This window comes from Puccinia triticina, chromosome 9A, assembly GCF_026914185.1.
Source record: "Puccinia triticina chromosome 9A, complete sequence".
NCBI classification, from domain to species: domain Eukaryota; kingdom Fungi; phylum Basidiomycota; class Pucciniomycetes; order Pucciniales; family Pucciniaceae; genus Puccinia; species Puccinia triticina.
The window spans coordinates 6,333,662-6,616,171 of NC_070566.1; the positions used below are offsets into that span (position 1 = coordinate 6,333,662).

The window sequence follows — 282,510 nt, forward strand, 5'->3', positions numbered from 1 at the left end:
GACCATCTCAATTGAACAGTCATCGAGGTGTGGTATTCAGATGACTGGCCGGCTCCGGTCATTGAGGTCCTTGATGACCTGTCGGCTCTGCTCATCAAGGACCTCAATGACCTCAATTACCGGAGCCGGCCGGTCATCTGGATACCACACCTCGATGACCGTCTCAATTGAACGGTCATCGAGGTGTATGCCTTGATGGCCGGTCGGCTCCGGTCATCAAGGACCTCAATGACCGGAGCCGGCCAGTCATCTGAATACCACACCTCAATGACCGTCTCAATGGGACGGTCATCGAGGTTTATGCCTTGATGACTGGTCGGCTCCGGTCATCAAGGACCTCAATGACCGGAGCCAGCTGGACATCTGGATACCACACCTCGATGACCGGTCAGCTCCTGTCATCGAGGTGTATGCGTTGATGAACTGTCAGCTCCGGTCATCAATACACCGCGATGACCGGCCAGCTGGCTGGCCCTTGAGGTACATATTTAGGTACCTTGATGACTGGAGCCGACCGGTCTTCAACGCATATACCTCGATGACCGTTCAATTGAGACGGTCATTGAGAACGGTCATTGAGGTGTGGTATCCAGATGACCGGCCGGCTCCGGTCATTGAGGTCCTTGATGACCGGAGCCAACCGGTCATCAAGGCATACACCTCGATGACCGTTCAATTGAGACGGTCATCAAGGTGTGGTATTCAGATGAACGGCCGGCTCCGGTCATCAAGGTCCTTGATGACCGGAGCCGACCGGTCATCAAGGCATACACCTCGATGACCGTTCAATTGAGACGGTCATTGAGGTGTATGCCTTGATGACCGGTCGGCTCTGGTCATCAAGAGCCGACCGGTCATCAAAGCATACACCTTGATGACCCCACAAGCACCCCGAATGATATGCAGCTAGGGGGTCCGGGGGCCGCACGAGTTTTTGGGGGGCCGCGCGAGTTCCACGCGAAAACCACTGGATGTGGCTGCGGAGGAAACCACACCCATTTGCGGGTGGTGTAAGCTAAGTGCGCTGATGCATGCTGGACTCATTTAGTCTAGACATTATCCGCTGTTATGCTTGCATGTAATCCTGGGATGACAAGTCTTATTGACATTGCTTATCACTATATCAGGACCATCAAGTCTAACAAAGAGTGGGTGTCAGAATGCTTAGAGCAGGAATGGAATATAACAGCTTGAGCATGGGAGGAAAATCCATCTCTGTATGCGACAAACAGTGCACATCCAGAGGACAATTTTCCAAACTCAAGAGATGACTGGTTGTTTTTTTTGTGGTAACTCAAAGTCATTTTTGATGTCTTTTGGGACTCAAAGATGCATTTCTTTGACTACAACACTGAGCAGTAGCTCAAATTCTTTGCAAGGGGCAAGCCTACAATATTGTCTAGTCAGATTTTTTTATCAAGTTGTGGTTGCTTTGTACAAGCTGTTTAGTGTTTTTTGAGCTTGCAGATCTTTTCTGCTCCCGCTTAGTTTGAGGGATAACTAAGGATGGCTAATGGGCAGGCTTGGGCCGCCCGTGGGCCAGCCCGGCAAAGCCCGGAAGCTTAGCGGACAGGCCGGGCTGGGCCACTGCCATACAAACTGCTGCCCGGCCCAAACCCATTTGATAAACGGGCCGACATTGGGCCGCCCGCGGGCCCCCAACGGGCTCTGCAATAACAGGCCGCCCACAGGCAGCCCACGGGCAGCCCATGGGCCGCCCACGGGCCACCTACTTTATGATACTTTCTTGGTTAGACATACTTGCAGGCTTTTTTAAAAAAAAAATAAGAAAGAAAACATGTATAATATATTTTAGTTACGACATACTTGGCGACTTGCAGGCAGTGTTGATTACTAATTTGCTTGTTTTATGAATCAAAAAAACTACTAATGAGCAATCAGTGCTCAATCCTGGACGCTTTGATCCAGTCTTGGGTACATAACAATGCATCAACGGTTTTGTCGTTGAGGCGCATGCAATAATCGTCCAGGACACGGCCGCTAGTCGAAAATGCCGACTCCAATGCGACAGAAGAAATTGGAATCATGAGCATGATTCTGGCAAACACTGATAATGATGGGAATCAAGGTTTGTTTCCTTCCCACCAGCGAAGAACATCAAACTCATCGCCGCCGTGGTTGATCACATTTCTTTCTTCAAGATATAAGTCCAATTCCGCCCCAGGGGCATTGGCTTGAAAGCCATCCATTGTACCAGCCATGTATTGGCTGAACCCCGAGAGATCTTTGTCAATCTTCTTCACCTTTACAGTTGATTTTGCCGGAGTGCTTGGCTTGGGACCGACTGCAGGAGGAGGCACAAACTGGTTCCAGAGGGATAGGAAGGCCGATCTAACCTTCCCCAAGAATCTATCAACCTCCAAAGGTGGAAGGCCTTGCTGGTCAAGGCTGTAGCGGAGATATCTGATTTTGTATTGCGGGTCGAGAACGAGTCCCATTGCTGTGAGTTCTTTGGCTGGTTCCCAATATTTCTCGAACTTCTCCTTCATTGGTATGGCCATTTCCGAGAGCCGAGCTTGCGCTCCATTGGGGTTGGCGGGAGGTTTAGTGTAGATTGTGATTTCCTTTTCAATTGCGATCATTGCACGGTACGCATGGTTGATTGTTGGGTACTGTGTCCCGCTCAATACAACAGTGGCTGTAAACAAGAGAGAAATCAATTCATAAGCAAGAGCCTCGCCCAGAGGTTACGCAAACAGGCGAAATAAGAAAATAGCACATACCTTGGTAGAATGGTTCAAGGAATTCTTGAATCACTTGGAGCTTGTCCCATTGAGCCTTGCTTGGGCAAGATTCACATTTGTTGTCTTGAAGTTTGAGTTCCTGGAAGGCGAGCTTGCATGGGATCGACGACTCGATCATCAAGAAAGTGGCATTCCATCTTGTTGGGACATCCTTAGACGGGTGTTTCATCTTCTCATTCAGATTGACTGCAACAAGCGCCTTCTCAAAGGTGTCCATGCGAGACAAAGACCCGTGGATGTAGTGTACACTTGTTCGAAGTCGTTCAACTGCGGTATCAACAACCTTCAAGCCATCTTTGACCACTAGGTTGATGACATGGGCGAGGCAACAGACGTGGAAGTAGGAGGATGTCGGAGTAGGAGTTGAGCTGGTGGCAGAGCGATTGGTTACTAATTGATGTAGTTGGTTCATAGCTGCAGTGTTGTTGGCAGCATTGTCAAGCGTCACAAAAGCCAGCTTGTTCAAGATCTTCCAATCGTTGAGGACTTGGCAGAGACGCTCGGATATCGCATGGCCAGAGTGTGGAGGTGGGAGAGGCTGGAAACTGATTATTTTCTTGGTGAGTACCCACTTCTTTGTTATGTAGTGGGCAGTTATAACCATGTACCCAGTCAAATCCAAGGCCGTCCACATGTTGGTTGTTAAAGATATCATATTTGACTGGGCCATCTTAGCGATTTCAATCTCTTTCATGCTGCTGTAGATCCTGAGGCAATCGCTTCAGACGGCCTTGCGTTGGGGCATCGTAAAGTTGGGCTGAGCTGATTCCATGAACTCGCGGAATCCAATATGATCGGCCATGGCAAATGGGTACTCGTGTTCAATTATGGCTTTAGAAAGTTTTTCGCGAGTTTTCTCTTGAGAAAAGATCCAGACCCGGTTGCTAGTTGTTTGGGAGCTGGTGAAGCTGAGGAGTCCTTGCCTTGGTTGAACGACTGCCCCATTTTCCGCGGAACAGCGTTCTGAGTGCCTTCGCAGATGGTTTGTTCCTGACAACAATTGAGCTGAGAGTTTGATGTGGCAGTAATTGCATGTAGCCTTCGATACCCCGTCTGTTTAAGAATAAGAATCAAGATACATATTCATATCAATAGCTGTAGACATAGCATTCTAAAGAGGGGAGAGACTTTGCGGGGGGGAAAAGATACCTTCTGTGACCTTCTTGAAGTGGTCCCACACCTTGCTGGTGAGCTTGCGCTTCTTCAGCAAGCTTCCTTCAGCCTCTTGGGATTCACTCTGACTGTTGGGGGGAGGCGGACCGTCGTTGGCAGGTGGCTGGCGACGAGTTTGCGTGCGAGTGACCTGAGGCTGCTGTGAAGATGGTGTATCCGGTTCCGGTCTCTTGGCGACACGTATGTCTTGACTTTGGGATTTGCTTTCCTCATCGGACGAGTCATGGATTACTGTCGTCCTCGGCATTTGGGGCGGGTTGCTGGGGGCGGTGACGGGTTGATGGCCTGTATCAAGTCCGGCATCGGAAGCAAGACGTTCCTCGGCCTCCTCCTCTCCAGAATCGGGGCCCCGCCCGCGGGCTGCCCGCGGGCAGCCCGTTTAAATATTGGGTCTGACGGGCCGGGCCGAAAAGCCAAAATTCCTCACAAAACGCTGCCCGGCCCGGGCCTGAACCCGCCTGGGCTCGGGCCGCCCGTTGGACAGCCCGTCCGTTAGCCATCCTTAGGGATAACTCATAAGCCTCTCCTACGGAGAGCGCTCCGCGCGGGTCCCCCGGACCTCCGTTCGAGTGGCTTTGTTAAGCTAGGGCGTGGCCTGAGCGCATCATGGTGGCCGCCGCGGGTCGCTTCCGGGACGCCGCGGCGGCGGACAGCCATGAAGTCTCCGGGGCGTGATGGTCTCACAGCCGCCTCGGATGGGGGCGCAAGGTGGGCGACCCCGGGGCCGCCCCTGTGACGCTGAGTCATTCGATGGTCTCGTCGGCGACTCGGTGCCGCCCAGACGGCCGTGGCGCCCAGGAGGCGACCGTTGTGGCGCCACCTCGTCATGGGTCACCTCTTCGCCATGGTGGCGCAAATTGTAGTCCTTGTGGCGTCGTGGGGGCTGAAGAATGCAGCCGCGCGATCGTGGCGCCACGGCCTTTTCGAATTCGCCCCGCGGTGTACACTAGAAAAATTCAAAACCCTACCAAAGCACGTACTCGTTGTCCTGTAGGCGCAGAGGGTGTGGCGTAGTTGGTTGGTGATAAATTAACGCCAGAGCCGCTCGCGGTGCCTATATTACTTCGGAGGGCATCAGCCAAACACTCTGCCCCCACAACTTCCCATCTTCTATTCAAAGCTCGCTGCCGCGGTACACATTTTGTTATTCTCCATCAGAGCTCATTCACAGTCCAGTCGACTCTCTAGTGCTTCCCAATCGCTATGCAACTGCTGCATCTCATCTCCGTATTCTCAGCCATAGCCCTTGCTGTCATATCTGCCGACGTGGGGAACCCCTCACCCAACGACGGCTTCAAGTGTAATAACGAAACCGCTAATAATCAACCTGCGACCGTGGCCTACTGCGGCAGTCCGGACAACGCTAAAAATCCTACCTCATTTACTAAATGTTTGTTGCTGGAATTGGTCCAAAGAAACCAGCCAGCTCACTCCTGCTGACGCAAATCCATTCTATTTTTTTGTTTTTGCAAAAGTCTTCCCGGCAAATGAGGTTGGACGCTCGCCAGTGGATCATTATACATGTGTGGCTGTAGGTCTCACCCTGTTCAAATATTGCTGTGCACCCGATAAATTGGGACAGGTGAGCAGAAACGATTCTATGTTTTTCGAGTTGTGTCTAGATTCTGGACCTAATTGCATTTTGTTTCATGTCGTTCCCCAGACTTCCGGTAACCCACCATCGCTCGAAAAAGTAAACCAGTATTGCAAGAAGATGTGAAGGTTAAAGACTGGTTGTGGCAAAGACGACGAGATCGCTTAATCCCGGGTCGACTCCCAAAACCGACGGCGAAAAAATTCAGCAATCGACGCAATGCGCATATCTTAACCAATATGAATTTTCCCTTATCACTTCCCATATCATGGGGTTGAAAAATCAATGCTGGAAAGGAAAATCGTTTATATTTCTTATTCGTGGAGGACTTTCAGAAGATCAGCTAAATGCTATTTTGTATTTTCAAAGGATAGCAAAAGCAAAAAAAAAACCCTGTTTTTTAACCGTGCGGGAATTCCTCCACTAGCAAGTTGATTGGTGCTTCATGAGATTAGTTTGGTTTTTTTGAGAAACATGCATTTACGTAAACAAAAAAACCGCATGAATACACATGTAGCATCTGGTTTTGTATCGCAGCAGAATGTAGCTGATCTACTTTTGACTGAGTGCACCGCAGTGATTGGGTGACTTCCCGTGGGATCTGGCACCCTCCCAGATGCCGCTTTAGACCCGAAAAGTCTAGATTTTTGCAGGGAAATCTAGCTTTTTGGGCTCTAGATTGTTTCTGGGAGACTCCCAGATCTCGACGGGAAGTCATCCATTATCACTGCTGGGGTGAATTTTCCAGCAGATTTTTTGAGTGGGCCAGGGTGACTCCCAAGGCATATTGTACGCAGTAGGTTATTATACAGCTAAGAGCATATACAAGCCCTTCCTGCCTTGTATGATGTGTGGCCAATGCACTTGTGATAAAGAGGATGAACTTCCTTGTGATCAATTTTTTTTGATTTCAAGTTTTGCTGGAGACAAATTTGTTCGGAATTGAGAAAACAGCCACCTGATTCTCTACAAAACCTTGAATGGTGAATTGTTTGTAACAAACACCATAACAGACTGAGTGAAAGTCAGCTAATTAGGTGAACAATGAGATACCTCCAATCTTAACTGCCCCCTCCCCCCTACACGGCGGTTTCGCTTTTTAAAGTTTCGCCCGTCAGATTGACGGGGGGTGGAAGCCACCGGCAAATTGACCCCCGCGCTGTCAAATTGCCGCCAATCTGTCCACACCCCCGCCGACACTCAAGCCCAGGTGAAGTTGACTCGACTTCAGGCAAGTTATGGTAACTTGCCCGGTCGAGTTGCTGGCAAACACGCCCCGACCAAACATCCGCCGGCAGGCATAGCGGCAATATGCCGTCAAGAAGCTTTAACCGCCAGCAAGCCGACAACCACCGGCGGCCAGCGGAAGGGGGGCTACCCAGATTCCAAAAGTCCGTGCGTCGGAGGGACACGTCACCCTCAACACCCCTCCACCTCACCTCTAACCAAGTCCCTTGTCACCCCCAGAGGGACATTTCATCTTCAACCAATTTCCTCGTCACCCCTCCGGACTCCAGAGGGACATGTTACTTTACCAAGTCCCACTCACCTCCATCACCCTCACAGCTTTCCGCACAAATTTTCACAGTGACTTCAGTCCTCGGACATCTCACCCTTCAACTTCGACGGGCTTTACCAAGGCTGGCACAGCTGCGACCCGCTCTCGCTCTTTGATGCGCACATCAACCGGTTCGTCAATCCAGTGAGCATCCTTCCGAGCAGGGCTTTTCCCCACCAACCCAACTTAATCCGCGGTTTTTAAAATGATCTCATGAGAGCCCTCCTTTGTCCCTACAGCCACCTCGGCATTTCAACCTCAAGGCCGAGGCTCGCCGCGCCGACAAGCTTGGATTTGTTGTTTATCAGTACAATCAAGTGAACACATTTTTGGCCGAAGCGTTCTGGTACATCCGTGTAATCCTGGGACGAGACAAGTCAAAAGTTGAGTTTTGGTGGAAGCAATACCTTCTCTTTGATTACCATTTGCCGGCCTCCCGCAACCGCCGTGTACAGGTGGCTGAGGTTGGGCTGGTCTGGGGAAAACATGCCTTCGCTCCGGAAACGCAAGCGTCCTCGAACCCAATCCACAGATGCTCACCCAGAACCGACTGCCGGCCCACCATCCTCCCGCTGCCCCCGCCGCGAAGCCTGCGACAGCCAAGACTCCAAGGAGAAGCACGACCGCTCAACCCACGCGGCGCCACCAGCAGAAGACTCCAGCCTGCAAGCCAGTCACTGATGCCGAAGTGGCAGCTCTCATTGTCTGCTCAGCTACCCGTCAGTGTTTTCAACAGATAGCCCAACATGAGAGTGGCAGTTCTCATGTTTATCATCTTCACTTTTCCGAATGGATGTCCAGGGGCACAAGCCCACAGAGCGACTGCCACGTTTATAACGGCCAGCCGAGCATCCGGGGATTGGTGTGCGACCAAACCGTACGATCAACAAATTGATCCTCACTTGATACGGCTCCAGCGATACCTGGACTTCATGGCCGCAAATCAAAATCGACCGGCTCAAGGAAGGCCTCATGCTGGCCGATTACCCGGCATAAGTTCCTGATCTGGGCTGCTCGAGACCCATTGGCAAGCACCGATTCAATTACTCTTTACCTTCTGGTTCTCGAGGCCGCCCGTACCGCAACTCATCACCTCTTTGCCCCCATCATGCCCCAACTCTCGAACCAATCCCTGCTGCTCGACCCTTCGGTCCAGGCAGCGGTCTCGTCTTTGGACCCTAATTTTGCCGCCAAGGCCAGTGCTAGTGCCAACCAAACTGGCAACTCTATTGCAAGGATCACTTCGGCTCCGAGCACCAATCCTAACAGCTCTAGAGGTCAAGATAACTCTGAGGTCAACAACCTCTGGGGTAGATTCTTCAAAGACCTTTCAGCCTCGGGCCCCTCACTTCCGCCTAAACCCAGCTTCCTTCCCGCTAAACCGCCCCAATGTACAGTAGCTTTGTCTTCGGAGCGACACACACTTTCTCAGGTCGAGTCTTCAGAGAAGATGCCATTGAGAGGTGATCTTCGCAAGAAGATACCTGACAGTTCTGGTACAGAAGACATTTTCTGTATTGGCGATCACCTCCCCCTTGCGCACCAGCTTCGACCCGACCCCGCCAAAGATCAAAACAACAACAGGGGCTTGTACAAGCCGCCCAAGCAAGCCCGAAGACTCTCTGAGAGCTCGGAGGATCCCCCGCTGGCCCTCCCACCCGCCCCTCCTGCTTGCCGCAAGAAACCCAAAACTGATCATCCCAATCACCCCCACAATCCCCCGGCTGTAGATCTCTCGGTGGAACACGACAAACGTGACGAACTTGTTGGTGTACGGGGCCCCGAACTACCTATCTATGATCGAATCTCTGTCTTTACCGAAACCCGTGTCCCAGAAATTTGCCAACAACTCCTCGAGGCTCTTCGGCGTGATTACAACCTGAGTGGGGACGAGAAGCGGGTGTACGAGTTCATCACCCGGCAATATCTGGCATGCTGCTCAAAGAACGCAGTGGGCATCTCGAGGTCTATGTGTACAAAAAATGGGGCGGGATGCTCCTCTTGGACTGATCGCCATTTGCTCCGTCCGTTATTCCTCCTCCCGTTGCCTATCCTCCTTCCTTGCTGTTTGTTCTCTTGCACTCCTTCTCAATCACCCAGATCTTTGTTTGCTTGCACTCAAAAAACAAGAAAGGCACTAAACACCAGAGCCTCAAAACAGTTAACTAATGCAATGAAAACCAAAAAAAATGTCCCGGTAGCCTGTAGTTGATTGCCTGACTTTGGTCAGGATGCCCTGTGAGCTGTCTGGAAGAATGTGAACCGAGAACAATCGGATGGTGAGAGTGCTGAGCGAGCCGATATGGGTCGATCCAGCCCAAATCTGGGTTCCGGGAGGGGTGTTGGGTTGGCGAAATGCCGGTGGTTTGCCGGCGTGAGGGGTCAAACTGACCGAGACCACCGATCTTGGGGGGAGCGGGCTGGACGGCAATTTGTCCTTGCCGTCAATCAACCCTTAAGTTTGACCGGGGTTTGACTGGATGCGCATGGGCGGGGGGGTCGCGATGTTGACGGCCTTTTTGCCGGCTTACCGGAGGTCCCTTTTTGAATGGTCAAAGCGCACTCAGGGGGGTCGGTCAATTTGACCACCGAACTTCCACACTTTTTGCCGGCCTCCCGCAACCGCCGTGTAAAGGAGGATACATATGTGTTGAAAGAGTGTAATTTATTATTTGTTGGCCAGACAGGTTTTCAATGTGGCAAGGAAAAAAATGAAAGAATGAACAAATTTTAAGCTATTCCAAGTATAGTGGCATGGAGGAGATGGTGATCAAGAAAGGCCTCAATCATGCCTTTTTCCTTACACAATTTGGGGTCATCCTTCACCAATTTCCTCCAAACCTGGACATCCAAAGACCGCATATTGTCATTTTACAACTTTGTCTGGTCTTTGGGGCTGCAAAATGCATGCCTCTGTGTGGGAAAAGACTGTAGCTTCCATTTCTTTTTTTTCTATTCAGAAACTAGTGGCTTGATCAAAAAATGCAAGCAAAATAGGAGGATGTAGTTGGACCTCTTGTAGGCTTCCCATTACCTATTTCACAATTTTTTTTGAATGATTTTTGGTGAAGACACGGCCAAAAAAATAAGATGTGTTTGTGGGTACCTCTCATACCAATGAAAAAGAAAGATATTGCTTTATCAGTCCCCTCCTTTGGAGTGGCACTTTATTCAGTTCAAAATACCTCTCCGTTGATTGCGGTGAAATCTTACTCTCTTCAAACTACACATGTACACCACGAGAGCAATTTCGGCTCCCTCGGACCGACAACCCAACGACAAAGGGACACACGTCGGGCTACCGTGTGAATGCACGGCAGCACGGCATCGGGGTGTCCCTCCTGTCAGGCTGCCGTGTGAATGCAGGGCAGCACGTCGTCGGCATCTGCAACGGTCAGGCTGCCGTCCCTCTTGACGACAGGTGACCACCTCGGTCATTCCGCCGCAAGCCTGCCGGTCAGTTGCCTGGCGGCGACCCGGTGGCTCGACCCAACTCGCGCTGCCTGTCAGCCGCCCGGCAGCCGTCCTTGTCCTGGGCTCCCTCGGAGCAACAACCCGACGACATAGGACACACTGTCGGGCTGCCGTGCGAATGCAGAGCAGCACGTCGTTGGCGTCTCGCGAAGGTCAGTCTTTTTTCTGACACATCTGATACTGCAGACTTGAGCTCACAGGGCTGTCAAACCAACCCGGAAGCTGTCTCGCCAAGGCTCACCCGGGTCAGGATGACCGCGTTTTGCCGCCGGCTTGCCGTCGAGGCCTCCCTCAGCGTAGCATTTCCTGCTCATCTCAGAGGTTGTTCTTTCATGCAAGAGCTCGAGAAAAAAAAATTGAAGAGTGTTTTTTTTTTTTTTGACAAAAAATGACTCTGCAAAATTTTGGATCAGCCCATCTTGAGGATGCTAGGCTGTATTCTCAAATTTCACCTATCAACCAATCACACTGCGGGCATCTCGCTGTCGCTGCGGGCCGCAGCGACATCATGACGCTGCATGTCAGAATGCAGCGTCAGCTGCAGCGACATCTGGCTGGCTGATCGATTTGCCTTTGGACAGCCGGCCACCAATACATAACAACCTCTCGATGACCGGTCCTTGTGCCGGCCATCAAGAGGATTATAACACACTCCTCTCACTCCTCTCGGTGACCAGCTCATGGACCGGTCATTGGGAGGAGTCCACACTCCTCTTGATGCCAGCACACACCGGCGTCAAGAGAAGTACAGACACCTCTCGATGGCCGGCACAACGACCGGTCACCAAGAGGAGTACGCACTCCTCTCGATGGCTGGCCCAAGGCCCGGTCATCGGGAGGAGTACATACACACTTCCCTTGATGAACGGCACAGACCGGGCATCAAGGTGCATGTACTCCTCTTGACGCCGGCCTGTGTTGGCATTGAGAGGAGTATGGATTCCTCCTCCCAATGACCGGTCCTTGTGCTGGTCATCGAGAGGAGTGTGGACTCCTCCTCCCAATGACCAGTCGTTATGCTGGTCATTGAGAGGAGTGTGGACAACTCTCAATGGCCGGCACAAGGACTCCTCCTGATGGCCGGTCCTTGGGCCAGCCATCAAGAGGAGTGCGTACTCCTCTCGGTGACCGGTTGTTGTGCCGGCCATCGAGAGGTGCGTTGTGTGTACATACCCCGGTGGCCGGCTGTCCATCAGACAGCCAAGTGTTGCTGCATTACTTGTCGCACGGGGTTCAAATCCCCACTGAATCGTCAGATGTCGCTGCGGTCCGCAGCAATATCGAGATGCCCGCAGTGTCACCATTGGCCTTTGGCCGAGTTGGAAGATGCGGTGCATGTGGGGATGGGCTTCTGATGGAACATGGGTTCAAGCCTCGCTACGAGGTTTTTTTTGCGGCGCGCCGAGCGTCTCTTGCCTGGACTCTCACGGCCTCTCACGGCAGAGGTGCGAGTACATGATCCCACGCACCCATCACATGGCGGGTAGCTCGACGGCTGATTGTCGATGGGGCTGCCCAAAAACATAATCTCACGACCTGGAGAGTCGCTGAGAGATTTGTTTGAACAAGGGCAGCCTATTGACGACCCGCCCCTGCTGCCGTCAGATATGCGGCAGCGCTTGTGGTTGGCCCGACACTGTGGCTGCAAACCGCGACACCACGACGGCGGCCAGCAGGAAGGTTTGGCTGGGTCGGGGAGGGTCAGGTTGCCGGCAAAAACAATCAGCAAACCGACGTCGGCGCACTCCCGTGGTGTACATTGTCTCTTTGACGGCTGCTGGTTCTGGGCTGATTTTTAAACTTTTAAGCGGGCACTTGTCATTGTTGTTGCTCTTATGTACAAATTATCAGGTCACAGTTCTCATAGTTGACTCGGTTGCTGGTAGATCTGGGAGTTCGGGGGGCTTGGCCGGTCTACATACCGGGTGCAGCTCGGGGACTGCTACACAGTGCTGGGCTGGTTATCGGAGCCAGCCAGTCGGCGACTCGACGGTCAACAGGAACCACCACCAACACCAACATCTCGAAGAACCTGCCATCGAAGGAAGACAAGGAAACGAACAGAATGTCCGAACTGATCTCGATTGAACAGCAGAAACAACAGCAACAGCAACAGCAACAACAGAAACAGAAACAGAAACAGAAACAGCACAAGCACAAACCAAAACACAAGCACAAGCAACGAGCAGCAACGACAACAACAACAACAACAACAACAGCAGCAGCATCAGAAGCAACCACAACAAGAGAACTAAGCCAATCATCGCCATCAACAGAAGAACAACAAACACACCGAATACAGCAAAACTCAAACCCAAAAACTGATCCACGCAGGGTCAAAGTCTACGAACTACAGGCCCAAACATGGATCGATAGAGGCACCGGACACTGTATAGGAATCTACGAACCACCCGACAGCAACAACCAGGACAAGCCACCGCCGATCGCAAGGCTGGAAGTACGACAAGAACCAACCGACAGCTCACCCGGGGGACAGCTCCTACTGCAATCCCAAGTACTCATCCCAACTATCTTCAACCGAGCCAACCGACACCACTCTCCATCCTCTTCCTCATCATCCTCTTCCTCATCCGAATCCTCATCATCTTCATCCTCATCGTCCTCATCTTCATCGTCTGAGGAGCAAGAGGACGCTGTCGAACCAAAGCCTCATCATCAGGATCAAGAACAACCTCGAGACAAACCTCCGACCAAGAAATCAAAAACTTCCCCCCGCCGTCGCAAGTCAGCTCCCAACCCCCCACCATGGCCAGAGGGCGGTGGGATCTACCAAAAACAACAAGCCACGCTCGTCGTCTGGACCGAACCAGATGGGACAGACATGGCACTCTCATTTGCCACCGCTCAAGGCTGCCAAGAAATCTGGTCATTCTTATGCGATGTCCAGGGCTGGCTCGTCAAACTACCCTACCCAGCTCACCCGCATCCTAGCCTCCATCAACCCATATCGACCGCTCAATCGGCAAACCGAAACAACAGATCCTGTGACGACCATCTCAACTCACATCGCAGGAAGGATGCCATCGATTGGGATGACGAAGAACTCCATCTGACGAGCACCCAACCCATCTCCAACCATCATACGCGACAACTACAACTCCATCAGCAACAGCAACAGCAACAACACCAATCCCCACAGCCAAGCAACAATCACCAACAGCAGCAGAATGGTGACTTGGATGGCCGTTCATCCTTCTCGATCTCACGCGACCAGATCCTTGATCAGCAACAATCACCGGACGATCTGACGAAAACCAGACTTATCAACACCGGTCACGTCTCTCCATCCTCGGCGTACAACCATCTACTCAAACCCAATCTCCACCACATCTCCCTCCAACAGTTCAGCCAACTACCCGAACCCTCGTTAGCGAATCTAAGCGAGATCGAAAACCTGATCAAATCCTCCAGCTGCTCGAGTATCGGCCGCGAACGCATCTCGACTTTGATCCTCAAGAAAGACTATGTCCGCAAGCTCGAACCTGTGCGAATCGAAGCCGAAGATCTCGAAAGCTTGAAGGATCTTCATACCCTCTGCATGTTACTCCAGAGTATCTGTGCGTCTTTCCATAATCAATCATCTAATGTCAATTTCCACTAACCATTGAGTTCTCTTCTGATCTAGTGATGCTCAACGATGCGGCCATCTATGAGTACTGCTTGCAAGATGATATCGTGTTGATTGCAGCCAGCATTCTAGATTGTCAGTCCGATTTCACACTGGTTTTGGTTGTTCTCAGCTAATCAACAATGTGACATTTACAGACGATCCTGAATTCGGGAACCAAAAGGCATCCTACCATGCAGACTTGTCAGATCCAACGAGGTTCAAGGAGGTGGTCCCGATCAGGGACGAGCAGATTAAGGCGAAGATCCATCTGACCTACCGACTGCAATACTTCAAGGATATCATCCTTGCAAGAATCATGGATGACTCGACCTTTTCGATCATCAACTCGATGTTATTCTTCAATCAAGTCGAGATTGTCCAATACCTCCACAGTAGCGACCATTTCATGCGCGAACTGTTTGGCATTTTTGATATGGGAGCTACGGACCCTCTCCCAGCCGGCTCATCCTCGCCGATCATCGGTCCTCCTCTACCGCCATCGATGGTCTCTGAGCGGGCTAATTCCAAGCTAGATGGTCCAGCACTCTTGGACCGGAAGATAGACACGATCATGTTCCTGCAACAGCTTTGCGCGATGGCCAAACATCTCCAAGCGCCCTCTCGGATCAGTTTCTTCCGGTCGCTAGCCGAGCGCGGGATCCTCAAAGTGATCGAGTTTGGGCTTTCGAAACAGGAGCTGATCAAACCTGTGATTGACTCGACGGTAGTCGAGGGGGAGAGCTCGAGGGAGATAGCCAAGACACGAGAAGCGCGCGAGGATGAGGCGATGATCAAGTCAGTGGTCTGTGAGGTGCTGATGACGATCATCGATTACGACCCAAGTAGCGTGCGGGGATATTGCTTGAAACAGCGCCAGGAGGGGACCCAGACCTTAGCGGAGAGTCTGATCGAACTGCTGATCTCGGAGACCGACCTGGGCCTCAAGGTCCAACTGACTGATGCCCTGAGGACACTACTCGACATTTCTGGAACCGGGCTCGGGAATCCGTCGAACAGCTTGTCCTTTGCTGATAGTAATGGCCCCCTCAAACGCGATGAGGACCCCGATAACGAACGCTTTCTTCAGTTCTTCTATGATCATTGCGTACATATCCTGGCCAGTCCTCTCCTTAAGCTTCCCGAGCTCAATCCCTATGCTCCTCGTAAGTTCCTCCTCTCCCACAAAAGAAGCGACATCAGAGAGATTGATTTTTAAGTGAGTTTACACAGCAAGCGAACGAGAAACAGTGTCTCTTAGCCCTTTAGAAGCTGCGACGTTCAATCATTTGTGCGAGATGATCTGTTTTATCATTGTCCAGCACAGTTTTCGCTCCAAGTATTTCATCCTGTCGACGAACTTATTAAACAAGATCGGCAGTTTATTGACGATCATCGGCCCCAGAAGTGCACCCGCTCTAACGACGAAAGCGAAGCCTTCCAAGGATAGCGAAAGGAATGAGGTTTCTCCGCCTGCTCCTGCTCAGACGAGAAAGAATTCGTACAAGTATCTCGAGTTGGTCGGCTTGAAAATCCTCAAGACTTGCTTCAATAAAAAGGACCAGTTCTACGACCGCGCGTTGATCAAAAACTCGCTCATCGACCTCGTCGTTCTCGACATCTTTGTCGCCCAGGACGGAAAAGATAACTTGGTCTCTTCAGCGTGTTTAGAGCTCTTCGAAAACATCCGCTTGGTTCGTCCTCGTCCTCTCTTTTAATCCTTGCTTTTTCACCTTGTCTTTAAATTGAACTCTTGGGTGTCTGTTTTCTAGAATAATCCGAAGCCAATCCTTAATCATTTGATGGATAAACGCCCCGATGTCATTAGACTCTTGGCCCAGAAATTCACCACTTTTCAGAGTCTCATTCAACGATGGGAGCAGAATAACGATCCGCAAAATGCACCTGGTAGTGGCCCTGCTCAATCCTCCTCCTCGAACAATACCGAAGAAAACGCGTACGTCTCCTATATATCTTGCTTATTCACAAAAAAGAGAGAGAGAGAACTAAGGATGATTGTTTATTGGTGGGATAAACAGGGCACATAATGTTAGGAATATTGGCAGTTGGTCTCGGAGTCAAACATTAGACGCAGAGGAAGAGAATTACTTCAACGATTCTGATGAAGAGACGGAAGAAGTGGGGGATGTGATGATCGCGAGCACGTCGCGAACGGGCGGAGGGATGATAGGGACACGGGGGATGGGGCAACACAAGCGACAGCGGTCGATGACGGGTGTAAATCCAGACATGATCCGAGATCTGAGTGGCGACAAGGTTGGGCAAGAGGCGGGCCCACCTAAGCCGGAGGGCGGTGTGAAGCCGCTAGTCGATTACCCGGACGAGGACGACGAGGGCGCGACGGCCCCTTCATCGGATGCCTCGCCGACGCCCGTGAAGAGTAGCGAAGTCGAGCCGGGACTCTCTGGCGAGCTCCCGCCGACGGCCCGACTAGGCGAGCGTCGGCGGCGCGAAGAAGACGAGGAGGACCTCAACGGACTCGGCGGCTTGTTGGGCGGCTCGGGCGGACGGGAGTCGAAGCGGGGCAGACGCTCGGTGCCCATGGCCCGTGCCGGCGCCGCCCAATCCATCCCTCCCTTGCTGGCCCCCCAAACACCGGCCGGGGACAGCGCCGGGCTCGCTTCCCTGAAAACCGCCCCACCAACTGCGAACAAGAGTCTCGTCTTCGGGCCCAAGAAAATCGTCTTCAGCCTCGCCAGCTCCTCGCTTATCGCCGCCGCCTCATCGGCCTCTTCCGCTCCTCCGTCGGCGCCGACGATGGCCTCTTCCTCCTCCACAGCCACCCCCCAGCCTCCGAAGTCGACCGACAAAGATCCTGCGGATGGACCTTCGCGGTCTTCCTCTATCGCCCCTGCATCCGCACCTGCCGCGGGGCCTCCACAGCCGAGTCCTGCCTCTTCGTTGGCAGCGCCCGCGCTCGCCAGCCCTCCGCTTCCTGACCCTTCATCATCGGCCCCATCTGCGTTATCTTCGTCTTCTCCTGCCCCGACTGTGCCCTCCCAGTCTATCCTCCTTGGCCCTGACCCCCCTCCTCCCTCTTCATCTTCCTCTTCTGCTTCTTGATCTCTTTATACTATTTAATTGACTCTTTCCTGTTTTTTTTTTTTTTCTTCTTATTATTATTCTTATGATTGACTTTTGGGCGATACATAATCGAGCGAACCTCGTGCACACACTTCATCATCGAACCTATGCACATACACACACATGAACATATAGTATTACTCATACATACATCCATATATCTTATGTATATTGATTATTTGCTGAGCTCTGATCTGGCACGGTCTCTTTCTCTCTGGGTTTGAAAAGAAAAAGAAAAAAACTATGAACTAAGAGTTATGCACAGTGTCAGAAGTACAGAGGTATCTCAAGGTGGGTCGCAGTTGCTTCCACAGGACGTGGTTCTTGTGCAAGAGACTTAGAGTGACAGAGAAATTTACGGTTCCACATTGACACAAACAGCTAGCGGGGCAAGTGGGATGTCAGCAGGGCGGCCGACCGCACGCCGGCAGGGCCCTGCAGTCGCCGTACGCCCTGATGGCGCCGTTTTGCCACACGCCGCCAGGACGCCATCAAGCCACGCCCTGCGGACATCTTTGGTGGCGCACCTAGGGCAGCCCCTAACTTAACTAAGTCCCTCTCTTTGTGGAGGGGGGACGCTGTCCCGCAGGGACCCTCCGAAGGAGGGACTTGTACACTAAGTGGACCCCGCGGCCTGAGAGAATCAGGAACTTGGCCTTTTTCAATCATGTGTAGCTTCATCACATCACATTATGTGATTGAGTTGTAGGGGAACAAAAGATGCAGAACATCAAGGAGAATCTTTCCACCTATTGTCCTATTTTTAGGAAGATGTAATGACATTCTAATGGCCTTTTTTGCAAGTTCATCCAGTTGGCTTTATCCCATATCACACATGTTGCACTGTACAGAATCTGGAATCCATGATGTTACAGCTCTGATTACAGCTCAACAAGAGGTGTTGAGTAGGGACAGCTTGGGCCATCCCAGAAATGTAAACAATTTCAAAAATGGTGCAGAGGCTCATGAGGGAGAGTGATTCTAAAAAAGTCCCCACCAAAAGTCATAATTCTCTCAGGCCGCGGGGTCCACATAGCGCGTAAGTCCCTCCTTCGGAGGTCGCTTCGCTCCCCCAAGGAGGGAATTAGCTAAGTTAGGGGCAGCCCAGGGTGGCGCCAACCCGACCGAGGCGCAGGGGGGGCGACTTCAGGGCGCAATGGCTGGATCTCCCCCGGGCGTCCATGCTGAGATCCTCGTGACATCTGTCAGGGGGATGGCCTCAGGGCGCCTACGGGGATGCAAGGTAGATGTGCTCTAGGACGGCATGCTCCCACCTCTGGGGTCACCGGGGTGACATGCCTTGAGATGCCTCAGGGTCCACCGTGGGCTAGCGGGCAGGCGCGCACGTGAGGTGTCTATGGAGGCCACAAAGGTTTTCCAGGGGGCAAGGAGGGGGTGGGGGTGGGACCGCCCCTGGCTGACTCTAGGTCATCAGTGATGAGTCTGCAAGGCGCAGCTCTGGTGGCAGGGTGGGCCCCTGGGTGTCGTCTTGGCATGATGCTGACAGCGCCCATAGCAGCTGACTGGGGTGGCATGTGTGGGGCAGCGTGGAAACGGCCGTTGAATGCGGACACTGGCAGGGGGGCATGCAGTTTGGCCGATAGGGGGGTGGGCCTCACGGGCAATAGCGCACAGGGTAAACGTTTGGAGGTATCTCTTATAATTCTCAATAGTATCTAAGTACGGGGACATCTTCTTAGATACAGATACAACGGGAGGGACACAATCTCGAGGGGGTGGGAAGAGGGAGAAAACATAGGCAACATTGCTTCAGGAGGACTAATGAATGTTGGGGGGGGTGGAGGGGGGGGGGGCAATCACAAGTACATTCACATATTGGCGATCTCGGCAGCTAGGGCCCTGATGTTGTGCTTGGTCGGGCAAACACAGGCGGATTTATCCAAGTCCTCCAACATGGGGGACTGGCTGAAGAGTTCGGCGTCCTTCTGGCATATCAGGCAATGCCACCTGCAAGGGTGAAACACTGCGCTATGCGCTATCTTTCTCCATCTCCAAAAATGAAAACCAAGATAAAACAATTTTGGATTTTTCAGCTTCTGTTTACTGCACTTGGAAATCCTCAAATACATGAATTAAGAGAAATTTTAAGCATCAAGAAAGCTGCACCAAAAAAAGCGTTAAATCTCTCTTATTTGATGTATTTGAGGATTTCCAAGTGCAGTAAACAGAAGCTGAAAAATCGGATTTACTCCTTGAGTGTGGGAGGAGCAATAATATCAAAAAATATTCATGAAATTCTTTCATCTTGGTTTTCATTTTTGGAGATAGAGAAAAATAGCGCATAGCGCAGTGTTTCACCCTTGCCTGGGTGTCACCTGCAATGCAGAACTTTGGTCAAATCCACAGTTGATCTCAAGAGCCATCCAAACTCATGTGTTGATGTGATTCTTGTCAAGGGTCCTGTTTGCTTGGACCTGGTGATCTATTGTGTCCCAGTGAGACACGGTCTTGGCGTTGGGATCAAAGTGATTCTCAAGCGTGGCAAGTTGGATGTAGGCCCAGCGGGCCTTGAGCATGAAGTGACGATCTTTTCCCAACATTGCATCAATTGCTCCGTTGGTTAGCCAAGGGTTGCCCATGAGTAAGTGCCACATATCTTGGCAGTACTTATGCAGGGGGGGGATTTAGGGCAGGACCAGGGAGGAGCCCATGAGGAGGATACCTGTGCAGACAAGGTTCCGAACCTGGTATCGGACATTTTCCAGCTGTTTATGGAGCTTGGAGTCAGTGGAGCCCAATGCTTGGCGGTTACGGTCGTGGAACCCGGGGGGGAAGTGGGTTTGCAGGTACGCCTCAGGTTGGGCCTGCAGATTTGACTGCGGGCTGGCATGGAAGATTGTTAGCATTGCGCACGGACGCTTCTGGGGTGGTACCAATGCTTGCCATGACCATCAGGAAGAGGGAGCGCTCGCGATCCTCATTTGCGTAGGCATCCAGATTTTGGACCATCATGGCCTCGCGGACTGCTACCTGCATGAGCTCCTAAGCCGGGAGAGGGGGGCATCAGGATGATGGTCGTTGGCAGTGCTACTGATTAGACTACGAGGGGACCTACCTTGTCTGCCGGGAGGAAAAGGAACCTCCGGATGGATCTGTTCCGCCAGGGTCAGTTCCGCCGCAGCGGGAGCCTGGGGACTAGTTATGGGGGTGGGGGCTCGGGTTAATGAGTCCAACTGGGTTAGTTACTGCTCTCAAGGTTGACAGCACGACCAGATTGCGGTCATGCTTGGTCATCTGGGCTCGGGAAAGGGAGGGGTGGGATGTGTCAGTGGCTCAGCTCTCATGGAGATGAGCCCAGGGATTCAGGACCACTGACCTCATTGAAATCGGTGGCTAGGTTGTCTGGGACTATCTTGACTCCTCCAAGGCCGCCCAGGAATCTCTTGTTGGGTGGCAATATGATTGGGTCAAGGGGGAGGGGAACTTCTTGGGGGGGAGGCCTTAATGGAAGAAATGGGTTACCACCAGGTGGGAACCCACCGGACCGTGCTATTAAGGCCTCCCCCCCAAGAAGTTCCCCTCCCCCTCAACCCAATTATATTGCCACCCAACAAGAGATTCCTAGCCAATCTTGGAGGAGTCAAAATAGCCCCAGACAACCTAGCCATCAATTTCAATGAGGTCAGTGGTCCTGAATCCCTGGGCTCATCTCCATGAGAGCTGAGCCACTGACACATCCCACCCGTCCCTTACCTCCCACCCCTCCCTTTCCCAAGCCCAGATGACCAAGCACGACCGCAATCTGGTCGTGTTGTCAACCTTGAGAGTAGTACTAACCCGGTTGGACTCATTAACCCAGGTGTGCGGCGGTTCTCACATGTTTGCGCCAGCTCTTTGTCCCTCTGGCCTGGGGATATATGTTGCAGTAGGTCATGTCGTCCTCATAGGTGTAGTCTGACAGTGAAGAATTATGAGCCAGTGTCAGTCACAACCATGGGATGTTAGCATGTGTACCTTGCTGTACAATTGGATCCATGGCAGCGGCGTGTTCCTTGATCTCTTTCAAGGGCTTGTTGAGGGAACATCGGATATTTGTGTGGCCTTGGGGGTGTGTGGACTGTGTGATGACTGATTTTTGGCTCAAGTGGTTTACAGGGAAGCGTCCTTGAGCGGGGTTGGCTCAGGTTCACTTCATGAAACAGGTCTCCCGGTTTCGTCAGCCTTTGAGGCAAAAGCAAGGGGCTCTGTTGTGTTACATCTTATTGTCTGAGGCATCTGAGGGGGAGCCAGGGCAAGGAACACAGACACTGCCCACACTCATCCATGACGCAAGCCGACCAAATCCAAGCCGGCTGAAACACGGCTCATGGGCCCTTTGATTGCCTGCACCTGGACGGGGCGCCCATTGGGCTTCCTAGCCACTCCGGCGACCCCAGGACGCAGTGGGGGGCCCCCATAACCAGTGGCGCCATCAGGACCCCTGCGTCAGCCAGGCGACCGGCATGGACGCCCCCGTGACAGCCAGCAATGAGGTGTGTCACACAGGCATCTACATAGCTGGGGCAGCCATCTGGCGCCCAGGTCAGTGGCATCTGTAACTGGGGCGGCCATCTGGCGCCCAGGTTGGTGGCATCTCAGTTGCGCCCAAGGGGCGCCACCTATGCCCACAGTCCTGGTGGCATCCCGTTGCATGACCGAGTGGCGCCTGTATGGCTCTGGCCCCTGGGCCCCTGTCACACCACCGTGGCGCATGGAGTGCTGGGACGCCATCTGGATGCATCGGCTTTTCCCAATCTGTCCCACTGTGTAAAACACACCCAGGACCCTGGAAACCCCCTATAAATGGGCGGCATGTAGATTCCTGGATTTTGCCAAAATTCATACATCGGGGGGCACTGGGGTATGGGTTTTTTTTGGCTGATTCATACATTTTCATGCGTACACTTGAGCTTAAATCCGACCGGGGGTCCCAAAAACCCCGATTTTAAGCGGGGATTTGCGGGTTTCAGCCAACTTACCTGAATTTCATTGGAAATTCATACATTTATTTGGTATTTCATGCGTACCCTTTTGGGTTTCAAAGCCAATTCACACAGCCATTCTCAAAAAGCTTGCGGGCTTGAGGCCAAAAAAAGATTTTTTTTTAATTTCAGCCACAGGCCTGTACAGCTTCACTGTACAGGCAGTCAAAATCCCTTTGGGCGGCTGTTTGGCTCAATGAGGGTGCCGCGCTGGCCACAGGGCAGGGGGGGGGGATGCGGCGAAGGGTCCGATCAGTGTCAAATTGGTCCAGGATTCCAATGGTGCAACCCTCAAGGCCCCAAAGTTAAAAACAAAGAAAGTAGTGATTTTCTTACAATCACATTACTGTATGCAGCCTGTCATACAGGGGCTATACTGTAATTTTCAACATAATTCGAACAGAGTGGTATAACCTTTTGGTAAAGTTTAAAAATCTGGATGAACAACTCGGGCGACAATGACGACGACTTCTTAAGCACACACACACCTTTTGGTAAAGTTTAAAAATCTGGATGAACAACTCGGGCAACAACGACGACGACTTCTTAAGCACACACACACCTGCAATGAACGCAGTGAGGTTTGATGAGCGGGATTGTTTTGATGATGATGGAATGGGAGGGACGCGTGGCGGAGACTCGGTTAGTCTCTTTCCTCACGAATTGGAATAATAATTGTAACACGTGATATTGATTATTTTAGCTAACCTTTTGGTAAAGTTTAAAAATCTGGATGAACAACTCGGGCTAAAACGACAACGACTTCTTAAGCACACACACACCTGAAAAGAAAACAATGATGCGATAAGGAAAAGGAAAAACAGTTTTTAGTTGAATGATGATAAATGAGAAAAGAAAACATTTAGTGATTGCATACCTGCGATGAACGCAGTGAGGTTTGATGAGCGGGATTGTTTTGATGATGATGGAATGGGAGGGACGCGTGGCGGAGACTCGGTCTATAAGGAGAAAAGGAAGTGGGGATAGGATGATAAGAAGGATAGCACATGTTTTCTGTCAGTTGTTTGTCGGCTTGATTTGTTTCTTGATGCTTGATGATGTGAAAAACTGGGGTTTGCTTACTAGTCTCTTTCCTCACAAATTGGAATAATAATTGTAACGCGTGAGGAAAAAGACTAGCACGCTTGGGCGGTTCTGATATTGCTTTGGTGTCGGTGAGCTTTGGGTTAGGTTTAGGTCTAATTTGAGGATCTTCACTATACGAGTGAGAATTGGAAGTCTTGCTGCATATGCATATTCAAAAGTGCATGAACTTTAACATATACAGGCTTTGGGGCTGAAAATAGCAGTCCAAAATTTGGGCCTACCCAACCGCAAGCTTTTCAAGAATGGCTGTACCATTTTCATGCATACCATTTTGCAAAAAAATGCAAAAATTCATACATTTTCATGCCACTCATTTATCGGGGGTTTCCAGGGTCCTACACAACCCCAGAAGAAAATGTGTAAAACTCCCCCACTTTAATTACACATAAATATATGATGATGGGTAGGCCTTGAGGCTGTGCCCAATGCGCGGATTTTTGGATCCAGAAGGAATTGAGATTCATGTATGAATGATGTCGATGAAGCAGCCATGCTTGCATTAGTGTGTTGCCCCATCTAGCGCTACTTGGAGAGCGGGAGTCAAGCTCTGTGCACCCTACATCAGCCTTTCGCGGGTGAGGTATAGCTTCCCAGGACCCAGACTCCCGAGTCCCATGTGACTTTGTATCTTGAATGTCAAAACCAAACTAGCATAACAACTTTCGCCATGCGGGATAACGCAAAAAGCCGGTATATCAATCAACTTCTCATAGGACTTGACCGTGGCCCATTGTACATTTCACTGAGGTAATATTTGCTCAATTTTGTGGTCCCTGTGGCGGATCTAGTTTCTTGGGCGAAGTTCCTGCTGATCAGGGAATTCAACCTTTTCTCTATGCCTTCTTATGGGGGGACAGCCTTGGTGGCAAACGTGCAGCGGACACTCGGCCATCGTCCCAGAGGTGCTCTCAAACAGCCCTCCACGGAGCGAGTCCGCAACTGCAGCTCTTCGGAGAGTTTGTTTCGTGTGTTCAGGTATGATTGGTATTATTTTCGCTCTTCAACCTGTGGAGTCCAAATCTTAGTTAATGCTAAGGAAGCGAAATAAAGCGGTGAGACGATGCGAAGAACTTGCCATTATGACGTGGTAGCTGGCGAGACCCATGTCGAGCTAGCATCAGCGCGTGCAAAAACTCTCAACATCAGAGGAAGGAAACTTGGATGCACACCCGAAATTTGTTTTGATGGGTGGATCGGTATAAATAGGGGCGCCCACGCTCGAAGGTTGGAGCTGGAAGGCTGCTTCTTGGAACGGCCCGACCATCGATCCTCTACATACCAGACCATCCGGATAATCAGGATCGTCGACTGTATATTTATAACTCCGTTGATATAGGGCCGAGACACACCGTATCATCCAGCCCAAACTCCCCCCATTCCGGGCCTTGTCCTCGCTCAGTTCAGATGCCACTTTATCAAACGAGACTCCGGACTTCAGGCGAGCGATCGCCTCAATCGCACCAGATTGCTTCGAACAAAGAATATGTCGGACCTGTCAATAATGCGCGGCAAAAAACGCCCAAATCGTCAGCTGCTCATACAATCCTTGGGTGTATTCATGCAGGGGTTTTTTGTACCTTCAGGCTATTGGCTGGCTTGAGTTTTCCGGCGGCCCCGCTTGACTCTTGGTGTACGGTAAAAGTAAGCGGTCAAGATAGTCAAACAAGGGCTCTGGACACCATCAGGTGGATTGAAGCTTGCCAGGAAAAGTCGTACCGGAGTCGTTGTTCCCATTCGCCTTCGCTGGCTTATTCGATTTCGGCGCCATCTCCAATTCCCGTCGTCCGGGTCAAGGGCCGGCACTTCCGTTGCTGAGATGGATTCCCCCGAGGGTCAGCGACCTCGATCCCCCGGGGGCCGCGAGCTAATCCCTCCGTTCGGCGAGTCGGCTTCCAAGTCCCGACATCGGCACGAGCATCACCGGTCCGACCCGGCCCAATCCCACATCACTGATGTGTGTACTTCATCGCTCTCAACAAAGCTTTCCAGTCAAAGATCCGATGCAGGGTCTTCGTCTCACAGACGGGAGGATGCACTTTGTGTGAGGCGCCCCGCACCGCGCCCCCCGGCAGGCGAGGGGGCATGTGCTGAAATGTGTGCAAAGGCTTCAGATTTCTCCCGCGCAGGCTGTGGAAATATATGAGCTTATCTTGTTTCAAGAACTTGCCCTGAAATTTTCTTCTTCAACATGTTGACTACTCGCGTCCGAAGGGTGGGACAGAACCATACATCCGTACATAAGATGAAATCGTTTCGTCTCTAGTTTGAAATCTTGAGAAGTTTTTCGAGCATGTTATGCGGGAGGGTGTTTCAGGAAGTTCTTTACCGACTCAATCCGTGCCATTCCTCTCTACTGTTCCAAGGTCCAGCGTCCCAACTCCCAGTGGGGCGGGGGGGTCATACATACTTGCTCCCTCTTTTCAAGGTCTTGTTGGAGAATCTGCCCACATTTGAAACAGTTCTTGTTTTAAAGACTGATTCGACGGGGGCAAAGAGTCCACCTCTCACCTTGGCAGCCGTTGGCCCCACCTGATACTGCTTCATTCGTTTGTCCATCCCACTCATTCTTTCTTGGCCTCACAGGTGTTTCATAGTGGTGAATGCGTGTTGCACTTGCGCTTTGCCGTGAGCCGTTTTGTGTCCCCTCCTCCGTATCACTGCCACTGCAACTTCGAGCCACACTTCCCTCTCACGCTTAGCTAGCCCACTCGTCTCCATCAAAGCACCGGCAAAACCAAACAGTTTTCAGCTGGTTCAGAGTCCATCACATTCGATTAGTAACTCAGAAATCCCTGCAGATTAAGGAACGCAGCATGAAGCAACCCACCCTTTATATCACTGCCTTGTCGTGCTTCCTGCTGGTATCGGTACTCCCGGGACGATCTTACACGCACGCTGTTGAGGACATTGCAAAAACCTCCGAGCTCCGGGAAATCCCAAAAACAACGACTCCAGAAAAATTGTCCGAAGTCCATGACATGAAAGAACCCCTCTTACCCAAAGAAGGTACAAAGCCTCTTTCTGTCGAACGTCTTCCGGAAGATGAAATCTTCATTCGCGGTGAAGACGCACTGCACCCTTCTAAGGATAATTTTTTCAAGAAAATTAATGTATGTTCCCTCCCGTCTCAATCATGTTTGACTGATGATGCTCATTCCTTCACATTTTCTGGGCACTGTAATTAAAAACACCGGCAGAAATACTTTGCCTTCCCAAACTTCCTGAAAAAGGTCTTCGCATGGTTGTGGAAAGGCAGCATAGAGGTACCCAGGGCAAAGGGCAAAACTGGTACGTGATTTCCCATCTTCCAACGTCGGAACCGCAGACTGACACTATCGGAGTAGCTTCTATACCACATTGGGCTTTCTGGATTCATCACCAAGAAGATTGGGGGGAAATGGACAAGGATATTGTGCTCATGATCAGTGCTCTTCAAAAACGTTCGTCAATCAATTGCTCCGCTCTCTCAATCAACTCACAAGCCCACGCACAGAACTCATCACCTCACAAATCCACCAAAGAAATACTGACATGAATGCTTTTTTGTCGGTGTTTAATTGCCCACTCCCACTCAACATTTCTTAGTCGCTGACAGAGAATTCCTAGGTCAAACCCTAACGCACAACAGCAAGATCTATTCTCACATCAGTCCAGCCCTCGAAGACGTGAAAAAGCCGTTCAATTACGAAAATTACATCATTGATGCAAGAACCGAACTGGAATTTCTGAACGGAGAACTCACGCGCGTCGAAAATACGGAAAAGGAGAGGCAAATGTTGCTCGTCAAATCACTAGTCGTGCTCAGCCGAAATCCAAAGTACCATGGAGATGCAGTCGCTGCGATAGAGACAGTCCTAGCAACTATGGACAGAAAAGATCCAACAAAACTCCCAAAGTTGATGCCTTACTTTCAGGCCGCTCACTATGTGATGACTATTAAGGGGGACGATTACGTTGCACGATTGCTTAAAGCGGAAGAGGAAGGTAAGCTCGCTCAATCTTGTCACACGATTAAGGTGCACGGGTCTAACAATTCTCTTCCTGAAAAATTGATGTTTTCAAATTAGGCCCGGATATCGAGGAACATTTTAAGAGTCGTAAGTCTGGACATACTGTGCCCAACTGATTTTCATGGGGTGAGCCGAACTGACGGTATTTTTATTTGGTGACAAAATCCCTACTCCTTATTACAGTGGATTGGGAGTCGTGGGTCGAAATGTTCAGAAAACAGAAAAACGATCAGGTTCGCGCCGCCTATCAAAAATTGACAGTCGGCGAGGCTGCACCGGGCCAATCGCCGGTCACCGAGGCTGCACCTGGCCAATCGCCGGTCATCGAAGCCACACGTCCCGAATCGCCAGTCGACAAGGCTGAACGTCCCGAATCGCCAGTCGGAAAGGCTGCAGAAGTGCGAGTTGCCGAGGCTGAACATCCAGATGTGCCAGTTACCCAGCCGGCGCCTGCTACATTGCCAGTCAGCGAAGCTGCACGCACTGAAGCAATCAGCGATATCATCAAATGGTCAGCGGGTGTTCTTGATCCCAAGCAAAGCCACAAGTATGAATCAATAGACTTGCTTTTTGCACTGTCAACTTTATACTACCACTCGCTACACAAACCCCCGGGCATTGGTAGTCAAAATCCTGCGTTTCAAGCACTACTCCGTGCAAGAAAGGCATGGAGAAATTTCGAAACAGACGATGACACGGTTCCTACGGGTATAGAAGTGACTGCTAAATTGGCAGCAGAGCATTCGGCTCCAATCCGCACAGAAGAGCTTCCAAAGTAATCAATCAAACCAATCCCGACATTTGTCGCGTCATGACCTTTCTCAAAAACTATCATTACATTTTTCTCAGCTCTAAAAACCATTCACATCTCTGACACATGCACCACTGGAAAAGTTAGTTGTCAAACCAAAAATGTATATCTTTCTTGATTTTCTTTTCTATTCATCATGGAATTTGCCACATACCTCTGTCATCAGGTTCAGCTATTTTTTGATTTAATCCTCTACATCATTCCTTCAATCATTTATAAAATTCCTTGGATCTGAATTATGTTCCCTGCATCTTCAACATTACATGTGTGGATAATTTATTACATATAAATCAAGGGTTGATTTCAATATCAATAAAGTCTCTGGTGACTTTGCCAAAGTGAGACCAAGTTTACTACAGTTGTGCAAGGCATCCTACCATACAGCCTCACCCTCAAAAAGACATTTGAGACGTGGGCCAAATGCACGGCACAACATTTGAGTAGTATGTCATGTAGATGTCATTTTTGAGCTTAAGGTTTCTGACAAGCCAAAAAAAGGAACCTTTTTTTTCTGAAATTACTGGCATTGGCCTAACTACATACTGTAAAGGCATACATATCAGCTTACATATGCTAAACCCATATGTATGGGTGTATTACACCATAAGTCCATAGCTATTGCACCTCCAATCAACATTGGAACACCTACAATCAACATTGGAGCCCCCTCCAAGCAACATCACAGCACCTCCAATGGCCCTGAGGTGACTCAGCTGGGCAATTTGGGGCTCTCACTGCAAACATGAAGTGTACTAAATAAGTACACCATGATCCCAACCCATCCCAACCCATCCCAACCCCTTTTCCAACTTATTTTGGCCAAAAGAATTGGCTGGGAAAAAAAAAAACCTACCCCAAAATTACAGACCAGGGTCCCCCAGTGGGATTTCTTGTACACTAGGATGCCTTGCACAAATGTACTGGATAGCTTCCTGTTGCCTAAATGGCTAGATTTAACAGGAGTAAGGATCACCAAGTGAACCCGGGTACCCGCGGCGGGTGCGGCTAACACCTGTTTTTTTGCCCAAAGCAGACACCCCGCACCTGGCAACCACGGGTGTTTCTTGCGGGTAAGGGTACCGTGGGTACTTGCAGGGAAGAAAATATGTATTTATGTACAGTGGGTCATCTAATGTTTTTGGCATCACATTTTTCAATGCAGAAGCTCAGGCCACATACTTCAAATCATGAAATAGTCTTCAGGGGTGGAAAAGAAGTTCCCAAGAATGATTATAAAATAAAACAAGTTAAAATGAAAAAATGAAAAATGTGGAAAATTTCTAATTTCTTGCCAATTTCTCAGAATTTTCATTACTGTTCAAACCAAGGAGGGAAAATTGGAGAGCACAGTATGGCATAAAAAATGAACAATTTTTGAAACCATTGCCAATTATTTTCTGGGTGGATGGGTTATCCACCAAGTTCAATTAATTGAACTCAGGGACTGTAGCCCAAATCACCACCAATTGGACTCAATTTATTTGATCCAATAAAAATCATTGTCAATGGTTTCAAAAATTTTCAGTTTCTATCATTCCTGTTGCATGCCATACTGTGCTCTCCAATTTTACCTCCTTGGTTTGAACAGTAATGAAAATTCTGAGAAATTGGCAAGAAATTAGAAATTTTCCACATTTTTCATTTTTTTATTTTTACTTGTTTTATTTCAGAAATCATTCTTGGGAACTTATTCTCCACCCCTGAAGACAATTTAATGATTTGAAGTATGTGGCCTGAGCTTCTGCATTGAAAAATGTGATGCCAAAAACATTAGATGACCCACTGCACATACACCTCTTGAGGGTTGTGTACCCTCTCAATGACCAGTGTGGGTTGGTCATGGGCTCTGTGCCTTCTCAATGACCAGTGTATGTCGGGCATTGAGAGGGCTGTGTGCCTTCTCAATGACCGGTGTGTTCCGGTCATCAAGAGGGAGGTTTGCTTTCTCAATGACCGGTGTGTCCCAGTCATCAAGGGGGTTGTGTAACCCTCTTGATGACCAGCACCAACCATCAAGAGGGGTGCTGCGGCACCTTCATCCACATAGTGGTGGGTGTTGACCACGGTTAACTCAACACTGGGTCGCTACGCTATTTCAGCGCTATGCGTTAGCGTAGCGGCAAAAAGCGCCCATCTATTTTGCATAGAGTTAGCGCGCTGTTAGCGCTGCTACGCTGCGCTAATTTTCAGCGGCGCTAACAGCGCGCCAATTCTTTGTTAGCGTTAGCGCGCCGCTACAGTCGCTACGCTACGCTGCGCTGCGCTACACCGCTTTTAGCGGAAAAAAAGCCCTTTTTTCCCGCTAAAGGCGCTGTAGCGCAGCGTAGCGCGCGCTCTTTTGCGCCCTGCATGCGTAGCGTTAGCGCAATTGCGCGCATCTGCGCTAACGCTACGCTATCAGCTAAAATAGCTGCGCACCGCGTGCGCGCAGCGTTAGCGCATATGCGTGCAATTGCGCTAACACTACGCTAAAAAATAGCGCATTCGCGCTGCCCTACGCTACGCTAACCGCTATGGTTAGCGTAGCGACCCAGTGTTGGTTAACTGTTTTATTTTGCCAAATTCCAACACCCGCACCTGCACCGGGCACCTGCAGGCGGGCACCCACCGTACTGCCGCGGGTGCTGGGTACCACCAAATGGGTATCACTTGGTGACCCTTAAACAGGAGGCACCAAACCCTGTTTTCTGATGAGAACTCAATCTTGGTCAATTTTCACCATCCAGTAAGGTTTAATCTTGCCTTCTAGATCTAGATATTTAGGCCACAGGAATTCATCCATTCACCTTCTCAAGGCTCAATTTTTTTACCTGTGAGTATCCAACCACGGTCTTGGATTACTGAGCAATTTGAGAGCCACAAATGGAGTATTTTAAAATTTTGGGGTTTTATACTATTTCCTGCAGACTGAAATGATCAAAACAAGATTCCTCTCAAAATGGATCTTGAAAAGAGGGCCACTATTGGTGCTAGCACAGCTAACAGTGCCAGCAAGAGAGGCCAAAATAATTGTTATTGCCAATTGGAATGGTGTTTTTGGAACCACTACACCAACTAGGAATGTCAATTGGGCGGGTTGGGCCGGGTCAATTTTCCTCAAATTGCTGCCCGCCCCGAACCCATGTAGGACCCCTGAAGATAATTAGCCCGCGGGCAGCCCGCATGTCGCAGCCAAAAAACCAATAAACTAGAATATTTGAGGATTAATATCAATTCCAATATCCCCGGCATTGGAATGTGGCCTGTCCACAGGCGCAGGCCCTGAAAGAAATTGAATTCAAATTGTGGATGCCAGAGGATGCTATAGGGTCAAAATCTCAGCCTTTCATGGCTGACCCCTGAATGGAGGGATGCCAGGGCAGACTGGGGCCTGGCCCGGTGGGCTACCCAAACCCGCCTGGCTTCAGTCGCAGGTCTGTTGGGTTAGTCCAGCTTCACAAATTTCCCCAAAAAGCCAAACCAAACCCAGCTTTAACCCAGCTGGCCTACCTGCCAAATTGCCATGCCTAACACCAACTTTTAGTTCCCTATATACCCGTACTTTAGTGTAGTGCCCCACCACTGCCAGTATGATTGGCTGGTATGAGGTTATAACTTATCCCAGTTAACTTGGTAATTGTGATAAATTGGTTGATTGCAACCAATTCAACATTGGTTAATTACATCCAATTGGATATCAATTCAAGGTAGGTGAAATTCTGGGTAACTTATGCTATTCTTTGTTCAAAAATGTGTTAAAATAGCATAGTTTTTTTTATCACCAAAACCATAGTGTCAGCAGCCTGTTGGCAGGTTTCTGTTGGGCTATGTGGGCTGTTTTGTGCTGCAGTGGGCTATTGTGCGCCACACTGGGACATAGTGGGTTTAGTGTCAAAGAAGCGCAACAACCTGCTCTGTCTTAATGATTTGTCTTAGTGGCGCTAATCTTGGCGGTGCACTGTTCTAGGAAGGAAAAAGGCTTGCCAGCTGCTTTGGAAAATAATTGTGGAGTAGTTCCATTGGACTCACATTGCGGGGACAGTAAAACACACACACCCTTGTCACATTTCCTAGCTTTCCCCAGCATGGGCCCTTGGCCCTCTGTTGAGGATGTTTGTGGAGTGGATGAAACTGCGGAGGCAGTTGCAATATTGCAGGGGTCAGATTGAATTTTACACTGCTTATGAATAAAAAAAAATCAATTTTGCAAATCTGTCCACATTGAGGCACCTGTGGTACTATAATTCTTTGGCTCTTAGCCAAAGAAAAATGTGCATTTTTCTTTGGCTAAAAGCCAAAAGAGCACTGGAGCTGGCTGGGCTGGTGGAGCTGAGTTCATAGGAAACTAGCCCCAAAACCTGGGCAGCGCGACCAATGGTTGTTAGCCTAGTGGTTCACAGCTGCAAACCTCCTTACAGCAAGGTTGCCGGTTCAATTCCCACTGCCCCCATGCCCCATTTGGGGGTTAGGGGCGGGTTTTTGGGGTCGGGTTTTAGGGGTTAGGGCAGTTTTTTTCAAAAAACTTGGCAAGGTGTATAGTACACTGTATTGGATACGTATTGGTTTGTATTGGATACAGTACACTGTATTGGTATGTATTGGTATGTAGTTGTATCAGATGCAGCAATACATTGTATTGGTATGTATCAGATACACCAATGCAATGTATGCCAGCTCATCCAGCGCCAGCCAGCGCGCCAGCTCCGCTGTCCTTCGGCTTTTAGCCGAAGAAAAATGCATTATTTTCTTGGACCTACTTTGCGCAGCAGCGAAAAACTCTTTGCGCACAGAATCGACCATCCCCCGACGTCGATCCCGCTGTGCGCGCAAGCGGAGAAATACTTCGCGCACAGTGACTTCCCCTGAAAGAAGGAGGGGATTTTTCCCAAATTTTTTTCGATGGATCAAAAGAGCTTAACTGCCCTCTCCAAAAAATATTAGATTTTTTGGAGGTGTCCTTGTCATGTAAAAAAAAAATCATAATATTAATCCAAAAAAAGGCACCCGCTACCCCGATAGCCCACCCCGGGGACTTTTCACCGCTAGGACCTCAGCGGTCGGGTACCCAGCCGGGCAGCCCCTCGAAAAGAAAGTTCGAGGGGCAGCAGCTCCGGGCCCGGCTATCCCCCAGCCGCCGTGCCGATGGCCGGCACAGGCCATCGAGCGGAGTTACACACTCCCCCGATGACCGGCCAGCACCTGTGTGCATGTGGCACAAATTGCCGGTCATCGAGGGGGTGTTCACTCGGACCCGGTCATCGAGGGAAGTATGTACTCCTCTCGATGACCGGCACGGACCCGGTCATCGACAGGAGTGAACACCCCCTCGATGACCGGAACGGACCCGGTCATCGAGAGGAGTACATACTTCCCTCGGTGACCGGGTCCGTTCCGGTACCGGGTCCGTTCCGGTTCACCTCGATCAAGAGGAGTGAACACCCCCTCGATGACCGGGCCCGTTCCGGTCATCGAGGGGAGTGTTCACTCCTCTCGACAACCGGAGCAACCAGGTCACCAAGAGGAGTACGTACTCCTCCGAGAATGCCCGGAACGTTCCGGTCATCGAGAGGAGTACACCCTCGATGACCCGATTGCTCCGGTCGTCGAGAGGAGTGAACATTCCCCTCGATGACCGGAACGGGCCTGGTCATCGAGAGGATTACATACTCCCCTCGATGACCCGATTGCTCCGGTCATCGAGAGGAGTGAACACTTCCCTCGATGACCGGAACGGACCCGGTCATCGAGGGAAGTATGTACTCCTCTCGATGACCGGCACGGACCCGGTCATCGAGAGGAGTGAGCACCCCCCTCGATGACCGGAACGGACTCGGTCATCGAGGGAAGGATTTATTCCTCTCGATGACCGGAATGTTCCGGTCATCGAGGGAGGAGTATGTATGTACGTACTCCCCTTGACGGCCCAGTTGCTCCGGTTGTCGAGAGGAGTGAACACTCCCCTCGTGACCGGAACGTCATCGAGGGAAGTTTGTACTCCTGTCGATGACCGAAACAGAGTGGCCATCGAGAGGAGTACATGATCCCCTCAATGACCGGTAGTCTGTGCTGGCCGGTCATCGGGGAGCGTGTAACTCCGCTCGATGGCCTGTGCCGGCCATCGGCACGGCACGGCGGCTCGGAGTTAGCCGGAGCTGCTGCCCCTCGAACTTTCTTTTCGAGGGGCTGCATACCCGACCGCTTGAGTTTTGGCAGGTCAAAATTCCCCGGGGTGGGTTATCGGGGCAGGGGGAGCTTATTTTTTGGATTAATATTATAAAAAATTTTACATGATGGAGGACACCTCCAAAAAATCCAAGATTTTTTGGAGGGGGCAAGCAAGACCCCCTCTTTTGATCCATCAAAAAAAAAATCCAGAAAAACTCCCTCCTTCTTTCGGGGGAAGTCGCTGTGCGCAAAGTATTTTTTGGCTTGCGCGCACAGCGGGCTTGACGTCGGGGGATGGTCCATTCTGTGCGCAAAGAGTTTTTCGCTGCTGCGCAAAGTAGGTCCGTATTTTCTTTGGCTAATAGCCAAAGGAAAAAAGGGACAAAACTCCATTGAGGTGCTTCTGATCAATCAGTCCAATTTATCAATGCTGAAAAAAATTGTTCAGAAACACCTTAAAAAGTGCCCTGAAGTTGAGCAAGTTTCAATTGTGAACCCCCCTAATAGGTTGGATTGGAATCTTCAAGATGTTTTGTATATCTATTTTTGGTTCCCAGATGTGGGGAAATATTAAACACAGTTGTCATTCCCCAAACAAGCTAGGTGTCTATCCTCACAAATTTGAGTCCCTGCTTTAACTTTTTTTATTTGTAAACTATCAAAGCCAACATGATTATTTTTGTGTTTTAGTATCTACTTTGCCACAGAACAAAGTTCTTGATAGTTGAGTGGACCCTCAGCCATGTTCAAGATTCTGTGAGAAGATTACAGAAAATGTTTATAATTTCATATAATCCCAGGGTGGGTTTTGTCTCTCTCTCTCCCTTGGGCCCCCTGTTTTGTGTTTGATCAGTGCAGTTACCTGTTTTTTTACCAGTCATATTTGACTTGTTGCTGGGACATAAGATGGGTGGTCAATCACAGGTATATAGGTGTTTTTATTTTTGTTTTCAATGGTACTTTGGGGGGTTCAGGGGGCTACATTATTAATTTGCTGGCCAAAACTTGGACATGAGTTGCATCAAAATGGTGAATGTAACAAAGTTGGATATTAAGGGGATTGAAGAAACTATCAAGGCCCATAGTTCAAATATTTTGGTTCCAAATTAAACAGTTTAAAATCATAGTTGGTAAAAGGACCAATCTGAAGAAAAAAATGAATAACTGCTGGTGAAAAGAATTTCCAATTAGGGCTTTTGTTTGTATGGCAGTTAGAGATTGTGTTATTTTGTGCTATTATCAAAAGAGAATCAAAAAACATAAAAATGCAAGCGAGAGTTTTCCAAAAAAAAATGAATGCTATAGTTCACTATCCTCTTAAGTCATGTCGTTTTGCTCTGTTTGCGGTATGATTACTACCCACAAATCGGCTTCTTTCACGCAACTTGCGCAGTGCGTCACTTGCATGTTTCATTTGACTTAACATCCCTTGCTCGCAAGCCAACACAGCAAGCTGCTTATCCTCGTTATTGAGTACTGCGTAAGGTTGATTGCAAGTAAGGGATCAAAGGAGATCCAGAAATTCAGAACAAAGACAACATCAGTTTTTTTCCTCAGGCTTCAAGTTCAAGAATTGGAACACACCTTTTATTCCTTCGCGAAAGAGCTTTAAGCTCTCACTGGACATCATAAAATTTAGGTCTATGATCGATGAGGCATGCTTTTCGGGTTTGATCATAAAAGACCGCAAGAGATCGTCCTTTGAAGCCAGATACAACTTCAGATCATCTAGGATCTCATGCCTCGACCGAGCAAACGAGTCGATCAAGTTTACCAGATCCTCTGGCCTGAGCGTAAGAACAAAGTTATTTTCGATGAATTCGGGCGATTTCAATTTGTGTACAGTCATAAAGTTGCCTAGGAGAGGCACGATTTTCGAAAGTGTCGAGTGGAAAGCCAACAGATGAGGGTCGGATGTCTCATTGGGGGTTTCCCGCTGGACCTGGCTAAGCTCCTTCCAGATACCATCGAATAGGTCTTCGGTCTCCCAGACCCATTCTTTCCCCGGCTGGTGCGTGACTGTCGCGAGAGTAAGAGCAAACGGCGAACTACTGGACTTCAACACGTTCCTGCGATATTCATTCAACAACCAATCATGGATCCACGTCACTTTTAAAATGGTCTGATGAAGTTGAGCTACAACTTCATCAGAAGACTCGCCAACTTCATGAATAGTTCCCATATTTTTCACATTCACGTAGTGTTTAGTAAGTTCTTTTATCTTTTTGGAAATCTCTCTGCGTTGAGATTCCATCTTGTCCCAATCTGAGCGTCATATACGCACAGAGAATGAAGTATTGATAAGCTAGGTAGAAGAGAGAACAGATTATGAGGTTTATTTACCATTGTTGTAGTGATCGGAATGAGGATCGGGGAAAGCTTTCTGCCATTGGTAGCTTTCGATGTTTACTCCCTTTCGCGCCTTTATCCTTTTACCAAAAGCTCCCGCACCTGGAGGATATAAATCGCTCGCACCTACAGGTTGCAAATCGCTCGGCTGGTCTATCCTTTCCAGTGCCAAGACTTCATACAAAGGAGAGAGGGAAAAGTTAAGTCAAACAGATAAACACAGTACCGGTAAAAGGAACGAACGTGGTTCTGTAGCAGAAGTGCCAGTAGGGGCCGAGAGGGCCAATGGGCTAGCTACCAGCATGCGAAGAGCAACGTTCAGCAAGGAATTCTTTGGTGAGACCACCATCTTTGTTCAGATTAAAAGGTAAGGATGCTGGTATGAAGATAGCTTTATTATTTATATGAATGTAAACAATTCCACAGTCCCCTGAAGCAGATTATATGGAATTAAAACAGCTAACTGAGGCAATTGCGTTGCATCAAGCTGGAAATATGTTCCCTATTTATAATAATTCATCATTTTTTGATCCAGGTGTGTCGGAATCCATTCCGCAGTCGTTCCATCCCCCATAGCCAGCACGCGTGTGAATGACTCGGTGAAGCAGTCCTCGAAATGAGGATTGTGAGGGAATACAACCAGATAAAGAAAGATATAGACTCCGGACGTGAGCAGAATACTGAGGGAAAGGGGAAATATTCGTCCGTTACTCTCCTTCACAATTCACAAATAATAAGAGTGTACATACATGGGCGTACGATTGCCAGTCACGTAAAGTCTTGTCTGGGTGACTCGAGCTATTCACGCGCTCTACATACCGGTACTGTTTTTGATTGGAGTCAATCAGACCCTCCAAAAATGTGTGCAGTAGCCTTAGCCGCTCATGCTTACTTAACCAAGTCCCTAGAGGGGGCGCTGTCTCGACTCCCGCAGCCTCACTCCGGTCGGCGCAATGCGACAAGTCTTTACCACTCCGAAGGGGGCGGGGGGGGGGGGGGGGGGGGGGGGATTAGTCAAGTGAGGTCATGGCTTTACATAGGACCTTCATCAGGGCTGAAATTAAACCTTGGCTTGCAGCCAGCCTTACCTTACATCTCCTTAAATACACTACACCCGGGGAGTACCTCCACGCGGGACTGACTCGGAAATGATGAGGAATCCACGGCTGCCCCTCGCGGGGGGCGGACCAGCGGCTGTCAGTCCACACGCCCACGTGCTCACCACTAAGATGATCCGGGGTGGTATCCACGGGATCATCTCGTGGATCCCACACAAGCCCCGGGCATTCCGTGGAGGCGGCGAGGTCCCCTCGTCTTACAAACAACACTATAGGGGCCGTGGATGCCCCGTCTTCTGACTGGAGATCGGCTCCACGTGGGCCCTTGGTGCAACCCACAACAGATGGTTGCTTCCGTCGTATCCTCCCATGGAGGTCAGGTTGCTCAGACCGGGTTTTAACCGTCGGATCGGATATAGGGACTAGTGGCGCCGCCGGGGTAGCCATACATTGCACACTCTTGGGAGGGGAGACAGGAGAAAATCATGACAGAAAAGGGGACAGAGGAATCGCGGAAATATGATAAATGGAGGAAGAGGAGGAGGAACAGACAGGGAATACAAGTAGTAAAAATATGAGAGATCGACAGAACTTATCATTCCTACTTTAAGGGAGTAATCTTCAGAATATCGAACCTGGAGCGACATCTTCCTCATTGGCGGTCGGCGGCGCTTGGCGTCTGCTGAGCATCATCTCATGCACCTCGTCGTCAGACGGGAGCGTGACCGCCACGCCGGAGATGTCAGCCGCAGTAGCTGTACCATCAAATAAGTGGGCATCGTAACTGATCACTAGACGGGCAAAACTGATTATTAAAGGGTCAGCAGACCTCATTCAAAGATATAAAAAAAAGGCTGGTCACTTACGCTACTTTGTAGTCGGCCGGCTTGGATTGCAAGGCTTCCATGTGTTGATCAATCGCCTCCCAAGGTGAGTGAGGCTGGGTGGTGGTTCGATCGGCCTGGCGCTGAACATACATGTGGAGGCGAAGGTATGCCATCCGGATTCTCATGCTCGGTTGGAGACCGTTAAGTATGTCGGCCCGAGTCATCAGTTCGTGCTGCGGTGACAATGAGCGTAAAACCTGTTGATACATGCATCAGTGACTTGAAATACTACATTCATTATTTTACTTACCTTGACTGTGAGATCATCAATCCTGGGGATTGGCTCTGGATTTGCCCGACGACCTGGCCTTGCTCCAGTCAAAATCTAAAGATTAAATTGTGAGTCATCAATCTCCAGTTCTCGCGGAAGATCAGTTTCAATTCGACTCACCAACTTGGCCAGCGCGCTCTTTTCATACTTCAGAAGCTCTCGGATTAGGTTGCGGACTCGTGTGATTGCTTCATTTTCCGGGACAAGGTAACCAGGGGGCATGTACTGTGCCTTCCATTCGGCGGTCATTGCATCAATACTGGCCTGGAGTAAGGGCCGTTATTACCAATTTCCGTTTGTATGTAGTCAGATAGAAACTCTCTTACCTTGACCAACACCAGCGGAGTTCTCGGGATCAGTGCGCGGTTGGCCACGGTGACCGTTCGACCGTAGGCCTGGAGATCTGACATAATGAGGTTTTCTCGAATCTTGATGCGAATGAAATCCTGTCATGATTTGGTTTCAGTAATGCAAGTGTCCCGAAATCATTGAGGAAAGAGACACTTACTCGGACATCTGGGTGAAATGCAAAGCGCCTGGAAACTTGAGGTATTGGTCCTACCTCGGTGGGGCCGATGGATCCGGTCTGCTTGAGGCGGTATCGTATCCATTCGAGATACATCAGCGTAGCGAGCCAATGATCTTTCCCAACAAGCTGGAAAGTAGGCTGTTAGTTCGCTGGCAGAAGCTGATTTCCTGATAATTAGTACTCACCGTCGCCGTGCGTTGAATATTTTCTATTTGGATTTCTGGGAGTCGGAGGTACTGGCCAAGTTGTTGAATGGTGGCAGCATCCTCTCCCACATGTGCGGGAGGTGGCGCCGGAGGTAACACTCGCAAGGGGGTTGCAGGCTCTTCTTGCTCTTCGTCAGTAAGAGCAGGATTAATATCACCGGAGTTGCTGGATCGATCCTCGATTTGAGGCGAGCCGGATGCTTGGGCAAGTTGGGCCGCTGCCACTCCTTCCAAGTCAGGATGGATCGACATCTCGGGGCGAGTTGGTTCGGGAGCTGGGTCTCCAGCCCGATTGGCTGCTTCGGAAGCCACAGTGGCTTGATCTGGTCCGTTGGCCACCTCTGCAGAGCCATTGCCGCGGTTCAATTCAGCGGAGGCTGCATCTGGGACAGAGCGTTCCGCGGGTTGATTGGGTTGGTTGGCTGGGTACGGGGCTGCAGCCCCTCGGGCTGAACTAATTGTTTGAGATCGGCGGACAGGACCTGGAAGGAAGTCATATAATAGGATTAGTATAAGGCCCATGACCGATGTTACAGGTGTTGAGGAAATGTGGAGTATAGCCTACCTGCGGTTGATCGAGGTGCAAACCGGGGCACAAATTGTTTGGCGGGGCTGGCAGACATGATATTGCGATATCGGAATGGTTCGGAGGGATTCAGGTGAGTACAGTTGTTTGGATCAAGGTAGATGTGATGGGGCTGAGGGGATAGCTGAGCAAGAAGGTGCCAGAACGAGCCGTTTATATCGTGGTGCATGTTTGGTTGGAGCGGTGGTGATTTCTGATCAGACATGATCTTGAGAGGTTTGATTGGGCCAGGGTGGAGACAACTGATCGTGCTGGGGGGAGTGGCCGGGTGAAAATCTCTGATTGTGTCTCACGATATGTAGTTCATTGATCCGTGGATGCGACGCTGGACGGATCCCGATCATATCCACGGATCCCACACCGTCGCTCTTTCCCCGTGGACTCGACTGATCTTCGGTTCAGTCAATTCCACCCGGGCCTTCAACGCACTCACCCAGCACTCACTTCATGCCACCAATCGTCAACAGGCTCCTCACTGATTGGATTTTTTATTATTAATACAATTAAATATAGCATTTATTTGTTTCCCATTCAAATAAAATAACAAACCCAATTATTTTATGGGCCCAAAACCCCATACAATAATTGTTTGGATTTTGTTAATTGTTGTCACTTTGAGACCAAGGAAAATTCATACATTCACTCCATAACCAATTCATAACAAATTTAGACAAAATTTTATTGGTTTATCTTGACTAAATAACTGGGCCATATTAATTATTTTAACCTGTGTCTGTGACTGTCATCAAATGGCGGAATTACCTGGTCAGTCTTGATGGTCATTTTGGAGTATGTTGGTGCTGATTTAATACTTTGAATTGGCAGGTTTCACAAGGAGTGTAGATGCTTTTGGCAACTCTCGTTACCAATGTGTTTACTGCCAAGGCCACACAATGGCTCATGTCACAGAGCACTTGAGGTCAGCTTCACACTTGAATGCAGTCAGGCATCATTCAGTGTATACGGTTCAATTAGAACAGCAGCAGCCAGCTGCTGGGCCATCACATATGGATTGGGAAAACACTCATCAAGATACCTTAGACACTGATATGCAGGATCCAGTGGTAAACCAGCCTTATGTTATCCAAGATGATGATGATGTTGGATTTGCTTCAGATTTGACAGGTGTTCATCCGCCACCTTCAGACCATTCAGATGAATTTGACGCATGGGAGATATTAGGTGATCCAATGGAAGCAATTAATGTGCAACCTCAAAATACCAGTCAAGCAGGTATCAATGCTGAAGATGATTGGCAGCCATTCTGGAAACAAGAGGTAAATTTCTGCCTATATATAATGTACAGTGGGTCATGTAATGTTTTTGGCACTACATTTATCTGCAATGAACAATGCAGTGCCAAAACAAATTAGATGACCCACTGTATCAATGTGCATAGTGATTCTCATTTGGTGTTTGAATTGTATTGAATTTCCAGGAGTTCATGGCATGTCTTATTCTGGGATTCTTGCACCATCTTCTATCACGTGTGGCGTACATCCATATCAGGGCTGTACTTAAAACAAAGAAAATGGTTTTGCCATATTGGGATGCTGCTAGGCGGACCAGAGAAAGACTAAGAAATTATCTCAACATTATTAATCAGGAAACAATCAGTGTATGGGATAATAAGATATTCCACATCAGTGTAAAAGGAATATTGGCTAATGTTGGTCATTCATGTTATTGTATTCAATGGATTTTGAGCTGAAATCTTCTATTACTTTGATTAGGAATTGCTAAATCCATATGTATCCAACCACCTGGAGTACTATCCACATGATCCAAGTGGAGATCCAATTGACAGCCTGTGCCAGAGCTTCAAGTGGCGAGAAGATCTACCGCGGGATGTGAGGGTTCAGATGGTGTACAATCAAGACAAGCATTACTACATATACGAGCCCACACGGCTTATTTCTGGGGAAGTGGTGATCCCAACTTTCTTTTACAAATGCAAAGGCAAGCTCTATGCCAAATGCTGTGATCCTGAATTCCGGCCCAATGATTCAGGAATAGGATTTCAAATTATTATGCCTGCAGATATTAAATTCAGTAATACTTCAGCCCAAAGAGTGGTTGATATATGTGAATTTGACGAGATGTACTCAGAAATCCTCATGGAAAATCAATTATATCTACAAAAGGAATGTGGCGGATTGATTTATGGTAAGTATATATATATATATCAATCACAAACACACATTAATTTTTAAATTGACCACGTTTTGGTATGTTCATAGAAGAAGATGTTAGCCATACAATAATCAATGAAATTGAGCTACCAAACCCATGGAGAAAAAAGGCTGACGGTTGCATCATCCGACATGTACCAATTACACTCTATGCAGATGACACATCTGGTAACTGTTCGAAACAATGGAACAAGCATATCTCATATTATTTTACATTATCTGGTCTTCATCCACACTGGTCTAATCAGGAATACAACTGTCATTTTTTGTCAACCTCCAATGTGGCCAGTTGCTTAGAGTTGGCAGATCCCATCATAGAGGAAATTAAGTAAGTTGGCATCACCTAGAAATTGATTATCAGTCCATTATGATAGTTCCACTCATACACGGGGTTTCCTTCTGTCATATTGCAATTAGTGAAATGAGTACCAAAGGCCACTTTGCTTATGACAGTGTACTCAATCAGAAAGTCCTCATTATGAGTATGGTATTGGTGGCACTGGGGGACTCACCCATGCATGCGGAGATGACAAGCACACCCATGCCTGCAAATGCCAACAGTCCATGCCGCATGTGTCAACTATCTGTCACCAAGAAGGCTGACAAATCCTTGGTGGGCTATGTGAAGGATTATTTTGGATTGACCACAGGGGGAAACATTGTGAGCAAATGTATGCATGTATTTGTATGGTTACTACATCTGACCTACCCATTATGCACCATTCAGCCCCCTCCTCCAAGAGTGTGGGAAGACACCATATCAAAAATGCATAAATTTTGGACAGAATCTAAAACTGAAGCAAAGACTGAGTATGATAACAAAACCAAAGAAAATGGGCTGAAAGACAACATAAATGTGGAATTTGTTGAGCGGTATCATCAGCGGAACAAGCCAGGACAGAGGGAATCCATAGAAGCCACAGAAAAGACTGGGCCACATTGCCTATTCAACCGTTTCTACACACTGAAAGGTCAGCCCTCCTAAACCATGTTTTCCATTGTCTAATGTTTGGTGTTGCTGAAAATATCTCCTACCTGAATAGGATTTGATGGGTGCAAAGACACCCCTGTAGAAATATTGCATGTCTTGCAACTTGGGGTTATTCGATACCTCCTGCGTGATTTCATGGAGGGCCTCACAGAGGGAGATAAAAGGAGACTGGAGGCCCATTGGCAATCATTCAACAGGGATTCACTCAATATTCCATCTTTGAGGTCAATATTTATGGTAAACCACTACAAGAGTTTCATTGGAAAACACATGAAGATAGTCATTCAAGCTGCCCCATTTGTGTTCTTTCCATTCATGAACAGAAAGAAGAGGGATTTATGGATGTCCCTGTGTTACCTGTGTACTTTTGTTTACCAGACAAGAATTGAGAACATGGACAGATATATTGAAGACCTCAAACATCACATAGATCTATTCCTTTATCATGTGCTGAGCATGAATGCACAATGGGTCAATAAACCAAAATTCCACATGCTCATACATCTCCCTGAATCTGTCAGGAGGTTTGGGCCACCATGCTTGTTTGCATCAGAAAAATTTGAAGCTTACAATGGTATAATGAGGAATGCATCAATTCATTCCAACCGCCAAGCGCCAGGGAGGGACATAGCCCTAACTTTCTGCAATTATCAAGCAATGAGGCTCATATTATCTGGTGTGATTCTATTTAATCATAAATTGAACGCTTTTTTCCGACCTTCAAAAAATGTCACAGATGTATTCAAACACAACAAAGAGGTCCAAAAGCTCATGGGAATAGACCTTTCTCAACCTATTGCATATCCAGTTATATATGATGGGGAGTATTCAGCAGAAGAGGGTGTGGCTCCTCCCATTTACCTTGTTCAACAATATCCCACAGTAAGGTGGAGATTGATTTCAAGCATCAAAACAGGTGAATATGATATAGTCCGCAAAGGAATATTTGTGTTGGTGAGTTGGCAAATATTATTGTGATGAATTTCAGTATAAACTTATGAATACAAAGTCATATGTAGATATCTAGGCCAAAAACGCACCCCATGGTGGGATCTGTGGTATCAATATGGCAACCTTCACATTTGTCAAGTTCATTTTTCATAGAATTCAAAGCATATCAGCCTGCGGGAATCAACCAATTTTATCAAATGCGGGAATATAATGATACCAAAAAAATTTTCTATGGCAGAGCTGAGGTGAGTCAAACAACATGCATGATTTATAAACATGTGGATGTGGCACATAAAATTATAACATCTGCAGCTGACCAGGCAAATTTTCCACAAATAGGATGTAATATGTTGTCTGAACTTCCAGCATAATTGCCATGACTCCCACTGTCAGGTAGCAATTGAAGCACCGAGCAGAGTAGGTAGACAAGAGGGTCTCAGCTCCCATTATGTTGTTCAGCATGATCACACAAAAAATTATGGATATATACTTAATGCTTGCTCATTAAGATCAATAATCCATCACAGGACTGAATCCAGGTTGGTTTTCCCCTCTATCACAAACCAAAATTGGGAAGATGCCACCAAATCAGGAATGGAGAAATGGCTGAACAAATCTCAGGCCAAACCAACAATATCCGCCAAAGAACAACCATGCCATATCCCCACTCATCAGGTCACTCATATTCCCAAACCAAACAATTTGCGGGCCACTCAACCCAGACAATTTATTCCAAATACTAGTAACCCTCATATTAAAATTCCAGAAAATGTTACATTATTACAAGATCCCCCATCATTGACTGGGCCAATTCAACACGGATCAAATTACCTGGGGAGTCAAATGTATTATAGCCCACAACCTGGCTTTAGTGGATCAAATTACCCTGCCAATCCTGTCCAAAGAAGAATGAGCATGAGTCCAGTCCAAAGAAGAATGAGCATGAGCATATCAAATCCTCCCACTTATCCCATGCCTCAAAGCCCCAGCATAACCAATCCACACAATTTTCCCATGCAGTACAGTCCATCGGGGCCTTCTAAGAGACGAAAAAGTATATCTCAATCAGGATCCAATCCCACAACGAACACTCCTGTTTCATTGTACAAATCCTTGGATAACATAACAAATGAGGGGCAGTACTATTCTGCCAATGTTCACCATCCATTTAAAACTGAGCCAGACATATCACAGACACCATTAATACCAAGGATATCACAATCATCTGTAGCTGCTTCCAGTCCAACTGGAAGGAATACAAACTTTATTGACCCAAGACTGTGTAAGTCCTCATCATCAACACCCAAGACTTCCACAAGTCAGAGAGCCCCACTAGACACCAATATTTATGGACCCCTGCCTCATCCACCAAGGAGAATTGATTACATATGGGAGCTACCATTGCAAATTCAACCATCGGTGGAACATGTTTTTGATGTTCAGGGAGATGGACACTGTGGATTTAGGGCTGTGGCATTCTGTTTGGGAATAGGAGAAGGCCAATACATGCATATACGGTCATCTCTAATGGCGGAATTGAAAAAGAGGAGAGAATTCTACACCAAAGCAAACCCTTTCTATACAGTTGATGAACATTTAATGAGTTTGGATGTTCCATCACCTGAACCATGTGCGGTTAAATATTGGATGGGAATGCCAGGAATGGGAAGGCCAATTGCCAATGCATTCCAGAGACCAGTCATTTTTTATTCAAAACGTGAAAGCCAATCATTCTTCCCCGACTTTGTTGGACCCAATACCAATCGCCCCATTATATTGGCATTCATCAAAATTGAAACCATACGCCATTTTGTTGCTCTAACATTTCCAGACATGAGGGAATTCCCAGCTCCCAAACCCATTGGCATGATTGATGAGAAATATTCAGATGCACATTGTGCCTGGCGGGAGAAGTTTGCAAGCTGCTTCAAAAAGTATGACAGAGCACTACTCCAGCTTCCAGAATTGGAAAAAACATTTGGCTCTTCCAAAAAAAAAATGGATGAAAAAAGGGCTGCCAGGAATAAAAATGTATGAATCAAAAAGATATTCAATGATACCTGAATTCTATAAGCCATCATAGGATATGGGAAACAGGCCCCAATGATTTACAAAATAAATTAAATTTGTACAAGTTGGTTTTTACCACTGAACAGCCACCACTGCTCTAAAAAAGGGAAATCTTCTAGATTTAGCCTGTATTATACAGTTTTTAAATAGGTGAAACCACTGCAAATCAGTGCACCAGTCCATTTTATTCTTATTTAGCGCGTTGAATCATTCCAGTTGTGAAATGTAAATTTTATATCTTGAATGCTTGATAAAGTCAAACAAGAAATAAGAGCAGTCCAATCATACAGAGAAAAATATTGATTGGCTTTGGTGAGGCAATGTATAAGAAAAAAACTAGACATTATTTTTGCAAAGGGCAGTGGCCTTCATCACACCTCTCAATATCAACTGAGCTGGACCCCACTTCAGGCCCAGTGATTGCAACTTCTCACAACTGGTGCCCTCAAAAGCAGTCCAGTGGAATATATCATGCTTGGAAATGAAATCTTGGACAGGTATATAATCAGGAGGAATGTGACAAAGTGAAAGAAAATGTTCCATTGATGATGGCAATGCCAACATACTAGCTAGGCTTCCCCCAACTTCTCGACGTTTCGGAGGGGGGAGATGATCTGCGGCAAGTAATCGTTTTTGGGTCGAATGGGCTTGATGGGGATGCGGGTCGGGATAATCCTGTGCAGACAGATTCCAGGATCAGTACAGCTTTGGGCGCTGCAAGAAGTACAAATAAGCAGAAAGAAGAAATAATAACCCAACATACTCTTTGCCCGGCTTGATAGGCTTCTGGGAAGGTGGGAGAAGCATTCGCATTGGAATAATCCTGTGCACACAAATGAAGAATTCCATGGTCAGCGGACAGGAGAGACAAGCATAACTAAGGAATTCAACTTACAACCATGGTTAATAAAGCGGTGGGCTCAAAGGAGCAGATGTCCTCTGGCATCTCAATGAAAATTGAAACCCTCGCATCAGGGGATGAGTTCTCCGCGGTGCTGACAAACTTGTCAAACACGCCGTTGGGTTCATTGAAAGAAAACTCGGGTTGGATGATTGAACCAGGGGTGAGGTGATTATAGTCCGCCGACTCGAGTATAATCCAAGACCAATACACCGCATTGTATCGCTCTGCTTGTCCCACCACAAGGTCAATGGGGTAGACATGCTCCGACTCGGTCCGCAGGTGCTCCTTGACATGTGACTTGAATGTGGAGAACATCATGTCTGTCAGGTGCAGTTCCAATGGTGGGATGCAACCTTCGGACAAGGAGATCCGCGTGCGTGTCACGGGACCTTGGCCGCCCTTCTGTACCATTGCATAGAGGCTGTATTGGATTCGAATGGGGATGGAGGAGTTGGGACCTCGGGAGACGGTCTCCCTCCCCGCATCATCGGAATCTGGGGCCTCATCGGAACCTCGGGCCAATCCGACCGTTTGTAAAGAGGAGGGGTGGTCGGACTCGACGCGTGGCGATTGTGTTTGCAGGTCTGTGGGAGCGGAGTGTTGGTCGGTCATCACGGGCGTGATGTGAGAGTTTTAGCGGTGGTGAAGGTCTTGAAGGTCTGCTCTTCCAAGAAGGCAAAACTTCAACAGGCTCTCTGACTGACCGGAGGCACAGAGCCGTGGAAACCTCATAGAAAGTATTTCAGTGTGTGGTTTCGACAGCACACAACATTGGCTCCCACAGACTCCACCGGGATTAAATCTACTCGCGTGGAGCCCATTGATGTTTTCTCATCAGAGTGATGAGGATTTGACACCCCTGTGCATTTTCGACGGGGTGCCCACAATCACGGGGGGCACGGCGAAATCCACGTTGGTTTCACCAATCTGGTGCGACCCGTTGTATCCACACGGCCGCGCGGTAAGAAGTACCCCCGGCGTGTAGGAGCTATGCATAGTCTTGGCCAACCTAACACGAGCTTAGTCTGGTACATACTGAGGACAATGAGACGATAGGAGCACTCAATCTTAGGTGGCACCCTTACAGCCTTTGGTACAAACCCGCATTGACCTCACTGAGGTCGATTTCCTCATCAACATTGGCATCAGTGGTCCTCCAAGCGCTGGTCAAGCAGCTCTCTAATACCGATCTTGCCAACCCCTGAAATTCTATCCTAGCCGTGCTGACTTGCTCCGGATTTTTGCAGCGGACTGCCAACTCAAACATCTGAGGATGTTGGACCCTTCACATCTTATCTGAAGACAATCCGCAGAGGTCTGAGACGGGCACTCGAAAGGGATGACGCAGGATAAGGTATGTACGTACATAAGCAACTCGCTCCACGACCGAACCTAACACATGTGTAACGATCTCGTGTGAAGTGTTGTGATAAGAACAGAGGATTATGCTAATCGACTTCTTATGTCATGCGCTGACTAATCTAATTTGATTGAACAAGCAGAGCTCCTTGTGATTAAGGATGTTTTCATTATGATTAATTAGGTTCGATCTCATGCGTCATTTGGATCTTCATGCTATGTCGTCATCGGATCATCTTTTGTTTCTGGTTATGTTCCTTTGACTCTGAAGACTTGTTCCCTCTTTCTTTCTTCTTTCTTCATCGAGATATTCTTTGTCTTTGTTTCCTCAAAAACTATTATCAACAAAATCAAAATCTTGTATTATACAAACATCATTATATTAGGGGGGTTCACAATACGATAAAAATAAAACTTTAGAGCCAATTTTAAGGCCTTTACAGACAATTTTTTAAAAAATGACAAACACCCTGTGATTGCCAGGGGACACCTTATCCTGTACATCCTGCCATATTTCTAAAAAGCTGTTGGTGAAGGCCTTAAAATTGACTCTAAAGTTTTATTTTTATCCTATTGTGAACCCCCCTATTACATTCAAGGTTCAATCCGCACTTTTGCAATAAATCATTAGAGTTAAGGATACTATTCAAGCATTTGGCGAGATATCCTCTTGGATCATCTTCATAGCCTATACATAGCGAACTGAATAGTAGCCCATCCCTCACAACATGTCCTCCAACGGCTCTGATCTGTAAGAGCCTTGGATGTTTTGGTGATGTTTGTGGACAGGTCCGAATTTAGCTGGGGTGAACAGGAACTTGTGATACTTGATCTGATTGTTTCTAGATTTGATCTGAGAGTGAGGAGTCTTTTGTGGGAAGGTTGTGAGGCAAGTCAGTCCTGATAATTGTAGGGGGTTGAGAAATCGACTCCCTCAAATTACAAAATCAACTCCCTCAAATTACAAAATCGACTCCCAAACAAAGTTTACGTTGCGCGGAACGCTTCGGGACGTCTTCCCCGGGTCCTCCTGACTGCATTGTGACCTGGGGGCGTTTTGGGAGTCGGAATTGTAATTCCACAATGCCAAGAGAAATATTTATATCTCCTCAATGGAGCACCCAAACGCTCCCAAAATTTTACAGAAATCTAGATACACTGTCTAAAAAATATTTTTAGATTCACAGCAGTATAAACAATCAGGAAGGCCTTGCGGAACAGGGGGGTTAATTTGGCCAATTTCCTACTAAGGAAATTCCGCAAAACCTTATCTAAGGTGCTCCAAATGGCCCCAAATTTTTTCTGCCATAAGAATAAACTCTTTAAAACTTATGTTGAGCTTCACGGCATTAGCACACCTCAAGGAAACCTTGTGTAGCCGGGGGCTGATTTGGCGGATTTCCTACCAAGGAAATCCCGCAAAACCTTATCTACGGTGCTCCAAATGACCCCAAAAAGGCAAGTGCGGTTGGGGGTCAAATTTGGCCAATTTCCTGCTCAAGAAATCCACCAAAACCTTAGCTACAGTGCCCCAAAGTGCACCAAAATTTTAGCTAATCAATTTCATTACTCTCCACCCAAACGTTTATCATAAAGGCAGTAACTCCAGCACATGAAATAAATTAGAGGCAGCTGGGGCTTTTGGCCCCGCCGCAGGCAATAGTCCCTCCGCCACAGATAATAGTGCAACCGCCACAGTTAATAGTGCTTCCAACAAATTTGCCACAGTGTTTAGTCCCTTTGACACAGTTAATAGTGCCTAAACCTCAGTTATTAGTTCCCCGCCACAGTTATAGTCACCCTGCCACAGTTAAGAATCCCTCCGCCGCCACAGATAATAGTGCAACCGCCACTGCTAATAGTGTGTCCACCAAATTTGCCACAGCTTTTAGTACCTTTGACACATTAAATAGTGCCTACACCTCAGTTGTTAGTCCCTCTGTCACAATGACCATAATTTTCCATGTGATGTTTTCTCCAAACGGTTTTGCAAGTTATGTTTTCAAATGGCAAATCTCTCATTTTATGTTTTCCTTGAAGCTCATCATATGCTTTTAAGAGGTTATTCTGCCCACTGTAAAAGTTTGGTGCACTTTGGGGCACTGTAGCTAAGGCTTTGGTGGATTTCCTTAGTCGGAAAATCAGCCAAATTTGACCCCCAACCTCACATGCCTATGATGGGGTGTGATAATGCATTGAAGCTCATCATATGCTTTTAAGAGGTTATTCTGCCCACGGTAGAAGTTTGGTGCACTTTGGGGCACTGTAGCTAAGGCTTTGGTGGATTTCCTTAGTAGGAAATCAGCCAAATTTGACCCCCAACCGCACATGCCTATTATGGGGTGTGCTAATGCTGTGAAGCTCATCATATGCTTTTAAGAGGGTATTCTGCCCACTGTAAAATTTTTGGGGGGTTTGGGTGGCCCACTGAGGAGATATGAATTTATTTGTATATTTGTGGACTTTTGTAAAATTAAATTTTCAACTCCCATTCTCAAGGGAGGAATTAATTTTCCAACTCCCAAAATCCGCGCGGGTCAACTTTTGGTCCCGCGGACCGGGGGTGGACGCCGTGACCCGGTCCGTGCGATGTAAATGCCATTTGGGAGTTGATAATTTAATTTCCGTGAGTCAATTTTTCAACTCCCTTATTGTAAAATTAAAATCCCGACTCCTGTTTGGGATTGCGGAATTACAATTCCGACTCCCAAAACCCCCCCGGGTCAAAATGCGGTCATGAGCACCCGGGGGAGACGTCGCGAAGCGGTCCTTGTGATGTAAACCCCATTTGGGAGTTGATTTTTTAATTTATGGGAGTTGATTTCTCAACCCCCTATTGGTAGTGGAGTTCTGGAAATTTAAGGTATCGTTGTCGAACCCAATGAGGTTCGAGTGGGGACCAGAAACCACATGGCCGTTAACACACTCGAAAGGAAGCTCCCGACACAAACTGGTAACAACAATCCTACCCAAAAGAAAGAAGGCCGGCACTGAGCACAACCAGTAGAAGCGTCGATCAAAAGCAGGATTGCCATCGCAGGGAAGCAGGCGCAGATGGGAGACCAAAGAATGGCTAGAGAAGATCGACTACTTGAGCCACTGTGCACTGACGTCCGAGGCTCCGCTGGAAGGGCTCGTCAAGCAACGGGGGAGGGAAGACGGCCAACGGTGAAAATGGGCCAGACAAGTCAACAACGGTGTGCTAGTCAAGAGACTGACCCAGTCTACCTCGACATGCTCTGCAACTCGATTGAACCCTTTCAGTCATCCTCAACATCTCAAACTGGATTGCGAGGTTTGGGGAAACGACGCTCAGGAGCTCACACTATCGAAGGTAGGTTTTGCTGTACTGGTTGTCCCGGGTCGATCGCCGGTTAAAATCAAAGAGAACCCTGAGAAGCCGGGAGTGATGGCTGACAAGAGCATTGGTTGAGATCACGTGACCATCGCAGGCGGGCAGATTGGAGACCGGAGAAAGGCTAACTAATAGAGACAGCACGGCTTGCCGTCTCATCGGCCAACCGCATCACCTGGTTCGCCATTCTGCAAAACGCCGCACAGGTAGCCTATCTCAAGAGCTCCATCAAGAAGGTACATGTCCGCTTTCTTCCCCTATCGCATTCACAATCTCATCTCAAGCTCATCGTTGCCTCTTGATCTCCCCATCTACTCTCGGAGCAAGGCAACCAGGGCCGTCGTCAGCATCTCCGACTGTCTCAATCAACCGATCCCGCCGATTTGCGATTTGCGGTGGACCCACGTCAACAGAGGTTCTGGAATGAACCGTCCAAGATTTGCAGACAACAATAATTCCTTTCTTTTGCCCATTTTTCCATGTCAAAGTGATTATGCTTTGTCTTATTCTGGATAGTCCAATCGGCCAATTGATGGGCTGACAAGAGGTGTCCATGCAGATTCTTGGTACTGCCTCTTTTGTCCTTTTTCAATTGAGTTCCGCATAATTTGCCGTTCTTCCGGGCTAACGTGACCTGGTACACTGCCTTGTTGGTTTCTTTGGATTCAATGAAGTGGTTCCAAACCCAAGATCTTTTGAGTGATATGGGTGGTGATTTTGATGGTGTTGTAAATTTGTAAAGAAAAAACACCCCAAAACTTAGATCTGGAGTTCTAGGATTGTGTGGATTTAAAACTTTTATGTGTGCTATTTTTGTTGTAAATTTGTAAAGAAAAACAACCCAAAACTTAGGCCCCAATTATAAACACTTTTATGAGATATTTTTGAAAAGTTTTTGAAAATGAACTGAAAAGTATTTGAAAACAAAATGAAAACAAAATGAAAACATTTTTCTTTCCAAAAATGGTTTAAACACACCTCCTGGGTGTATTTGAGTGCATCTGCAGTATTTTTGAAATTAAAAAGATGAAATTACAAAAGTTCAATTTCTTTTTTGGGCAAGTTCAAAAACTTTTCAAAAATATCTCAAAAAAGTGTTTATAATTGGGGCCTTAGATCTAGAGTTCTGGGATTGTGTGGATTTAAGAAAGTGGGATCAGCTTTCTTCCCCTATTGTCTTTCCTCTCAAACTCACTGTTGTCTCTTGATCTCTCCATCTACTCTTGAGTGTCGGAGCAACCAGGGCCGTCGTCTGCATCTCCAACTGTCTCAATCTCAATCACGCTGATTTGCTATTTGCGGTGGACCCACATCTACTGAGGTTCGGGAATAAATTGTTCAAGATTTAGGGACAACAATTAGAATAGTATTCCTCAACATATATGCCATTGGATATTGATATCAAAGTGCTATGAACCTCCTGATTTACACACTTAAGGCTAAGCTAACCTCAGCATGGGCATCATGAGCCCATTGAAGCCAACCTCTTACACCATTTTGAAGACCTCTTCTGGTTCTTTTGGGTGGTTGGATTATGGAATGGGACATGAAGTAAACCCCCATTGTTTGTTTCTCCTTGACTTCAATCAAATCTGTTATCTCTTCAACCAAGCAACAAGAACAGTTGTCATATTTTTTTGTACATCTATTGGTGTTATGTATATCCAAGAATTGTGAATGAGTGGATTCATCCATATCATTGTCTACATATCATCATTCACAAACTTAACTAAGTCCGAAGGTGGGGGCGCAAAGCCCCTCCACTGGAGGGACTTATGCGGTATTGGTGATTTAAGACTGAGAGAAAAGGCCAAAAACGCTGATTTTGACGAATGTTCCCATAGCTCCTTCACCTCCGAGGATCCCAACAATGTTTTTGGATCAGATGAAATATCAACATCTTGTCTAATTTTTGATGCATCAATATCATCATGAGTCCTCCTGCCTCACTCACAATGATCCATCAAAGATAGTGGATGGCAAAAGCCAACCCAGAGACTGTTAAAACAGCATTTTTAGTGCAAATCCATACACTTGCCTCGAGGAAAAAAAATGACAGGTGTCCAGGACTCACTGCTCTGACAGATCTGAGAATGTCACAAAGCTGCAGGATGCGTGTGGGAACATGCATTTTCAGCCATTCACTCCAAATCCCGAGGGAGCCAGTTGGAAAAACAGTGATCAATCATCTGTTCTAGCCAGGACAAGTTTTTTTGTGTTTACATCCCCTGTAACTCAAGTTTGGCAAGGAGAAAAATACACCAGAAGTTGGCTGGAGATAGCCACGCTTCTGATGAGTCTTAGTGAAGATGTACGGGGTGATCACAAAAACACACCACCGTCCAGGGACCTTAGCACAAAAAGGCAAGGATTTGGGGCATAACTCTCAGGCCAAAATCACCTGTGAGGCATAAGTCCCTCCCAGAGGGAGGCCTTCGGCCTCCCTCGGGAGGAACTTACATAAGTTAGCATCGTTCACCAGCCGAGGAATTTGTCAAGCCCTGGCGTGTGAGTCCGGCCAAGAAATTGCCAGAGAATGACAAGACCATACGTAAAAGCCTGAGACAGGGAAACGGATGGCATAACAAATTGGTTTGAGACCGTTGGAAACATTTATAAAATCACCTATCACCCTATCCCTCTGCCAGCTCTCATCCTCTCGCATTCCAGCAACATTCAGCAGCTGCTAGACTCGCCAAATTTTGCCTTCTGACTCCATTATCAAACTTTGACTCAGTAAGTGAGCCTTTGGTCGATTGTTACACTGGCTCACCGCTTATTTGCGGATTATACAATGCTGACCCCTAATAACATCTCTAAAAGCTCCCAGAATGCTATTGTTCACGCGATTTCTATTGGTGACTTTGGTTTCGGCCTCGATCTGCTTGAGTACCGTAAGTGCATCCCCTTGCGGGACTATGTACTGAGTGCTCTGATGAGCTGGAGTATCTCTGAGCTTTTTCTTGACCACTTATCTTGACACATAAAATATGTACCTGCTACAGATGGTCGATGGAAAAACACGAGCCAACACTGGCAATTTGGCGGCCAGAAGAACTGCGTACGGGTGGGTTCCTCCGACTACGCGTCCATCTACGCACCGTGGCTGCATTGCTCCGCTTAGGTGTGGAGATCGTTGACCAGCGCATTTTTCCGTCATCCAATCAAACTATCTTGATCATGTACATTCACGCTTCGTTTAATGAATTCGCTCCTTTGATCCCTCTGCCTCACGCTTGCCTCTTCAATATTTAGCGAGCAAAACTACCACGACTAGCTTACTCTGGTCTAGAGAAACACGAATTGTGATTTTTTTCTGATTTGTTCTCAACTAAGCCAACGTTGTGTATTGGAGAAAATAAGACAATAGGATGGTTCACGTAGGGTCAAAATCAGCAAGACCAAAATAAAGTTTATGCCACGGCCCCAGCCAATTTGGCTGGGAAGGCTTGCTCATTTATAACATCAGCAGGGTTAAAAAATCTCTATGTGAACCGTCTTAATGTGAGACAATGCTGCCAAAATGGCATCGCAGTCAGGAGCAGTGCCCGATGCAAAGCAGAATCCCCACAGCGTTGAATAACATCAATACGGGGTTTGCACCCACATCCAGTGCAGAAGCATAGCATATGTCCTTGAATGAATTGGGAGCGCAAGACGGTGTTCATGGGTTCTGCAAGAGGACAGTTAACCGCAATGGATGACTTTGATTCCATTGCAACGTATAAATGACAAAACTTGAAAAACATAACTCGGCAGTTGGTTGGAGATGTTATGATCGTGCTTTTCCATGATGAGGAAAGGCAAGGAACAATTAATTGGTTTTTAGGGTTGAGTGTATGCAGTGCGGTGAGATGGATGGTTGCTGAAGTAAGGGAACGGGTGGTGTTAAGAGTGAGGAGAGAGTGATGAAAGAGTTCCAGGGGAGGAATTGAGAAGTTTTGCCGTCAAAGCCGGGCATGATCTGATTGAAATTAAACGGCTGAAATCGAGTCCACCGATGGAAGTCGTGCTGAAATCGAGGGCCGTATTGGTCGTGCCGGGTCGATCACCGGTGGAAATCGAAGAGAACCGGGAGAAGCCGGGAATGATGGCTGACCAGATCATCAGTTGAGATCACGTGATGAACATGGACGATGATGATGATGAAGCCACTCCCGGAGACCGGCGGCGGCCCGATATTCATCCAACGTTAACCCTTCCAAGTACCGACCCGCGCCGATCAGCAGTAGGAGTACACCACGGCTCGAATCTGAGGCCCCGTTTGGCAGGGCCCAGTGTCATATGTGGTAATAAACCGCAGCGTAATAATCCGAATAAGCTTTATTAAACCTTATTTGTATTATTACTGGGCTTACACAATTATAGAGGGCCGTTTGGGACGGCCACCGTCATATAGCGACAGCAGTCCTGTCTGTTTGGTGCGCCACTCAAAAACAAGTCCGGCCTGCGCTTCTCTCCTCCTCAAATCCGATGCCACGATGCCCCCACCGGGCTCCGCAACCCTCGACAACAGCTGCCTCTTGCCTTGCTTCCAACACGAACACCAGCAGAAAGTCATCAAGCTGTTCATCTTGATGGTGATTGTAGCCTCGATTCGTTTGGGTCAGGAAGCGGAGGCGGGATTGAAGCCTTGGTCGATTGGGGGGGAGGTTTTGAGGATGGAGGTCTCTTGCGTTGGGGTGCCATTGAGTCGCACGAATTTGAGGCCAAAGGGAGCGATTATGACCGCAAATTTTGGGGTCAGGGTGAAATATCCCAAATGGCGGGGGGAATAATGGAGCGTGAACTCCTGTTGTCAACTTTATGACGCTCGGTGGGCTGCCAAACAGGGACAGGGGATAGCGTAATATCCCCTGTCCCCCCAAAAATAATCTGCAAGGTTTTTTATTACGCTCCCACATTTTTGTGGACAGCCAAACGGAGCCTGAGCTGTGATTTGCGTTGGCCCGCCCGCGGGGTCAAAACGTGGTCAGGTTTGACCTGCTTGCCTTGGATTTGACCGTGGGGGCAGGCCAATGCCGGAGATGGGTCAGAATGACGTTGGTCTGACCCATCCAACCGGAATGTCAAGCCAACGCCGGCCATGCATTGCGTTGGCATAACAGCCGGGTCAGTCAAGTGGCATGGCTTACCCAGCCGACCACTTTCGGCCCTGCTGAGCAGGCCGACGGTATCGCAGGGCTGGGCCAACCTGTCGGGCTCGTTGGCTTGACTAAGAGTCAAGAAATGGTCCAACAAGGCAGACCAGCCGACGGAGGCTTACCTGACTGAGCAAGCCAACACCGTTGGCTGGTTGAGCCAGTGTCAGATGGCCCTGGCGATCAGGCCGACAATATTGATGGGTCGGGGATGCCAAAAATATCCTGTTGGCTTGACCAACCGTTGAGCCCGAGTCCAAGCGGACTCCTCAGCTTACACCACAGGAGCAGTCCAATGTTGGGTCATCGGACAACCTGGAGGTTAATCAAACGTCGCGCTTTTGCGTGCAGGGCGACGTTGACACACGGTTGGCGCATCTTTAACCAAAAGTTGGTTTTGATGGTTTGGGTTTCTGAGACAGTGAGCGAACGTCAATGCGATGGTTCTGAAATGCCGAGCAATCTGTCAAGAAAACTCAGGACTGTTAGGGAACCATCCAGGTAACCATCTACCATGGTTTTGACCCTGCTGGCAAAATGTTTGCGTGACAAGATGGATAACGTTGAGGGATTGATAAGAAACACGTGTGGAGGATGTTCTCATGTGGGTCAGGCGGATGTTAATCCAACGTGGTAATACTGTCCAAAGGACATGCCAGTGGCCTCCCTTGAGTCCGCATCCCCCACAGATAATCCGGTTTTTGTTTTTTTTTGCTTTTGCTCCGGTCCGTTGAGGCGGATTTCCCTATTTCCTGATCTGCTCCAATACCTTTTGCAGGGGATTTCAAATGGTATGGTTTTATGTGATCCGGGCCCTTTTTTCCATTTGCTCCGGCCCATTCGCGGATTTTTTTTCTGGTGTCTTTCGCTTTTGCACAGCTTATTGCCGGATAATACAAACATATTGTGATATATCGTGGAATTATCCCCTTGGGCAAATTACAACAGTTCTTTCAGGACCATCTAGGATAGCTTATAATACACGAGTGAGATGAAGGCGAGTGTGGGATGTTGCTTGTGGAAATGAAACTAGAAATTGTCTCAAGGCTGCTAGAGGACATTTTGATACATACAAGGAAGAGAAAGAAAGGGATTAAACCAACCCAAGTTTTAGACCTCCATTTCACCCGAGTTCTCTGCTGGTGCATTACCGTTGTTGACGATGGCAGGACGGCGACGGTTTGCAACTGCCTCCAAAACCTCTTCGTGGGTAGGTAAGTGCGACAGGTGTTTCACAGTGGTATAGCGAGTGTTTTGGCCGAAAATTGCCTCGTCTCGTTCCATGATAAGCTTGGCCCATCTTTAAAGGATGTAAGTTACATTAGATACATGAAGAAGATGAAAAATTGAGACAAGAAAAAACAATACATACTCTATGATATAGTCGCCCGATTGCTGGCTGATAAGTAGGAGCTGGTTGTCAATTTTGGTCCATTGTTTGCCGTGTCCAGGAGTAGGCGTCAAGATGAACTGTGCGGTTTCTAATCGAATATAAGCAAAGCGAAGTTTCACGCGAGGTTCAAGGTGTTCCCAATCTGGGTCAGTGATAACTTGGGCTCCAGGGACAGAGATGCGGAAGCAATCTAAAGATTGCCGGAGAAGGCAGGTCAATATTAGATCACTGAATGCAACACACAAACCAACTTACCAAGCTGTATAACAATTGGAGACCCGGAGCGTTCCCTGTTACTTTGAAAAGGCTGTTGGTCTCAACGTTCTTCAACACCTAAGTATCCCACATAATCCAACCCAATGAGATTGTGAAACGTGAAACTAAAGAATATGAGACGCTTACAGTATTGCGAAGAGTAATTCGAGCGTACTTCAAGACATTGCGAACAAGTTTCAGAACACTTTGACGAGCAGGACCAAATCCAGTGATATACCCTGGTGGGAGGTGTTGCATCTTAATTGGGTCCGGTAAGCCTGCCAAATGAGCCTGCAGTCGAACAATTTACAATCAGCTCATTATTGGGCTGAATAGAATGAATTTAAAAAGGATGAAGGCCTAGCATACCAGTGCCATATTCTCAAGTGAGCCTGGTACAGTGGCACCATCGTTGTCAGTTGTACGGCCGTAACAAACAATTTGCGCGGACAAAATCACGTACATCATCCTGAATGGAAGAGGATAATTGTCAAACAATGACAAGCAAACAGTAAAAAACTAAACTTGCCTTGATGTAATCGCTGTAGTGGAAACTACCGATTCCAGGATTGGTGGCGGGGGCTGCGACTGGGCCAGCGGCGGGGGATGGGGCTGGGATGTTGGTGCTGGTTGCAGAAGATGTGTCGTGTTTGAGGGAGATGAGCCCATAGACAAGAGCAGCCGTGATATTTTCTTGGTTCATCTGTAAATCAGGAAGCAGTTTTGAGATGACAATTGACAAAGAAAAATTGAGATGAGAACGATACCTCAAGGATATCTTTAGCCAATGCAAGCTTGGTGTCCGACAAACTAAAGATTTGCTGGAGGGAATCATGATCAATGCCATTGTGCTCATTGGACTGACCCAAGTTTGATCGATGGCCAACATAAGAGTTTGTGTTATTGTGATCGTGATTGTGAGTTTGGTAAGGATAGGATTGTCCGGAGGAAGCAGCACTTGCGTAGTTACCGGAAGGTTGAAAGCCCATGTTGAATCCAGAGGGATCTAACTCAGATTCAAAATGATTTTGTTGACCTGAAAAGTTTTGACCAGAAAACCCATTTTGGGGCGGAAAAACAGCAATTGGGGTAACAGGGGATCGCCCTTGAAGATGGGGCGGTACTGAGGAGAAGACAGAGTGAATAATGATTAAAAATCAGTCAAACAAAAGAGGTACTTACAAAACCCATGGGTGGAGCAAGATGCTGGTCTACCCATTTGAGAAGCAGGTCGAGATGGTGGAGGCATTGCTGCTTGGCTGCCTCCTCTCACAGGTGGATGTGAATCGCGGTTGTGGGGCTGGTTATGGTTGACTGTGTGGGACATCTTCAGAAGGGAGGAGAAAAAAAGAGAAGTGGATGAGATGTGTTTGTTTGAGGGAGGATCAAAGCCAAGACGACTTGGAGAAAATTTGCAAGATCTCAACTTAAAACGGGTCAGTGGTTGCTGATCGGGGGATGACACGGTCAAGTGGAAACAATGACCCACCAGTTAAATTTGCGTGACTTGCCCACCGGTGGACTTGCCACCCTGCAAATGAAAACTGAACTAATTTTTTTTTTTTTATTGTTCACATAGCACCAATTCTCGTGGAAAGTAAACAAAGCTGACTTGAAAATAAAATGGCTGATTATGAAGGTGAGCAGTCTATTTTACTTTGGGTGTGTGGGAGCCGAAGTTGGACCTTACCCATTGCATTCCCTTTTCTTACAGTTTTTTGCCGAACTGGAGCAGGGAGACTAGCTTTTTATGTATGCTCTGATTGTGGATCTCGGAAGATGAAAGAAAAACAGATCCGTGTTCACCAACGGCTGCCTACGCATCAAAAAAACCAAATTGCTCGAATCAGACCTGTGCGACCACAAAATCCTAGTGAATCAAACAATCCAAATCTCTCACCTGAGCACTCATCTCTGGAGCAGCAAGAGAACGTACCAGATACTTTGAGAAATCACACCGCCTTTTCTGAATACGAGAGTTTGGACGTGGGGGACAGTATCGAAAATTGTGAAGATTTGGAAGACGGCATAGCTGAAGAGAAAAGAACACATGCCAAGAAACTCCAACAGGCCTTGGATGCAATTGCTGGTATGGATCCAGAGCACTGCAAAAAAAACTGTGTCAACTGTGAGCAGTTGACATGTGGTAACTCTGAGAAAGCTTGTGGTGTTACACCAGCCTTACTCAAGGTTTGACTCAACCCAAGCTTTAATGCACAGTCACTGTGCACCTTGCACAGTGACTGTGCCAACAAAGACACTTGTGCATTCAGGTGGAGTTACAATGGCAGCTTGGCTTGAGTTCTCTGCATGTCAACTGAAAGCAGTTGACCAAGTTTTTTTTTGCAGTGGAGGACTTCTTTGATTGGCCAGACGGTGACACGTTGGGTCACACGCGGAACACCGGTGTAAGACTCAAAAGTGGTTGTGAAACCCTTTTGCTGAATGGAGAAGGGGATGAAGGAGGTGCAAGCTCTGCCCTTCTATACTACCAGCTACAAGACCCACCAAGGTAAGCTTGGCAAGTTTTAATAAGTGATAGGAGTAGTTAGCTCAAGATAAGTTTCTCGTGACACAGTATAAAAAAAGGTTGTTATTCAGTATGTAAGAGTTGTTATATGTAAGTAAGAGGGTTGAGTGGGTACGTAAGTGTTTTGGGTGATGGGTGAGTATAAAACTTGATGAGTAATAAACTCAGGAACTACAAATGGGGGGGAAGAGAGCTCCTTATATAGACAAATGTGAGGGATTTTGGCTCCAGGGCAGCCCCTGAGTGAGGTATTTTAGCTGGCCTGGGCTGTACAACATGAGGGAGTTAAGAGGGAGTGGCTGTGTACAATTTATGCAAGGGGTGCATACATGAGGAGGGGCTGTGCCAGATGATGTCATAATTTATGCAAGGGGTGCATAAGCTGTGCAGGGAAGGATCAGGTGATGTAATAAGACCAAACAAAGTGGAGTTAGAAGGAACTAGAATGTGGGGAACCATTCAGTTGAAGGGGCACAGCCTGCAGGGGCAGTGCTGCATGATGTCATGTACATAACAAACAAACCCAAACCAATATATGTAGTGGAGATAGAATGGTGCGAGGAATGTGACTTGAGGCGCCTGACAGGTGGTTGACTGGGTGCTACAGGTTGTCCAAGGGGTCTAACTTCCAGTGTAGTGGGGCTCCAGTGATGCTTCCAGTGGGGACTAGGGGTTACTTTAGCCGTGGAGTCCATTTATGGTGTCCAATGGATGGTATCTTGAGGCCTTCTGTATGTACATGAGAAAAACTTTTGATTTTTCACATTTTGCGTACCACACCGGAGATGTAGATTGGGAAGACTTGCTCTACAACGAGTTGGATGGTGAGGGTATTGGTGGTGGAGGTGATCCTGGTGGCAGTGGAGGCAATCCCGGTGGCAGTGGAGGCGATCCTGGTGGCAGTGGAGGCGAAGCGGGAAATAACCAAGACTCTGGATTGGGGCAGCCTGATGACGATACCTGGTTTCCATTCAAGAACAAAATGGCTAGTTTAAATTATCATTCAATAGAAAAGGAACAGGAAAAAAATTAACCTTTGCCCCTCTTAATTGTCTTCAGGAATTGGTCGGATCACTTCTCATTGTTTATACTCGGCATATCCTTTCAAGAGCAGTGTACAAGCAGATTCAGGCCATACTACGATGCATATGTAACCTTAAGCTCCCTGCGTGGTCCACAATTCGTCGAGCGCAAACACGGATCCGCAAGCACCTCAATCTAGACCTTCAAATTTCCAAGAGTGTTTGGGGGACTCCCTGTGTTTCCTTGGGTGTCAAAAACATCTTACAAAAAGTATGTATTTATGTGAATGATCATTTTTTTCCTTCTTGTTCAAACAATACAATTTCTTTCTGACAAGGCATGAACCCTTTAAAATTTTCTTCAACCAGGAGCTCTCTAACCCTCGAGTGGCACCTCACATTGAGTTTTATCCAGAAGATCCTTATGGTCGTGACTGTTCAAAATTAATCCAGTCTCAAAAATGGCGTGAGGAACTACCAGCCGAATTCAGACCGCAGATGTGCACAAATAATGACCAGCACTTCTATATATTTGAGCCCCTTGAAACGTTCAACAATCAGATTTTTATTCCAATTTTCTTTTACAAATTTGAATCACAACTTTTTGCCAAGTGTATCTTACCCCAGATCCATCGAATCAGCCCACAATCACCTCAGGTTCAGATAATCAACCCTCCATCGCCTCAGCTTCAGATATTTATTCCCTCTAGAATTTCCTACTCTTCAACGGAATTATTTATTATCCCAGTCAGTCAATTCAAGAATGAATATTCAAATGTCAAACTTGGAAATGTTCTTTTATCAACTTTAAGTGGAAATAAATTATACAAAACAAATGGAATCAATCAACCTTGTCAAGAACTCAAATTACCAAACTCGTGGCGTGGCAAAGCAGATGGAAGAATTATCCGACACATTCCAACTACCACTGCCAGCATAATTAGCTGGGTTAAGGTTATCCCAGTTAAACTGGGATGAACTCAACCAATTTAAACTTGGTTGATCTCAACTGATGAAATATAAATTCAAGGTCCCCCCTTTGGATTTATATTTCATTGGTCAAGATCAACCCATTTTAAATTGGTTGGGTGCATCCCAGTTAAACTGGGATGACTTCATCCCAGCCAAACATGCTGGCAGTGTACAATGTACTCAGACGACACCTCTGGAAATGTCTCGAAACAATTCAATAAGCACATATCATTCTATTTTACCTTATCTGGCCTTCCACCGAGTTTTACAAACCAGGAGTACAAATGTCACTTTTTGTCAACGTCGAACCGGGCCGGAGTCTTAGAAACTGGACGCCAAATTGTGCAGGAATCAAAGTGATATGAGTCTATCGTTATAATTTCTGATCAAAATTACGACTTTTGACTGATTCCAGGTGTCTTTGGTCAAAGTGACATGACGTTGAATGGATTTGACGCTTATGATGTTTCAATTGGCCAACCTGTTCTCGTAATGAGTATGATGTTGTTTTTCCTTGGAGATTCTCCTATGCATGCTGAGATTACCAACATCCCAGTCCCAGGCGCTTCGCTCAATCCTTGTCGAATGTGCACCCTCCATGCTCCCAAAAAAGTTGACAAAAAAACTCTCTTTTATTTACGTCAATTCTTGAATCTTGATTTAAATGGATTCCCTAGGCTGAACCAACCACGATCATGGACCAAGACCATTGAAAACACATATGATATTTACAACCTTTTCAACACTAGGAACATCACTGCCGTCAAGAATCAGAGGATCATTTACGGCATAACTGATTCTTTGAACAACCGAGTTATTGAAGGCAAAAGATTGAAATCAACCGCTCAGATAAAAGCTATGATTGCCGAGTGGGAAAAGGAGGATCCTACTGAACTATTCAATATGTTTTTGATTCTCCTAGGTCTTCTATTTTACCTGATAATTTCTCCTACATATTTTCTCGCCTTTGATGATTTTCAATTCTTTTTCGATTGAAGTTTTTGATGGTTGCAAGGATACCCCAGTCAAAATCCTGCACGTTTTCTTACTTGGAGTGGTTAAATATCTAGTCAGAGATTTTATTACGAAAATGAAGAAGCCTAAGAATAAAAATAAGTTGGTTGAATTAACTGGGCGCTTCCAATCCTTTGACACCAAATCTTTGAACATTCCGCTTCTCAAACCATTCTACCTCATCAATCATTCACAATCTCTCGTTGGAAAAGACTTCAAAATCTTCCTTCAAGCCATTCCGTTTATTTTCTTCCCTTTCATGACTGACGAGGAGAGGGAACTCTGGCTTGCTCTTGCTCAACTCTCTTCTTACGTCTTTCAAACCCACATTATTTGCATGCTAACATATCAAGCAGAACTCAAGCAGCAGATCAATATTTTTATGTCTCATTTGATCAAATTCACCGCCCAGTGGATCAATAAGCCTAAATTTCACATGCTATATCATCTACCCAAATCCATCCTACGCTTTGGGCCTCCAAGTCTTTTTTCTACTGAGAAAATGGAATCCTTCAACGGTGTCCTCAGGAACTCCTCTACTCACTCAAACAAGCAAGCCCCCGGGTATGATATAGCTATAAACTTTTTAAATGATTTAGCCTTGCGATTTATCTTATCTGGTGGTGTTATGTACAACAAAATTACTCAAACAATCTCAAAATGCTCACCAGAATTACTTGCATTCTTTGAGGATCATCCCATTATTCAACAATCCATGGGATTCAATGCAGAACTATGCAATCCCGTTACACACTATCCATATAAAAAAAGGACGGCTTTGACAGCAGAAGAAGAAGTTGTCATTCCCATCTCGTTGGCCACTCAATTTCCCATTGGAAGGATCACCCAGATCTCACAGTTTCAGATGAATCCACACAATGTGATCTGCAAATCAACCTTCATTCAGGTGTGTCGTGCTCTCTATTCTTTTTGCCACAAACCAGATTACTGACTCTTCCAAAAACTTTTGGTCTGGTCAGGTTAAAGTGAGCGGATTGGATGACTACATTGGATTGGTTCGTTCTGTTTGGATAGCTGGTGGCATTTTTTTTGTGCATGTGAATCGGATGGAGTGGTCCATCATTCATCCATTTTATGGGATGCGGCAGTTTATCCAAACCAATCAAACTTGTGCTGTTCGGTCTTCAGTGAGCTGACATTATATGATAACAAAACATATTGTTTGTGATCACTGATATTGTTCAAAATTATATCTTTCAGGACATCAAGAACACATTGAATTTGCAGCACAATTGCCGCACAGCAGGATGCCGAGTAACAAAGACCAGGAGCACCCGAATTGAACGGCTGGAGACAACCATAAAGACTCCTGAAGTGAAACATCGGGACGACATGAATTTTATTCTCAATTCTGCATCACTGCATGCCCCAGAGGATCATCGCCGGTTAGCTGACCTCCCCATCAAATCTGTGTCGCCGGATGAATGGCTTGAAATTTGCCAAACTGGCTTGGCTCGCTGGGGTTTAGTCGAAGCACCTGCAGCCGATTGCCCAACTCCTCCGGAGTCGCCCTCAGATACTCCAGAAGAAAGCCCGGCACAGACACCTCAGGGATCATCTACGCCGGTAGCCGCACATCCCATGGAAATTTAACTCTTTCGCCAATTAATTACCTTGTCTCATTTGCTTCTTCAAAAATGGATATGCCCATGTTGTTCAGCAATGTTGGGACTTTCATTACAATCTGCTTCTTCTTCCCATTCCCGTGAGGCATCTCTGAGCTGTCCTTGTGCAATTTGACGACGGCGAGAGGTACCAGTCTTGATAGTGTTGATACTGCCGTGGGGTCTGTTGCGTTGCGCCACGTGCCTGCATATATTATTTTTGCCAATGTGTTCCACTCAAGGTCCCCAAATCAATAATCTCATCGAGATCCCATACATTTCACAACATTGGGTAACAAAGAAAGCAAAAAAAAAAAGAGGAAAGAAACAAGTCAGCATGATTGAGCAATGATTATTGATGGGAAATTGATACATCACGGGTTTTTTGCCATTTGCTTGAGGAGTCAGATGGGTTGCAGCACAATTGGAGGATGGTGGTGCTTGGTGTTGCTGAGGTGTTGTTGGGTTGCAGCGGTAGAAATTGAGAAAAAAACAGGTGGGAACTGCTTGGGGCCGAGTGAAACCGGGATCACACGTCAGAACGTAATAGGCGCAGCATGTACAGGGACTAAGTCTGTTGAGTATCGACAGGGGTGACTCACTCTGTATAAGTCTCACCAAAGTGACATATTTAAGTCACCTGGCCGACACAGAAGGCGCACCCCACTTGGGGTGAGCCTTGTATTAGCCGTAGGGGGCATGTATCCTGTACGATTGTAGTTACATAAGATTCCCTCTCCGGCGTTGTTTGTTCGCTTTTGTTTCTTCTATGTCTATAGCCACGCAGGAGTTTGCCTCTATTTCCCTCGGAGTGCTTGGCCCCGGCCCCCAGTATGGCTGTGGCTTCGCCACAGGCTAGGGGCTGTATGGGAATGCAATGCAGCCTAATGCAGCACGCTGTGTTTGATGCAAATACTGGGGCCCAGGCGCACCCAGCCGAAGTCTCCAAGGGATGCCTGGTGCTGAATCCGGAGCAGAAAGGAATGAGCTCACCGTGAATGCTCTGTAAACCACCGGTGGCAAGTGCGCTCCACGCACGCCTTTCTGCATCCAGATGAGGATGGATTCTCTCAAAGAGGGAAATCCGGTGAGTTTATCATCTTTGTCGCGCTGCCGCGAGGCCTCTTGTTAAATGAAGAGCCCTGCTTCAGGCACAAGTGGGCAGAGTGTCCGCCGGCCGGCGGGGGTTAGCCAGCCCTCCCGCCGCTTGGTGCACTTATTTTATAGACTTGGTTATCAAAAAGGTCGGCCCCTGACTCAAAATTTCCGATGTTTGCTCAACGTACACGGGGCAATGTTGTCGTAACAGTTTCATGGACTGTTGAGTGGACGTGAGGGCCCACATGCAACGTTTTGATGACATCCTGGAGGTGGATGTTCACTTAACGCTTTGCCGTGGCGTTGAGGGAACGGTGGTCCAGAATCAGATTGTTCTCCCAACGCACCAGTTCCCTCAACAGATTGGCAGACATTGAGGGGACCAGGCTGTCGTGGGAACATCTTGGTTCAAGATCACCGTTGCCTCAACACCTCGGTAGAGCGTTGTAGGAACTGGTACGTCCCAAGAACAGGTGGCCTCAAAACCACCACTGGTTGCGGGGACGCTCGTGACAACTGCGCGTTGAATAAAGGTTATGACGGTGTCACAAAACCCACGTCTTCTGGGTTTAATGGACGTTTTCCTCCCTCGAGCGTTCAGCAGACATTAAATATTTGGTCAAGCGTCGAGGGAACGCTTGAGATTTCCTCGATCGCTCCTGTGGTGTACGAAGGCATGTCCACCCAAGCAAGCCGACAGCCTCAGTTGGTCGGACCCGCGTCGAGCATGGGTCATTATCGGCTCGCCGTAAGCAATCAGTTGAGTTTAATCTTTTTTTTTTTTTTACAAAGTGAGCTATCCCTCTTTCACTGTAAGACTCTGTAAGAAAGAGGTACTGAGCGTTCTCATTTTTCTCAAAAAAAAAAAAAAAAGAAAAAAAAGAACATGTCAAAAAAAATCAAGTGGAGTTGCCAAGGATGCTCAATAATTTGGGTACTGAGCAATCATTTACGACTGACATTCTAACAAGATGTTAGTGCAATGGCTAGAGTGCATTCTAACAAGATGTTAGTGCAATGGCTAGAGTGCGTCCTCTAGGTGCCTCTCTGGAGGTCCAGGAAGTGGTGGTCGATAGATCGATCCCCCAGCAGGTACATAAATCATTTGCGGCGTACGGCACGGACTTCGCTTGCGTAGGCATCGCGCAATGCATTTCGCGTTGCGCAAGCCTGACGCAATGCATCTTGTGTTACGCAAGCCCTGCGTCAAAGATGGGCCGACGCACTTACATTACACCGGCCCTGAGTCAAAGATGGGCCGACGCACTTCCATTGCGCCGGCCCTCAGTCAAAGATGGGCCGACGGCGCCTTTTGACGCAAGGCCCGCATCGGAAGATGTACCGACGGCGGTTGCCGCGTCCTCCCGCTATGAGACATCAGGTCGGCCACCAAAACGTTTTGGTGGCGTCGGGGGGGTCGCGTCGACGCGATTCCCCGCGTCGGCCTTGTGTCAACTGCGAACCCTGGTGTACCATGGCAGGGGTACGCTTTCTTCCCCTATCGTCTTTCCTCTCAAGCTCATCGCTGCCTCTTGATCTCCCCATCTGCTCTCGGAGCAAGGCAACCAACCAGGGCCGTCGTCGTCATCTCCGGCTGTCTCGATCAATCGATCACGCCGATTTCGTTGGACCCACATCCACCTAGGTTCGGGAATAAATCGTTCAAGATTTGGGGACAACAGTTAGAAAACTCTTCTGTAACATACATGGTATTAAATATTCGATATCAAAGCGTTACGAACCTCTTGATTTACACACTGAAGCCAGCCTCATCATGGGCATTATGAGCCTATCAAAACCAACCTCTTACACCATCTGAATACCTTTTCTGGTTCCTTTGGACGGTTGGGTTATGGAACGGGACATGGAGTAAACCCCCATCATTTGTTGTAGTTACATCATTTTTTGCATATCTGTCGGTTTTATGTGCATCCAACGAGGATCTTAAAACATAGAGAGTTATGGCGTGGAAATGGTGACTTGGTTTTGGCCTCGATCTGCTTGCCGTAAGTGAATCTGCTTCCAAGTGACTGCCGATAGTTCTGATGAAGAGTATCTCTGAGCTTATTGTTGACCGCTTATCTTGACAACCGTATATGTATCTCGCACAGATGGCCGATGGAAAGACACGAGCCAACATTGGAAATTTGGCTACCAGATCACCTGTTTACGGGTGGACTCCTCCCTGTGATCATGAAAGGAGTTCTGATTGTTGAAAATCTTGCGTTCCTTTCAGCCAATAGTAGTAGTTGATCAACAAAAGAAATGAATAAAAAGCCGAGCCACAAACGCCCAGAGGACGATAGTTGGTACACATATATGTACCAAGCACAGCACCGCGATTAGTTTACTCTGGTCTGGAGAAACAAATCATGATTTTATTCCTGATTTGTTCTCAACTAAGGCAACGTTGTGTGCTGAGCAAAAACGCTGCACTGAGCAAAAATGCTGCCCAAAATGGCGTCGCGTTCAGTAGCAGTGCCAGGCAGTGCCCGATAACCCCAGTGTCGTTACATGGCACGATAGGTCTGCACGCCCATCAATGCGGAACATCACTTATGACGTTCAAGGAAATTAGCAATACGAGCTTCATGAGCTCCGCTGGAGGGAGCTAACGGTGATGTTTGACTTTGATTCCATTGCAATGTATAACTGACAAAACTTGAAAAGCATAACAGTGGGGCTGGTGTTTTTAGACGGAATGAGTTAAAACCTGCATCTTCAAGCAAGGAAAAGCAGACCTTGATATGAGATATGGTTTGCGATAAATTTCGGTGTAGTACCTCCGGTCAGAGAGAGTACCGTACGATGCTCGTGCACACTCCGAGGACACGTCGATGTTACGCGTGCGGTCCTAGACAAGAAAGGAAAATGGCAGTTAGTTAGAAGACATTGCTCATGTCAGACCGGCGAAGAGATGAACAATGGAAGATGCAACGTGTTCAGAAGGATCAATTGGAAAAAAGTTTAGTTTGTCCTTTCAAGGCAGCAATCAATTATTGAAAGCAGCTCAAAAATTCTTAAAACTCATCATACACAATTCTGGAGGTACTCCGGAGGGGATGACAGTAAACGAACCTGTATGTAGAGCCTAGATTCCGGCAATCACTCCCACCCAGCCGCTTGCGGAAGATGGTTGAGAATGAGCGCTCAAGATCGATCTTTCTTCTGGCCCGGCGGGAGCATCAGCATGGACTAAGACGGCTCAGATTTGGACGGCGGCCAAGAGCAATATGAATCATCTCCTCCACGGTCTCGCGACTAGCTGGACGAGTACCATCGAGTTGCAACTGAACCTAAGGAAATACCAGGAGAGTTTAGATCAGTAAGCCAGCCAAAAAAGAACGAGAAGCGGGAATAGAAGGCGATGTGGTGGAGATGTGATCAGAGTTTGGTAATTAACTGATGTTTGGTTTCCTGGCTTCAACCGATCCCAGTGGGATGATTGACGGCTCAAACAGCTCCAATATTCGAGTTACTTCATCATATGTTGTGGTGACGGAGAGGACGCACGGTATCCAAAACGTTGTGCAGGAAAGTACTCGGAAATGAGAGCTCACCTGGAGAGTTTGCACGCTTGTGCCATTCGGATCGGCGACGGATCCGGTACACATGGGCCGCCGGGGCTGGGTGCCAAGTGCTGGCAATTTAACCCCGTCTCGTTTCTCCCCAGCTGGGCCGCAGCACGAGGGCTAGAATGTGGGCCAACCGACGATCCTCTTGGGCAAGCCCTATCTAGGGTTGAAAACTGCTACAACATCCGCTGAGACGCGACCGGAGACGCTCAATCTCGCTTTAATGGGGGCGCCATTTCCTCCACCACGCACCTGTCACCTAGAAAAGCGTCCCAGGTGCGTCGAACCTCCGCCATTTAGACGGTGGCCCCAGGCTGTGCCACCGATGGTAGTGGAGCCCCGTCTCGCACCAACGGGCGTAACTTCTTCTGCAGTGGAAGCCCTTTCTGGGGGGGACCATTGTTTGGAAGTCACAGGAAGCCAACAGCCCTTCCCGTCGAATTAGCGGCCCTGGAAGAGGATGATGGGAGGCCTTCCCGCGCCCAAAGAAGTGTGACTCAGAAGGAGGCCCATATTAACCTTGTTAACTGGCAAAAGCAACCCAATCTCAGTCAATTTTTCACCAGCCAGCTGTAAGGTTGTAGCACCTCGCAGATTTTAGCTATTGAACTCGCAGAAGTGCAAAATCGGGCCCGGATCTCTCGGTCAATCAAGAGGCTCTAGATTGATGCAGCAGGGTGTGGGAATGTTGGCAGGACCTTCAAGGAAGTCCTACCCGTGGCCCAGTTGTTAAAAGTACACTACCTCAAGCATGTTCATCTACGTACATAGTCTCAAATTAGGTCCACAAGCTCTTGCAGTCAATCATTCACTGTAGATCAGATAGAGCATTCCTCCCAAAACCTCTCGTCCTTTTTCCTTCAAAAAGATTAGTTTTGGTTGATTGAGAGATTGACAAGATGAAGAAAGAAGAGAGAACAAGAAGAGTCACCCAAAGATTTGGTTGAGTTGAGAGTAGACAGAGTTCTGGAGCTGTTGTAGCCGAGCCGCGTCGGATTCGAGCTGCCCGGCGTGAGGCCCGCCAGTCTCCTCGCCATTTTGTTGCAGACTTTTCTGAGGGAGATGGGCGTCTTCGGTAGTAGTAGAGGTAGAAGGAGCCGCCAGATCGGCGGGCGTGAGCGTCAGGAGTTGGTCGATGTCTGTGAACGGAATGGCCATCATTATGCTCTGTTTTTTGGGGGGGCTGAGGAGCGAAGTCTTCGCGGAATTCAGCGCGTCATGCGAGTTTTTAACCTATCGAGCAGCAAAAAGAGATTAGTGTGTGGAAGCTCAGAAAGAGAGATGACCAGTGAGTGTGGGGAGAAGAACTGACTTGGTCGATGATGTGTAAAGCAACGGTGAACGCATCGAAGATGAGGTCGTATTTAAAGAAGAGTTTTAAGAGTTTTTGCGGGTGATGGTCCAAGAAGAGGGTGGTGAGCCAGAGGGGAATCTTGATAGACCGATCAGTTTTGAGGATAGTTTCGAGGACGGCCTCTCTGGCGGACCAAGCGAGGAGCGAATGGTCGTCGGAGAGGTCCGCAGAGTTGATTGGGAAGATGCGAGTGAGATGAAGCTGGAGGAGCCGCCAGGCTTTGGCGGCGACGTCGGTGTCCCAATGGGCCGCGAGCGGGTCGCCGTTGACCCACTGGAAATCGAACGGGCTCCCCGGGAGCGCGTTCTCTAGCGAGAGCCGGCAGCAGCTCTCGGTGAGGCGGACGAAGAGCGGGACAAGGTCGGTGCCCAGGACGACCGCCTTCTCGAGCGCATCCTGCACCCGTCCTTGGTTCAGAACCAGTGGCACCACCGTCGACCCGTCCAGATACGCCCCGCTCGTCGTGCTCGTCCCCGGCTGGCTGAGCTGGGGTAGCTCGTTTGCCAGCTGCAGACGCGACAACACCAGCGTGTATTCCGCCCGGATGTCCGCCAGCTTCAGCACCTCCACGTCCCGCGTCCCGCCGACAAACTCTTCCTCCGGCACGTAATATGTCACCCGTTTCCGCGTCCGCTTTCCCTCCCCGCCCACTTGCCCTCGACCCTCGCTTCTATACGAGTCTACTGCTGCCGTCTTCGAACAACTCATCGGTATCCACGCCTGTTTCTCGGGGACAAGCGATAAGGCATTGATCGCCGCTAGATAGCTTTGACATTGCTGCGTCATCATGAATTGGAACGCCCCACCTTTGATGGCAATGTCGCCGATCTTTCGAGCATGTTGATACATCGAAATCGCGGCTAAGGAAAAGACCCCGAGTGATCAGAACAGGTCCATTGCCTTGTAAAAACAACGATGAGCAGCACATACCACTTCGATAATCGGCACGATTGATGTGATAGGCATATAGGATGGCAAAGTAATTCGGGAGTCCAAGTGGATCTGAATTTCGCGCCCGAAAGGCGATCGTTTTTTCGAACTCGATCTGCAATCCCGTCCAGGTGAACCTCAGCATCCGATCGACCTCATTAGCTTCACACATGTGCGAGACTAAAGTCCTCAAGCAATCGTATTTACTATCCCCCCAAAAAATGTACCCACCCGTATGTAAGTATGTATTGAAAAAGAGGAGGGAGGAGGTTGGAGAAGCTGACCTTTCGAGGGAAGGGATGCTGAACAAAGCCTGATAGGCATCGTCCCACAGCGCCAAATGGACAAATGCCCTAAACAACTTCACCCAGAGATTCAAGACGACCAGTGGATCCTGTTGATGGTCACTGGACGTGTGGAAAGAGGCGTCGATGGCCATTTGACAAAACTTGGCCACGGCTTGATCGGCGCCGATCGGCTCGAATAGCGAGGCTACGTAACTGTAATATGATGCCATGCTTTTTTTTGCGTGGTCAGGTAAGACCAGCCAGAGACCGGATTGGTCATCCAGTTCAAAGTTCTCATCGGCTATTCAAGAAAATGAAACACCCTATCCGTGTCAGGAAATTATTTGCGGTGGTGTCAAGAGAAAGGGAGCTTACAGAGGGCAGAAGTGGCTTCCGTGAAGCCGGTTTCGGCCTCCTCGATCAAGCCCGATCTGAGATGAGCCAAGCCCTGGAGGAACTGTACGGCGGAGACGGTATCAGGGAGGCAATGTATGAGTTCGAGTGCGATCGAGGGGCGGTCGACGCAGAGAAAGAAGTGTGCGAGTAGGACGATGTTAGGGGGGGTGCGCATGAGTCGCATGGCTTCGATTTCGGGGTCGGAGAGCCCGGAGAGCCTGGCGAATAGGCCGGCGAGCTCGAGGAAGATCGAGCCCGCCTCGGCAAGCGCGGCCGGTAGCTTGAGGCGGCCGTTCAGCTCAGGAATGAACTTTGTCAGCAATAATGAGCTCAGCAGACTCGTTGCCGAGTTCGCATCTGTGATCATCGCGCCCCCCGGATGACCCACGAGTTCGGATACACGCAAGTCCACCAGTCGGTCCACCAGCTTGTCTTCGATCTCGAACGCGAGCTCGGCCGGGATCTTGGCGGACTGGCGGACCAGCCAGCGGGCCATCGTGCAGTGTTGGAAACTGACCAGATACTGCGCGGCCAGGTGGGCAAACTCGCCCAGCTTGGAGGGCTCGCCACAGAGATAGACCAGGAAGATCAGCGCGTTCCGGGTCAGCTCGAAGCGCTTCTCCAAGACGTTGACGAGGTAGTCGGACAGGAACATCTGGCTCAGGATCGTCACCCCGTCCCCATCTCCTCCCTCGTCCGGCCCTGCCCGGACCAGCTCGGAGGTCGACAGGATGGTCCAGAGAAGCTGGAAGGCCAGCTCGAGGCCTTTGACTTGGTCGAGTTGGTCGGCGACTTGCGCTTGCAGATGGTCGTCGATGGCGGGCTCTATCCGGCGACGGAAGAGCTCGTCGTAGAGATCGACGATCCAGAACTTCATCGGCTTCCGGACGATCTGCACCAGCTCATCCTCGAGTGGCATGACGACTTCCGCGTGGGAGAGACCGGCGACCAGCCGGTCGATCGCGCCGACGAGCGCGACCAAGTCCTGTCGGTTGTGGAGATTGCTGAGGAGCGGATGGAACTGGTCGATCCCAGAGACCTGGTGGTCGAGCAGTTGCGGCCGCTGGCCCGCGTCGACTGCGCCGACGAGCTGGCAGAGCAGACTGGCGGTGTCGATCAGTACCGGGGTGGTGATCGAGCGACGGCCGTTGATGAACACCTGTTGGCGGTCGGCATCGACGGCCAATTCGATCGGCCACAACGAGGAGGCGCGACTCTCGGCACACATCGTCGCGAATTTGAGCCATTCGATCCGGAGCCTCCGATGGTAGCCTTCGATCATCGGGGCGCCGGTCTGCTTGGAGATCTCCAGCGTGACCTGTGAGCCCACCACCGCACAGATCTTCTCCTCCAGCGTCTCATAGACGCTGTTATCGGTCTCGACTGGCTGCTGCTCATCTACTTCCAGCCCGGCCTCATAAGTCTCGAGGGCGTATTCCAGGTCGGAGGATGAGAAGTGGCCGGGGCGGAAGAGATGGTCGATGAAGACTTCGGTGACGCTCGAGCTCGGGTCGTTGGCTAGCAGCTCGTCGAAATAGGACGAGTTCCATGGGGCCTTTCGATCGGGTGGTTGGATGGTCACCCAGCTGGTTCGAACGGTCTCCTGCCAGTTCCGGGTCTCGTGTAAGATGGTATATTGGAGAATGCCTTCGCCGCCGATGTCATCAGCCCAGACGGCCCAGAGGCCCCATGGACGTTGTTTGGATGGCGAGGTGGTAAAGCTGAGGGAGAGATCGACCTTGGAGATCTGAAAGTCGCGTAATTCGCCCATCTGCAATCGGCCGCTGTTCTGGGGATTCCAGTCGCAGGGACGTTCTTCGAGCAGGACCAAGTCTCTGAACTGATTCTCGGCCGTCAGTGAGAGTCCATAGGTCACAAAGCTGGGCGAGACGGTGGATGGGATGAAGATGATCAGGAATCCCTCGTAGGCTGGGTCGTCTCCCTGGTCGGAATAGATAAATCGTGCGAGGGCGCGTGGAGCGGCGGGAAGGAGAGAGTGCTGGGTGGTGGTTGAGTTGGATGGGACGAGCGAGAGTTCTTTGAGACAGAGGCCAGTGGTCAGACTCCATGCTTTGAGTTTCCGGTCGCGTGAGATGGTGAAGAGCCAGGCGTCCTCCCCGGAGGAGCCTGCGGTGAGATGGCTTGCGATGGAGATGGTTGAGGTGGGTGTTGCGATCCATTCGTGGGCTGATGAGCTGATAGTTTTGGAGGATGAGGACCAGCTGGTGGGCAGGAAGTTCCAGAGTGCTGATGATCGGTTGTAGGACAGGTTTGAGGTCTTCCAGCCGTAGCTTTCGTTTATTCCGACGAGCTTGCCCCAGCTGAGATGGGTGAGGATGCCGTCTGAGGATGAGATGATGAGGTTGTTGGCGTCGATGCCGTGGGTGAGGATGAGCTGGCGGTTGACGATCTCCTCTACCTCGTACTCGGTCAGCCAGTCCTCTTCGAAGAGTTCCGAGTAGAACAGTTTGGGGTAGCTGAATTTCAGCCGGTAGAGCGTGTAGTTCTCGGTTAGGATGAGGATGACGAGGATCTGCTCCTCTGCTTCGTCCGGCTCGCCCGGGTGTTCGTCGTCGTTTTGGGCGATGGTGATGAATGGGCTGGGGATGATCCTGTGGTGGAAGTGGAAGTGGATGGGCTGGTGGGATGGGCTGGCGTCGAGGGGCTCGAGGGGGTTGGTGCTGTTCTCCTCGGGGCTCTTCCTGGTGGGGCTGATCCATCGGAGCTCGAGGGTGAGGCCGTCGTTGATGACTGTTGTCTTGATCCATCCGCTGGTTGGGCTGGGTGGGAAGCAGCAGTTGGACTGTGAGGCATGGTTTGCTTGGAGGGTGCTGTTGGTGTCCGTAGTGAGTCTGCTGGTGTTGTTGCTCGTGGGTATCTGGTATTCGATCGCTGCCTCGAAGCGCGGCCTGAGGCTGTCGAGGTAGCTCGTCGTTGTGGTCAGGCTCATCGTGTGTTGGGCGATCGCTCGCTGGTCAACTGCTCGCGTTGAGTAGAAAATATTCCAGCCATCGCCCCCCGTGACTTCGGGGCACGGCCACCCCCCGGAGGCTCCCTCCGAACTCAATAAGGCGGGAAAATTGCCCTACCCTGAACAAATGGTAGGAACCCAAGTTACATTTTGGACCTTTTCCACTTTTCCTTCTGTAGAAGCTCCCAACCCTGAAAAGCTGCCAGAAACTGGTGTTTATAGCCCAGCGGTTTCCTGCTTCTTCCTGAGAGAAAATAGGGGTTTTCACAATAAGGAAACCCAGGAAGGAGTTCAACCGCTTGGAAGTATCACTAGGAGGTTGCTTGAGGTAATTACTTGCTTAAATTGTGGGCTAAGTTTTAAGCAAGTGAGTATTTTGTGCTGTAGGGAAGCAAGCATCTACATATAACTAAAGAAATAGCCTCTGGGGACCAAAAAAACCTGTACAATTATCTGGCATGCAAGTAACGCCAGCATCAGTATGCATGTAACACTGGTGTCAATGGTCTTTTATTTAACAAGTCTGTTCAAGTAGCTTTGGGTGATTTGGGGTGAGTCCCATTCCCCTTGGGCCCTTTCACACCCCCTGGCATGGAACCTCAAATTTGGGGGCAATGCCCTTGTTCTTTATATTGTGAACCACCCAGATAGGGGGAATCACAATTGAAATTAACAAAACTTTAGGATACATTTTAAGGTATTTATGAACCTTTTTTTATAAAAATTGATAAATTGAACTGCTTGATCAGTCTGACTTGCTGCTGTGCATCTTATAACCAAAATTTCAAAATCTTGTGCATAAATGCCTTAATTAATTCAGCTCCAAAGTCTGGTAAAATTCAATTGTGGGCCCCCCTAATATTTAGCACAACTGCATCTGAGAAAAAGCTGGTATTGCTGCAGAGAAGCGCAACTAAGTATAACAGAATGCACTTTTATCTACTGATTTTGTGCTTTTGCGCGCTGCGCAGCTTCTGAGCTCACAAAGCGGACGGGCTTTTGGGCGCTCCACAATAGTGAAGTCTTGGACCTGGCTCTGCTTCAGATTAGTCCTATGCAGTGTGCTTGTGGGACTGAATATGCCAAAGCTTTTTCTCCATCTGTCACTGGCCGCTATGGGACTCTGTCCGTCCTAGGTGGAGGCAGTAAGGTGAGGGGAATGGGTGCTGTTTAGACTGCCATCAGGGTTGGTCCAGATGATCAGAGAATAGTGTATAAAAACAAACAGGGTCTTGAGTAGAGATGGCCAAACGGGTCCGGGTACTCGCAACGGGTGCGGGTACTTGCTGTGAATTTCTCCAATTTTGGACACGGCCCGGACCCGGACACGGCACCCGCCGACGGGTACCGGCGGTACTTCAGGCGGGTACCGCGGGTACTGCACTGGTGACCGATCGAGTGGGGTATGTACACACCCCTCTCGATGACCGCTGTAAGACTCAAAAGTGTTCCTGAGAACCTTTTGCTGAATGGAGAAGGGGATGATGGAGGTGCAAACTCTGCCCTTCTATACTATCAGATAACAAGACCCACCAAGGTAAGCTTGGCAAGTTTTAATGAAGTGATAGGGTTGGTTGGTCCAAGATGAGCTTGTTGATGACACTGAATAATTTGTTGTTTATTGTTAATGTAAGGGTTGTTATGTATGTAGGTTGTTAAGTATATATAAGGCTGTAACTGTAAATGTTGGGGTGACTGTGATTGGTGAGTAATGAACTGAGGAGCTGACAACTGGGGAGGAGAGAGCTCCTTATATAGACAAAAGTGGAGCCCCAGAGGGCTTGTGGGTTAGGGTTTCAACTAATCTAGACAACAGTGTGAGGGATTTTAGCTGGTGGGAGTAGATACAAATGATGTCATACTGTGTCAGGGGTACATAAATGATGTCATAAGAATGCAGTAGGGCCGCATGAAGGCTGCGTAAAGTGACAGTAGACTGCATGAGTTGACAGGTGGATGCAGGGGGTGCATAAATGAATTCTGAGGCTGCAGAGTCAGTGTGTGATGACATCATAATATGGAAATAGAAGAGTACTTGATAATATGTAATGACTGTAGTCTGATGGGGAGATGTATGTTTGTATCCGGTGATGTGTATAAGCATAATACTGTGATCCTTGACTTGAGGCTGGTGACAGGCTGGTGACTGGGTATGTTGAACGTGTGATGGGTGTCCAGTGTCCAAAGAAGTGTAGGTTCCAATCCAGCGGGGTTCAGGTGATGCTTCCAGTGGTGACTAGGGGTAAAATTGGCCGTAGAATCCATTTATGAGGTCTGTTTGATGTTATCTTGAGGCGTATTGTGAGTAAATATCTGTATGAGAAAAAACTTTTGATTTTTCACTTTTCCGTCTACCACACCGCACATTGAGCGGGGTGCACATCCCACTTGATGACCGGCCATTGAGTGGGATGCGCACTCAACCCAATGACCGGCCATCAAGTGGGGGTGTAGGCCGGTCATCAAGCAGAGTACACACCCCGCTCAGTGGCCGGCCATCGTGATCACCCCACTTGATGTCCGGTCATCGCGTGGGATGTGGAGGTGTGTACTCCGCTCAACAATGGCCGGTCATTGAGGGTGTGTACTCCACTCAATGACCGCTCATTGAGCAGGGTGTGTACTCGGTGACCGGTCAATGGTCATTGAGTGTGCATCCCACTCAATGGCTGGTCATGGAGTGCACCGGCCATTGATTGAGATGTGTATCCCGCTTGATGTCCGGTCATCAAGCGGGGAGTGTACTCCGCTTGATGTCCGGTCATCAAGCGGGGCGTGTACTCCGCTTGATGTCCGGTCATCAAGCGGGGTGTGTACCCCACTCAATGGCCGGCCATCCACTGCTGACATTGGCGGGTACCTGTTTGGTACCCAGGTACCCGGTGATTTTCCAGCCCAAATTGCATACCCGGACCCATACACGGCACCTGCGGACGGGTACTCAAAGGGCAGTGGCGGGTACCCGCCAACGGGTGCCGGGTACCGCCAAACCGGTACCCACTGGCCATCTCTAGTCTTGAGACTTGTTGGTGGTGTTGAGGGTTTGGAGAAGAGGATCTTCAAGGTTGCGAAGCTCAGAAAAACATGAGTGGATCAGAGGAATCAATCATTGGAACAGACAACAATAGCCAAAATAAATATGAATCAAGATATCAGGGCCCAAAAATCAGAATTTCAACAAAATGATGGCTACTATATGGTTCAGAGCAGATCCCATGCCTCCCCATTGTTGGAGTACACGGCAGTTGCACGGATTAAGGTTTTGCCCGTCAAAACTGCCGTCAAAGACAAAACACCCGCCTGATTGACCACCCACCTGTTGGCCTCCGGTCAGCCGGCAAAATGACCACCAAACTACCAACCAACCCGCCGGATTTTGCAATCAGGTAAGTAACCCGTAACTTTACCCCAGTCAAATGGCCAACAAAAATAACTGACCAACAATCTGCCACCGGCCACAGCGTCAACATGCAGTCAACATTCACTAACGGCCTGCAGATCGGCAACAATGGGCAACCAACACCTCGACAACTCCTCCCGTTCGCTATGTAACCCAAAAAAAAGGGCAGAGGGGGCCAAGACAAAGTCCGCCCATCAGAGGGACACGTCACCCTCGGCCCTCACCCATCCACCCGCCTCATTTTTTCTAAGTCCGCTCATCGGATTACCGCCACCCTCCATCTCCCCCACCCTCACCAACCCACATACATGTCCCTCTGCACCTGCCTCCTCCTTGCCCGGCCCACACCCCATCCACAGCACGCCCACCTCCAAATCGCATCCTCCATCGAGCTCCGCACCTCGCTCGGCTCCATCCTTGGCACCATCACCGTCCAGGTTGGTACTTCAAACTAGAACCCATCCTATCGAGATCTGGCCCTGCAGGACCCTGGGAACTGTTTCGACGGCAGCATCAATCTTCCGAAGGGCAGAGCAAGGATCTTGATGACAATGATCAAAGCAAGATCTATCTGCTCCGGACCACCCGCCATCCCTCAACGATTCACCTGGATCTCCAATCAACTATCTTGAAATTGCACACACCAGGGGAGATATGTTCCCACTCCCCAGGGAGTGCCAGAGCTGAATTTGATGTGAGTTTTGGTCGGATGTGAGCCTGATGTGCATCAGTAACTCATCCCTAAATGAATTGAAGTGGATGCAGAAGTGAGTCAAAAGTCAGTCGAAATTGATTTGGGAGTCAACACAATGTTGTGTAGAATTCTTTTGTTTTCTAGGTACAACTAGAGGAAAAAATATGATGAAATGATATTTCACCCAAGTCCAACTCATCAATTGCTCCTGTTTAATGATGTCAAATGATAGGAAAGCAAAATTGCCATTCTTGAATGTAATTCCTGTAAAAAAAATGAGTTTCTTGTAATTCACATTACATGCCCTCATATAAAAAATTAAAGTAAAAGTCAACTTGGTATTATTGGGTTTAGAATTTTGGAATGTGGTTATGTTGCAGTAAAATTAGTAAAACTCATTTTCTTGGAAATGCTGTAATTAATTTGAATTTCGTGAAAAAAATGGTGATAAACTATTGTAATTGGGGTGAAAGTCTGAGGTAAGTCAAGGTTGGATTGCAGTGCCACCCCAGTTTGGTCACATATCCTGGCCTCTTCACAAAAATGATTGTTTTTTTTTTTTTTTTTTTTTGCTTTTAAAAATCCACATGTGCACATGCAAGTGAACGTTTTTGCACTTTGCTAATAGTCACCCTAGTGTACGCGCGTACATTGAGGTGGAAATATCACAGGATAGGCCTTTCACAGCCACATGAAAAGTAAAAACTTTGTGTTGGGACACCAATTGTCCCCCTGATGTACGCGAGTACATGAGGGGGACAATATGACATACTGCGCCTTTCACATCACCATGAAAAGGACACACTGGTCATGGAGCCAAGAAAGGCATATATTTTGGATGAGTTCTGGATGAATTCCAGATGAGTTCTGGATTATTCCTTGGCAAGTTATGGTTTATTTCAGGATGATTTCCAACTGATTTCAAGCTGACTTCCAGTCTTGTTCATACCTATTCAATATTTCTTTACCAAAGGCCTCCAGCACAGTTATGGAAAAAAATTACGGTAAGGCACTCCCTGGGGAGTGGGAAAATATCTCCCCTGGTGACAGTATGGGCCCGATCCAGCGGCGGCTGATATGACGGCGCTTCTCAACAGAGAATCTGCTCTCTCAATCTAGCAACATGGCCCCCTGCTCTCTCACTCTAGTATGGCCCCCAATACTTCACCATTCTCTCATCTCATCTTTTTCCCTTCTCTAGCCAGCCTTAAAAGCAGAACAAACAAACAAAAAAAGAGATAAAAAAAAACTTTAAAATTCAATAAAAACAAAAAAAAAGTGCCCAGGTGGCCGTAAAACCAAAGTGAGTGTGTCTTGTGAGTTGACCCAAGTATGTCTGCCAAAAGGGATCGGAGAGCTGTGAGCAGCAGTGGATCTGGAAGTGAGCGTGGTTTTGGGCTTGGGGTGATGTGATCAGCCGGCAATTGTGGTCAAACAGTGAGCAAACGGCTGTGATCAATTTTGTAGGGGGGCTCGGGTTCAACGGCAAATTGCCGCTGGGGTTGAGCCACCCTTACTTTTGCCAGCCGCTTGCCCAATTGCGAATTGGCGGGGGTGCCGCCAAGTTCGGCGGTCCGCTGGACGGTTGACCGGAGGCCGGCATCTGAACGGTCAAGAATGGCTGGGGCGCGTCCGTCAAATTGACGACCAAACTTTGGGCGCTTCGGCGGCGATGTGCAACTGCCGTGTACGTGCAGAAATTCAAACTCTGGGGTGACATCTTGTGGGCCATGTAATCATACACCCATGTGCACTACATATATACATGAGAAACAAAAGACAAAACAAAAGACAAAACAAAAGACAAAACAAAACACCATGACATAAGGAGAAAGAAAGTGGTGCAGCAGACGTGCATTTTGTTATGGTGTTGTTTCTCATTATTAGCATATGAATCTAGGATATGTTTATAGTGTGTTTGTTGTTTCTCTAAAAGACTCCTCCCTGTGGTGCCAGTGAACTCTCTTTTTCCCCACTCTCTTTTGCTTCTCTTCACCGGCATCCCAGAGCATATTAAGACATTTCAGAGTGTTTCCGAGCAAAGTGGATGATAATCCTTCTGACCCAAGGTGGCCACACTGTCTTCCCACCCTATTACAGCAAAATTTATTGCAGGCAATATCTCATACCCAGGTCTGTTCCTCCTTGCCTGAAGATGCTGACTTAACTAAGTTCCTCTATTGCAGGGATGTAGGTTTTAACTCATTCCGTCTAAAGACAACAGCCTGTTTTTCAAGTTTTTTCATTTATAGGTTGCAATGGAATCAAAGTCAACCATCCGGTAACTTTCCTCCTGTGGAACCTAAAGACATTGCACTCAAGATAGAACAAACTGGCCTCTTCCTCCAAAATGAAATGTATCAAGGAGCTCATTACGCACGATTGATACCACAATGTTTCCAATGCTGGCGGATGGGACACACAGCAAAGTGGTGCAAAAACAACCCACAATGCAGCAAATGCCATGGAAACCACGACTCAACCAAGTGTAAATTTTCTGCTCCGACTGCACAAACTTGCTGCGTCTGTATCTTGCAAGAACAGATCACCTCCAACAAGACAGTTAACCGACTAGATGAAAAGTTTGCTCATTTGCCCAACAATGGTGCACAATCTCCAAATTCACAAGAGACCTTGATGGAACACATGATGATAGCACCTTTTTTCCCACTTCTCTTCCTCCTTCAATTCCTTAATCTAAGCTAGTTTAACCTCAAGTTATAAATGATACAGGCACTCTCCATATATATATATATATATATATATATATATATATATTTTTAGCCCGTAGATGCTTTTTTAATTCCAAACGGAGGGTATACACTATAGTACGCAATGTCAAGTCAAATCTGCACTTCAAAAAAAAAAAAAAACCCGTCTTGCACTCCCAATTCATTAAAGCACATAAGCTATGCTGTTGCACTGCATGGGCGTACAAACCTTGTATCAATGTCATTTAACGCTATAGGAATTCCGCTTTGCATTGGGCACTGCTCCTGACTGCAAAACCATTTTAGCATTGTCTCCCGTTATCTTATTTTCCTCAAGACACAATTTTGCCTTAGTTGAGAATAGATCAGAAAAAAAACACAATTTGTGTTTCTCCAGACCCATGAAAGTAAACTAATCGCGGTGGTTGTGCTTGGTATATGTGACATACCAAAGCAAAGAAGCAAGCGTGAGGCAGAGGGATTAAAGGAGCGAAATCATTCAACAAAGCGTGAATGTACATGAGGATTTGATTGGGTGACGGAACAACAAGCTGGTCAACAATCTCCACACCCAGTCGGAGTACTACAGCCACGGTTCATAGATGGACACGTATTTGGAGGAGTCCACCCGTACGCAGCTCTTCTGGCCGCCAAATTGCCAGTGTTGGCTTGTGTTTTTCCATTGACTATCTGGGTCAAGAAAAAGCCCAGAGATACTCTTCAGCCCATAAGAGCACTCAGTAGTCCCGGAAGGGGATGCACTTACGGAACTCAAGCAGATCAAGGCTGAAACCAAAGTCACCAATAGAAATCGCAAGAACAAAAGCATTCTGGGAGCTTTTAGAGTTTTTATTAGAGGTCAGCATTGTATAATCCACAAATAAGCGGTGAGCCAGTGTAACAATCCACCAAAGGCTCACTTACTGAGTCAAAGTTTGATAATGGAGTCCGGAGGCAAAATTTAGCGAGTCTAGCAGCTGTTGATATGTACGTGGTTGGAATGCAAGAGGATGAGAATTAAATGGCGGGGAAGATGTTCAACGGTCTTGACACAATTTTTTATCCCAGCTGTTTCCCTGTCATGGTCTTGTCATTCTCTGGCAATTCCTTTGCTGAACTCACATGCCAGGGCTTGAAAAATTCCTCAGCTGGTGAGCGATGTGACATGGATGAATCCAATCATACTCTCTATTTTCCAAGATCATCGTTGGATGTAAAACCGACAGATATGCAAAAAATGAAAGCTATTTCACGTAGGGCCGAAATCAGCAAGACCAAAATAAAGTTTATCCCACGGTCCCAGCCAATTTGGCTGGGAAGGCTTGCTGATTTATAACATCAGCAGGGTTAAAAAATCCCTACTTGAACCTTCTTATTCTTGTTGCTTGGTTGAAGAAATCATTTGCACCTTCTTGATTGAGTTCTTGAGGTGGGCCACCTCTGCGGCGCTTTCGAGGATGCCGAACCAGGTGATCTGGTTGGACAGTAGGGCCAATGAGACGGTGAGCCCTGATGACTCTATTAGCCCTTCTTTGGTCTCTGATCCAATGTGCTTCCCTGCAACGGCACTCCTACTGTGTGGGTTGCTTTGAGCTCCGGCTTGTTAACCACTTGAAAGGGTTGGATGAATCTCGGGCCTCCGCCGGTCTCCCGGAGTGGCATCATCATCATCATCTTTGATGTTTATCATGTGATCTCAACCAATGATCTTGTCAGCCATCATTCCCGGCTTCTCCGGGTTCTCTTTGATTTCGGCACGACCAGTACGTGTTGAAACTCAGACTTTTCCGTGGAAACCAAAAGAGCAAAAAAGGGAGTGAGCTCTGTGGTTTGAGAGAGGGAAGGGCAGTGAGGATGAATCTCTCACCGGATGCGGCTCAGTTTGGGGTGTGGAAAAAGATGGAGGAGAACCAATGGTTTGATTCACATGTAACTAGCACGGTATAAGTAGACTATGTACATGTGGTCAAACTGTGGTTGAGAGACAATAGGGTTATGAATAAAAACTGCACCATAATGAATAAAACAAACACAAGAAGACAAGTTACACTTGGAGAGTTGATAAGCCAATAGTGTCAGGGTTCATGACTACAAGACATCGGCACCTGGTCAGTCGACATAAACCTAGTATGAAGCATACTCCAGACCCGCGTGGGAAACAGCCTCCAAGCTACCTTTGCCCGCATTTTGAAAACTTCCCAAACTTCTGGAGCATCCAGAACTTCTGCCCAACTCCCCCCCTTCAGGTCGGCCTTGAACCAAAAGTCAAAACTCCTACAACCCTTACACCTTGCCCCTCGCCACCCTTACAACTCGGTAACCTTACATCTTGCTACCCTTACACCTTGCCACCCTTACAACTCCCTACCCTTTGCTCGCACCCTTACAACTTGCTACCCATTGCTCGCACCCTTACACCTTGCCTCCCTTACAACTCGCTAGCCATCGCTCGCACCCTTACACCTTGCACCATTCCTCCCTCACACCTGCCTCACTGCCCTTACACTACATACCTAGCACCTTGCTTCAGCACCCACCAAAGTTATTGGAGGCATCCTTACAATGCAAAATCATTATGAAATTGTAATTCAGGCTCCCAAACTCCCGGTGATACTCACCCCGGGATTGTTAAACTGCAAAACTTAATTGGTTGCGTGCACAGCCCCTCAAAAACAAATTTTGAGGGGCAGAAGCTCTGCTTGTATGTAGCTATGTATACCCCCAGCCGCCACGCTGGGGGGGGACTTCCTTGACTTCCTCCCGGGCACAACAGTATACAAGTTTTGCTGTTTGGAAAGAATCCCACCCAATCAACAAGTACGTGCAGTACATGTCTTGTTGCCTTGGAGGAGTTCCTCCTGGCAATGATGTACACATGCTGATCATGAGGGATTCCACCAAATTGACCAGGTTTTATACTGTTTTTGACTGGGAAAAATCCCTCCCGGTCAAAGACGCAGACAAACTGGTTGACCGGAAGGAAAACCTGCTGCTCATCCTGGTTGACAAGATATGTATGTATCTCTTGTTGACCGGAGGGATCCCTTGCGATGGACATTAAATTTGACATAGTCATACTACTCACAGAAACTTTCCATTCCCTCATTCAGTTGTATTTCACTCTTTTCCTACCTACAAAGAATCTTTGCAAGTACAAGCAGAGTTGAGTGAAAGTAGAATGAAACCAAATGGCTGCAAGGGTTTTATCAGGATGAAGACTGTCCTGGTTACTCAAGTGTTCAGTCAGGTCAGTCTTCTGGGACAATGTTTCACCTTCATTGGTGGGTAATAAGGGCGGATCAACCCGGGCTGCACCTCCGGACTGACAAATCAAGGATCCCAATACCCGGATCTCCTCCTTGGGCTCCTCCAACACGTCCTGGTCTGATGCTTTGGGTGTTGCGGCTCGCCCTGGTTGGCAGTCACCGTCACCGAGGCAGTGCGACTGGCAGTGGCTGATGACTCCACCGTTTTTGGCGATGATGACAGTGAAGAGAGGATCAAGCAGTCTACATGCGCAGTTTTTCTACAGATGGTCTACTCACGACCAGCCCATTACGACAAGCAATACTGAGGCCATCTGCTCATAGACCTTAGAAAGAAGCAGAACAAGGGTTGGCCATCTGTAAAAATAATGGATCAGGGGGGGGGGGGGCGAATGACTAACCTTTGGGGGAAGGAAGCCCAGTGGGGTCAATCTTATTTCCAATCACTCGTGCACCTTTGTACATGTCAAAAAGCTACTTTGACAGAAACTTCATGGGGTCAGAAATCATCTTGTTGAATTAGAAGCACTATTTTCTAATAAAACGGAAAATAAGACACGCGTGAATGAGAAGGAGAGGAGAGCACTGACTTGTAAAGAGGACCAACCACGGGGATGACGGATAACACAGTACTGGATCACCGGGTCTCTTCCCTCTATTTCTCCGCAAGCAACGAGAGGACCACCGCCCTCTAACTAGCCATTGTCAGGCCAACGGACGTCGATGGTTAGATGAGAGAGCTTGACATGACTGGTTTTATGGAAGAAGATTGTGGTAGCTTCTCCTTCTTCAACACTATGAAACTGGGCATACTGATTGGAATCCAAATGGTAAACTGCAGTAAATTTTTTGGAGGGAATTCAGGTCAGAAAAAGATATGTTATGAGAGGGCGGTTGGATTGCAGAGTGAGAAAAGATGAATATGGAAAGAGTGACTAGCACCTTTGATTGCCAGTTTAGCATCATCGACGGCAATCTTGAGGATCTCCTCCAGCTCCCATATCGGCGTCGAGCGAGAAGGACGAATTTCCCTGGACGCTTTGAGGGAGTTGATCTGTGTCGTGAGGTCTTACGAGCCGGTTTTGTACAGTCTGGCCTTGAGGACCTTGATGTAAGCCTCCAACTCCGCATCCTGTTCCTTGATCTTACTCGGCCACCATTCCGTTCGCCGACCCGTTGTTCTGGCCGAGGGTCTCGAGGTCTTTGATGCATGAATTGTTCTCTGATTTTTTCTCGGACAGACGATCAGACGCGCCTTGAGCTTGGCCACATAGTTGGTCTGGTTCTCGTTCAGGTCCTGTTTATTGACGAGCTGGATCTCAAGCTCCCTCATCAAATGCTCCGAATGGATCAGGGCCGCCTTGGTCAGCGCAAGCTGGGACTCGAGAGAGGTGATTGACTTCTTGAACTCCTCAATGATTGGCTGGATCGTCTCGTAAAACGTGCTCTGGGAGATTGCTTCGCTTTGGCCGTGTTGAGTGGGTTTGATTTATTGATGGGTGTGGCCATTAGTTTGTGGCGATTGATCCTAGCTGATCGTGTCGCTGAGGTGCGTAGTTTGCTTCGCTGAAATTTGCTGAGGTTACCTCCAGGCAAAATGGTATGTATTTTGCTGCTCGGCGGTCCTTCCTATCCCCCGTGGACTGGCAGCTGAGCAGGGGATCCTACCATTCAGGTCCCCGACGGGGATTCAGCCACTATTTTCTGGTTTATTTGGAATAAAATTGTGAAAGTGGAGTTTGACATATTCCATGAGTGAAATGGTTTGAAGGTCTTGGTTGTAGCACATATCAAGGCTGATATCTGACAGATGGTCAGTTGAATGGACCCCCTGGATTAATTTTTTTCATTTAAAACTTTCTTTTCATGATTTCTGGAAACATTATGGGTGATTTTTAATAGGGAAATCCAATCAGCATATTCCAGTCCACCAGTGGTCATTAGAAATGCACACATTTGAAGGTGTGTAAATTGGAAGCCACAATGTTTCACTGGGACACTCTGGATGTATTTCCTTGATTCAGGTATTCTTTAATCATGACTGAGCGAATTTGAATAATTGCTGAAATTAATTTGAGGGCATGAAATTCATCAAGGGTGTCCCAAGCCACTGGTGTTCATTAGATGTATAAGCACGTCTTGGATACTTCATGGTTAGCAGTATATAAATTAGAATGGTCACTAGTTTACTGGTACACCATTGATGAATATAAAGCACTCAGAATAAATGCAGAATGCATTAAAATTTGATCAAAGCGCATACTTTGCCAAATTCAAAGATCATAATTACTTCCTAAAAGCAAAAAATTAATTCACAGACCATATTTTTCACCCTCTCTAGCAGAGAGAATCCAATTTTTTTTCCACAATAAATTCCAAACCACTCATACTTCTTGAGATTTTATTTCATAATACAACCAGGAACACTTAAAATTACCCAAACAGAGATGCCAGGCACCGGAAAGCTGTAATAATCCTTCTAGCAGCTCTTACTCACTTATTTTTGAGGGAGTACCCTGGATGCAACCTATATTTGATGCTCAATAACTTCTAAACAACTGGGATTTCTCAAAATGTTACTCAGAATAAAATCCAAAACATTCAAAAGCCCCCAAAGCAGGGTGCCTGGCATTGGAAAACCCTGAATAAGCTTTCTAGCAGTTCTAATCACCTATTTTGGAGGGAAAATCCTGGGTGAGGTCAATCTTTGATCCTCAATAACTTTCAAACTACTTGGATTTCTCAAAATTTTATTTCAGAATCAAATCTGGCACACTGAAAATTCCCTACCCCCCGGATGCATGGCATTGGGAAGGCTTTGATACTCTCTTTTCCCTGCTGATCAGATTGAGGGGCTCAGATCCCCCATTATCCTGCTGTGGTAAAATCCCACTTAAATATGTTTAAAAGTTAAAATGTAACTGGCAGCCTGATTGAAACCAAACATTCAGCAACATTTTCTTTGTTTTCATTTTTGTAGACTCCTTGTTCAATTCATTCATCACCCATCAGCAACTGCTCATATCAGTTCAGTCTCTAACTCCTTTTACATCAACCTCTTTCTTCAAGCTATGGCATTCTCTGGATTTTGTTTTAGTGCCGGCTTGACCAGCGGTAGGATGTTCTCGGATTTACCCAACCCAAAGTCTGTGCAACAAAACCACTTGAATCACTTGGAAGATACTTGCAACCCTCCACCCACATTGTCACGTGGGAATGCTCATCAGCAAAGCCATCAACATACTGATAACCACAGTGAATATTGATATCAAGGAACTTGGGACTCTTTGACACCATCAATACAGAACAGGTGGTTTAATCTTCACCCCCAGCAGTACATACCAGCATCTATGTTTGAAATTCAAAGCCCACAAAATCCATATGAGCAGCCCACGGATTATGGAAACCCTTGTCAGCCACTTTGCAAGGATATCTCTTATCAGCCGCATCACAAAGGTATCCCTAGTCAGCCGTATCACAAAGCTATCAGCCACCATTTGTACTTGCAAAATCAGAAAAGATATCACAACCACCAGCCCAATTTTTCACCATGTCCACCCCCAGCAACAATGGGAGGTTACGCTACCCGTAACGGTAGCGTAACGAAAACATAACGGAATCCTTGCCGTTATCGTTACCATGACGGCGGCAAAGCTTCCGTTATGTTTTCTTTAATTTTTTTCCCTTTTTTTCCTAGCCTCATTACGTTATCCCTTGCAATTCTAGGAGGATAACCTGCGCAAAAAAGGGGGTTTTCCCCCTTTTATGGCATTTTTACCTCTGGTAACGTGGTTAACGTGTTATGTCCATTATTTTTCCGGGTATTGGGGGTGAAAACACCCTCTGTTACGTTACCCACCGGCCCAAGGAGCCATGTTGCCAGATAACGGTAACACGTTATCTGGTAACGGCGGGAAGTTACGTTACAAAAATCCCTCTGGATATCGTAATGTATGTAACTTCCCATCGTTGCCCCCAGCCAGCCGCCTCCTTGCAGACCCAGCAGTGTGCTTTTTGTCTTGATAACTCCGTATTTTTGCCAAGCCAACAGTTTGCTTCTTGTCTCAATAATCCTGGCTCTTTGCAGCCCCAGCAGTGTGCTTATGGTCTCAACCCCTCTGCATCTTCACAGGACCAACAGTGTACTTTGTTTCTTGTCACCTTTGTTAACAGGTCTCTTGATATCTCCCCAAACTGGGTTACTGATTGTCCAACTCCAAAATAGTATCCCTTTGAAATCAACCACATCTTAGAAAGATCCTCAAGCTAACATCCCAAGTCTGAGTCCAAGTCTGAGTTATAGTCTGAGTCTGAATCAGATCCTGAGTTAGGAGTACAATCACAATCAAAATCCCATAACTCTTGCCTGTGAGTCCCAAGAAGCGTGCCTGTATAAGTAGCTCTGCCAAGACCTTGAAGAAGACCACACCAAAAACTTCCACATTAAAAATAAGATCAGCTCCAGATCAACCACCGGCAAGAAAACACCCAACACTAACAGCAAGCATCTTGAAGGCCCAAAGCTGACTGCTTCTGCGTGTACCTTTGATGGTCCTGACTCCAGAGAACAAATTCTAACACTGAGAAAAACAACTGCAGCATTAACCTGTCCTCCAATCCAAACCATTAACGACTTATATTCCTTAACTGACTGTGTCTTTCATTTCTTAACCAATGTAAATTCACACTATTGGTCATGGATATCACCCACTCTCTTCTTGTTTCTATGATTGATTGATCAATCTGATTCCATTTCATCTCATCACTTCTATGATGTCTCATTACACTCTACTTTAATCAACTGCCTGCTATTTCTTGTGTTCCTTTAATCTTCTGATTGCTCTGTCTCAATGTCATTGACATATTGAACTCTGTCTCAATGTCATTGACATATTGAACAGATAAATGGTTATAACTGCTTCTTATAACCATTTATCTGTTCTTGTTTTTATTTTCAAAAAATTAACTTGCCAATGCCAAGTTAATTGGACAGTGAGATACAGCAAATGAGTCAAACTTGATTACTACATGTGCAACTTTTTGTGAGCTGGCTGAAGGGGACAATCTGTAGAGGCAGTAAGAGTTGCGAGGAATCAGTGTGGTGAAGTGTAAGTGTCTTGGTGTGCACAGGTAGTGAGGATCAAAGAAAGCAGCGAGGTGAGAGATTGCTGGAGAGAGGTGTAAGGTAGTAGCAAGGTGTAGGGCCACGAAGTGTATGTAGGGACTTTGGACTTTGGTTTGAGGCTGCGCTTGCAGGGGGCAGGGGGGGGGGTGTGAGGTGTAAGGATGCGAGCGAGGTGGGTGCGAGCAATGGCTAGCGAGTTGTAAGGGAGGCAAGGTGTAAGGGTGCGAGCGATGGGTAGCAAGTTGTAAGGGTGGAAAGGTGTAAGGGTGCGAGCAAAGGGTAGGGAGTTGTAAGGGTAGCAAGATGTAAGGTTACCGAGTTGTAAGGGTGGCGAGGGGCGAGGTGTAAGGGTTGTAGGAGTTTTGACTTTTGGTTCAAGGCCGACCTGAAGGGGGGGAGTTGGGCAGAAGTTCTGGATGCTCCAGAAGTTTGGGAAGTTTTCAAAATGCGGGCAAAGGTAGCTTGGAGGCTGTTTCCCACGCGGGTCTGGAGTATGCTTCATACCAGGTTTATGTCGACTGACCAGGTGCTGGGTTGCAAAAGTTGTTCGGCGTTGCTAATTAAGGTTTGCATAAGTGATGGCCGCTTTCGTGAGATCCGGGCAATGATCGTGCAACTTAGGATTGTAGCGGGAATGTCTAGCCCCATTGCAGCAAACTCTGCAAGAGTCTCTCCGAGCTTGGTGACGTATGAGTTGATGTCGTCCTTGTACTGTATGTCTTCCCATTTCCGCCAGACGTGGTAGATGGCGAGTAATGATGAAGAAGCATATTCGCCTTTGAGCTCTTTCCAAATGGCGAAGGCATCATTCTCGTTGTCATCGGTGATCACGTGATTGTAGATGTGGTCTTCAATGTGCTGACCCAAGATCGCAGCGGCTCAAACATATTGTAGTTTGACTTCTTCAGAGGCATTGGGAGGCAGCGGTTGCTCGATGCACTTCGTGAGACTTTTGACCGCTAGATAAGTCTTCACCTTGCGTTGCCAGATAGGAAAGTTCTTGCTGGTGAAGTTGGGACATTTGAAGGTGTCTCTATTGTCGCTGACAGGTGCAGAAGCGGGAGCAGGAGCTGCAGGGGCTGGATTGCTGCGAGAACCGGCCATTTTTGATCCACTCTTAGTGTTGCAAAAAGTACGGAGGTTGATTGATTCGGCTTTCGAGACTGTAAATCTGTAAGATTTCACAAGACTAAGATTTATTTCTTGTGTAAGTATGGAATCTATCCTAACATGCTAGGAGATATAAAAAGGAAGGAAACAAGCATGTACCTAAGAGTGGATACAAGGCCAACTCTTCAGACAGGAAAAGTTTGAGGCCCCGTTTGGACGCCTGGTGTGATATGATAAATTGCATCATAATATACATACCACCCAATGTGCAATCCAACTGTAATAAAGCCAATCAAGAAATGATTAGATTTATAACATGGCTGTTTGGCGCATCCACTCCAGAATAATGTTGGAGTCCATTTATAACAGGCTGTTTGAAGAGCAGACAGTATCATACATGTACACACACCTAGTACACATCTCGATGAACTGTTCAACTGGTTATCCGGAGGAGTAACACCCTCTCGATGACCGGTCATCTGGTCATCAAAAAGGACTTCACCTCTCAATGACCGGTCAACCGGTCATCAAAGAGGACCTAACCTCTGGATGAACGGTTCGGCCGGCCATCCAGAGGAGTTCACCTCTTGATGACTGGTTGATTGGTCATCAAGAGGTCAAGTCCTCTTTGAAGAACGGTCCATCAAGAGCGTTCAGCTCTGACCGGCCATCCAGAGGAATTCAGCTCTTGATGACCGGTTGATCGGTCATCAAGAGCTGAACTCCTCTTTGATGAACGGTCCATCAGGAACGTCTCTTGGTCCATCAAGAACGTTCACCTCTCTCGATGTCCGGTTGATTGGACATCAAGAGATGAACTCCTCTTGATGACCAGTCAAACGGACATCAAGAGAGGTGAACTCCTCTCGATGACCGGTCAACCGGACATCAAGAGAGCTGAACTCCTCTTGATGACCGGTCAACTGGACATCGAGAGAGCTGAACTCCTCTTGATGACCGGTCAACCGGACATCGAGAGAGCTGAACTCCTCTCAATCATCCGGTCATTGAGAGGAGCCCACCTCTCAATGTCCGATCACCCAGTCATCAAGAGCTGAACTCCTCTGGATGGCCGGTCAAACCGGTCATCTAGAGGAGTTCAGCTCCTGATGATTGGTTGAACCGGTCGTCCAGAGGGCTTCAGCTCCTGATGACCGGTTGACCGTTCATTGAGAGCTGAACTCCTCTCGATGACCGGTCAACTGGTCATGAGGACACAACCTCTCGATGACCTGTTGACTGGTCATCGAGAGGTGAAGCGGTTGACTGGCCATCGAAGAGGACACACCCTCTTGATGACCGGTCAACCAGACTCCCAAGGTTATGTCCTCTTTGATGACCGGTTGACCAATCATCAAGAGGGTCTGTCCTCTTCAATGACCGGTTGGCCGGTCATCAAGAGGGTGTGTCCTCTTCAATGACCGGTTGAACCGGTGATCATTGAGAGGTGAAGTCCTCTGGATGGCCGGTCAGAACGGTCATCCAGAGGTTGTGTCCTCTTCGATGATTGGTTGACCAGTCATCAAGAGGTTATGTCCTTCTTGATGACCAGATGATCGGTCATCAAGAGGTGTAGCTTGATGACTGGGGGGTGAGTACATATGTAGTCACCAATATATCACCTGGAAATAGAGGTCCTGACCTCTATTTCCAAAATGGCGGGGGTGATATTTTTTCGGTGATGTGGGGTAATGCATTTTACAATATCATTGGCAGCCCCAAACACCAAATAAACAGGTGTGATACCCCAGGCGCCCCCTGTTATAAATTGCCCGATTTATCATATTACATCGCACGGCCAAACGGGGCCTGAGAAATAAGAACGCTGCAGTGCAGGCTGTGACACTAGATTGTGCTATGAGAACAAGAGTTCTGTTGAGAGCAACTGAGGTCTATGTCAGCGCCTAGACTCAGTTATTCACGAGTTTATTAGTTAAGAAATTTCTTACTTAAACTCGTTGGAGCTTGATTCTCAAGGACTCCAAATACAAGCTGCTAAGGTACCAGAGCAGCTGTTGTCTAACAGAAGTTTGAAAATCAGTTAGCTACCAATCCTTGCTAACGAATAGGCTTCTGCAACAATGGTCTTACCTCCAATGGAGGGGTCCAATATCCAATTGTTGAGGCTAGAACCGTTTAGGTCTGATTCGGCGTTGGGTGCAGGCTTACTGCAGTTTAGTACATTAGGTACGCATCAGCTTCCGCACTTCCTAGCTTATGACAAATCCTATGCGAGCGTGACTTACCTGCTTGAGGGTCCGCTACGCTTAGGTCTCTTGGGCTCTTCATCTGGGTTTGACGTGGCTAAAGGAGAGGAACAGAGTTTGCACTTTTAGCTTCAAACTTCTGTCTTGGAGCCGCATGCATATGCATGGGCCTATTGAATACGCGGACTCACCGCTGCCCCTCGCGGGGTTAGGGCTTTGGTCCTTGCGCTTCCTGTGCGCTTGCGCAACACCCGAGTCTTGACACTTTCAGCCACCCTCAACGACTTGCACCAGGCCGACCAAACATGACTTGACGACACCACAACGACCCGAACTCCTTTATTAACTTCCTGGACACCACAGGCACCTCAAGAAGACGCCGTACCCGGAGGGCCCGTGCTAGGGACGCATCAAGAGAGCAAGGCGAGCAAAGCGCGTACCTCACCGAGCTTTCTATTGCTCAACAGCTTGGCCACATTGATAGACCCACCACCGGCCAGCAATCACCTTTCAACAATCAGGAAGCCCCATTTGAGCCCCAGATTGAAAGCTACCAGCACCCAGAAATCGACGAGAACGAAGAAATCCTGCCAAGCGCGGCACACGCCGCATACTTCCGAAGCCGAAGTTACGCTGAACATCGCGAACGGATGAGTCAAAAATGGAGTGAACTTGAGGAGATGGCCGCCGCAGCTTTCTTCGAGTGTCAAAAAACTTACTGCAACTGGACAACCCTAACTACGACTTACCTCCCAATGCTTTTAACTGTACAGCGTCTGAAATCCGTAGAAGAAAGGTTGACCTCATTGATATCATCAGTAAGCCCTCAAAGAGACTTCAAATGGACATGCAATCATAATATACTGACACCAATTGCTCTATAGGCCAAAGTACTACCTACGTTCCATTTTGCAAATGTACTCCAGATGTTGTCCGACTTATATACTGTGGATACATTCCGAGGTCCCCTGACAAACCTCGAACAGCATTTTCCATCCGACTTACTCAATTTCATCACCTCCTGTGGCAATCTGCCGTTGTATCAACATCATCTTTTGTGAAGGCTCTTTCAGGTTTTTTAGATACTTGTAGCCAGTCCCCTTTGTATGCCCGCGGCCGCAAGTACAAAAAAAAGGGACCTCCGAATTCCTTTTTCATACAGTATTGATCTTCACTCTTGAATTACCTTAATTCAAAAGACAATCCAAGATGATGGGCTGAATGCCTCCTCAGCGGATCGTTGGGCAAGCAAGTGCTTGCGGTGTTTTGGACCAAAGGAAGGCGAAATAAAGACTGACCCAAACGAACCGGATATTATAGTTGCATTAGATGGTAACTTCCAGCAGCGCCACTATGCTTATGCAAGTAAGGACAATCCTGGTGAAGAAAAGTATCCAAACAGTTTTGTAAACCCTTCTAAGATAGCCGCAGATGCGGTATTATTTGCTGCAACAGACTCTGCCGCTGTTGGTATTGATGTGAGCAAAAAGTCAAAATATATCAGAAAACTGCCTGAGCTGAGGTTGAATTTTAAAATTTCCGTGAAATACAGCCACCATGTTCAGACACTCACAAGGCTGCCAATGACATGCAAAACAAAACAACATGGGAAAAGTGTGACAACAATGGCCTTTTTGCCAGTACCTGCCGCCATGATGTTCCCCTGCTCTTTGTCAACATCTATAAAACTGGCAAAAAGTGAGTTCACATCAAGTGATGCAATACACCTGTTCAAGATCTTAACTGCCCTTGATTAGGCTGTATTACCCAATCTCCATTATCAAACACCTGTTGGATGAGTTTCCTCAAGATCAGATTGGGATTCTGTATGATCTTGGTTGCCATTTGGAGGCTCATGTTTGGAAGGTATGTGCTGATGAAAATCTCAATGTTCACAGAATCAACTGACAAGTCTTTTTGTTTATTTTTACGACTTGGGCACGCTAAAACCAAAGCGGCAGTTGTTGAATGATTGGATAAATGAAATTCCATTTGGCACATCAGTGTTTCATGCCTATGTGCATGAATGGTCATGCCAGGTCAAGTATAACCCGCGCCTCAATGACGGGTGGGGCCTTTCCAATGGTGAGGGCCTTGAGCGCTTGTGGGCATTTTTATCACCATTAATCTCCACTCTCCGTGTGTCCACCCGACTGCATCGCCTCCTCTCTTTACACTCTTGCTGACAGCTCTGTTTATGAAGCTTAGGGCAAAAAACCCGTCAAAATAAGGGTTTTGGGCCCTAGCACTATAACTGTGCTGATGAAAACACTGGTAATTTAAATTACCAAGCTTGTTAAGTGGCAAATATAGCCACTACAAGGGTTTTAACACTCTGTAACAGAGGAGGAATTAATTATGTAATTATTAATATGTAATTATTAATTACAGGGAGTTGATTTGGCGTAAAAGTAGGTGGTAAGCGCTTAAACTGATTGGCTGCTTGACAGAGGCGGTGGTCTTACGGCAACTACTTATAAGGATGAAGCTTTAAATATGCTAATAAGGGATTTTTGATGATTTAAAGGGTTTAATCCAGTGGATTTTACGTGCTGGGTATGGTTTATAAGGAAAAGTGGCTACAATTGTAGCAGAGGAGAATATTCACGGCAAACTTACAGTTTATGGGCAGTGAATGGTCTGGGGGATCTTTTCCTGAGGGCCAAAGAGGCCTCTATTTATAGAGGGGACTTCAGTGGGCGTAATCACTGAGTCCTTTTCTCCTTATGGGAGTATCCAGAGGTGTAGCCGTGAAAAGGGCTTGGCTGTGGGTAATTTAATTGTATTGTAATAGACTAATTTCCCTGACTCTGTCACATGACATGTTTATAACCAATTGTCATGTGAAAGAGCTTCAGTAGAAGTCTACATAATACTTTCACGGGGTATTTTTACACGAGTAGTATTACTCATTAATGTACAACAGTTTAATTTTTATGTGCACTGTTTATTTTACTAAATTTATGTATGTAATACTGTTTTTGGGCGCTTTCTGGGGCCAATTCTTATTTATACAATTAGTACATGAAGGACAAGGAATAAGGGGGTACTTTAAGTGGGTGACCCCCCTTAATTTATGATGAGGAATCTGATTCTGCAATAATAATTTAGTAATTATTATTATTTACTAAGTTGTTGCAGTATTTTGGATACTTGATGTATCTCTAAGGCTGACACTCGCCCCCTCTAAAAAGGTTAAATTCTGAAATAATTTAATCTTTGTGTTTAGAGTTCTTGAATCTTCTTAGATATTTATCCGCATCTTTAATGTCCTTTTCTGGTAGCCATTCATCTTCATGAATTGGGTTCCTGTATCTCACAAGATATAATTTATCTTTCTCTCCTCTGATCTTTTTGTCTTTCAAGATCTTATGAATTTTCTTCTCCTCTGACTCTTCAAGTGGAGGTACTTCTGCTTCAGGTATTTCCTTGCGTAAAGGGAATAGTTCAGCATCTGATTCATTATAGTGTTTAAGTAAGCTTACTGGAAATGTAGGATGTTTCTTTTCTAGTTCTCCATATAGTTCCACTTCTACTGCATTTGGTCCATGTAATGTTTTGACTACAAATGGGCCTAAAAATGCATTTCTAAGCTTCTTAGGTCCTTTGGTATTAGTAAAGTTTGTAGTTGATATTAATACTAAATCTCCTATTTTGAAGCTGGGTACTTTATGCTTTTTGTCCCATTTCTCTTTGCTGTATCCAAATGCATTATCCATGCTTTGTTGGGCGTGTTTTCTGGCTTTGTCCAGCATATTTTTGAAGCTTGCTGCTGTGGGATCTACTTCTACCAAGTCCTTTTTCAGGCTGTCTTGTGGTAGTCTGGGGTTCCATCCTTTTTCTAAAATAGCTGGTGTTTTCCCTGTTGATGCATGGGTTGATGTCCTGTAGGCTAACTCTAGGGCTGGTAATAATGTGACCCAGTCATGAGTGAATCCATCAGAATCTTTAAACTCTAATCCATATGCACAGAATCTTCTTAGCATATCTTCTAAAGTCTGAATCATTCTCTCTGCTAGCCCATCTGTTTGTGGATGGTATGCTGTTGAGAAAGAGAGTTTGGTGCCAAATAGGCGGTACAAGCCTCTCCATAGATCTGATGTGAATTTGAGATGCCTGTCACTGATGATGTTTTTGAATAAACCTGTCCATGAAATCAATTGTTGCCAAATCATTATGGCTGTGTCCATAGCTGTATCATCTTTGTGACATGGTAGAAATATAGGTGTTTTGCTAAATCTGTCAACAATGACTAGACATGTATTATAATTCTTCTTTCCTCCAGGTGGTAGCCCTGTTACCCAGTCCATGTTAACTGTTTCCCATGGTCTAGTGGGTTCTTCTATTTTTATCATGTGGCCAAACCTTTTCCCTGTTGCTTTGTTTGCTCTCTGGCATCTCTCACATGTGGTGCAGTATGTTTCTACATCTTGCTGCCATGTTGGCCACCATGCTAGGTTTCTTACTCTGTCTTCTGTTCTGTCTGAAGATAGATGGCCAGATGATGTACTGTCATGGCATTCATGTATTAATGTATTAATCAATACTCTATCCATTACTGTCCGTACACATGTGTGTTTGGATCTGTGGTATATGATTCCGTCAAATAGGTGAAATCTTCCTTCTTGGTATGATTTGTTCCATGCTGTGTCTAGTGCTGCAATCAGGTCATCATCCTTTGAATCTGTTTTGGATAAGATTTGTACTGACAATGTGCAGTTCTTGTCCTGTTTATAGCTATTTCTGATTTCTTCAAAGAATTCATCTTCTAGTTCAGTAATGCTGATTCCCATAATTGGTAATTCTTCTGGGTCTTCAGGTGCCCAGGCTGGATTATCTGGTGTATTTGGTAAGGACCACCTAGATAGTCCATCTGCATTTTTATGCAATCTCCCTTCTTTATGGATTATTGTCATGTTACCTCTATATACTTGAATGGATATTTGCCATCTAAGCATATGTCTGTTAGAGGTCTCCATGTTAATGAGTGATTTTAGTGCAATACAGTCTGTGATTACATCAAACACACTTCCATCTAGATAATAGTGTAGTTTCTCTAGGGCCCAGACTAAACATAGGCATTCTAGTTGACTTGCTCCATAGCGTGCTTCACTTTTCTTGAGTTGTCTAGATATGAAACAAATGGGAACTTCTACAGGTTTATCATTGATGATTTGTAATTGATGGAGGGCTGCTCCTAGTGCTTCCATTGAGGCATCAACATATAACACAAAAGGTTTCTTGAAATCTGGCATTAATAATAGAGGTGCTCTAGTCAGATGTTCTCTTATTTTATTAAATGCCATGTGTCTTTCTGTGGTCATTTCAAAGGCAGTATCATTGGAAGCTATCTCATACAAGCTTCTGGCTATAGCTGCATAGCCCTCTAGGTGTTGTCTGTAGTAGCTGGCAAACCCAAGAAAGCTTTGCATTTCTTTTTTGTTTGTTGGTGCTGGTTTCTGTAACACTGCTGCTACTTTATTCTGGTCCATGCATAATGCTAGTCCTGAAACTACATGTCCTAGTGCTTTAATTTCTGCAAATCCAAATGCACATTTCTTTAATGAAATTTTCATGTTGACATTAATTATTTTTGTTAGAACTAGTTCTATTCTACTCATATGGTCTCCCCATGTTTCAGAGCATATAATTATGTCATCTATGTATATAATTAGCCATCCTAGTCCAAGTTCTTCACAGAAGATGGTATTCATCATTTTTTGGAAATGTCAGGAATCCAAGTTCTGGGCAAACTTGGAGGATGGGAGGCCATAGCATCCTGTTCTGATCCAAGTCAGGGGTTATCAATTCATCAATCTTTTTCCGAATCCGAGTCCAAATAATCCCCAGAGTCCCTTCCCAGAATCCTTTTTCCAAACCAACATAACCGCCGCCAAGGATCAAAACCCCGGCAAAACAACTTAAAAACCACTTCCACTATGCTATCCATTTGAATCTTCACGGCTTTTCTACTGGACCATCCGTGAGGGCAGTCACTCAACACCATTTCCCTCCCAGCGCTGCCGCCAGCCTAGCACCAAGCGGAGCTCCATAACGCTATGGATAGTTTAGCGAAGCAGCCCACCGTTGACCTCAGCGACCAGAAGGAAGTCCTTCTGGTCCAAGAGGTTATACAACCTCAGCGACCAGAAGGAAGTCCTTCTGGTCCAAGAGGTTATACAACCTCAGCGACCAGAAGGAAGTCCTTCTGGTCCAAGAGGTTATACAACCTCAGCGACCAGAAGGAAGTCCTTCTGGTCCAAGAGGTTATACAACCTCATCGACCAGAAGGAAGTCCTTCTGGTCCGAGAGGTTATACAACCTCAGCAACTAGAAGGAAGTCCTTCTGGTCCAAGAGGTTATACAACCTCAGCGACCAGAAGGAAGTCCTTCTGGTCCAAGAGGTTATACAACCTCAGCGACCAGAAGGAAGTCCTTCTGGTCCAAGAGGTTATACAACCTCATCGACCAGAAGGAAGTCCTTCTGGTCCAAGAGGTTATACAACCTCATCGACCAGAAGGAAGTCCTTCTGGTCCAAGAGGTTGTACAACCTCAGCGACCAGAAGGAAGTCCTTCTGGTCCAAGAGGTTATAAAACCTCGGCAACCAGAAGGAAGTCCTTCTGGTCCAAGAGGTTATACAACCTCGGCGACCAGAAGGAAGTCCTTCTGGTCCAAGAGGTTATACAACCTCGGCGACCAGAAGGAAATCCTTTGATGGTACGAGAGGTTATACAACCTTGGCCACCAGAAGGAAATCCTTCTGGTCGCAGATTTTATACATCCTCAGCAACCAAGAGGGATTTCTCCTGGTCGCAGAGGCTATACAACCTTGGTGACCAGAAGTAAACTCCTGAATGCAGAGGCTACACAACCTCTGCAACCAGACGTCAATATCCTGATCACAGAAGTTACACAAACTCTGCGACCAGAAGGAAATTCTCCTGGTTGCAGAGGTCATATTGCAACCAGAAGGGTTTCCTTCTGGTCGCCAAATTAGCCATATGGCCTCTTCGACCGGAAGGGATTGCTTCCGATCGCCAAGGCAGGGGTGGGTACCCGCGGATATCCGCGCAGGTACCCGCCAACAAGTGTGGATGTGGATGCGGATGTCAGGAATTGGCCAAACAGACCAGCGGGTACCCGGGTGCAAAAGTGCCATCTATAACTACCATCACAGGCACTTAGGATATTGATAGTAAGTAAACTCTTTCACTGAGCCTTGCTTATCTCAGAGTGAAATTCTGTGTCTCTTGATTGCTTCTCTTCCTTTCTATTTTTCCAAACCCATCCAAGATCAAAGTTTACTCTGTTAAACCTAGACCACTTTCCCAGTTGTTCAAGTTGACTTTGAGGATCCTCACTTGGTTGAGTAGATATACCACCTCCTGATCATCTTTCTATTTCTCTCTCTCCCTCTCTACTTCTGTTTGTATTTCTTATACCATAAATCCAAACCAGAAGTGCCCACCCTTTTTCTTGTTTTCTGTTGTCACTTTAGAAGTTTAGAGACACAGGCTCACAACTACAAAAGAGTTATATTAGGATACTTGAGTTAGTATTGTGTATGAATTGTGATTGTGGACAAGCACAGTGTAGAGTTTAGACTTACGTAGACTAGGCCTTTCAGACCAGACTTATTGCAGAGGCTGGAGGTTGGTTTATGTTGCAGAAGCTGAGACATTAGAGATCGCCGAGTGGACCCGGGTATCCGTGGAGGGTACGGGTACCTGCGGTCATTTTGGGCATATTTAGATACCCAGACTCGGACCCGGCACCCATAGGGCGGGAACTGGCGGTACCCGTGGCGGGTATCACGGGTACCGCCTACGATTCAACCCTCTAGCTGGTCTATGCCGGCTTCAAGGGTGGTGTAACCTCTTGATGACTGACACAGGCCGGTCATAAAGGGTGTATATACCCTCTTGATTTCCGGCACAGAGCAGACATTGGGAGGGTGTATGTACATATGCCCTCTTGATGTCCGGTCTGTGCTGGACACTGAGAGGGCATACAGTCTTGATGGCACAGACAGACATCGAGAGGGTGTGTGTTTACCCTCCCAATGTGCGGTCTGTGCCGGTCACCAAGAGTTTACACCACCCTCGAAGCCGGCATAGACCGTCATCAAGGGTGTATATACCCTCTCGGTGCGTGGTCTGGGCCGGATATCAAGAGGGATGTCTGCGTGTAAATTCTTGATGTCCGGTCTGGGCTGGACATCAAGAGTGTATGCCCTCTTGGTGTCCAGCACAGACCGGACATCAAGAGGGCATATGTACATACACCCTCCCAATGTCCGCTCTGTGCCGGACATCAAGAGTGTATGCCCCCTCGGTGTCCAGCACATACCAAACATCAAGAGGGCATACATACACCCTCTCAATGTCTGGTCTGTGCTGGACATTGAGAGTGTATGGCCTCTTGGTGTCCAGCATGTGCTGGACACCAAGAGGGTTAGGTTACGGGGGCCATGATTGCGCTTCAAAAGGTTGTCTGCAACTGCTTGTCTCCAGACCTTTTGCAGCGGGTACCTGGACGGGTACCCGCCATCCAAAATTTACATACCGGGACCCACCCACGGGTACCGGGTACCCACGGGCGATCTCTACAGGAGATGCCCAGTACTCAGTAGAGCTGATGTACATAGTGCACCCAAAACCCAATCTTGCTGTGCAAGTTTGGGGAGGTAGGGTCTAAGTCCCTCCTGTTGGAGGCTTGCTTCACAAGTTCAGCACCAAAGTCTCAAGGGACTTAGTTAAGTTCAAGAGGGTGTCCAATTGACATCTGCCACAACCCGTGGTGTAGGTGAAGGGAAGCCCCCTATTAGCCCCTGGTGTGCAAAGAGAGGCTCATGTTGTTGACCTTGTTGAACCCATCAAGAATGATGAACTTCCTTCCATTTGACCCTGGTCTATCCGCAAAATGGAGCACTTCCCATCAATATTTACAGACCCTGCAGAACCACATCTGCAGCCTCTGGGATTTCATTTCTCCCCAGAATTTAAGGCCCCATTTGGACACACCTGTCTACTTGCATGATACAGCAATGTCAAAGCTTGCCAAATTTTGCGGCTGAAATGAATTCTGCATTTCAGCCACAGGCCTGTAAAGCTTCACTGTACAGGCAGACAAACACCGTACGGGCAGCTGGCTTTGCTTGAAATGGGTGCCGGGCCAAGCAAGGGGCGAGGGAGGCAGGGGCGGCGAAGGGCTGGATGGAAGTAAAATCGCTCCAGGAATCCAATGGTGGGGCCCTCAAGGCCCCAAAGTGGAAAACAAAGAAACTGGCTTTTTTCTTCTGATGGCATTCCTGATGTACAGGAGCCATACAGGCTTCGAGGCTGAAATCAGTGGTCCAAAAGCTGGCCGCAAGCTTTTCTGACATTGCTGTAAATGGGCAAGTTTGTAATGCACAACCCCCATCTCCCCAAGATTTCTGAAGCCCACAGGGGTATCCAGCGCACCATATGCCACAAACCAACATCTGCAGTGGCTGCAGATTTGATGATCCTGACTTCACAATTTTGATCAGGAGCCACAGATTCAGAGGGAATTATTTCGGTGAATTTTAACTGCCTCATGCACCTGCCTGACATACAATTCCATTCGCAAGTGTTGCTACATTGGGTAACCCATTGGAAAGGTTGACATCTCTCAGTGGCACAGGCAGAAATGAATGGAGTCCTCGACATCTTCAGTGGGGTAATTTCAGTACATAGTCTGGCGTTTGCCCCCTGTCTGCTTCCTAAGATTTGAACGCCTGGAAAAATCTGCAGAGGTGGACCTGTTAGAGCTAGCACACATAACTCGACAGTGCTATTTCTTCTGAAGGCCGATAGCATGAACCAACAATACATGACAAGTGGTTTAATAGAAAGTCGAGGGTCTTGTGGCAAGGAATTTGCTTCGGTACTTGACAACGCGGTGGGGCAGAGGGAAACGAAGCTTGGGCACAAGGAGTTGCTTGATGTTGGGACGACGGACATCGGCGGCCTTCTCGATCTCGGCAATCCGAAGAATCTGTGATTCAGTCAATATCAAATGTTGAATATCAGTGACCTTTTGACGATAACAATGGCGAGGGCGATAATGTGACTGACCTGGATTGAGCGGAATCGGGCACGGTGACGAGAGGCCATGTCTTGGTAACAGGCTTGAGCAGCATCAACACGGGATAGCTCTCGGAATTCCTTGTACATGTTGTGGGTGCCGGAGCGAGAGTCGTATCGGAGCCAGATCCCGAAGTTCTTGACCTTGAGAGGCTTCTTTTCGTGAATCTAAGTAGCGCAATACCATATTGAGATACATTTTCGGGTGGAGTGCTGCCGGAGAAAGATCTGGAAAACCTACGACGTTCAGTCCGACAATCTCCCCGGATGCCTTCTTGGCTTTTCGGAGCTGACGGAGGTAGTACCAGAAACGGGATTTGGCGACCACGTCGTTGGGCGCGAAGATCCGCATGCGGTAGAGTTTGGGGTTGGCATCCTTTTCGGTCGGGAGTTTGCGACCAACGACTTGGTATTCCTGGAACCGACCCATTCTTGCAGTGGGGTGATGCTATGTGGAGGCGGACTTGAGTCAACGGATGCTTGGGCCGGGGCTGCTGCGGCGAGGTGGGTGAATTCCGTACTGTCAGGGCCCCCTCCGGGCGAGTCCGCAGCATATTTTGTCACTCTCACGATCGCGAAACGACCACGCCGCAGCACTCCAATGCGCCCTGTTGATTGTACCCTGGCTTGCCACCACCAACGCATCACCCCACCTGCAAGAATGGGTCGGTTCCAGGAATACCAAGTCGTTGGTCGCAAACTCCCGACCGAAAAGGATGCCAACCCCAAACTCTACCGCATGCGGATCTTCGCGCCCAACGACGTGGTCGCCAAATCCCGTTTCTGGTACTACCTCCGTCAGCTCCGAAAAGCCAAGAAGGCATCCGGGGAGATTGTCGGACTGAACGTCGTAGGTTTTCCAGATCTTTCTCCGGCAGCACTCCACCCGAAAATGTATCTCAATATGGTATTGCGCTACTTAGATTCACGAAAAGAAGCCTCTCAAGGTCAAGAACTTCGGGATCTGGCTCCGATACGACTCTCGCTCCGGCACCCACAACATGTACAAGGAATTCCGAGAGCTATCCCGTGTTGATGCTGCTCAAGCCTGTTACCAAGACATGGCCTCTCGTCACCGTGCCCGATTCCGCTCAATCCAGGTCAGTCACATTATCGCCCTCGCCATTGTTATCGTCAAAAGGTCACTGATATTCAACATTTGATATTGACTGAATCACAGATTCTTCGGATTGCCGAGATCGAGAAGGCCGCCGATGTCCGTCGTCCCAACATCAAGCAACTCCTTGTGCCCAAGCTTCGTTTCCCTCTGCCCCACCGCGTTGTCAAGTACCGAAGCAAATTCCTTGCCACAAGACCCTCGACTTTCTATTAAACCACTTGTCATGTATTGTTGGTTCATGCTATCGGCCTTCAGAAGAAATAGCACTGTCGAGTTATGTGTGCTAGCTCTAACAGGTCCACCTCTGCAGATTTTTCCAGGCGTTCAAATCTTAGGAAGCAGACAGGGGGCAAACGCCAGACTATGTACTGAAATTACCCCACTGAAGATGTCGAGGACTCCATTCATTTCTGCCTGTGCCACTGAGAGATGTCAACCTTTCCAATGGGTTACCCAATGTAGCAACACTTGCGAATGGAATTGTATGTCAGGCAGGTGCATGAGGCAGTCAAAATTCACCGAAATAATTCCCTCTAAATCTGTGGCTTGTGACCAAAATTTTGAAGTCAGGATCATCAAATCTGCAGCCACTGCAGATGTTGGTTTGTGGCATATGGTGCGCTGGATACCCCCGTGGGCTTCAGAAATCTTGGGGAGACGGGGGTTGTGCATTATAAACTTGCCCATTTATCATGCCAGGTGTGTCCAAATGGGTCCTTAAATTTTGGGGAGAAATGAAATCCCAGAGGCTGCAGATGTGGTTCTGCAGGGTCTGTAAATATTAGGGGGATTCAAAGTTGGCCATCCACGACTTGCATGCACTTTTGCAAGTTGGTGTTCAAGGCTTTTATTGAACACCAGATTTCAAAAAAACATTCAAGCAGGCTTAGGGGGTGTAGTACAGTGTGGCTTGCATGCACTTTTGCAACTTGGTGTTCAAGAATGAACTTGAACACCGACTTGCAAAAGTGCATGCAAGTTGCATCTGGCCAACTTTGAAACCCCCTATTGATGGGAAGTGCTCCATTTTGTGTATAGACCAGGGTCAAATGGAAGGAAGTTCATCATTCTTGATGGGTTCAACAAGGTCAAAAACATGAGCAACTCTTTGCACACCAGGGGTTAATAGGGGGCTTCCCTTCACCTACACCGCAGGTTGTGGCAGATGTCAATTGGACACCCTCTTGAACTTATTTAACTAGGTCCCTTGAGACTTTGGTGCTGAACTCGCAAAGTGAGCCTCCGTCAGGAGGGACTTAAGACCCTACCTCCCCAAACTCACACAGCAAGATTGGGTTTTGGGTGCACTATGTACATCAGCTCTACTGGTCATCTCCTGCAACCTTCTGTGTAATTATTAGCTTGTTGGAGGAAGGAGGTGCAGGAGAAAATATTAGTATTTTTTCCAGTTCAAATGATATGCAACATGTGTAAGTATAGAAAGAACTATGAAATCTGAGTTGGTGAGCACAGACCCATTCAGTGCAGAATCCAATGTTGCAGTGTTATTGAGAATTTTTTTCGGAGTGGAAGGAGTTTTGTGAAATGACTCAAATTATGTAGGTTGGATGGGCATACGCTAGCCTTCAACATCAGCAATTTTATTCCAAAAAATGCTGTTGTGGAAAGGAATTACATATAGAGGTTTGAATATTCCTCCCAGCCAAACTCAGATTCTTGGCACACCAAAAAGGGGTGATAGCGCACAAGTCCCTCCTGCCAAGGGCTATCGGAGGCTTGCTTTGCAAGACTAGACGCCTGTAGTAGCAAGGGACTTGGGTTAAGTGCAACACCCTCTTGGCCTTCATCTACACCACAGGTTGTGGCAGATGTCAATTGGACACCCTCTTGGAAATGTCTACGGATGTCCAGCTCTTGGGCTGCAGGAATTATCCAGGCTCAGTGAACACAACTCTGCATGTGTGAGTCCAGATTTTTTCAGAGGGGGCTGCCAGTCCTTGACTCCTCAGACACATGCAAAAGGGCCTAATTCTTCCTCATTGTGATTTTGCGTTTATAACCTGTTAATAACCTAAAATATGAATTTCTGATCAAAATCCTTGTAGTCAAAAGCACCCTGGTTGGTATGACTTATCAGCTCTTTCATTGTTACTTTTCTTCTGGCATGTGCATCCTTTTGTGGTTCTTGATTTTTTTTGAATACTCATTTTGATCTCAAGCAAAGCTTGACCAACTTGTACATAGCCTGTTTTAACCAGCTAGTTACAAGTAAATCAACCCATTGGATCTCCTTCATCTTTTTGCCCACGCAATCCTGACATCCACTGAGCATCTCATTCTCAGTGCACCTCCTCCTTGAGCGTATCCACTCCAGGATCATCTCTTGTTGTTGCAGGTCACTGGATAAGATATCCAGAATTTTAACACACCCATTTTTGAAAGGTGTACCCAGTATACATGCATGTATTTGTGACCTTTTTCCATAGTTTTATTGTTACTCCCCCCATCAAAATTTGTTGTACCCTTAATTTACTAGAAATGTTACAACAACTTGGGCTTTTAGATATCATTCTTATTTCCTATCTTCTCTATTCCTTTTTGAATGTGACTCAAAACTCTCAGCCTCTTAATTCCCTTCCTGCTTTTACTTTAAGGATAGTAAAATGGGACTTGGGTACCAAGCGGTACCTGGGTACCACACCAATTTTTTGGAAAAAAGAGGCACCTAGTACCGCACCCGGCACTGCCTGGGCGGTCCCACGGGTACCGCTGGCGGGTACCACAGGTACCGCCTGTTCTATTTTTGGCTTCTAGCTCATTCAAACTCACACTAATTCAATGGAATAGATTTTAAAAATTTCCACCTGCTCTGAAGCATCACTAAATACCTTATTTTCTACCACATAAAAATTACTTGATAGTTAATCCTCATCTAACACTATTACCTTTCTTTTGGACTTCCTCCCTGTTGAGTTGTCTGTTATTCTGCTACCATGATGTATCACCACAGCATGGAGGGCTGTCAGATTGGCCCATGAGCACTACCAACCAACCACCCAGCTGGCAGCTACAAGCGTCTGTAGCCTACACTACGGGCAAATAGGTGTTGTTGCGGCCCGCAGCATCACCTGAAATTGCATTTGGTGTCGCAGCCGCAGTGACTGCGCCTACTTGCGCAGTCACGCGGGCTTGCAACAACAGGGTGACGCTGCATCCCACAGCAACAGCTGCATGCCTGTAGTGCTAGTTGGTAAAGGCAGCACTCTAGTATGTGTCTCAGCATAGCTGAGGTTGTGAGTTCAACTCTCACCAGACACATCTTCATTTTACAGTCTCTATACTCCCAGCCTTCATCCTATTGTCATGTGCCTTTTTCCATGCTGCCAAGGTACCTTCTTTGATTTTGTTGTTCTTTGAGTAAAAAGCAACCGTCATTCCCCCACTCATTGAGTTTGGTCCAAGTTAGTGCCTTTTTGATGTTATGTAATCACTACCAAACATAAGCGCTCACTTGATATCAACAGAAGTTGCTAATTAATCAAATATAAGAATGTTAGATTGAGTAAAAACAATACAATATTAGTTTTTGGCTCACCAGGACATCCTAAAACATCAAGTGCCATATGCACAAGGCCTCTGTGCGTGTTTCCAGAATGCTTCTGGTGAATCCATCACTTCAAAGTATTTACTGGTTTGTTCCCCTCTAGGATAAGGCTTCCGGCCAGCCATATTTCAAGTGCGTTGGCCAAGCTGGTTCCTCCTTGGGCAGCAGCTACATTGCCAAGCCCAGCAAGCACACTCGTCTTTGGCTGTAGAAAATTGTCACACATTAGTTTTTATGTAGTAATATAACATTCAATTCCAAAAATCAATTACCTTTGCCTTTGAGGTGGTAGTCGGTGCCGTGGACGTAGGAGTGAGTGACCGGGGCTTGTGAAATGATACCCATATCTCTCGGGCCAAGCGTATTGCTTCTGCTATCCAGTCGGGTTCCTGGTTGGCCAAATTGAAATATTCATCCTTAAACCATGGGTGTAGAACTGTATTGACTGGTATTTCAGTACAGTCAAACCTGTGAAACCGCATAATTGTATAAGGGCATAACATCCCAAACCACATACTGATTTGGGTCCACCAAAATTTAATTTTGGCCTGTAGCTAACTCTTGTAACCACATAACCTGCCAAACCACATAGCAAATTCTGTCCACCAAGGGGTATGCAGTTTCAAGGGTTTGACTGTATGCAAAACAAACAGACAACAACAACTTATAAGAGAAATTATACATACTAATTGCTATTCTGTAAAGCGGGGAGGCATTGTTTAAACTATAGTATTTGTTGGTTAGTTCCAATCCCAATCAACTTGCATTCCTCATTGCTGGATGGTAGTTTGGATCACTAATGACTGTTGAGAGGTGCTTGGTGACTTGGTCAATGTAAACGACAACATTAGCTAAGAGAGCCGAACCCGAGATCAATAATTGGAGTGACAAATTGTGGAAAATGGTCAGTACATGTACCAAATCACGCGCCAAGGTCAGGTCTGACTGATTCAAATGATGTCTGCAATTGATTCCATGCATTTTATCACGCTTCCACTCAAGGCTTAAATAATGAATCAGTCAATAAGATAACATGACCAGCAAGAAATAGAATGAGAGACTTACATAGCAGGTTCACAACTAACAATGCCATTGATCTGGATAAGTGTTGAGTTCCATTGAGTGCGGACATCTCGGTTTTGGAACACCTTTCTCCTGACAGATCTCTATGAATTCAGCTTTTGAAGTGGGGGAGTACCTCAATTTCTTTGCAACCGCTCAAACCTGCACAAAATTCAAATGTCAGCTAATTTGTATTAAAGTTGAATGGCCTTGTTTTTTACCTTTGCAAGAGTTTTTTGGCATGTTTCAGTTGTATAGCAATTGCCTTCATATTTATCACTAACACCACCAATATTGTCCTTGCCAAGGGAGTTGGTATCATCTTTATTGGGTTTCAGTGGTGATTCATCCTCACTATCATCCTCCAATTTGACTGTGGAATCTTGTTGGCCCTGGGGAATCCTAGAGCAGCAAGCAAAGCAAGAAATTTGTCACCCAAATTATAAAGAGAAGCAATCATCCAAGGAATTGAGGTAGCAACAGGCTTAAAACCTGATTTGATCCTCTGCATCATCCATCTCATCTTCACAATTTGATTAGTCCAAGTCAGCAGCCTCTGAGTCCCCAGAAGCTTTCTTTTATTTTGGGTTTCCAAAAGGCTGAAGAATCACCTGCACTATCAAGTTGAGGACGTGTGCAAAGCACCGGATCCATTGTGGCTTGCCTTTGAATTGCAGCCACTTGAGCTTCTTAAGTTCCTTGACCATTAATTGGTTGTTAGATGTGTTGTCGCTCACGATACCACATATCTGAGAAATTTTCAGTGTGAATATTACATTCAAAAATTTAAGCAGGATAGGGCTCACCTTATCCTTAATTCCAAATTTATTCACAACTAAATTTACTGTTTTGGCCAAGTGATCGCCAGTGTGGCTTTGACTAAGCCAAGCAAAGTCTAGAGGCATTGCCTCTAGATTTATACCATCATCAGAGTTCAATAGCAATTGGTAGATAACTATACCTAAGATTTCAAAGCCATTTGGAGACTGCCAGGCATCAACTCCCAAGTATAATGCACCTTGGTGCGCCTGATAAGAAAAAATATCAGTAAATTGACCACATTGTAGTTAAATCTAATTGAAACCAATACTTGCATTCAGCTCATCCCAGAAGTTGGTTTGTATGGCTGAATATAGAAGGAGGATGTCCCTCAAAACATCCTTGTAACTGGGCAAGTGCTTGACAACCGTTGGATGTAGGATTGATTTCAGGCTACAATCAGAGAGTGCAGAAAACGGCTATGCAGCTTTTGCACACCACATAGCGCATAGTTGGGGAACCTAGAATACAAAGCTGATTAGAATTGATAAAGCAAATGAAAAAAGTGAGCAATTTTTTTGGATACCTCTTTGGGATTGATTTCCCCAGTCCCAGTAATTCCAAATTAAGCCAATGACGGTGAGCTCTTGGATTGTTGACTTTTACGGAGGCATATTGAGGTGTGTTTATTAAGGTTACTACAGGATGAATCAGAGGTCAGGCGGTTTATCTTTGTTGCACATCTGAGTCTTGGTGTCAGTTGAAAGGTGCGCTTTGTCACAGCAGGGCATAGCACATTGAATCAAATTGATTCGAGCATTTGTATTCAAATTTGATTCAAGTTGAATAATGCCTGGGCAGCTTTAAGCTTGAATATTCAAAAAAATTAGAATAATGCCTCAAAGGGGCGCATAGAGGGCCAATGCAAGCTTCTCTGGGGCCCAAAGGCCCCAGATGAGTTTGCACAGGCCCTCTACCAACCCCTTTTGTGCAACACAAAAAAAAATCTGCCTCTGGCACTTTGGAAAGTGCATCCGCCACTACAAAAAGTGCGTCTGCCACTATGAAAAGTGCGTCCGCCACTATGAAAAGTGATTCCGCCACTATCAAAAGTGCGCCTGGCACTATGAAAAGTGCGTCCGGCACTAAAAAGTGCGTCCAGCACTATGAATAGTGAGTCCACCACTATTAAAAGTGCGTCCACCACTATGATAAGTGCATCTGGTCTGGCACTATCAAAAGTACATCCGGCACTATCAAAAGTGCATCCGGCACTATCAAAATTGCATCCGGCACTATCAAAAGTGCATCTGGCACTATCAAAAGTGCTTCTGGCACTCTGAATAGTGCGTCTGCCATTATGAGATAATCCTCCGGCAATATTATAAGCGCCTTTGGCACCATGGTATTTTTGATGGATGACCCCCTCAAAATTATACGGTCAGGCTTTAGGCACACCAAAAAAATGCCGGATGCACGCCAAAAAAGGCGGAACTCCGGACCACTCCAAGATTTTTGGAGTGGAGGATTGTTCACTCCAAAACTAGCCCCCATTTGGAGTGCCCAACCCGGCACTCCAGGCGGATATGGAGTGAACACCCTGCCACGCCAAAACCAGCCCCTCCTCAATGGCCGGTCTGCGCCGGCCATCGAGGGCAGTATGTACACTCAATGACCGGCACAGGCCGGCCATCGAGGGCAGTACACTTTATGACCGGCACAGGCCGGCCATTGAGGGCAGTACACTCGATGACCGGCACAGGCCGGTCATTGAGCGGACACACCCCTCTCAATGACCGGCATAGACCGGTCATCGAGAGACACACTCCTCTCAATGAACGGCACAGGCCGGTCATTGAGAGGATCCATCCCTCTCGATGACCGGTTTGTACCGGTCATCAAGAGGACACACCCCTCTTGATGACCGGCATAGACCAGTCATTGAGAGGACAGATCCCTCTTGATGACCGGCATAGACCAGTCATTGAGAGGGAGATTCTTCGGATTGCCGAGATTGAGAAGGCCGCCGATGTTTGTCGTCCCAACATCAAGCAACTCCTTGTGCCCAAGCTTTGTTTCCCTCTGCCCCACCGCGTTGTCAAGTACCGAAGCAAATTCCTTGCCACAAGACCCTCGACTTTCTATTAAACCACTTGTCATGTATTGTTCGCTCATGATAATTTCATACATCAATTGCAGCTCAACTGTCCCGAAGCATAGCTCTCTACATTGTCATTTGAGAGGATGTCCAGAACAAAATGACACGACGAGGAAATCTACACAGGACAAGAAGAATTGCAGCCACAGCCTTGCATGTCTGAAGGTACAGAATATTGTTGGCTCGCATGTATGAATCAATGCTGATGATAATAGCTGATCAAATAGGTAAGCTGTAATCATTATCAGTCCCCCTGTCGAACTTAACTAAGTCCCAGCCTCCTGTGCGGGCCGTGCAGCGTTTGGCTGGGCGTGCAGCATTTGGCTGGTCGCGAAGCAACCCCGGCCGGAGGGAGGGACTTACACACAAAAACGCTTTTCTGGCGTGAGCCAGATCCAAGGTTTGGCTGGGAGCGGCCTCATTTGCGTCACCACACCTTCAATATTTTGCAGATCCTTTCTACGTTATAGTACATGATACATCTGCATAATGTTGATTTTTTGGTATTTTTCACCAGGGGAGATTTTGACGCACTCTCCAGAGAGTGCCATACTGTACCCTTTTTCTACAACTGTGCTGGATGCCTTTGATGAAATTAGTGCAAGAATTAATGAAAAATTCTGGAACTAATCCACAAATTATTTGAAACTGATCCTGTATTCAGGCATAAACCATCCAGAAGTCATGAAGAAGTCAACTGGAGAAAAACTGGAATACGGTTGAAACCACTAAGACACAATGGCCACAATCAAAGCATAATTCCATTTGAAGTGTTTGGTAATTAAGATGAATGATTGGTTTTCAATTCATATTATTTATATGTGCATGAAGGTGGTAATTGTTTTCGCTTTTCTAATCTAACTGTAATGTGCGCGTGTGCAAGTTTGTTACAAATTGCAGGTTGGGCCTCCCGCAGATCAACAACATGTACATCCCTGTTAGAATGATGTGAAAGGCCCATCTGAATTGGCATATTTTGCTAAAGAAGGCCGGTATCATCTGGAATTCAGCCAAAAAATGATGAAAGTAGGGTGAAAATATGAGTCAAGTCAAGCTTGGAGGTGTGTGGTCACAGATTTCAGATAGACATCCTGCCTTCTTAACATATATAAGCTTGTGAGTTGTTTTTGTGTTTGTTTGTTTTCCAATGTCTCCATGCACATGCATGTGGGTTTTTTTCCACTTTGCCAATTTCACTTTCGTGTACGCGCGTACATTAGGGTGACAGATCACTGGAGGCGCCTTTCACAGCTCCATTACAAGTAAAAACTGGTCAGAAAGCCATTAAAGCCCCCGCAGGTAACATTTACGTTGTTTGGAACCCCTTTGACATAGAGAAATTGATCAGCAGAAATTCACCATAAATGAGTAATAGTTGGGCATTGATTAACTATGATTTCATGACAGATTGTAATTAAGTTATACTTAGAAAATTAAGTGGTTCTATACAACATTGAATAAGGTCCTGTGATAATTTGGCATCACTTCCGACACACTTCCCATTGACTTCTGAAGAATTTATCAATCATTTCCTAATCCACATCAGACTCACATCAGACCCAGAACAACATAAAATTAGACTCTGGCACTCTCTGGAGAGTGCGTCAAATTCTCCCCTGGTGTTTCTTTGTGCAAAATCTTGTTTCTTTCTACTGGAAAAAAATTATTGAAGTTTATAATTTCGAATTTTGATTCTTGCGCCTCATATGACGCGGACCAAGCGCGGTCACTCTACAAGGATACATATGCTTCAAGAGAAGAAACTACCGAGAAGCCCACATCACTCGGTAACTCTGCAAATCCGCATACAATCACCCTCCCCTTCCCCTCCAACCAATCATCCGATCAAAATACTCAATCACTCAGCCGGCCGACAAATCGTAATGCTCCCGCCCCCTGACCGACCTGCCGACCTGAGGAGCGAGGCATTGAAGGTATCCTACATCTGCGAAGTTATGAACTCCCTTGGGCTGACCCCGAAGCAATTTTTCCTTGCTTTTGTGAAGCAAGACAAGATTAGCATAGTCAGTAGGCGGCGATTTTGGTCAAATAAACGCTGGGACTCAACGCGAGAGCTGCTTGAGGCAATTGGAACGATGATCTCCTCCCACGAACCCGGCGAAACTAACTGGAGTGGTTTCATCCTTGGCCAGGTACGTGTTTTGATAAAAAAACACAGATATGCTGAGTTATCAATTAATCACTGATTTCATGTTGTTGTTGTGTTCAGGCCCAGAATATCCTCAAAGTCGACAAGAAACGTGAAAATCCCCACGGAACGTACTACAGTTCAAAAAAGATCAAGGCGGATTTTTTCTGCAAGGAAAACCGTGCGAGAAGGGATGAGCAACTGACAAACGAGGAACACCCATTTCTTTACAAGCTCCTCAAGTCGAAACTCTTGCACCAGTCTGCTCTGCCGGATGAAGATCTAGCTGACGAAGATGATGAAAAGGACGACACCGACTCTCTGCGGGGTCCATTTGACGAGCCGGCCAATCTGGACAAGGATGCTAAGGCTGCAGGCAAGATTCATCGAGCCCATGTGGTTTGTCCGTTTCTTGTCCTTCTTTCTTTACTCTGTTGTTTGTTAATGCATGTCTGTGTTTGATTTTATACAGATATCTAAAACGATTTGTTCAATGATTGCATTCACATCCAACCGGCGCAAAAACGGAATGCAGCTTGAGAATGCGATCACCTTCTTAGCTTGTGGGGTATCCGATTGGGTCAACAAATATCTCAACTTTATTGGTTTAAGTTCGTCTTGTGCAACCGCCCACTCGGCATTGCGCACACTTGGAAAGAAAGCCGAGCAAACCATCAAGAACCGCATGAAACTGGGTCCAGCATTGTCTCCAAAATTCTGCCCACTCATCTGCATCGACAACCTTGACTTCCAAGAAGCCGTCCACGTCAAATCAGTCGATAACCAAAGCACTATGTTCCACGGTACCTGGGGGTACCTCCATCATCCCAACCCTAAGTTACTAGCTAGTGTCGATCCCAAAGACTCAACCCTCGAAGCGTACAGGACTGCCATTGCGAATTCTGCCAATGAAATCATTCCGCCTGCTAAATTTGTCTTGAACAGGGATGAAAGCTCACACTACCGATCAGTCCTGAAGAGTCAAGTAGCCAGCGTGTTTATGACCTATATTGCCGAGACAAAGGATAAAACACCGACTATCCCACTGAAACCGCCCCCCATCGAAGTACTAGACGCTCAGAAGCCAGACATCACAATGCTGAAGCTGATGATCGCATCTGACAACTCCTCCGAAAGCGTGGGTGAAGTACTTGAAGGACTTGCACGACAAAGTGGACTCACGCCGGCACAATTTGCGTCTAGACTCATGATCCTTGAAGGCGATCTGGGCACCTGTCTCAACTTGAGCAGCCTACAAGCCCAACAAAAACCAAACAACCGCCCTGAGGAGAGTCTTGCGAACAATTTCACTTTGCTAGGCGGGGCACACACTCTCTGGAACGTTGCACAGGCACTTATTGCACTGCATTTTGGGAACAGTTTGGATTCGAAGGACCTCGGCTGCTGGCACTTTCTCGAGGCGCTAGGAGTCAAATCAAATCAAGTGCTCAACAAAAAAGATTTCTCATTGATGCTCATTCAAATACAGAAGGTTCATGAAGCAACAATCGCTTATCTTATTCTGTATGCTTTTCACTTTTTTAATCTTTGCTTGAATTTCCCAACAGCTTGTTAACACAAAATACTCTTAATTTGCTTCGTCCTTTAGATTGATTATGGGGAAGCAGACGGACTCTTTCCCGAAAGAAAAGCTTCCGATGAAAGCAAAGGATATAAATAGCATCATTGATCAAGTCTACAAATCTTTTCTCTCTCCCCGGGCTCTTTTGAAAGCGAAGAATCCGAAAGCACCATGCCTTGCAAATTTGCTACTCCGCCTGCGTGATTTCTCCACCATTGTCGAATGTAACCGTGCAATGAAAGCTGGCAATATTGGGCGTGTAATGAATATCTGGAAGAGATGGTTGGTTATGGCGATGGGAATCCAAGGTCTCAAACACTACGCAATTGACTTACCGCGAATGTATCTATCACTCACGCAAGTACTTCCCCCGGGGCTGCGATGGGTTTATTTTCTGAGCTTCCTGCCAGTGACACTCTGACAAAAGCGCATACCTGATTATCACCGAGCGAGTCCAGAGGGTTCAAGACCAACACGATTGGCTTCTTGTATTTGGGAAATAAATCCCAGTACATCTCAGCGATTAGAGTTTTGCCGACTCCGGTTCCGGCAAGGACAAAAGTGTCACGATGGTGAATCAAATCGATAACCGAGTCCAGTTGGACTTGTTTTGGTGGCTGGGGTCCGTAAACGGTTGCAGACCGATTCTTCAGCATCTCGATCGTTTTGTCATGGGCCATCTCGGTGATCTTCTGATTCAAGGTAAGCTGGCCTGCTTTGTTCTTCAGCACTCGCCCAGATCCTCCCGCCGACGACTCTTTTGTGTAATTTTCCAATCCCTCTTCGAAAGGCAAGGGATCTTTGGTTGTAATGTTGAGCGGCCCCGATTGGAGCGCATCCAACCAATCATCGGCCCCAGAAGGAGGGTTCATCTGTATGTCCGCCATCGTAATGGTGAATGATGTGAGGTTGTTGGGCTGTTGTGCTGCTTAGTGTTTTTCCCCGACTTGGACTTCCTCTCCATCTGTACATTTACCGTGCCGAGTTGGACTCACTGATCTATGTAGCTCTTGTTAATGTTCTCTTAATTTTCTTCAACTTGTTGCCGTTTCATTAATTATCATTAATTATCAATATAATGATGTGATGTTCTGATATAATTCTGTCGCTTAATTAATTCAGAGATTTCTTTCCAATTTCTTGTTATCAAATTTCAAAAATGAAGGAATGGGAATACAATGGCAAAAAAAATACTGAAAAATCCCGAGGATGCCAAACAGGCAGAAAAACAACTCAGAAAAAAGAACCATTGAGTTGTGTTGAAGCCAAGAGGGAACATCTGAAAAGTAGCCTCTATATCACGCCAGGCTCACGCGAGCTTGACGTGCTTGTGCATAAGCCTCTCTGGTGAGACTGGGCTGCCGCCCAGACCCGCTCACCACGAGTGGCTTAGTTAAGCTCGTCCCCCTGTTCCTTCAGGCCTCGAGGAGTCAAGTGAGCTATTCATAATGGCACAGCGCACAAACACTTCACATCCTGCCAATCTCGTAGCAGTCAGTCCAGTATAGAGAGCCAGATCTATGCGTGTGCCAGTTCTGATAGATCCATCTCTGCAGACTTTCCCTGGGCACGAAAGCTCAACTATGTATTGCCGTGAAACCATTGTGCCAGTTTTTGACTGGCGTATGTACCCCTAACTTCAGGGAGTCCCTCCTCATTTGAAGGGGAGATGCTGCCCTGTGAGCTCGGGAGTTGGGTAAGGGCGCACGCGTGCACCTAAGATACGGGCCAAGTCTGTTTCCTCGCAAGGTTTTCACGCCCGGAAAAGTCTGCCAACACAAGCTCAACAAACCTGTTCAGTGAGAGCCCCATAGGGTCTTCTCTCACATCGGGAGACCGCACGTGCTCTCGAACTTAACACAAGTCCCTCCCTGTTGCGAGGATGGATGGACGGAGACCGGACCCGCAGGGGGAGGTAGCCCAGGTCCAAGCAAGCGAATGAGAGCGCCCAGTCTGAGTCTACATAGTCGGGGCTAGACAAAGGTTAATTAGGTTTAAGACCGGGCTCATGCACCGGCCGTAAGAACCTTAATAATCTGGCTCCCTGAGACTGGATGACTTCCTGTCGTCATTTAGAGAGCTCTAGATGCCCCTCTAAATCCTAAATTAAAACACCTATCAAAAAATCAACCAGTGCACATGAAATCAATAAATTGTAGGGTTGGGAAAAGTCGTCCACTCTTGCGGCCCCGCACGAAGACTCATCCCTATCGCTCTCCACCATCTCTCCACTACTCGTCGGCTCTCTGCGCGACAATTTTTCAGTCCTCCCGCCCACCCCACAGGATTGGAATCCTCGCAATGTCAGGTTGGTATTGGCCCAACCCCCCCCCCCCCCCCCCCCCCCCCCGGCCAGGAGTTGAGGGTATGGGTATAGCCCAAACCCCTTCTCCACTCCGGCCAGGGCAGTCAGTCCCATTCTTTCCTCTCTGCTTCAGGAGGAGGGTCCTCGAGTCGCTTGCTACCCACCCTGGGGCTCCTTCCTAGAACAGGATGTGATACCCCGCAGGTAGTGAAGCCACACAACACTCGTGGCTCTCCGCCGAGACCCGAACACCGGCCCCGGTGAAAACCTACCGGCAGGTAGGGGCCACAAGGGCCTACGGGATGACCTTAGGCTGCTGCGGCGGTAGCAAGGGCCATCCCGGAAATATGTGCAGAAAAAGAACGAGTGGAGACGGCTTGGATTTGGCAGAAGTTGCCCACACAACTCGACTGCGCCCTTTCCTTTGACGGCCGATGTATCTGTCGTCTGGGGGATTATCATACAGGGTCCGAGACTCGCCCCAGTCTGTGACAATCAATCAACCCGAAACCAGCGTGCGTGGCCAGTTAACTAACTCTTTCTTGAGTTTTAGGAGATCGATCTCATGTCAACTGTTGGTGCGCACAGCCAACATGAATAGTAAGCTCGACTCCTCAAGGTTAAAGTTAGAGATGACAGGCGGGCTCTTCATAAGGATTACAGCTTAACTTATTTATAATCAGCTATCAGTACTTAGACATTTGTATTTTTTTTGCCAGTCTGAGCCTAAGTTCGGTCGGTCGGATGAAGTGGAACTGGAAGCTATTGCCTGGTGCGTATTTCTTTTGACAGCGCCTGGCCTCAAGTGTACATCTCGTGGCAGTCAAGGCCTGAGGCTGTCCGAACTTTGCCGGAGCCTGGCGGGTCGAAACAGTGATGAGCTCTCCTTGTTGCAGGTCCCTTCACGAGTGAAGGTGAAATTACTGATAAATTAGATGGTTACGTTAACCCAACATCTTCAATTGGTATCATGCCCATAAGCGGGATAGAATCTCAGCTCAGCCAGTTGGGTCCTTCAGCCTCAACCACCATACGATGTTGCTCATGATCTTATCAAAGAACTTCTCGCGCCACATCTTTGTACTCATGTTATTGGCAGCTAGTCAACTAGCGGTTTCGAGCCTAGAATATATATCTGGAGAAAATTCTAAAAGTAGAGTTGGGATTTTTTTTTCTTTCTTTTCCATTGAAATCTGCTTGGTCTTGACTCACCTTTGCCATTCTCTCTAATTGTGTGAGTATAGTCTCCTCCGGTGAGAGGATGGCAGTTCAGAGCAACTACCTCAAATCTCGTCTATGGGACATGGAGACGAAACAGGGTAAAGAATATCGGCAGGGCCGAAACGGCCAGAAGGCAATGAGTTCTCGAAGGTTATCGGGAGCTGAAGGTGAATCTGAAAATTTACTTTTCCTTCTGTCAATTTGTTTGGAGATACTTACTAAGCGCGGATAAAAACACGCCCAGCCAAGATTAATTTGATGAAATCGGATTGGAGAGAAATAACGTCGAATGTTCTCCTACTCAGAATATGGGCACATGACGAGCTGGAGCATGTCTCCGGATGCGTTAAGGAAGTCATAAAGCTGTATGATTATCTGGGGATCAGAACTGAGGAGTTGGCCAGTGCTCTTTCAGCTGCTCATCGGCTCAGAAGTGAAATAAGCCAAGAAAGAAGTCGGCCATTAACAGGAATTGAGAGTGGTCCTCTCAAGAGTGATGTAAGCAGCATAGAGCTATTGCCGTTTGAGGATACGTGGTCTGGCTTAGAAGAAAGGCTCATCGAACCAAACGACATACTAAACGACAACAAAGAGGTAAAGGCCCAACTATTGGAGAATATGTTGATGCTAGCAGTTTATATAGCCAAGCACGAAGTAATCTCAACCGATTTCCTCGAGCGCATCCGGCTTTTTCAACCAAAGTATCTCTCAGAATTGCTCCAGTTTTATCTTAAACTGAAGCAGTGGAACTCAAAGCATGTGCTGGATGACCTGGATTGGAACACAGTCTTCCCGACGCTAGAATGTCTAACGACTCATAAGGCGACAAGACCCTTTCATGCACCTATCAGAGGTATGTGATTTCCTGGAGATGTCTCTTGCTTGACTTGATGATTCAAGGAGAAGGTAAATCTTCTTTAAAATTCATTTCTGTGTGTGGATTCTTCTAGCACTCAATCATCAAGGGAAAAAACTGATTGTCAAGGATTCACTAAAAACGTTTATGCAGGCATTGAAAGATGAACGTGTTCAGGGAATTGATGACGAGTTTAATAGGGTTTTGGAACCTTTTTTTGAAAAGGAAAGCTCAGGCAAAGATGTTATCCCCTCAACAGAGACCATTGGCAACGGGCCAGAGGAGAGAGAGAGTTGTGAGATTGAAGAACAGAGAATCCTCCCTGTATTGCACCATGCAATGGAGCAAGTAGAGAACCCTCCAAAGAGAAATGAGGGAAAAATCCCTAGGATTGCATTTTTGTTTTCTTGCTACTTGACAGATTATTTCATAACTTTTGATAAAGATAGAATAGACAAAATTAATCTTGAAGAAATTCATTTTCCATTTTTTGAGAAGAAGTATAAATTTTTTCATGATACTTGCACGCTACTTAATCAAACTCCTGCAAAGTATTGGCACACAATGAAGTTAATTGACTACATACAAATGATGATGGTTCGAGGGGATGATCAAGACTTGAAGATATGGATTGATAAATTTACAGAACTAATTTTTGATAAGTCTCAAACTGCTCATATCAAAGATCTTACTGAGAAGTTGAAAAGAAATTAGAAAAAGCCATTTAATATACAAACCAATTGGTAGTCCTTAGAAGGATCAATACAAATGTCAAATACTCATCAAACACATGTCAATACTACAGTAGGAATTAATTCAAAGCAAAGTCAAAGCCATAGTGATATGCATGCAATTTGCTGGGTAACCAGAAAGGTTTCAATGCAAGGAACAGCACCTACTCTTACTTTAGTAAATTAAGACAGTAGATCACTCCTTTAATTGGCTTTGAAAATTCTACTTGGCTGATTATTTTCCATGATTCTGTTGTTTCTAAGACCTGTTAGGTGATCATAGTTAGTAGTGCATTGCTTCATTTCCAATCTTTCTCTTCAATTTTGCCGTACTCCATGGCATCTTATGATCTTTGCATGTAGCCACTCCAGCGAAGCACTGGCAGGCATGCACATCTTTTTCACATCCTTCTACAATCTCTGTCTAGTGCCACAGGGCTTACAGCTAGATTTGTGACTCAGCTTCTTGGATTTTATCATTTCCTCTATTTTTCAAAAAAAGAAAAAATCATATTGTCTTTTTCAAAAACCTTGGTCACTTTTTTGTTTTGTTTTGGTAGATCCTTTCAGATCCCATATTTTTCTTATATACTTCTTGACAGCTGTCAGATGCGGCCCAAGGCTAAATCTCACCCCAGAGCCATCATCCTCCAGAAGGAAGTGAAGGAGTTGACTTCAGTAAAAAGTAAGTTCATATTTGGAACCAGAGCCAAAAGAATACCCCTCCTGCCCCTCCTCATGGTGCTGGACAGCTGCCCTCAGCCTGAACAGAGGGGCCAACGGAGGGGCCAACGGAGCCCGGGATTGTTCCAGCTGCAATGACAAGAGAGATGTGGGATAATTGAGCCCAAAGTTAATCTTGAAACTGAAAATAAACCCATTCAATGAAACAAAACAAAAAAAAAGTGACCAAGGTTTTTGAAAAAAGGCAATACATAACTGGATGGCATTGACTTCCCATCAAGATCTGTGGGCCTTCCAGAAGTGATCTAGAGCTCAAAAAGCTAGAATTGCCTGCAAAAATCTAGACTTCTTGGGTCTAAACCATCATCATGATGATCTGCGGGGGTCCCAGATTGCACGGGGAGTCATCTACTGGATGACTTACCTTCAAGATCTGCGAGCCTCCCATCTAGAGCCCAAAAAGCTAGATTTCTCTGCAAAAATCTAGACTTTTCGGGTCAAAACCAACATCTGCGGGGGTCCCAGATTGCACGGGAAGTCATGATCCACCGGTTGACTTTTGTCAACATCTGGGAGATTCCCAGAAGTGCCCCAAAAGCTAGATTTCCCTGCAAAAATCTAGACTTTTTGGGGCTATATCCACAACTGCAAGAGTTGCAGATGTGACAGGAAGTCATCCACTGGGTATTCAAAATAGTTCAAAATGTTATGTTGGATCATGAGACAACACAATTCATCAGGACCAGCTTTCCATTAAGCAGTCCCTCAGATGAATTGTAAGCTCTAACTTATCAAAGTCCCTCCCCATGCGGGAGGTCGGAGTTCGGAGTTCGGGTGGTGGTCCGGGGGGTAACTCATTTGGGTGGAGCTTAAGTTTGGCTGGTGGCGAAGGGAGGGACTTACGGGCTATCGCACCATTTGGGTGGGAGACCATCCACCAAAATGTGATGCAAACTCACACTTTGAATTTTGTAGCCTGTAGTTTGAAAGCTACCCCTCCCATTATCGGAAGTTAAGCTGCTTTACACTTTGCTGATTTTTTGAGCTCATCACATCATCATCACATTCTTCAAGTTTTTTTTGATAAATTTTTGAAAAGCTCACCCAGACTCAAGACGGCGGTCTTCTCAGGCGGTGCCTGGCCCCGCAGGTCTGTGCGGGTCAAGTTTTTGTTTCTCTTATTTTGGCTTTGCTTGTCTGTTCTACTTTTTCCTTTGAAAATCTGAGCTGACAGGAAGAAAGATGAGATGCAGGTGCATCTGTCAATGCTCGGGACCTCATATGTAGCTTGCACAACAAGCGAGCTACAGGGTCTCGAAGTTTAACCAGGCTTTTGGCCGATGCTCTCAGGCGAGCACCCCGACATAGGTCGTAAGTCCCTCCCTGCGGTCGGCGTCACTCTGCTCCCCACTCAGCCCCGCAGAGGAGGGACTTTGTTAAGTTAGTTGTAAGCTAGGGTTTTACATTGCCACATCATCATCATTGCCTCTCAGCATGATGATCATGCTAAGAAGCAACCATCCTTGGGAAGCAAGCAGGAGCCATTGCGCCCTGGCTTAAGTAGGATTCCGCCTTGCTGAAGTTGCACAAGTTTTCCTATTTCCCCATGAATTCCCGCGATGCGTCTCACGTTCCAGCTTCTGCACCTGGGTTCGGTTCCAGCCATTCTGTGAATGGATGCACCGGTGGCCCACTGTGGCTGTCACCCTTGTTGAGCAATGTGATGCGTGAAATTGTTTCTGAAATTTAGTTTTGTCAACAAGGCAGAAAACACCAAGTGGGATGGCAAGCAAGAATGAATGAAAAAACGACAAACGAGACAAACGAAACAAACCCAATATTCCCCTTTTGTTGAGAGCAGGAAAAAGATTATATGTAGTAGCATTTTTTTGAAGATATAGTTTCTAGAAAGAGAGGGGAAAGAAGCGGACGATACAGGCATAGTAGATTGAGAGAAAAAGAAGGAGACTACAGATGATTTACAATTCATCCTTGAAGCCGCCGAAATCCTTCATCATCTCTTTCATCTTCTCCATATCGAAGTCCTTCATGTCACCGAGCTTACTAAAGTCGAAATCATCATCAGCGTCGTCGTCCAGACCTTCGCCATCCTCTGCATCGTCATCTTCGGCCTCCAGCTGAACGTCTTCAGAAGAGTCAGACTTATCCTGCTCAGCTTCTTTCTCCGACTTCTTTTGCTCCTCCTGGTCGTCTTTGATCGCTTTTTCTTTCAGCTGATCCTTGACTTTGGACCATTCAGCCCAATCTTGCTTGCTTTCGTCGGTCTTCTGGGTTGTTCCGTCCGAGTTGATCTGGATTTTCTCGTCTTCTCCCGCAGGCTTGTCGTCAGAAGCTGGCTCCTTCTCGCCCGCTCGTGGGTCAAGCGGTCCTTCTTCGACAGCCGGCGCCGGCTTGATTTCACCAATATCGATCTTCTCACTCTCGTCGACACCGAGTGACCTTCTCAACAAGAGCTCGATCTGCTCGAAATATTTGTTGGTGTCCGGTACGGTGAAGCCCGAGCGGACCAAGCTGGTGTCCCACAGGACTCGGATCACCTGCGTCAACTCTTCCTTGGCCGTTTCGTCATCTTCACCAGCCTCCTCGACTTTCGTCAATAACCCTTGGATCAAAGGGTGCTTGGGGTTGATTTCGAAGACCTTCTTGGCTTTCTTGATGAAGTCCATCATGAAGTTCGAGCCGTCTGCTCCTTTTTGCTGGTTCTGGGCTGCCATCAATCGTTCCATGTTTCCCTATGACCAGAAGAGAAAAGTAGAATCTGATCAGCGATCGCCAGATTGTATATTCTTAATGATTTCTCGACTTACAGTCCATGCATACGAGTCCGCAACGACAGCACATGGAGAAGTCGTCAGACGATTTGAGATGACCACTGAAAGTACAAATCAAAGGGTTTGTGAGCTGAAAAGATTCATCCTGAAGTTGTAAAAAAAAGGTTGCAAGACTTACCATCGCTTACAAATTCGTCCAGTTCCGTCTTCATGCGTTTCGACAAGGGCTCATATTGAGTCTTGTAGTTTTTCAAAGCTTCCTTCTCATCTTCGTCTTCATCCTCATCACCCATCTCCAAGCCTTTCTTGGCGACATCTTGGAATTTCAGTCCATCAAAGTTCGTCAAAGTGGAAGTGATCATCTCATCCATAGGTTCGGTCAAGTACAAGACCTCGTATCCTCTAGCTACTAGCTTCTCCACAAATGGACTCCTGCTCAAATCCTTGACTTCCGTTCCTGCACTCGCGATGAAGTAAATTTGTTTTTGGTTTTTCTTCCGGCGAGCTACGTATTCTTCTAGACTGACGGTACCTGTAGCCGATTGGGAGGATTGGAACTTCATGAGTTTAGCTAATTTATCTCGATTCTTCGTATCTTCGATCACTCCGACTTTCAAGGTAGTTCCGATCTTCTTCCATAGTTTTTCGTATTTCTCGGGTTCTTTCTTCGAAAGGCTGGATAGGTGGTCGATGAATTTTTTGAGGACGATGTTTTGGATTTGCTTCAACGATTTGGTGACTTGGAGACTGTCTCGTCCAACATTGAGAGGTAGGTCATCGGCATCCACGATCACCTTGATCCAGTTCAGCCATTTGGGAATGAAATCTGGACTGGGCTCTTTGGTGATCAAAACCTTTCGAACAAACAGTTTGACTGAGTCGAGCTGGGCGTAGGTTTTCGAATAGAAGTCTGCCGGGAGAGTTTCTGGGACGTAGATTAGACCGTGGAATGAAGTTCGACCCGCATCGCCCTATTGATTTAGTGAAAAAAACCTGTTAGTTTGGCCAACTTGGTATAGAGGTAAGTATTGAGAGCAGCTGCGGATCTACCTTGAAGTGGACCCAGGAAGTGGGTGCTTCCTTTTGTCCCGTAAGACCTTGGTAGAAAGCGATGTATTCCTCGTCGGTGACAGATTTGGAGTCTCTGAAAAAGTGCGCGCACAAAATATAACGATCAATCCGGTGCATTTGGTTGAATGCATGACCAAGTAGCTTACCTAACCCAGATCGGACCTTTGGTGTTAACCTGTTCCCATTCATGTTTCTTGATGGTCTTTGTCTTGGGTTTCTTTGATTCCTCGTCCTCAGCGTCGTCTTCCTTGCTGTCGGCGTCATCGACTTTGACATCATCTTCATCATCGCTGTCGTCATCGTCGTCTTTGTCTTTCTTGGTGTCTTCGGATTCGGATTCGGATTCGGATTCGTCCTTTTCATCCTTTTTCTCGCTGGCTTCTCCTTCTGATTCTCCCTCTTTCTTTGGCTCCTCTTCAACAGGGACTTCGATCTCTGGCAAGTCCCAATCAACACCAATATTAAGCATACATTAGTCAGATTTGTCTAATATCCAACCCGGCTTAACCAGAGAAACTCATGATGAAAGAGCGCACCTTTCTCAGTCCAGACGTAAATTGGAGCAGTCGTTGAGAATTCGGAGTGAGTGGCAATTAATTCTTTCAATTTGTCGACCTGTAAGAAGTCTAGTGCGTCATCTTTCATGTACCTAAGAAAAAGAAAAAGGAATGAAGGATATTTCAGTTTTAGCAAAATCCATGGGTAGTGGGAAGGATTGGACTGACAGGGTGATTTCGGTACCTCTCCCCAGGTTGTTGCCTCGAGGATCTTCGCTAATTTTAAACTCGGCGGCATCCGCGTTACTTTCAAACACCCATTGTTTGTCGTCTTCGTTACTCTTAGAAGAGACTAAAACTCGATCGGCTACCAAGAAGGAGGAATAGAAGCCCAATCCGAATTGACCAATCAAATTGGAGCTGGTTCCCGAAGCCTTCTCGTTCCCCTTCTCTAGCTTGGATAGGAATTCAGACGTTCCTGACCGCGCGATCGTCCCAAGGTTCTTCTGCAATTCTTCTTTGGTCATACCGACTCCGGAGTCTGTAGATTTCATCAAGGGCACTGTTTGAGTAACAACACCATTATCAAGACAGTAAGCGTGAATCTCACCTCTGATGATCAGTCTTTTCGAGGGCACATCGGCAACGATAGTGATGTTTAAAGCCGGGGCGGAATCCAACACCTGAATTTAAGAGTTCCGTGCACAATGCCAGTGAGTATTCGATGTACTAACACCATAACAATAAAAAAAAAAACAGACTCACCTTTGGGTCCGTCAAACTGGCGAACCTCAGTTTCTCCAGCGCGTCACCACTGTTACTAAGTAATTCCCTCAAGAATACGTCACGATCATGGTAGAGATGAGAGACAACTACTTTCATGAGTCGAGCTATGTCACTCTGTAAGGGGTTTTTTATGGTTTGGTAAATGATTGAAGGATATTAGATTTTTCGCGTCGTCAGAACTTGATTGATGACACACAGGCAGAGGAGATAGCTGGGACACTCACCTGAAATTCGAACTTTTCCTGAGTTTTGGACATCAAGACTTCCTGCTCAGGTTGAAAACCAGCGACTGGTAAAGTTTGATCGCTGGGATCTGACGGGGCGGAATTGAGACCATCCTCTTGAGAATAGGAAAAGTTTAGTAGGGCGATACTCAAAGTGATGAGCGTCAAAAGCTTGTTGTATCTTCCCAATTTCATCTTGAAAGGCAAATAAACAGACGGAGTGTTGGAACAAGAACTAAGGATAACGGGGATACTGGAAAGCTCTGGCTAGATTTAGATACTGGTGGGGTTCGCTCGAGATGGACTGGTGGGTATAATTTGTGAGCAGTAAGTTTTTTGTGAACTGATGGTTGATGAACGCACTTGAGGTTGATGACGATAGAAAAACTCAAGACGTGGAAGAGGGGCTGGGTTTATGTAAGGGTAGGAGAAAGGACTGCTGACGTAAGCTGCGACAGCCCGCTGGCTGGGCCTATCGATCGGACAGGATACGAAGAACAAGGGATGTCACACATCTCCAGACCCCAGGGCTCCACCAGCGACGTCGACAGGCGTCGACAGGCCAACTGGCCAAGCACATCAACAATCTCGAGGAGACTCGAGTCAGGTTTCATGACGACCTTCGCCGCCACGGCCGCACCATCCCATTCATACAGCCGCAAACTATCCCCCTCTTATCCTTCAAACTTGTTTCAGACCAAGTATGTATGTAGTGAGGAGGTCTGATTGTGTGTACATCTTTACCCTTCGCGACAATGAGCGACAATGGAACATTCTGATTTGTTCTACTCGGTCAAATCCGGCTATCTTCGGCGAGCCGGAATGCACACAGCGACCTCCGAATGTCACTCGACCCGCTGACGAAGACCTTGGTCCTTGGGTGGTCCGCGCAATCCCCTGGTGGTTTGGGGCGTTTGAACCCAGATGAGACAGAACTTTCCTTCCAATCAATGCAGTCAGCAGTTCCTTAAGCTGCTGGCAGTAGACGGGGTTCATGCCTGCCAAAACCTCATCTGAAGATCCCGGCGGGCGCTCTGAAGCGCTTTGCGCCGCTGCCTGCCGGCAGCAGGCGAGGTACTTGGGGTCAAGTTCGGATGGGCCTCTGCCCGAATGAGCCTTGTCAGTGTTTCCAGATTCACGGGGATCCACGTGGTCATCCCTCAGGCCTTGTCCTTGGCCTCAATGTTTTTTTTTTTTTTCTTTTGAGATCTTCGCAGATGAAATCACATCCAATTTCGCCAAGGACGCAACACCGGACATCATATCAAGACATGGTGATTAGTAAGAGTCACGCTGGATTGTATATACAGAACATTGGTGTACCAGATGAAGACTGCTCTTTACTCAGTGCCCGTTGGCCGTCAAACTCGGTACTATCGCTTATTAATATCACTCATGAGGCATTCATGAGGAGTTGTCTCAAAAATTCAGTGGCTTGGCCTAGTAGCTTTGACTCCCTGCCTTGAGTCAGACAGGTCTCAAAAGCTTATTGCCCGCATGAAATGTTATCCCTTCGTCCCACACACTGTGTCCGCATCGTTTAGGAGCCCGCTTCAAGCCTCAAGGTGGTATAGAGGTGGTCGGGCATTACATGCCAGAGCCGTCAGCATCTGAAGTGCTGGGGATTCAGGCTGTACTGCACTGGCAGCCTTTCAAACGATCAAATCGGATCGATATGTCCTTTCTCCACCTTCGGTTCAAGCCGAAGTCGAAATCCGATCGTGCAGCTTGTCTTGTGATCTGATTTTGGATCCCAAAGTGATGTTATCTGATGGGCTACGGCACCCTATCAACTTGTATGTGGAGATGAACCAGAATAGTAATGAAACAGCCTTTCGAATTGCTGCGAGGCTTTATAGGGAGCCGGTGCGCACTCTTCCCTAGACAGCGGTCAAATCAGCATAAATGAATCACCACTCGAGATCAGCGTCTCGGTCAGCTGGTTTTATCGCCTTCAAAGTTCAAGGCATAGTCTACCATTGGCATCACCAATAAATAATTTTAGGCCTCGATTGAGACTTTCCTTCCATCGGTGACTAAAATAATGATCCCATCAAATTTGACATATTTGTTTCTCGCTCTGCAAATTGTTCGAGCCAGTCATCAAGCGCCGTCTTACAGCCTGCCATCAGAAGAGTCGATCAGTAGGCCATTTTCCTCTTTCCCTGATAAAACTTGATTAGCCTTCAATGTCAGCGCCACTCAACTGGACTTATATCTTGACTTTGTAAAATAGCCGCCGCGGCACCAGGAATACTCCGTAATCGTGATGGACATTCTGGTTCCAGTCGTGCCGTAACGGAAGCTGCCCAGAGGCAGATCGAGGGCAAGGGAAAGCACCTGCAGTCCAATCAACACTGGCAAGAAGGAGTTAACAACGCAAATCTGGATAATGCAAGTGAGTATACGTTCTTTCTTCTGCTCAGGCTCGAGCATCCTACTGATCTTTGAATGCAAATAAAAAGTTAGGCTAGATCTCACCCCGCAGGTAGTGGAAAGCAATGATATCCGTCAGCAAATATATAATTTTGGGAATATGTACCCTAAAGATTACTTAATTTGGGACATCACTCGGAAATTATTAAACATCCATGAAGATTGGATTGGGAGTGCTGGAGATTATCCCAGATTGGTAAAAGGATGGAGAGCATTATTGAAATTAATTGAAGAAGCAGGCCGATTGAATTTGGACCGCAACCATCCATTAGTCAGAGGACGGTTGATCTTCATCGCGTCTTCCTTAGTAAATTACCTGACAAATGACAATCTAACACCACCAGAAGTTCTCGATGTCCTTTTACAATGGCAAAGAGACAATTTTCCGCGAGTCGTCAAGTCCTTCGTTGAATCCGAAATCCTCTTCGGTTGGTTGGAATCGGAGAAACCTACTGTGTTCACCCCAACAATAAAATTTCTTATGACTAACAGGAGTTTTAAACCCCTTAGAAGATCCTTAAAAGGTATGCTCCATTTTCTCGAATGCATGTTGCAGTAATAATGAGATACTTTTGTCTAAAGTCTAGAGACAAAACTAAAGCCGGATATCTTTATTTTTCCTAATTGATGATTCTATGTGGATGATTTTATTCCGGAATATAAAAATCGGACCGAATGCAGCTCTTGATGATGAAGGTGAAGATCGGGTTGTGTTTGCTTTTCTGTGTGCCATGATGGAGTTTTTGGAACGCGAAAGAAACAAGTGGAACAACACGCGACATTTCTTTCACGATTTCTTCCGTCCGTTCCTCAAGTCCAAAGACCCATATGGGATGATCCAAAAGTATGACACTTGGGATAAGATGATAAAAGCGGGCTCCAATTTCTTCCAACAAGGAAACATGGACCTTATTGAGAAACAACTGAACGGGGATGGTGGGAGGTGGCACCAGCTGGAACTTGTGACAGTTTACTTTTTTCTGAAGTATGTTAAAAATATGAAGAAAGAAAACGTAGAGGAAGCTTCCAGGTTTGAAGATTACTTAGAAGGGGAGCTAGACCGGCACAAAAAATTCATAGAAGAGATAATTCCAGGATTTAAAATTCACAAATCAAGGAAAGTGAAAAATAATTCAACAGAAGCTTCAAAGAAGAGAGGAGATTATTGAATTTGTTTTGCCAGAAATATACAAAACATGAGATGTATCAGTAGCATTTTTAAATCAGAATCTCAATCATTTGACTATTAGGAATCAGATTTTGAGTCCAATCATGCATTCATGCTTATTACTATTTCATTCTGTTTCTTATTTTCTTTTATTGTGGCCAAGGGAGGGGTTGGAATTTCCACTTGGTCATCTATTTTTGCTTCATTTATGATTTCTGTTGCTGCCTTTCCCATTTGTCATGTGATTTTTGAACCCTACATCATTAAACCAAAAGAAATAAGAAAACATGCTTCAACCATGGTCTTGTATATCATTTTCAATCAAGATTATCCAAGTATATAATTAAATGATACAAAATCCCCAAGCCTGTTAAATTCTTTTGGATCAAGCTCAACAAATCTCAAATAATGAAAAGGATTCACAGGATTCATTTCTATTTAGAGTCTAAAAACATTACAGTAATAGTTCTATGCAAGGTTTTAGTAAACTGTGTTTAACTAAGAGCTGGTGGTTGACTTCTCTCTACTGATTATGACCAAGAATGAAAAGAAGAGATGGTTTCCATTCTTCTGTCCAATGTTTGATACTGGGTCAAGACTATGAGACAGCAAGATGTGTTAAAGTCATCTCTTTTGCTTGTCTATAGATAAAATAAAGAGTTCTTACCTGGTAAAGGCTCTTGGCTCCTATTTTCCAATTTGCTTGGCTTTGGAGAAAAACCTGAGTAGTTGTTTGATGTTCTCTGTTAAACCAGTGTTGAAGTATTTTTCAGGCTTTTGTCTGCTGAGCCTAGCTTGGGGCATGAGTACTCACTGTCCATCTTTCCAGCTCTTTGATTCAGTTGGTCCAACTTTTTCTAGCAGAACTGAAACAAAGCATTAGCTGTTTTCTAATCTCCAGAGAATAGTTGAACTCAAACTCACCTTTGGTTTTTGTTGGGCTTGGCTCTATTAGAGATCTTGAACTGGGATGATCCTCAACCCCCAAGTCTGTTATTGCTACCAAAGTCTGTACCTGCATTCACAAGAGTGCTATCAGTTTGTTCAGCTTTGGAAGTTTGGAAGTTTGGGATACCTTTGTCAGCAGCTACCTTAGGTTGCAGCATGTGTCACCTAGGTCTGTAATCTTACAAAATCCAAAGGCCAGTGGAGGACCAAGTGCTGGGTCCATTACAAAAGAACATCAGGCCACGGTATAGTCAAAGCATACCCAGGCAGAAGTCAACATTGAAATAATAATAAATCCAGACCAATGAAACCAGAAAACTTGGAAAAAATCCTATCATTTGACAAAAGACAACATGGGAGGTTGTCAGTTCCAGTGCACACCTCAGGGGGCGCCCACCAAAATCCTGCTTTCTCAATTGGTGGGAAGTCCTCCTAATTGGAAGATTTCCCATCAATTGAGAAAGCAGGCTATTGCTCCCCTTTGAAAATAGAAAATGGCACTCAACTGGTATTCTAAACCAAAGGGAATTCCTCCAATATATTTAGGGTGTTCAAAGTTGACTTGCATAAAATCATAACACCATAAAATCATAAAATTCTAAGCTGAAAAAAATATGTATAGAGCAAAATTTCTAGAATGGTACATATAAAATCATCATTTGAAAGTTTTATGATTTTATGATTTTATGTATTGAAAATTTTATGATTTCAACTTTGAATTCATATATTTTTGAAAAGAATCCTCTAACATCTAAATAGCCCGTCCCTTCCAACTTTATCAAAAATATCCAAGAATTTAAAGCAGGCATAAATTGGCTTGAAATCTGGTGATTCCAATGTTGTTAAGGGCTGGGCCGCGGGGTCTCATACAAGGGGTGTGGTCACCATTCCTTATATTGGGCCACAAACCTTCCTGCAGGAGGGGCCCTTTGGTACAACAAGCAAGGAAGGAACTTAGTGGTGAATTTAGGTCCATAACCGTCCATAAGTTCCTCCTCTGGTTAGGGGCTTAGTTATGCTATTCTATGGGCAAATTTTTGAGAAGCAAATATGGAGGATTTCAGAGACCTGAGCCTTACCTTGACTTATCACAAGTCCCTTTCTTTGGAGGGCCCTGGCAGCCTGGGCTGGTGTGAAGCACCCTCTTGCAAAGTGCCACCTCCAAAGGAGGGACTTGCAAGTTGCAGGTAATTGCAAGATTTTGGTGTGAGGGCTTTCACCCTTTTGGTGGGAGTTTTTTCCTGTCCCCCTTTCCAGTGTCTTCCCCCAACAAATACTTAACGCCTGTGGTACCAGATGAAAGGAAATTGAAGCCAAGATTCTCAGCTATCCTCTGCACTTCAGCTTGCTGTCTTACAATGAGCGCGCTTTGTAATGTCACTTTGATATAAAAAATTGGACAAAAGCCACGATTTTGCCGCAGCTCTCACGCGGAAGAATGCCAATATGGCAATAGCTCATCAAACTTAGCCAAGTGCCGAGGTGGGGGCGCGACTGGGGAGGCCGGACTTAGTTATTTGATAACTCATAAGCCATCGGGAATGGCTCAATGGGAGATGCTGCTCAATTTGCATCAGGGTGCTCTGCACCCCCGGTCACGGCGAACTTAACACAAGTCCGCCTACGCTTGGGGGGGCCGAAGGGCCCGCCTCCCAAACCTTTGGTACCCCCGTTTGAGAGGCTATGTTAAGCTCGCAGTCACGGGAGGTTTAGTTAAGTCCCTATTACCCTTCAGAATGCCGAGCTTGCCCTTCCCTCTCTGTCAGGGACAGTCTGACAGATCACCAGGTCACAAGGATCTTAGGGAAAGGGTGCCAGCTCTTGAACAACCGTTAACCTGTTCGTCCAAGGGGATCCTGTTGGAGAGTGAGCTCAGAGAAAGTGATACTTTTCACATAACATGGGAAAAGTGAACTAAACAGTCTATCTACAAGAGCTGTGACAGGTGTCGCAGTCGAGATCTAACACAATGTCACAACATCCCCCCCCTCGGCAAGAAACCTGCACTACATTAGAGAATGAAAAGATAGACGAAAAGAAAGAAAGAAAGAAAAAAAATAGGAGAGAGCAAGATAAGAGAACAATGTAAGAAGAAAAAAAAAAAAACTAAGTTATAAGCCCTTGAATGATTGTCCTGCATTTTTGATGTGCCGACTTTCCCAGCGCCTTTGTGAGAACATCCGCAATCTGTTCCTTCCCTGGAATCCACTTGATGCTTGTTTTCTTCTCATACAAAGCCTGATTTGTAATGTAAAACTCCCGTTCAATGTGGTGCGTTCTTTTGTTCAAGGCGTCTTCACATCCGATTTTGACAGCGGACTGGTTGTCGCAAAGTATCATCACTGGGAAATTCACTCCCACAATATCCGACAGAAGATTCCGCATCCACAGCGCGTGTCTCGTGGCATGGCCCAGCACCATGTATTCAGCTTGGCAGGTTGAGCTTGCTACTGTGACTAGACGCCTAGAGACCCACATGATTGGTGAACCGTAGAGTTGAATTATAACCCCGTATGTAGAACTAGAGTTTGTTTCACCCCAATTTGCATATACAAAGCATTCAACCGGGTGACCATCCGAACGGTCTGGCCTTATTCTGAGCGGTGTCACTTTTGTCTCAGCCAGGTATCCTAGTAGGTGTCGCAGTCCTTTCCAGTGGAGCGCTGAGGGTCTGCTGGAGAATTGGGCTAGATATTTTACGCTGTACGCAATATTGGGCCGGGTTCCAACCGCAACATAACTGAGACTCCCTATAGTGGAAAGGAAATTGGTGCTATTGATGCCCGCCTCGGTAGTGTCCGTGTTGGCAGTGTAGCCTTCAGGCAGAGGTGTAGAGTGTAAGGTCACACCGTCCCAACGTTCTCTGAGAATCTTGTCAATCAAGAGCGGTTGCGTCAAATCAAAACTGTCTTGATTCCTAAAGATTTTCACTCCCACCATGCTAGTGAGTCCTTCATTCCACTTGATTTCAAGAGCGCCTTTCAGTTGTTTTTCTAGTAGTTTCAGGGCCTCGTCTGACAATCCTGTGACAATCCCGTCGTCTACATGCACCCAGATGATCGATCTGTCCTCTTTGCGTCTGAGAGTGTAGACGCTGGAGTCATAGTAACTTGACACATACCCAAGGCTAGCCAGCGTACCACTGAGGTGTTTCCACCAGCACCTTGCCGCCTGCTTTGTCCCGTAAAGTGCGCGCTTCAGGAGACAGGCCTCGCCAACATTAACGTTAAGTCCCTCAGGGGCTTGCACCCATACTTCCTCGTCGATGGGCGTGTTTAGATACGCCGCAACAAAGTCGAAGTTGTAGATTGGCCAGTTGTTCCTGGCTGCAATAGTCAGAAGAATTCTCATCAAAGTGAAGGTGGCCGTTGGTGCAAAGGTATGCGCGAATTCGGTGCCTTCTTTTTGATTGAATCCTTTTGCGACATACCGTGCCTTGTATTTGATGGATCCATCAGGGTTGGTCTTCTTTGCAAAAACCCACCGTGCTCCTAGTTTTCTCCGCTTCAATGGTAGTTTCCAAACGACCCAGACCTTCTTGCGTTTCAGATTGTCTAGTTTGGTGTTTACCGCCAGCTTCCATTGGGCTGCTTCAGGAGATTGCATTGCGGCTTTGAAAGTCAAGGGAACGTCGCAAGAGCTATCAGCGCAGTTCTCCATGTATTGGTCGACTAACTTCTCTTGATGTTCAACTAATTCTTCTTGGCTGAAGTCATTCAGGACCATGTGTTTAGCTTTGGGTGCTGGTGGCGGATGGGGTGGATTGGCGGTGGATTCTTTCTCTGGGATTGGGGCACTAGTGACCGGCCCTGATGGTAGGGCATTCCGTCCAAAATCTGCCCATGCCAAGGAGACTAGTTTCTTTGTTTTAGGGATCCAGAACGTCCAACCTTTTGATTCTGGTAGGTGCCCGACGACTAGAACTTCGACAGCGCGCTCATCAAGCTTCTTCCGTTTTTCAGGGGCTACCAAGATGTATGCTTTCAAACCAAAAACTCTTGTCCAATCCAGTTGCGGTTTGTCACTGAAGAAAAATTCGTACGGAGTTTTGTCTTTGGTGATGCGATTTGGGATTCTGTTCAACGTCCAAGCCGCCCAGAGGAAAGCGTATCCCCAAAATTCTTTGCCTAATTCGCTGTTGTACAAGATGCTTCTACCCATCTCTGCAACTGTTCTGTTGTAGCGTTCAGCGGCGCCGTTTTGAAAATGATGGTAGGGGAGTGAGCGCTCTGCCACAATACCTTTGTCACCGAGATACTTACCAAAAACCTTTGATTCAAATTCACCTCCATTATCTGAGCGTAGAATCTTCACTTTGCAATTGGTTTGATTTTCCCATCTGGTGATTGTCTGCGTAAGCATATCAGCTGCCTCACTCTTAGCCTTGAGGATTTTGCACTTCACACGTAAAAACATCCCTTATTGTAAGAGCATATTTGCCTCCTGTCATAGTCGGTGTATCAAAGGGACCCATTAGATCAACACATACCACCAACAAGCGTTCAACACATTGTTTGGTTGGGCCAAGTGCCGAAGTCTTTGTTGCTTTGCAGATTGAACAGACAGGACACTTAATAGAACCCGTCGGCATTGTTGTGGGCAGACCATAACCTAGCTGTAGTTTCACCATCCGTCTAATCTTACGGAGGCTCGCATGTCCGAAAAGTCTATGCCAGAACAGTAGAGATGGCCTCGCGGTACTGGTTTGGGGGTACCTGGTACCGCCTGGAGGGTACCCTCTGGTGCGCCGGCGCACCAGCCCAGAGGTACCAGGTGCGGTACCAGGTGCCTGCTTTGGGGGTAAAAAACTGAAGACACCCGGGTGTACCGCCGGTGTACCATCGGCTAGGGAATGCCTTTGGGTACCCGTTGGCCGGTACCCGGCACCCGCGGGCGGGTACCCGCCGCACCCGCCGCGCACCCGCCAGGCGGTGCCGGATGCGGTGTTGGGTGTCAGCTTTTGGTGAACAAACGGGTGCGTACCCGGGTACCCGCCTCCCGCGCTCGCTCGTCTTCCCCGCCCCGCTGAGCCTCATCCTCGGCGACTGCGCCTCCGTCACCCTCGCCGTCCCCGCCTCCGTCACCCTCGCCGTCCCCGCCAACAGCCGCAAGCCAATCAGCCACACCCTCGCCGATCGCCGGCCTCCTCGCCCGCACCAACGCCCCCTCGCCCCTGCCCCACCCCTCGCTGAAAGCCGCCGGGCTCTCCAGCCTGGCATTCAAGACCCCCGGCCTCGCCGGAACACACAAAGTCGCCCGCAACGCCGTCCTCGGGCACCTGTGGGACTTGTCGAGTACGCCCCCCGCTGCCTTCTCTTCCCCCACCCTAGAAAAAGCTGGGAGGTACCCCTGGTACCCCCATAAGGTACCGCCGGTACCCTGTCAGGCGGTACCAGGTGCGGTACCAGGTGTCTGTTTTTCAGAAAAAACGACCCGGTACCCTGGTCCTGCAAGGGTACCCGGGTCCCATGGGGCCATCTCTACAGAACAGCAATGTTTTCTCATCATTTGTCAGCTCCTCGGGATTCCATGTAAACTGACTATGCTCCACTAGATTGGGAGATTTGAAAATTGAGTTGGCATCAATTGGATGGTTGAATTCATTGCATACTTGGACATGAGAGGGTGAAACAACAGAGGAAACAATGGCTTGAGTGGGAATTGGTAGTGGCCACGTGTTATGGATGGGATCAAATTCGCTATGGAGGAGGACGCTTCCATTGCCGTCGACTAGATCTATTGAATCAAAGTTCCCGTTCACAAAAAACATTGCATTAGACTTCTTGAATGCCGCAATAGACAATAAGGTAGAGCAAGCACGCTCACAGTAGAAGATCTTTTTAACTACAATGATTGCCTTGTTCATCCCGACAAATTTCAAGGTACCCATGCCTGTAATGTAGTCACAGTTGGAGTCAGTTGCTACTTTCACGGCAATAGGGTGGTCTATAGTTACGAAGTTGTGCAATGCGTACCTATCTCCGGTGACGTTGTCAGATGCGCCAGAGTCCCAGATGACTTCTTGGCCGTCACGTTGAATGATCATTTCTCGGAGGTTGAAGCGTTGATCACCCGGTTCGGCAGAAAGATATTCACCTTCAATAACATATTCAACAGTCTCAGCTTCATCATTGGCGAACAGGTCCGGGTTGATTTGTTGTGTCTCAATTTTCTTGGCTATATTGGGTGTGCCTTTTGGTTTGACGAAAGGAGACGAAGCTGACTTTGTTGGCGCTGGATCTCTTGATTCTGGTTGAATCGGTTTGATGTATGGCACTCGGTCGAAGTTGTAGGTAACCAAGCATGAAGGGAATTGGGGTTGGGAGTTGGGATTGGGCCGACTGGGCACTGGTCGGTGACTTGGGTTGTTTTTCCGGCTAGTTGGACAGTTGGTTGCGTAGTGTCCGTTTTGCTTGCATATGTAGCAGATAGGTGGCTTGTTCAGCGCCAGAGCACTGACTTGCTGACCCTCTTCAGCCGCTGAGCTTGTTCCTGAAACACTAGTATTGCTGCGGCTAGCTAGGGTGACATTGTCCAATTGGCTAGCTAGCTTTATGTTCATTGCTGAGGTATCTGATCTTCCGGTTTCTTCCGCTAGCCTGTGTTCAATACGGGCCAAATCCCACAGTTGCAGTACGTCGGAGGAGGCAGGTAGTTGGAAATCTCGGGTCTCCATGAAGAGGTCAACTTTCCTGTCAAGTGCGGGTCAAAGATGATTCTTGAGGTTCGACTGGAAAATCAGGGCAGTGACGTTGTCCCAGGTGAACTCAATGCCTTGTTCAATGAAAGTTTTCGCGCATCTGTCGAAAGCTGATATCACCTCGGCTGAGCTGCCGCAATCAGATGGGTTGATGTTCTTCAACGTTTCCCAAGCTTGCAGTTGTTTGGCTCGGTTCACGACGCGGAACTTAGCCAGTAGGTGGTTGTAAACTTCTGCGGAGTTTTTGAGTCAAATGAGATCATACATGAGATCGGGGTGAACTGACAAGTGGATGATCCCTCGCGCTATCTTCTCTTGGTACGGGTCGACAATTGCGTCCTCCTCTGGGGTGTAGAAGAATTCGTCCTGAAAACGTTTGAAAGCTATGACGCCGAGAGCTTTGTCCCACGACTGGATATTCGATCCGTCGACATTGAGAATCTGTTCTGGCTTTAGCTTTTTCAGCGCTGCGTTAACAATGGCCAATATCTTGGCATCCTTGTCTAGAAGAGCCCGTTGATTGGATCTGACATTCTCCGCATCACAACAATTCATAAGGTCCTTGTGTCTTGCGCGGTCCTCCTTGCGTTGAAGGCGCATTTCGGCAATGAGGCTGGCTAGGAGGTTGGATTGCATTGCCGGCGGTCGAAACTCAGGCACCGGAGCTTGCATTGAGGAAGGGGCTGGAGCGTTGAGGTGTGGGGGGGTCTCCGTTCGTCTCCAGTTCGTAGCGGAGGAACCAATGACTCGGTCCTTGATTCTAGCCTGAAATGTTGTCTCTTCGGGGAGCTCTTCAGAGAACGCTTGGCCTTTCCCTTTATCGATACCAGTTTAGTTGGACGGCCCTTCTGCTTTGCTGGTTGTTGATGGTACGCGGCCCAAGTGACGTCGGAAAAAATTGTTGGAAGGAAGTTGTGGCCCAAGAACTGTTTTCAGAGTCGGATTTTTGGGTGTCATTCGGTTGATTGTCCGCAAACCTGGTATTAGGGGGGTTCACAATTGGATTTTTGGTTGCTGGTGGCCCCATAAAATGTTACTTGCTGGTGCACAATTTGGGCCATAAAATTACCACCAGAAATGGTAAAACTTTGCTGGTCATCCAACAGGGACCAGCAAAATTTTAGACTCACAAGTGAACAGACCGGCACCCCTTCAATACCAGTCATCACCTGGAATGCATACCTCCATCCAATGGCCGGTCAACACGGGTCATCGGGTCAAGTACACACTCAACTCTTCCCCAACACCGGTGATTGGACACAGGCACACACCCCACTCCACTCAATGACCAATACACACTCCACTCAATGACCAATTACCTGGTCATCGAGTGCACACACACTCCACTCAATGGCCGGACCAGGTCATCGAGTGGGTACAGTTTACACACTCCACTCGATGACCCAATTGTGTCATCCGTACCGACTCGATGGCCGGACCGGCTCATTGAGTGGACACATACACTCCACTCGATGGCCGGACCAGGTCATCAAGTGAATACACCTCCACTCGATGACCCGGTCCGGCCATCGAGTGGATAACTGCTCCACTCAATGACTTGATCCGGCCATTGAGTGGATAACAACTCCACTTGATGACCCGGTCTGGCCATCGAGTGGATAACTACTCCACTCAATGACCCGGTCTGGCCATGGAGTGGAGTAGTTATCCACTCGATGGCCGATCCGGTCATCGGTGGAGTAATCCACTCGATGGCCGATCCGGTCATCGGTGGAGTAATCCACTTGATGGCCGATCCGGTCATTGGTGGAGTAATTCACTTGATGGCCAATCCGGTCATTGGTGGAGTAATCCACTCAATGGCCAATCCGGTCATTGGTGGAGTAATCCACTTGATGGCCAATCCGGTCATTGAGTGGAGTGTATGTGTCCACTCGATGATTCGGTCTGGCCATTGAGTTGGTACGGATGACCCAATCGGGTCATCAAGGGGAGTGTGTACCCACTCGATGACCCGGTCCGGCCATTGAGTGGAGTAGTTATCCTCGATGAGCGGTAGTGGTGATCCACTTGATGACCCAAAGGTCATCGAGTGGGGTATGTATCCACCCGATGACCGGGTTGGTCATTGAGTGGAGTGCATGTACATATGGGTGTTGGCTGACCGGCCTTTCATCGGAGGTGTATGATAAATACATACATGATGGCCAGTCTTGACCCGCCCGGGTTCAGTGTGATGGGCACCAGTACGTTTCCGTTGCTCAGCCAGCATAAAATCCTCCTGGTGTGAGGTTAAAAATTTAATTGCGCAGCGTGCGCATCTCTACTGGTGAGGTGATAAAATGTTGCTGGTGAAATCCAATTGTGAACCCCCCTATTGGACCTAGTCTGTTTACAGGTCTGGGGTTTTGGGATGGCGCGGATTTATCATTGGACATGGTGGAGAGGTTGGAAGGTTGATTGTGGAACAGAAAGGGGAAAAAAAAGAAAATACGGGGGAAAAAAAGAAATATGGGAAAAGGAATATAGATAATGATAAACCAAGATTGGGTGAGGATTCAATCAAACTTTGATGGACTAAAACAAACTTCAACCAGCTTTTCAGCCAATATCATTAAGCTTTGAGTGAAGCTAAACCTCACTCTGTTTGTGCGGTGATGGGTGATCAATCCAACCTAAGCATCTGCAGGATGCTCGCCACACAATACAGAATTCAGAAGAACACACTCTAGCTATACTCAGGCTCTTAAGTGGGTATTACAAAGCTTGTCCATCGTTGATGATCGAAATGTTTCTGAAGGAAAAGGTTTGGTCGGAGATAGAAGAAAAAAAAGGGAAACCCGCTGGCGGACTACTTTTCTTGTCAATGAACGACTACTAAACTCGTCTTGATAAAAGACTACTGATGTGGTCTCTTCCGTATTCAGCTACTGATGATTTGAGCTACTCTTGAGCAAAAATAGGCTCATAACCTGTTGGAGAGTGAGCTCAGAGAAAGTGATACTTTTCACATAACATGGGAAAAGTGAACTAAATAGTCTATCTACAAGAGCTGTGACAGGTGTTGCAGTCAAGATCTAACACAATGTCACAACAGATCCATCCCGGCCGGCGCGTGACCTCAGTCCAAAATGTTGAGATAGTGTATTAGCATCTCACTATGTATTATGCTTCTAATCTATACACCCACAACTCAGCCTATATTGTGCATGTATATAGTCTAGTTGTTTCCCTCACTGTGATTTCTAACACTGAATGATTATTACACGTTGACTCAATGTGCTGGACCATGTCCATGACATCTTGTCATCTCTCATAGTTCTTGTGTCACCTTTGTTGCCCTCAACAGGTTATGAAGCCCATGTGCTCCACCTGTCGCACCTCTTTATTTCATTTTTTTCTTCACACTCATTTCCACCGGCTTCACTCGCTCTTCCGGATTTTTTTTCTTTGGCCCGCCCCCCGTGGTTTCACTCGACTCAATCACCAGAACTCTTTGTCGCTCGTAGACCTGTCGTCGCTCGCAACTTGCTGGATCACCTGGAAACCCGTCGGATCTCTCAAGGACTCATCGGAAGCCGTCAGGACTCGTCGGATCCCGTCAGGACTCGTCGGATCCCGTCAGGACTCGTCGGATCCCGTCAGGTGTTGTCGGAACCCGTCTGGAATCGTCAGAACTCGTCAGGACAGATCGGAGCTCCTCAGGACCCCTCAGGACTTTTCAGGACTCGTCAGGACAGATCGGAGCTCCTCAGGACCCCTCAGGACTGGTCAGAACTCGTCACAAACGATCAGAGCTCCTCACGACCCTTCAAGACCAATCAAAGCTCGTCCGGACGCTTCGGAACTCGTCAGACCCTTGATTTAACGTCTACAGCCTCCAGCAACCTTTGATGGACTCCTGCGACCCTTGGTAGCCTCCAGCAACCCTCGGCGGTCCCCAGCGACCCTCGGCGGCCCCCAGCAACCCTCGGCGGCCCCCAGCAACCCTCGGCGGCCCTCAGCGACCTTCGGTGGCCTCCAGCGACCTTTGATGGCCTCCAGAGGCCCTCGATGGCCTCCAACTACCATTGATGGCCTCCAGCGACTGTACCAAGCCTCGATTTCCCTCTGAAGCATTGATAAATTGTCCATAGGCCCAATCATTCCTCTGAAGCAGTGATACCACATTTTTTTTCTTGTTTCTCAAATAAGCAGATGTAACCGCTTGCTAAAATTCTGGTTTACTGCATTTATTTTAAGATTTCATTCCCCCAGGTGACCAGTCTATTTTTTTTGTTGTTGTTCTGATAGTCACACCAAAATTTGACTATTAGAAAAAGGCAACCTCCGTTCTGGCAATGACAACTCCGGTCTAGCCTTATAGGTAATTCCTACCCCTCTGCAAGTTTGTACATTGGCTGTCATGGCTTTTCCCTGCACCATGTGGAGGATGGATCTCTACCTTGGTTTGACAACTTTCTTGCCTTTCTCAGTTTGGATGTTTATACTGACAGCTGCTTGTCCTGACCAACCCCTTTGGCCTAACCAAGCCATTCAAGATCTGGGTATGTGAAGGTTGGACAAGTAGGACTTGTTATGTATAGATTTATCAGCAAGGGGGTGTGTTGAGATAGTGTATTAGCATCTCACTATGTATTATGCTTCTAATCTATACACCCACAACTCAGCCTATATTGTGCATGTATATAGTCTAGTTGTTTGCCTCACTGTGATTTCTAACACTGAATGATTATTACATGTTGACTCAATGTGCTGGACCATGTCCATGACATCTTGTCATCTCTCATAGTTCTTGTGTCACCTTTGTTGCCCTCAACACAAAAGGTATTCATGGTGGGCAAGCGGGGATCTTCAGGCAGCGAGCTGAACTCTAGCTTGTACACACAGCCTCTCAATTGGACGCAAAGTGCAGAAGTGCCTGCCTCCCTGCAAAAGCGGGGATTTGGACAAGTTTGTTAACTAGTCCCTTTGGGGACGCGCAAAGCGTCTCTGAGAATTTGCATTTGTTGGGATAAGTTGAAGAGTTTGGGGAACTTGACCCGGCTGGCAATCACATTGGTCCGGGCGAGCCCGGGTCAACAAACCTCAGGCTTGATTTCAGGTTTAGCGCTAAATTTAGCTAGCCTAAAGCCTGAAACTTAGCCTCAGACCATTCACATTGGTCTGGTTAAAATTCAGGTTAGTGTAGAGACTGTAAAATGAAGATGTGTCTGGTGAGAGTCAAACTCACAACCTCAGCTATGCTGAGACACATACTAGAGTGCTGCCTTTACCAGCTAGCACTACAGGCAAACAGGTGACATTCCCGCACGCAGCGTCACCTGCGCAGTGACTGCGGCCACCAAAATTAGGTGACGCTGCGTGCGGGAGTGACAGCTGTCTGCCTGTAGTGTAGGCTACAGACGCTTGTGGCTGCCAGCTGGGTGGTTGGTTGGTAGTGCTCATGGGTCAATCCGACAGCCCTCCATACTGTGGTGATACATCATGGTAGCAGATTAACAGACAACTCAACAGTTAGCAAATACAGGTTAAAAGTCCGGGTTAGCTAACCTAATAGCGTCAAACACATTTGTCCGGGTTAACTTCTGGGTTAACAAACCCAACAGGGCAAACCTGGCAAGTTGAATCCGGCTCTTTGATGGATGATGCAAGAACCAGATCCACTTGAAGAAGCAGACTTTTTAACAAATTCCAACGATGATCCCAAAATTACACACGGGAAAAGCAAGGATCAAAGATGTTTCGAAGGCCAACAGAAGCTCAATAACAATTACTTTGTAAAAAATTCTAGAGACATGCAACTAAAAAACATACCGATTTGTTAAAGTGGCAACCTCCTTGTGCATGCCTGAGAGGCCTTTGAATGTTTCTTGTACTCGTACCCAGAAGGATCCGATGGTCTGCGAGTTATTGGTTATAATGTCCTTCGAGATCTCAATCCAGCTACGGGCCAGTTGTTCATCTTCGATGGGGTTGAAGTTGCTTGCGCGAGTCCGCTTTGGTTTAGTCATTGTGCTGGTGGCACTGGTGGGTGTTGACGAAGTTGGAGATGATTTGAATGTCCCTGAATCAAACCCGGTGGAACCTGGACTAACAAACCAGAGGTTTGATTTCAGGTTAGCGGTCGCTAAATTTAGCGACCACAAACCTGAAATCAAACTCCTGGTTTGGTAACCCGATGTTAACCCGGCACCAATGCGAGTGGCCAATCAGGTTTGGTCGGGTTAACTCGCCTTAACCCGGCAATTTAACCCGACCAATGCGAATGCTCTCAGTGAAGGGCATTCCTGAGGTCAGTTAGCCTGAAGCTGACCCAAGGAATGCGTCTGCCCACTCGAAACAGCCTCGCTAATTGACCTGCCCACAAACCAGGGCTTGCTTCACCTGGAAATTAAGCGAACTAATACGAGTGAGGAGAGGCTTTAAGATGCGCTGGCGGACGCGGTCTGAGCTTTCCAACCTATCGGCCCGAGTGCAATCACAGCCACGTGGAACGTGTCATCAGCAGCGGCTTGCTGGCTGGGCAAGCCGGGGGTGTCTCGGGACTGGTCGACCGGCTCGGAGGAGGAGCGCTGACCATTCCCGATGCAGGCGGAGGCGGCTATCTCTGACATAGATTACAGCCCGACCCAGCTCCTCCCGACAGGTATAATCTACAGGCCCTGAAACGAGAGGAGAATGCCATTTCCATGTTCCTGACACAAAGAAGTTTCTTGACCCACGGCCCAGCACGGCGATTGGAATATTCGGCTTTGGTTTTTTTCCATTGGCAAACCAAGGGGGCGATGAGATACCATAGTGTCGCACCTCGGCTTCCGTACAAGATCCCCCACCAGTGGGCGACAGCCTACACAGGCTGCCGGAAGCCGGGAGATAGCAAGCCACCGAGTTTCATCTCCTCCAAACGACCAGGATGAAACTCACTGGAGGCTGTCTTCCAAGTTTCAACAGCCCAAACGAGTAACCAGCATGCTAGGGAACGCCAAGCCACGCGACCCTAGGGACTCCAGAGAGCACTCGAAGACTGGCTCAGGGCCCAGCGGAAGAGGATATAAGACCATCGACTGTGGGCCTGCAAGAGACCCACCAGCCAGCACCTCACTGCACTCACTCACCCACTCACTCACTCACACATTCACTCACCACTCCACAGCTCCAACTCGTTCTGACTCAACGTCTGCTCGCCCAACCTATTTACTTAACTTAAAATGCATCACAGCTTCTTCACCACCGCTCTTTTGCTCGCCTCCAACGTCTTCGCCCAAGACGCGCCCACCAACACCACCGCCACCAATGCCCAAGTAAACCCCCAGGCAACCGCCGCCGGAGGTGCCCCCCCAGGTTTGTCCCCAACATCAGTCTCGGCACCGTTGATCCAACTGACTCCCTTCCGCCGCACTCCACAGTTCCCAACGCTATTGCTGTCACTTGCACCAACAGCCACTTGCCTTTCTCCCAGCGTGAACTCGCCCAGATGGCCCTCATGGACGCAAACGCTGACCGCACCAAGATTCCCGACCCCAAAACCCGTGAGTAACCCCATCCCATCTCGCAACAACTACCACCTAGACATCCCCTCACCACTCGCCCGTTCCCAGTGTCGGCCAACCAAACTGCCGCCATCTGCAAGAATGACCAGACCACCGCCGTCTGTGTCCTGAACACATGCGACATCGTCGCGAACCCCTCCCCAAGTAAGCCCCTGAGACACATCCCTATCCCGGGCCTCACAGCTGACCCCAAGTATCCTTCCACAGCTTGCCACGGCTGCGTCGAATACACCCCCAACGCCAAAGGTGACGACGGTACCCTTGGTACTGTCATCACCGATCCCGTAGTGTGTGACGACAGCTACAACTTCAACGTGACCGAAACCAGAACCCCTTACCGTGAGTGATTCCCCAAACCCGACTGTTTTCCTTTCCAGGCTGAACATTCAATCCACGTATGCTAGTGTGCTCGACCAAGACCCAGATGACCTACTCTTGCAAGAAATGCGAGGGAGCAAGAGGTAAGCGACACGCTCATTAACCATAGCCATGGTCCCAACAACTGACTGATTGTGATCCCATCCACCCCAGGCTGCAACACCTGTTATGACGTCAAAGACATTCCCGCTGGCCCCACTGCCCCCCCTGCCACCACCGCTCCTGTCACTCCCCCCGCTAACCCTTAGAGCAGTGATTGTCGCACCGTGCCCGCTACAATTTCTGCCTGCAATTCTGCACTGTTCTTGTAATATCTTCATCACTCCCTTTTTACGACACGTGTTCATTCCAATAGCCCATGAACCTATACATTCTTTTCAGACTTCAAATTCCTCCCCTCTTTTCACATTACACGCTCATACATGTGGCAATCATACCTTCACCTACTTGGAATACATCATCTCTCTCATACTACTTCTATGACACCAGATTTGACCGCATGAGCAACGCGTCCAAAAAGGTGCGAGAATGTTTCACAGCGTACCAAACCATTTTCTGGCCTAGTCAAATCCCCGTCTCATTAAAGTTCAGCTGGCTGTCATGTGACTGGCACTCCCTCAGTTAAAAAGATGCTCAAATGAGTCGCGAGCTCGGATTTTAAATATGTTTCGACGGGATCAAGGCAATATAATTCATGAAAATTTAGAGGGCGTTTTACAACAGCATTGAATGACAAAAAATCTTCGTCTCGGCGAAAAGTGTACCTGTCACCTAAATCGGCTCTTCTGTTTCGCTTATCCGAAGGGAGGCTCTACACAAAGGGCAGCTAGTATTACCCTGTAACCAGTCCTGCATGCCAGAGTGATAAATGTATGCTCAATTTTTCATTGAGAAAAAAAATGAATAAATGAGTAAGGAAGACTTACTTGCAGACAGATGCGATGGAAACGATGTGAGGCATGACATGGGAGCACAAAAAGCGTGTCACCTTCCACATCGTCTTCGAGGCATATCGAACAACTGGCCAGGACCGCTTGTTCATCAGAGTTCTCCGCACGTGAGGGGCCGGCGGTTGTGGTTTGCAGTCGGTCGAGGAGTTCTTCAATCTCGTGAACGGCAAGGTGTCTAGGAACAGGCGTGTTAGTAACAATCATGAGCCGGAAAGACTCTTGCAAATCGCGGAAGAATCTCTGAACACGCAGTTGATTTTCGGCGCTTGAGGGGCTCGGTGGTGCATTTCCATCGGCAACAGGCGCTGGGGGTGGCGCTTGATAGCCCGCATCAATTTCTGGGTCAGGTTCTTCGAAGTCCTCCAATTCATCGTCGGCTCCCAACATCTCATTTGGTCCTGAAATATGTTCGTTAACTATTACAGAATACGAACTTGAAGTGGACGCACGAGTAACAGACATATCCGTTGCGAAATTATCTCGGAGCTCTGGCAGGTGTGCAGAAGTAGTCCCGGGGAACGTCGGGTTTCCACTCATCTCAGATCCATCGGCTGGGCCGTGGTGCGAGAGAGATCGTGTCCGTGAAGGAGTTTGACAAACTTCGCGAGAGCTACTAGGTCCTAGGTCTAAAATTTCTGCCGCATCCAAGTCACCGGGAAATGGATTGTGGTTCATGATCAATTGTTGTTGTTGGCAAGCGGTGGATGTGGATGGCGAATGTGCAAGCTTCCGGGCTCTTGTGATGATGAAGTTAGATGGGGTCGTGGAGGAGGCATGATGGTCCGACACCTGCCTTTAAAAAGAAAGCTGAAGGGAAAAGCAAACAACAGCCGTTTGAGATTCGGGGTAATAGTTTGCTTTTCATTCCTGGGCGCTTTCCCTTACAGACCATTTCAGATACTCGGCGATCAAAAGTGCCGCCTTTCTAATCTAGCGCATTTCAAGACAATATTCGTATCATAAATGTATCAAACCAATTCAAGGTGATATGCAAGTTCGGATTACATCCTTCGGATCCTGGTTTCCTTTCTCACCTGTGCAATCAGATTCTGCAGCATCCATCATGATAGAAAAAAAGCAATTGAGGAGGACTTTGAAGTGAAAATTTCGGATTTTCTAAATACTTTCATGAAGCACTCCAGATCCTTCCATGCAATTCTCAGATTTTGGTTTGATAAGGCAAGAAAAAGAGGTAAACACTGGAGGACTGTTTGATTGAAAATTGGTGAGTGAAAAGAGCTGGAGGACGTGTCCTGGGATTGACGATGACCTCGATTGAATTTTATACTGTAGGCGTCATCTGAATAAACGCAATGATTAACCCACAAAAGGGGTTATAAAAAAGAGACAAAAGATGGTGGTCAATGTTGCACTTTTTTTTTGAATAATAGAAGAATGAAAATACAACGATAAAGCTCCATAGAGCCCCACATTTACAATTAATGAGAAAACCAGATGGTAAAAAGGCACCATCACAGAGGGCGGCTTTAAGTTTGATGAATGTTTTTGCAGTCCTAACCTATAAACCTAGCCAAAGTAAAATTCCACATTTTTATTTTCTCTTTATTCTTTTCAGATGATCAGTATTCTCACTTTCAATCATAGCTCCTAATTTCACTTCAGGAACCTTATCAGTTTTAGACTTCTAGCCATATTCATGTGAGAAATACGCATTACTGGTTCTTGAGTAGGTGATTTCTGAGACTTCTCATTGTTTGTTGTTCTTCCCACTCTGCACTTGACATGCAAACCCACTTTTTATTGATGCTTAGATATCTTGTCTCAAATAATTTTTTGTAGAATCATCTTTTATGCCAGCCTTGATTGCCCTGAGGAACCACATACGGTAGCAGTATGACTGAGTTTGTGCCAAAGTGTATTCATAATTCCAAAAAAAATGGACAAAGCAAAAATTGGAATCTAAAACTTATAAAAGAATTTTTACTTCCAAAAGATGTAAAATGAAGATTGGTGATAACACCTATTGTGATGGAAAGTCTATCTATATTTTGAAGATGAAAGTTCAAAAAGTAACCGCTCCTCATATGCAAAAAAAATAATGAAACCAAGAGCACCATAGAAAGTAACATGCAATCCTCCTCATCACTGGGGTATGGCAGGGGCGCCAGCTGAGCTGACAGTCTAAGTAGAGCCAGGAGTGTCAGTAGTACCAGTAGTACCAGTAGTACCAGTAGTACCAGTAGTGCCAGTAGTGCCAGTAGTACCAGTAGTACCAGTAGTACCAGTAGTGCCAGTAGTACCAGTAGTACCAGTAGTACCAGTAGTACCAGTAGTACCAGTAGTACCAGTAGTACCAGTAGTACCAGTAGTACCAGTAGTACCAGTAGTACCAGTAGTGCCTGTAGTACCAGTAGTACCTGTAGTACCAGTTGTACCAGTTGTACCAGTTGTACCAGTAGTGCCAGTAGTGCCAGTAGTGCCAGCTGAGTTGTCAGTCTGGTCATTGGGGTTGCCCTTTGAGTCGTCAGTGTAGCATGCTTGACATGCTAAAGAAGAAAATTTATAAGGGGGGAGAGGCGGCTCAGCTTGCTTGCTAGAACTTCCAATTAATCATTTGACTCTTACCTACTGCTCCTTGGCATTCCCCAGCACAGGTATAAGTTTTTTCCTGAGTCATGCACACTAGGAAGTTAAAGGGACATTTGATTGTTAGCGATCAGCCGATTCGACAGAATTGGTCTCAACTTACTGTTCCCATTCTGCTTGTTCGTCGGAGTCTTCAAAGAATAACCAGAATCGCAAGTCACTTTGTCCAATGTAGCTGCGCCTTTCATTGCGGTGAAGTCGTTACTATCCTTGTCCATCTCACAGCACTGAGTACAAACTGAAATGCGAGAAACATGATCAGAATTAATCTTTCTTTATTTTCCCGTTTCTCATGAGACAATTTGGAACAGTGCCTGAAAAATGCCAACCTGTGGGTTGTGGAATTTTGCATGTGTTAAGGTCACACAATCCTGCCCCAGATTCTGTCGCTGTTTCACAGAGAGCCATCGTTTGATTATCAGAAACTGTTTGGAACAAAAGTTGTCAGTTTTGTGCTGTATATCTGTTCGTCTGCCTGAATTGACTAACGTTTAGACGGATCGACTTTTTGCCCGGCAGCACTGGACGTAGCGTTCATGCCATTCCCGGCATCCTGTTTCGTTATTTCGTACAAGTCGCGTTCGGACACGGGCACGAAGGTATTTTTGCACTCCAAAGGAACTTGAGGGGGTAACTGCTGAGTGTCCTTGGTTTTTTGATCATCTAGATTCCCGCCTGGGAAAGGCGTCTGGGCCCCGGCATCAGCCTGGACACTGAACAAGCACACACTGATGACGACGAAAAAGAAGAACTGCATTTTGTGCAAGTATATAATATTTGATTTGAAAGAAAGACTGTTAAGATGGTAACTGAAGAAGAAGTCTTAATGTGAAATGAAGGAGATTCGTCAAGGAGAGTAGTATCGGTATGATTGTCGTGTATGTATGATTGGTGGGCAGGAATGTTGAATAAGATGGTTTTAGAAAGCAGCTGGAGACACGGTCTTTTAACCTGATGCAGAACCCAGGCCTGCAAACCTCTCTAGTTCTAAGATGTGAGCATGAGTACGCGATGTCGATGAGTGCAACGCTAGCTTGGCTGTTACCCGAGGCTCGAAGCCCCAATGAGTTTTATCCCCGGTTGTGTTGTTTCATCAAGCAAGAAATGCGTGTCTGCATGTTTCTTAATTTTGGAGTTAGTCAACCGCTTATCAACCGGCCTCACCAAAGCAACAGGTGAGAATGGTGGTCAGGTGGTCGGTGGCTAGACTAACTCCGCGACATGGTTCCAAGATATGCCCAAATCAGTATCATCGGCAGCATTTCAAGTCAGTCATGTCTGGGCCGCGCAAGATGTGCTCCGTGTATGAGGTAAATGTTGACGTCCCTTGAAACAGCAATAGTTAGCAACGAGGATAACTATCAGGACCATGGGAGCAAGCCTTCAACACCGAGCCTCGGAGGCAAAAGAATAGAGGGTTGGAAAAACAACTCCTGAAAATTGGGAAAATGACTCCCAAAGTTGGTTTACGTCCCGCGGACCCATGGCCGACCCCCATGGGCAACCGCCCAAGTCCAACCGGACCCTTTTTTGGGTCAAGATTATTCCGGAAGTCGTCGACCAAATTTGGCGGATATTTGGGGGTTATCCACGTAATTTTATTCAACTTTGTTGGACATTTCTCCCAGGACGTAAACATGAACTTTTGGGCGTCATTTTCCCAATTCCTGGGATTTGTTTTTCCAAGCCTCATTATGGATACCATCCAAGCAGAACACTAGGCTGTTCAGCACATGAGTTATCCAGAGGGTAGGCTTGGTGAGCCTAGCTTTGAAAGAGTGTGTTTACTTAAGACTCAAGAGCATATATGGCAAAGATGAAGCAACGACACTTGGGTCATGAAGCACAGTCAGATGATGTGTAGGCAAACAAGTTGAGGTTAATGACTCATCAAAGAAATTGGACAGCAGCAAGTTGCAACCCAGACGCCCGGCCCGACGGGAATGCTATCTTCATTTGCCAAGAGAAACATGTTCTTGCATCAGATTCAAATACTCGAGTGTGCCATCCACATGTGATTTGCTTTACTGTTGGCACTACCAGGCCCGTGAGGGACTTGGTTAAGTCAGGACTCACGTAGCCACTAGTAAAGATAATTTATTAGCCATAGCCAAGTGTGACATACTCCATAACATAGGTCGCACACGAATTTGCCAAGTCTGCCGAAGCCTAGGCCTTCTTGGTCAACTCCTCTCAAACGAAAGTGTGCAGTATTTAGATTGTTCTTGGCACTTTGACCTCAACGGCATCGTTTAGACACCCAACTGGAGGATTGGTTCTCGAGCGAGTGCACGAGAGGACCAGATTGGTTTGACCAAGTATTGGAAATCTTGAGCTAAATAGTTTGAGAGAGAGATATGTTTGTTCAGTGCGACATAAGAGTTCTCCATACAGGCAAAGCAAGAGCAAGCCAAGTTGTGTGTTCCGGTGGGACACGTTTGTGTTAGGCACGTCGTCGTTCGTCGAGCTTGATGTTGCAAGGTTACACAAACTATCTGAGCCTCGGAAGCCCACAGTTTTGTTCATTTGCCTGTTCTGTCTTGTCAACCTCGGCGAGAAGGGTTGGAAGAAAAGCGGTGCAGAGACAAAACATGTTTCTTCCAAAGCGACCTCAACCTTGCGCGCCCAGTGATGAATTTGCTTGTGCCCACCAATGAGAAGTGATGGTCTATACCTTCGTCACCTTGACCGATAGAGGATAAAAGGAGGCCCATAATCTTTCCAGGAAGGCATCAATCCACCCAGCTTTGCCAACATCAGCTACCATACTTATTTATTTATTTATTTATTCATCACACCAATCCATCACCCTTGCACTCACTTCTATTAACCTATTCTACCAGTCTTTCATTACTTATTTAATTTAAAATTAACCAAAAATGCATCTAGTTTCTTTCGTCATTCTCAGTCTGAGCTTTTACCGTGCTCAAGCCGACTCAGCCCAATCCAACGCTTCTATGTCGGCTTCCCAACCCAAGGTGTCTCCTATGCAGTGCGGCAACATCTTCTTGCCATTGTCGCCAGTTGATATTGCTGAAATGCAAAGCAAGGGTGGTCTTAGTGCAAGCGAAAGAGCCAAATGTTTGTGGACCATTTCCTAATTACCTCAATGATACTCTGTCCTGAAATTTTGTTTGCTCTCTACGCAGTATCCAAGGACCCAGTAGAGGCTGTCTGCAAAAGCACCGCCACAGGAACCGATGGGGGTATTTGCGACTTCAAGAGTTGCTCCGGGAAGCCTGCAGGTAGGCCACTTGTCCATCTTTTCGCATCCAAGGGCTCTCATGCTGAATCGAGACTGAAATTTTTCTTATTATTATTCAAGTTTGTGGTACCTGCTACCCAGTTACAATGAAAGAAGGAAAACTTGTGAAGACTTCTGAGACCTCTGTAGAGAGTGTTGAATGCGGAAAGAACTACTTCTTGAAAACCGAGAAGGACCATAATGGTGAGTTAGGATGGCAAGGCTCAAAATTAATCTCAGGGGTTTGGTCAAGAGCTGAAAAATCATCTCATTTCCTTTGTTTTTACTTAAGTTTGCACTGCTTATGATAACAAGATGTACAGCTGCGTTGGGGAATGCAAGGCCTCCATTGGTAAGAATTATCAGTTACCTGAAATCATGCAATATAAACCGGTAGACTAACCTTTCTTATACTCATCTTTTTAATTTTAAGAATGCCAATCTTGTGTTAGGATGGATGACCCTGCCTTCAAACAGGCTTCCTAGATGATACATCTTTTTCAATCTTTGGGTTCTGTTTCTTTCTTGAATAGTTGGCAGCTTTTTTTCTTGCATACTTATATCATGGGAGGCAATGTTTTCAGTCGAAAAGGGTGGATTTTTTTCCTTGGAGACCTGTTCACTATTTTTTCCTTTGGTTTCACATTGAAATACTTTGCATGCTGAAAAAAAAACACTTTTCTGAATATAGGGTTGTTTTATAACTTGTGCACAAGCCTGTCAAATGATTTGTGCACATTAATAGTTTACCAACCCATTTTTTCAGTAAATATTACTTTTTTGGAAGTTGAAAACATAAAAAAGAGTCATTGTGGGCGTCTCAAAAACTCTTGGGGGGCCTTGAAACCTTCAAAGTTCATTATTATCTGATTGGCCAGAAAAAATACCTCCCAGCTTGGATGGAGATACATTTAATATTGAGAAGATTTAATGAGAGTTTTGGCCATTAAAATTATATTCACAGCAGACTTATTGGGCTTTCTGTTAGACTAGCAAACCTGCAACCAATCCAATCCAAGACAGATATTGGCAATAATGTGTATAGTATTGGTTTTTAAATAACCAAGGATTCAATCCCACATATTTTATTGAAAAGCAGATATAATACTTTTGCATTGTATTGAATATTTGTTTTACCTTTTTTGGGAAATTTGCACAAAATCCAATGGCCTGTCTGGTAAATACATAAAATATTGGATTGAATTGGGGACCTAATCCCTGTACTATGATACATCTTGATGGTGTTGGTTGTCAGATCCAATACTGATACAACTTATCAGATACAAAACCTATCCCATATCAATAAATACCAAGAAATTTATTGGATTGATTGCATGTGAAAACCCGCCACATTGGGGTGTAAATGTTTTTATGCACCTCAGAAAAGGCATGCCAAAATTTCAGCCATAAGATTGACAGTCCCATCAGTCTGTAAAAACCAGTAAATTTCCAATACAGAACCTAGTTTTTTTAATAATTGAAAATGAGAGGCTGGTTTGAATTTTTGATATACATAGCTGAGAGAGAAAATTGGTGAGTGTTAGCTTGATTTTTGTGCAAGCCAAATTGGGTGAGGATTCTTATTTGGTGGAAGTTTCCTTTGGGTTTCAATCATAGAAAAATTCAAACAATTGAGTTGCTGAGCTTAAGGTAATAAGTTTAGTGTTGAGGTTTGGTTGGGTAAGGGTTCCTTTGACTATATCCAGATTCAAGAGGGCAAGAAGGGAGAGACCTGAAAGAAACTTTCAAATTCAAGAGCTCATGGATTCTTAAGCAGGTAAATTCATGTCCTCAAGTAATTAATTGTGGAAAAACCTGCCTCTGATCCATCTAGAAGCTTGACTGTTGCAACAAAAGATGAAAATTTTTGAACTTGATGGTAGTTGAACATGTTGGTCAAGACCATCAAGAGTTTAATCTTCATATTATAAATTCAATTGATGCCCAACAATGAGTTTTGAGTCCAAGTCCAAGAGGAAGAAAATGAAAAAAGTGTATTTATGAGTGATACTAGAATTTTCTCATAACTTGTTGCATGAAAGTTGAACCAGGTGATTTAAGCTGAGAGGACTGTTTTGACTCACAATGAGATTCTTGAGTGAGAAAAGATATTGATTTGAGTAATTCCACAATGAGATGGTACTACCAGTAATAAGTGCAGAGATGGTATGAGACTTTGTCTGTCCTGGGTGGAGGCAGTTGGGAGAGGGGAAGAAATGCTTTTTAGGTTGCCTTCTGTGTTGGCCCAGATTTTGAAGCATAAATATAAAAACTGATAGCTTGGTTGGAGGTTGTATTTCAAAATAAACACCAAGTTTAGATACTTTGCCATGGTTTGATTTGGCTGTGATGATCAGAACAAAAAAAAAAGAATTGCAGGAGGAAAAATTCAAAACTTTATTTATACTATCTAAAAGCCTCAAGATAAATTCAAAGAGACATCAATTACTTCATTCCTTTTATCAGTCTTCACCTCCAATTTCACATTTGCATATCTTTGGTCTTGGAAAATCCTTATGTGAATATATATGAGCCTGTTTGCATATCAAAGGCAACACCTCAACAGCTGGGCTTTGCTGACATAAGCGCCAAAATAGCGAAGCGCAGCGGCCATCCGGTTTTTGCTGGCTCCAAAAAGCAATAGCGTCAGCGGCCAGGCGCTGTTTTCAGTGTCAGTGCAGCAGAAAAACTCACTGCACAGATTTTGATCCTCAGGTAGAGAAGAGTTTTTCCCCTCTTTTGCTGCAAAGTAGCGCAGCGGCTTGACCCGCTTTTTGCTGCAAAAATTGTTTCTAGCGCAGGCTCCAGAGCCCTGCGGCGCTTGGGCCCACTAAGCCTCTTTTTCCTTAGAATAGTGATGATAGCGCAAGGAACATCACGGTTTTGTGTCCTGCAGAGCTGTTTTGACTGAGAGCAACCACAAGATGCACAGAAGTGAAAAACTCCCCACTTTTCAGCGCTCAACCCTCTTATAGCAAGCTTCACTTCTTTTCAGCGCTCAGGGCTCTTGTCAGCTAGGTTCACTGCTTTTCAGCGCGCAGCGCAGCGATTTTCCGCTGTTCCAGCGGTCAGCCCAGCGGTTTTCTGCTTCAGGCCACTGAAATATTGTTTTTTTCGCCCTCAGATCAATCAGCAAAAAGAGCAGCGGCTCACCTGCTGCTAAAAGCTTAGTGAAGCGGGGAAAAAAAACACTGTGCTTCCCGCCGTGCACACTGTAGCTGTTGCAGTGTTGTCAAAGGGACACATTGTAGATAGTCTAGCTAAATTCCCTCATTCCTACTTCCCCACCAGCTAATATGCCTCAAAGCCTGCTCCCCTGGAGCTAAATTCCCTCACCATTTTCTATACAAGGAGGCATCTGCCTGCCAGTTGTTCTGTTCTCAATCCCATCAGAGGACACTCCCCTCAGATCATGCCACTCAGCAGTCTACAGTCTATCATCATCTATCACATCATGTCATCCTACACCCACCTGCATAACAGCTCTTAGTACACATCACCACTCAGTTGCACATCACTTTTGTCACACTTTGTTGCAATACATATCACCACTCAGTTCACACACCTTTCACTAGTAACTCAGTCCCTGGTTCCATTCCTGGTTGAGATTAGTTCCCTCTCTATCTCACCACCTCTCAATTTTGAAACGTATATACCCCTGGCCCAAGGACCTAGGTTCAAGCCCCATTCATGGTCATCTATCTCAGTCACTAACAACTTTATCAACACCCAGCCTCAATAACAATCCCATTGTATATCTCATCTTCAAGCGATCTTATCACAACATAATTTGCCATGCTTACCTTGGTGGTCTTGTTTTCTGGTATACAGAAAGGCAGAGCCTACACCTAATACATACCTTTTGCCATTCAGCAAAAGGGTGTCACTAGAACTTTTGATTCTTACACTGGCAGAATGGACTCTGGAAGAATTAGGAACTATGAAAATCAATCAAAACTGTGGTTTTTATTCTCTGGATCAGAAATTCCCATGCCAACCCATCCTCTGAGTGCAGAACTGCACCTGGACTCTGGACAGAACATGTCATGGGAATTTTCATCCTCTCCTCTTGTGTGAAAAGCGCAAATACCACAAAACAACACAAACACAAAATAAAAGAAAAAAAAAACTTGGGAAACAAAGTAAAATCTAGCACAGTGGAGTAAAGTTGGAACATAAAATCTTGAATATTGATTGGAGCCAACCTTGTATATCAAAATATGCTTCTTGCATGTCTTGTGGACCAACCCACATCTGAAACTTTGAGGTGGAACCTTGAATATCCCACTCCACCCTCCAACAGCTTGAAGCCCTCAATTTTGAAGAAGCCTGACTTATGCACTGGTGTGAACACCAAAATGGGATACTATATAGAAGCATGGAGTTACTACAGTGTGATTAACTCAAAAGAAGCCTTCCTCTGGTCAGTGCAATTTGACCTTTTATGAGCTGTACTTTCATGTGTATCCAGCCTTTCACATACATGCTACAGTCCGTACACTCATATTTGGAGACAGTTGAGATCCAGACAGCTTCCTCATCCTATAATCTAACATCAGTATCCACAAACCTGTCTTCTCTCCATGTATTGGACCACAGCATGACCAGTATTTTCCCACTCTGCAGTAGGAGAAATGGAGAAATGGTGTGGTACATTTATTGGTATTTATTGGTATTGCCATGGGTATTGTTTTTGAGTCCAATACAGTGTATTGGTATTGGATCAAGTTACCAAACCAATCCAATACATATGTATTGTATTGCCAATAAATTCCAATAAAATACAATACAATACAAGTGTATTGCTGGGAGGGGACATTGGATTGAGCACCAATTGCCCAGAAAGGGTGTTGTTTTTTTTAGATACAATACACTGTATTGTCTCTTTTTTTCAATACAATACATGGTATTGAATTCTGATGTATCAAAAAAACCAATACAATTCATAGTAGGCTATTATTGGTCTTGTATTGTATTGTTTCACCGTTGGTAGGAGGTACACTGCAAGAAACAAAATTTCAGCTGCAACCAGTTAATATGCAAGAACTCCAACAAAGCTTGTGGTGTTACACAAGCCTTTTTCAAGGTTTGCTGCTGAACAAGCTTCAATGCACAGTCAATCATGACTGTGCAAAAAAGGATGTTTTGTTTTTGATTGGAGCTAGAAAAGTATTTCCACAACAGTATCTTGCATGTAAAATGGTGGCAGTTGAGAGTTTATGTTGTAGTGGTAGTTAATTGCTTATTTAAATTAGCATGAAGACCTAACTTGACTAATTCCCTGCCTCTCCATTCAGAGTGATAAACACTTGTTGCATTGCTCCAACCAGAAGGAGAGACTTTTGAATGGACTTAGAGGCTGGCATTGTTTTGTTTTTGTTAGGTACTGTTTTCAAATTGCCCTCACTCATCCATCTCTTCATAATTTTTATTCTTGTTTGGGTTTCCATGATGATCAAAGCCATCCCCATCCATGTAATCTTCATGTTCATGGGAATCTGTTGTTCCCCCCAAAACTCCTATACTGCCAAAGCTACGGCTTTAGCCTGGAAACCAGAGACTGTGTAAGGGTCACTCTATGGGGAAGAAGGGGTGTTCTGTCGGGTTCTTATAGTCAAAAGATAAATTGCTAGATGGGAGAGCTTAATGATCTCTCCGCGACTGCTCTTTGTGGTAGAGAGCTGTGACATGTATGTACAAGTAAATGACATGTCCCCACAGTAGTCCATGGCGCGCAGGTGCAGCTCATAACAGACTGTCACCATTGACAGAGAGAAAGAGTGCAAGTGAGGGGCAGTCTCACCAGATTTTTTTCAAGCAGCAAAAAAGGATGAGAACCAATGTTTTCATATACTTGATGTAGACTAGAATATATAGACTAACTACAGGTGTAAAAATTGTGGTTTTGAGAGATAATGAACAAAGACACATATTGAATGAGATGAAGATATAAATAACTAACACAACTCTAATAATAAGGGTTCTATGAATATAGTACAACAAGGCGTGATTTGGTTGCACTATCAACTTACTAATGATGCTTGAGAAATTTTGTAATCAATAAGGAATCATTTGGGTCAACAGGATTTTGTGATAAGTAAGAAATAGAAGTCAGAAATTCAACATATACCCATGAGAAACAGTGGATGAATTCCCGTCAGCATTTAGATAGCTCTAGATGCCCCTCTAACTCCTAAATTAAGACACCTACCAAAACAACAAACAGCGCAGATGAAAGGATTGAACCCCAGGCTTAGCAAAAAAAATTCCTTTTTACTAATAAATAAGAGTTGGGTGTGTAAATTGAGATCTGGGAGGCTCCCAAGCTTAACAAAGCCTCACTGTGAGAGCCCCAAAGGGGAAGCCCCGCAGGGTCTCTGTCTCACAGAGAGGCTTACCTGGAAAAACCTGTACCTGGCCTGAGAGCCCCAGGAATATCCGCCTGTATCAGGCTTTTTTTCACATTTTCCTTTTTTGAAAATCAACCGTTCATCTGTTGAAGTCGCCCCTCGGGACTTAAGGAGTGCTCGGCATTGCGCTTCTTTTGATGCAATTTGAGCCTTGTAGCTCCCAATATACGGCCTGATCCTCCAGTTTGAAGCTTTCAAGCACCGAGAAAAGTAAACCACATAGAGAGAGAGATGTATCAATAAATGCATACGACTGCCTGTACAAAATTGTATGATTGTGAAACATTCCGGCTGCAAGATTCTTGCAACCTCCAGTTACACCCAGCACCCTCCACAATTTACTGCTGAGTCATTGTTTGATATCATCCCGAACAACAATGACAAAAACCAAGGCACGCAAAAAGTGGAAAACAACCAGCATCACCCTCCTAAAAAAGATTATCAAGAAACCCGATGCATCCCTATCGGCAGCCATTGGCGAGCAAGCCCTTGCCCGTTATTCCGTCCCGGCCAAACCCCTACAAATAGAGACAGTGCTCAATCTTGCTCGCCGTCGTAATGTCATGCTACTAGCAGGAACTGGCTTTGGTAAGTCTCGAATACCAGAGATGTTCCATGACCTCATTCCAACAAATAAAGAGGGGGTTGTGCTAGTTTTGAACCCGCTCGACGCGCTTGGAGATAATCAAGTATTAGAGAAGAAGAAAGCCGGTTTCACGGCCATCAATCTGACAAAATTGAGCTTCAATCCCGAGGAAGCTACAAAAATTCGCGAGGGCAAGTACAATTTCGTGTACCTCAGCCCAGAAATCTTTTTAAACAGCAGGTTGTTCTCTCGAGTCTACTTCAGTCCTGAATTCCAAAGCCGGTTAGGCCTTGTTGTCGTGGACGAGGCACACTTGATCTACCATGGAAAATAAGTCATATTTGTTTTGAGACTGATTGAAAACAATGAGACTTACTTCTTTCTGAATGAACTTGGTCCACCAACCTTCGCCTTCAGCTTTGTGTTTGAATTTATCTCGAATGCATTCAACCAGGTGTAAGGTTGACTCATAGCCGGGATCTGTGGCCCAGAAGCGGCGACGAGAGGCCAGGTCCGAATTTTTTGAGCTCAGGAAATGCACGATAAACTCCTTGGGGGTCATATTTAGAGCCTGGAGGTTCTTGCAGATCTGGATAGCCTTTAAAGTGTCTGAATCTTTATCGGTGTTCTCTTTTTGTAAGGACTTTGTTGAATCTTTTCCCAATGCCTTGGGTGTGGATTGTTCCTTTGCCGATGCATTCTTCAAGCTTTTAGTCATTGTTGAGGCGATTTTTTGAGAGAATGTGCTGATCAATGACAATTTTGCCACTTAAACAATCTGATCGGTTGATCCGACTGGGCTTGTAACCCTGTGTAACCCAGACAGGTTTCAAAATTCTCGGAAACAAGCTATCTGCATGAATACAACTCTAGTCATGCGTACAGGAGAACAGCGTCTGTATTAATACAGAAATTGATGTTGGAATGTCAGGCGGATACTGCTGTTGTTGCTTACATCAGCAGGAGTGCGTCTCAAAAAGAGGCCTTTTTCAAACTGCTCTCCAGGCCATGAGCCAAGCGCTATCAGCCTGCGACTACCGCCAAATTATAGAGGAGAAGCAGGCATTTCTTTGGTATCCGGGGCGGGACTGAGTTCTTCTGAGAAGTAGGGTTTTTGGGGGCTCAAAGTTGGCCACCTGCAAAAACTCAGAGCTGTACGCGGGGCTCTCACGCCAGGAATCAGTGATTCCATGCAAGTCCCTCCCTGACGGGAGGTCGCACTTCGTGCGAGGGGCTTCGCCCCGCGCCCCCCGCCAGGCGAGGGACTTGTGCTAAGTTCGGGAGGCTCCCATACTCGACGGAAAGTCATTCAGTTTTCTCCTTTGGAAGCTCCCTGTAGGACGGTGTCCCCCCTCAATTACAGAGGGACTTTGGCATGCAGCACAAAAGCACGCCGGGAATGCCAAGCCAAGAGATGATATGTAGATGTACCATTATTACATGTATTTGACTGAGGTAATTGAATAGGGTACAACTGGATTGGCGATTCCGCCTTTCCAAGCTGTGCTGTCTTGGCTAAAACTTGATCGAAGCAAAGTATGCCAAGACTTGGTGACCTCAAGTCGATGTCTTGACCTGTATTTACTGATACCATTGTGCTGAGATTGCACCAGAGGGTTCCAGTAACACATAGGCGACGCGACTACACGTTTCGCATTCCGGGAAACTTCTACCCCATGGGTCCTTCATCGACTCCCCTGAGATGCCCATGCCGACACGCATAGCAGCCTATAGATTTCTGGCACCCTAATCTCAACGTGTGGTTGACACATTGAATACCTCTCAGGATCTTTGAAGCGTGAGCGGGTGAGCGAGAAGAGGAGTTCGTTTGGCCAACCGCAGAGGTGATGTTATGCGATAGATCATAGAAGCATTCTCAATACCGGCAAAACACAAGCCAAGTTGTGAATAGTTTTTTGATCAACTCAAGTGAGACACGTCGGCGGTTGTAGCGTTGCTGTTTATCGACCTTGCTGTTACGAGAAAACAGAATGTCTGGGCCTCTGAGGTCCGTCTTGTCAACCTCCGCGAGATTGGTTGGAAGGAAAGCGGTGCAGAGACAAAACACGTTTCTGCCAAAGCAAGGTACGTCAACCTTACCCGGTACTTGTTCCAGTGATGAATTTGTTTGTGCCCACGATCCACACATTTACAGCAGCGCAGTGAGCTGGTGCATGCCCTCGTCACCTTGACCGATAGAGGATAAAAGGAGGCCCATAATCTTGCTAGGAAGGCATCAATCCGCCCAGCTTTGCCAACATCAGCTACCATACTTATTTATTTATTTATTTATTCATCACATCAATCCATCACCCTTGCACTCGCCTCTATTAACCTATTCTACCAGTCTTTCATTACTTATTTAATTTAACATTAACCAAAAATGCATCTAGTTTCTTTCGTCATTCTCAGTCTGAGCTTTTACCGTGCTCAAGCCGACTCAGCCCAATCCAACGCTTCTATGTCGGCTTCCCAACCCAAGGTGTCTCCTATGCAGTGCGGCAACATCTTCTTGCCATTGTCGCCAGTTGATATTGCTGAAATGCAAAGCAAGGGTGGTCTTAGTGCAAGCGAAAGAGCCAAATGTTTGTGGACCATTTCCTAAACACCTCAATGATACTCTGTCCTGAAATTTTGTTTGCTCTCTACGCAGTATCCAAGGACCCAGTAGAGGCTGTCTGCAAAAGCACCGCCACAGGAACCGATGGGGGTATTTGCGACTTCAAGAGTTGCTCCGGGAAGCCTGCAGGTATGCCACTTGTCCATCTTCCCACTCGAAGCTTGCAAGTTACATCCTGCATGGAGGCTAATAAATACCATTTTTGTATTATTCCAGTCTGTGGCACCTGCTACCCAGTTACGATGAAAGAAGGCAAACTCGTGAAGACTTCCGAAACTTCTGTCGCGAGTGTGGAATGTGGGAAGAACTACTTCTTGAAAACTGAGAAGGACCACAATAGTAAGTTAGGAGTAACTTGAAAAGGATCGACGACATTATCAATCACAAACAAATCATCTGATTTTAATACTTTTTTCACATAGTTTGCACCGCTTATGATAACAAAATGTACAGCTGCACTGGGGAATGCAAGGCTTCAATTGGTAAGACTTTCATGGTGCCTGAAATCATGCCATGCAAATTACATTGATATTTATTCTTCCGCACCATTAATTTACAGAATGCCAATCCTGTGTTAGGATGGATGACCCTGCCTTCAAGCAGGCTGCCTAGATGATACTTCTTTTTCAGTCTCTAGTTTCTGTTTCTTTCTTGATTACTTGATACCTTTCTTTATTTTTTTTATCATGGGGGGTCTTCAATGGAATTTGGAAAAAAATCTCTGTTGGCAAAAAGTGGCCTACACAATTCACAGTCCTCAATAGAAATGTCATTATGCTTTGAGACCAGACCAGTATGTGTGGGTATCCTAAGTTTGGATACCATGACCTGATTAACTCTCTTCAATGCCATTGTCTCCGGGATTAGGACTTATAGTTTTGTGAGGCTGCCAAAACTAGGATCAAAAGCTAACAAAACCCTCTAATTTCAATGGTATTATAATTTAAGGGAAAATTTGAATCAGCAATATTGGTTGGAAATTGAAAATCAGCTGAGAAATGACTGGGTCAACCCAAGCCAAATGTAGCAAAACAGTCCACAAGCTATGCAGGTGCATGCAAGACTCACTAGCTACATAGCATGTCACTTGGGGCCACTAAGGGCCTGTATGCCGTACCATTGGGCATGAAAATTAAATTTTTCAAAATTTATTTCTCTCAATATTTCTTAAATAAAATTGAAAATCACCAAACCGTAGTCTGGTATGGAGGCCCTGACGCGCCAATCTTGCCATAAAAAATCAAAAACCCTGATTTCCCGCCCCTGAAATGACAAACTTGCCACAATTTTCTCAAAACATGCCCCTGGCCCGCCATACTTGCCAGGCTGATATTGATCTCATCCGCCATACATGCCAAGTTTCAGGAAGAATCAATGGTTCACGGTGTTGGGCCGCCAACTTTGCCACAACCAATTCCCAAGATGCCAGACTTGCCATCACCCTTCCCCAATTGTCCGGCCCGCCCTGTGTCTCATCCCCTCCGCTCCCATAAACGGAGCACAATACAAAATATACAAAATATAAGGCTATGCCCCCATCGCTAATGTTACCCTCATGGTAGGGCTGGACCCCGACCAAGGCCAGTCGGGTATACCTGACTATCCAACTGAGTCAGTGAGCAGGAGGATGTTCATATATCTCCCCCCGCACCACAGATGCCAACGCCGGCGCCAGCGTTGACTGACGTGTGTCCCGCGGCCCATCCGACTGTGTCGCATAGTCAGGTATACCCGACTGGCGGTCGGGGCTCAGCTGTAAACCTGGCTGCCTTGTCAAGAAGTCCTTTCGGCGAAGTCCTTTCGACGAGTTGGACATATGTACCCTGCTCGAGCTCGCTGGGATCCTTTCGTTGCTGAGGAGTCCCCCCAGCAAGCTGAATGTGTCCAGCTCCTCGGGAGGACCTCCTTCGCCGAGCTGGATGCACATGTATCCTGCTCGCCAGGACTTCACCGAGCTGGATAAATATGTATCCAGCTCGCCGGGACCTGACCGGACCTGACTTATCCAGCTCAGCAAGGGAGGTCCTCCCGACGAGCTGGACACGTTCAGCTTGCTGGGTGGACTCTTGCTGGGACCTTCCTTACCGAGCTGGGTGCATGTATCCAGCTTGGCGAGAGAGGTCCTCCCGGCGAGCTGGACACGTCCAGTTCGCTGGGTTGACTCACTTCTTTGACGGAAGGAATCCCTCCGGTCAGGGTGGTGTACATACCTCTCGACCGGGGGAATCCCTCTGGTCAAGGAGGCAACAATGACTGAAGTCATCAAGGTGTGTACCCAGGACCAATGGTACATCTATGTGGGATAGGTCATGTGTTGATGTGCGGACCCTTCCACATGCAGAAGCCCAATATGCTCGTGAAACAATTGTAAGTGGGGGCATTGGAAGATTGCAGGAAGTTTTGTGTACTTGTATGGCAACTCTGGCACTTGGATTCATTGGAAAATGGATTTATCATTTTCAAAAATTTGTTTTTTATGCAGTCTTACACTGCAAAAAAAACTTGGTCAACTGCTTGCAGTTGACATGCAGGATACTCAAGCCAAGCTACCATTGTAACTCCACCTGAATGCACAAGTGCCTTTGTTGGCACAGTCACTGTGCAAGGTGCACAGTGACTGTGCATTGACGCTTTGGTTGAGTCAAACCTTGGGTAAGGCTGGTGTAACACCACAAGCTTCCTCAGAGTTACCGCATGTCAACTGCTCACAGTTGACACAGTTTTTTTTGCAGTGTTATGCAGTGTTATGCAGGTGCATGAAGAATAGTGTAATAGGGGCTGCAGCTGGACAGTTGACAGGTGACATCATGCAGGTGTCAAGATAACAAAAACCCCTCATGCAGCTTGCAGATGACATCAGTTGACAGGCCAGGCCAGCTAAAACATCTCACCTCCTATTTTCCACTAGCTAAAACCCCTCATTCTCTTGTTCCCCTGGAGCTAAAATGTCTCACTCTTTTCTATTTAAGGAGGCTCTCCTCCCCCCAGTTGTAATTTCTCTCAGCAAACTACTTGCACTCAGCTTACCCCATAACAGTACAATACTTTCTCACTCTACAGTATTAGCCCCACTCTATATTGTGGTTTTACACCCTTACATACAAATTATAACCTCATTACAACACTTACACATCAGCTACATCACCATAACCCTTAATCCACCTGCTCAAAGTAGGCTATCTTTTGATACACCTCCACTATCACTACATAAACCTTCCAATTGTAGATTGGGGGGCTTGTTTTAGTGTCTAGTGAGTCGTGACCCAGGAAAGGCAGAGGTAACCTCATACATCCCTTTCCGCACTCAGAAAAAGGTTCTCAGGAACACTTTTGAGCTTTACAGTGCACTAAGAAATCTTACGGAAAGTCACACGTGGATGGAATGCACGGATTTTGGATTGGGTATTTGGACCAGAGTGGAAAGACAGGACTGGACTGCGGCGGACTAAACAGGTGGACTGGTAGCAGCGGTGCGTCAGCAGGTGAGCCACGGCAGCTGAAGCAGGTGGAACTGGGGCGGAGGCAGTGGTGAGAGACTGACTGGCGGGGGCTAGACAAAGGACAGTGTGAGGTTAAGCGTTGGAGAGGAGCAGAGTCTAGGACAATGACATGCGGAAAGCAGGCAGAGCTGAAGGACTAGTGCGGGAAAGTGTTGGATCTGCGGGATTGGGTGGGAGCAGCAATGCGCGTGGAGGGAAGGACGGGGGTGGAGGCTCACTGTTTCTCTTCTCTCTTCTTTTCTATGATCTTACCGACTACTCATTATTGTACTTACACTTACAGACATACTAGAGTATCAGGAGAGTTTCACGGGACCTTTGTTTTACTTACAGGATTACTTGCGGAGTGTGGAGCTTTATTCACTTGCGGAGTATTACACTATAGATCAGGCTCAGAGAGGAGCGCTGAAGGCTAGCGGATAGTAGCAGTGCGGAGCCAAGACACCAATGATCACTCAGCCCGGACACATGTATTCTTGAAGAGGGCGGTTAGCGGACATTTCTACTGACAAACCAGCCTTTATTCTCACACTGCCCCTTATCCTAAAATGTTGCAACAATATGTACAAGAGCGGTTTGACATTTGTGAGCCCTCCTGCTTTTTGGTTCCTGGTCACTCATGAGATGACTGGAACTGATAATGTATGGTTGCAAGTGGGAAACAAGCTCTACAGCTTTTTTCCCAGGTCCTAAATGTGGTCTTGAGGGTGGGCAAGTGACATCTCATGTAACCTAACAGGTTAGGTTACAACAACTCACTCCCAGGTGCCTCAGAAAATTTGGCAGGTAGATCTCATTAGCTTGATGATGACCGCAGCATGTGAAATTCTGACGGAATGGATTCTTGACAAACTGAGGATGCAGTTTCTGGTTTTGGTATGGATTGCTTTGATCACCAGTTGATTACATAGAGGAGTCTTTGATTGCAGACAAAAAAAGGGATTGATAGAGAAAAAAAATCACAAAGAGAAACAAGAAGTAAAAGAAAAGCAAGAGATGGTCAGGCTGATCCACTTCTCTCAAGACAGGTGTTGGTTGAGGAAGATGATTGAAAACAGCCCGACCCATATTGGCAGTGTGCCTCTGATCATTTGGAAGACTGAGACTGGGACAAACAGTAGACCCGCGTTCATGAGCTATAAAAAAAACACCCCGGCCCCACAGAAAACACAAATCACACGATAAGAAGGCACATGGAACAAGTTAGCGATGAACAACAAGTGAGATGGCGCGTAGAGGGCACTGACAGTTGTTCCACAAATATTGAACAAGGCGGGCAGCCAGAAGACCAGTTTCTGGAGGCCAACTAACTGAAGGACAGAAGGTTTGTGTTGATTGACAAGGAGTTTGGGTTTGAGAGAGCTAGTGAGGGGAGCGGGAGAGGGGCCGTGGAGGGCGAGGGGGGCGGAAGCAGGACAGACTTGAGATTTGGGATGGGCAGGCTGGATGAGGTAGTCTGATACCGAGACAGGTTGGTTGGGGGTGAGAGTGTCACCTAGGGTGGATTCCTGCTCCTCCTCCTCTTGTAAGCATCCGTCCATTGAGTCGCGCGGAATGGGCGTGTAGCCTAGCTCTTTGCTGCCTCTTGCCGGCCTTGACATCCATTGGATCAGATAGTAGGCTATCATACAACACGCTTCTCCAACAAACATGTTCAAGGTTTGCCATACCGGTTGCTTGAAATTTTGGTGGGTCGTTGGGTCTGGGTTCGTACAGTTCCTAGGAACCAGCAAGAGGGGGCCCCACGGTAAGCGCACCTATACCCAGAAGCCATTTGACGTTTTCAATTTTCAAGACAAGAACTTACTCTACACTTGAAATTTAGACCATAGACTATTGGAACAACCTATATGATTTTGAAGAAAGAAACAAAAGACCAGCGGTGGGATTTGTAAATACATCAGCTTCAGGATGATTGTGGTAAGACGGGCCAAAGGAGATGATCAATAAGGTTACGGACCAGTGATGAGCATTCCAGCAACCAAGATAGCCGCTGAGGCGGGGCGACACGGATCAATGAGCTGGCCATCAGGCTGGGGTTCCCGAAGGACTTGGCCATCTCGTGGTCAGAGGGCGGGGTGACAAGGCCAGGGATAAAGTCGTTGCTTCCCTTGGGAGTGGTTGATTGTCTTCAAGACGCACACGACCCAGCCAATATCACTGAAATAAACCTAACACTGGCAATGCAAGGGCATCCGTGGGTTCCTTGTCGTTGAGAACAACGAGGAACTCACGGGGACAGTTTCCACCGGGATCCCAGGGGCAGCCGTGGAATCCTTGTCATTTTCCCCATTGGAATGACGTGGAAATCCCAGGCGGGTGGAGACGACGTGAAAGCCCGTCGTCTCCACGCATTTTCCACAGGAGGGTGGAGACGACGGGGGGAGCAGTGAAATCCACATGGATTTCACAGAGCCAGTGATCCTGTCGTCTCCACAAACGCGCGGGCCAGGAAGCACCCCCGCTGTGTAGCCCCTGCAAAAAAGATTTTATGATTTTATGATTTATGCATGCATAAAATTATGCAAACCAACTTTGAACACCTTAATTGAGAGAACTCAAACCCTCTCAATGGTTGGTCTGCCCAGTCATTGAAAGGGCTCAAGCTGCTCAATGACTAGTACAAACTGGTCATTGAGGTGACTCAAGCTTCTTGATGACCAAGCAGACCAATCATCGAGAGGGCTCAAGCTGCTCAATGAACATTACACACTGGTCATCAAGATGACTCAAGCTTCTCGATGACCGGTCTGGACGGTCAATGGGCGGAATCAAACCCTCTCGATGACCGGTCTGCCCGGTCATTGAGAGGGCTCAAGCTGCTCAATGACCAGTACAAACTGGTCATCGAGATGACTCAACTTCTCAATGACCGGTCTGACAGGTCATTGAGAGAACTCAAGCTCCTCAATGACCGGTCTGGATGGTCATTGGGAGGACTCAAACCCTATCAATGACCGGCTTGTACGGGTCATTGAGAGGACTCAAGCTTCTCAATGACCAGTACAAACTGGTCGTACTTCTTAATGACCAGTTTGTACCATCCATCTAGAGTACAAACCAGTGGTGTGGTGGGTGTTGATAAGTTTAGGAGGCACAAAGTCATCATCACAATAGCACTTCGGGACCCCGGCGCAATGGAATATACTTGGAAAAAACCTCCTCCCTTTCCTGGGAGTGATTTCTGGGTCTGATTTCCTGTACTTGAACATTTGGGGGGACTCAAACTCCAGGTCCCAGGAGTGTTTTTTTGGCAGGGGATTTTGTTCCTGGAAATGCCGACCTGGACCGCTTCCTGGAGGTGGTTTGAAACCCCCTATTGACCAAATGAATACTTTGGCACATGAGCTGAATTAGTTTTTATGAGACCGCGTCAACAGTATTTTTTTCAGATGTTTACTTGATGTTTGAGGTTAATCATCCTCTACGCCAACTCAGGACCTCTTCATGATGCTTGGCTACCGGTGCCTACCGGTGCGCATGCGAATAGTCCCACTGACACGCGGGTCCATCCATGACGCCTGAACCCAAATCTTGCCGCTGAGTCAGGCCGAGTCAACTTCTCACGAGATAACTTTACGATTTGGGTTCTCAAAAAACCCATGTTCATGTAAACACAGGTTGGATGGTCTACAACTTTCTACACATTCACAGGGACTTGGCGCAGTTATTTCCCCGACTAGCATTAAAAGCTTCGTATTACTATTGATGCACCGGTGTGAGCACAGGTTAAAGAATTGCACAAGACTTGGCGAAATCACCCTGCAAAACGTTTTATCATACAAGATCATACACAATTGGTTTGTCAGGTAGCGCGGAAAGCGATAAGGTGCATATTTAAAGATGTCTACTGATATGCAACTGAAATATGGTTCAAAAGTGCAAGTTTCGTGCGGACTTGCATACATATTTACATATGTATCTTCTGTGTGTGACTCTCTTGGGGTGCGTGTCAAAAAAACAAAGAATTGGTCTCGGGCGGCTGTTCAAACTTCAGCCTTCAACCGGCACTTCCTCTGCCCGCGGGAGGCTTGGACGGCCGGGGATAAAGACTGCATAGAGAGTACTTTTGTTCACTCCGAGCCGTCACTGCGCAATCCATTGATTCCTATTGGATTGCAACAAGTTCTTGTTTCTTGTGTGGATACATAAGTACCAAGGTTGATTGATATTCATTTTTGTTCATAGCCGTTTTCAAGAAGGCCTGATATAAGGGACACTCTGTCTCAAGTATTCTTGATAAATATCCCACATCCTCTGTAGGACTCTCCTTCTGAGACTCGTCACCTCCAAGTCTTGAATCTCCCGTCAGCACATTCCTACAAACTCACCCTGTCTGCTTTCGCTTTTTTTACCTGGTTTGATTCCAGTCGCACCATTCTCTTAGAAATGTCTCCATCAAATTTGTCGGCCATTCCCAATCGACCTTATCGTGTTAGTTCCCGTGCAGCGCTCACATCTCCAAGTCTACCGCTTGGACCTAACGGGAACGCGTCTACCAACCGCGTCCCTCCTTTGCCTCATGATCAGTATCCCCTGAGAACGATGGCCTCTCAGAGGTCTATAGATGCTCCGCGACACGACTTTACTTCGCGCACTCAACATCTTCCAGTTCAGGCATCGCTTGCTCAGACCGATCATCCGACCGCGGGGCCCCAATTGCCTCAATTGTTATCTACCAAACCTACTGCCAGCGGAGGTGTCTACAAGAAGCTCAAGAACGTCAAGTCATTCTTCCGGCGACAAGCAGCCCAGAGCGATGATGATTGTGACAGTTATGATACCGGAAGGGGCGCTGACCCATCAACAAATTGTAAGTTTTGCTTCAAGCATTTTGTTTCCTGGATCGTTCTGTCCGTTGTCTTCGTTCTCAGGATGGACATTGTCTAATCACATTTGTCTCGCTTTTTTTATAGCCGAACCCGGATATCGGTCGTCGAGCAGTCACCGTCCCAGGGTTGCGCGACCCTCACCTACCACGGACACTGCTTCTCTTGACAGTGTCAGAGCTGCTCCATCGCTTGCCCCTAGCGAGTCTTTCGTTCGCCCAAGAGCAAGCTCTTCTAAATCAAGGCCACTTGGAATCAGAAATGATCTTATCAAGCAATTCCATCACGATCCTCATTATCTAGAATTCGCATCTAATCCTCCCCCGCTGCCGCCCACTCCTCCTTCATCCAGTACTTGCTCTTCGCATGAGGACTTCACGCCCACCAGAAGTAATCACGGTCCGATCATGGCACAGAAGTCATTCGATCTCGCCGTAGATGCGTTACCTCCGGGTTCGAAACAAGTCACTCCGAAACCCAGTTTTAGCGCCCCTAGAGTGACAACCGTCTCGGAGGCTTATGCGAGACGAGCTGCCCTCCAACACCTCAACGCAGAACAATCCAAAAACGCCTCGGATAACGCTCGTAGTGAATGTGATGCTCTGACCAAGGGGAGAAGGAGCCCATCTTCATATTCGGTGGCGTCGTCCGCCAATCAATCCGAAAAAGATGGGGAAACTTCCGTCTTCGGGGACGACACCAACGCAGACATCGGAAGATCGATGTACGACAGAAGCATTGACGATCTCACCACTGAATCATTTGAAATCAATGTGGCGCAAGAGCTGAAGCCGACCACGGCTTGTAAGCTTGTCTTGAGCGAGCCGGGGCACTCGTTGCTTGCTGTCAGGACAGGCGCAAGCAGCGCGGGGAGTTCCGTGCGGAGTAGCCTCAGTGGATTCACCAACTCTGGCAGCAATCGCGATGAGTACACGTCTCCTTGCTCAACAAACTCCAGCCTCCCAAGTCCGCAACTTCCTCTCGATGAAGAATACATCAACATCCATCAAATCAGACAGGTCCTGAAAGGATTGCAATCGTTGCTCGAAAAAATCGACCCTCAGGCTCGAGATGCTCGCGACCCTTTGAATGGGACGCCTTCCGATCACCGACCTCCTTCAAGCTCGACCTGTAATCCTAATTTCAGAATCAATCATGTCGAATTCCTTCGGATGATCAAAGCAGAACTTGATCGTTAATTTCGGACCTCATTCTCATCTTTCCTTATATTCAAGCTCTTGCTTGTTGTTCACTTAATCAAGAAACCATCCACACAAAATAACGGGACAACCGCCTTCAAAACTGCCTATGTCTTGCTTTTCCTGCTCTTTTTTTTGCCTGCTTCCTCTTCCGGACCCATCTTTCCTTGCAGTCATTCTCTTGCTTGTTGTTCCCGTAATCTAAAACCCATCCAAACAAAACGGAATACTTCGTCTTTAAAACTGTCTTTTTCTTGTTTTCCTGCTCTTTTTTTGCCTGCCCGCTCGGCCTGACCAATGTGACTTGGCGCACAAGCCAAAATTGTAAGATAACCCAAAACTTGACATCGCCCTTTGATGTAAATACCTAACCCTTCCGGTTTGCGCATAATTTCTCACATCTCTCGTTCAAAAATCTTGTTTTCCTCCTCTTCCTGGTAGATCTAGTACATACAACACTCGTTGCTCAAGGAATTGGATATTAACAGAATCATAACCCTTTAGACGCAACTGATGCTTCTTTAATCTTGCGTGCCACACTCGCTTCGACTCGGTTGATAAGGGCGTTGAGGGGCCTTGCCGATGTCTCCATGAGTCAGCCTCAGCGAGGACTATCGTTGATTGAAAGCTGGCTGCGAACACGTGAGCTACATAAAATATTTGGAGGACCCACCAGGATTTCAGAGATACACTTCGGATGGGCCCCGTCCGACGCGCTCAGCTAGTACCGTAGCTGCTCCCTCTCATCAGTGCAGCAAAAGAGGGCCGTTCAGTCTGATATCTTACCAAAAACACTATGGCCATGCTGCTGCAGCTTTTGTAGACTCTTGAGGCATTATAATAATATTCCGAAATACGTATCTTACGCAAGACTCGAATTGATGGCAACACCAATCAAAGGGTAGGTTAATTTTTTTTAGTACATACCAGTCATATTCGCGGCGAAGAGGCCGGAGAGAAGCGCATGACCCATCGGGATCAGTGGGCTTGCAACCAGGTCAGGCTCAAACTGACTGGCTGGATTAGAAATGTGCCCGTCCAACCCTCACCCTGATCAAGCCAGGACCGGTCTATAAAAGGAGGACTCTTTGTGGCTCCTAACATTCCACCATCAACGTTCCATCATTCATGCTTCTGATGAATTCACTTCCAACTCACCTGTTCGTGCTCTAGCATCAATCTCTCCAGTCCGTTCTCTACTCTCCAAGGCTAAAAGTGTTAATACCACCAAGAAGATGTCTTCCAATCCTCATCACAAACTCCCCACCTTTCCCATGTCGTTGCTCTAATCAGCATTTTGATCACAGCCTCGCCCTACCAACCCAATACCGACATAACCCTAGCCGACGGAATCAGGCATCTAGCTGCCCTTCACCAGTCCAGACTCAGCGGCCACACATCTCAAGTGTCCATAATCAGGAAACTAGCTTACGGCTCCCGCCGTTAAAGCAAAAGATTATCTCTAATGACGCCCGTGATGTATTCTCGTGCTTGCCTTTCATACCCCGAAGATCAATGGCTCAATTTCCAAAATGGAATTCCGAGGATGTGACTAGGTCCTTCAGCAGGTCCACCATCGTCCTGGAAAACAAGAACAGGTCGAGGAGAGGAGCTCCTTATTGCCATCGTGGTGATCCCTCAATATTCACAAAGCAGCTGCAACAGCCTACGCGCGGATAAGGATTTATTTCTTAACAACAGTGGAGGCTACTTGGACGACATCGATGATCAGAAAGATGATAATGATGATGAACCTGCAGTGAATTCAGTCGGAGCCGCCGTTGCTTTCCGAAGCACCGGTTTCCGCGTACATCCTCTTCTTGCCCTAGCAGCACATCTCTCCCGTCAGTTCCACTCGACCCATCTCAGATGTTTCCTCCAGCCCCACCCAACTCGTCTCATCAGTACTAGCCGATCCCGCTAGCCAATCCCGGCAGCCCCAGCCTTTAACACCGTGCCGAACCGGATCATGATTTCCTTCCTTCAACAAATAAATCGTTTCTACTCCTCTTCTTTCATTTATTACGTCCAGTGTTTTATCCGTGCGGCATCAGTTTTTGTTTTCTTTTTGCCAGTTCCTTTTCCAGTAAATGCAACCTTTTGTCAAGACCAGCGTAATTTAAACACAAGTTTCATCTCCAAACAGCTGCTGATCTTATTTCCAGATTGTGTATTGTTGCCTGAGACATCAATGAGCCCAGTGAGTACAATAAGACACACGCTGAAGGAGTAGCATCAATGTTTTGACCTGGGGCACGGCTGTGGCTAGCAAAAACTTGCGTTCCAAAGATGCTTCTTGCTTTATCTGACACGCAACCTCTGAAATTGCAAAGAAAGCTATCTCTGATATGGATGTCCGTGCGGATAAAGATGATCAGGACAACAAACAGAGATTAATAGATAACAGTCATAATACAAAAGAATGGAAGAAAGCAAAGAACCTACACCAAGAGACAATAGTGGCCAAGAGGAGAAAATAAAGCGCTTAAGAGATAACAGGCGCGTTAGAGCATCCCTTTAGAGAACGAGCTAGCGATATAGCCAACTGATAAACGCGCGACAAGAACCAGAAGAGAGAGAGAGAGAGAGCCAGTGAGTAACTTCAAGCAGACAAGAAGGAGTCAAGGAACGAATGATAGACGTACAAGGATCATCCGCCTCGCGAACCTCGTCGACGAAGAACCGATGCTCGTCGATCCTGCTCTCGAGCTGCTGCTGTAGCTGTGCGCCTTTGAGCTGCGGTTGAGACTGACTATGGTCGGGGTCGATGAAGGTCTTGTTGCGTCGGATGAGCGCCATCATCTCTTTCATTGCCTGGTCCGGCTCGCCCGTCGCCCGACTCGCCGGCTTCCTCTCTTCATCTCCGACGCCCTGGTCGCCACTCCCGCTCAAACATTTCACACACGCTTCTTGGTCGCCTAGACATCTGTGTCATCACCATCACCACCTTACAATCAGCGTCTTCTTGTTTTTTCCTGGCATCCATCTCCGGCTCAGATTTGGGGTTGTAAAGACGGACCTTTGGTGGTATGAATGCTGGCACATGAAGTGGACCACGGGCAGATCCAACGGCGTGAAACAACTTGCACACTTATTATTCAAGTTGAAGATCTTCGGCTTCTCGACCAATTCGTGCAATTCAGTCCGTTTCTTATCGACCTCCTTACGATACGAATTGATCAAATCCAAATCCTACAAAAAAAAAGGCCCACAGAAAAGATCAAATGGATGAATCAATACATATATATATATATAAGTGAAGAGTAAAAACAGGGTTTTGTCATTGGAGAAACGCTTACAGAATTCATCTGATGTTTTTGGTTCGTCACTTGATTCAACAAGTACGTTTTGACGGTCCCGATAGAAGCAGAAGATCCGGGTTTAGACAAGATTTCGATCACCTCGATAGGGGACAAGATCTTGCGTTTCTCGATATGATCGAGCGCTTTTTGGAGGCCGTTGAGCTGACCGTTCGGGGAGGAGAGAAGTTGAGGGGGCGAGGTAGCCAGGTATCGGAGGACGATGGGATAGAGCTCGGGATGCGCGTCGCCGTACTTCTCCAAGCACTCAAAGATCCGGCTCTGGGCCTCTTGGGCTTCCAGCGACTCGACGCTGTCGGCGCGGTCGATCCAGAAGCGCAAGATATCCTCGACCATGCCCAGACGGTCGTAGAGGAGCACAATTCCGGGCACAAAGTCGTGCGTCAGACAGACGATCAAAGCCTGGGTGGGCTCGTACCGAAGCTTGCTCCCTTCGGCGCCCTTCTTCAGCAGGCTCATCGCTCGGCTCCTCATCCGCGCTCGCCCGTCTCCCGCTTCGGCAGACGTCTGGAGGTACAGCTCTAGCAGAGTGCCCCAAACAGCCTCGCGATCTTCTTCGTCAGACGGCCCGATGATCGAGTCAGGTGCAGCAGTCTCATCCTTTTCTTCAGCTCGCGTCTTCGCCGAAGGGACTTGCACAAAGCTTTCAGGGCGCTCATCATTCTCACCCGCCCCCTCATCGTCTTCCCACATCTTCTCATTCCATCTCCTCCAGGCAATGGTCTCCAGAAAACGTATAAAGCACTGTGGTTGGTCAATAAAGAAGGCGAAAAATTCGCGGATCGAGGGCAAGCACTTCGGTGTCGTTTTCTCGGCCTGGACCGATGCAGGGATTTTCGCGGTCGTGGTGGCTGTCGAGTCTGGACGCGAGGGCAGGTAAGCTCGAGACGAAGAAGTACGGCCTTTGTTAGTCGAGGGCACCGGCGAGTCTGGCAAGGGTTCGTTGGACTCTAACTTGACCCCCGAGCATACATCGATCATCAGGTCGGTTGTATCTTCCGGCAAATTGGCCAGAAGCGCCTTTCCGTATCTGAGTAAATTGGCTTCGGCCTGGACTCCACACGAAGATGAATTAAAACACGCTTTTTCGTTAAGATTGTTCTGTACACTCACACCAACATGCCCTAAAGATCTCATAAATTGCACGGCATCCAGCCATTTGCCGCGATCTTCGACTTGGATGCGCAAGTATTCCTCATCCTGACGATACTGTTTCGCGAGATAGAGTGCCGGCTCGAAGTAGCCTGCCTGACGACAGACACGGATGGCAGTCTCCAGATCGAATGGCAGCGGGTCGCCACTATCCCTGGATGCACGCTCGTTTGCTTTGATGAAATCATCTAGTTTTGCGTGGTCCTTGAGCTTCGTATAGCAACTTTGAAAGTACAAATCAATCCCAATCAGCTTATTTCTGTTATAGAGTTTATCGAAGGAGAGAGAAGTGACTTTACTTGAGCAATAGAGTCGTATGATCCGCATTAGCTACCCCTCTTGCGTGTAGTTCTTGCAAGTAAGACGTCAAGTTTGATATCCTTTGAGCATCTAAGAACTGCGCCAGAGCAACACAAATAAATCAGTCTCGCCTCGGACAACGACCTGAGACAGGAAAAATGTCCTCACCTTTCGGACTACTATACTAGGCTGGACAGTACCAATAGTGTTGATGTACTGTTGAACAGCGCCTTCGAAATCCGATTTCTGGTACAGATAATCGCCAAACCTCCGGTAGATTTCCGACAGCTCACTGGGATCCGCTCCGCTTGACTTGGCGACATTAGTTGCCAAAACGTACATATCTTTGTCGTAGAGTATCGACAGCTTCTCTGACAGAGGTCTTTCAACTAGTCTAGTAACCTGTAATTGCATCATTTTAGAAGAAAGTATTAGGCGCGATCACATTGAACAAGCCCCCACCCCCCTCCCCGAAAAGAGAACAAACCTCAGCTGCTGAAGTGAGTACATAAAGCTCCCCCCACTCGGCCCATACATGTAGGACGGTACCACGGAATAAAGCATTATAAGCGATGAAACGATTTTGGAGATCGAAGACGATGACTCTGGTCTGTTCGACATCGTTTTTGAGGCCGGTTGAGCTTGGGGGGGAGGTGATGACGAGGTAGTTGCCGCGACTGTTGAGCCTCGCTTTGGGGCCCTCGTAGGCCAGACAGGCGCCCCGGCCCTCGGGGCCATAGACGTACAAGGCCGAGTCGTCGGCCAGGATCAGGTCCCCGTTGTCCATCATCTCGCTGCAGCCTATCGAGCCGCCCAGATCATCCATCACGATCGGCTCTGCACCCGAGCCAGCGCCCCGACCCGAGGTAAAAAAACAGAGCACTTTGGCAGTCGTGACAATAAAGAGACATGTGTGGCGATGGGTGCTGGACGGCTTCGGAGCAGGCTCTGATAAATCCGGGTTGGAGAAGTATGATTGGCTGGCGCTTGGTTTGGGTGATCGGAAGGCCAGCCCGGTGATCGGCTCTGGGGAAGTATATATTATCTTCGGTTTGGGTAGCACAGGAGGCGGGCGACTGATGTGCGTAGCAGAGGCGGCCGAGACGAGTGCTTGGTCAAGATTTCGATAGAGGAGGACAGTACCATCGGCCAAGCCAACGGCAAGATAAGACAGGTTGAGAGAGAGTGCCAAAGTTGTTACCTAGTTTTTTTTGTGGATATATATAAGATTCAAACCCCTTTCTTATTTTTGTTTTTGGAAGAGAATAGTAGTACTGACTGGATGAGGGCGATTTCCGTTTTGGATTTTTGAGAAACCGAGTAGTTGAGGTGCAGAAGATTGTTTGTCCTCATGACGTAGGTTCCAGATCTTGAGGATGGGGACACTGTTACCGGCTTCTTCCTACGAGGGATTGAGGCAGTTTTAGTCAGGCTGAGGATGTGATGGGGTCGGTGGAAGGATGGTCGCTGAGCTGAACAGGAGATGACAAACAAGGACGGACGCCTATTGATATGAGTACACCCTGGATTGAGGTCGGTCTGACGAGCAGGGTTCTGCCACCGGGGAAGGCAGGCCAGGATCGGAGCAGGTCGAGGGAGGGGTCGAGCAGGGAGATCCGGCCGTCGAGATGGGCGAGGATGGTGGAGCCGAATCCGGCCTCGATGGCGGCGATCGAGTGCGGCTGGCTGAGCAGTTCGGGTGGGTTTGCGAGGTCGGATGAGGAGTGGAGCGGGTAGGAGTTGAAGAAGGTGAACTGCCGCCACTGGGGTATTATCAAAGCAGCAGGTCAATGTGTGTTGGGTGGATGGGGGTTTGAGGGCAGATCGCTTACTGTTGTTGGGCTTGGTTTGGTATCCTTCCTGATGGCCATGTCGATGGATGGTGGTTCGTGGGGTGGTTGGGTGGTCGGATGGCCAGTCTACTCCGCCGAAACACTCCAGCCAGCCAGCCTGATGACCTCATCAAACGTGATACTTCACCAGATCTGGTCAAAGAAGCAGATATCCAACTACAGCACATAAACTTCCGGCTGGGCAAAGCTGTGATCTGGTTCTGCACCCCCTTTATCCAGTCGAAAACTGAGATGTTGATGAGACATCTCTCAGACTCGAGTGAGTAATAGTGACTACATACATTGCAACTGTTGATACATACATGTTATAGAGTAAGACATGACAAGCTCAAAAAGAATTTTGAAAAGCAAGAATGAAAAGTCGGGTCTACAAGACACATTTTTCAAGAGTAGTCATACATACACATTTAGTGATACTGAAACAAGAAAGCGAGAAGCCGGGGCTTCATTGGCAGAGGATCCAGATCACTTGGGCTGGAAGTGATTCTTCTGGAGCCAATCGTAAACAACACTAAAGTCCTTACCAGAGAACCCAGGATCGGAGCCAAGCTTAGAATAGATCTCCTTGACGATCTTAGAGACCGGGAGTTGGTCGAGGAGGGCCGGGTCGGCTTGGGCGGCTTGCAAGGCCAGACCAAGATCTTTGGCCATCAATCGACTCGCGAAGCCGCCCTGCCAGTCCCGATCTGCCGGGGTCGCCTTGGATGGGAGAAGAGCGCCAGGAGCAGGATTATTGATCTAGAACATTGGGGTTTTGTGTGTGTGTGTGTGTGTGTGTGTATGAAAGTGGATAATAGCCAGCACTCTTGTTCAGCGATGTACACCTTGAACCTTACAGAAATATCTGAACCAACCTCACTGCTCCAGCATCTTCCGGTGCTCGAGTTGATCACTCGGGCCAGCAGATCCGGCTGCAGGCCGAGCTTCTGTCCGAGTAGCATAGCTTCCGAGGTAGCGATCATCGAGACCGCCAACAACATGCTACAAGCAGATCCATCCCACAAAGAATAGCACCCAGTCATGAGCAAAAGCGGATGTCTTTGGGGGTAGACAAGAGGAAGACCGACTTGTTGGTGAGTTTGGCGGCCAATCCACTCCCCGATTTGCCACAGTAAATCGTCTTCTTGCCCATCGCGTTCAACACGGGCTGAGCTTTGTTGAACGTCGCTTCGGGGCCGCCGCACATGAACGTCAGCGTGGCTTCTCTGGCACCAACGACGCCTGTGAGGGGGAACGATTCCGAACATCCTATCAGTCTTTCTTTCTTTTTTTTTATGCATTTGAAATCACAGCAGACGGGGTTCTTACCGCCGGAGACGGGCGCATCCAGCATCTCCGCCCCTGCCGCCCGGAGCTTCTCGGACACAGTCGTCGCACAGCGGACATCGAGCGTCGTCGAATCTACGCACAGCGTGGCGCAAATCGCATGGTCTGCAAGCCCCCCCAGAATCCCGGTGCTGAGGTTCAGATACACTTCCGAAACTTCGGCCGAAGATGGGAGCATCGTCACGATCGTCGAAGCTAGCCGAGCAACAGAGGCGGGCGCTGTTGGATCCAATCCCGTCAGCTTTCTAACCAGGTTCTTGTTGTAAGAATGCCTGCCTCTTACTGGTTGCCGTCACGATCGGGACAGATGTGGAGTCCAGAGGAGGATGTTGCTCGACAAACCGGGTCACTGACTTGCTTCATCAAAAGCGGTGACCATATCAGCCTTCAGTGTGAGTGCTGATCTGTGGCCAAGAATAAGTAAAAGAAGCAGACCGATTGAGAGTGATCGTGGATGACGAAGGAGCTGATCGGAGCCTGGAACTTGGCCAGTAAGTTGGCCGCCTGGAGCATCCCGGACAGGTACAATATACATAGGATCAGGATTATTCATGCTCGTGTTTTTCCGATTGGTCATCTGTAGTAAAAGTGCATTTCGACGGACCATTTCCTGTCCCATAGCGCCTGTCAGACGTGCAGTGATCGTAGAGAGACGTTAGCCGCTGTAAACTCCTGATAAATGTTGAACCCTCGTGTTTCGTTGAACTAACCAAGTCCGATAAAACCAATCGAGTCTTCTCGACGGTGCTCAGCCACACAACGCTGGCCGGTTGTAGAGAAACCCCGCCGGTACACGATCGCCAGCCTCCTCGAGGAGAACATCTCGATCGGAGATCCTCTCGGCCGTATCATCCTCTGACTTTCCTGGCGAGCCTTGTATCTGACAGTGGGTGGTTATGTAGTCAGGAAGGGTTCATCCAGGACACCAAGAAACGATAAAGTTCAAACGACATACACAATTCTTCCGGTGATCTTCTGGAGGGTGTTTTTAGGTGTTTTTCTGTCAGATGATGGTTGTTCGGTTGAAGTTTGAACCGGGACTGTCGGCCCACTGTACCCGATTACATCGCCGAGCTTCACCCAAACTCAACTGCTCATCACTTGTATATCCCGTGACTGAAACAACTCCATGAGGGTGGTCTTACAATAATTTCACTTTTAAAAAATAAAACACTCATGAGCCACGGATACATGAGCCAGCGCCTCCAGGTGGGGTATCATCCGTAGTACATATACAGCCCATCGCAGCCCTTTTCGCAGTCATGAGGAGACATGTTTCTCCCAGTCGCCTTAACTCTTTGCCAGCTGCTGGTTATGAGCACATGTGACATCATCAACCCTTCAACGCTCTCACCTGGGTGTTAATCTCCTTCCGCGCAGTCTCAAAATCGTCGTAAACCCATATATTCTTGGCCTCACTTGCCACCACGATGAGGATCCCATCAAATCTACTTCTTTTCATCGCTCTTCATATCCTAGGCGCCCGTAGAATGGCACTGACAAGCCCAGTGCTGCATGCGCCTGAGGAAATCAGAAAAAATCTACAAACAAAAGCTTTCTTCAACTTGGATCCGGAATGGCTAGCTATGCGTCCCAGGCTACGTTCTGAGTATGCCCCCCTAGCTCCTCAGTCAGGCCCAGACAAACTGGAGAGGATACGCCCGAAAATGTGGAAAAATCAAGGTAAATCTACCTGTAATTAAGGCTTTGTTCTATATTTGCTCTATGTGCCATTCTGAACCATCATGCTCAACTCTGATCACTTGCACAGACCAGATTAAAGCAATGGAAACAGAACACAAACCCATTGTGGATAACATCAGGTGGGTCAAGGAACAAGACAAATTCCTAGGAGAGGAATTGGAAAAGTTTGATCGCCACATGAAGGTGTTGGTTCAAGCAAGACTGTATTGCCTATACGCAGACTCAGAATTATCCATCTGGGCAAGCCATCAGACTGCACGACCTCCGGCCAGTCCCCTCTTCTCAGCCGTCAATCGGGTTGTTCCATTACTCAAGTGTCTCGGACTTGACTACCTGATTGATATCGACAAATATCGAATTTCAGAGACCGGCAGCTTGAGCGGGTCCGTGGATTCAGTAGCTCACCCAGACATAATCACGTTACCAGGTTGCTCTGAGGATATTGGAGAACGTACAACTGAAATTGAAAATAGGGATACAAGCCTGAAGATAACAAGAACCAAAAATAGAGAGGTGGAATTGCGTGGGGAACCACTTGCCCAGATTCAAAATGAGGTTTTCAATCTGGGCAAATTGTGGGACAGATTAGAAATTCTAATACTCTATGCTATAACGGATCGCCGTGGCCCAAGTAGTGAAATTCACCCGCTGGTTGCTGATTGGCTTTCAAGTCTTGGGGAGGACAAATTGCTTGACGAATCCATTTCTGCAAGGCGAGTCCGATCTCAGCACCAATTCATCATATGGCCTTTTGTGGACACCGTGTTTAGATTGGGAAAATACATTGGGAAGTACAATCTCCTGCCACCCACCTTTACTTCAAAAATCAGAATCTTTGAGCCAGATAACCTTGTGCCAATCATCAAGTTTTACATCACCCAATTTTTGTACATGGAAGAAGTTGGAGACATGCTTACATGGAAGCCCCAAGGATTTATCCTTGGTTCAGATTGGTTGAAAAAACACCATTTTTTTGAGAGCTTTGAAAGACTCTTTAAACGTAAGTTAATTTGTTTTGATTGTCAATCGTACAAAATATGCCTCTCAAGATATCTTGCAATGATAGTGATACTTAAAAAAACCCTTTCCTTAATACAGAAAAAGTTGCCAGCAAGGAACACAACAAGATGTTCACACATCATCTGATCAAATCTATTTCAGAAAAGTTCATACAAGAAAGGCGGATGCACACAGGACGGGCGGGGTGTGAAGGATTTGTCAGGATTCATCAAGTATTTGGTGCAAATGAATTTCTTGAAGATGCAAATAAGCTTGATCAAATGTTGAGATTCCCGATTGAAGATACAATCACAACAATGGGATTGATTAAAAGGCACAAAGTTATCACCACAATCCAAGAAATTTTTAGGTGTTTCAATGATCCTTTAGATATTTTACAGGGGACCGATCAGGAACACAGACTTCTCAGCATTTACTACATGGTTTATTTCATGAACATATACTATAAAGAATTTATAGATCAAATGATTCTCCCAACAGAAGTCCAAAAGATTGTCCTCAACAAGAAGATTGAATTTATGGATAATTTCTTCCACAAAATCAAAGAAAATGAACATTCAATAATCACAGAAGGAATGGAGAGTTATGGAATTGAATTCAAAGAATGGAAAGCAAAAGTGCAAGCTACATTTAAAGATTTTGTACATGATTGATTTACATTATTGGGCTACAATAGCAACTGAGAAGATCAACAACCACACCAATGGCATATATGTTTCTCACAGCTTGCAAAATTCAGCCCCAATCTTGGTGGAATGCTGTGTTTTTTAAATCTGAATCCATTGCCTATTTTTTAGCCACTATCCTCTTTCAGATCATGTTTTCTAGTTCTTCAACTCTACCTGCACCTCTTTTAGTATTGACTAGAGGCCAAGGCGGCTCCGCCGCTGTGGGGTTCAACGCAAAGTTAACCGTACCACTACAAAAGTCAAACTCTATGCAAAACCATGTCCAGGTCAAATATCCAAAGAATCAATGCACATCACAAATAAACCCATATCACACAGACTAAGATGTTCCCCACCATAACTGTGTAGGGCTCTTACGCATTGCCGCAATGTTATCTACGTAAAATTATCACAGCTTATAGTAGGGCAAACCATGATGATTTTGAAACCGTCCGGCAGGACCAAGGGAAGGCCCAGTAATTCAAGAAATATTTTTACAAAAGTTTTCCTATAGCCAACGCGCAAATTATTCAGTTTGGCTATAACAACATTCAAATTAATGTCACAATCATGGCAAAATCAGGATAACAGTTCAACATGCCAACAACCTGAGACAAGAATTCTCCTTATCACCAATATAGTCATTTTTAAATAAAGAAAAAAATAAAATATCTGACTTACAATTGACATTGCTTCAAAGTTTGAGCCTGAACTACTGTTGATTAGTCTGGAATTTGGGAATTGCTGTCTTCCCAAGTTGTGTTAGTATTTTTTTCCTCTTCAGACTTCTGTCTATTGTAGAAGTAGAGTAATTTTTTGAATTAAATTTTTGACTTCTTTTGGTTTTGAAGCGGTTGACTTGAATTGGTGTGTGTCACACTAACGTACGCCCGTACGCTTGTGTGACAACCAGGAGTCCTACACTGCGCGCCTCCTCGGAGAGGCTGATGTAATAAGCTCCTCAACTGGCCGGGTGGATCTCTTCAACCCACACTCCAATCAATGGCCGACCACCGGGTGGAGTACACACTCCGCTTGATGAACGGCAATCAAGCGGAGTATACATCCCACCCAATGACCGGGCATCAACTGGGGTGTGTACGATACGTCCAATGGGTTATCTCGACAACAAAGAGAGCTAATCACTTAAGCCCGGCCACTTTGAAACGGTACTCAATATCCAGGGCGCCGGCGACGCGGCCTGAATCAACCTAATCACAATGAAACAATGAGAGCTAATCATTTACGCCCGGCCCCTTTGAAACGCTACTCAATATCGAGAGCGCCGGCGACGCGGCCTGAATGAACCTAATCAAAATTTCAAGATCAATCGGAATCCATTCATCTAAGCCCTTAGAAGGTAATCTCACCTTAACATTACACCGGCTCGTCCGTTGATCAACACCAATCAGCAAGCCCAAAAACCACGCCCGACATCCTAAGAGACTTGAGTTCAAGCCTATTGTTGTAGCTAGGGTCGGAGAAATGACGAAGTTTACATGGACACGCTTAAAGTTGACCTATATACTTGTATTAGTTCTCATCGACTCGCCTCAATATTCGGAACTACACACCTCGTGAACTGCCATAATTGAATATTCAGGTCCCAGACCAGGGTGATTGCCGAATGACATTGAGAGTTCTACGATAGTTCCAATGGCGTTTACCGTTAGGTGATTAACACCTGAATACGACCTCGAGTCCGGAGTCGGGAGTTGAGTCGCCGACCTGAAGTCAAGTTCGAGTGATCCATCGCGACTGAAGCCAGAAATTCAACCTTTCATTGAGTAATTGCGCCGAGACAATATGTTCGTTCCGTTGAACGCGCTCGCGCTGAGGTTAACTGGAAACAGTGGCGCCGGCCCAGGCGCGCTCGACCGGAGAGAAGCCGAAAGAAGATTGGTCTCCACGACACCGAGCCTATCGATATCGTCCGAAACCTGCGCAAGGATGTCAGCGGGGTCGATTTAGAAAAGGCTGAATTTACTCACGTCGACTTCTACAAAAATATCGCCCCGAAAACCGAGGCGGTCTTTATCGCCCAGTGAGGTTTTCGTCGACTTTAGCGCTCGGTTGCTTTGAACCATAATTCTACGTTAGCTCGCTTATTGCGTGATTTCGGGCAATGATTCTCCTGATCAGTTCCTTGATGATAATATAACCTTTATGCGTTTGGAGACCGGGACAAAGTAAACTCACGCTTAATATAGTTTGAGATACCGCAGAAACGACTCCTTGTGCACAGGGTTCGCCTTGGTCACAAGGCGTTACCATGCTCACCATAAACTGAGCGTGAACTGAATAAAGGGCGGTGGCATTCCCGGTCTACTTCTTTGGTAGAGCGAAGCTTAGGTTGTCATTCACAACGTCAAATTGGCCCACAAGAGGGGAGAGAAACAACGCACATCGTGTACGCCGTGCCAGGGACTCAAGTTAGTCGAAGTATCATAATTCTGATTCGCCGCGCCACCAAGCGGCCTGCTTCACACCAAGGCTCACGGTTCGAGCCAGTCGTCTTAGCGACCATACACTTCCATTCATGGTAGCGGGTCCGTTGCATAAAACGTTCGTATTCGACAAAGACCTGTTCTCGTGTTCATATTTGATTCACCCATCTAGAAAAAGAAGATCAGTTCGATGGAGAGTCGTCCACCATGATGTCGAAAGTCATCACCAACCCCGTTTAACATACATTTGATGAGCCCAGGTGTAGATTGATGCTGTATACATTTGTAAACTCAACGAAAACGCCGGTTTGTTACATTAGTCAAACCGATCTTTCGACATGCCTATGATCGCTTGAATTCAACGTCCGAATATCAAGATGCACATTATGCTACATTGCCCCTGATAATCAAGTCCTAATCAAGATAAGTTTAGCACCTTATTTAAGGAGTTGCCGAGAAAATAAGCAAATTGTCCGTCCTGAAAAACCAGAGATGACGAATGTTCTCCTTTCCAGAATGGCTAGCCAATATTCATTTGAGAATGAGTTGTGACAAGGATTTAGGCTATGGCACCAATCCATGACACTGGCAAGCATTAACAAATATAAACTTATGCGAGATTAGCTCATGATCACAGGTTATGCATCTCAAGCGTTCGAGGAGCATTAGACACCATTTGCAGTTTTATTTTTCAAGGTCAAAAGGCGAAAGGAATCGAAAACAACATTCAATTTGATGTGTACACCGAACCTCAATTCCGTTCATTCATAGCGCTATGAAGACGCTCAGCATCGGCGTTGATCAAAACTCATCTTTAATGGTTCCCACAGTTAGTAATCAGGAAAATTTTATAAGTTGCCTGGTTCAGACGTACCGTGTAGGGAGAGGCTTAAAAATTGATTTATGCACTAGGTTGACTATGCCTTTCCTTGAGTCTGGCTTGACGACGAGTAGATTATTAACATTTGAAACTCTAGATACTGCAACGGAAAGCTGGCCGTGCGAGAATACGTCGGATTCAAGGTAAACGCCAACTTTATTTAAAGTTTGGCCCTGGCTCTTGTTTACTGACATCGCATAAGCGGGTGCAACAGGAAATTGGTAACAAAAGAATGAAAGGCCTGATCTTGCGTTTGACTTGTTTTGTAGTTTTATCCTTGGAAGAGTTACCTCGTCGCCCGCGCAAGGACCCGACATCAATCTCCCTCGAATAAAGCCTAGACCAAAGTCGACTACTCTTATCCTCGAACCATTGCAAATACCCGCCCCAATAGACATGTTTCGGATTATAACCAGCGGCATTCCCGCCTTTATACGAATCTTGTCCTCCGGGAAACCCAAGAAGGACAGTTTATTCAAGCATTCTTCTGGTAAACTGGAGATTGAATCCGGGTCCGGCGTATTGATTGAAGTTAAAGTTACGGGATCGCCTTGCAATTTATCTAATACTTTGTCATTAATCTTACCAACATCTTTATTTAATGGCGCCAGGATACATCTTTCGTTGAGATAAGTCGTCGCATCATCCGCGGGGCGTAGTATATCCATATCACCATAAACAAACGAAATCAAGGCCGATCTCATTTCATCTCGAGATTTCAAGGACTTGACTGATATGTGCCAAAGTTTTATAATTGCAAAATCTGATTTTTGTCGCTTGCCTTCTCCTAACAAGAGCAATGAAGAAGCAAATTCAATGTTTTTTTGACCGTCACCTGACGCTATAGCATCCGCTAGGCGCATATTCTCGTCTAGACCAAATTGCGAAATGTTTTCCCAGATTGTCAATGACCTTATCGTCGAATTATATGCCGGTGGAAATTCGTTATACTTGACAACAGGCAGAATTTGCCGGAAATCACCTGAAAATATAACAACTTTGCCCCCAAAGTCTTCATCCGAATCACAAAGCCTTTTTAAAGTCCGGTTAACAGCGTCAATGGCGTTTTTGTGAATTGTTACAACCTCATCCCAAACAATTAGTCGTGCCTTCCTCAATTTCACCCCAAGGTATGTATCTGCATCAATGGGACAATTGATACCCACAGGCGTGTTGATCGGGATCTTGAAGGCTGAGTGCGCTGTTTGGCCAAACTTCAAGAGCAATGCAGCTACACCGGAGGATGCGACTACTACTTTATCGAATTCGTTGATTGTGGCTAGATCAATCAGACTGTTGAGGAGGAAAGTCTTTCCAGTGCCACCCGGCCCGTCCAAGTAAAATAGACCCTGCCAACGTTTTTTCAAAGCGTTTTTAACCTTCATGTAGAAACAACGCTGTCGGCGGTTGAATTTACGTTCGTCTTTTGATAATCGTGCAGCGGTCACCGAGATCTCTTCACACTCATCTTCGTCCGCCTTCATATTTTCTAACATCTTTGCCTCCCTCTTTGAAGGGATAAGACCGCATGAGGTTAAAGTGTTTCCCATGCCTCTGAGGATATCCTCCAGGCGAAAAAGGGCCATAACTTTTTCGCTTGGCGTCATTGAGACGTTTGCTGTAACGTTGCCGCATGTCGATCCTCGACTGGTCCTCTGTAAATGAGAGGTAATGATCCTCTAGCAATTTAAGTGGATCCGAAGGAGGTGAATGGACGCAAATGATGGCAAACATCTGAGCGAGTTGGTAACCGGTCCGTATGATTGCGGCTTCGCGTAAGGCTTCATCGTAGAGAAAATTGTTCACAAGGAGACCAAGGACGTTGCACGCCTCCTTATAATTTCCGCAAACTTCTCTGTTGATTGTCCTCAGCTCAACAAACGTTGTGAAGCTTCTGCAATGAAGAAGTAAAATTCTCAGGTAAAAACGCTCCCCTGCCAAGTATGATACTGAGAATATCCTTCCGACACATTCATCTTTGGTTTTCCGTGGAATCCAACATTTGTCCGCTTTATTCCACCAGAAATAGGCTGGAATATCCTCGTAGAACAAATCGCGCGCGCGTTGGCCATTGGCGCCAACTGCATCCTCAAAGTTCAGCAACATGAATCCGGTTAGCGTCGTTTGAGTAGCTTTCCCGTTGTTGATTTGGCCTTCAAGGCCTTCCTGATTCTCAAAGTACACGAGCTGTTCCCCTTCTTCATGTATTCCCAAGCGCGTTACGGAAGGCCAGCAATCAGATAACGGCATCTTAAACAACCTCCATGCAGCTGAAGAGAATAAGATTAGTAAGTTGACTCAAATAATAGAATTATGATGTCTAACCTTTGCATGGCCCGATGTATCTTCCTTCAATATAAGATTTCACTTCGTCGTTTGAGTCGATAGCCAAGGATAATTGATTGTGGCCTTTTGTTATATATTTATATAGATATTTTATAGCCGTCGTGTTGACTGGAACTTCAACGTTAATGTGACACTCGAACATTTGTGTCAAATATGGAGAATAAGGGACCACAGATCCATTGTCAAACGTAGACGCATGTTTTTTTTACCATACAGCCATTGTTCCTCTGGAGGTATACCAGATACGCCCCATCAACGTTAATCGTTCTTTCAGAAAAATGTTTCGGGAAAACACTCCTGCATGTCTTCCCGTTCCAGAAAGGGCCATGTAACATGAATTCGCACACCAGTTTGTGAAGTACCGGAGAAGTCACAGGGTCTGGGAGTTCAGCCAAGATCATCCTATCAATTTCTTCTGGAGTGACTGGTTGATCACTTTTGTCAACCGTTATCATCAAATGCAGGTGAGGCAAGCCTTGCTTCTGAAACTCGACTGTCCATACGTAGGCGACGACGCGACCAAACCGTTCAAGCTTCACAAGTTGGAAAATGAGCTCCTTCATCTTGAGGTAAAAGACCCGAGCGACAATTGTCGGGTGATCGAAAGACTTTTCTGCTAAGGGGGTCTCATCAACAATTTCTTTCCAGTTTGGGTTTGCCATCATCGTTAAGAAATAGGACGGTGGACCAAACTTGCGGCAGAGAGCCATTGCGTCATGGTAAAGTTGTTGCATGCACCGCGGGCTTCCTATGAAAGTCGATGGTAAAATAACAGTCCTCCCCGACGGGGTTTTCTTGTTTTCCAAGGAATTTACCAGCTTGTTGTATTGGGACGCTTTCAGTTTTGATTGATTGTTGACGATGAATGACGTTCTTTGGTTCTCAACGCAAGCGTACATATTGACTAAGATTTCTTGGAAGAGGGAACGGCCAGCTAGGATTGGCGAGAATTTTTTATGACGCCGGAACAGCATAAATTAAAACCATTCCAGTGACCCAACTTTCCGGTTATCAACTGGGAAAAAATGTTAGTTTTGTTGATACTCCCCGTAAACTTGCGGACTTAGTTGTGGGTCGATGCTCACCTTGGGTGGTATTTGCTTGATACAAGTTGTCCCATTGCTGTTCCCCGTATGGAAAGAACAACGGGTACCTTAATGGTAAGTACGCTGAATGAAGATTTGATATAAACTCGAAACCATCGTTGTGACGGTGGAGCAAGATTTGACGTTTGTCTACAATATCTCCATTACCTTGAACAACAAGCGCAACCTCGTCAATCGTTGGGCAATTATATCGTTTAGGATCGGCGCTGGGTGTTGGTACGCCTTGAAGTTTGAGGGACTTTGCACCGGCCCTCTCAAGCACGTCGATCGCCGAGCGAAATTGCTGAGCATATGGGTTAATTTTGGTAAGCAGATCCATAAGCTCGAGAACAAGGTCTGGATTCATTCGTGCGGCGAGTCCAGAATTACCCCCCCTCCCTTGAGCTTGCGTGACCCGAAATTGAGCCTCTTCAATTCCCCGGTTCCCAACGACGTAGATTTGGCAGAACCCGGCGTTATCGGTCGTTGGTTGCAAACTTGAAATCCGATATGTTAACGCGCCCGATATCTTGAAGACGTTGACCCCCATTGGCCGGCTACGGAGTAGTCGATATTTGCGCCTAAGGATGTGAATGACAGGGCGTTGTTATACATCCTCGTCAATTGCTGGAAATCGAGTGAACCTGAATCCAATAAAAGGTACAGCGAGTTAATAAGGATAAGAAGGACATTTAAAAGAGTTTCCTACGTTGATCTTTCTGGGTAAGAAGTCCGCAGAGGAGCCGCGGGTATCGCTTTGCACTGGTGTGAGTGGACGGTATTGCGACTTTATTTTTTTGACAGCACATTGAGTAGAGTTTAGTTTCGTTCTTGCGGTCGGCCAAAGTCGATTCGTCGTTCCAGTGAAACGCATAACATCCGTTGCAAATGCTCTTGCACGGCCCGACGTAATGTGGAAACTGGTATTTGGTAATGTTTTGGATGAGGGATTTGTAATCTTGCCGGGTACTGGTCGTTACTTTCTTCTTCGAGGAAGGCATTTCCGCTGAGGATTGAGGTCACAATTGATTTCGGCACAAGATATGGCGCGATAGGCTTCATGTATAACCAAACAAAACACAAGCTTTCACTTAAGTGCTGGGGCGGGGTTCGTCGGGGAAAACTGATCTTTCATTCTCCGGGGAATCATGTAAGAATTATCCAGGATTGTGATTTGAAGTCAAAACTCCGGATAACAGCCTGAGTCGTATCATCTCAATTTACAAGCTACTTTTTCGGGAGACTTACGGCATTGATTATGCCTCTTGTTACCCGCTATTTAGCTCGGCTTTGCCTCCAAGTTGCCGGGAAATCAACAAGTGTAATATTTATCTACATGTATATACATTGCTTTGGTATCGTCGATCAAATTTTGACAAGTAATGAAAAGAATTTTAATTGACAGTTACAAGAGGCCCTCCAGTGGCACTTAGATTGCGACGAATGATCAATTGAAAGTAAAAAAAAGGTTTTGAGTTTCTTTGAAAGCCTAAGGAAAGCGGACTCACTCAAATTGTCTATATGTTTATGCTTCATGTGCGCTGACGTATCAGGTGAAAGGAACGTAGCTTATCCTGAACCTAATATTTCTTCATACACTTGGCGGCCTCCTTGAGGACGGCTTTGCGTGAACGGACGCATTTGGGTTTGCCTGGTTGGATAGCCTCTTCCTTGTCCTCAGTCCCTTCGTCTACCTTGGTAACCTCATCGTTTGAAAAATCTTCGTTATCATCATCCGATTTGTTCGATGCGGTCGACTGTTTTGCCCTTAATGGAACAATAAGCCCGGGGAGCATCATGTACGCTTGAGTTTGCGTGGTTAACTTTGCCGTTACCTTGAGGAGTATGGTCGCAAGGCTTTGTTTGTGTTTGGCTGGTCCCGGGCGCCTTATGTTGCGTTTTGTTAACTGATGGGGAGGCAACGGTTGGGTTGCTAGGCACCTTTGATGTGGATTGAGTGGGTTGACTTTGATAAGTCGGCGACTTCTTCGGACTCGGGCTGAATTTCGTTCTGTAAATAAATATTGCGTTAGTCATGAGGAAATGCCGTCAGTTGGCACAGCTAAAGTAACACACATCTTGAGTCCATTACTATTGGCAACATTTGGAGTGGTCGTCGTTGCATTCCGCCCGATCTGATGCCCGTTAGTTATGCTTACCGACGAGACCTGCGGTTACGGGAGCGAGTGTGCATAAATAAGCTTACAATATCACAACCACAAGCTTTACGTAATCATTTGGAATAACTAAAACAACCGCTGTGTGACTATCCATATCGAAATCGACGAGTCGGCCTATTATAAAGACTTCACGTCCAACTTGATACAATGTGTGGGTTTTAATTAAATTATTTGTACCGGGGACGACGTACTTAATATTGAAACGACGGTGGCATCGTTGCTGCGTGAGCATCCTGGTTAGCTGTGGTACACAACGACGAGAGGTCTTATTAGGAACCTACCTCCGCGTCCCAATCACAGTGAGCTACAGTCACCTCTAGCCGAGTCCCGGTCTCGTGATCTGACACAATCTCGCGGCGGTCGACCACCATTCCGAGGCTTGAGACATTGGTCTTTGAATTGAAATCAGGTTGATCCGGGCCATTTTCGCCGATTCGGGTGACAGTCTCGTGTGCGTAAGATAAAATAGGCGTTGACCCATTGTTCATTGCGATAAGTTTACCGGAAATCGCGTAGATCGAGTTTTGGCTTAAGGTGTTATTGAGCGCCGAGTTCGTGAGAAGTTGAACCTCAAAGTTCTCGCGCTTGTTAGCATCGAGGCCACCGCATTGGAAAAAACTCGGGGTTTTGACATATCCGTATTGGTTTGCGCAAACAGTGTCGACGGAGGACTTGAAAATGGGATTTTTGTAAGGACAGGATGTCAAACTGATGGCTGAGCAGAACTACTTACGTCTTCAATGGGGGCGAAGTGCCCGGTGAAAGTGGCTGGGTGGTTGGGCGTGCGGACAAGAGACATGTTCACGCTATAGGTAACGATAAGGAATAAGGTGAGATATCGGGTGTGCGAGAAGGAGAACTTATGCAATTGATAGAAGTCTGGCTAGGAGGCAGGGGCTAACGGTTGAAATTTGTTGATAAGTGTTGATCTTATGCAAAGAGCTGGATTCAAAGTATTGATTGATGAGATGATGGATAAGAGGTGAAAATCAGTTGTTTGATGAGACGATGGGGAACAGTGGAAGTTGGTCATGAAGTCCCTCTTAAATAATGTAGACGTTGAGGCTTACGGTGACGGTTGTCAAGGGTCAGGTGGGGTGGACATGCAGGACATGCCCTGGCCTCGCTGGACTGGCTACGCATGATGACGTTCGAAAGGATTGATACCAAGGCGTTATTGAACCACCACAGTCAGATTTGTCTGGGATCGCGCGCCTGGGTGAAACGGTAACCTTGGGCCCACTTTGGCCCAATTAGTCGCGCCTTGTGACAGTCGACCTGGGGTGTATCGGTTAATTGAATTGAGGGTGTAATTACTGCTGGAACCGTCACAACACCAGACGACGGGCTGGCCGGAATAGGAATGGAAACGACCTGTTGTGAGGGCGGCGGTATTGGCCTGTTCCTTGACTTCCTCGGGTCCGCGCGGAGGGGGGGGGAATAGGTGGGATTGCCATTATGGAAACCGCTGCAGGGTTCAACGATCGAGTAGGGAAACAAAGGAATCGACGTGTTGTAGGCCTGTCGGTACTGGTCTGTTTGTTGATTTTCTGTGTCCACGCGAAAATGGCCAATTGGGAAGGAATGTTTCACATGGATACCGTTGCTGGTGAGTTTGCTTTTTGGTGGGCGTACACATGAGGCAGGGTCCAACGTTAGAATAGTCGAGTCGGCATTCGTGTATATAGGTAGGACCGGCGGGTGTTCGATTGTTCCCCAGGGAGTTTGGGGATGCTGAATGTGAAGCTAACCACCTCCCTCAACCCTTCCGCTGTTGCACGTGCGCAGTTTGAAGGGCGAAGAGTGGGCCCCCCACTGGCTTGCAGCATTTGCTGCGGGCCGGGGGCCTTCATGTCCAGTCCTTTTGACCCGTGCGCTTGACGCGGGCTGGGGGCTGAGTCTGTGGCACAGCACTTCTGCTGATGTTGGAAGGCTATTTTAATTTTTTTCCTTGAATTTTAATGGGTTTATGTGACCGTAGATTTTAGATTGGTTGTATTTGTAGGTTATTTATGTTTTTGTGCTGGGGGATGGGTACTTTTGTCGCCATTTTTGTGATTTTTTTTGTAAATTGTAGGCAAAACCCTTGAATTTTTTTTTTAAGTTCTGGCAAATCTGTGTCTTTAATAAACTTGGATAATCAACCCTTTGAATTTATTGAGCCAGATCTAGAGGTCTCAGCTAGCTCAACTACCTGCCTGATTGATTTCAGATGTTCAGACAAGATTTAATTGAGAAATTTCAAACCACTAATAGTATTCAAGTATCTTCTTTTAGAATTTGAGGTCAGTTGGTGTTGAAGTAATTTTTGAAAGAGGGGCTGATAAATGGGATTCTTTCATGCAAAATTGAACCAAGATACATTTTTCAAGAAAGAAATATCCTTCTAAGAGAATATGGATCTACAAGTCTAGAGTAAAATCCACTATTTTAGAGCTGAAAGTCTAAAATAAAAGGAATAACATGAGAAATGGATGTCTTAGATTACCAATGAATACTGTGAGCAGGGAGACTCAAAATCTAACATATTCAAGCCAGATGTTTTCAAAAACAAATTCATGGTTCCCCCCTGACCAATAAATAGAGTGCCAGAGAAAAATTAAAGGTTTCAACCCCTCACCCAAACACCCAGAAAACAACAACAAAATTTTGGCATAGTATGTACAGCACCTGGAAGTAAGTGGGCTTGATAGATTTTGGCTAACTTAACAATCAATCTGGCAGTGTAGCAATACTCTATTAAATGAAGCTGTGAGAGTATGATGGCCCAAAATGCTGCCTCTCTTGAGCATGAGAGTAAAAGGAAATTTGTGAGAGTATGGAATATAAAAGAAAGACTAGAGGCCAAGGCGGCTTCGCCGCTGCAGGGGAGAAGGTCATGCCCAATCCCCTCTCTCCCTCCCATTTTCAAAGTAAATCCAGATGCACCTGTCACCCAGGAAAAGTGTGTGCCTGGGGGCAAGAGTGTGGGGTGGGAGGATTTAAAGCTCTGACAAGAATCTACATTGGTGACCTTTTAATAAGATGGGACTGTTTAGGTTCAAGGAAAGGCCTGGGAAAATAGTTTAGCCCAGCTTCCCAGCTCCTGTGACAGTAGTTCATGATGTGTTCATCTTTTTGAATGATGCATTTATAGAAGGCTTTGGCATCTTTATAACCCAGGTTGATTTGTATGTTGTGCAAAAAAATAACTTAACAATGGATAGATTTTAATTATCTAAAATTGGAACCAAAAACTCTTTCAGTGGTGTTACACAAGCATACTACGAGTGGGCCAGAGAGCCTAAGGAACCTCCAGGACCAAACACAGTGGGGTTTGATTACAGGTTGACTGGCTGGCTCAAATAAAAGAAAGATGTCTATGATGAAGGTTTGAGTGTAAATTTCCCCATTGCCTTGTGCCCGCTGCTCTCAGCCTCTGTCTAGCTTATCAGGCTCCAACTCCTCAGCAAGCTTGAGCAATTCCCAGCTTCTACAAGGTTGAGGTGGGGAGGACAGAACTATTGGAAAGCAAACCCTCTTCAAAGAGATTGCTTTGAAAGAGGACTGTGTGAGGTCAATGGAAAGGCTTTCTCTGCTTGGCACCTCAGACACTTTGTCATACCCTGTTCTGACCCCCCCCCTCCCCCAGCAGCAAGAGGGCAGCACTCAGCAGTCCCCAAAAATGGAACTCATTTAAAATTTATGGGCTTCCATCCTGCAATCTAGACCTTACTCTTGAACAGGGTTTTAAATATTTGGCCAAATCATTTTTGCATTGTTTGGATTTTTTTGGCTTTTTGGGTTAGCATGCTGAATTTAGTTCATTTTTTTACCTCTGGGGAATGTTCAAAATAAAATTTTTTTAATTTACCCAGCACAAAAGATTGAATCACCCCTGGGCGAAATTTGAGATGTTTATAGTGAGTGTAGTGTCAACAGTTGCGGTATTATCCGTCACAATATACATATTGTCTTTTCCGAGAAGGTTGGACCTTTTTCAACTTTTTTTTTTTTGGTGTATGGGTTTATTTTTGATTTTAAGATTAACTTTTGGCTGGAGTATCCGACAGCCCTCTTGTCCTTTGCAGGTTGTGTAACGGTCTGGTGCTTGGTTGGCCCCTCCGTTCGGGCAGAGGGCAGCGGTCTGTCACCATGCGCCATGGTTGGAGGGGTCAACAAGCAGCTCTGGTTCCGAATATGAGCTCAGTTTTTCCTGAGGTCTACTCCAAGACCATCTTCTCAAGGATGATGGCTCTGGGTTTCAATTTAGCCTTGGGCTGTATCTGACACCTGTCAAATCAAAACTCGGAGTATATATGAAAGATATGTGATTTGCAAAGGATTTTCGAAAACATTTTTTTTAAAATCTGTCCAAGCTTCTTGGAAAAGACAATATGTTATACACACCACAGTTTGTTATATACTGGCTACTAGATAGGTGCGCAAAGCTGGTTATACAGACTATCTAGTAGCCAATTCTGGATTTCCGCTGTAGGGACTCTTGTGGGACACTAAATGTTTATTTGGTGAAAATATCCTCTGAGGGGGAAATAAATTGCTAATAGGTTGAAAGGCTATTACAACTTACGGGTGGTTTGAAAGACCTGCCCCTTTAATGGTACTATGCAAATAACTAAGAGTCTTGTAATCAATATTTATAAAGATGTGGCTGATTCCAAGATAGATCTTACTTTTGTATAGTAATCTCTATCAGACTTAGATTCCTCAAATCACTATTCTTGCAGATCTGTTACAACTTCTGATGATGGGGGATAATATAATCCAGTGGGATTAATTATGTAAAATACAATTGTTGTTGATGTTGGGTTGTTGATGAGAAGGTTGGTAATGATCTCTTCCTTAAACAATCTCTTGATAAGGCACTTTAATCAATACTAGAGCTCCTGGTTGCTACTACACTACTACTACTTGTTATAATTGTTGTTGATGAAGTTGGTAATAATCTCTTCCTTAACAATCTCTTGATAAGGCACTTTAATTACTACTAGAGCTCCTGACTACTACTACTACTACTGACTCAAACTTAACACTACCACTACTACTACCACTACCACTACTACTACCACTACCACTAAACTACCACTAAACTACCACTGTAACTAAACTAACCACTGTGACCAAACCTTCCTAGGCTGATGGGGAAAAGATCTGATGAAGGGGGGAAAGAGGCCTCCTTATATATTGAAGGGTGAGGGAATTTAGCTCCAGGGGAACTCCTTGTGAGGGCTATTTTCTTCAGGGGATATCAGTTGCACAGCAAGATATGCATGTGTTGCACTACCTGCCAAACAATGAGGTAATGGATTCTGCAGGAGGGGATATCAGTTGCACAGCAATAATGCATGTGTTGCACTGCCTGCCAAACAATGATGTAATTGATTCTGCAGGAAACTCCTTGAACACCTTATCTTCCTGCATATACTGCACTGCATGATATCATGTGTTGCTAGGTGACCCAAACAACCTTCTGTAACCTACCATATGCCTGCATGTCCAGCTGTTGCCATCTTCCATCCAGAATATTGGGGGTCAAAGCCTCTCCTCCCACCTTGCTCCTTCCTTCCTTCTTCCTCCTCACCTAATTAATACTTCCATCCATATCCCATCATACTGAATCCTAGAACCTTATAAAGTAATATACCACCCTTATAAAGATAATATGCCCTTATAAAAGTAATATACCCTTATAACACTGCCTTACTTGATACACCACACCATCCTCCCTTCCATTCCTGGTTGAGACATGTGCTCCCAATACCTTCCACCTCTTCTATTGATACACCAGACCATCCTACCTAGTCATGGTCCTCCATTCCATCCCTGATCACGCCGTTCATCCTACATAATCCTAGTCTGCCGTTCCATCCGTGATTACGCTATCCATCATCCATCCGTCTGTAATGACTCCATCCCTCCCATGTACACATACACTGCTTGTATTATATATAACTTCCTCCTCTTATAATGAATGATAGCTGTATCTATGCTGTCCCAATACCTCTGCAATGTGCTTTTGGCATTGTCACGCCAATGGAGCACCACACCGCCAGATCCCCGCGGTTCTGTTACATTGCGACAGATTTACATGTCGTCAAACTTTGACCGCCTCAAGCCCCCAACCAGCTGCTGTGCGCAGCACCGTGAGCTGCAGCCGCAGGTCTCTCGGCCATCCTCACTTTCTCCTACTGAAAACAACCAGCCTTTTCTTCTTCGCATCTCAGCTCAGTAGCCTTACATCACTCGTCGCGCGGCGCCATCAAAGTCAAATCAACCGGCTTCCTGCTCAGATTACTTGCCAAGTTACCACTCATCCGCTTGTGTATCTCACCCACCAATGAGCTCAGGAACTCTCTACTCGCGAGCGGCCGTGCTGCGATGGCTGAAAATTGGGCGATTGGTCATTGAATACAATTGGAAGCTGACCAGTATCTCATTTTTTTGTATCAATTAGGTGTTAGATATCTTCGGGAATCTTATCATGGTCCTGCAGACGATGCAAAAATTCAGGAGTGTCATTACGCTAGCTCGATTCTGGGATGGCTGAGGAACCCGCCAAGTGACGCTTCGACCTTCCCTGGTGGCCAATACTTCTACCAGTCTCAGCTCGCTCAATTCCACCTCTCGGCACCTCCTATCAAGCTCTCCGCCTCCAATCGTCCATTGCGAGTGGATCGTGGAATTGGCCTGGGCCACGAGATAACTCAGGTGTGCAAGAACGCACTCAAGGATATCAAGCTCTCTGTATTATGGCTGACCAATCAGGATCCTATCATCAGCAAACCCAAATTCAAGGCTGGTACAAAGGGTGTGCCAGAAACAATGATCCGCAGCAACAACCAACACCCCACTCTGCAGGAATGGCTGGATTGCACGTCCGGCGAGGGCAAATGGCGCTGGCAGCCGACTCATGACGATCCCGAGCCGCGGCCAATGACGGTGCACCAACAGGGGTCACTAGAAGTCAAGTGTGAGCGGGCGTTCTACGAGCGCGAGCGGGCGGGAAGCAGTTGAGGGGATCGTCGGATGGCTGGGATGTGTGACCTTCTCTGAATTTCTGCTGGTTTCTTTCCCCACGCTGCGAGGCTCTATGGCCAAGAAAGCTTGCTAAGAGCTCGCCTCTCTCTCGGCGCATCCTGTGGGTGGGTTGGCCCCCAATCCACCCAACGCTAGCAATTTTGTCTTCGGTTTTTATTGTGTTGTGGGGAAATGTAATATTATTTTCTTATTCTGATATACACATTCAAGATTGGCACTGGCCTATGATCTTTGGATCTGATCCGGCAATTGGCAGGTCCTGGGGTAATCCAAAGCTATCACAGCTTGCATTATCTTGACATGTTATTTCACCCCCCCCCCCTGGTCTTTTTAATTGTCAGATTTCTGTGGCTTTTGTGTTGTGAACATGTAATGAACCTCTTTTTTATGATATTAACCGGCTATGAGTTAATCATTGTTGCCTAGATGTTTGCTTGAAGGAGATATACATTGAAGATATCACTGTATATGTCTCTCAAAGATTGATACACAGACGCGCATTCATTTGCTGCTGCCTACAGAGAGGCTTGTCCCCAACTTTTTATGGATATGTTCACTTTCTTCTACCAGTAGGAAAACCTAGAAATAGTGAATACATTTTTTGTGACATGTCCCTACAGTCCAGAAATTTCAGGCCATTAACTTTCATGATATACTCTGTGCCCTCAAAATTTTAGCAATGGGGTGTACTTGGATTATGAGTTCTGCATTTACCTAGAGATCGCCAAGTGGACCCGGGTACCCGCCGCGTGTCCGGGTACCCGCGGTGTTTTTTGTGATATTCAGACACCCGTACCCGTACACGGCACCCGCGGGCGGGTACCGGCGGTACTTTTTGCGGGTACCACGGGTACTTGTGCCCTTTTTTATCCAACACCCTCACTCGATGACAGCTACAGACTGTTCATCGGGAGTGATGGTTCCTCCCGATGACCGGGCTCTGTCCCAGTCATCGGGAGGGTTGTTTCCTCTCGATGACCGGGACAGATCCTGGTCATCGGGAGTGATGGTTCCTCTCGATGACCGGGATAGACCCCGCTCATCGAGAGGCTTGTTTCCTCTCGATGACCGGGATAGACCCCGCTCATCGAGAGGCTTGTTTCCTCTTGATGACCGGGGTCTGTCCCAGTCATTGAGAGGAAACAACCCTCTCGATGAGCGGGTTCTTTCCCGGTCATCGAGAGGGTTGTTTCCTCACGATGACCGGGTTCTGTCACGGTCATCGAGAGGGTTGTTTCCTCTCGATGACCGGGTCCTGTCCCGGTCATCGAGAGTGTTGTTTTCTCTCGATGACCGGGTTCTGTCCCCGTCATCGAGAGGGTTGTTTCCTCTCGATGACCGGGTTCTGTCCCGGTCATCGAGAGGGCTGATTCCCCTTGATGACCGAGATCTGTCCGGGTCACCTAGAGGGTTCAATTCCTCTCAATGACCGGGGTCTGTCCCGGTCATCGAGAGGGTTGATTCCTCTCGATGACCAGGATCTGTCCCGGTCATCGAGAGAAAACAACCCTCCCGATGACCAGGACAGATCCCGGTCATCGGGAGGGCTGATTCTTCTTGATGCGGTCATCGAGAGGGCTGTACTATTCCTCTCGATGACCGGGGTCTGTCCCGGTCATTGAGAGGGCTGATTCCCCTTGATGACCAGGATCTGTCCCGGTCATCTCGAGGAATCAACCCCCTCGGTGACCGTGACAGCGGGTACCCGGGTACCTGGAAGACCCGCCTGCCGCGGGTATTTTTGGCGGGTATCCGGGTACCTGGTGCGTTTTTGCCCGAAATCCCGCACCCGGACCCGTACACGGCACCCGCGCGCGGGTACCCGACGCCATGTGGCGGGTACCCGCCCACGGGTGCCGGGTACCCGCGCGCGGGTCCACTTGGTGATCTCTACATTTACCCCCTACAAATAGCAGTAGGAAAAAACCAAATGCCTCTTGCTCAAAATTCCAGGGAAGTAATTTGGCGATATTGCTATTGGTCCTCAAAATTCTAGGAATGGACTTTAATTGAAAGATGAGATTTCAACTTTTGAGGTTAGTGTGATTTCCCCCTTATACATGATTTATTATAGTGGGAAGAGCCTGAATGTATTTTTAGCATGTTCCTAGAGTCTGAAAAATATGATTTTGTTAATAATGATAATACTATGTGACCCCAAACCTTTAGCAATGCCCCCTGCTCAATTTGAGAGATAAGTAATGCTCCCTCAAATTATGCATGTTTTGTCAAAACAAACAAATTCTGGTGAGCATATGCTATTTGGGGCATACACGTGTGGGCTGAATACATTTTTCCAAATCAAATATCATTTGTCCAAAATTCTCATGAAAAAACCATACCTTCTTTGGAATCATTCATATGTTTGATTAACGGTGGTATGCACTGCAGAGTAGGAAAATTAAGGCTTGAGGGCACAGAGTATTATAATTAAATTTAACACTATGACAGTTATTAGACTCCAGGAATGTCTGAAAATATATATTCAGGTTCTCCTCACTGGTATAGGGGGAAATCAGGCAACCTTTAATATCCCATATTCAATTACACTCCATTGCTGAAATTTTGTGGGAATTTAACATTGTCATCATATTTATTACCCCAAACATTTTGTAATTTCACAAAAAGTTCATTATCTTTTGTTTTTCCTACTGCTAGTAGGGCAGAATGCAGAACCCATATTTCATCATCCAATTACACCCTATTGCTAAAATTTTGAGGGAAAATAATAATATTACCAAATTCAATTCCCTGAAGTTTATAGACTTTGGGGACATGTAAAAAAGGTCTTAACTGTCTTAGCTTTTTCCTGTTGATTGAACTAAAAAAGCAGACAAAGTTATGCTACCCAACTTTGGTGTCACCTCAGTGTACACTGTAGGCAGCGGCAGCTGAGTTTCTGTCTGTGTACCAGAGACATCTGCAGTAAAATTCTTAACCTATAACTTCCTCAAGCAATAATTCCAACCACAATAATTGAACTAACAAAAAACCCATTGCATGTCCACACAACACTGATAAAAATACACAAAGCCATCAAAATATGACAATTACAAAGAATTGAGTCCCAAATGCAAGATAATTTTATGGTTGCATTGCACACCAGAGGATTTCCTTGTATTTGACTATAGGCAAAATGGGTTGGGACAAGCCAAAAAACACAACTACCTCATCTTGCCTGTTGATTTGAATGCCTTAACCAACATTTGGTGTAACTTGACAATCACAAGGTTATTCTTTTTTCCTTGGCCTTTGTCCAGTACAAGCAGTGATTTGGTGAAATCAATATTCTCCTTGTTGTTAGCTGAAAGAGCTTTCACAAGTCTCCTGTTTTGCATCAGGTTGAATGAAATGCTCAGAAGTTAAAGGAAGGAGGCATGTCTCCACGCTGTATCAAGCAATCATGATGGCACCACTCATTTGCTTATTTTATTTTCTTCCTAGCACAGGACACTACTGTGAACAATGGCCATATGATGTGGTATTTTCAAGACAGTAGCAACAAAGGCCCGCAAGGACAACTACCTCCAAAACGGTGGCAGCGGTATTGGCATGGGGCTTAGGGGTTGGCTTCAGGGCGGTGAGACAAGGACTGTTTGGGCGTGGGCATGTTGAAATTGACCCTGAGCGTGAATGGTAGTACCGGTGTAAGGCAAAGCTCCATCCTTGCCCGTCCCTACCTTTTCTTTTTTACAGTGCCTGAGATTGCGTTCTTTTTCTCGTTCACAATCACGCTTCTGGTCCAACCCTGTTTTTTTCCCCATAGGACAACAAGCATGCTCCCCACCGAGCTCGTCCAGCATCAGAAAACCATACAAACCAGCAGCCAACACCTGCTCTTCCTGCTCTCACTCTCACTTCTGACAATCTACACCTTCACATGGTCTCGCTGGAATCGTTGGGCCTTGCTTCCCCCTGTCCTGATGAGATGTACTTCTCTGACTTTGTTCTCTTTCCAGTTCGCTTGGGACTTGATCAGCTGCACTTGATCCAGCTCATACTCATCTACTTTTTCTCGCAAAGGTTTTCCTCCCAGGGTGGTGCCCCATCGGGAACGACAAGCAATGAGAAGGATAGAAAGCTTAACCAAGCGGATGAAAAGATGGTCAGCAATAGTACAGAGAGCTTGATATCCTTGAGTGCGTTCCTGAACGCCTGAGTTATCTCGTGGCGCAGACCGTTTCCACGATCAACTCGCGATGGACGATTGGAGGCGGAGAGCTGGATGCGAGGTGGCGAGAGATGGAAATGAGCGAGCTGAGAATGGAGAAGTATTGGCCGCCGGGGAAGGTCAAAGCGTCACTTGGCGGGTTTGTCAGCCACCCCAGGATCGAGCTAGTTTAATGACACTCCTGAATTTTTGCATTGTCTGCAGGACCATGATAAGATTCCCAACGATATCTAAAACCTAATTGATACAAAAAAATGAGAACCTGGTCAGCTTCCAATCGTATTCAATGACCAATTGCCCGATTTTCAGCCATCGCGGCTCGGCCACTCGCGAGTAGAGAGACTTGGCAAGTAATCTGAGCAGGAAGCCGGCTGATTTGAATTCGATGGCGCCGCGCGATGAGTGATGTAAGGCTACTGAGCTGAGATGCAAAGAAGAGAAGGCTGGACTTTGGCGAGGATGGCCGATGGCCAAGAGACCTGCGGCTGCAGCTCACGGTGCTGCGCGCACAGCAGCTGGTTGGGGGCTCAAGCCGGTTGAAGTTGGATGACATGTAAATTGGTCGCAATGTAACAGAAGTGCGGGGAGCTGACGGGAATCCGGAATTGGCTACTAGATAGTCTGTATAACCAGCTTTGCGCACCTATCTAGTAGCCAGTATATAACAAACTGTGGTGGTTATACAGCTCTTGTCGCAGTCATCTGGACTCCCTGGAGACATGTTTCTCCCGGTTGCGTAAACCCTTCCCATTGGCTGGTTCTGAACAGCTGATCATCAACCCTTCGAGGTCTTCATCTGGGTGCTGACCCCTTCAGCAAGATGAGAATCCCGTCAAATTTATTTTTTTGCATTGCTCTTCATAGATTAGGCGCTCGTCAAATGGCACTGACAAGCCCGGTACTGGAGCATGCGCCCGAGGAAGTCGCAAAAAATCTACGAACAAAAGCGTACTTCAACTTGGATTCGGAATGGCTGGCTATGCGTCCCAAGCTACGTTCTGAGTTTACCCCCCCAGCTCCTCAGTCAGGCCCGGACAATCTGGAGAGGATACGGCCAAAAATGTGGAAAAATCAAGGTAAATCTGCCCATGATGAATTTCTTGTTCTACATAACAATCTGGACCATCGTGCTCAACTCTGACCACTTGAACAGCCCAGATTGAAGCGATGGAAACAGACCACAAACGCATTGTGAATAGCATCAGGCGTGTCAAGAGGCGAGACGAATTCCTGGGGGAGGAAGTGGAAAAGTTCGATCGCCACGTGAAGGTGCTGGTTCAAGCAAGACTGTATGACCTTTACGCAGACTCAGAATTATCCATCTGCGCAAGCCATCAGGCTGCCCCACCTCCGACCAGTCCTCTCTTATCAGCTTTCAATTGGTTCGTTCCATCACTCAAGTGTTTCGGGCTCGACTACCTGATTGATACCCACAAATATCGTATTTCGGAGACCAACAGCTTGGGTGAATCCGTTGATTCAGTAGCTCACCCAGACAAAAAAGCGTTATCAGGTTTCTCTGAGAATATTGGAGCACGTACAATTGAAAATGAAAATGGAGATGAAAGTCTGAAGAGAAAAGGAACCAAAAATAGAGAAGTGGAATTGCATGGAGACCCACTGGGCTTGGTTCAAAATGAGGTTTTTGCTCTGGGTGAATTGTGGGAGAGATTAGAAAATCTTATACTCTACGGTATAACAGAGCCCTGTGGGCCATGTCTCAGGGAAGTTGACCCCGTGGTTGCTCATTGGCTCTCAAGTCGTGAGGAGGGGCAATTGAAAGATGACTCCCTTTCTTCCAGGCTAGTCCGAGATCAGCACCAATTCACCATGCGACATTTTGTGCATGCAGTGTTCAGATTGGGAAAATACATCGGGAAGTACAATCTCCTGCCACCCACCTTTACTTCAAAAATCAAACTCTTTGAGCCAGATAACCTTGTGCCAATCATCAAGTTTTACATCACCCAATCATTTCAAGATGAAATCATCTGGGAAATACTCATATGGAAGCCTCAAGGATTCATCTTTGGGCTAGATTTCTTGAAAAAGTATGACTTTTTTGAGTGCTTCCACAGCCTCATTCAAGGTGAGTTTCTTTTGATTGCCAATATCCAAAAAGAAAAATACCCCAAATGTCTTGCAATGGTAGTGATGCTTGAAAGAAACCTTTTTGTGATACAGAACAGGTTTCCAGCAAAGAATACAACAAGATATTCACACATCACCTGATAAAGTCCATCTCAGGAAAGTTTATACAAGAAAAAGGTATGAGCATTGATGATTTGGGTTGTGTTAAATTTATCAGGATTCATGAAGGATTTCGAGCCCATGAATTTCTTGAAGATTTGAATGAGATTGATCAAATGCTGAAATTGCCAATCCAAGGTGTACACAAAGCATCAGAAAAGATGGAGATTAGAAGGCACAAGGTTTTTCCAACAATAAAAGAAATGTTCATGTGCTTCAATGAGCCCTCAGATATTTTGAAGGGGACCTATCAGGAATGCAGACTTCTCAGTATTTACTACATGGTTTATTTCATGAAGATGTACTATAAAGAATTGATAGATGAATTAATCCTGCCACCTGAAATCAAAAAGATTGTCTTTGATAATAAGATTGAATACATGAATACTTTCTTCCACAAAATCCAAGAAAACAATCATTCAAACCTCAAAAAAGAAATTCATAGTGATGCAATTGAAGTTGTAAACTGGAAAGCAAAGGTGGATGATAAATTCAAGCCTTTTAAAACAAATTGATTTCCCTAAGGACATGCCCTTACAATAGACAAGCAACTCAAACATGTTCTGCCCAGATTTAAGCCTTGATCTTGGCTATATTCAATCTGGAGCCCCATGCCTTCTTTTTCATGCTGAACACAATAAATACAAGAAAACCTCTGGAAGCTGCCAGCAGTTGAAATGTGGCATACTCCAGTGTAACTTTCATTTTAAAAATCATCTCATTTCATGCACAGTTATTTTGGATTGCAGCTTGGGTAAAATAACCTTTGGTAAAGGATTGATGATCATCCCAATCTTCCTTTTAGTTTCTGCATTTTGACTGCTGGCAGTTTCCAGAGTAGAGATGGTCACATCAAACCCGCTGCGGGTATCTGCTATCCACAGGCAGATACCGGCCAATTTCAGCAGATGCAGATGTCTGAGATTCTGGGAAAACTCAGCGGATATGTGGGTATATAAATGGGTATCCGCTCATCCTGGGGCCTATGTGAGCCGCAGATGTGCAACACACAATCTCCAAACCGGCTTGCCTGCCTGCACTTAGCCCCCCCACCCCCGGCTGACCCTCTGCCACTCACCTCTGAAATTGGGTCCTGCGACCCAATTGTGGTAGTCCAAATTCATCATGGCTACTGTTACCGTATTGGATCTAAGGACCAAATGTCTGCATTGAATCTTGCCACTTGGGACCCAATCACAGTAGTCCGCACAGCAGCTTCCTCCGTGGTTACATATCTAGTAATAAATTCTATATTTTATGTTTTAAGTGGGCTTTGAGGGGCGGGTATCCACTGATACCCATCAATGTCGGCGGGTATCAGCTGTTGGATGTAGAGATGGCCATTTTGCACCCGCTGGCGGGTACCCGCCACCTTTCAGGATGCAACTGTGTGCCCTGGCAGGTACCCAGGGCTGTTGTGGAGTGAATTCCTTGAGTTTTTACTAGGATTGAACATCCCACACCGCCATGGGTACCTGCAAGGGCACACAGTTGCCTTGTGAAAGGTGGCGGGTACCCGCCAGCGGGTGCAAAATGGCCATCTCTAGTTGGATGCCGATGTGGATGCGGATGTCTGTAAATGACTAAAAAATGTTGTGGGTATACTATATGGATTCAAAGTGACCATCTCTATTCCAGAGTCTTTCTTGTAGTGACTGCCCATTCCCCAGCCACCATCTCTCTTCAGTATCAAACATCTTTTCAGATATTTATTCAAGCACTGCAATAAAAACTCTAGAAACTGGCAGAAGTTGACATATGGCATACTCCAGTGTAACTGCCATTGTAACTCCACATAATTACATCATGCCCTTTGATTGAACTTAACTAAGTCCCTACTCCGTTGCGGGCCGTGCAGGGCTGGTTGCGAAGCAACCCCGACCGGAGGGAGGGACTGACATATAATGTTACCACTTAATTAATTGGAGTGATTAATTTCGAATTTCTTGATATCCGTTTTCAAGAATGAAGGAATGGAAATACAACAACAACAAAAAAAGACAGAAAAATCACGAGCATGGTAAACAGCCAGAAAACAAAACAACAAAAAATTGTGATGGGTGTGCTTGTGCTTAAAACCTCTCTGGTGAGACTGGGCTGCTGCCCAGACCTGATAAGCTAAACTGGAGCTGAGAACAGCAGGCACAATGCAGGCAGTGTTTGAGGATTGTGGAAGGATTGATTTCATGTCAGAATGGATCAATGGAGAAAGAAAGAGAGAAGAGAGAAGGAAACAACTCAGAGAGAGAGATGAAAGAAAAGGACCTACCTGAGAACAGCAGGCACGATGCGGGCGGTGTTTGAGGATTGTGGAAGGATGAAGAAAGCTTCCACGCCTGCTGCCTCAGGGCCCTTGCAACCTAAAATTTGATTGGTGGCAAAGAACTGAACTCAATTGTGATGAATGTACCATAAAATTGATTGGCCACTAAAATCTAGTCACTGCTCCACATCATGCCACATAGCGGGCAAACATTTAAGCCTTCTCTAGACATGATGTACCAAGATAGCTAGAAGTCATTGAGCAATCAAGAAAACTGTGAGGACAAGTGGCACTGACGAGCATGTAGTGCACACCGTTAGCAATGTATTGTAACTATTTAAACCCTGCTAGTGTAGCCTATCTGTGTATAATCCACTAATCATCATCTAATATGGCCAATAACATCAATAACCATCTGACAAAAAGGGAAATATGTATTTCAACTGTGATCTTGTCAGCAGCACTAAGAATTATGGATCTGATAATGAATGGCCATCTGATTTCTTTAATTGAAAGCATGAAATGATGACTCTGAAAGATAGCAAGTCTTGCCAAAAAGAAAGACATCCTCTATATGGAGTCCTAGAACTGACTAACTTTTTTCATGAACCACATGTTTGTATAAGTGGGGAGGACATTCATCTTTTCAATCTGCTGAGGTGTAAGATCAATCACTTTGATAGTGAACTTAGTCATCCAGCCAATCATTTCTGTTTTATTGGGATTTTGGAGTTGGTGATTTTGAATCAGTTTCCAAATTTCTTGTTGAAGTCTTGCCCCATTTTCTGAGTTTTCCTGGTAAATTTTGAAAAAACTTTTCATGAATTCCACTTTTTCTTTCAAGGCACTATTGTATGATGGATTCTTGTATTTGAATTTTTTCATAATTGGTTGGTAGTAAATCTCAAGGAAATCTATCAAGAAACAAACCAACATAAAGTCTGGTTTTGTATGCTCCTCAAGATTAAATAATGGGGGGTGATAAAAATAGCTGATCAATGTGTTCATGTGCAGAAAAATGGGGTTATTCTCCACCAAGGTCTGTACCCCTTTCCCTCTGTGAGACAAGCCCAGTTCAATTGAAAGCATTTCTGTTTTCTTGATAAATTCTTTGCTCAAAAACAGCTCAAAAAAATCAGAGAATTCTGGAAGTTCCTCTTTCCTTGAGGTGATCAAGTTGAAATTCTTCACTACGCTTTTCAGACAGAGATAGACAACAGGCAAATAATCACCCAAAAGACCTTTCCAGAGATAATCATGTTAGTTAGAGTTTAGGACTTGTGTTAAGAGCCAGGCAAGTACTGTGAAGAGGCCCAAAGGGTTAAACAAAACATTTGGCCAAAGAATAACCAAGCTCACCTTCTTTAAGTGATTCTTGGAAGTGCTGTACCGACACATTGGTGAGGAAGAATTCCAGTCGGGGTATGACTGCATCTGACCTAGTTAAAAATTTCTCTCTCAGGCTAGATATCTTCAGTTCAGTATGGAACTTGACCATTCTGACAATAGTCTTGGGTTCAAACCTGCCAAAGTATGTACTTCTTGGAAGAATTGGGGCGAGACAATCTCGTAAAATGAACAGAGCTTTCATAAACTTCAACTTGAGATCCTGATGCCGAGAGTATGAGTGACCTTCAGCCTCCATTTCTTCTAGCTTTTGCGTTAGATGTTTCCAAGTTCTGCTTAATTCAGATTCAGAAATTTTTGGGCTGTAGGGATAAATCTTTTGCATATCTCTCCCAATATCTGAGAATTCTTTTTTTCCTTGCTTGATGAGCCATGTGATCCGTATGTGCAATGACCAGATGTTTTGCACCTTTCTATGTTCTAAAGCATTGACTTCAACCCACAAAAATCAATTCAGACATGGAGGAAGTATTTCCAAGAAATATCAAAAAAAAAAAAAAAGAAATGAAACTCAGATTTACCTTGCCTTTCATCCAAAGCTTGGCGACTTGTCCCGGCCTGCTGGTTTTGGAAAATCATGACTTGACTGTTGTGACCTGTTGTCCCATCTATCTTCACCGCATTCAAATGCTTATCGGAGTGATGAATCTGGGGCTTTATGCCTTATAGGAAAGCACATACGAATCATGACAGCAATTATCAAGGTGATTTAGTAGAGCGGCATGAGATTAGAATGGAAAAGAGATGGTGTCGCACTCATGATAGACTCCTGCGCTTCATCAAGTTTACTCAAGACAGGTAGTAGTAGTTGACTAGCTCCCAAGGAGTGCAAAACGATGTACAAAACCGACCTCTTGAATCGGAACAACATCGTGGGTGAGGTTTACCTTGAAGCTGCTTGAACCGAGCTACTTACCTGCTTACTTGCAAATTGTGTCACAAGACCGAAGTGCACAGTTGGGCACTCGTTGACTGCGTATCATTACCACGTCAAGGCACATGAAATTACGGTGACTGTGAGAAACGTGTGTCCAGATTACTGCGAGAAGGGCTTTAGCCCATTCAACTTCACATTGGGGAAACAACAAAAATGAATTGTTCAGCTGAAAATCATATTGTCTTTTGAAGAAAGGTTGAATTTTTTCTGTAAATTGCACGGTGACTGTGCATGAAAGGGCAAGCTTGGCTAAGCCAACACTCGTGGTGAGTGGCTCTTGTTGATTATTGACTCAGGTTGTGTTTTCTTTCTTTGCAGGGGATCGAGAAGGGAACCGACGAGTTCCCCCCTGTCCATGGAGGCGGCTAAGCGTGAGGCACCTGTGTGATCGAGCCGGAGCTTGGTGCTATGCGCAGGCTTCGCCAGCCACGACGGGTTTTCATATATGAACCCCGTCAAGGAGGCAGTCATGGGGCTCCCCGCTGTAGACTCCTCCCCCCCACCTCAGATCACCAGAGTGCCACTCGCTTCAGAGTTGCAATCATTTTCAAACACCACCCACCCGCCCGTCAGAAGTTGGGTTCTTGGGCTTGCGCCTGAACCCCCACTTTCTGATGTTTGCCGGGAACAGAAACCTTCCGACTTCCTTTCTCTTCCCTGGTCGAGGTCAGTATAGGAATCATCCTATCTGCCTCTCCTCCCGCACTTGCTGCGGGGGACTGACACACAGTTTCCCGCAGCAAGTACCAGGTGAGAGCAACAGCCGAAGTGGACTATGCTTCTCACATGTCACTCACATTCTTACATTTCACATTGCTGTTACATGTCGTATGTAGTCTAGGTGTCAATCAACTGATTTGATTAGGAGCAGGAACATGCTTGAGGTTTTGAGGATCTGATTAATGGAAACCGAGGGAGGGACACCCAGACGACGACTTCATTCAAAAAAGAAAAAGAAAATCTATTTCCTACACCTCTAAAGAAGAACGTGAAATAGTCGGGGCGAGGGAGCAAGAACAGTTAAACAAGGAGGAAGTCGAGACGGGTGGACTAGAACGGCTTGTCGCAATCGGGGATGGTGGATTCGTAGTACGAGGCGATCTACGAGGAAGAAGCAGAATAAAACCGTCAGGGAAGTATGTCTTGAGTGGGATGAGGAGGCCGAGAGAGAGAGAGAGAGCTTACGCCGGGGATCTTTTTCAAGACGTCTTCTTGGAAACGAGGTCTGGAGTAGGTTTGTTGGGGATAGGGAAGAGCAGTCAGCGGGAGGGGCAGGGGGACGGCGGCGAATGGAGCGAGGATGAAGAATGGGGACGGACATTGAGGATGCGGCCAGGGTGACGAACGCAGCTCCGCCAGCGCCCCAGATCTGGATGGACGTCATAGAGGACATATCAGCCACCGAACCAGAGGAGGAAGATGGAGAGATTGAAGGACTCACGCCGAGGATCGGTGCCCATCGGGTCAGGACTGAGGAGGTGACGCCCATCAGGTGGGGTTGTGGCTTGATGTTGGGTGCGAATCGGGGGCGTCTGTGACGGCCAGAAAGCAGGAGAGACTCCAACGTGAGTTTGAGAAACAAGAGACCAACAAAAGGGATCATGTCTTGCTACTTACGGTGGTGCGGAAGGTCGGGCCATTTCGAAGTTGTGTGTCGAGGTGAGGTTTTCTGGGTCTTCTTTGTTGAAAGGGTGGTTTGCTCGAGGGGGCTGCTGCTTCTGCGCCGAGGACTGACGATGTGACGGAATCAGCCGGGCCTGGGCCAGCACCCCATAGAAGCATACCCCGACAGCACCACCGTGATGCTAATATCACACATCCACAACTTTTAACCACTCTGGGGGAAATGACGCCACCTGTGAGCTGCTTGGTGATAAACCAAGTTAAGGACGGTTGGGATCCTAGCTTAACTAAGCCTCTCAAACGGAGGGTCCGGGGGACCCCGCCCGGAGGGCTCACGGTAGGAGAGGGTTATGAATAATGTCTGCAGGCTGGCAGACAAAGGAAGGATTTTCAATCCTAAAAACACAAAAACACAATTTAAAATTCACCAAAATATGTACAAGAAAAACTGAATAGACAGTTTTCTTGGCAGTACTGATGGGCACTCTCCCCCAAGTTTTTGAGGCATAAACTCCAAAACTGATTGAAGGAATCCGTTTTGGAGGTCAAAGGAATCCTGGAGGATATTCCATTGCACTGAAGATCCAATTTTGGATTTTCTGATAATATGCACAATTGAATATCCTATATGCAACAATTGGGTGGCTACAGAGTACCCTGGAAAGCCCCTATGGAACACAGTAACCTAAGGCTTCGTTTGGAGCCGATATAAATATAGGTGATATAATCATTGGTTAATTCAATGAAAACTACAAAATTCAACATAAAGCCTCCAAATATTTTTTCTAGGCAACCTACAATACTGGTCTCTTCAATTATGAAGTCAGATTCAACTGATTCAGCCATATTCAGTACTGTAGTACCATTATATTACTTTTGACCAAAACAAAGCAATATAATGGTATTATGGTGCTGAAGATGGCTGAATCAGTTAAATCTGACTTCATAGTTGATGAGACCAGTACTGTAGGTTTCCTACAAAAAAAATTGGAATCTTTATGTTGAGTTTTGTATTTTTTATTGAATTTACAAATGATCATGTCACCTATATTTATATTGGCTCCAAACGGGGCCTAAATTCCAAGATTTTTGAAAAATTCATACATTTTTGGAGCCCATTTATACACCTTTTGTGCATAGGTGCAGAGCTTTTTCAAAAAATTCATACAAATTTTGCGGTACATTTTTTTTTGCTGCGGGCGTGAAGAAATACTCCCAGAAATACTTTTTTGAGTAGCCATTTCTGCTACATACCCAGAGGAGCAGTGACAAAGGTAAAAAATGGAAGAAGAAGATATTTTAAATTTCATATTCAAGTAGAAAACTGCATAGACTATCATCAACAACTGATTGTTACTCTTCATCTACATTTTTATTGCTTTTTTTGAGAGCTTGTATCTTCAAAAATTTGTTCTGCCAGTGTTCTAGAAAAGCAATTTGAGACATTGTAATAAGAAGAGAATGTAATCTCTGGGAGATGGATACACAATTTCGACCAGCATCCGTAATATTTAAGCCTTTGGTGACTGGGAATAAATGGCGCAGATGTGCTACTTCAAGATGCACAAAAATCCTAGAACTCGGCAAGGAAGTGTAGAAACCAGCTGCAATTGGGATATGTGGTTGATACAGGAAGAGCTGGACCAATATAGGGGGGGTGTGTGTGCAAAAAAAACCCTGGCATCGTATCCTCATTCTATACATTTTTGGTTACTACTCCCCTTGTCCCCCAAAACTTCATACAATTGGGGTGAGTACCTTATCTGCCAAATTTCCCATTCATACATCTGGGGTGCATACATTTTTTGTTTTTTGACCAAAAATTCATACATTTTTGTTACTGTGTTCCATAGGGGCTTTCCAGGGTCCTGGCTACAGGTGTAGGATCTGCAGATGTCTGCAGGCTTGTGAATCCAATATCCACAAGGCATGATGGTTGTAATTCCTTGGTTTACATTTCTTTCTTTTTTTTTAAAAAAAAAAAACATTAGTACAGCAAAAATGATAAGGATTGGGGAGATGAGACCAGTGCCATTTGAAAGCTGAGATTGAGAAGTGTAATTGGGCTCTGGGGCAGGTCCACTATTGGAGGACTTCCCGTCGAGATCTACAGACCCTGCAGAGCCAAATCTGCAGCCCTTGGGACAGCATTTCCCCGCAAAAATTAAGCTTTTCTGGCTGCAGATCTGACTCTGCAGGAGGCTGCAGATTGACGGGAAGTCCTCCATTTTTCCTCCAGCCATTGGTGATTTCTTTCTCAGCCAAAATTTTGACTTTGTGCACAAGTCCCTTTCGCGGCCAGCCACAGCGAGCCTCCCGACTTGTGTCAAGTTAGGTTGGGATCCAAGTGAGGTGGATTCTCAGTGAGATCATAATGTGCTTTCAGAAAGTGGTGATGGGTGGTTGTGCATATACTTGTGGGGGTCGAGGGTGGAGTGGTGTGTCTCGGTGGCGGCCCGCCGACGCAGCCCCACCAACAACCACCACAAGAAACACCACTCTCAACACGGAAAACACTCAGCCTTCACAGCGAATCCCGATCTCCAAAACGAAAGACGACTTCGATCCTCCCTGGTCCCCCCGCCATGGCAGTCTCAGACCCTCAGCCCGACTTCCATCCGTGGAACTTCCAGGCCTCAGCCTTCAACATCATCCATGGAGAGATCGTGTGAGCAGTAATTCGGTTCCTGAGAAATAATCCGTCCAGTTCCTGACCTTATCTCCCTCCGCAACCATCAGGGCGGTGACGAGTGCGATGAGACGGAATTCGAGGTGGGCCGGGAGCAGCATTTCGCCGTTCGTCCCGCTGGCCAACCATGCCGATCGCGCCGCCGGATCAAGCGCCGTGATCGGACTAAGAAACCTCAAGACCGGCCCCGAAGAACCAGCCAATAATAGCAACGGTGGTGGAAGCAGCAGCAGTACGAACCAGAACGCATTGGCCAGCTCCAACTATTCTCACGTCCGAGGCGGATTGATGGCCGGATTTGCGACGCTGATCATGGAACTGAGGGAGTGTCAAGGTTAGAGTTTGCACTTGAACTAACAGAAATTATTCTCGCCTGCCATCCTCTTTTCGATTCTTGAGCCTGGCATCCAACAGTTGTGACTTACATTACTCTTCCTTGCAACCTTCTTCAGACATTTCACAACTAGATGCGCTGACTCTACTGAGTCCGTTCCTCGCGGTTATCCGCTCGAACGAGACCAACGGACCGATCACCGCCCTAGCGCTGTCGTCGATCGACAAGTTCCTGACCTACTCCTTCATCCATCCCCATTCCTCGTCCCTGCCCATCGCCATGTCCCAGATCAGTGCTGCCGGAACCCACTGTCGCTTCGAGGCCAGCGATAGTCTCAGCGACGAGATCGTCCTACTCAAAATCTTGGACGTCCTCGAACATGCGCTCACCGGCCCGGTCGGATACACTCTGACCGATGGAGCGGTGTGTCAGATGATGGAGACCGGATTGAGCATGTGCTGTCAGATGAGACTTAGCGGTCAGTGGTCGTACTACTCACAGTTCCCAGTCTCAACCAGCCACTCATCCTACTGTCTTCTTCTTCTTAATACTGCAGAGATGCTTCGCCGGTCTGCCGAGCGGACCATGCAAGTCATGGTGTCTGCAATCTTTGGACGGCTCAAGAACCTCGATCCGTCCGTCGATGACTTTGTCCCAGATGATGATACCGACGAGGAAGACGGGCTCAAGGAACGACTGCGAATGTTAACCCCCGATCCTCGCAGCGGCTCCATCCCAGCCGCCTCATCGCTCGCCAGCAAGGAGCGCGAACGCAGTCAGAGTCTCTCTCAAAAGGCCCCGCCCAGCCTTCCAGAAGAACACTCGAAACCTGAAGAGCCCCAAGCCGATGACGAGAAACAGGCCCTACTCGAGCCTGCTGAAGAGCCCACGCCTGAGCCCATCGTGAATGGATCGTCGACCGAAGAGGAAGATCTGAATGAAGATGCAACCGAGGATCTGGAACCGCATGGATTGCCCTCGATAAAAGAGCTCATCCGGGTGCTCATCTCCCTCTTGGATCCCTACGACCCACAGCATACTGACACTATGCGATTGACGGCACTCAACATACTCATTACTGTCTTCGAAGTGGCTGGGAAAGACGTCGGTCGGTTCCGCAGCTTGAGGGCCATGGTCTCCGACGACCTGTGTAAAAATCTCTTTCAGCTGGTCCGATCCGAGAACATCAGCATTCTATCGACCTCTCTACGTTGTATGACCAACCTCCTCGACACCATGCGACCCTACCTGAAGATCCATCTCGAACTACTATTATCGTATCTCATGGACAGACTGCGTCCTCATCCCACCCTGACCATTCATAAACTTACCAATGGCCACACGGGTACGACGGCCGAATTCGAAGAACAGCTCGACAAGATCACCTGGAGGCACCACGACGGGATCGACGGAATCCCCCAGCCAACTGCCACCGGCACCTCCGCACCCAACTCTTCGCGCAATCATACGATAGCAGCCCGGCAAGCAATGGTGGCTACCGGCGAAGCAAGACAGTTGATGCTCGAATATCTTGCGTATTTCTCCCGAGTGCCTGATTTCATGGCCAACCTCTGGGTGAATTTCGACTGTAACGTCGATTGTGAAGACAATTTCGAGCGACTGATCCGATTCCTTGCCAGAGTAAGTCAATTCCACTGACGGCCAAGCCCCAATCGCCCTCATAGCTCCCCTCGGATCACATCAAAATCTTCTGTCTAACCTATTTTGCCAGGGAATCTATCCACTAAATCCAGCATACTCCCAATCGCAAGAAGGATCGCAAGTGTTATGTCTGGATACATTGCTGGCCTTCGTAGGCCACATGATCGACCGACTGGAGTCTTCGGTCCAGCCGTCAGTCGACGTGCCCGCGCCGGTGCTCTTAGCCAGAGACAAGGAGGGCAAACGTGCCTTACTCGAAGGTGCGGCCAAGTTCAACCAGAAACCGAAGGAAGGCCTCAAGTTCTTGGAAGCCAAGGGAATCATCTACGACGACCCGACCCTGCCTCGGCCCCAAAGCCTCGCCTTCTTCTTCAAAACCTGCCCCCGATTGGATAAGAAACTCCTCGGGGAGTACATCTCAAGGCCGGAAAACCTCGAGGTTTTGAAGGCCTTCATGACTCTCTTCGATTTCCGCGGCGTACGTATACTCGTGCATCCCTCTTGTTTAGTTTCCATTGGCTCGCGCCTCACTCGAGATCTTTTTTCCATCTTTTCTTTCATTACGCTAGAAATTGATCTCCGATTGCCTTCGAGAGCTTCTGGAAACTTTCCGTCTGCCTGGAGAATCTCAGCAGATTGCACGAATCACGGAAGTGTTTGCCGCCGTCTATGTGGCTGCTGGAGCGCGTGAGTTGGATTTATTTTTATTTTAGTGAACGGAGGCTGGTTCTTTTTATTGATGGATTCGACCCCTATCCGCGAAACAAAATAGATGATGTCAAAACTGAAGACGCGGCATATGTATTGTCTTACTCTGTCATCATGCTTAATACCGATCAACACAACCCCCAGAACCGCGTTAGTCTCTCCGCAATCTCGACTGTTGAGATAATTCTAAATCGATTAACTAATCAGTCATTTCGCCCATGCAGAAAAAGATGGCCTTGGAGGACTACAAACGAAACCTTCGGGGTGTCAATGATGGTGAGGACTTTAGTCCAGAATATCTGGTCAGTAGGATTGACCAGCGTGATAATCGATCAAAGATGAAGGATCGGAAGTTAATTTGGTGGTTATTAGAAAGCTATCTTTGACTCAATTAGGAAACGAGAAATCGTCATGCCCGAAGAACATTCCGGCCAGCTCGGCTTCGAGTATGCTTGGAAGGAGCTCCAACGTCGATCCAAAAAAGCAGGTGTGTATCTATTCTAAGTCTCTTTTCAGCTTGATAGATCCGCGAGCTTTAGACCCACTGTTGCGGTCAAGAAAAGACATCTCGCACTTTCCAGGCGTAAAATCCTTGATGCCAAGGAGCTGTGGTGGTTTTGATAGTGGACCTTGGCTTAAATCATATCAAGCTTAGAGCTTGAGAGCTATCCGATTGATTGGCTACCACTTGGTTACTAACTTGAAGTACATGACTGTCGCAGGAACATTTATCACATGTAATACGAATATTTTCGACAAGGCGATGTTCGAGGTCTCGTGGAAGCCAATCGTCTCCTCCTTATCATACGCCTTCACCCATTTCAACGATGACTTCATGCTGCAAAGGATTGTTGCCGGCTTCCAGCAATGCGCCACCCTGGCCAGTCGATTCAGTTTACCGGAGGTGTTTGACGAAACGATTGCAGCCTTGGCTCGGATCACCGATCTGATTCACCAGCCGTCGCACGAAGTGAATTTCCCGACGATCCCCGCGGACGGCCAAACCCTAACCATCAGTCCACTTTCGATCCGATTCGGAAAGAACTTCAAGGCCCAACTGGCCGCCGTGGTCCTTTTTACGGTGGCTAGTACCGACGGAAATGCTATCAGGAGGGGATGGCTGTATATCTTTGAGATCATGCAAAGCTTATTCGCCCATTCCATCCTCCCCAACGAGCTTCTTCTCTTGCCAGATTTCGCCAACGTCGGTACGATTCCTATCCGGCCCCTGAAATCACCCGCCCAGCCCCCAGAACGAAGAGCGGATGCAGGGTTACTCTCCACTCTGTCTTCTTATCTCTTGTCGCCTTATGTTGGACCTTCCGATGGGATTGGACGGGAGATTACCAATGATGACGTTGAGTCGACCCTTTGCGCGATCGACTGCTTGGCCTCTTGCCATTTCGCGGAGGTATACAATGGTATCTTGTGGGTTCTACATCAATCATTTCATACGCTTCTTAATGGTCATATTGGAAACTTACTAGCTTCTCGACTTGTCACAGCACGATGGATGTCGAATTAAGATACAATGTGCTGAAGATTTTGGCAGAGCTTGCCGACGGCCAAGTAGCTAAAGCTACCCGAGCGCGAGGGGCCAATGTGGATCACCCCTCTCCCCCCTCATCGCCGCAATGGTCACGATCGCAGGCATACTACGATCCAAGCGCATTATTCCTACTAGAGCTGATCATTTCGGTAGCTACCCACGAACCGGATGCGCTGAGCAAATTATGGACCCCCGCCTTCGAGTGCATCTCCAAGATTCTGGCCAACTCAGTCATGTTGAGTCAGTTGCTCGTCGAGCGTGCCATCGCTGGTTTGCTCCGTCTCCAGTCGATCGCTGTCGAGCAGGAATGCCTCCGCGATCAGTTCTTCTTGGCTTTAGACGTCTTCCGATCCCTGCCTCAGGCCATCCTCAACTCCGTTGCTCAGCCTATGATTCACGGAGTCTGTCAGATTGCATATGGGAACCCGCAGGTGTTCAGGTTGGTAGTCTCACGGACCGTGAGGGTTCTCCAGGTGTGTAGCTGACAAAATTTTTGCTTTGTTTGTTTCAACCTATCCATTCCACACGCGCGCTTCAGAACGTCGACCCAGTGGAACATGCTGTTCTCGATTTTCACAGCTACAGCTGGTATCGAAGAAGCTGCCAAGGAGTCCTTCCAAGTACTCAACAAACTAGCTTCTGGCGAACTACCTCCTGGAATCGTCGCCGAGAACTTTGCCCCATTCATCTCGGCATTGAATTCCTTTGCCAGCGTGTGTGGGCAAGATGGCTCGTCGAGGTTTCCGGCTCAGAATGTGTCCAAGTAAGTGGGCTCTACGGATTCCCCCATACGCTCCAGAAGAAAAAAAAAAAGAAACTGAGGAATATTGAGATAACATTTATATAACTCGACGAACAAACAAAAAAAAGCAGGACGGATGGGCAGGTGGTTCAGAGGGCATTAGAAGCAGTCGGAATGATTCAAAATGCACAAGAAATGATACCTGGGATGCTAGCCAAGGCGCAATCGGACCCATCTCGACCGTGGGCGTCGTTTTGGATGCCGGTCTTGCTAGCCTATGGTCAGCAGAGTATCAACGGAAATCGGGAGGTCCGCCAGCAAGCGCTTGCCAACTTACAACGATCGCTGATGGCTCCGGAGATCCTGTCGAACGGGAACGTCGACTTGACGATCATCTTCGAGCGCGTCCTTTTCCCCGTCCTCGAGGAACTCTTGAAGCCTCAGGTCTTCAGGAGAGATCCCGACGGGATGGGGGAAACTCGTCTTCGAGCTTCCGGTCTGCTCTGCAAGATCTTTCTCCACTACTTGGTCCAACTGAGTCAGCAGGGTATGGCTAGGATGACCGAGCTGTGGTTGCAAATTCTTGGCTTCTTGGATCGATTCATGCATAGTGGTAGGAGAGACCAAATGGTGAGGTTGTTTTACCTTGCTTGCCAGCCTGTTAGGATTCCACATGCCATCACAACCGATCTAATCTTTGCAACAAACCGCTTGGTTTTTTTGTATAGTACGAGGCCGTACCTGAGAACTTGAAGAACGTGTTACTAGTCATGCACGCCTCTGGCTTCTTAATCCCGCCGCACGAGAATCCGTCTCCTGAAGAGAGTCATCTATGGAACGCGACCTTTGAGCGGATTGACCCGGTCCTGAACACGTTGAAGACCGACCTATTTCCTCCACCTGCCATGGCGGCGACGATACCGGCGGCTTCGACCGTCAATAACAGTCCGGCCTCTACTCCTGCCCAATCTAATGCTAACAACCTCCCTCCTGGCTCCGAGCCTCCCTCTCTCCCCGAAAAGCATCCCTCTGGCCTTCCTGATCCTCTCGCTCCTAGCTCAGAAGATTAGCACACCGTGGGCCCATCAACTACCCTCCCCCTGTATGTTATCGTTGGTATTAGTCAGGATTTGCTGAGGAACTTTTCGTCATGTCCCATGACCTGCCTTCTAGATGCGTTACCTTTATATATAAAGTAGATCCCATTGTACTCTTCATCTATCTCTAAAGTCCTCGCTTATTTCCATTCCACTTTTTCCCCTGCTGTCTCCATTTCACCACTTTTTTCATTTTTTTTGGTTTGTTCTCTGATTATACGCTTCTTTTTCTAGACTTGGCTGCCAGTCCTCATATAAGAACATGCATATATATCTTTTTTGTTCTGTTTTGTTTTATGTACAATGAAAATTATAGAAAGAAGCATTCACAATGGAAACACAAAACAAGGCTAGCTCTTACAGTACTCCTTGTAAAAAATTCATGCAATATTGTGAAGTATTATAATCTTTCTGTCAGGTGTGAATCACTGTGATGGACTGTAAATTGAAGAATGTCAGAACAGAAATCCAATGAGATCAGACTTCAGTTGATGGCTTCTGCATACTTGTAATATCAAAGGATAGGCAAAGCAGAGAGCTGGATGTAGATATGAATCTTATCTCTGTCCAGCTCTTTTACATTAAACATTGTTGAAAACATCAAGCCCTAAAATATGTGGTATCTAAGGCCCCATTTGGCACCAGCATAAACATTGGTGATATAATGCCTGACCAAACATGAAAAAAAAGAAAATGCAACCAAATTGGTACCCAGGCAAAGTGAACAACTTTTCTCATCAATGTTGTCCACATAATGGATTGATCACACTGACTTCAGCATTTCAATACCAATTGGTAATATTCCACTTTTGACCAATGTAAAGTTTAAAATACCTATTTTGGTGCTGAAGATGGCCCAATCTATCCACTCTGTGGCCAATGCTGACAAGGAAAGCTTTTCATCTTGCCTGTACACCAACTTGGTTACATCATTTTGAATTTTATGCTGTTTATTCAATTAATCAGCTGTTATATCACCAATATTTTTGTTGGTGCCAAACACCCCAATATTTCTCCAGTTTTTTTATAAGCTCTCAGCATGTGGCCTCTTCCTTACATGGAAAGAGGCACATATTAACTGCTGAAGAGTTTTTTTTTTTCTTGGCTCATTGGTTGGCTCCTGTTGGCTCAATATCGGCTCAAACTGCCCATAACATAGGCTGCCTAATTAGGGACAGCCTGTGGGCTGGGCAAGGCATAGGTGGACTCCACTCTGCAAACATGATGCATTGGACTTGGCAGGGTTGCAGTCCCGGCCCGTGAGTTGGAAGGGTAACACCCACGTTGGCTTGACCCATCCCCAATGAGGGGAGGCATGATGTGACCAGCCTGTATTTGTCACCCACGCGGGCACGACAAGAATATTGAGCTGTGGCATAGGTTCCCGTTTCCCAGAATGCAATTCCAAAAGTTTCTTGAGGTGAGACAAGGCTCTTGGAGTGGATAAACGTCAATGGACTATCAGTAAGAGGAAGTGAAAGATCGATAAGTTGTACTGTTGTTACATCAAGATCCACGTGGTTTGTCCAAGCAAAGTGTCATCCAACTGTATTCTTCACATTTAACACACGCTTCACGGGGTCACCGTAACTGGGAGAGTGCTGGGTGAAACTGTAGACCGGTCAACGAGTGCCATTCATTTAAGACCTTCGGGCTTCGTCTCGATTTTTAAGCATCGTGGCAAAACTGTCATATGATCGATGGTCACATTGAATGAACGCCAGAATTGATTCCTCAACTCCAATCACAACCAGGATGAGAATCCCTTCAAAGTCATTGTTTTACATCACTCTTCGTATCTTAGGCTTTTGTCAAATGTTAAGATCCAGCCCAGTGGAATGTGCACGAGAGGAAGTCATGAAAAACCTACGAATAGAATCTTACTTTAACCTGAATACTGAATCATCCGACAAGCCTCCCCGGTCAAAAATTAATTTTGCTCCCAGAGATCCCTCAGAGCCAGACAAACTGGAGAGGATACGCCCCAAGATGTTGAAAAATCAAGGTAAATGCTTTCTGGTTTTTTTGTTCCACCCGAGTGAACGATGGTGCTCAAATTTGATCACTTTGGACAGCCGAAATTCAAGCAATGGAAGACGACCGCAAACCAATTGTGTCTAAGATCAACGATGTCAAGAGTCGAGACGAATTCCTTGCGAGTGAACTGGAAACGTTCGATCGCCACCTGAAGGTGCTGGCTCAAGCAAGAGTGTTTGACCTTTACGCAGATTCAGGCTTCACTCTCTGCTCGCGCTATCATGCTTCAGAAGCTCCCGCTAGTCCGCAATTCCCCAAGCCTTCTCCCTCATGCGAAAGAGAGGAGAGATCCTCCGCTCCCAATCCAGTTTTTGCATTTCTCCAGTGCCTTGGGCTCAAATATTTAATTGATAGCAACGAAGATCGGATACCGAAAATTAGAAGCTTGGAGGAATCCACTGGCCCAGTTTCTCGCCTGGACAACACGTTGACTGGGAGCTCTGGGACCACGGAAGCACGTCCACTCGAAACTCTGAATCAAGACGGAAGTCGGCATATCGTGGAAACCGAGCGTAAACAGGTTGAATTAAGCGGTGAACCACTGCACCTGATTCAGAACAAGCTTTTTCCTATTAGTGAATTGTGGGGGAGGTTGGAAACACTCATGTTCTATGGCGTAACAGAGGCCGACGACAAAGATCCCAAGGACCCCTTGGTTGCTCAATGGCACTCATCCCGCGACTGGTACAAATTCTCTGATCAAAATTTTGAAACGAGGCGATACTCAAGACATAGAGAGCAGTTGGCAATGCAGGATTTTGTGGAGGCTGTGTTTAGTTTGGATGAATACATCAAGAAGTACAATTTGTTGCCACCAAGCTTCACTTCACAAATCAAAATTTTTGAGCCCAGTAGCCTTGTGCCCATCATCAATTTCTTCATTACCAGGTCATTGGAACATGGAAAGCCACGGAATAAACTTGTGTGGAAGCCACAGGGAGTTATGCCAGGGCCAGAAATACTGAAATCACATACAGTTTTGAGTGGATTAAAAAGACTTATTCAAGGTATGTTCATTTTGATCAATCTTGCAAATCAAAAGTCTCAAAATATGCAGTGGTACTGAAAAATTGAATCTTCCTTAATACAGACAAACCCACAGCAACCAAGGAATATGAGAAACTTTTTACCTATCACTACATCAAATCCATCTTGGGAGAATTTATAGTAATATCAAGGATGAGTCGTAAAGATGTGGGTGTTGAAGAGTTTACCAGGATTCTAGAAGGTTTTGGTGCTGATGAATTTCTTGCGGATGCAAATGAGATTGATCGGATGCTGAGATTTCCTAGTGAAGATACATACATAAACATGAGGAAGATTGGAAAACACAAAGCTGCTCGTGCAATCCAAGAAATGTTTAGATGCTTCAATGAACCTTCAGATATATTGAAGGGTTACAATCAGCCATTTAAATTTCTCAGCCTTTACTACATGGTTTATTTTATGAAGAGGTACTACAAGCCATTAGTAGATGAATTGATCATCTACATCCCTGACAAACTCAACAAACAGCTCAAATACGTGTATCACTCAATTTGCAGCATCAAGCAGCATGAACATTCAAAAGGAATCCTTACAGAAGAAATTGAACATTATGGGATTGACATCAGTCAATGGGTAAAAAAAATTGAAACTTTGTTTGAAGACTTGAGAAAGTCAGGTGCCCAAGAAAAATAAAATAAAAACCCACCCATTTTCATGGAATAAATTGAATCATTGAAATTTCACCATCTCCTCTTTCCTTTATCTGTTACTGTTTGTTTTATTCAAAGCATTAGATGAAAATCTGTCATTCTGTTTTGCATCCACAACTGAAAGATGATTTCAGAAGTTCTAGATCATCAAGATGTGTTTAAAAACGGATCTTAAGGCCAAGATGGAAAAAGAGAAAGCAATACTGCAAGAGATAATCTGGAGCTTAAAACAGCAAAGAGGACCTTCAATAATAGGTCTGGGTTTCTAGCATGTGATTGTGTGGCAGAAAATGACTCAAACTGTAAGGTATTCTATCCTGTGAAGACCCCATGGAACAGTGTGCAGAAAAAATGATGATTAATTTATGTCATAGATGAGTTCCATTTATGCTATTAAATCAGATTGCCAGTCTGTGGGAATCAGACAAAATCATATTGGATATTTGGGATAGAAAACATGTTATGTGGAGGTGCAACTCCAACAGCACAGATTGCCTCTCAAGCTCTGCAAGATGCCTAGAAGCGCATCAATTATTGCTCTGCCACTGGTTCATTTCTGACCCACAGAATGCACCATCTATATTTTCAAGATCCTGATCATTCAAAATCATTAGCTCCTTATCCTCACCAAGAACAAGATCATGTTTATCCATTCTTTCCAAACCCTGGTCCTCTGACCAATGAGAACCACCAAAAAGTTTATCTGGAATTGATGTTCCACCCTTAACCCAGTTTTTCCATATACCTCATTCATCCTTGGCTAAACCATGAAGTTAGCCAATCCAAAATCATACATACCAAGCACTGATAACGGCCCAGTGCTGTCAGAGTTAAAAAAAATTGCTTCCCTCCATAATGCACATGCATGTTCCACTGCTGTCCCCAAACTTTCTGCCTCCATTTTAATGTGTTTACCTTTTTTTATCACCACTATTATAATAGCTTGTAAATCCTAATCTGAGATAGAAATCCAAGAATCTTCACTTCTGTGGAAGTTAACTGCGGTCACAAATATGTATTCATGAAGCAGTGTGAGTGCTTTTCCACCACACACCCTACCAAAATATTTCCTTCAAAGGGTGCTCCTTGAACTTTGTTATGAATCAATGAGATTTTTCTGGATGTGTTTGTTTTGCATTCTTCTCTTCACCTTTTTTAGACTGATCATGTCTGGTGTTTTCCAACATCACTGCTGGCACAGTATTTTTTTGAACAAGTTCTGAACCCTTTGGGTATCAGATTGAGGAAAATGTTAGACAAGCATATTTCCAACAACTTCTTGGTCAAAAATTTTCAAAAAAGTGTCTTCACAACTTATCAAGATGAAAGTTGGTCACCTAAATACCATCCCATTAAAAATGTGGAAAATTGAGGGTAGCTTGTGATGTTACTCAACCCTTTGAAAACAGTTGTTTCAGAGAATCTTCAGAACAGTGAAAGAAATTTGATGACATAACTATGTTAAGTTGCAATGGTGCCTATGCCAGAGTATCTCACATGTTGACTGCTGGAAGTCAAGAATTATTTTTCCCTATTTGAAGTCATTCTTCTCAACTTCTTACCCATCCACTGTCATTCTCTCCAGAAAAATTTCCAAGAAATAAGATCACATGATTTCCATCCTTGTTTCTATATATTTTTTGTGTTAATTGATGTCAAGGGATTTGCCCCAAGGAGAATTAAAAAGGCAGTGTAGAGCTGCAAGCACCATTTGAGATTAGGTTAGGCTGCAGTAGAATATCAGAATAAAGAGATCTCAATATTGCTGAGGCGTAAAAGGCCTCAGCCTTGTATGAGACAACCAAAGGGGAAAAAGGAACTCAGAAGGAAGAGAAGGAACAGCTGATCAGAACCAATGGTTTTCCATTCAAGGTATCCTACAAGTATCAGGCCCCAATTTTTGCATCATAATCAAGTTTGATGCATAATTTATTCTTTGTGACATGTAGAAATCCTTACCGCAAAAAAGGGGGTTGCACTTCACCTGCCTCCAGAATACTCATCATGCTTGCTTCTACCACTCACAAACAGCGTCTAAATAGACTACATACAACCAGGTTGTGAGGCCGGAGCAGTGAAATCTGTGGGAGCAGACAAAAAAAGAGAAATGCAAGGCTGTGCCATCCCATTTGGAAATGAGCATAGAATCTCAACATGATCATATTAGACTTTTTTTTCAGGGACTCTTGCAAATATTATGATTTTATGTGTTGGAAGTGTTTGGAGCTATGAAGAACCAACATTTGAGCTTAGCTAAGTCCCTTGATCAGAGGTGTGCAAGCGCTGTCACAAAGCAAAACTCCAAAGGAGGGACTACACCCAACCTCACAAAACAGTAGGTAGCAGAAGTTTGTTTTCAACCTTTTGTTAGGTTTTGTTCTGTAGCAGCTACACAAACGTACTTCACTGCAAGAAAAACTCTAAAAACTGCTTACTGTTGAGATGCAGCAAGCTTGAATCAATCCTCAGTTCAAGCTGGATTCAAGCACCCAAATTCCGTGCTTGTTCACCTTGAGTGTGTACCTTGTTCAGCATCCCAATGATGAACATGCTGTAGACTTAGTGCTCATGCAGTAGGCTGAGGCAAATTTTGCACCTTGAAAATGAGCATCCCCCTGAGCACCCTTTTATTTTCTTTTAGTAAACACTCAATGTGCCATTGAATCAAGCCAGAATGACATAAAAAGGGTATGTACACATGAAAGGAATATGTACATATGAAAGGAATATGTACATATGAAAGGAATATGTGCGCATGAAAGGGGAATGTCAGAAGGTGTATTAACACATAAAAGGGATATGTACACATGATGAAAGGGGTATGTATGCATGAAAGGGGTATGTGCAGTAAGGAGTATTTGGACATGAAAGGGATATGTAAACATCAAAGGGGTATGTAAACCTGAATGATGAAAGGGGTATTGAAAGGGATGTAAAAAAACTCAAAGGGGACATGTAAACATGAAAGGGTCATGAGTGCATGCCGGCAGGTGCAAATTGTTGTTCTCCACCGCATGGGCTGTATTCTCTGGTGACAGTCAACTGATTGGGGATGTGGTGAGCGTGAGAATGTGTGAAACCTTTTGAGGACAGAAGGTTTCACACGGGGCAGTGCAATAGGGTGGTTCCCTATTGGGTTGTATATATACAACCCAATCAAGGGTCCCTATTTGGGTTGTATATATATAGAAACCCAACAGAGACTTTTGACCGTTGTCCCTTTTTTAGGGCACCACATAGGGACTGCGGTGGCTGTGGTTTTGGCCCGCGGTCCCTTTTTGATCACAAACACCACGGGCGCTGTGAGAACTCCTTTGGGATGGGTGGCAGTTCTGCAAGGGGGAAATACCAGTTATAATATTTCAAAGATGTAAGAAGCTATTACAACTGTTATGGGTGGTTTGAAAGACCTGCCCCTCTATGATACTACACAAGAACTATCACAACAAATTTATTTATTGTTGTGGCAAACTAGTAATAGGGAAAACATGTGCAGCAGTCTCTTATCAGACCTAGATCAAAATTGAATTCAGCAGAAAGTGGATTTTGTATGGGAAATGGAGTCAGAGTGGTTTACAGCAGCCTTGAGTCAGATAATGGAAATGAGTCTTAACGTAAGATATGTTTTATATGGTTTTATATGTTTTTGATATGAAAGCAGATATAAACTGATACAAGACTTCTGAGAGAAATGATGTTATATGTGAACTATTCACAGTGTCTTTGCCCTCTTACTTAACCTTCAGTTAAGAGCACAATGGGTTAAGATCACTTTGACTTGTTAAGAGCACAAGTGGTGATGCTAGCTACTTGACTACTTATATATCCTCTGAGGCATGAAAGAGTTTGATGGGCAACTTGATTGAGATCACACTGCTGGATTTATGTGGATGGGAGTTGTAACTCTGAGTGAGATGTGTGTTCTGGTTAGGATTGCCTGAGTGGTATGCTGGAACTGAGGAGGGAAAATCTCCTCCTTGCCCATGGAGCCCACACAATTATGAAGGGGTCCACAGGTGGAGCCATGCCGTGGTATGTGGATGGAGCCAAACAACAACCCTGGAGGTGTCCACAGGTGGAACCATGCCTTGGTACATGGGCAGGGCCAAAACCACGCCACCCATATACAATAAATATGTACTTGAGTCTAATTCTATACTATGTACTATAAAAATATCTCTACAGTATGTAATTCTGCTTATGAAAACCATATAATCCTAATAACTTTTTACTGAGTGCAGCTAGCCTAGTGGTTCCAGTGAGTGACTAGGGGTTAAATGACCTGTAGAATTCAATTATGAAATAATTCATCTATAAATATGTCTCCTTATCAATAGTAAACTGTGACTTTATGTGATTTGATACTTGAAACATATTTGGCACGCCACAGCGCACAAATTTCAAATTTCATTGTCGAACCACCCAAGGCAAAAATTTGACATTGAAACACCGCAGGTATGGCAAATATCAGTCCCCATCAGGCAAGACGGTCAAAAGCCATCCACCAACGGGGCCAGGCCAGCCTCCCACAAACAGAACTTCTAGCCCCGTTGGGCATAAATTGCCATTGACAAGCCAGCAATCTTACCACATTACAACGGTGTTGCAATACAGTGCTCACACACCGTCCAAAACAACATTGCCCGTACTTTGCTAAGATTTCAGCTCAACAAAAAGAGGCAACAAGGAGGGAGGGACTATCCAAGGAGCTTGAAAAGAGGTTGTTGGGGCTCAGACTTGATGATTTTTATTTCATGTCCGAGGAGCGGACTTTAATCAAGCAACTAGAGCGCCCCCCAGCAAGATCCAAAGGGGGGCCTAACAACAATAACAGGGAGCAGGACTGGTGACAGGGAACAGGACTGGTGACTGGAACTGGTGACAGGGAACAGGAGACAAGTCATGGCCACTCGGCCAAACAAATCAGGACAGGTGACAGGAACAGGGGGCAGGGGACAGGGGACAGGGACAGGGAACAGAGAAATTTACTGGGGACTGGGGAAAGAATACTTTACTGGGGACTGGGAACTGGGAACTGGATAATTTACTGGGGAGTGGAGACTGGGGACTGGATACTTTACTGGGGACTGGGGAAAGAATACTTTACTGGGGACTGGATAATTTACTGGGGACTGGGGACTGGGGACTGGGGAAAGTAGGGGAATGTGAGCAAACAGAGAGACAGATATTCTAACATACTTGCCCCAGCAAGAATACTGCCCCACCACAGGCATGGCTTCACGACACAGCCCTTCCACAGTGTGCATGGACATGGATGATGAGCGCTGAAGTTTGAAGTAAATTTGATATGGGTTGCGGATTAGGATGTCAGTAATGGTCCTTGTTTGCATTGTCACAGTGTTGCCAAGAGGCCAAACTGTTCATCTCCGCAAGTGGCAGGTGGTCAGTTTGCATAAATAGAGCTTGGTCCTTTGGCCAAAGGAGATACCTTCTTCTCTCAGCTGGATGCAGACAGCATTTGGCCCCCCACTGAGATCAAAGTCATGGCAATTTAATTGCCATGACTTTGACCATAATTGCCAATTATGGTCATTCTTGCAGAAGAAAGTGCAGTCGCTGCTCTTGCTTCTGGCCCTGCAACCCGCTAAGCGTCCACTCTCATGCATGTTCCTGGTCTGTTTAACCCCCCTCCTGTACATAAAAACTTCAATGTACATATTTCTCTTTTCTTTCCATGTTGCTGTTTGACTCATGTCCCTGTTCCATCCCCCCTGTACATAAAACTTCTGTTTCTCTTTTCTTTCTGTTTCATTTGTGTCTTTACTAGCTTTTTTTATTTTGTTTTTCTGGGCAGATTGCTTTCCTATCCCTGATATGTGCACAATTAACAACCCACTCTCTTTTGTATTTATTGGTCGCATTGTGTGCCACTGCCGCAAGCAAGCAGACAAATCATGTGAGATTTTTGCAAGCTTTATTTTCCCTAAGACGGTCACACACGGTAGTTGAAGTAGAATGCCGTACATATGGCATGCATTGGTTTTGGCCGTGTGATGTATATATTGGCCATCTGGTATGGCCGGCCGTTTGGTTGACGTGCTGCAAGCAGCTGAGTAATGTCAGCTGCTTGCGTCTTGTGACATTGGATTCAGACGGTGAAATATGCAAGGGGGTGGAAGACGGCTCCACAGAGCCGTTGTGGGGCCTGTAGCTTGGCCGTATGTTGTTGCGAGGGAGGTCCTGTCCTGAGATGGGAAGATCAGCCCGTCCCCAGACGTACTTGTGCGCCCGGAGTGTATACACCAGGAAAAATCAATTGTTACCAGACATCAGGTGACATCAAGCAACAATGGCTGTCACTTTTTTCCAGGTCTGGCACTACCACAACTAGGCTACAACGGCCCCTTTGTTTCCTACAGGGGGCTGTACATGCAGCGAACTGTGCAACTGGTGGGTAGCTCAGTGGACTTAGGCTGATGTCACCTGTAGTCCAGTGACAATTTATTTTTTCTGGTGGTAGGGACCCGAATAGGGACTGGGGTGGAGATGCTCTGAGGTTGGAGGTCTGTTGGGTTGGGCCAACATTACAAATTTTCCCCAACAGCCAACCCCCCAGCCTGCCGGGGAGGTTTGGGCGGCCCATTGGTGGGTTTGCCCAACTGCTTCCCAAAGGAGTGTGTCATTGTTGGATCAAGGAATATCCGCGGATATCGGGATATCTGTCTATATCCGCATGTTTGGTAATCCCTGATCTCAGATATCTGGCCTGATCCGCGGGCCTCTGGCAGATATATCGGATTGACTACCGGATAGCCCGCACGGTATATATGGCAGGGTTGAAGCCTGAAGGGACCAACCCCCAACAGCCGACAACGCATTGCAATGAGCATGTACGATCAAGGAACTTACCCCTCTTCGTCGGCACCTTACGATCCGGGATATGGGACCACCCACGAGCCCTTACAATTCTACTCGGGATCGGCGGATCCGAACGTTTACTACGATCGACAGAGTCTCGAAGGTCAACGTAATGGTGTGACGGGCAGCATGTTATCATCGTCTCCCTATTCAAATGGGATCGGTGGCTCTATTGCTAGTTCGGGTGGATTTTGGAGCGCTTTCGGTACCGGCGGGATAGATGGGGAGCCCCCCCTATTGGAAGGTGCTTTTCAATTTTTGTCTTGAATTCAATTTTTTTTTCACCTACTTCTTTCAATACACATTGATTCCGAAAAATTCAATGATATCTTTTTTTTTCTTTGTTTACCTTTTTGGTTTCTCTCTGACTCAGAACTGGGTATAAATTTCGATCACATCAAGAGGAAATCGTTCGCGGTCTTGAATCCGTTTCGACAAATTGATCAACACCTAATGGATGACGCCGATCTAGCTGGACCTCTCGTATTTTGCTTCTGCTTTGGGATGTTCCTCCTATTTGTAAGTGTATAGTCCAATCCTGAATCAACGTACGATTACAATCTTATTCAAATCCAACTGAACATAGTCTTGAACTTTTCCTGCTCTCGAATTCTAGTCAGGGAAACCGCAGTTCGGTTACATCTATGGTCTAGCTCTATTGGGCGATCTGTCATTCTATCTGTTGCTAAATCTGATGTCCGAGACAGGCATTGATGCTTACAGGGTAGCAAGTGTCTTGGGTTACTGCCTACTACCATTGGTATTACTCAGCTTGATCACGGTAGCCGTGAGCATGGAGTAAGTTAAAACCTAATCCTCCGATCATCTCCCTCTTATTGTTTATATTCCATTCCCGCGTTCTGACGATGAGCGTGCATAACTTTGACTTTTGATAGTGGTTACTTAGGCTATATACTCTCAATACTTTCAATTCTATGGTGTTCATACTCAGCATCTGGGATGTTTGTATCGGTGCTAAGGATGTCGGAGCAGCGGCTCTTGGTCGCCTATCCGGTCAGCTTATTTTATGCCACGTTTGCTTTGTTAAGTGTATTCGATGCGAAGACAGGTACCGTCGGGGCGCGTGCAACTCGTTAAAAACATAACCGTATCAGCAGCGAGGTCATCAACTACGATGAAGGAGACATTTGCGGCGCCTCGGAGTTCGTTTCAACGCGGAGGGGCTCGACAAGACACTCCACATTCGGAAGCTGAAGTGGCTTTAGCACGGTTCTTACATGACACAAAGCGATTCCCCAAGCTCCTACCTCATTGATTCTCCTTTTGTCTCTACCCCTTGTTTTTTCTTCTTTTACTTGCAAAAAGATGTACAAGAAGGCTTAGGGGGCTTAGTATGTACAATGTGACCTGCATGCAACTTTGCAACTTGGTGTTCAAGAATAAACTTGAACACTGACTTGCAAAAGTTCATGCAAGTCATACTTGGCCAACTTTGAAACCCCCTATTGTATCTGCATTCTTCAATACTATTCCAAAAAAATAATGAACAATCAGAATCAATAGACTGACATGTGTAAAGAATGATAATGAATGAAAAAAATGAGGGACTTGAAAAATCGACTCCCGGAAATTAATTTTCCGACTCCCAAAAGTTGCGGACGTCGCGGAGACCGCTTCTGGACATCTCCCGCGGGTCATCAGGACCCAATTTTGGTCCGGGGCCCATTTGGGAGTCGGAAAATTGATTCCGCCATCCCAAATGGGAGTCGGAAAATTAATTTTGCAAAAATTGACAAAAAAAAAGAAAAAAATTATATCTTCTCACTGGGAGGCCCAAAGCCCCCCAAATTTTCACAGCGCGCAGAATACACCCTGAAGCTCCCATGCTGAAATTTTGGGCATCACCCCATGCCATAAATGGTGTGTGCTAGCTCTGCCACAGTTAACAGTGGCTCTGCCACAGTTAACAGTGGCTCTGCCACAGTTAACAGTGGCTCTGCCACAGTTAACAGTGGCTCTGCCACAGTTAACAGTGGCTCTGCCACAGTTAACAGTGGCTCTGCCACAGTTAACAGTGGCTCTGCCACAGTTAACAGTGGCTCTGCCACAGTTAACAGTGGCTCTGCCACAGTTAACAGTGGCTCTGCCACAGTTAACAGTGGCTCTGCCACAGTTAACAGTGGCTCTGCCACAGTTAACAGTGGCTCTGCCACAGTTAACAGTGGCTCTGCCACAGTTAACAGTGGCTCTGCCACAGTTAACAGTGGCTCTGCCACAGTTAACAGTGGCTCTGCCACAGTTAACAGTGGCTCTGCCACAGTTAACAGTGGCTCTGCCACAGTTAACAGTGGCTCTGCCACAGTTAACAGTGGCTCTGCCACAGTTAACAGTGGCTCTGCCACAGTTAACAGTGGCTCTGCCACAGTTAACAGTGGCTCTGCCACAGTTAACAGTGGCTCTGCCACAGTTAACAGTGGCTCTGCCACAGTTAACAGTGGCTCTGCCACAGTTAACAGTGGCTCTGCCACAGTTAACAGTGGCTCTGCCACAGTTAACAGTGGCTCTGCCACAGTTAACAGTGGCTCTGCCACAGTTAACAGTGGCTCTGCCACAGTTAACAGTGGCTCTGCCACAGTTAACAGTGGCTCTGCCACAGTTAACAGTGGCTCTGCCACAGTTAACAGTGGCTCTGCCACAGTTAACAGTGGCTCTGCCACAGTTAACAGTGGCTCTGCCACAGTTAACAGTGGCTCTGCCACAGTTGATAGTGGCTCCGCCACAGTTAACAGTGGCTACGGTTAATAGTGGCGGAGGCGCTGTTAACTGTGGCAGAGCCACTATCACCTGTGGCAGAGCCACTATTAACTGTGGCGGAGTCCGCCACCCCCTCAAAATTAATTTCTGTTAGTAGAGTACTTCCCATAAGCTAACCATTTGAGAGGCTATTTAAATCTGTGCTGTGAAATTTTGGCGCACTTTGGGGTGCCGTAGCTAAGGGTTTGGTAGATTTCCTTAGTAGGAAATCCGCCAAATTAGAGGCACAGTAGCACACACCATTTATGGCGTGGGGTGATGCCCAAAATTTCAGCATGGGAGCTTCAGGGTGTATTCTGCGCGCTGTGAAAATTTGGGGGGCTTTGGCCCTCCCAGGGAGAAGATATAATTTGTTTCTTTTTTTTTTGTCAATTTTTGCAAAATTAATTTTCTGACTCCCATTTGGGATGGCGGAATTAATTTTCCAACTCCCATTTGGGATGGCGGAATTAATTTTCCAACTCCCATTTGGGATGGCGGAATTAATTTTCCGACTCCCAAATGGGCCCCGGACCAAAATTGGGTCCTGAGGACCCGCAGGAGACATCCAGAAACGGTCTCCGCGACATTTGGGAGTCGGAGAATTAATTTCTGGGAGTCAATTTTTCAAGACCCAAAAATGAAGTCCAAAATCCATTCTGGAATTTTGTGGGCAGTGAAAACACACCAAAAAGTACAAAACTACACTGCATGCAACAAAAAACCAGTGTTTGATGTGTTTTCACTGCCCATAAAATCTCAGAATGAATTTTGGACTTCATTTTTTTCATTCATTATCATTCTCAATACATGTCAGTCTATTGATTCTTATTGTTCATTATTTTTTTGGAATAGTATTGAATATTTTCCAAAATCATCATTTAATGCAAGGAATTTTGTAAATTTTGTGGTTAGAGATGGCCACTTTGCCCGTGGGTATCCGCTATCCGCTCCATGCCAGCGGATGCGGATGTCTGAGATCCTGGGAAAATCCAGTGGACATCCGGGTATTTTCCAGCCGCATCCGCCCACCTCTTTCACCAGAATGGAACCCCTGCCCCTTCTGGTCATCAAGGTTGTCTTACCTCTGCTACCAGAGGGGGTTCCTTCCGGTTGCACAGGTTATGCCACCTTGGCAACCGGAAGGAATCCCTCCAGTAACCAAGTTTGTATGACCTATGCAACCAGAAGTGACTCCTCCACAACCCAAATGAATCCCCTCTGGGCGCAGAGGTAATAAAACCTCAACGACCGGAAGGATTCACTTCTGGTTGCAGAGGTGATAAATACTCGGCGACTGAAGGGATTCATTCCGGTCGCCAAGGTTGCATCCCCTCCGCCACCTCCCCAATTGCCAAGTTTTAAGGGGCGGGTATCCGCCAATACCCGCGCGGCTATCTGCCAACAGATGCGGATGTCTAGAAATGCCAAAAAAAGCCTTGGATACCCAAATACAAGAGGGTATCTGGGTTCAAAACAGCCATCTTTAGCCGCTACTCTGGTTTCTCTTTTTGTGGTCTCTTTGGCTTCAACAACCAGGTGGCAAGCACAATGATATTTTTTTCAATCTAGTCTCACATTTAGGCCCCAATTATAAACAAATATTTGAGTTTTATTTTGAAACTATTCAAAAAGAAATTTGAAACAAAAATGAAACCAATATGAAAGATTTTTGATTTCAAAAATCTCTTGGGCAAGCTTCAAACAACAGGGTGCACATATAAACATTTGTGCATCCCTGACCAAGTAGCCTGCCGGAGTGGGTAGGCAGGGGCAAGATGTATGTGACACGGGTCAGGACAGCTGGAATACAGCTCCAGGACCGGAGCTTGAACCGGATGCTCCGCTGGCCCAGGAGGTTTCCTCGTGTGCAATGTTTCCTTTCTTGCCAAAGACCTTGGCACGGGCACCACCTGAATTGTCTGTTTGGACCGGTAAGTCCAACGAGTCCTCGGAGCGGCCTGTCCGAGCAGTTCTTTGACATGGCCATCACCAATCGGCCCATCTGCTCGGACAGGCAAGTCTAACCTCTTGTTGGACCACCATATCCCAGAACTTCTTGGATAGGTTGGCTAGAGGAGTTGTTGGACATGCCGGTCCAAGAATTGGTGGTATAGATGTACCCATTTGCAACCTCCGCCAACCCAGTACAGCAATTTCAATGGGGAGTAGTGGCCTGGCAACCATACAGGTGTACTGCCATTTCAAAAGTTCAATTCCTTGAATTTTGGATTGCTGAAATCTCAGACACCCCTCCTGGGTGTGTTTGAAGAGTTTTGAGTGATTTTTGAAATGAAAAGAAAACAAAACGAAGTTGGTTTTGATTTCAAAACTGTTTCAAAATTATCTCAAAATAGTGTTTATAATTGGGGCCTTATCCTTCTGGAGCACCACTAAACTAAAACCCAAAGATTCCATGGGGTTCACACTCAACAAATTTTCAATCTGAAAGATTTCAGAAGACCAAAAGTTCATTTCTTTTTGTTAGAACTCTAAACTAAATACATCAAAAGCTTAGAATAAAAAATCTGATTTGGATTTTTACCTAAAAGCAGGCAAGTAGACCGCTGCTTGCTTAATGGTGAAAATAGAAAAAGAATTGGTCAAGAGAAGAGCAATTTGCTTTCTCTGTGACTGATGAGTTTGAGCTGTACCAATGATAGCTTTTTTAGCTTCTTATCTTCTTTTTCTCAGGGGATATTTCTCCTTACTTGAGTTACCCAATAAGGTTCTTTTTCCAGTTTGATGGGCCTGTGCAAAACAACATATGAGCACTCCCACTTTGTCTGTATTTATGTGACAGGAAGTTCTGCTCTTTAGTCTTTTGTATTCTGAAGAGACTACTCACTGATTTGTTCTCCTACTCTTTGAGAGGAATCAGTTTGGTCCGTTGTTTCCTGTTTGACAATGTCAAAGGAAATTATTGGGATGCGGCATTAGCACGACAGAATTATATCCGACCGCTTACCTTTGGCGCTAGCTTTGTATATTATGTCTGTGAGTGATTGAAAATTGGGATTTTCCTTGAGTCTGATTTTTCTGCTTGCTGGAGTCAGACCTGCATACACCAAATTTGGAGTTTCAGTTTTACAACTTTGTGCTGCTTTTTTGGACTGGGGAAGTGGTTTGCTTTTCTTCCCATGTTGCGCCGCTGATTTAGCTTCTGGCCGCTCTCTCAATTTATGAGTGCTGTGCCTTTTGCCTGGACTGGTATTCTCACACAATCTACCCCACCAAAGACCTTACTTTTTTCCTGGTGTGCTTTCCTCTGCCAATCTTTTCTTGTGTATGTGCATTGATCCTTGCAAAAACTTGTCAAAGGTACTCCTGTTGCTCTTCCAGGTCCACAAATCTTGCACATTCTCTTGTGCTGCGCACCCTGAAGCCAGTCAGGCATAGCATCCTTGGGCAGAAAGGTCCTTGACTGGATTGATGATTGACCGCGACATGTTTGACAAGAATCACATCAACCGTTCAAACATCACCCAGATCACAACTCAGTGGTCCTAAATTGGTCTTGCAGGCGTCACTGGGCTGCAGTGCCATCTGTATATTGCCAAAGATAACAAGAAGAATAAGAAAAAGAAGGCTCCAAGTACATCAAACCCTGTTTGATACATGCACAAGAGCTCAAAATTGTGAGTGGTTTTGTACTTGACTTACTATACAGATCAACCCACTGGGGCCTTTATCCAACCTGTACTGAGGCCTGTAGAGCGCTGAATCCTAGTAGTAAGATGAAGAAAGAGAAACTCCCCCAGGGGCATATAATTTTGAGTAAGCGAGTATATACACTGTAACTGTAAATACATATTTTGGTTGATGAGCAGAAATAAATCCATGAGAAACTATGTAAATAGAAAATGTATAGATGAACAACCGTGACAGCATGAGAAATCATAGAAAAAGACCTAAGACCATATTTTGAAATAACACTCCCCCCCTCATCAACCACACAACAAAACGACAAAGAGAAAAACATGACAAGAGAAGAAAGCAAAACAAAGAGAAAACAAGAAAACAATATAAAACTGATAAAAATAAAAGACAGGAAATTTAAGACAAGTGAGATAAAGAAAACTGAGCAGTGATAAGAATTAAAAATAAGTCAAAACAAAGGCATAAGAGAGAAAAAATCCAATGGAGCCAGTCGATCCAAGAGCGCCTGCACAATATAAAGTGAGTATGGTTAGCATCTGAAGAACCAATCAATCGCCATCAGGTGGTGGGAGTTGCAGAGGGAGACAAACAGATGCGGGGGGTGCATGTTCATCGCAGCCAGCGCATACTTCCCCCCCTTTACTTGCCAAAATATGGGATTGCAACCGCAATCCAACGCCTGCCAAGAATTCAGAGACTTTTCGCCATCCCAAAGCCTTGGTGAAACTTTTGGCCAGTTGGTTGTTGGTGGAAATCCATTCAAGACAGACCTTCTTGAAGTAAAGGAGTTTGTTGATGACGTGAAATTCTCGGTCTATGTGTTGGTGTTCCTTGCGAGTACGGCAATCTGAGCTGGTCTAGACTGCGGCTTTATTGTCACACAGGAGTAACGGCGGAGGAAGATTGAAAAAACGCAAAAGGATTGAAGAGAGAACACAAGCATCCTTTGAGGCAAATGAAAGCGCCATGTATTCCGCCTGACAGGTGGATCAAGCCACGCAGGTTTGACGTTTAGACAACCAAGAGATTGGCGCACCCCAGACGGTCAAAATGAACCCATGGACTGATTGAGATGCCTCTCCACCCCAGTTCGCGTCGACGTACGTGGTAATTCCGGCTTCAAGCGGTTTAGAGGCAACAATTGGAAGGGCTAGACTAGCACTGTACCAAACGTAAGAGATGAGATGATCAAGAGCCACCCAATGAGACGCATCCGGAACCAACGAGAAACGAGCCAAAAAATTGACAGCAAAGGTGATATTGGGTCGGGAACCCATAGCTAGGTACAGAAGACATCCAATGCGGGAGAGGTAGTCAATGTCCATGGAACCGTTATGGAATCCTGTCGGGTCTGAGCCGAGGCAGTCTGTTGAGGGGATGGTGCTTGAGCGCTGCCCTCGTTGGTGATCCTGCGAGAAGTATTGGGTACAGGTCAAAAGATGTGATAGCGGTGGGGGGGGGATTTGTTTGAGAGGGAACAAGGGGATGGAATACCCTCGGCGGTTTTAGTTGGATGGAAAAGCTCGGGAAAAAAAAAAGAAGACTTGAAGAGAAGCCGGCGCGGTCGTCGGATTATCGGGAAGTGATCAGAAGAAGGGAAAAACTCCAAAAACTCAGTACTCAAACTCAAAAGAGGATGCGGGGATGGATCAACACGATCCGGGATCAATAAGCTCAAAAACTCAAAACTGATGATATTCCTTGTGGTTCGGAGGTGGATACCATGCGGATCCCTCCTCCAAGTTCGGCTGAACTTGGAGTCAGGCCCGCGACATGCCGCGCGACGAGCCTTCGTGCCCGCCGCGCCTCTACAACTAAGATGAGAAGATGAAACAAAAGAACAACCAAAGAGAAACAACCTCCACACCAAAACCAAAGAGACAAACAAACAACATCACAAAACAAAAACCAACCCTCCTCTGTCTCATCCTCTCCAACGCGCGCCAAGAAGAAACAGGAAAGAAAAGACATGTATAAAAGGAAAAATCAATGGGGGAATCAAAACAAAACCAAACAAACAAAAGAAAAGAAAGAAAGAAGAGAAAGGGAAAGAAAGGAAAAGAAAGGAAAGAGGGGAGAAATGAGAGCAGGAGCCTGAAAAAAGTCTTGAGAGTGTTGTGCGCGCCGCGCCGTTGAGATTGAAGGTCTTGATGGTCTTGAGGCTTTTTTCCTAGTGTCTTGACCCTGAGTACGCGCCAGAACTCCACACTGTTGGAGGGATTTGACTGAAGATCAGTTGAAACAATGGGAGTGCAAGTACGAATGTTTGACGGTTGGAAATTTAGGATCTTCTCAATCAGCATAGGCTGATCAATAGCAAAACCCCCGTCCACTTCTCACACACGTAAACCAACAATGCTGGATGGGGTCGTTTCCCACTCCAGATCAAGGACAGAGGACAGTCAAGCCTTCAGAGATTCCAACAGAGTATTGGAGCTGGCCGTAAAAAGGCCGTCATCAACATGTACCCAAAGATAAGCCATGTTGTTCCCTGAGCAATAAACGTAAGTTGACTGGTCCTCAAGAGTGGGATAGAAGCCAATCTTCTCCAACTGCGTCTTCAGATGTAGCCACCAGCATCGGGCTGCCTGGCGAGTACCGTAGAGCGCTTTCCGAAGTTTCAAAACGTGACCGTGTAAGCTCTCGACTTGGGGAGCTTCACTGGGCGAGGGACGAGGGGCGAGGGCAAGGGTACAAGGGCGAGGGACGAGGGGCGAGGGCAAGGGTACGAGGGTGAGGGCGAGGGCACGAGGGCACAGAGCAGCTTCTAGAACCTCTGTTTGTATTGCAGGGGACAATGGAACTAGCTCGGGGGAAGTCTCAGTACTTCCCTCTATATACAACTTTTGGAGAAGGGAGAAGGAAAGGGGAAAAGGAAAGAGAAGGAAAAGGAGGAGTTTGCTCACCTAGCTTGGGGGAAGTCTCAGTACTTCCCTGCCAAGCTAGGAGGGCGGGGCGGAGGAGACTAAGTAGGGTGCTTGGTGTTGGTCCGTGATACTCCTGTGATACTTCCTGTGAGTTCGCGGGAGTCGCGGCTCACAGACCGGGCTTGGCCTTGACACATGGCGGAGGACGAATAAAAACCTCATGATCAATATCACTGTGCAAAAAAGCGCTCTTAACATTGAAGGATGCAACCGGCCACCAGAGCTTGGATGCCATTACGAGCAGAATTTGGAGTGTCGGAAAAGTAGGAGTAGGCGCAAAAGTCTTGCCAAAGTTCCGCCCGTGAATCTGCTTGAATCCCTGAGCCACTATCCGTGCCTTGAACTTTGAGATTTCTCCCTCCTGCGTCCTTTTCAACGCAAAGACCCACCAACAGGTCAAGATATCCCTAGCCTCTGTCTCCAGAACCTCCTCCCAGACTTGAAGGTCAATCATCATTCCAACCTCTGCATTGATCACCGCCTTCCATTCAGCTCGAAGAGTGGAATTGATAGCTTTTTGATAGGTGAACGGTGCATCAGACGTGAAAGGAGACTCCAATCAACGGTGGGCCAATGCGTTACATTACAATATTTAGGCCTAAACACGTAACACATCAACCGTTATTTTTAAGAAAAAGGTGTTAATTTTAGGGGCAGGCTAAATCCACACCAAAAAATTACTTCATCCACTCCAAAAATGGAGTGAACAGTAGTCCACTCCAACTTTCATTGGAGTGAACCATAGTCTACTCCAAATTTTGTTGGAGTGAACAAATTTACACTCCAAAAAAGCCTGTTTTTTGGAGTGGAACCATGATGCACTCCAAAAATTTTGGAGTAAACCCAATTCCACTCCAAAAATATTTTTTCCAAGCAATTTTTTTTCATTTTTTTTTGGAGTGCACAGATGTTCATTCCAAATTTATTGAAGTGGATTAAGGTTTCTCAAATTTAAAAAAATGCAATTTTAAATCTGTACAATTGAAACTTGCATGTAACTTTGAAAAATGTATATTCCAAGTTCTTGAGGTGGAGTACCAGGAAAACTTTAGGGCAGTAGTAGGCAGGTGACATGAACCAACCAAATTTAATCCCCTTGAATTTATTTCTGGTTCAGGTTTTAGTCATTGTAGAAACTGAAAACATCTTACATACATCATTTTTGATGTATTTCAAATACACATATGATGCTGACATAAGGTTTCATTCCTCTTTAAGAACCCTGACTTCTTTTACTGCAATACTGTTGAAAAACACTCCAATAAATTTGGAGTGAAAATCTGTGCACTCCAAAAAAAATGAATCATTTTACCTTAGAGAAAATATTTTTGGAGTGGAATTGGGTTTACTCCAAAATTTTTGGAGTGCATCATGGTTCCACTCCAAAAAACAGGCTTTTTTGGAGTGTAAATTTGTTCACTCCAACAAAATTTGGAGTAGACTATGGGTCACTCCAATGAAAGTTGGAGTGGACTACTGTTCACTCCATTTTTGGAGTCGATGTAGTAATTTTTTGGTGTGGATTTAGCCTGCCCCTAATTTTATCAAAAAAATATCAAATTTTTGATACTTTACAATAAACTAGACTTTCAAGGCGGCTGCGCCGCCGCTCGTCGCTGGTTCCCCGCGCGGGCCTCCGTACGCCTCACCAGGCCCCCCCAGCGCCCGCGCCCCCGGCGCCCACTCCCCCCCTGCCACCCCCCCACCCCCGCACTCAATCCCCCCCCTCGCACACCCCAGCTGTCTCCGTACTACCCTCAGCCAAACCTCGACCAGCAGCTCGAAGGCAACGACCCACCCGACCAATACTGATCGCCACCAAACCCTGAGAGCACCACAGGCCCTGGTATACTGGACCCGCACGACCATCACCGCAACTATTCATCCACTCCCTCCGACCACACGATGGGCCAAGGCATAACTACGCGGACGGCCAACTCCTCCCCCCCTCGCCCCCCATCAATTTGACCAATTTCCCTTGCCAATCAGCTGCCAACTATACCCAACACTAACAAATCTAATCCCAATCATCATGATATGGCCAGTCACTTGGCTCGAAAGTCTCCCCACTCGCGACACCTTGACGTTTTGTGGAAAGTTCACCGCGATATCATCTGTAAGGCCCCTTCCCGCAGCACTTAAGCCCGTCGCTAACGAACTATTCCAGGTTTTTGAGTATCAATCCAATCCCTTTGAAGCACAGCTCACCCGATCCTCGTTTCTCACCTCACCTACCGTCCCAGCGAAATTTCCACGGGCATCCATCACATTAGCCCCTCTTGATACCACACGACAACAACTCGAAGACGGCGAGATTTACCGCCTTGAAGGTCAAGTCGCCCTAACCGACCGAAACGGCAACCAACAATTCTACTATCATCCCCAACGAGTCACTTGGAAACGCCACACACAAGCTCAAGCCTCTCCCGCAAAAATTACAATGGAAGGCACCGGGACTATCCGACAAGTTACCCTCCCACCAAATCACTCGGACAACACCACCCAAACCTCATCCCTTCCATATCTAGAGCTCATCATTGAGCACCAAACTAACGTTAGTGTCATATCTCAAATTTTAAGACGATTACTGACGCCGTCGACTCATAGGCCTATTCCGGCGCAAATTTCTACGCCAAATACATCATAGAAGGAACGTCTGCCCTTCCTTCCGATATCATACCACTCGAACCTGGGGTAAAAGTTCAACTCAAAGGCACCTTAACCGACCGATGTGCGATTACGGGGCTTCTAATAATCAAAGTGAGCCACAACCAAACCCCAACAGTTCACATAACTGACATCTTCCTCAGGTCACGTCAGGCTACGTTGGGCTACCCCCATTATTCTCTAACGGTCCTATCCGATCCGTCATAGATCTCACAGACTGAATCCCCCGCCTATCTGTAGCCAATCACCCGAAGACCAATCTGAAGCGACCTCTACAATCGAGATACCCACAGACATTTACACCAACCCTATCTACCGCGGTTCAACTCATCAACTTTACCACATTCGCCATATGATAAAGCAGAACCCCCCACTTTGACAAGTCCGAGCTACGGGTCAAAGCACCCAACAACCCTCCCCAAAAGACTTTCACATCAACTACGCCACAAGAAGTACGACACGCGATTTCTCGTGCATTGCCTTCGATTTGCTTATCTCCGAATTGTTGTTCTCACATGACCGCTCCATACCTGAGCTTTCCGTACAAAATCACCATGTTTTCTGATTCCCCTTCCCATTCCAACTTGTGCCTACAGTTTTTGTTTCATTCAATTTGAGTAATGTGCAACACCAGATGATATTGACCCAATCATCACCCAATGATACCTCACGCGCAACTGTGCTCCAGCTCTATTGAGTCTTCCATATCAGTCGCAAGAAAATCAAACAAAGCAATTACACAAGTACAAATTGTAGTGTTCCAAAGATAAGAATTTTAATTAAAAAATAAAACAATTCCGGAGATTAATGGAGGAATATAGGAACAATGCAACAAAGTGAAAGAAAATAGCAATTGCTAACAAGAGTGCGACTCTTTCATCCACAGACGGCCCCAACATGTGAGATTTCAAGTACGCCGCCTCCCCTTGTGACCTACAGGTGAGCCTAGCGTACGACCTGACTTAGCTGCATTCATCTCTTCGCAAAGAATGAAGATCGCACTCACCAAAAATAGACTTGTGAACAACATTCACAAGGCCTTCCTTCCTGTCAAGCTTACACACGATCAAATTGTCCTTATGTGTCACTCTGGACAACGCAACGTATAATTGACCATGTGCGAAACATGAATGCTTTAACATGACACCCACTCGCGCGAGTGTCTGACCTTGCGACTTATTAATTGACATCGCGTAGGCCGGAGTTATGGGAAATTGATGTCTGAAAAAACTCAATCCCAACTTCTGACTCCCCTTGTGATGGAGTTTGATTTTCAGCAACATCACCTTCTGTCCTTTGAATGGCCCGGACATCAAGACACCCTCTATTGATCCTGTCCCAATCCTAGTCAATATGAGACGAGTGCCATTACATATCCCCGCGGAAATGTCCATGTTTCGCATGACTAATACCGGCATTCCCACCTTCAAGTCGATGATATGTTCGGGGAAGCTAGGTATGCTCATCTTGTTGAGTACTTCCTCCGGCAAACTGTCAACTCCTTCGGGATCTGGCATATCAATCGATGTTGCCCTAACAAACGGCCCGGCGAGTCTCAGTGCCACTTCACGGTTCAACTTGCGAACGTCGGCATTCAAGGGTGCCAAGATACAGCGCTCCGCTAGGTAAGGCAGGTTAGTATCCACGCTGAAGTTATGCCTTGAAGTCATATCACCGTAGACGAAATCCACGACCGTCTTGTTGCCTTGCGCCTCGCTCGCCGCGTGAGTTATATTGATTTCAGAGACTTTGACAACGTGGTAGTCTTCTGTTTGACCGATACCTTCACCTAAGCTGAGCAGCGAAGATGCAAATTGATGATTCTTCTTGGCGTCCTCAGGTACCGTTGAGTTCGCCGCGATTCGCATGTTCTGCACGAGTTTGAACTGCTCCAGTTGGCCCCAAAGGGGAGAAGACCTTATCGTTGCGTCATAGGACGGCGGAAATTCGTCAAATTTGACGACTGGGAGGATTTGCCTGAAATCGCCTGAAAAAATTACTACTTTCCCCCCGAACGGCAAATCAGAGCGGCAACAACGCCTCAATGATCTGTCAACGGCTTCAATTGCGTACTTGTGAATCGTCACGATTTCATCCCATATGATTAAATCCGTAGTGCTTAAATCCTTGCCTAACTTATGGTTAGGCTCAAAACTGCACTCTAATTCTGGCTTGAGATTGATTGGTATCTTGAACGCAGAGTGAGAGGTTTGACCTCCCTTCAGCAAGAGAGCAGCTACTCCAGACGACGCTGCCACGACGGACCGTTTTCCCATGAGGCGACATAGGTCAATGATCGCATTCAACAAAAATGTCTTGCCGGTGCCTCCGGGGCCGTCCAAGTAAAACAAACTCGCCTTCTTAGCCTTGACCGCGGTTCTGATCTTGCGAAAAAATTGGGATTGTTGTTGATTGAAAAGGCCTTCTGAGTGGTCGAGGCGAATTGCTACAGCCGCGAGAGACTCGAGTTCCCCTGGTATCTCGTCGAACTGTTTCATCTTGCGTTGATCCGTCGACGACACTATCATCCCGGCATCCGCCAGAGTCGAATTCATTTTTCCTAGCATGATTGATAGTTTAAACAAACCAAAGACCCTCCTTCTTGACCGGCTTAAAGGAATCGCGTTACGATCCCCTCGATCCAATCTCAACAGGTCGTCAGTCATCAAATCCCAATGCTTATTGTACAGGCTTGTTGGGTTCGAAGGTGGCGAGTTTACCAGCATGAGTGCGAAGAAGTGTCGTAAGGCATTACCACTCTGATATATAGATGCTTCCTCGAGAGCTTTATCATACAGATAGTCATTGATCAACAACCCGAGCAGGTTGCAGGCATCTTGGTAAGACGCCGCGAGAACCCCATCAACAGTTCTGAGATCTTTGTGGGACAAGGGCCCTCTTCGGTGGGAGAGGAGAGTGCGTAAGTAAAACTTTTCCCCCGCCCGAAACGACACGCTGAAGATCCTCCCAACTGAAATCGTCTTGTTTTTTCTCGGCGTCCAGACCTTATCCACCTTGCTCCACGTGAAATACTCCGGTATTTCTTCATACAACAAGGTTCGCGCTTTTCGCCCTTCGGCCCCAACAGCGTCAGTCTGGTTGAGGTCGAAAAAAGCCAATAAATTCGTCTTTTCAGGTTCTTGAAATTTCAATTTGTCCGCTATCTCTCCTCCGTCCCTGAAATATATCATTTGTTCATCCACATCGTGTATTGAGAGGCGCGTGACTGGGGGCCACCAAAAAGAAAGGGGAAACTTGAGTAAACGCCATGCGGCTAATTTTATGTGTCAGCCAAAGTCCCACTAAACACATTAGACAAACTGCGTACCTTCTGGTGCGCTAATGAATCTCGTGTCAATAAATGCTTTAGTCTCGTCATTATCCCTTATCTCCATAGACGACCGGTCATGTCCCTTTGTGATATACTTGTAGAGATATTTCACCGCAGTAGAGTCCACCGGTATTTCGACGTTAATGTGACAGTCGAACTTCAACGAAAGGTATTTGTTATACGGAACAACATTAGAGCTGTTGAAGATTTGTTTGTTTTTTGCAACAACAAAATCAGTCACCCTACGCCGATATACTGGGTACGCCCCACTGATTGTGATTGTCCTTGGTGTGAGTGGTTTTGGATAACCCAAAGAACAGCCTTTCTTTGACCAACACGGGCGTCCGGGACAAGGGCCGTGGATCATTAGCCTGGAGACAATATCGTAGAGCTTGGGCTCACTCAGTGGGTCAGGCACCTCGGCGCAGACGAGAAAATCAATCTTCTCGGGGGTGTCCGGCCTATCTTCTTCCCTCAGTGTGACCATTAAGTGGAGATGGGGAAGGCCCCGTTTCTGGAATTCAATGACCCCCACGTATGAAATTACCGCTCCCAACCTTCCGTAATTGATAACTTCTTCAATTAGTGCGTCGACTTTCAATTTGAACACACGGTCGACAAACACAGGATGGTCAGCCGCGGACGCCAGGAGTCCGATTTCGTCGGTTATATCTTTCCACTTTGGATTAGCAGTCATGGTGATGAAAAGTGACGGTGGGCCATATTTCCTTACGATGGCCATCGAGTCTTGGTACAATTGGCCCATCGCCCTCGGGCTGCCGATAAAAGTCGAGGGGAGTATGACTCGCCGGCCCTCAGGGACCTCGAAGTTCTCAATGGATGTCATAAGGGACTGGTATTGATTTGCTTTCAAGGCGAGTTGATGGTTTCAAATGAAATTAAGACGGGAGCCTTCTACGCATACGTACATATCCACGACAAATTCCTGAAAAAGCGTACGGCCATGGAGAATGATCGAGTATCGACCAACTCTTGCAAACAGGAGGAATGCAAACCATTCCAATGACTTGACGCGTCTATTTGTTTCTATTTCGAAAGCACCACTATTAAGACAATGTCATTGTTCTGATCCGAGAAAAGGACTCACTTTGAGAGGTTGTACAAACATATACGTTATCCCACTGTTGGGATCCGTAAGGGAAGAATAGGGGGTATTGAAGAGGGAAATAAGATGAATGTAAATCGGAGATATGCTCTAATCGTCCGTCTTTCCGCCTCAATTGAATATGACGGGTCTTGTTAATTTCACCTCCCCCTTCAACAACGATCGCAACTTCTTCCGGACTTGGAAGATTGTAACGCTTCGGGTTCGTCCCCGGTTTATGAATCGTCGTTAGGGCAAGCGTCTTTGACGGTGAGTTTTTCAAGACGGTTCTAGCACTCTTGTAAACTTTCGCGTATGGGTTATATGAATACATAACCTTCATCAAATCTGACACTATGTCTTCCTGCATGACGAATTTGGCACCAATTGGGTTTCGTCTGCCAGAGGCTTTCTCGATTCGCAGCCGGGTATCTTCTTGTCCGCCATTCCCGATGACGTAAATTTGTGCATAGCCTGGGTTGGAACAATTGAGGGGCTCGACACTTGGAATCAGGTGGCTCAGACCGCCCGAGATTCGGAAAACATTGATGCCTAGTTGACCGCGGACGGTTTTGTCGACATTAGCTCCCAGCGACGTGAAGCTAATGCAGTTATTGTAAAGTCTGATAAGAGCCTGAAAGTTGATAGCTCCTAAAGAATAGTCAGCCAAGAAGTTAACATCCCTTTTTGTCAAATGTGTTACATACTCTCGTCTGTTCCTGAGAACAACTGTTCGAGTATCGGAGGCGTTTCAGGGGCAGCTGGATCCATCATGGGCAATATGACCTGCGATTTCTGACAGCACATCGTGAAGTCTTTCTCCGTCTTCCCACGGTCGAGTTTCGTCGATTCTTCATTGAAGTGAAGGGCACCACAACCTATACAGATGATTATGCACCTTCCAAGCGAGTGGGGAATCGTAAATAGGACTTGGTTCAATATGTAATTCTCGTTGTTGTCACATTCACGGGTAATAGCCTTGAACTTGAACGGCATCGTAACTGGGGATAGAGATGTGATAAGATGTTGACGAGATGAGGCCCGATAGTTAATGATTATCTGACAATTCAACAAATATAAGGCAACAACAAAGAGGGCTGTCCAAAAATTTATTGCTAGAAGACTCACACACAATTTACGGAGAATGTTCCTAGTGAGGAGAGTGAGGACTATGAACTGGTCAATCGTGTTACGCACCAACCACTCGAGTAACTTGGCAGAATTAGTCCCGAGAATGTCTCAATGAAGGTTGAATGTTGAAATCGCAATGTCAACTGGCCCCCACAACTGGTATCAAACCAACACCAAGAGGCCCTGAACGTGCATGACGGTAAGGCGAATGTGGCTGGACCAGTCATTTGATGATGAATGGGCCTTCAGGTTGTGACACTCAAGCGAATCCAGTTGGCCCAGTAGATCTAAGAATCCTAGCTCATGAAGGAAAACTAATAGCGGGCAAATCGCTAGCAAGGGTATTGGGGCCTATCCAACTCGAATGACCGGACTCGCATTGACATGTTTGGTCCTGGTTGTGAGGCGCGGGCAAAAAGTATGGTTGTTATTATTTGGCTCTCATCTAACTAACAATATCCACAATTTGGCCCGCTTTTTTTTTACAAGACTATTCTAAATTTTTTTCTATTAACTGTGGCTCTTTATGATAAGATTTTTATGTTGATTTTTGAACTATGTGACACGACAAAAAAATGAGCAATGAAGGGAAAATGGATCCGTACAAAGTAAGAAAATGGCCCCGGAGGGTTCGATCTTTGGCTCACGGGCGCAAGAATTCGGGCAAATGGACTATTGATCTTCGAACTTTTAGTTCTCTCGGTTGGGGTTTGCTGCCGTCGGTGGCCCGGTGAATCATTCATTTTTAGACTTTTTACTTCCCTCGGTTGGGGGTTGCTTGCGTGGGCGGCCTGGCCCTTTCCTCTTGAGGAGCGGATAGTCATCTTCTTCGACCTCGTCTTCGTCATGGTTGTCGTGGTTTTCATCATCGGCAACTTGGACCTCGTCGGGGGATGCTTTTTCTTTTCCTTTGCGAGAGATCAGAGTGTGTAGCAGCCCAGTGGTGCCAGATTGAGATGCGCAGGGGGTTGGAGAAGATTCTGAGTCTTTCTTGAAGGTGATACTGGTGGGATAATCATGGTCAGAACTAATCCGATCTTGAATGATGAATTAAACTAACAACTTCCTTCCACGCGAGGCTGGAGTTGAGGGTCCTACCCCTAATTTGCCATTGCTACCCTTTGACTGATGACCACTCGTAACACTCACGCCACCAACCTAGAATTAATTCCCAAACAATTAGTATTAAGATATGGAACAGACAGTATCAACTCGACGCACAAGAATGATGGGCATCTTTGCCTTGATATCCCAATCGACCAAAGATCCAACGATCGACATTTCCCGTCCCACAGTGTAAAGGACATGGGTTTTCACCATGTTGCGAGTAGCTGGGACTATATACTTCGAAAGAAAAGCTCGGTGGGAGCGTGCCTAGACTGGGTATTAGTACCAAGCGTCGACTTGAAATGAAAATCTGACTTACAACAGGATCCCAATCATTGTGAGAGACAATGACTTCGAGTTGATCTTCCTCTCCAGGGTTCGGGCTGGGAACTTCAGCACGTTCAACAATTACGCCTAGGCCGACGATACCCGTCTTATTCGTGAAATCAAGGTTCAAATCAGTCGCTTTGCCAATTCGCATGATGGAATCCTGTGTGTAAGTCACGGTAGGAGGACTCCCGTCGTTAAGAGCGATCATCCGAGCACCCGTGATCGAATATATTATCCCTTGCTCAAGTGCATTAGCGACGGCCGTATTGGCCATTAATTTGACCTCGAAATCGACCTCTTTATCGCCTCCAACCCCTGCGCATTGGAAAAAGGTCCCGGTTGTCAGGAGCCCGTATTGGTTTCCTCTGACAACGTCTATTTCAGACTTTTGAGGATGGGAACGAGTAAGTCACAATCCGGTCAGGTTGAAGATGGTGGGGTGCTTACGTCGGACAAGGCTTCAAAATGTCCGGATACGATACTCGGATGATTTGAAGGTCGGACGTTCGACATTGGGGTAATGGTACTTGGTGGTGGGAGACGATGTGCGTGGATCTAATCTATGAGGAATTTTTCAGGTGGCAGGAGATTAAGATGAGTGTGATCAGGTAGTGGGGGGTGGGAATGTGAGAAGGCGAGCAGGTTTTAAGTTCAAGCTAAGCAGTGATATCGCGGTTGGGGAAGTTCAAGACAACGGCACTCGGGCCAAGGAGAATATTGGGCCATGTTGTGAGGAATGGGGTCCACGGAGAAACACGGGTAACACTACAGAAGGGTTTGAGTGAAAACAATAGAATTGGGCGAGGGTCAGTTGTCGCCATGCGCAATGTTCAATGTTTGCTCGCGGAGCTCCTATCGCTCCGTTTTTTCAGGGCCTGGTGTAACGGACGATAAGGACACGGTGGCCATGGTAGCGAATACTTGAGGGAAGGGGTGAACTAAGAAGTAAGGGTGATGATAGGGAAGCGGTTAAGAGAAGTGAATGTGATCAGTAGACGGTGACATGTCGGAGCTGGTCGCGCGCGATGTTGTCAGGGTCTTAAGAACTCACGGGAATGACAATATCAGGCAACGTGGGCGGGTATTCATGCCTAGAGGTCCACAAAAAACAATGGGTGACAATACGGAAGGGTGGAAGAGCAAGTAATGGGATAGGTTGAGGGTCAGTTACCGGAGATGAACGCGTTGTATGCACACGTGCGGACCTCGTACCAAAGAGAGTTTGACAATCGTTTCTGCGAGACGACGCCTCCAGCTTGGGAAGGCGTTGAGGGTCGCGAAGGCGGATACGAATCGGAATGTTTCCTCGCGGTCCAACTGCGCCCCTGAATGACAGGCCCTTGTGGGATCAGTACAGGAAAGATTTAGGTAAAAGTAATTCTGGAAGGTTCCTTGTGGACCCCGGTTGCGAGGGGATGGTAAAAGATAGGAGGTCATGACAAACAGGAGTGGGTGAAGTACCGAATTGGTGAGGCTGTCGGCCCGTAGGCAACAGTATTGGCCGCAAGTAGCGAGAAATCGGAAAGGAGGAGCGACGGATTTGATGGGTAATCGAGACCAAGTTCGGATGAGGGTATTGAGAGGCGAGTTTGGGCGTCTAGGGAGTATCATACAGTGAGTTCGAAGAAAATCGGAGGGGGAGGCGTTTGGGGGGGGTGGCAAGGATTAGGGTGCGACGTGTTTTGAATCCGAGAGATCACGTGGGAAGTGAAAAAAAAGAGGGAATGGAAAATTATAAATAGAGACTTACGGCGCATATGGATTGCTCCTCGCGGTTCCGGGCTTTGGCTTCATTATGCCGCCGGAACCGCCATTGTGGGCAAAGGGGGTTATAGCAAAGGGGGTTGAGGTTGGTTAGCGGGACTCGCGCCAACCTTGTGGATTTTCCACATTGAATTGGAGAAATTCATATTGAATTGTTGGCTCTAGGCTGGTTAGCGGGACCCGCGCCAGCCTAGAAATAAGATGGGGAATGGGGAGGGAGAACCCATGATCTTAGGTTCCATGAATCATTGGTTTCATGAAACTTAGATTACAATACGTTTTTGGCTGTATCTATGAAAAATGGCCAATATTTGCTGTTATTTAGGGTATTTTTGCATATTTTTGCACCCGTGGGTGTTATAGTTAACTTATTTTATACACTTGATAATCTTAATTTTCTGTATTGTAACTTATTTTTTGATACTTTACAATACTTTACAGTTACGGTTAACTGTAACGGCCCACTGTTGCTCCAATACGGCGGATTCTAAACACGCATCCTGTAGATCCAATTCACGGAGCTGACTGAAATCTCCAAGATGATTGACCTGGATTGAGTTGAGAATTGCATTCACCAATCCTGAGTTGGTGAGTTGAGAAGGGAGATTGTCTTCATGAAAGATGATGGAAGCGCCTTGCTTGAGTTTCTTGGAATTCGGATTCCACAAAAGCCATCCATGAGAATTGTCCAAAATGCCAACATGGATGAGAGGAGATGAACGCGGGACAAATTGCTTGGGATAGTTGATGTCATGAAGGTACACCCTGCATCCAAACACTCAAACCATGTCCAACAAAGGTTGCTTCCCCAAAGATAATTCATAAGGAGATTTCTCAGCTCCAGTATGAACAACACAATTAAAAATATACGCCGCCTGCTTCATAGCCAAACACCAAAGAGAATTGGGCAACTTGGTGTGAATAATGAAAGTCCTTGCCATATCCAGGAGTGTCTGATTCGTTCGCTCAACATTGCCATTTTGATGATGCTTGTATGGGATGCTCATTTTGTGACCAACATTGTTGTCCTTCAGAAATTTATTGAACTTGTTTGATGTCATTTCTCCAGCGTTGTCAGATCGGATTGTCTTCACTCGATGAGGTGTCAATCTATTGAAATCAAGAATCCAATCTGAAATTGCCTTGCTCGCCAAGGCCTTAGTCTTCAACCCAATCACCAAAGTCATGCGCAAGTAAATGTCATGAATAACAAGACCGTAAGTACTGCCATCTAGGGCCTCAGGGAATGGGACAACCAAATCAACTGCAACAATTCTTCCCGGGGCATCAGCGCTTTCGCGCGAAGGAGACTGAACAGGATCATGAGTGCTTTTTGCAAGGGAACAGGAATGACATTTAGATTTAGGAAGAGACAATTTTTTCATTGGGATTCCGTGCACGCAATGACTGTTAATTGTTTGATTGAAAAATCTGACGGCTATATGTCCAAGCCGAGCATGCCAGAGTGTTGAAGCAGATAAAGAGTTGAGATATGGATTAAGATAACAGGAATGAATTGAAGCAGAAGAAGTTGGAGAAGGGATGAACCACCTGTACTGGCTGATGTACGTCGGAAATTTCGAACCTTGTTGATCAAGAGTAAAACGTCCATCTTCAAAATTCACTGTCCCGTCCCACTTATTGAAGTAACCAATTAAGATGACGGTGCCAGAAACTTGCGGGACAAATAACACATCCTTCAGATGTAAATCGCCAAACCGGGTTGGAACCATTGCATCACCGACGCCATCTACGGGAATGCGTTCTTGAGACGCAACACGCAGCCGCAAATTAGCGGGACGAAGATTGACAAAGAAAGAGCTGTGTGATTTTACATGATGAGTAGCGCCAGTGTTGCACAAAGGGTCCTCCGGGTTTTCCGGTGTCGTTGAGATTGACGCGATCTCGCCTGACTGAGTTACAAGGCGACCAGAAAGGATGTTAGACTTTTGAGGCTTCCAGGCTGGATTCTTCCTTCATGGATCATCAAGGGGTGGTTGGTTTTTCTTCACCCGTGGACAGTCAGGAGCCCAGTGACCCCATTCCCAGCATATGTTGCAGGGAAAATCAGCAGTGAGATACTGCCTCGCCCAGTTGTCAGGTGGCAGAACCGGAGATGACGAGTTCGATTGGCTGGGCTGACTCTGCTGCCGATAACCACCGCGTGATCCACGAAAACCCCCACGACCTCGACCCAGTCGAGAAAAACCAGAATGTCCACCACGATTCGCCTGGGTCGATGCCGCCATCGCCGAAAGAGAGCCGGACGCCGATGCAGACTGATGGAGACGGGTCGCCATTTGAAGGAGATCCTCCGCCTTGACTTCATAGGCCTCGTTGATGGCAATCCGAGCATCAATGGAATTAGCCATCGTTTGCTGATAGCGGCGGACGGTGGAATGGAAGGACAAAGATAGCAACTTATCTTTAGTCAATCCCCCCAGTCTCTTATCCAAGTCGTACCAGCTCTGCTTTAAAAAAGATGGGCAAGAAGCATGGCTCTCCAGTGCTGAAATTTTCTTTAACACGTAAACCTGATTTTTAAATAACTATCCAACACAAGACATCTGACTGCCTTCTTGCAAGTGCTTGCAGATGTTTTAGGGCATGTTTTCCTGACACCTGGCAGCTGGCCTCCGCCTTCTTGACAATCACGCGGATTGGGGTGCACATTTCTATCTGTCTGTGCAGACGTTGTTGACTTACATGCAATTTGCGTCGAGATTCCCGGCTACTCATTATGAATACGCAGCGCATGTTTTCAATTCTCACTTGCATCTTGAATATATCAAAGTTTAACCTAACCATATCGAAATTCCACCCTCAACAAAAGTCAAATCATCCCGCCCCCAAGCTTACTAATCTTTTCTTCACACGTTTACATTATCAACCTGTGAAGAAGAGACTAGTAAGCACAAATTTTCCATCAACATCTCACCCGAAACCTCACAACCGTCAACAACAACAACTAACCACAATCTTTTCTCATTCCCTTCTTTCCCTTTATCCCTTTTCTCATCCCCAGATCCAAATCACTCTTGTGCGCGTCCTTCACCCAAATCCCCAATTAAAAACCAAAACTATATCACTGCGCTTACCACCGCAGGTGTGTTTGCTTGAGAGTCCGTGTCGTCGAGTTGTCAGAGTTCAGAGTCATTTACCCGGTCCCATTCTTATTTTATAAGGTGTTTTCACTTCGATCAACCTTGGTCCATTTCTGTCCTAAATTTACAGACGTAGGCGGACAAGTCTGTCTGCCCAGGCGTGTGACAGCTTTTGCCTGCGTCAAGGCACAAAGAGCCACCGTTTCTGACCATTTTCCCCAGCCAAAGCGGAGTTCTGTTGCCTACTGTCTGGCGAGGTTGGGTGCAAGTCGCTCCTTCGGGGGACAGCGCTCGCGCGCCTCTGAGACTGGGGGACTTCAGTCCGCCCACCAAGGAGCCCTGGATGCTCCTGTCGGGCTGTGAAATGTCTCCTCCAATCCGAACGGTTTTGTTGAATACCTCCGGGACAGCTGCGTGTGTCCGGCCGGCAGGCCGGATCCAACAGGGGGGCTGCCCCTGCCGGCCAGATTCTGCCCGTTTCCACACAGGCTTTGCGATGGTGGAGACACGAGTCCCCCGGGCTGCCCCCCGTCTCCCCAGGCCGGGCCGCCGATGAGTAATATGTGTATATGGATACACCCCGGGGCACTGTGGGGCTGTGTAAACCCATAGTCGGGATCGGTCGTGCAGCAGGGCGGCTTTCTCTCTTGGCCTCGACCACCGCCTCCACGACGCCGCCACTCTCGACCATCGACCCTCCACCCCCCAGAACCTCCGCCAACTGCCCGCCTCCAAGCCCGCCAGCCCGTCCTCCACACACACCCCCTCCACCCTCCTCGAGATCCTCCGCGCCACACCCTCCGCTACACCTGATCCGCACCCGTCTCCGCACCCGCCTCCCGCCTCTTCTGCGCCCATGGGCCTCCCGAAAGTCTTCGCCAACATCGACACCGGCAAGGTCCGTCCGCTGCCTCCCCCCCCCCGTTTCTCGCCCCGACTGACGGCCTTGTGCAGGTGACGAACAACGAGCTGCTGGATGCGGCGCAGCCGTCGGCGTTCGAGTTCCTGGGGCTGAGCAAGAAGCAGCGGCTGTACGGGTTCTTTGGGTGTCTGGTCGGTGCGTCGGCCTTTCCTCTCTCCGATGAGGCGCTGAGTAGCTGAGTGTGGTGATGGGGGACAGGCGGGTTTGCGGTGTCGATGATCGGGTCGATCTTGTTCGTGTTCGGCAGCCTCGTCAGCTTCGCCCTGCTCTACACCCTCGGCATCCTCATCTCGCTGACCGGGACCGGCTTCCTGATCGGCGTACGTGTGTCCCCTCTCCCTCCCTCTCTTGGAGCCAGTATTCTGACGCCGTCTTCCGCCGCAGTTTGCACGACAGATCAAGACGGTGCGTGTTTCCGTTCGCGCATGAATGCCCCGGCTCACGCTGTTGTTGTTTGCAGATGTTCAAGCCGGTGCGGGTGGTGGCGACGGTGCTGTTCCTCGGCTGGTGAGTGCTCCCTGCGCTCTGAGCCCGGCGCGCGCGCATGGAGGGAAGACTGACGGCGGACGCGGGCAGTGTGATCATGGTGTTTGTGTCTGCGTTTGCGATCAAGAACGACGTGCTGGTGCTGGTGTTCGCGGTGCTGACGTTCTTCTCGTACACGTGGTACTCCCTCTCCTGTGAGTCCGCCCCGCCCCCTCCGCCCAGATGTGGAGAGACTGACGGGCTCTGCGGACAGATATCCCGTATGCACGCGCGCTCGTCAGCAAGGCCGTCGGCTCGGCGGTCTGAAACGACGAGCGGCAGACGGCGCGCGCGCTCGTCCGGTCCAGCCTCTTCGCCCCACCCGATTCCCTTGTATCCCCACACTCCTCAAAGAAACGTGTGCCTCCTCCACCCGATAATCCCGTTCAGCCACCCTCAACACACACACAAAACACTCTCGAGCACCGCCCAGCTCGCTGCCGTCCGTCTTGTACTTATCCTTCTAATTTATTCTGGCTTTCTTTCCGCTGTGCTTCGTCCAGGGATACCAGCCAGCTGCATACCTCGTTTTTTTTTTTTCTGTACTGTTTCTCTGTTCTGATTGTGTGCACGCAACGCTTAGAAAGCGAGACTCTTTGGTGGCTCATTGACACAGCAGCATGGGTTCTCGCCATGGCGATTCTACCCGTGGGTGTGGGTGTCCAGCTGACACAACTGTTGGATTGCCTGTTTTTGGGGCGAGATTGGGTTGCTACTGGACAGCGAGTCTGCGGACATGGAGGAGGAAGGGGCCGGCCTGGCTGCCGAAGAAGCTGCGGGCCATGAGCGAGATCTGAGCGAGGTTTGCGGGGTCGAAGGGTTTGTGGTTTGGGGGTGCGGGTCTCCCGCGGAGGGTGGGCTGGAGGGCGGCGAAGGGGATGCGGACGGTGAGGAGCTGGTCGAGCTTGGCGTCCGCGGAGGGTACTGCGTCTGCGGAGGGGAGGATGGAGAAGTCGGCCTGGAAGATGAGCTGGGGGCCAGCGGAGGAGCGGGGGGCGTCGCGGACGGCGAGGGTGAAGGTGTGGACTCCGGGGGCGGCGGGGTCGAGCGGGTCGACGTCGAGGACGAAGGCGGAGAGGGCGTGCGGGCGGGGGAGGGCGATGGGGTGTGCGAAGACGACGCTGGCGAAGCCTGCGCCTCCGAGTGTGTGTGCGTCGAGCAGGCCCTCGAAGACGACGCCTGTGTCGGGCCGGCTCGGGTCGATGGAGGCGAGGGAGGCGTGGGAGCGGCCACCGCGGACGGTGTCGGAGACTGGGTGCCAGGCGGCGGGCGTCCAGGGCCGGGCGGGGGAGCCGAAGAGGACGAGCTGCGGGCGGGGGTCAGTGGGCGGCTTGATCTTTCTGGGCTGTGGGCGGGCTTACGGTGGGTGTGGTGGTGATGGTTTGGGCTGGTGGTGTGGGCTGGAGGAGGAGGAGGAGCAGCCTGGTGAGCATGAGGATGTGGGTGGATGGGGTGGTGACTGACCAGGCTGAGCAGTGCGCCCATTGTGGCTGCAAGAAGCTGACGGGATGCGGATCTGAGGACAAGAAACACGCCGCTGATCAGCTCAAAGGGGAAATCACTGGGAGTCCACCGCGCGCGAGGTCGGACCAGCGGCTGTTGGTCCAGGGAAACACGGGGTCACCACCGGGAGGATCACGCTGTAAAGAACACGCCAAACTTTATGGCTTTTTGGACAAAACTAAACTTGACTTTATAACTTTGAAAAAGGTTTTGAGATGGTAGCTGACAAAAATAACAAAATAAGTCTCTTGAGAAAAGGAAAAACATCATAACTCTTCATTGTATTTATAATAAGAGTGAATAATTGTAATGAAAGAATTTCGATAAACCGTTCTGCTATGTTGTTACAACAACTGTAAAATAACCCATCATAAGATCTGTACAATTGTAGTTTGTTATAAGAGAGATTTGTGTGAAATATAGTTTGTAACTAAAGGATTTACATAGAATTTACAAACATTTATTTTATATTTTTTTTTTTTTTTGTTCACTTGCTTCTGACCTGAGTTTGACACACGCGGCCACCCCGTGATCATCCTGTGGATTCCATGGCAGCTTTTGGCTCCGCGTGGATTCCCAGTGATCCCAACAGGACCCTGGAACACGCGGCCAGAACACAGTAACAAAAATCAATTCAAAACCGTGGGATTCATACATTTCTGAAAGAGGTTTTTCTTCATTTCTTTCAAACTTTTGGCACATGTTCAGGATAAGATAACAGTACATTAGCGGGTTTCAAAGTTGTCCAGATGCAACTTGCATGCACTTTTGCAAGTTGGTGTTCAAGTTCATTCTTGAACACTGAGTTGCAAAAGTGCATGCAAGTCACATTTTACTACACCCCCCAACCCTGCTTGAATGTTTTTTTGAATGTTGGTGTTTGAGAAAAGCCTTGAACACCAACTTGCAAAAGTACATGCAAGTCATGCATGGCCAACTTTGAATCCCCCTATTATTATTTTCCCTTTAAGTGTACATGTGCCCATCTTTTCAGATTGAGTATATCAAGTTTGGTTGTGAGCCAAAGTGGCTTGGAACATTCATACATTTTGGTTACTATGTTCTGGCCGCGCGTTCCAGGGTCCTATCCCAGTGTGAAGGTCAAGCCCACGGGTGGATCACAGCTCCTTCAACCGTGGGCTCCCCAAGGAATTGCTGTGATACCCACGCGCGGGTCAGGCCCACAAGATGTGGTTTGGTTAGGTAACCCAGGGGGGGGGGGGGGCGGAGCGGATCAAATCCACGGGTAATATTGCAGAATGTGGTATCACCAGGGTACCACAACAGCATTGCATATCAAGTAGCTGTTAAATGTGAATAAACAAACATAAAAACAATAACATGCCAGACAAAAAGAGTGGGGAAAAACAACAAGAAAACAAGATAAGAGTGTGAGAGCAGAAATGGTCAGGAAATACATGTAGAAAGGAATTTTGTCAGTTGTTCCTAGTTGTCCTTGTCAGCAGTGTTGGTAGGTTCTGGTCTCTGGGGGCTGGGCAGCAAGGAGGGCCTGGAGGTAGCAGAGCGAGCTGGAGGGTGTTGGGGGAGGGGAGGATGATGGGCTGGAGGTCGCTGAGCGGGGGCGGGTCTAAGAGGGCAGCGGTGTGGGCGTGAAAGGCGGAGTGAGGTGTATTCCCCAGGGAGGCCGTTGCGATTGCCACTCAAGTCTTGGTCTCAGAATTCAAACTTAACACTAAAAACTCCAAAGTCTCTTCCCTTGGGAGCCGCGTCCTCAAAATGCACACAAGCCATGGCCGATATCACTGAAATAACCCTAACACTGGCAATGCAAGGGCACCCGTGGGTTCCTTTTTGTTGAGAACAACGAGGAACCCACGTGGATGTTTCCACTGAGATCCCAGAGGCGGCCGCGGACTCGTTGTGATTTTCCTCATTGGAATGACAAGGAAATCACAGGCGGGTGGACACAACGGTCTTTCCTGTTGTCTCAACCCATTTTCCATGGGAGGGTGGAGACAACGGGGGGAGTGGTGAATACGATGTGGGTTTCACGTATCCAGTGATCCCATTGTCTCCACAAACCGGCGGGCCAGGAAGCACCCCTGCCGTGTACATACAATAAGGCCGCAGCCGCAGTAGCTAGGTGACATGAATAGGTGTATGCATAACCACATGATGAGTAAAGTTATGTATATGTTGCTCTGATTACTGTGGTTTGTAATCTTGGTACTCCCAGCTCCCAACATCCCCCCCCCCAAGATTACAAACCTTAGGCCCTCATGCCAAGTTTGTCCAACACTGCTTCCATCTTGTTGGGTCCAAGTTTCTTGGTGAGAATGTTGGCTTGCTGTGTTTTTGTGCTGGTCCATTGTATCTTGATCTTGTTTTCCCGTACAGAATCATTAATGAAGTAGAACACCCTAATTAGATATCTTGTTTTCTTCTTGGACGCATTATCACCCGCAATTAACACTGCTGCTTCATTGTCGCAGAAAATTTTGATATTGAGCGTGTGATTGAGCTCTTCAAGTACCATTGAAAGTCCCGCTAGATGTTGAGCTCCATTGGATAACGCCACATACTCTGCCTCAATTTTTTCATTTTTTATCATTCCTGTCACATGCAATACTGTGCTCTGTAATTTTCTCTCCTTGGTTTGAACAATAATAAAGATTCTGAGAAATTTGCACAAAATTGGAAAATTTCCACACTTTTCATATTTTTCACTTTCATTTTTTTCTGTCATAATCATTCTTGGGAACTTATTTTACACCCCTGCAGCCAATCCCATGACTTTGGGTCTGTTGCCTGAGCTTCTGTGATGAAAAATGCAGTGCCAAAAACATTAGATGACCCACTGTACATAAGAGATCCTACAATCAACGGTGAAACAGATACTATACAATACAGTATCTTCAGATACTTGTGTATTGTATCTGTTGAAAAATAAAAAATTGTAAATACAAATGTATTGTATCTGGCTGAAGATACAATACCATAGTATTGTATCAATAAAGTATTGAAACTTGATTTTCTTGATTTGGCCACTGTGGACTGCATACAGAAAAACTATCAAAAAAACATGAAAATACAGTATCTTGTATTGGGCTGTATTTGCAACAACATACCAAAGTTTGAATACATTTGTATAGTATGGGGACATAGATTTTTACAAAGTGCCTTTTACAGGGTGCAAGGCACTGTAAAAGTTGCACAGCGTAAAATTATCGAAACATGGGGGTTATGTGTAGTTTCACAAAGTGCCCGCCCCATTTTCCACCTTGCAAAGGGATGCCCTGCAAAAAACACTTTGCATTATGCTACCCTCATTGTTTCAACTACAGTATTACACTACCAAGTTTACGGTGCGGCCAGGTGTACTGTTTAAATCTCCAAATTGGAGGTCCCACGTGGAATTTTACTATCATACAGCCAAAATAATCAATAACAGGGCTTGCAAAAATACAGCTTCTGCGGCTTTCCATTCAAAAATACAAGCACAGATGGAACTGTGTGCATGTGTGTATCAAGCAGATGAAGACGTGGTCGGAGCCGACCATATGTAACAGCCCAATTGATCCATCCCAATATAAGCGCTTGTCCCCTCTTCCGTGGCTCATTTCCCCCCATCCCGGACCACAAACCTGTCCGGCTAGTCCAATGTCCACCTCTCCCTTGATAGACCATGACCCACCCGGGTCCAACCCATCAGATGAAGTTCTCTTGAATAACCCATCCGATCTAGTCCTCTCAAATCCGTTGAGTGTAGTTACCAAGTGGGAGTTGCCACTTGATTTTGCAAGCTTCCGGACGTTCATAGATCATGGATGTACCTTGGACCGTGAAAACTACCCAATCTACCCAAATGGCGCCACCACGTTTGTCAAGGAGGCCGATCAGATAATCGTAAATTTTGGATCCGTCGGATTTACAAAAACCACCGGAGTGGAGAAGCAAGCCAAAGGCATCTGGAAAGTCCAGAGGGTCTATTGCCTTGGGGCCCTGGTTTGTGATATGGACACTTGTCAGTGGGTTGGCTCACCCCCAACTGCCAGAGGTGCCATCCAGGAGTACATTGATAGGTGATTTTTTTGAGTTTTATCGGTCACTCTGCTGTTGATTCCCCAAAAAAATTAAAATCATCATGCTCTTTTTCATCTTTAGGGAGCCGCAGTGCCCAGGAGCCGCCGGCCGATGCCCAGGAAAAGTCATCTGGGTTTCTTGCAACGAGACAGCAACACGATTTGATTTTCATGTCCCGCCCGGGTGGGCATTACTCCGACATCGAGGTGTGCATGATCATCCATGGCCTGAATCCAAAAAACCCAACCCCCTCTCACGTGCGGATCTCAAAGCTGAGATCGTCAAGAACCCAACCAAGGGCGCTTTGAAATTAAAGGTATGGCTTTATTTTTTGGTCTTCCACACATAGATTCAGATCATCCATCCTGAATTTTGTTATTGCCAGATGGGTCAATCCGAAAGCCTTGATGATCCCTTCACCAGTGTCACAGATATCCACAGCTCGCTGGTGAATGCCGATCGTTTGAGATACTACCGTTGCCTCAAGCTTTGTGAGCTCAACATTGTTCCTGACAAGTTAGGAGCCGGTGTTGGCGATAAATTTATGATGGACATGTTCCAGTGGAACAAGTAAGTCACATCACATCTGTTCCTGCTGTTTCAATTAAATTCTTCCCCCTGTTGATTTATTATTCTCTGTTAGGCGCGGTCTGCTGGTGATCTCATCGGGATTTCAGACCAACTCCAAACATTTCACCTTCCAAACTAAGTGGATGGCCGACCGGCTGATGGCCCGAGACCAAAACAACGAGGTCTACCAGGGAGGCCTTATATCCGACGTGGCATATCGCTTTTTTGAGAATGGCTATCTCCTTACAACGTCAATGTTTTGCGAGCAAACCGCAAGGTGGATTCCGGTACAACTATCGTGGATTCGGGGCCTCAGCACGAACTATTACAAGCTCCACTTCACAGCGCTGTTGAGACAGATTGTTCGGCCAGACCTGACACCTGCCGAGCGGGACTTGATGGTTCGCCAAGTTGTTGATTTCTCGCTTGCACAATCGGAAGGCTTCAAAGCGGCGTACATGGACGTCTTCGCATGTACAGACCCTACTCGAGCAGCTAAGATGATCAAGGGTTGTCACCAGCACTTTTGTGCCCAGGTGACAAGGGTCAGGCGCAATTGCTCAATCCTCGCAGCCGATCAAGATGTAAGTATTAATTTACCTTTCATCATTTTCTCCTTAGCTTCAAGAGATCTGACAAGCTTGTTTCAGGCTGACTTCCAAAAGAAGTGCATGGCCTTGCTCGATCCGATTGAAGAAGGTGGACCTACACATGAGGAAAAGATTGACGAAATATGCCGCCTTTTCCCCAAAACCAAACGTTGGCTTGACTGGTGGACAATGTCTGATGCCCAAGCCATGCTTTTTCCGTCTCGTCGGCCTATGCTAGATGATCATCCTGATGGCAACGACGGACTTCCTGATACAACCAATGCCATCAAAAGCATGCATTGGGTCTATTACATGATTAGGTGAGTCTTTTTGACCTGCTATGTTGCGTCAAGCTTGATGCTGATTCTTATGATATCTTCAGCTCGGGCAAGAAATGCCTAATGGTAGGCATGGTTGAGCTCTTTAGTTACATCAACATCTTAGAGGAAGAATTTAACACTGTCATGTGTGGCATCTCGGTTGAGTATGGATCTCAGACTAAAATGCAAGTCAACATTTTGCATTCGATGGGGTGGGCCAAACCCACCAAGCGCAAATTTATCAATGATGGTCGACCCCCCAACACCACTGCTGCTCTTTTGGAAGGACCAGATCCATCAACCAAGAAAAAGAATCTCGGCCGACCAAAAAACTCTCCGAACGTCGACCGAAGCGAGTGGTCAACCTACCAATCGTATGCGGCCTCCTCTGAGGAACACTTACAAAACCGTTGTTGGATGGCCACAGCCATGGAGTCCTTGTTTGCACTGTACAACCCCCTCTGGCTTCGCAACAGCAAGGGGAAAGGGGCAACCCTCTTTTATCATCTTGTTCTCCACTTTGGTTCCCAAACGACCTTCAACATCACCAAGATTGGCCGCATAAAAACAGTCTTGACCAACGGACAGTCAAAATTGTTCAAGATCTGCAACGAACGGCACCAAGCCAACTTTCGGCCTGGCGTGTTTGCTTCGTGTGACTTCTTCTTGGAGCTCCTATTGGACCCCAAGTTCAATCCAACCAAGGCTTTGAACGGACTTTTTGAGCTTGTTGAGCACCGGAAGTTTGTGTGTAACTCGGCCAAGCCATGCCTGGACGAACAAGTCCGATCGGTGACAACCGTCAAAATAGAACGGAAGATGTTTCAGGAGAACAACGTTGCCAAATCCGATTTACAGGGACTGATCAATGTTTGGACAACTACTGGGCTTTCCAAATCACCCGGACTGGTGTGTCGGTGCAAATCTGTCTTGGCTTCAAAAAAGGAGAAGCCCAAATCAAGGGGCAGACCCCCAAAGGTCAAGAAGGACGATCTCACGAACAAAGTCGAGGTGCTCTCTCAAACCACAAGAGATCCAAATCACTCGGTCCAGTATGTTCGGGAGAACTCTCGGCTAGCCTTCAAAGAAGAACTGCCTCCCCAACATATATACTTTTTTGCCGAAGTCACCTCAATCACGGATCCAATTGAGCAGCAACATTACATGCGTTCAATGGATTGGCCATACCAACTAAAGGTTTCTGGCGAGAAATACACTCTCTTCTCTCGCGGCTTCTGGAACGGACACCACTACTGGTGCAAGGTGGTCCGGAGCGGTCGTGGAAGCACCACCGGTGTATGGTTACACAATGATCAGCAAAACAAAGGTATTGCTCGACTCGTGAACACTGATGCCTTGTCCATTGGGGGCTGTCATCCATTTACAAGTTGGCTCTTTTACTCCCGTTGCTGGACCGCTTCAGAGGAGAAATATGTACAGGATTCAATCAGCAAGATAAGCGCTGACCACCCAGATGCCAATGGCGACACCCCCTTTGTGAACTTGGGCAATCTGATCAATCCACAAGTTAATTCCAGCCCGGTTAGTCGCAAACAGGAAAGACCTTTTGACAATGACAAGTACATTGTGGATAACTTTGAAGATTTGGAAGCTAGCGAGCCTGATGACAACTCGGACGACGATTCCAGCAAGACCAAATCCAAATCGGGTGAAGAAGACAATGCTATACCCGACTTGAGCGATGAAGAGACTTCTGTGGTTTTGAATCCAACCAAACCCCTCGCCAAGAAAACAATCAAGTTGAAACTGAAGCTCCCTGCACACCCTGCGCAAGAATCTCCGCACAAACGAGTCGCCGATCCAGCCAAACAGCCCGAATCACCCAACTCCAACTCTCCCCCTTTGGAACAAGCTGATCAACCTAAATTGTCTGCCAATGAAGTCAAGGCAATCCAAAAAAGGAGTAAGAGGTCCTCTAGGAAGTAATTCCTTGATCTTTCCTCTTTTTTATTGCTTGGTTTCTTTTTTCTTAGTGTTTTGTAAGTAGTCAAGCACCTTGTGCATTTCATTGGGCAGCCTGTAAATTTACTTTTGCAACGCCTAAAATGATTTTTTACAACCTAAATTTTGCTCGGTAGTCCTCACCACTTGTTAAAATCCAGTTTGGAGGTCAAAACTTGAGATTTGCAGGGTGTTCAGTTTACAAAGTGCCACCCTGCAAAAGCAGGGCTTGTAAAAGTCTGCATAGGTAATCTCATTGTTACTTTTATGGGACACTTTTTACATGGCCTCCCTTTGCAAGGTGACAAATCAGGCCACCCCACTGTAAAACTACACATAGCCCCCCCAAATGTACACTTTTACAGGGTCCTTGCTTTACAGGGCCTTGTACCCCGTAAAAATCATCTGCCCCGTATAGTATTGGTCTTTGAATAAAATACAAATAAAAAGTATTGGGTGCAAAACAAACACAAATACAGGCAGATACAGATACATGTATTGTATTTTTTTCACCGTTGCTACAATGGACCTGTATTGAGTTTGGTCCACTGGCTCTCCTGTATTGATTTTGAGAAATGTATCCGGGAGTGTGCTGCGTTGAGTGAATATTGTGCGCTGTGGCGATTTATACAGGCGAGCGCGGTAGAATGTCCACGCGGGGGATAGCGCGGGCGGGGAATGCACAAAGCCGCTCAGGCAGAGTGCATTCCGGTGACATAAGCACTGAGGATGAGGTCAGGAAAGCACGCTAAGAAAGCTTACGGAAAAGTCACGCGCAGACCGGAATGCACGGATTGCGGATTGCGGATTCGGATCGGAGCGGAAAAAGACAGGGCTGGACTGCGGCGGGACTACACACGTGGACTGGTAGCAGTGGCGCGTTAGCGGGTGAGCCATGACAGCCTGAGCGGGTTCCACCAGCAGGTGGAACCGGGGTGAAGGCGGTGGCGAGAGAACGACTGACGGGGGCTAGACAGAGGACGGTGGGAGGGCAAGCGTTGGAGAGGAGCGGAGTCTGGGAAAGTGACGAGCGGCATAGCAGGCGGAGCAGGCGGACTAGTGCGGGAAAGTGTCAGACGTGCGGGATTGGGTGGGAACGGCGATGTGCGCGGAGGGAAGGACTTTCTTCTTCTTCTTCTCAGATTATCCTATGATCAATCAACGGAGGGATTTACTCATCATTGTACTTACAACTACGGACGTACTAGAGTTATTAAGAAGATTATCTGTGTTCTTATCCTTATTCAAGAGTTACTTGCGGATTTTGTGCTTACAAAGTGCGGAGCTTTATTCACTTGCGGATTATTACGCTATAGATCAGGCTCAGTAGAGGAGCGCTGAAGGCTAGCGGAAAGTAGCAGTGCAGAGCCAAGTTACCGACAATCACACAGCCCAGACATCAATATTCTTGAAGGAGGTGGTTAGCGGACTTTCTTCACCAACTAATCAGCTTTCATTCTCACAAGTGGGGGTCTGGCCGGGAACCCAACTTTGTGTTGTTATCGGATACTCAGGAACTAGACTTGCGCGGAAACGTTGAATGAACCCTTTGGAAGGCAAATTCTTTACTCCAGGCGACGAAGAAGCTCAGATCGGATCAGGCGGCTCGGACAGCGGAGACACAGTAATTGCGGAAAACGGAGAAGGCTCTTCTTCAAGACCAGCCGAAACACAATCGTGGTTGGGATTAGTGGGAGGACCAAGACTAGGACAGACATATTTTTTGTTGGTGCGGAGCCAGTTTTCACCTAATCAGTCAATCGCGGCGAGGAGGCGACAGTTGTATCAGCGGAGCACTCTAAACAATCAACCAGCGGTGCCAACGGGAGGAACGACGAGCGGAACTTACGGAGTTCAACCAGAGGAGACATAAGACGAGACCATGGAAGAAGCACTAGGTGGAAAACAACCTACTGCTCCTGCGCCAAGCGGAGCAAAGATACGGCCCAGGGATTATCCGCACCTTAAGTTTTCAGAGGCGGAGGTGGAGCGTTTTATCGACCGGTTCGAAAGAGCGGCTCTGCAAGAAGGTCTTACGGATGCGGATAAAGCGTACCAGGTGGTCAACTTCTTTCCAGAAGGCGAGGACTTGCGGGAAGTGGAGGACATGAAGGGGTTCGAGAGTAAGGATTGGACCAAGCTCAAGGAGGAGATACTTGAGAGGTGGGAAGACCGTGGACCCAGGAATTGGGAGAGCGACCTGGAGAAAGTGGCTTTGGAGCGTGCGGAAAAGGGTGGTGTTTGGACACGAGCGGAGTATGTGTCCTACATCACCAGTTTTGACCAGGTTCTGCGGTATCTGGAGCGGAACGAGATTGTGACGGCCGATATGGGTACAACGAAGCGGATTTTCTTGAAGGGATTCGACCGGACCTTCACTGAGAAGGTGCTTTGGGGACTTAACGAGCCGGGACTGATGGTCAAACCACGAATTGGTGGGCCAAAACTGTTGCCCAGCATGAAGGAGCTGCGGTCCGCTGTCAAGGCGGAACTCAAAGTGTTGGAAATCATGAACAACAGCCAAGGAGATGCGGTCGTGAGGACGGAACCGGCTCCGCAGGCGCCGGTGACGGTCAAAGACGTGAGTGACCTGGCGGATACGCTGAAAGAACTGAAGCTGTTCATGCAGAAAGCGGCGCACAAGCAACCAAAGGAACAACAGGCGGCCGTGGCACCAGCAGCTCCCCAGGCGGATGGTGCTCCGCAGGCTGGCGGGATGCCGCCGTGGAGGCGAGGACCTCCGGTGTGTGACTACTACAAGGAAACTGGCCATATGCGGAATCAGTGCGAGTACTTTGAAACGGATTGGGCTGCGGGAAAAGTTTCCTTGTGGGGGCGCGCTTTCTTCTGGCCGGATTGTACACCAGTGGATGGACCAATTCCGAGGGACGTGGTGCGGGCCGGACAACCTTTGGCGAAAGGAAAAGAGGTGGAAGGGAAAGTGAATATTGGGATGGTCAAGGGCATGGTGTGGAAGCCGCCGGCAGTGGCCAGCAGTGTGAAGTGCGTGCAAACAGGGGAAGTCTTCTTGGGGGAGCGTTTGGAGAAGATGGATTTGGATCCCGTTCCCGCTCCTAAAGCCAGACCGGAGCCGGTCAAGTAGCTTCCGGTAGCTTTGGTGGCGGGGGGCAACAAGAAAAAGGCGGCAGAAGTTGCACGGCGAGCAATGGGCGCGGAAACCACGGTAGCCCTTACCTTGAGGGAGCTGGCGGCAATTTCCCCGGTGATGGCGGATGAGATGATCAGCGTGTTGAAAGAGGCGTCAGGTGAAAGGAAGCCAGCGGCGACGGCTGTCACCACTAACGCGGAAACTGCGGAAGTTAAGTGTGCGGAGTTTGGACACTTGCTGGATTCAATTCCCGTTCTACCATCTACGGCCGTGTCCTGCCCACTGGGATACGTGAGTATGAGGGTAGGAAACGTCACAAAATGGGCTATGATCAACATTCTCCCAGCGGATTTGGCGTTGGAGGCTAACTTGGTGCTGCAGAAGACTCACATAAAAATCCGCACAATGGGCGGGTTTACTTGTGAAGTGGACGGGATAGCGGAGGCGGAGACCGTGGAGGTGGCGAAAGTGGTCAAGAAGTTATTGTTCCTGGTAACTAGGTCTCACGAGATCATCCTTGGTCAACCAGCACTGTTTGCTTTTCAAGCGCAACTGCGTTTCTGTCCCGCAAGGCAAGAGGAAGTGATGCGGGTGGAAGGGACTCACGGGAAGCAGTACGAGACGATCATCTGCCAGCCTCAAAGCGGAGATTGGGTGACGGAGGTGGGCGATGTGGCACCGCATCACTGTGCGGAGCCTCCGTCGGAGGATTTTTAGTTGTCGGCCAAGCTATCCGGGTGGAGGAAGCTTTGACTCAGCCTGGACGGTCAACATTTAAGAAGCGGGAGCGTATTGGCGAAGGTACGGCGAGGCAGTCCAATACCAAAGTGAGCTTTCCATCGTGTGCATCTCTGAGTGTGGAAGGATCAAAGCACTACCATAGCGCCACTGTGGTGAGCCGTTACTCTGCGACAGGGACGAGTGACGAGCGGAAAGCGGGAATGGACAAGGGCGGAAAAATTGGTGCGGAAACCGGGAACTGCGCGGCGGAGGCGAGCATTGTACAAGTAAGTCCTCCCAAGTATGCAACTCCGAGTCGGCTTTCTACGAAACCCTACCATTGTGCCACGGTTGTGAGCAAAATGAGACGTCCGCGCAGGGGTTTGATTGTGGCTAGGACAATCGGCGACAACGGTGAAGCAAGAATGGGCCGAGTCAACGGTGGGAGGTATAAACCGGTGGCAAAGAAGGTGCGGCCGCGGAATGTGGCAATGCCGCAGGAACTCAACCCGCCATTGAGGGAGATCAAGTGGAGCCGGGATCCGTTCAAGACACCTCTGCATTGGGTTCCGCCAAGGTTTGAGCCGACGAAGCGGATTACGGCGGAACGGATGGCCAGTCTCAACTTTGGGCCACCGGAATGGCTCCACGAGGAGGAGTTTCACTTATTGGCCGAAGCTATTACGTTGCGGGAGAAGGCGTTGTCATTCGGACCGGAAGATCGGGGCTTACTCAAGCGGTGTATTGGGGATCCTTATTGAATCCCCACGGTTCCGCATGAGCCCTGGCAGATACGGCCCATCCCTATACCGGCGGCGATTTGTGGGGAGATGACGGAACTGGTGCGGGAACGGTTGCGGACAGGGTTGTATGAGCAATCATGCTCCAGTTACTCTAGCCCAATCTTTGCGGTAATTAAGCAGGACAAGAAGAGTCTGCGGATCGTGCACAACTTGCAACGGCTTAATTTGGTCACTATATGGGACGCTGGATTACCGCCACGCATAGAGGAATTCATTGACACTATGGCGGGGCGGGTTTGCTATGGCCTGGTGGACGTGATGGGCGGATACGACCAGCGGGAATTGCACGCGGAGTCAAGGCCGCTGACGGCATTCAAGACACAATTGGGGCGCTTGCAGCTTACTCGGCTTCCGCAGGGGGCTACCAATTCGGTGGCGGTGTATCAGGCGCAGATGTCCTGGATCCTTCAGGACGAGTTACCTCACACGGCGCAGATATTGATTGATGATGCGGCCATGCAAGGACCGAGGAGTGACTACGGCGGAGCGGCGTTGGCGGAAAATCCTAATATTCGTCGGTTTATCTGGGAGTATGCAGTGGCGCTGGAGCGGGTTTTGTTTTGAATTGAGGAAGCAGGCCTCACGGTTTCTGGGAAGAAGTTTGCGGTTTGTGTACCGGCGCTGGAGGTCTTGGGGCACAAGGTGTCTAAAGACGGGCGACGGGTCGCGGAACCTAAGCGGAACAAGATACTGGATTGGCCAAAACCACGTACGGCGTCTCATATCCTGCAGTTCCTTGGGTTATGTAGTTTCGTGCGCATGTTTATCAAGAGGTTTGCGGAAATTGCGAGTCCAATGCGGAGATTGACGCGCAAGAACGCGGAATGGAACTGGACCCAAGAATGTGACGAGGCGTTCGCAATGCTGAAGGACATAGTAGGCAGGAAAATCTTGTTGAAGGAACTCGACTACAATAACAACGGAATTTGGTTGGCAGTGGACTCAAGCGAGTTTGGTGCGGGCGGAGTACTCACCCAGGAAGAGGACGGGAAGGATTGGCCCGTGCTGTATGAATCGGTGACGTTTACAGATGTAGAATCGCGGTATTCCCAGCCGAAGCTGGAGTTGTGCGGAGTGGCTAAAATCGTGCGGAGATTGCAACACGTACTGTGGGGCGTCTATTTCAAATTACTGGTTGATGCGGATGATCAACTGTCCATCGTTGCCTAATGCCCCTATGACGCGGTGGGTGGCATTCTTGCAGCTGTTTTCTTTCAAAGTGGTGCACGTGCCGGGCAAGGCGTTTACGTTGCCGGACGCGCTTTCCCGCATTCCCCTGGATGACGATGAGGATCGGTTCGCGCTGGCGGAGCAGCTGGACGTTGAGCGGCGGATTCTTGATGTGCGGATGGCGAAGGACGCGGTCGTGATGGAGGGCGCAGGCTTGCCGGTGACTCAGACGCCGAGGTACGAGTACTTGGTGGTGTTCCTGAAGACGCTCCGCTATCCTGCGGGAATTGGGCCAACAGTTCAGCGCTGGGTCAAGCGTAAGGCGGCGAATTTCTTCGTGCATGAGGGTCAACTATGGCGTTGGAGCGCACCGGTACACTTGGTGGTAGTGACTCGGCGCATTGATCAGGAAGCTGTCCTGCGGAGTTTACACGAGGAGCTGGGTCATCAAGGCGAAGCAGAAACTAGACGGAGAGTTCAGTCGCGGTTTTGGTGGCCGGGTGTTACAAGGAGTGTGCGGCAATGGGTGCGGAGTTGCGAGCAATGCCAGAGGCGTAGTCAGCAACTGCCTAAAGAAATTGGGAAACCTACGGAAACGGACACACTATTCAGTAGGATATCAATGGATGCGGTGCACATCAAGGCAGGGAAGTTCAAGTACCTGATCGTAGCGCGAGATGATCTTTCCGGTTGGGTGGAGGCGCGGCCTCTGGTGAATCTTACGGCGGCAAAAGTCAAACAGTTTTTGGAAGAGGACTGGTTTGCGCGGTTTGGGAGTGTGCGACTTATCACGGTGGATGGCGGTGCGGAATTTCGTGGCGGCTTGCGGAAATTGGTGGAGTCGTGCGGTGCCAAGTTTGGCAAAGTAACAGAGTACTACCCTGAAGGTGCGGGAATGATTGAGCGTAGCCATCAGCCAATCAAGAGCGCTCTGGTGAAACTGTGTGGCGAGGACGGTAAGAAGTGGCAGCAGTATCTGCCCGCTGTTTTGTTTGCAGATCGGATTTCCACTAAGCGGACGACGGGGTATTCGCCGTACGAGATGTTGTTTGGGTGCCAGCCGGTATTGCCAGTAGATATAGAGATGTTCACGTATCTGGCGGTGGATTGGTGGAAAGTTAAATCGGCGGACGACTTGCTTTTGGCGCGAGCGGAGCAGTTGTTGTGGCAGGATTCAGTTATCGCGAAGGCGGCGGCGCGCCTTAAGGAGAGTCGTGCTAAGGCGGTCCGGTACTGGGACCGTCGGTGTTCTCATCGCTTGCGGGATTCTCTCCGCAAGGGGGAATTGGTTCTTCTTTACAATTGTAGCCTTGAGTCTCAGTGGGGAAAGTTGTTTGCTAACCAATGGAATGGTCCTTATCGCGTTGTGTTGCAATTCCCTGGTGGAAGTTATCAGCTGGAGGAACTGGACGGGATGCTTCTGAAGCGGCGGGCGGCGGCGACGCATGTCAAGCGGTTTTACGCACGGGGTTCTACGGATTTCAATCAGACCGCGGAATTGGATGATTCTGAGGAGGAGGTTTGGGTCCCTGAGGACGCCTTGTCTTCAGCGAGCTCAGAGGGTGCGGAGGACACGGGCGCGGCGGCTAGCGAAGAAGATTCTGGTTCGGAAGCTGCGTCGGAGGAGGATGGTGCGGATCAGGCACCTCCGCCATTGCAACGGAGTCGGCGTTTGCGGACCGCTGGGGACAGCGCTAAAAAGGCTGGGGCGGGGAAAGCCGTGGCAGGCAAAAGCCACAAGTGATTATTGGCGAGGGGGTGCGCTATCTGGTCTACAGCCAGGTTACATAGCCACCCCAGAATGTTTGTTATCTTATAGAGTTCAGTTTCAGTTTTGTTATACGTTTCACTGGCTTGTTGTCTATCTGTATTTCTAGGTGCGGGGTACGGGGATTTTTGTGCGGAAAATCCTTCTGGGGCAGACCAGGTACCTTGCGGAATTTTTCTCTTGTGGATTGCGGTCTCTGGTTTTTCTCTTGTGGATTGCGGTTTCTCTGGTTTCTCTCTCTCATGGATTGCGGTTTCTTTCTGGATGGTGTACGGTAAAAGGTGGTAAAAAAAAAAGAAGGATAAAAATGGAAAAAGGAAGTGCGGGGACTAAAGTGGTTCTCATTCTGGGTCGGTCCAGGCACTTATAATTTTTTTTTTCGGGACGGTGGACCTTTGTTTTTGCTCACTTTGCTTTGGATTCTTGGTAGCTCTCTCTAGGCGGAAACTATCCGGGTGCGGAACTCAGACTGCGCGTGTATTACGAGCATTGTTCCCGCAGGATAGGGCTATATACAAGGGGGGAGACAACAAAAGAAAGAGAAGAAAAAGCGGAGAAAGGGAAGCTAGGGAAGTCTGGAGTCAGAGGAGCGGCGGGTACGCTCCGTACAAATGCGCTCCGCAGGGATAGGAGCGTCATAGTCCGCGGCGGCAGGTTGTGCGGGGTGCGGCTTGTTCCGTAGCGCTTCCTCCATTTTCTGTCGAGCTCGGAGAGTACGTTCGTCGGCGGGAACGACAATGGCTAGCTCGAGTCGTTCGACGAGCTGGTTGATGCCGACAAGGAAGAATGCGTACCTACGGCGGCGTTGTGCGGGTGTTATCGTGGAGATGTGGAGCAGAGCGCGGTACATATCGCGGAAGGCGCCTACGAAGTCGAGTACGGCGGCGGCGGGGAACACGGCTTGCTCCCAGAGGGGGTTGTTGGGGAAGGTGTCGCGTAGGTCGCGGGAGATTTCCGCGAGTTGGTGATTTAGCAACCCGGCTTGGGTGTCCGCGGCAGGCTTGGCTGGCGGTGGCAGATGGATAGGTACCGACGAGGCTTGAGGACGTGGAATCGGAGAGTCATGGGACGTGGCTCGTACAGCGGCGGCTGGCGGGGCAAGGAGTCAAGGCGCCTTTGGAGTGGTATTGGCCGGCGGAGAAGGCGGGTCCGTGGACTCCAACGTGTGGATTGAGGCGGCGCGGGCGGTTCTGGCTTGCGGGATTTCGGCGTGCGGAACGGACTGCGGGGAACTGGGCGGCGAGCCGGAAGGAGTATGGGACGGGTCTTCAGGTGCCATCTCGGTGTCCCTTGCTGGGGTGGCTGGAGCAAAAAAAGCGGTCAATGGTTAGCGACGGCTCGACAAGTAGAAGCGGAAAGTTACTTACCGGGAGCCTGGGGAAACGTGGGCTCTGGAGAGAGAACAATTGGCGTTGGGTCACGCGGACAAGCGGAAAAACGGGCTGCGAGACCTAGAGTCTGAGAACCGGCTGGGCATGGACGCTTCAAGGATCAATCTGTAGAATCCGCCGAGGGGAGCTTCGAACCAGCAGTGGGAGAAGGCTCGGCAGCTGATGAAGGTCCAGCGGCAGGTGTTGATGCGGGTTCTTGAGGACGTTTGAGACGCTAAAGGTCTGTTGACGCCGTGTTTACGGGCCCACGCCTGGGCTTGTTGGACGTATTCTCTGGCGCTCAAGCAGTTGGCACAATTGGGTGGCGGCGTCATAAGGTCTTCACCGTGTGCGGAGGGCGACTTGGTGCGGGAACTGACCGAGATAACGGACGGGGAACGTTCCGCACGAGAGCTTCGGGATCCAGACGGCGGTGGACGGTTTTGAGATTCGCGGTTTCTGCGGGAGCTGTCGGATTTGGGAGTGAAGGCAGAGCAGCGGCGTTTTGAATCCCTACAGTTGTTACACGCATGACCAGCGCGGGAGTAGACGGAGGGTAGTCCGAGTCGAGTGCAGCGATTGCAAGCTACCATATTGAACAGGAAAAGATGTGTGACGAGTGTGGGAGCGGGCGAATGGGTGGGAAGATCCTGGGGGCAGGACTTCAAAACTGGGGCGGATGTGGCGATTTATATAGGCGAGCGCGGTAGAATGTCCACGCGGGGGATAGCGCGGGCGGGGAATGCACAAAGCTGCTCAGGCAGAGTGCATTCCGGTGACATAAGCACTGAGGATGAGGTCAGGAAAGCACGCTAAGAAAGCTTACGGAAAAGTCACGTGCGGACCGGAATGCACGGATTGCGGATTGCGGATTGCGGATCGCGGATTTGGATCGGAGCGGAAAAAGACAGGGCTGGACTGCGGTGGGACTACACACGTGGACTGGTAGCAGCGGCGCATTAGCGGGTAAGCCATGACAGCCAGAGCGGGTTCCACCAGCGGGTAGAACCGGGGTGAAGGCGGTGGCGAGAGAACAACTGACGGGGGCTAGACAGAGGATGGTGGGAGGGCAAGCGTCGGAGAGGAGCAGAGTCTGGGAAAGTGACGAGCGGGATAGCGGGCGGAGCAGGCGGACTAGTGCGGGAAAGTGTCAGATGTGCGGGAGCGGGTGGGAACGGCGATGTGCGCGGAGGGAAGGACGGGGGGGACTTTCTTCTTCTTCTTCTCAGATTATCCTATGATCAATCAACGGAGGGATTTACTCATCATTGTACTTACAACTACGGACGTACTAGAGCTATTAAGAAGATTATCTGTGTTCTTATCCTTATTCAAGAGTTACTTGCGGATTTTGTGCTTACAAAGTGCGGAGCTTTATTCACTTGCGGATTATTACGCTATAGATCAGGCTCAGTAGAGGAGCGCTGAAGGCTAGCGGAAAGTAGCAGTGCGGAGCCAAGTCACCAACAATCACACAGCCCCGACATCAATATTCTTGAAGGAGGCGGTTAGCGGACTTTCTTCACCAACTAATCAGCTTTCATTCTCACAGCGCGGGTAGTCTTCAACAATTTGTTGCGCTAATCGCTCCTGATCTAACTCTACAATGCGGCCTGTAATTTTGATGTTCAGTCCAACTCAACCACAAACCTTGTCTGGCCATTTTCTCTTGAGATCCTTTGTGATTGCGTCTTTCAATTCCTTCATCAAACCGTTGCGCAAAGCCACCACCAAACTGTTGTCCAAATGAAGCCAAATAATGATAAAGTCATTTCCTCTTTGATAGATGTATAACAATTGCTTGAGTTCCGAAACCGCAAAACCTGAGTTTTCCATCTTGCTCTTGAAGAATAGCCACCAGCACCTAGCGGCTTGCCGCTGTGAGTATAAAAGCTGGTTAGTCAGTGGAAATGTCCGCTGACCGCCTTCCTCAAGAATATTAGTGTCCGGGCTGTGTGATTGTTGGTGACTTGGCTCTGCACTGCTACTATCCGCTAGCCTTCAGGGCTCCCCACTGAGCCTGATCTATAGCGTAATAATCCGCAAGTGAATAAAGCTCTGCACTCCGTAAGCACAGAATCCGCAATTAACTCTGAAGGTCAAGATAGGGTCACCGATATATCTCCTAATACTCTGGTACGTCCGTAAGTGTGTAAGTACAATAATGAGTAATCCGTAAGATGATAGGATAATAGGATAAAGAAAAGAGGAAAGAAATTCATGAGCCCTATCCCGTCCTTCCCTCCACACACATCGCCGTTCCCACCCGATCCCGTACATCTGACACTTTCCTGCACTAGTCCTCCAGCTCTGCCCGCTCTTCCGCACGTCACTCTCCCAGACTCTGCTCATCTCCGACGCTTGTCCTCCCACCGTCCTCTGTCTAGCCCCCGCCAGTCGGTCTCTCGCCATCGCCTCCGCCCCGGTTCCTCCCACTGGTGGAACCCGCTTTGGCTGTCGTGGCTCACCCGCTGACGCGCCGCTGCTACCAGTCCACGTGTGTAGTCCGCCGCAGTCCAGCCCTGTCTTTTTCCGCTCCACTCCGAATACCCAATCCGCAATCCGTGCATTCCGGTCCGTGCGTGACTTTCCGTAAGCTTTCCTAGCGTGCTTTTCTGACATCATCCTCAGTGCTGATGTCACTGGAATGCACTCTGCCTGAGCCGCTCTGTGCATTCCCGCCCGCGCTATCCCCGAGTGGACATTCTACCACGCTTGCCTATCTAAATCACCACACTGCGTACCATACATGGCCTTCTTGAGCTTCAAGATTTCCCCTTTCAACTCAGGTCTGATCTCCACAGGTGGCTGCATGTAGACTTCTTCATCAATTGGACTGTATAGATATGCCAAGCTGACATCAAAAGTGGCCATGGGGTAAGTATGTTTCATTGCCAGTGAGATTAGCATACACACCATCACCAGGGAAGCTGTGGGAGTGTATGTTTCATTGCAGTCGCGGCCCATCACCTGATTAAATCCTTTTGCTACATATCAAGCTCAAAAGATTTCTGGGTCTCCTTCACTTTTGCCTGGTTTGATGACAAAGACCCAACAACATCCAAGGGGTTTCACTCCACTGAATGGGTTGACAACATCCCATGCATCAAGCTCAAAGAATTTATCAACTTCATAGTTTGCTGCCTGAATCCACTTTGACACCCCAGGAGCCGTCAACACCAACTTGATGTTCTTTGGAAGGCGTCTGTCATTAGTTACTGGGAGATTTGACATTGCCTCTTGTTTGGATTTGAAAGAATCCAAAGGACTAAGAGGTGCATTTCCTTAGTAAAATAGCTTGTTAGATGTACAACTTATATGATGTAGAGATTTAGCTAGTAGAGAAAGAGCAAGCAACTGGCAGCTCTTTCTTAGGAAAAAGATTGATGGCCTTGGTTGGTTCACCAGGCTGATGAGAGTAGATAGAGAGTAGATTTGGCACAGAACTGTTGCGATGTTGGTTGTTAGTTTGTGCTCTTTCAGTTTTCTTGTCTTAGACTCTCTTACTTGACAGGGCCTGAAGACTCCTATTGTCCTGCTGTTTCAGCTTTGGCGAAACAATGTAGTAGAAGCTCAACATTATCTGTTGATAACAGCGAGGTTCTCTCTAGTCTGATGTTTCTCTGTGCCTTGCTTTTTAACTCAAACACTCACCGTCTTTTTTTTCTCCTCTTTGAGTAGTTACAACATGAGTTTTGGTCTTCACCTGATCGACGATGTCTGATAGGATATAAGATAGCGTTAGCTGATCTGTTGCACCAGTTGACAACAGGTCTCATCCTTACCTTTGGTTTTGGTTGAGATCCTGTTGATTAACGGTCTTGGACAGTGTTCTTCCACGTGTCTGGTTTTGCTGCTCGCGGGTGCCAAGACTGTAATCGTCAAAGCGATGTAATCATTATCTGCATTTCTCCGCTGTGTGGCTATTTGGACTGCGGGAAATGGTTCACTTTGCTTACCATTTTCCACAGCTGTTTGGGATCCCGGCAGCCTTCTCACTTTGTGAGGATGTTGCATTTCACCTTGGCGTGAATTCTCACAGGATTTAGCATTCACTTCTGTCTCTTCTTCTCCAAGTTTCAGGACAATTTGATTCAAGATCATGTCCAAATCACCTTTCTTTGGTATTTTCTTCTTGACCGGAAGATTCTGGAGCTCAGGGAAGATGACTGTTATCGAATGCAGTATACACCCATTGCGGCTTGAGTGAATGAGCCAACCACCTCCCAAAGCCAGATAACCAATCAACTGACGTTCAATTGCGTGTTGGGACAGCTTATCCCTTTTTTTTCTTTGGGAATATGCACAATTGCCTGCGCGCCGAAGGGGTATAGAGCATTAGGATCAATCTCAATCCCATACAGGGTGGTAGCTGGACACGAGTTGATCTTCTTGTTTGGGATCCTATTGTGAATATGCGCAGCCAGTTTATATGGGTAGCTCCAATATGGTCTTGGCATCTGGGATTTATGGAGCATTGTCCTTGCCATGTTGCCTGAGGTGCAGTTAACCCATTCCGCTTCACCGTTTTGCTCTGGGCTATATGGAGGAACTGGTGCTAACCCCACGCCCAAAGGGATCAGAAGCTTCTTCAAAGATATGCTGTATACTCCGGCACATTCTTGCAACGGATGTTCTTGGGAAATCAGCCAAAAGTGTTTTTTAGATGATTGAGCCAGGACATAATTTTGCTTGGTACTTCACTTCTTTTGGGCCATCACTTCACACCATATGTAGGTCAAGGAAGGGTCTCTCATATTGTTTTACGGACATGTCATGAGGGAATGGACCAGCCACATCTGAGGCAAGTAGGTTGAGTGGGTTTTCATGTGGTATGAGGGAGTTACTGCCGGGGGACTTCTTAGCAATGCTCTTAGACTTAGTGCATTGGGTACAGAAGAACGACTCCCAAGTCTTGCCTTGGACTTCATCAGGGTGGTGCACGTTGAGGTATCTCCAAACAACCTCTTTGGATACGTGACCACGTCTGTGATGCCACAAGAAAGGGTTGAAAGACAGATGCTGGGTAACTTTATTCAATTGCAGGGATTGATTGAGATGAGAAAGAAACCAGCAAAAATTCTTGTACAATGTATTGAAAATAGCATTGTTTGGACTAGTTGAGGTTGCTGATCTTCCTTGAAAGTTAAATTTCCAGCCGGCCTCTGTCAAGCAACCTGCCGTTGCTCACTTCTGGGATATCTAGCTGGGGTAGATGGTTGTGCTTTTGCCGAAGGATTGGTCCGGGGGCAAGTAGTTTGAAGCAGGGGCATGGTGTCCATCTGGTGGAGGCCCTGTTTCTCCCGATGGGATGTCTTCCCAAAATGCCCGGCAGTTGTTGTACCAGTGCCTGTTCTGCTTGCAGTACATAGTGGCACTTTATGCCCCATTTGCCCGTGAGGTTGACCTCCCTTTTCGATCGACAATTGCGGTTTATGTAGGTTGGGCTGCCATTCTCCGGGTGCTCACGGGGGAAGCTTGCCATCTCCGGGGCTGCACTCTTATACAATTTAAGCCCGTCCACCCAGCCCCAGCCCCAGCCCCAGCCCCAGCCCCAGCCCCAGGACCAGCCAGGATGGTCGGCCACTCCAAGCAGCTCAGCCACGCCGCCATCCTCCTCATCCCCATCGACCCCGCCAGCCCCAGCCCCAGCCCCACCAGCCGCACACCCACCCTCACCCTGCTGCTCACCATCACCCTCTCGGCATCCCTCACCCTGCTCAACAAAGCCATCTACACCGCCTTCAGCTTCCCCTTCCCCTTCTACCTCCTCGCCACCCACTTCGCAGCCATCTCCCTCACATCCCGCATCCTCGCCACCACCCTCCGCCCCGCCCAGCTCGCCGCCTACCACGACCGCATCACCTGGCGCTTCTGGTCCCGCAACGTGCTCTCCGTCGGCCTGGCCTATGCATCCGCCATCCTCTGCTCCAACCTCGCGTAAGCCCCATCCCCACAGCCACCCTATCCATATCCATCTGCTGACCCCTCCT

At 47.1% G+C, this 282,510-nt stretch overlaps 41 protein-coding genes across 41 annotated transcripts in view; 20 read left to right on the forward strand and 21 right to left on the reverse strand.

Moving 5' to 3' along the window:
* Positions 1-5,141: 5,141 nt before the first annotated feature.
* Positions 5,142-5,658, forward strand: PtA15_9A633 (uncharacterized protein; the record flags this gene model as incomplete). The annotated part of the gene is made up of 3 exons (XM_053172863.1): positions 5,142-5,328; positions 5,414-5,520; positions 5,602-5,658. 3 exons carry the CDS (start codon positions 5,142-5,144, stop codon positions 5,656-5,658), a joined length of 351 nt encoding a protein of 116 aa, XP_053024061.1.
* Positions 5,659-7,622: 1,964 nt separating this feature from the next.
* Positions 7,623-17,638, forward strand: PtA15_9A634 (uncharacterized protein; the record flags this gene model as incomplete). Its single annotated transcript, XM_053172864.1, has 12 exons — positions 7,623-7,809; positions 8,008-8,958; positions 10,266-10,281; positions 12,899-13,079; positions 13,252-13,569; positions 13,800-14,142; positions 14,211-14,288; positions 14,351-15,358; positions 15,426-15,886; positions 15,965-16,149; positions 16,232-17,204; positions 17,612-17,638. 12 exons carry the CDS (start codon positions 7,623-7,625, stop codon positions 17,636-17,638), a joined length of 4,728 nt encoding a protein of 1,575 aa, XP_053024062.1.
* A 2,304-nt stretch (positions 17,639-19,942) lies between these two features.
* On the reverse strand, positions 19,943-20,552 carry PtA15_9A635 (uncharacterized protein; the record flags this gene model as incomplete). The annotated part of the gene is made up of 4 exons (XM_053172865.1): positions 19,943-20,141; positions 20,176-20,300; positions 20,399-20,453; positions 20,521-20,552. 4 exons carry the CDS (start codon positions 20,550-20,552, stop codon positions 19,943-19,945), a joined length of 411 nt encoding a protein of 136 aa, XP_053024063.1.
* Positions 20,553-24,407: 3,855 nt separating this feature from the next.
* Positions 24,408-25,154, reverse strand: PtA15_9A636 (uncharacterized protein; the record flags this gene model as incomplete). The annotated part of the gene is made up of 5 exons (XM_053172866.1): positions 24,408-24,477; positions 24,556-24,657; positions 24,736-24,878; positions 24,964-25,010; positions 25,103-25,154. The coding sequence occupies 5 exons, from the start codon at positions 25,152-25,154 to the stop codon at positions 24,408-24,410; spliced, it is 414 nt and encodes a 137-aa protein (XP_053024064.1).
* A 1,045-nt stretch (positions 25,155-26,199) lies between these two features.
* PtA15_9A637 (uncharacterized protein) lies at positions 26,200-28,175 on the forward strand (the record flags this gene model as incomplete). The annotated part of the gene is made up of 4 exons (XM_053172867.1): positions 26,200-26,446; positions 26,993-27,370; positions 27,454-27,483; positions 27,580-28,175. 4 exons carry the CDS (start codon positions 26,200-26,202, stop codon positions 28,173-28,175), a joined length of 1,251 nt encoding a protein of 416 aa, XP_053024065.1.
* A 7,716-nt stretch (positions 28,176-35,891) lies between these two features.
* PtA15_9A638 (uncharacterized protein) lies at positions 35,892-37,049 on the reverse strand (the record flags this gene model as incomplete). Its single annotated transcript, XM_053172868.1, has 3 exons — positions 35,892-36,616; positions 36,695-36,874; positions 36,944-37,049. The coding sequence occupies 3 exons, from the start codon at positions 37,047-37,049 to the stop codon at positions 35,892-35,894; spliced, it is 1,011 nt and encodes a 336-aa protein (XP_053024066.1).
* Positions 37,050-58,310: 21,261 nt separating this feature from the next.
* On the reverse strand, positions 58,311-59,316 carry PtA15_9A639 (uncharacterized protein; the record flags this gene model as incomplete). The annotated part of the gene is made up of 5 exons (XM_053172869.1): positions 58,311-58,500; positions 58,573-58,670; positions 58,849-58,926; positions 58,996-59,139; positions 59,218-59,316. The coding sequence occupies 5 exons, from the start codon at positions 59,314-59,316 to the stop codon at positions 58,311-58,313; spliced, it is 609 nt and encodes a 202-aa protein (XP_053024067.1).
* Positions 59,317-69,801: 10,485 nt separating this feature from the next.
* On the reverse strand, positions 69,802-70,723 carry PtA15_9A640 (uncharacterized protein; the record flags this gene model as incomplete). The annotated part of the gene is made up of 3 exons (XM_053172871.1): positions 69,802-69,963; positions 70,361-70,405; positions 70,670-70,723. 3 exons carry the CDS (start codon positions 70,721-70,723, stop codon positions 69,802-69,804), a joined length of 261 nt encoding a protein of 86 aa, XP_053024068.1.
* An 888-nt stretch (positions 70,724-71,611) lies between these two features.
* On the reverse strand, positions 71,612-76,601 carry PtA15_9A641 (uncharacterized protein; the record flags this gene model as incomplete). Its single annotated transcript, XM_053172872.1, has 5 exons — positions 71,612-71,917; positions 71,997-72,898; positions 72,969-73,174; positions 73,253-73,556; positions 73,631-76,601. The coding sequence occupies 5 exons, from the start codon at positions 76,599-76,601 to the stop codon at positions 71,612-71,614; spliced, it is 4,689 nt and encodes a 1,562-aa protein (XP_053024069.1).
* Positions 76,602-91,786: 15,185 nt separating this feature from the next.
* PtA15_9A642 (uncharacterized protein) lies at positions 91,787-92,320 on the reverse strand (the record flags this gene model as incomplete). Its single annotated transcript, XM_053172873.1, has 1 exon — positions 91,787-92,320. The coding sequence occupies one exon, from the start codon at positions 92,318-92,320 to the stop codon at positions 91,787-91,789; it is 534 nt and encodes a 177-aa protein (XP_053024070.1).
* Positions 92,321-105,004: 12,684 nt separating this feature from the next.
* PtA15_9A643 (uncharacterized protein) lies at positions 105,005-105,676 on the reverse strand (the record flags this gene model as incomplete). The annotated part of the gene is made up of 3 exons (XM_053172874.1): positions 105,005-105,157; positions 105,238-105,414; positions 105,488-105,676. 3 exons carry the CDS (start codon positions 105,674-105,676, stop codon positions 105,005-105,007), a joined length of 519 nt encoding a protein of 172 aa, XP_053024071.1.
* Positions 105,677-105,907: 231 nt separating this feature from the next.
* PtA15_9A644 (uncharacterized protein) lies at positions 105,908-106,579 on the forward strand (the record flags this gene model as incomplete). The annotated part of the gene is made up of 3 exons (XM_053172875.1): positions 105,908-106,096; positions 106,170-106,346; positions 106,427-106,579. 3 exons carry the CDS (start codon positions 105,908-105,910, stop codon positions 106,577-106,579), a joined length of 519 nt encoding a protein of 172 aa, XP_053024072.1.
* Positions 106,580-121,207: 14,628 nt separating this feature from the next.
* Positions 121,208-122,028, forward strand: PtA15_9A645 (uncharacterized protein; the record flags this gene model as incomplete). The annotated part of the gene is made up of 2 exons (XM_053172876.1): positions 121,208-121,334; positions 121,412-122,028. 2 exons carry the CDS (start codon positions 121,208-121,210, stop codon positions 122,026-122,028), a joined length of 744 nt encoding a protein of 247 aa, XP_053024073.1.
* A 3,389-nt stretch (positions 122,029-125,417) lies between these two features.
* PtA15_9A646 (uncharacterized protein) lies at positions 125,418-129,003 on the reverse strand (the record flags this gene model as incomplete). The annotated part of the gene is made up of 10 exons (XM_053172877.1): positions 125,418-126,191; positions 126,267-126,331; positions 126,409-127,201; positions 127,281-127,374; positions 127,448-127,736; positions 127,838-127,950; positions 128,027-128,339; positions 128,409-128,481; positions 128,564-128,698; positions 128,809-129,003. The coding sequence occupies 10 exons, from the start codon at positions 129,001-129,003 to the stop codon at positions 125,418-125,420; spliced, it is 2,844 nt and encodes a 947-aa protein (XP_053024074.1).
* A 309-nt stretch (positions 129,004-129,312) lies between these two features.
* On the forward strand, positions 129,313-129,825 carry PtA15_9A647 (uncharacterized protein; the record flags this gene model as incomplete). The annotated part of the gene is made up of 3 exons (XM_053172878.1): positions 129,313-129,509; positions 129,626-129,691; positions 129,765-129,825. 3 exons carry the CDS (start codon positions 129,313-129,315, stop codon positions 129,823-129,825), a joined length of 324 nt encoding a protein of 107 aa, XP_053024075.1.
* Positions 129,826-130,852: 1,027 nt separating this feature from the next.
* PtA15_9A648 (uncharacterized protein) lies at positions 130,853-132,413 on the forward strand (the record flags this gene model as incomplete). The annotated part of the gene is made up of 4 exons (XM_053172879.1): positions 130,853-130,952; positions 131,045-131,206; positions 131,274-131,768; positions 131,926-132,413. 4 exons carry the CDS (start codon positions 130,853-130,855, stop codon positions 132,411-132,413), a joined length of 1,245 nt encoding a protein of 414 aa, XP_053024076.1.
* A 3,053-nt stretch (positions 132,414-135,466) lies between these two features.
* Positions 135,467-137,722, reverse strand: PtA15_9A649 (uncharacterized protein; the record flags this gene model as incomplete). The annotated part of the gene is made up of 1 exon (XM_053172880.1): positions 135,467-137,722. The coding sequence occupies one exon, from the start codon at positions 137,720-137,722 to the stop codon at positions 135,467-135,469; it is 2,256 nt and encodes a 751-aa protein (XP_053024077.1).
* A 324-nt stretch (positions 137,723-138,046) lies between these two features.
* Positions 138,047-138,724, forward strand: PtA15_9A650 (uncharacterized protein; the record flags this gene model as incomplete). Its single annotated transcript, XM_053172882.1, has 2 exons — positions 138,047-138,092; positions 138,210-138,724. The coding sequence occupies 2 exons, from the start codon at positions 138,047-138,049 to the stop codon at positions 138,722-138,724; spliced, it is 561 nt and encodes a 186-aa protein (XP_053024078.1).
* A 147-nt stretch (positions 138,725-138,871) lies between these two features.
* On the reverse strand, positions 138,872-141,825 carry PtA15_9A651 (uncharacterized protein; the record flags this gene model as incomplete). Its single annotated transcript, XM_053172883.1, has 5 exons — positions 138,872-138,910; positions 138,972-140,052; positions 140,092-140,190; positions 140,347-140,875; positions 141,660-141,825. The coding sequence occupies 5 exons, from the start codon at positions 141,823-141,825 to the stop codon at positions 138,872-138,874; spliced, it is 1,914 nt and encodes a 637-aa protein (XP_053024079.1).
* Positions 141,826-145,552: 3,727 nt separating this feature from the next.
* Positions 145,553-146,035, reverse strand: PtA15_9A652 (uncharacterized protein; the record flags this gene model as incomplete). Its single annotated transcript, XM_053172884.1, has 2 exons — positions 145,553-145,574; positions 145,839-146,035. 2 exons carry the CDS (start codon positions 146,033-146,035, stop codon positions 145,553-145,555), a joined length of 219 nt encoding a protein of 72 aa, XP_053024080.1.
* Positions 146,036-146,446: 411 nt separating this feature from the next.
* Positions 146,447-146,638, reverse strand: PtA15_9A653 (uncharacterized protein; the record flags this gene model as incomplete). Its single annotated transcript, XM_053172885.1, has 1 exon — positions 146,447-146,638. One exon carries the CDS (start codon positions 146,636-146,638, stop codon positions 146,447-146,449), a length of 192 nt encoding a protein of 63 aa, XP_053024081.1.
* A 594-nt stretch (positions 146,639-147,232) lies between these two features.
* Positions 147,233-148,200, forward strand: PtA15_9A654 (uncharacterized protein; the record flags this gene model as incomplete). The annotated part of the gene is made up of 5 exons (XM_053172886.1): positions 147,233-147,365; positions 147,431-147,553; positions 147,623-147,913; positions 147,979-148,035; positions 148,106-148,200. 5 exons carry the CDS (start codon positions 147,233-147,235, stop codon positions 148,198-148,200), a joined length of 699 nt encoding a protein of 232 aa, XP_053024082.1.
* A 523-nt stretch (positions 148,201-148,723) lies between these two features.
* PtA15_9A655 (uncharacterized protein) lies at positions 148,724-149,577 on the reverse strand (the record flags this gene model as incomplete). Its single annotated transcript, XM_053172887.1, has 2 exons — positions 148,724-148,801; positions 148,879-149,577. 2 exons carry the CDS (start codon positions 149,575-149,577, stop codon positions 148,724-148,726), a joined length of 777 nt encoding a protein of 258 aa, XP_053024083.1.
* A 1,976-nt stretch (positions 149,578-151,553) lies between these two features.
* On the reverse strand, positions 151,554-152,266 carry PtA15_9A656 (uncharacterized protein; the record flags this gene model as incomplete). The annotated part of the gene is made up of 3 exons (XM_053172888.1): positions 151,554-151,747; positions 151,839-151,934; positions 151,999-152,266. The coding sequence occupies 3 exons, from the start codon at positions 152,264-152,266 to the stop codon at positions 151,554-151,556; spliced, it is 558 nt and encodes a 185-aa protein (XP_053024084.1).
* A 2,122-nt stretch (positions 152,267-154,388) lies between these two features.
* PtA15_9A657 (uncharacterized protein) lies at positions 154,389-155,239 on the forward strand (the record flags this gene model as incomplete). The annotated part of the gene is made up of 5 exons (XM_053172889.1): positions 154,389-154,590; positions 154,659-154,754; positions 154,835-154,957; positions 155,046-155,105; positions 155,187-155,239. 5 exons carry the CDS (start codon positions 154,389-154,391, stop codon positions 155,237-155,239), a joined length of 534 nt encoding a protein of 177 aa, XP_053024085.1.
* Positions 155,240-162,121: 6,882 nt separating this feature from the next.
* PtA15_9A658 (uncharacterized protein) lies at positions 162,122-162,467 on the reverse strand (the record flags this gene model as incomplete). Its single annotated transcript, XM_053172890.1, has 2 exons — positions 162,122-162,229; positions 162,291-162,467. 2 exons carry the CDS (start codon positions 162,465-162,467, stop codon positions 162,122-162,124), a joined length of 285 nt encoding a protein of 94 aa, XP_053024086.1.
* Positions 162,468-164,132: 1,665 nt separating this feature from the next.
* On the forward strand, positions 164,133-164,981 carry PtA15_9A659 (uncharacterized protein; the record flags this gene model as incomplete). Its single annotated transcript, XM_053172891.1, has 5 exons — positions 164,133-164,334; positions 164,403-164,498; positions 164,586-164,708; positions 164,792-164,851; positions 164,929-164,981. The coding sequence occupies 5 exons, from the start codon at positions 164,133-164,135 to the stop codon at positions 164,979-164,981; spliced, it is 534 nt and encodes a 177-aa protein (XP_053024087.1).
* Positions 164,982-168,956: 3,975 nt separating this feature from the next.
* Positions 168,957-169,928, reverse strand: PtA15_9A660 (uncharacterized protein; the record flags this gene model as incomplete). The annotated part of the gene is made up of 4 exons (XM_053172893.1): positions 168,957-168,974; positions 169,063-169,179; positions 169,291-169,626; positions 169,830-169,928. The coding sequence occupies 4 exons, from the start codon at positions 169,926-169,928 to the stop codon at positions 168,957-168,959; spliced, it is 570 nt and encodes a 189-aa protein (XP_053024088.1).
* A 2,330-nt stretch (positions 169,929-172,258) lies between these two features.
* On the forward strand, positions 172,259-173,897 carry PtA15_9A661 (uncharacterized protein; the record flags this gene model as incomplete). Its single annotated transcript, XM_053172894.1, has 2 exons — positions 172,259-172,682; positions 172,786-173,897. The coding sequence occupies 2 exons, from the start codon at positions 172,259-172,261 to the stop codon at positions 173,895-173,897; spliced, it is 1,536 nt and encodes a 511-aa protein (XP_053024089.1).
* Positions 173,898-176,401: 2,504 nt separating this feature from the next.
* PtA15_9A662 (uncharacterized protein) lies at positions 176,402-180,540 on the reverse strand (the record flags this gene model as incomplete). Its single annotated transcript, XM_053172895.1, has 11 exons — positions 176,402-176,442; positions 176,543-176,823; positions 176,917-177,089; positions 177,197-177,835; positions 178,331-178,592; positions 178,669-178,766; positions 178,838-179,071; positions 179,157-179,870; positions 179,949-180,071; positions 180,172-180,432; positions 180,502-180,540. The coding sequence occupies 11 exons, from the start codon at positions 180,538-180,540 to the stop codon at positions 176,402-176,404; spliced, it is 2,865 nt and encodes a 954-aa protein (XP_053024090.1).
* A 447-nt stretch (positions 180,541-180,987) lies between these two features.
* On the reverse strand, positions 180,988-183,026 carry PtA15_9A663 (uncharacterized protein; the record flags this gene model as incomplete). The annotated part of the gene is made up of 10 exons (XM_053172896.1): positions 180,988-181,260; positions 181,377-181,503; positions 181,590-181,743; positions 181,831-182,067; positions 182,132-182,201; positions 182,284-182,352; positions 182,453-182,472; positions 182,559-182,728; positions 182,804-182,922; positions 182,994-183,026. The coding sequence occupies 10 exons, from the start codon at positions 183,024-183,026 to the stop codon at positions 180,988-180,990; spliced, it is 1,272 nt and encodes a 423-aa protein (XP_053024091.1).
* A 607-nt stretch (positions 183,027-183,633) lies between these two features.
* On the forward strand, positions 183,634-201,192 carry PtA15_9A664 (uncharacterized protein; the record flags this gene model as incomplete). The annotated part of the gene is made up of 3 exons (XM_053172897.1): positions 183,634-183,935; positions 200,403-200,578; positions 200,633-201,192. 3 exons carry the CDS (start codon positions 183,634-183,636, stop codon positions 201,190-201,192), a joined length of 1,038 nt encoding a protein of 345 aa, XP_053024092.1.
* Positions 201,193-204,992: 3,800 nt separating this feature from the next.
* Positions 204,993-205,621, forward strand: PtA15_9A665 (uncharacterized protein; the record flags this gene model as incomplete). The annotated part of the gene is made up of 4 exons (XM_053172898.1): positions 204,993-205,113; positions 205,176-205,321; positions 205,393-205,530; positions 205,592-205,621. 4 exons carry the CDS (start codon positions 204,993-204,995, stop codon positions 205,619-205,621), a joined length of 435 nt encoding a protein of 144 aa, XP_053024093.1.
* A 674-nt stretch (positions 205,622-206,295) lies between these two features.
* PtA15_9A666 (uncharacterized protein) lies at positions 206,296-208,152 on the forward strand (the record flags this gene model as incomplete). The annotated part of the gene is made up of 3 exons (XM_053172899.1): positions 206,296-206,463; positions 206,546-207,476; positions 207,572-208,152. 3 exons carry the CDS (start codon positions 206,296-206,298, stop codon positions 208,150-208,152), a joined length of 1,680 nt encoding a protein of 559 aa, XP_053024094.1.
* A 5,142-nt stretch (positions 208,153-213,294) lies between these two features.
* On the reverse strand, positions 213,295-214,063 carry PtA15_9A667 (uncharacterized protein; the record flags this gene model as incomplete). Its single annotated transcript, XM_053172900.1, has 6 exons — positions 213,295-213,345; positions 213,430-213,469; positions 213,564-213,613; positions 213,686-213,776; positions 213,862-213,974; positions 214,040-214,063. 6 exons carry the CDS (start codon positions 214,061-214,063, stop codon positions 213,295-213,297), a joined length of 369 nt encoding a protein of 122 aa, XP_053024095.1.
* A 2,389-nt stretch (positions 214,064-216,452) lies between these two features.
* PtA15_9A668 (uncharacterized protein) lies at positions 216,453-222,621 on the forward strand (the record flags this gene model as incomplete). The annotated part of the gene is made up of 14 exons (XM_053172901.1): positions 216,453-216,535; positions 216,607-216,890; positions 217,009-217,368; positions 217,447-218,531; positions 218,623-219,030; positions 219,122-219,239; positions 219,325-219,410; positions 219,485-219,562; positions 219,633-219,747; positions 219,983-220,688; positions 220,766-221,248; positions 221,348-221,572; positions 221,680-222,181; positions 222,280-222,621. The coding sequence occupies 14 exons, from the start codon at positions 216,453-216,455 to the stop codon at positions 222,619-222,621; spliced, it is 4,875 nt and encodes a 1,624-aa protein (XP_053024096.1).
* Positions 222,622-224,463: 1,842 nt separating this feature from the next.
* On the forward strand, positions 224,464-225,420 carry PtA15_9A669 (uncharacterized protein; the record flags this gene model as incomplete). Its single annotated transcript, XM_053172902.1, has 3 exons — positions 224,464-224,653; positions 224,724-225,340; positions 225,403-225,420. The coding sequence occupies 3 exons, from the start codon at positions 224,464-224,466 to the stop codon at positions 225,418-225,420; spliced, it is 825 nt and encodes a 274-aa protein (XP_053024097.1).
* Positions 225,421-233,225: 7,805 nt separating this feature from the next.
* PtA15_9A670 (uncharacterized protein) lies at positions 233,226-234,359 on the forward strand (the record flags this gene model as incomplete). The annotated part of the gene is made up of 4 exons (XM_053172904.1): positions 233,226-233,505; positions 233,635-233,780; positions 233,878-234,059; positions 234,158-234,359. 4 exons carry the CDS (start codon positions 233,226-233,228, stop codon positions 234,357-234,359), a joined length of 810 nt encoding a protein of 269 aa, XP_053024098.1.
* A 23,638-nt stretch (positions 234,360-257,997) lies between these two features.
* Positions 257,998-258,855, forward strand: PtA15_9A671 (uncharacterized protein; the record flags this gene model as incomplete). The annotated part of the gene is made up of 7 exons (XM_053172905.1): positions 257,998-258,039; positions 258,096-258,198; positions 258,262-258,383; positions 258,448-258,468; positions 258,524-258,570; positions 258,640-258,743; positions 258,803-258,855. The coding sequence occupies 7 exons, from the start codon at positions 257,998-258,000 to the stop codon at positions 258,853-258,855; spliced, it is 492 nt and encodes a 163-aa protein (XP_053024099.1).
* Positions 258,856-259,300: 445 nt separating this feature from the next.
* On the reverse strand, positions 259,301-260,073 carry PtA15_9A672 (uncharacterized protein; the record flags this gene model as incomplete). Its single annotated transcript, XM_053172906.1, has 2 exons — positions 259,301-259,933; positions 260,053-260,073. 2 exons carry the CDS (start codon positions 260,071-260,073, stop codon positions 259,301-259,303), a joined length of 654 nt encoding a protein of 217 aa, XP_053024100.1.
* Positions 260,074-282,092: 22,019 nt separating this feature from the next.
* The window catches only part of PtA15_9A673 (uncharacterized protein), a gene marked incomplete at both ends in the record, with an annotated part of 1,508 nt that continues 1,090 nt past the window's right edge, over positions 282,093-282,510 (forward strand). Inside the window, one exon of the mRNA XM_053172907.1 lies at positions 282,093-282,457. Within this exon, the coding sequence (XP_053024101.1) occupies positions 282,093-282,457 (365 nt within the window). The remainder of the gene's footprint in view (positions 282,458-282,510) is intronic.